The sequence below is a fragment of the Cetorhinus maximus genome, chromosome 19 (assembly GCF_964194155.1).
Source record: "Cetorhinus maximus chromosome 19, sCetMax3.hap1.1, whole genome shotgun sequence".
Classification (NCBI taxonomy): domain Eukaryota; kingdom Metazoa; phylum Chordata; class Chondrichthyes; order Lamniformes; family Cetorhinidae; genus Cetorhinus; species Cetorhinus maximus.
In genome coordinates this window covers 75286715-75575072 of record NC_135897.1, presented here as the reverse complement: position 1 = coordinate 75575072, position 288358 = coordinate 75286715, and the positions used below count along the sequence as shown (strand labels likewise).

The window sequence follows — 288358 nt, the reverse complement described above, 5'->3', positions numbered from 1 at the left end:
GATCTTTGTTCCTCGAAACTCTAGAGAATACGGGCCAATCTCTTGTTTAAGGACAATCCCACCATCCTAGGGATTAGTCTGGTGAAAGTTCGCCCTCTATGGCAAGTACATCCCTTTTTGGATGAGGAGACCAAAACTGCACACAATACTCGAGGTGGGGTCTCACCAAGGCTCTATACAGTTGCAGCAAGACATCTTTACTCCTGCACTCAAATCCCCTTGCAATGAAGGCCAACATACAATTTGCCTTCCTAATTGCTTGCTGCACCTGCATGTTTGCTTTTAGTGACTCATGAACATGTTCCTTTGGACATCCACACTTCCAACCTTTCTCTTTCACAGCCACATCATCCAAACAAATTATGGGACAAGGTGGTGCACAACTGGAGGCAACAGAATCTAATGAGAGGGAAACAGGCATGCCTGAGGTCACGCAGTACGCAGCAGATCACGACGAATCTCGACACATCTGCCGAATATTGCAGGATGCCTCCAGAGCACATCAGAGTGGAAGCACGCCAATACTCAGCTTTGTCACAATTCATATGGCTGCTTGCCTTTCATTGTGTGGGTTGTGCACCGGATCAGCTATGTCATCAGCAGATAGAACTTGCCACCTTTTGGTTTGCCATGGTGGCTCAAATGCTGCTGGCACAGCAGAGTGCTTCAGAGTGAAGACATCATGACTGCTGCTAGGATACTGGACATTGACTTGCAAGATTCACTGTGTATGGTTGCACACCAGCTGGACAGTAAAGGAGTGGAATTCCTTTTGGTTTCAATATATGGCCAAGTTGACATGCTGTGACCTCAAAGTGATGTGCATGTAGTTAATGGTGCCCTGTGCCACGGGAAAGTCTGTAATACTAGCAAAGCCACCAGCTCACTCTACCTGCTTTTCTCTCGCAAGACGAATGAAATGTAGTTAGTTTTCAATGAATAGAGAGCCTCCGTAATTTCCCTTACGCAACAGTGGACAGCAAATTGCAAGATGCTCCAGGCTGGAAGAAGCCAGATTCATAAAGGTTCAGCACCACAGTCAAGTTGACAGCCACTAGCAATGCTGTCCTTGCCCTGCTCTGAGGTTCCAGTTGTGGTTGCAGCAGGTGGCAGGTTACTGTGACAATGTCCTTTATGTAAGAGTAGGTATCTCATATGTCACAATTCAGATAGCCAGCTAGCGAAGGATAGAACTGGAGCCTGATCTTTACACTCTTTATTTATGGAGAGACACATTACAAACATACACCTCCAAGCTCAGCAACCATAGTTTCAATCTGTTCCTGTATATAGGAGCATTAATGAATCCCCAGTTAATGCCCACTGTATGGATACAATTAAACACCCAATTAATAGATAAATAACATCTCTCCTTGTTGAGATTTGGGGAGGAGAATTGCCTTCTGAACACTGTGCAGATATGGCATCCTACTTGGAGCCCTTCTCCCACTCCTCCCCTCTGTTCCAGCAATTTATCCTCTTCTACCTGTCCTCTCTTCATTCTCCAAGACATGTTGTTTTCGAAGGGAGATGGTATCAGTGCACGCATGTCTGGAAACAACTGGTTTGTGCAGAAGTCTGAAATCAGTAAAAAGATCTTCTTGTCGCACCACTCCCTATAGTCTTTTTCAACTTAAAACAACTATAGAAAACACCAAACACACAGAATCGAGGCACTAGAAAGAAGAAATCAACTAGCAACAAACCTGTAGGTAGTTGATGATTTTAGTTTAGATAGTGCTGGTAGGGGGGGTCCATCCTACTGCTGAAAGCTTCAGCCAAGTGCATTTTAAGAGATGGCATTAGCTGGAGCATTAAGGTTCCAAACTGGCATCACTGGTGTCAAATCAGCATTGCAAGCTGATTTGACTTTGAACACCCGCTGGAAGTGTGTGAATTACAATGTGTAAATACTAACACAACAGTGCATCCAGTGCAAATCGCCCCACAAGTGTGCACACGTCTTTTGGATGTCATTTTAGACCTCGGGTAGCACCCAAACCACAGGCACTGCCGATCTGAATTTTGCAGCAGAGATCTCTATAGAGATGCACAACAACAACCAGAACAACCTGCATTCATATAGTGCTTTCAACACACGATCCCTGGACAATCCACAGCTGCATTATCAGACAAAAACCGACACTGAGTCAAAGGAGTTACATTCAACCCTACTTACATGAATAACTGATCAAAGAATAAATTGAGAATAAAATTTCCATGCACAAATGCTTTTTCTACTTTTTTCCAAGGACAGCTGCCCCTGATAGATGAATAATACATTTGACTGAATTGCAGAAATTTGAATTTGTTCATTTAAGTGCTGTACTGCCTCACTTAAACCCATATGTTGAACTCATTTCAAAAGCATTTTTGATAAGGTGGGAGAATTGCCTAATAATCATTTCAGGACTGTTTCAGAATATTTTTCAGGAGCTTGGGGGTCGAGTACTTTTGACAATCAGTGACAACGCTTGTTTCAGTGTGAAACCATTTCATAAGGCGCTAATGCTCAAGTTGCGATGCCTAGAACTTACCCAGTTCATCTGATGTCTTCAATTAAAAAACAAGCATTAAAGCTGTGTTTTTTAAAAGATAAATTAACCAGTCAGTACTGTGCAGTATCATGAGGTGTTTTTTAAAATCTAATGAACCTGCTTTTTAAAATTTCCTGTGATGTAATGTGTATACTATAACGAAGCAAATTACATAAATAGACTGATCCCTTAAAAACTGTGTAAATGGTGCTGTAATTACAATACAATTTGCATTCCTGTTACAATTGAGGTTTATAAGGTTATTATATTTTGGAACTGTAGCTTTAAATTTAGGGTAAATGAAGGAGCTCGTGTGACCTGTTCTGCAGTCTGGCTGACAGTAAGTGTGGGTGGTTTGATAGAGATCAAAGAAGGCTTAGATTGTTTTACTGAAAAGAAGGTGCAAGGTATTTTCGCTTGGAGACAATGGTAGAAATCTCTGAGTTTACAATGAATAGACTGAGTCTCCCAAAGTCTCAGAGGTATTGTTTGTATCTGGTTGCAAACAGTTGTGCCGTAAACTGTCCATTTACTTCAAACATGAAAGGGACTGGGAATCAAGGATAGCTAATTAACTTTGCATCAAGATAGAAATGCCAATGTCTTTCATGTCACCAAGGGGAAGAGGGCAGAGGAAGACATTTTTGAGATCAGGTTACAGGCTTTCCTACAAATCAGTGAATATCACAGACAGACAGGAGAGATTGAGTGGTCAGCAGAAAGAAGAGGCTGCTTGGCTTTGCGAGCTACCACAGTCAGATGCGGAAGGGAGATGGTTTCTAGTCGAAGAGATGCATCCTGTAGCCATCTAAGGAATTCGGAAGATTCGTCCTGGCATGGTGGGAGGAAAGAGGATCATTGGAACAGGTTTTACTGCTGGTGGTGGATTTCAGAAATTCTGAAAGCTGAGGAAAGTGCTTGAAGATGGTCACTTCAAGTTATCGGTGAAACGGAAACCATTGGAAGCTGGGAGCGACTCTGGGCTGTTTGCTAAAAGGACTGTAATTCCGCAGACAGTGTGATGAGTATAAAAGGGGATGTCATTTTCTGTAGTTTAAAGTGTAAATTGGCTACAAAAAGAAAATAGTATGTAGTAAATAGTTTTTAGTCATTTGTTACAGTAAAAGTTTTAAAACATGAAATATTGACATGTCTTCTTTCAGCTATTAACTGGAAGTTTGAATTTCTTTTTAAAAGTTACCGGTCTCTATAAGGATCATAACATTCCATTGTTAGCTTCTTGTCAAATTTGAAACGACAGTTAAACCGATGGAAGGATAGTTAAGCAAACAAAATGTCTTGACAAAATTCTTATTCAACCAGTTTTTTGCTATAATGTAAGGGGAGAGTAAAAGCTTCAGCAAAGCAATAGTTTTTAATGAGTCTTAAAAGAGGAACAGAGAGAGGAGGCGGAGAAGTTTGGGAAGGAAACTGCAGATTTTGGGGTCTAAGGTAGTAAATGATATGGAATGCTACTCTAAGTATCTTGTGATGATAATGGGCCAGCCATACTGTAGTCTTCCACGAGTTTGTTAATGTACCAACTATAAGTAATTGGGAGCAAATTTGTTGGTCTCATTGTATTTCAAATTCTGGGAAGTCTTGTGAGGGCACCAGACCAAGGAGCAGGGTTGGGGGTCTGGGGGCCATAGTCTCTCACTACCTGGGCTTCACACCAACTGCAGTAGAATTACTGTCAGTGTGATGCTGTTTTCAAATACCCCAGGTGATTGTGTGCCCGGTTTCTAATGTTTGTCATTAGCATATGCGACAGTCGGCTCTTCACCAGTGTTCAAAATTGAATTAACAGAGCTTTGTTCAGGATTTAAACGTGTGTGCTTGAGAGCAGACCAGCTAGCTCAGAGCTGGCAATATTATTCCTCATTACTTTTCACAAATGTGTCACGCCACTTAGCTCATTCCTTGGCAGGAAACCTGTTTCCTGCTTCCACTTTCAGGCTCTTAATCACCACTTGCTGATGAACCCCCTTTTGCAACTCTGAACCCTTGGTGTCCTGCATCTTGGTTTCTCAATGTTAAAAAATAAACTGCCTAGGTTTCGGGATGAGGGTTTTAGCCCTGACTTAGCTGAATGACGAGAACAATACTGATTATTCATTGAGTAATTTCAGTCACTGTTTGATAACTGCCATTATAACTAATGGGGAAACACCCTAACAAGCTGCCTTAAATGTGTCCTCAAAATGGTGTTTTTAGGAACCTGACTCCCTGGGGAAACAAAAATAGTTAATACTGCAATCACGGATGCCTGTATGAAATGAGGAATTTTCACAATATTGCTGGATGTGAGGGCCCATGACTTCCACACATTCACATTTTTAATATGTTGAAAATCCACAAGCGGGTGAGCACAGAAGCAGCAGACCCCAGCCAAGCTGTCAAGGTCATAACTGAAATAGCAAGCTGGGAATATTTTTTTTAAAAAAAAACAGCTATCACTTTGTCAGGAGTTGTTCAGTTCATTTATTTTTGAAGACTGAAGTTAAGGAAGTAAACTCGCTATTAATGTGTGGTTTTTTTTGTTTCTAAATTTAAGATTCTTCACTAAGCATGAAGATTACAATTTTTTGGCAGATGTTTGTTTAAAATGATCGACAACTTAAGTGAATTCCAGAAGGACATGTGTCAGTCGGGTTGGTTAAAGATTAAATTGAAGCTTGTTTGAGATCAATGGTAGTGTTTTTGACACAAAAGTGGGCAAAGTGTGGGAAAGTGTGGGCAGAGCAAAGACTCATTGAATAGGTCAGCCAAGAAGCCCAAGGAAAAATGGATATAAGGTACTGAGAGAAACAAAAATTACAGAAATTGAAATTGAGGGTCTAGACAAACAAGAAGACATGCAGATATTTTAAGTGTATCGCTTGGATAAATGATAAATTTCCCTGAGAATAAGGGAGTCAAGATTTGAACTAGCATTAGTCCAAATATATCTACTGATATGAAAGGTGGATCTACCCAGGAAACAGATGATTCAAATGGGAATGAGTACCACATCTGACATCCCATTAGCATCCCAGAGAAGGTGAGGCAATCAAATCTACTCTGCTGACTCAAAGATAAGGTTCTTTTAACACTTCAGTTATAAGCTGAACTAATTAGAATTTTAAAGTACCAAATGGACTTGCTATCTATAGCTGTTACCTTGCAACTATATAAGGAATCTATTCATAAACTAATTGTGCTAATTTTACTTCAATCTTGGACATTGAGCTTGTTGTATTCAACTTGTAATCAGTAAAGCCCAGTTGATATTTGATTACTGTATCATATTTAAACTGCCTTTGTTTGTATTGTGGACATGATGAGTTTATAAGCCTGGCAACAGCAACCTATGCATTGTTGTTAAACAATAGATAGTGTGGTTTAGTTGTCAGTAAATAAAGAAAATAACATCTGTAACTTAACAACTGACTTTTGCAATATAGAGAGAGAACAAGATCTCAATGAAATTGTCAGGATGGAACTTGCCCAGCATTTGCTATTACAGATGTTGATATTTTTGATATTGATATTTTTGTAGTTTATTTCTTTGACCAACATTTTTGAAACGATTTATGTACTGGTTTTCTTTGTAGAAGTCATATGAAACGCAGTATTAGAGATTAAACAATGTATTTTTAGTATAACACAAAATTGATGCTAGGTGGACCAAGAGCTGATGGGAAGAAGGTTAGGTTGTGGACGGACAATGACCAGAAGAGAGAGAACATGCCCACACATGTAAGCAGAAACGAGTCAAACTACACCTACACACACATAACCCTGGAACAAAGGACCAGTCCAGCATGGTTTGAGTGCTGCAATCATGATGTGGGCAGTTGTGATGACCCCAAGGACCCATCATCTCACTGGGGGGCAACTTGAAGCTGAAAGCACTGTGCCAATGAGAAAGCAACATCACCACTACAAATGTAGTTTGCAGGTCCAACAGGAGGGTATAAGAGCCAGATGTGCAGGAAACTTGTCGTTATAGCCACAGAGTATTGCCTGGTCAGCTATCAACGTGAGTTACAGAACAGGATGGTTCAAACACCTGATCTTGCCTGTCTCTCAAGAAACCAAGCAACCAATTGAGAGTAAACGTCATCAGATATTGTGTCAGTATTTTTACATTGATATCTATTTATGTGCTAAGGAATTTAGGTTGATAAAAGTGTTGCTTGTAACACAAGTAAAGTGTACATTAAGTCATTGATATCCAGAGTAGACCTCCGAACCAGAAAAGTTAAGTAGCTGATCCAGGGAAGGGAATAGCCTACCGTACCTCCATATCTGCCAGGTAACAATATGCACCTAAACAGTTTGTGAACCTCAGTATTTAACAATTTAATAATTCCAGTCATGTTATCCTATGGGTGGTAATAAAGAAATATTAGTTCTTAACCCATAGTTTGACTTCCTCTTTCATCATTGACAAGAAGGTATAACTCCTTCACTCAGATTTTATGTAACTAATAGGGGGTTGGTAGACTCTAAAATCTGTTGAGCACTTTCCATTCCATGGCAGCTACCTCTCTCAAAAGGCCACTATTGACCAGGAGATCCAACACTAGATCAGCTGTGCCAGCTCAGCCTACTAAAAACTACAGCAGCGAGTGTTTGACAACAAAGGCCTCCGCAAGCGAACAAACGTCCTCATCTATGGAGCATTTTTTGTCACCACACTTCCCCTGTACTGCAGTGGGACTTGGACTGTGTATCAGTGACACATAAGAACACCAGAGAAATTCCATCAGCAATGCCTCTGCACATCCTCTGGATTCAATGGGAGGACCGTCTAACAAATACTAGTGTCCTTCTTGAAGCCAGCTCCACAAGCATTCAGGCAAAACTCCTGCCAAATCAACTACGATGGACTGGACACTGTCAGGATGGCTGAAAAATGTCTCCCCTGCCAGGTCCTGTTTTCTCAATTCTCAAGGCCAGTGTTGCAGGGGAGGATAAAGAAAACACTTCAAAGACACTCTGAAGCTCTCTTTGAAGTGCGGCAATATTGACATTAATGACAGGGAGAAGCTTCCAATCATTCTAAATGGTGACAACTTGTCCACCAAGCTGCATCATGCTTCGAGTCCAAATGCCTTAATAGTGAGGCAGAGCGGTGGCAGAGAAGGAAAGATAAGGAAGCAAATCCTGCACCCCTGATCCCACTACCATAAAACATAGGAGCAGAAATTAGGCCATTCAGGCCATCGAGTCTGCTCCGCCATTCAATCATGGCTGATAAGTTTCTCAACCCCATTCTCCCGCCTTCTCCCCGTAACCTTTGATCCCCTTACCAATCAAGAACCTTTATATCTCGGTCTTAAATACACTCAATGACCTGGCCTCCACAGCCTTCTGTGGCAATGAATTCCATAGATTCATCACTCTCTGGCTAAAGAAGTTTCTCCTCATCCCTGTTCTAAAGGTCTTCCCTTTACTCTGAGTCTGTGCCCTCGGGTCCTAGTCTCTCCTACTAATGGAAACATCTTCCCCACATCCATTCTATCCAGGCCTTTCAGTATTCTGTAAGTTTCAATCAGATTCCCCCACCCCCCCCTCATCCTTCTAAACTCCATCGAGTAGAGATCCAGAGTCCTCAAACGTTCCTCATTTGTTAAGCCTTTCATTCCTGGGATCGTTCTCGTGAACCTCCTCTGGACCCTCTCCGGGGCCAGAACATCCTTCCTGAGATACGGGGCCCAAAATTGCTCACAATATTCTAAATGTGGTCTGACCAGAGCCTTATAAAGCCTCAGCAGCACATCCCTGCTTTTATATTCTTGTCCTCTCGAAATAAATGCCAACATTGCATTTGCCTTCCTAACTACCGACTCAACCTGCAAGTTAACCTTAAGAGAATCCTGGACTAGGACTCCCAAGTCCCTTTGCACTCCAGATTTCTGAATTCTCTCCCCATTTAGAAAATAGTCTATGCCTCTATTCTTCCTACCAACGTGCATGACCTCACACTTCCCCACGTTGTATTCCATCTGCCACTTCTTTGCCCATTATCCTAACCTGTCCAAATCCTTCTGCAGCTTCCCCGCCTCCTCAATACTACCTGTCCCTCCACCTATCTTTGTATCATCTGCAAACTTAGCCAGGATGCCCTCAGTTCCTTCATCTAGATCGTTAATGTATAAACTGAAAAGTTGGGGTCCCAACACTGACCCCTGCAGAACTCCACTAGTCACCAGCTGCCATCCTGAGAAGGACCCCCTTATCCCCACTCTCTGCCTCCTGCCAGACAGCCAATCTTCTATCCATGCTAGTACCTTGTCTCTAACACCATGGGCTCTTATCTTACTGAGCAGCCTCCTGTGTGGCACCTTGTCAAAGGCCTTCTGGAAGTCCAAGTAGATAACATCCATTGGCTCTCCTTTGTCTAACCTGCTTGTTACCTCAAAGAATTCTAAGATTTGTCAGGCATGACCTCCCCTTGATGAAACCGTGCTGACTTTGCCTTATTTTACCATGCACTTCCAAGTATTCTGAAATCTCATCCTTAATAATGGACTCTAAAATCTTACCAACAACCAAGGTCAGGCTAATCGGCCTGTAATTTCCCGTTCTTTGCCTCACTCCCTTCTTAAACAGGGGGGTTACATTTGTGATTTTCCAGTCCTTTGGGACCCTTCCTGACTCCAGTCATTCCTGAAAGATCACCACTAACACCTCCACTATTTCTTCAGCTATCTCCTTCAGAACTCTGGGGTGTAATCCATCTGGTCCAGGTGATTTATCCACCTTCAGACCTTTCAGTTTTCCTAGCACCTTCTCCTTGGTAATGGCCACCGTACTCACCTTTGCCCCCCGACTCTCTTGAACTTTGGGGATGTTACTCGTGTCTTCCACCGTGAAGACTGACGCAAAGTACCTAATCAGTTCCTCCGCCATTTCTTTGTTCCCCACTACTTCTCCAGCGTCATTTTCCAGTGGCCCAATGTCCACCTTTGCCTCTCTTACCCTTTATATATCTAAAAAAACTCTTGCAATCTTCTTTTATATTATTGGCTAGTTTACCCTCATATTTAATCTTCTCCCTCATTTCTTTTTTAGTTGTCCTCTGTTGGTCTTTGTAGGCTTCCCAATCCCCTGGCTTCCCACTGCTCTTTGCCTCATTGTATGCTTTCTCTTTAGCTTTTATGCTGTCCCTGACTTCCCTTGTCAGCCATGGTTGCCTCGTCCTCCCTTTAGTATGCTTCTTCTTCCTAGGGATGAATTTTTGCTGTCTCCCAAATTACTCCCAGAAACTCCTGCCATTGCTGTTCCACTGTCTTTCCTGCTATGCTCATCTCCCAGTCAATTCTGGCCAGCTCCTCCCTCATGCCTCTGTAGTTGCCTTTATTCAACTGTAATACCGTTACATCTGGTTCCAGCTTTTTCCTCTCAAATTGCAGGGTAAATTCTATCATATTATGGTCACTTCCTCCTAAGGGTTCCTTCACCTTAAGCTCCCTTATCAAATCTGCCTCATTACACATCAATAAATCTAGAATTGCCTGTTCCCTAGTGGGCTCCACCACAACCTGCTCCAAAAAGCCATCTCGTAGACATTCCACAAATTCCTTTTCTTGGGATCCACTACCAACCTGATTTTCCCAGTCTACCTGCATATTGAAATCCCCCATGATCACTGTAACCTTGCCTTTCTTACACGCCTTTTCTATCTCCTGGTGTATCTTGTGCCCCACATCCTGTCTACTGTTTGGAGGCCTGTACATAACTCCCATTATGGTTTTTTTACCTTTGCGGTTCCTCAACTCTACCCACATAGATTCTACATCATCTGACCCTACGTTGTTTCTTGCTATCGATTTAATTTCATTTCTTACTAACAAAGCAACCCCACCCCCTCTGCCAACCTGCCTATCTTTTCGATCGAATGTATATCCTTGGATATTTAGCTCCCAGTCCTGATCCCCTTGCAGCCATGTCTCCGTGATGCCCACCACATCATACCTGCCAATTTCAATCTGCGCCACAAGCTCATTTAACTTATTTCGTATACTGCGTGCATTCAGATACAACAACTTCAGTCCTGTATTTCCCGTCCCCCTTCTCATTGTCGTCCCTTTATCTGATGTGCTTGAAGTTAGATTCCTAGTCCTTTCCAAACACTCTGTCCTATTTTGTGTTCTGGAGACTTTAATAGCCTCTCCTGGACTCTCTGTTTTTTCATAATTTTCCATGAAGTTGAATCCACCCCCCCCCCCCACATGCTAACCTGCTGCTTTGTTTCCCATTAGTCATACTACTTGGAGTTTTACCCTTCCCTTGCCCCCCACTTTCTAGTTTAAAGTCCATTGACCACCCTATTTACCCTTTTCGCTAGAACATTGGTCCCAGATCGGTTCAGGTGGAGGCTGTCCCAACGGTACAGATCCCTCCTGTTCCACTACTGATGCCAGTGCCCCACAAAATGGAACCCCTCTTTCCCGCACCACTCCTTTAGTCACGTGTTTACTTCCCATATTCTCGCATCCCTATGCCAATTTGCACATCGCTCGGGTAGAAATCCGGAGATTATAACCCTTGAGGACCTGTTCTTTAATTTAGTTCCTAGTTCCTGATAATCCCCAAACAGATCCTCTTTCCTAGTCTTACCTATGTTATTTGTCCCGACGTGGACCACAACAACTGGATCCTCCCCCTCCCTCTCCAATATCCTTTCAAGCCGGTCAGAGATGTCCCTCACCCTGGCGCCGGGCAGGCAACATACCATGCGGGACTCTCGATCCTGCTTACAAAGGATGCTATCAATTCCCTTAATTATAGAATCCCCTACAACTACCACTTGTCTTTTTGCTCCCCCCTCTTGAATGGCCTCCTGTGCCACGGTGCCGTGGTCAGCTGGCTCATCCTCCCTACAGCCCTCTTCCTCATCCACACAGGGAGCAAGTACCTCGTACCTGTTGGACAAGGTCAAGAGCTGAGGCTCCTCCGTTCCTGAACACAGGATCCCTCTACCTGCCTCACTTGCAGTCACACCCTGCTGACCCTGACCACTGACCGAATTTGAGGTACTTAATCTACCGGGTGTGACCGCCTCCTGAAACAAAGCTTCCAGGTAACTCTCCCCCTCCCGGATGTGCTGCAGCATCCGGAACTCGGACTCCAGCTCATCAATTCTGAGCCGGAGTTCCTCCAGCAACCAACACTTGCTACGGATGTAGTCACTGCGGCTCGCAATGGGATCTGCAGCTCCCACATCATACAGCTACAGCACATCACCTGCCCAGCCACCTCGACTTAGTTAATTAATTTATTAATTAGCTTTGCAGTGTTTTTTTTTTTCAAATTTGGTGCAGATTTCCTACCAACCAATCAGGTCACAGCTTTCCTGTGACGTCACTTTTTCAGTTTTGGCTTCAGTTACTCTGTGCCCCGAGGTCACCGCTCCGGTGCTCCTCCCTCCAAGTCTGCTCCCTGGAGACAAGGCCGTGAATCCCCGAGGTAAGCTAGATTTATACTCACCACTCCGGTGCTCCTCCCTCCGGGCAGGGCATCCCTACCCTGTGGGATGCCCTGCCCCATGTGCCCAAAGATCTGCGGATTGAGAATCAGCCAGCTCGGTCACGTGAAGATTCATGGCAGAAACCCGCGACCTTGAATATATGTCATCCTTGAATCGTGGGACATCCAACAATGATGGTAATTGAAGCACTAATGTAATCTGAAATAAAAGCAGAAAATGCTGGACATACTCAGCAGGTCTGGCAGCATCTGTGGAGAGAGAAACCGAGTTAACAGTTCAGGTCTGTGACCTTTCATCAGAACAATGAAATGTTTAAAAAGAAAATACATTTTTACTGTTACTAATGCACCAGAGATAATAGTGTCTAAACTGTTAAGAGTTGGGAAAAGCTGAATATGCCTCTTGAAAGTATAACTTGGAGAAAAAAATGTTGAAATCTTAATTCTGCAGAGTGGATAGGAAAAAACATTAGGATGGTTTTTAATTTTTGGGCAGCTGATCAACAGAACTCAGCAGGCCGCACCTGTGCCAAATGGAGGCCAGGGTAGTTTAAAGGCCCAGCCTCATTAACATATATGCTGCAGGTACCAAACCAGCAATGCATCTCGCAGGCTCTAAGCCAGCATAATATTGAGTGGGAGACTCGAGTGACAGTGGCCCATATTACTCATGCAGAGCCTGGAAGACTAGTCCCACAAAAATAAATATTAGCGCACACCTTTTTGAGCCTCTTCTGCGATACCATCAGATTTTATTAAGATGAGTGTCCTCTCAGGATTGGCTATCCAATAGGCACCAAAATGGCCTTTGTCCATTAGAGGACCCCAATTTCTATGGATTTGAGGCTCCAGCCTAATTCAGCCACTAGAAACAATGGCCGTAGAGTGACATTGGAATGGATAAGGCTACCACCTCTACTTGAACTCTCCTAACATCCCATTTCCACCAGACAGCAGGAATTAAAATTGCAGAGTCAAGGGTTAATATCAGAAAAATACATGATGCTGATGCAGTGTCAGAACACATGACTGAGAAGTAAGAGAGACCTGGAAGGAGGAGAAGCTCCAACCTCGTGTAGAGGTCCAAATGTCTAAATACTTGATATAAATAAAGAGTAATGGCTTTGAGAAACTACAGACTCGAGCAGCTTACTTTGGAAGAATAGACAATTCCCAAAATCCCATCAGACCCCAACCATACAAGCGAACATGGTGGCAGCAAGTAGAAGACCCAACCAACCTTAAAAAGAAGATACAGGGCTGGAGAGAAAAGAGATCCTCGAAGGAAGTACAAAAGAAAAAAATTTAAGGCTCACCAAGACGACAGAACATCGTGGGGAGAACAGATGCAAGCTGCGGCACAGACCTGGAGACCAGACAGCAGTGAACATAGGCTGAAGCAGCAAACAGCAGTGCAGAAGCAGGCTCAGAAGCATGGAATCCACACTTCCACTCCCAGAACCATGTCAGAGTGCAGAAGGCTTGCAACAAGTGAGAACTGGGACAACTGGAGAAAAAAGTTCACAAGGTAGAGACCAGCTTCAGGGTTACATTAAAAAAAAAATCAAAAGACTAGGTCAGTTCCTTCACTGTCGCTGGGTCAAAAGCCTGGAACTTCTTCCTAACAGCACTGTTAATGTTCCTACAAGACATGGGCTGCAGCGATTCAAGAAGGCAGCACTGGGCAACTGGGGATGGGCAATAAATGCTGGTCTAACCAGTGACACCCACATCCCATGAATGAATAATAAAAAAAAACGCTATGCAGTAGGATCTATCTGACAACATGATAGCAAGGCAGGGGGTTGATGAGACTTCTCCATAAGAATGTGAAGTCGTGCAAACTTTCGACTCTTGTTTCAACATCCATCGGAATTTAATGATAGAGGGGGTTAAATTTAATAAAAGAAAGCAAAAACCAGGCAAAAGCATGGGTTCATTCATCAACAATCTCTGTAGGCTGGCAGGGAACTATGATAATGGAATCTTTAAAGGATGAGCTGATTGGCGACAGGATTGCAGTCAGGGTCCTAGACAAAGCATCATCAGATTTCTTGCAGACAAGAGAGGATTTAACACACTGCAGATTGCGGGGCAAATGAAACTCAGGAAATGGAATCGGGTGTTTGCTCGTGGGGGATGAGAGGCCCCGTGGAGAAGATTGAGTGAGACCATTTAGTTTGTAGGTCCTAAAAGTGCCAAAGCCTAAAGCCCACCAAAACAGAGAAAAACTGCCATTTTGAAACAACTTCAGTCTGGGGGGAACAAATGGCACAAGCAAGAAGAATGTCCAGAAGCGGGGGACAGAGTGCCACAACTGTGGGGGAAAAAGAGGTCATTTCAAAACTGTTGCTCAAACACACTCAACCTAGAAAAAGATGGAGAAAACTTTAAAACAGAGCTACATACAAGAAGCGGAAGAAGCAAGAGCAAAGGAACAAAGCTTCCTGGGGAGGGTTAAATGATACTGAAAACAACTATTGGAGTATTAAACTTGAAGTGGATCGACACCCCACAGTGCTTAGACAAGATACAGGAGCAGGGGTTTCTGCTTTATCAGATGAAGTCAAATGGCTTAGACAGATTACATTGCAACCCTCATCTACCAAATTGCAAGGTCCTGGTGGGACAACTTTAAAAGTCAAAGGTCAATTTATGGCAAAGCTGAAATATAAAGACCTGTCATTCAAAATAGAGTGCTCTCTACTAATCAGAAAGGGTTGCGTAAAACAGAAATTATAAAGTGGATGAAGTTGCTGATGAGAACTACAGCAGTATATTTAGAAATAAATTTCCAAAATTGTTTACAGGGCTAGGGAAGTTAAAGACAGAGTGCCACGTCACCCTACGAGGTGATGCTAAACCAACTGGCCTCTTTACACCAAGGAAAGTTCCTCACCCACTCTTGGATAAAGTCAAGGGTGAAATTGAAAAGATACAGCAGCAAGGGGTTATCTCACCGGTCACCATGCCAACAAAATGGCTTTCAGGAATGGTTATAGTACCAAAGCCAAACAAGTCTTAAAAATCAATGTGGATTTAACTCAACTAAACAAATCAGTGGAACATAAGAATGACCCTATGGACTTGGTGGATGAAAGCCTTGCCAAACTAGACAAGAGTACTTTATTTACCAAACTGAATAGAAACAGTGGATTTTGGCAGTTGCCTCTGGACAATGAATCCAGGTTTCTGACCTCATTTATAACACCATTCGGTCGTTACTGTTTCAATAGATTGCCCTTTGAAATAGTGTCCACTCCAGAATTTTCAAGAGAACAATATTCCACCCTCTAGAAGGCATGGAAGGAGTAATATGCCATTGGGATGACATACTTATACATAGCTCCTTGAAAGAAGAGCATGGTAGCAGAGTCAGAGCGGTTCTGAGTGTCTTACAAGATGCAGGCCTACCACTGAATGAAAAATGTGAATTCGCCAAACCTATGATCAAGTTTCTAGGTCATATAGTACAAGCCACTGGAATCACAATTGATCCTCTTAAAAACTAAAGTAATCTGAGAATTTCCACAAACCAGGGACATAACTGAGCTTCAAAGATTCCATGGGATGATCAACCAAGTGGGCAAGTTCCTGCCAAATTTAGCAGAGGTCAACAAGCCCTTGAGACAGCTGTTGAGACGGGGTCAGTAGTAGTGCTGGAATGTGGACCAGCAAAATGCTTTCAAAAGGATTAGACAACTTTTAATCTCTTCTGAAATCTTGGCACATTATGACCCAGAATTACTGATCACAGTGGCAGCAGATGTATCACCTACACGTTTTGAGGCAGTTTTATTTCAAGTGCAGACCAGTCTTCAACACTTCTAGGTCACCAACAGAAACAGAACAACAATACGCCACAATAAAAAAAAAAGCATTGGCAGCAACATGGGTGTGTGAAAAAATTTCAGATTGTTACTGAATTGTGTTTCAAAATTGAAAAAGATCATGTCACTAGTCACCCTTCTGAACATGAAATTCTGAAGATGCAGACCAAAATCCAGCGGTTCAGACTAAGATTGAGATATGACTCAATCACAGGGAAGGAAAGTATCAAACAATGGCGTACGTAGTGTCACAAATATCATCAGAAGGAACCAAACAGGAGGATTTGCACTTTGAGGAGATTGAAGAATGTTCATCATCCTTAATCATTCAGCACTTATCAGCTATTGCAAAAAGATTGCAGGAAATAAAACAAGCCCAGCAAAGGGATGAAGAATGTCTCCAAATCCGAAAATATTGTCTGGAAGGATGGCCAGACTATATCTCCCCTAATCCGGTACTATGGCAGTAATTTGAACAATGCAAGCACCTCACAAGCCATTGACAACTTACTAGTCTTCAACAAGAGAATAATCATACTATCATCCAGGAATAGCAAAATCTCATGCGAGTGCACAGCAGTCAGTCTGGTGGCCAGGCATTACTCTCTATATAGAAGAAATTATTTCTAACTGTCTTTCTTGTGCTGTAAACAGCCAAGAACAAGAAGAATGACGATTACTTCCTTTTCCATCAAGGCTTTGGGAACACCTGGGAATGGACTCATTTGAATTTAGGGGGAAAATCTTCCTTATTGTCAATGATTACTACTCACGGTGGATTGAAGTAAACAGATTGCAAAGTATCACAGCAGAAGCAGTCATCCAATCCCTCAAGAGAATTTACACAACAAACAGCATCCCAGACACTGTAGTGCCCAACAGTGGGCCGCAATTTGCAAATGAGCTATTCCACAATTTTGCAAACTAATATGGCTTCATTCATGTAACCAGTCCGCCTCATCATCCTCAAGTGAATGGAGAAGCTGAGAGAGGGGTATGAACTGTCAAAAGATTTATTAAAGAAAAACAAAGATCCTAATCTAGTTCTTCTGAGTTATCAAACCTCACCACTACACAAAGGTTTCTCCATCACAGTTACAAATGGGTAAAAGATTGAGAACACAGCTTCCACCTCCACAACAAAAACTCAAACCCAATCTCACCACAAACAAGAGAGTAAAACAGCATGAGGAAGGAACAGGGCAGCAGCCAGGCTCAGAACTTTAATCACAGGCATATAGAACGTGACTAACCAGTACCGAAGCCCAGGGAGATAATATGGGTCTGAGACCAACAGAAGGAAGGCACAATCATTGGAAAAACTCCACAAACAAGATTGTACAGGATTGAGACAGGCCAGGGTATCATAAGGAGAAACCGCAGCCCCTTAATACCCCTGGAGCAAAAGCCAATATCTTGGGCTTACCACTCTGATCCTGATGAAGAAGAAAGACTTGCTACAAGTGCTAGAGCCACCCAGGAGAAGATCACTCGCACCGACAAAAGGGAGAGTACGGAATGTCTTCTACCTCAAAAGGAGGTCAGAACGATCAGGGAGATTGGTCAAGGCACCTCAGACTAACCCTATGAAGTCTGAGTCTTTGGGGCAAATGTAGGAGGATGTAAATATGATAGAGATAAAGGCTTGGGTGGTGGTGCGGGGGGGAAATGGAGATGTAGAGTAAAGGGTTAACATCAGAATACATCGTGATGATGTCAGGTCACATCACTGAGAAGCGAGAGAGATCTGGAAGGAAGAGAAGCTGCAACCTCATCTGGAGGTCCAAATTTGTAAATACTTGCTGTAAATAAAGAGTAATTGTTTTGAGAAACTAGAGACTCGAGCAGCAAACTTTGGGAGAATAGACAATCCGCCACATCTGTCTAGACCCCACCCACAAAATGAAACAAAGACTCTCAGAACTTAAAATTCAATGGCCAGACAAAAACAGGGAGTGATATGATGGAGATATATGAATCAACAAGACTGGGCAACAGAGGATCAATTGGAGATATCTCGTTGATATGGGATGATTGAAAATGGGACCATGATTTTAAGATGAAAAAGAATAGATTCCAGGAAGGTGCAACAATGTATGAGTTCACTGAAAGGATGGATAGTTTTTGAAATAGTTCAGCAATGAAGGTTGTGGAGACTAGCTGTTTGGATCTCTTCAAAGTCAAATTGACAAGTAACTTTAAGAAAAACAGAGACAAAAATTGGTTACAACTGCTAGGTCAAAAAGACAGGAGATTAAATGGATGTGTGGACTTTTCCACCACTGAGATTTTCTATGTTTCTTTAAACTAGCCGCTCCCATTTTATTGTTTTAATCTGACTGGTCAATGTTGCGATGCAGCAAGTGACTTTAGCAACCTGTTACTTTCAAGGACTATGTTGTAATTGAGGGATTTGTAGGTTTGAGCTGTGAACTGCCTGCACTGAAGCCCTGTTGTGTTGCCAACAGGGACAGGGTATTTACTACAAAAGACATCGTTTATATTTCAGCAATTTTTTCTAATGGTTTTAAGAGAAAATAAATGTACCTTGCCTTCAAGGGGAGCCGGGGAGGGGAGGTGATCTTACAGCACTATCAAGTGCACCATTTGTTGCTCAAAATGTATACAGAGAGCTTTGTGCTTTTATTGATTTTATTTGCTTTTAGTGTGGAAAGTACAAAATACAGTAACTCTCATAATGCATAGTCCCAGCACCACCTTGTGGGGAAAGAGCTGTTTAAAAGTGTTTAATGGTGAAATATATTTGAATCTTCTGGGTTTACTCCCAATTTTTTTTTTTATGTACTTGTGTGTATATGCCACTGTTTTACAATATTTCAGATTTGCTTTTAGATTTCTTCAAGAAAACTGACGTCAAGGTGTGCCGAATAAATTGGTCATCATGTGAATTTGTATAAATTGGTTTGCCCTGATGCTAAAATTAAATCATGCGTTTGACTTGAAGCCAGTTTAACTAATACTTCAGATTGGGAATCACTAATAGAAATATTTTTTTTTTCTGGAAATGAGGTAGAGCTATTTCTGGCAAGACCACTTCAATTGTACACTTCATGATTCAAAATTATCTTCTGTTTTGTACCTGAGCAGTAGAATTCCAAATTATTGTGACGTGACAAAATGTTGTGAAGTTTTACAAGCTGGTGCACCCTACAGACCTTTACTTGATGGGAATGCATATTAAGTGGTAACATCCATTAATGGATGGAAAATTAAATATGCTGGCTAGCAATGTTCCTCTAAATTGTCTTTGCTGTGCATGGTCTGACCATTACAACGCGTGGTATCTTCTGTTTTGAGTGGCAGTACACATTCGGTATCTTGAAATGATTTGCGAGTGGCCTGCACAGTACTTTCCAGATTGCTGCATGGGTTATTATTCATTACCACTATACCCAAATTCTCCTGTAAGTATATTCCCAGAACAGAGCATCTAGGATGTGGAATATTTTGCTCCACTTGATTATTGAAACCATGTCACCCATGTTATTTAAAGGAGAACTAGATAAAGGCTTGAAGAAAAATATTGGGATACAGGGAAAGTTCAGGAAGATGCCAGTACAGCAAAATGTCTCTGGTTAGTGAGCCAGTACTGGCACACTCATGGGCCATATTGCCATTTTCTGTATAACTTTCTTTTAATGACTTCTATGATCCAGTCAAGATTGCAATTTTACTTCCCATTCCTTCACTTCGCAGATAACCTGATGTCCATCTCTTATGCTGTAATCCAAACATCAGTTTACTAGGGTAGTGGAACACTTTGACTATTATCAAAATCATCGTGGCAACAGATTGTCATTGCCTGGTTCCATATACACCTACATGGGACTTACACACTCATTTACTTGCATCCCTTTTATGGCAATATCTTTTAACCACGATGTTTATTGTAACCGTATTAAACCTGATTAATTTACAAATTTTTTTTTTACTCCTTCATGGGATGTGGCTAAGCCTGCATTTATTGCCCATCCTTAATTTCAGAGAGCATTTAAGAGTGAACAACATTGCTGTGGGTCTGGAGTCAGATGTAGGCCAGACCAGGTAAGGATGGCAGGTTTCCTACCCTAAAGGGCATTAGTGAACTAGATGGGTTTTTCCAACAAACGGTAATTTTTTAAAAATTCCTATTCGAGCCTGGATCCCCAGAGCATTACCCTGGGTCTCTGAATTACCAGTCCAGTGACAACAGCACTATGCCACCACCTCCCCTAAAAAGACCATAAGACGTAGGAGTAGAAGTAGGCCATTCAGCCCATCGAGCCTGCTCCATCATTCAATGAGATCATGGCTGATCTGATAATCCTCAGCGCCACTATCCTGCCTTCACCCCATAAACCTTGATTTCCTTACTGATTAAAAACCTGCCTACCTCAGCCTTGAATATACTTAATGACCCAGCTTCTACAGCCCTCTGCAGTACAGAATTCCACAGATTAACTACCCTCTGCGAGAAGAAATTCCTCCTCATTACTGTTTTAAATGGGCAACTCCTTACTCTGAGATTATACCCTCTGGTCCTTCACTCTCCCACAAGGGGAAACAACCTGTCAGCATCCACCCTGTCAAGCCCCCCCAAGAATTTTTTATGTTTCAATATGGTCACCTCTCATTCTTCTAAACTCCAATGAGTACACGCCCAACCTACTCAACCTCTCCTCATAAGAAAATTCCTCCACACCCTGAATCAACCTAGTGAACCTTCTCTGGACTGCCTCAAACGCCAGTATATCTTTCCTTAGATAAGGGGACCAAAACTGTTCACAGTATTCTAGGTGTGATCTAACTAGTGCCTTGTATAGTTTTAGCAAGACTTCCCTATTTTTATACTCCATTCCCTTTGAAATAAAGGCCAACATTCCATTTGTTTTCTCTATTACCTGTTGAACTTATGTTAGCTTTTTGGGATTCACGCACAAGCACTCTCAAAACCCTCTGTGCTGCAGCCTTCTGCAGTCTTTCTCCATTTAAATAATATTCAGCTCCTCTATTCTTCCTGTTAAAGTGCATAACCTCACATTTTCCCACATTATATTCCATCTGCCACTTTTTTGTCCACTCAAACACTTAACCTGTCCATATCCCTCTGTAGACTCCTTGTGTCATCTTCACCACTTGCCTTCCCACCTACTTTTATATCATCTGCAGATTTGGCAATAGTACATTCACTTCCCTCATCTAAGTCATCAATATATATTGTAAGTAACTGATGCCCCAGCATTGATCTCTGTGGCACTCCACTAGTTATAGGTTGCCATTCTGAAAATGCCCCCCTTATCCCAACTCTGTATTCTATCAGTTAGCCAATCCTGTATCCATGCTAATATACTAGCCCCAACACCATGGGCTCCTATCTTAAGTAGCCTAATGTGCGGTACCTTATCAAACGCCTTTTGGAAATCCAAATATATTACATCTACTGGTTCCCCTTTATCTATCCTGCTTGTTATCACCTCAAAGAATTCTAATAAATTTGTTAGGCATGATTTCCCCTTCATGAAGCCATGTTGACTCTGCTTGATTCGATTATGTCATTCTAAATGCTCTGCTATTACATCCTTTTATAATAGACTCCAACATTTTCCCAATGACAGATGTTAAGCTAACTGGCCTATAGTTACCTGTTTTTTGTCTCCCTCACTTTTTGAATAAGGGTGTTACATTGGCAGTTTTCCAATCCTCTGGGACTTTTCCAGGATCTAAGGACTCTTCGAAGATTATTACCAGTGCATCCACTATCTCTGCAGCTATTTCCTTTAATATCCTAGGATGCAACCCATCAGGTCCAGGTGACTTATCAGCCTTTAGGCCCATTAGTTTTCCTAGTACTTTTGCTCTAGTGATAGTTATTGTATTTATTTCCTCCCCCTCTTTTGCTCCTTGATTATTTAGTATTGGAATGCTATTAGTGTCTTCTACTGTTAAGACTGAAGCAAAGTATTTATTCAACTGCTCTGCCACTTCCTGGTTCCCCATTATTATTTCCCTAGCCTCATTCTGTAAGGGGCCCATGTTCACTTTGGTCTCTCTCTTCCTTTTTATATATTTAAAGAAGCTCTTACTGTCCATTTTATACTACTTTCTAGTTTACCCTCAAAGTTTATTTTCTCCCTCTTTATTATTTTTTGGTCATCTTTTGTTGGTTTTTAAAACTTGCCCAATCCTCTGGCTTACCACTAATCTTTTCCACATTGTATGTTTTTTCTTTTAATTTGATACTATCCTTAACTTCCTTGGTTAACCATGGTTAGTTTATCCCCTTCCTTTAAATCCTTCTTCCTTACTAGGATATATCTTTGTTGTGAGTCATGAACTATTTTCTTAAACGTCTGCCATTGGCCATCAACTGTATTTTCTGCTAAAATCCTATCCCAGTCCATTCCAGCCAACTCTGCCCTCATTCCTTTGTAATTACCCTTATTTAAGTTTAGCACAGTTGTTTCTGACCCAAGTTTCTCACTCTCAAACTGAATGCTAAATTCTACCATATTATGGTCACTGTTTCCTAGGGGATCTTTTTTACTCTGAGATCATATATTAAATCTGCCTCATTACACATTACCAGATCCAAAATAGCCTGATCCCTTGTTGGATCCACAACATATTGTTCTAGGAAAATATTCCAAGTACACTCTATGAATTCTTGCTCGTGGCTACCTCTGCCTATTTGATTTTCCCAATCTACATGTAGATTGAAGTGAAGATTGAAGTCACCCATGATTAATGTACTGCCTTTTTTACATTATCTCCTGATTTATTCTCTGTCCTACAGTATAGCTACTGTTCAGGGGCCTATAGACTACATCCACCAATCATCTTCCCCTTGTTATTTCTTACCTCCACCCATATCGATTCTACATCTTCCAATCCAAGATCCTTTTTTGCTATCATACTTACTCAATCGCTTATTAACAAAGCTACCCCACCACCCTTTCCTTCCTGCCTGTCCTTTCAAAAAGACACATACTCCTGAATATTTAGTTCCCAGCTTTGGTCTCCTTGTAACCACATCTCCATAATGGCTATAAGATCACAGCCATTAACCTATTATCAGATCAGCCATGATCTCATTGAATGGCAGAGCAGACTCGATGGGCCAAATGGCCTACTTCTGCTCCTACATCTTATGGTCTTATAACCTTTATTTGTGCCGTTAATTCATTTATTTTGTTCCAAATACTATGTGCATTTAAGGGAAGGGTCATTAATTTTGCCTTTTTACCATTTTTCCCCCTTTGACCCTATTTTCTGTTTTTTATGTTTGTACATTCTGCCCCTTCCTGTCACACTCTGGGTATCATTATCTAAATAGCTGCCCTGCAAGGCTGCCATATCCTTTTGCATTGTAAGCCTACATATCCCCTTTCCAGAACCGCCCCCCCCGCCTCCCCCACCACCTTTATTTAGTTTAAAGCCCTCTCTACAGCCCTAGTTATTTGGTTCGTCAGGACATTGGTCCCAGCACGGTTCAAGTGAAGCCCGTCCTACCGGAACAGCTCCCTTCTACCTCAGTACTGATGCCAGTGCCCCATTCCTTCCACACCAATCTTTGAGCCATGCATTTAACTCCTTGGCTTTATTCACCCTATGCCAGTATTGCCCGTAGCTCAGGTAGTAATCCCGAGATCATCACCTTGGAGGTTCTGCCTTTTAATTTAACTCCTAACTGTTCAAATTCTTTGAGCAGAACCTCCTTTCTAGTCCTATAAATGTCGTTGGTATCAGCGTGGATGACGACAACTGGATCCCTCCCCACTCCAAGTTCATCTCCAGCCCTGAGGAGATGTCCTTAACCTGGCACTGGGCAGGCAACACAGCCTTCGGGACTCACGTTCATGGCTGCAGAGGACAGCATCTATCCCCCTAGTTATACTGTCCCTATCACTACTATGTTCCTATTTTCTCCCCCCACGTGAATGGCTCCCTGTACCACGGTGCCATGATCAGTTCACTCATCCACCCTGCAGATCTCAATCTTGTCTTCACAGCTTGCCAGAACCTCATAGCTGTTGGACAGTTGCAGGGGCTGAGGCCCTGAAGGGGGTAAAGGTCACACTCCTCATTCTCTCATTGTTAAAGGTCACTCTCCTCATTCTCTCACTGTTTAAGATCACACTCCTCTCTCTCTCTCTCTCTCTCTCTCTCTCTCTCTCTCACTGTTAAAGGTCCCGCTGCTTCTCTCACACATGCTGTAAATGGCCCCGCTGCTTTTCACAAGCGCGCTCTCGCTATAAATGGCCCTGTTGTTTTTCACAAGCACTCTCTCTCTGTAAATGGCCCCACTGCTTTTCTCAAGCGCTCTCTCGCTATAAATGGCCCCGCTGCTTTTCACAAGCGCTCTCTCTGTAAATGGCCCCTCTGCTTTTCTCAAGCACTCTCTCTGTAAATGGCCCCGCTGCTTTTCACAAGCGCGCTCTCGCTATAAATGGCCCCGCTGTTTTTCACGAGCGCGCTCTCTCTGTAAATGGCCCTGCTGCTTTTCTCAAGCGCTCTCTCTGTAAATGGCCCTGCTGCTTTTCACAAGTGTTCTCTCTGTAAATACTATTGATTAATGACAGGCTACACTTTGGTCTACAAATTGCAACTTTAAATAGCTTCCCGAGCAACATAAGTAGATTAAGATTAGTGTCAACTCTACGCTCAATGAAAATGCCAAATATATATAATAGCTAATATTAACACCTAAGCAAATAAACTAGTGAAACCAATATTTTACAATTGTCAATATTCAGTACTAAATATTATGAAAATATTTTTATTTCCTTCCAGTCAGGTGATTATGGTGCAAAAATGTTAAGAGTTTAAGAAAAACTACTTCAGCTTGAAATTTTTTTTTTAAATTTTCATGTTTTGTGCATTTTTTTCAGTCCAATTACATGATCCTCCATATGGGTTATAGGTCAAACCACTGATATGAACTCTGTTCCCTGTGCTGAGTAATGTATCTCAGCTGAATGTTGTTTTTTAAAATAACTCAATGGATTGCTGAATGGACCACTAAATGCTGCAGTCCAGAACTGATGAAGCTCAATATAATTGTTACTGGCAGGTTATGAAGTGTCACGAACACTGGATTTTAATAAAAGTTCATTTTCTTTTCAATTATGGTAGTGCTTGATTATAATATGTAATATTTGAATGGCCTGTTAAGCTTCAGTCTGAAGGAGATTAGCAGTTTATATTTTTAGGTAGCCATTCAAAACAAAATGTTAGTGAGTTATGACCTTTTCAGTTTAGTTTTGAGGTAGCCTGATGCATTGGCATATGAGCATAATTCTGACACTTGCCAAAGAATGACACAACATAGATAAAGGCAAAATACCGCAGATGCTGCAAATCTGAAACAAACAAAAATTCATGGGAAAACTCAGGTCTGACAGCATCTGTGGAGTGAGTTTCAAGTCCGTATGACTCTTCTTCAGAGCTGACACAACATAACTGTGCCTGCAATTTCCTCATTGACTTTCCAATTTGGACCATCAGCAGGGTATAATGAACAATAGCTAGAAGCCGAAGCATTCCCAACAAACGGGAAGCAAAATTGTTCATCCCAAGTCAACTTGCTACTTTCGGGAGGCCAGGTGTTGAACAGTATTTAGTTGAGGCCTTTGAACAGTTTGTGTATCTGGCAGCAGAGGGCAGTACTGCTGTGGGACTTGGTAATAGGAAATGCCTGATTTAAACACAAAAGATATGAAGGAAGGCTGAAATATATTAAGCTGTGTATGCTGTGACATCCTGGATGGTGTTGCCACTAGGATCTGGGATGTCAAAAAAACTGAATCTCAGAGGCCATCAAAGTGAATGTGAAATGAAGGTCAATGCGTGAGGGAGCTGTTCACCTTTCGTTAGTGGGAAGCGACCTTAATGAAGTAGCTGTACAAAGTTTAGTTACATGATATTTTCTATTTATGTTGGACACTTTCAGTATAATTGATTGCAAGTAATTGAAAAGAGAGCAGCTCAGTTTGGAAGCACCATTTGTTCCAGGAAGTGATGATATGAAAAGTGTGTTTGAGCAGAAGGATAGGTTTGAATCGGAGCAATTAGAACTGAAGAGTATGTGCAGAAAATCCTAGAGTGCTTTACCTAAGGTCATTAATTTGTGATTTTTATAGAAAAGAAGGGGAGAGTCATAGAATGTGATCCACAAAATGCTGTTTAATAATCCTGGAAACTTCTGTAATAGAAGCCGATATTGAATTATAAGTCACAATAAAGCAGTGGCTCTGGTCATAACCTTGACTGGATCAGGAAGTTGAGAAACAACAGAGTGATGCTATTAGTTTAGCTGGAATTGAACTTATAACTAGACAGAACATGTATGGCCATCAAAACAAGAGACTTGGAAAAGAACAGGGCTCCATTGTGCAAGCAGTGAGCTATTCAGACAGTGACGTGGTTTGGAATGTCTATTTGTATTTTTAAATATCAGACAAATAGTTTGACACATCCTTCTCACTATTATCTAAACCCTTAATCATACCCTCATTCATAGTAATGTGGCATTGGGAGAACAGATTGAACAGTCTCTCTTTTTTTGAAGCTGAATAGTTGTTTCAGAAAAGTGAATGAGACTGAATTTGAATTTGAATTGAAATTGAAATATGCAAGAAAGATGAACAACAGCAATAGTTGTCTCCCAAATATTTATCTTTTCTGTTGTCCACCTTTTGCCCTTCCCTCCTACCGCGCAACCCACTACATACAGACATGTCCTACCAGGGAGAAGTAAGTCACTTTCTCTTCTGCAAGGCCATCTCCATTTGTGTTTTGTAACAGCTCAATAAATGTGATGACAGCCGGTTTCTATTCTTGTGTGGACAGGTGCTCTAAACATCTTCCTGATGACACAGCTACGATTCAGATGCCAACAGATCATTTGAAGGAACAAGGTTCAAAAAATATGGAAGTAATACAGGAATTTAGGTTTAAAAGTTACTTTGGGTAAACTCACAGTAAAACATATTTTAACAGTGGTCAAATCTAGTTTGCAAAAAGAGCTAGGTTAACACTCATCAGCAACTTCACCTCATTGTGAAAAGAATTAAACACACCTAAACGTGGATAAGTGTGAAGTTATCCACTTTGGTAGGAAAAACAGAAAGGCAGAGTATTATTTAAATGGTGATAGATTGGGAAATTTTGATGTACAAAGGGACCTGGGTGCCCTTGTACACCAATCACTGAAAGCAAGCATGCAGATGCAGCAAGCAGTTAAGAAGGTAAATGGTATGTTGGCCTTCATTGCGAGAGGGCTCAAGTACAGGAGCAAGGGTGTCTTACTGTAGCTGTACAGGGCCTTGGTGAGACCACACCTGGAATATTGTGTGCAGTTTTGGCCTCCTTACCTAAGAAGGGATACAGGTGCCATAGAGGGAGTGCAACGAAGGTTCACCTGACTGATTCCTGGGATGGCAAGATTGTCCTATGAGGAGAAAATGGGTCAACTAGTATTCACTGGAGCTTAGAAGCTCATTGAAACATATAAAATTCTGACCGGGCTGGACAGACTGGATGCAGGGATGATGTTTCCTCTGGCTAGGGGGGTTTAGAACAAGGGGTCACAGTCTCCGAATACGGGGTAGGCCTTTTAGGACTGAGATGAGGAGTAATTTATTCACTCAAAGGGTGGTGAACCTATGGGGCAGAATTTTCTCGTCGCCGTGCGGGGATGGCCCCGCACGTAACATGATGCGTGGTGACATCAGGCGTGCATCCCGACATCACATGCCAACGTGATATTTCGGTGGGCGGGCGCGCGATAATCTCCAATGTGCACCCACCATTAATTAACGGGCCAGTTAAGGCCCTTGAGCCACTAATGGATGGCGATTTTTTGGGGCCTGTGCACTCTTCAGATTGGCGCAACAGGCAGGCGGGTAGGCCACGTTTTTAAAAAGCTCATCCACGGGTGGGATAAGAGGAGCAAGTGGGGTCGCAAGTGGTCTTTGGTAGACATTTAATGTTTGAGCTTACTGCTACTTGCCTGTGTGAGTAGGACAACTTCAAATCTCTTCACAGATGCTTGGACAGGAATAACAGGCTTCAGGTCAGAACTCTACAGTAAACATCATTCTTGGGGCCTTGCTGGCTTCAGGAAGCCTTCCCTTACCCTGGGAAAGGGAGTAGTGCTCTCCAGTGAAGGCATCTCCTCTGAGGAGGAAGGGAGGGCCAGAAGGGGGAGGAGGCCAGGAGTGCATACTCTGCCTCCAGGGGAGCCACCTTTGAGAAGACAGGCGCAGGGCCAACAGGAAGTGCAAGGTGGAAGGGGCCGCAGAAGACGCCACTATCCTGCTGCCAGGGTTTACAGGCGGCAAAGCAGCTACCTCAATATGTCTGAGGTGCAGTGGCGAAGGAAGTTCCATCTCTCAAGGGAGACAGTGACCTCCATCTGTCAGATGATAGGCCCTGAGATCTGCGCCAATTGTGTGGGTGGGCACCGCATGCCAGTGGTGTTGAAGGTCACTGCTGCCCTCAACTTCTATGCCTCCAGCTCTTTCCAGGGGTCGGTGGGTGATCTTTGCAGAGAGTCCCAGTCAGTTGTCCACGCTTGTGTCAAGCAGATGACAGACACTCTGTTCAGGCGTGCATTGACTTTCATTCACTAGCCCTGGGACGAGGCCAGCCAGACCGAGCGAGCCAGAGGCTTCGGAGCGATTGCTGGGTTCCCCTGTGTCCAGGGTGCAATCGACTGCACACCTGGCCATCAAGGCACCAGCAAGTGAGCCCAGGTGCCTTTGTCAACTCCTTGAATGTGCAGATAGTGTGTGACCATAGGATGCAGATTCTGCAGGTCTGTGCAAGGTACCCAGGCAGCTCCCATGATGCTTACCTCCTGAGACACTCCCAGGTGCCGAGGCTCTTCAGTGCTCCAGCCCGGCTGGATGGATGGCTGCTGGGTGACAAGGGCTATCCCCTCAAAAGGTGGCTCATGATGCCCCTCCGCCATCCAAGAATAGAGGCTGAGCAGTGGTACAAAAGGAGCCACACCTCCAAGGGCTGTGGTAGAGCGAACCATCAGTCTTCTCAAGATGCACTTCCGATGCCTGGACCGTTCAGGGGGCGCACTACAATAACGCCCCCCAGATCATGTGTTGCTGATAATGGTTGCATGATGCACTCTCCACAATCTGGCACTGGAAAGGGGGGACACAGTGGAGGAAGAAGATTTGGACACAGATGCTCTGGCTGCACAAGATGAGTCCAGTAGTGAGTCCGAGGATAAGCATGCACCAGAGAACACTGAGGGAATAGACCCTGACCCGGGCAACCTCCAGGGAGGCAGGGGCACCTGGGAGGCTTTAATCCATTGAACCTTCAGCTAGCCCACCACAGATGGACCTCCAACACACGCCAGGGCTACAAGCTCCATACTCGATACCTGAGAGCAACATGTGCCTGGTTAGGAACAGTAACTATGTGCCTTGTCAATAAAGCTCAATGACAAACAAGTTACTGATAACTCCATGGGTTCCCGTCCACCTGCAGAAGTAAGGAATCATCCTGAGCCATGTTCACAAATGAAGTATTTAATGAATGTAACAAATAAAACAGAAAAGAGACTTAATTCAAAAGTGTTGAGCTGCATATCAAATAATAATCAGCTAATAGCGGGGCAACATAAAACTACCAGTGAGAGGCCCTTGATGTGCCTAAGATGCCTTAAGTTTACGTTTTTGGGTGCTATGTCTAGATGCTCCCCCCTCGCTAGTGCTGGCATTTGAGACAGCCTGCTCACTCCGTTGCCCTGTTGGCCTTGATGACCTTGGCGGGCGTCCTATGGCCGTGGAACCTTTCGATGGCCCTGCCCGGGAGGGAGCAGCAAGTTCCACGGCTGGCATCTCCCCAGTCGCTGCAGCCTCATCAGATCCCACGGTCACTGGCAGAGGGGCAGAGGAGCTGCTGCCCTCATCCGGAGCGTCCTGAGAGGAGCCTGCAGAGACGACAGGCAACTGCTGCGCTGACGTGAGGTTGCTTCGGACCTCCCTGCTCACCATTGATCGATGGGCACCTAGCTGGGATACTTGGTGCCCAATCCATCTCCCACACTGACACTGACCAGCTGAGGTCAGTGCCGCTGTGAGGGCTTGCAGGTTCGAGTGCAACACCAGGAAGCCCTGATTGTTCTCCTGGAGGAGCCTCTTCACAAAAGTCGCCATTCTCTCCATGGAGGAAGCATTGCGCTCGGCCATGAGGGGCAATGCATTGCTAATGTTCTGCATGGACTCCTTCATCACGGAGACCATGCCATGCATAGCCTCATGTATCTTCGCCAGATCCTCCCGCACACCCTGCTGGACTTCCAGCGTCTGCTGCTTCAGGGACGACTCCAGAGGCACATCAACCACAAACTGAGCATGTTCCTGGACCCCTGCAGTCCTCTGACTCACGGCGCCATGGGCACTCTCTGTCTCCGCCTGCACCTCAAGTGAGTGTGAAGTGCCCTCACCGTTGTGCCCCAGGACACCAGCCAATGATCTAATCCCCACCGAAGTGATCATCTCTGCCAGGCAGGCACCAGCGCAGATACTGTGTGATGCTAGTGCTTGAAATTCTTCTAGGCCCTCAAGTGTTAGTGGCAGCTCCTCGTCCCGGCCCTGCTCCGGTGATGCTGAAAGGAAGAACAAGGACATTTGATTAGTTCAAGACAATGTCAATGTGCATGCCTGGACCCTGGATCAGTATGCATTCCTCCTTCCATAATCAATGGGAAACCCATGCTGGAAGCTTAAATCACTAAACAGTCAACAGTGGAATGGCTGCTGGGACACACATGGCAACCTCTGTGCATGGCACTCTTACCTACCCCAGGCACCCCAGCCTCACCGCTACCGGTGGACCTGGGCGCATGGCGCCTCTCCAGCTCCATCGCCTCCTGCTTGTATCTGGTTATAATTGCCAACTGTGCCTGGCCTCCGCCAGTCTGCATCCGCTCTGCGTTATTGTGTGTGGTCTTCTCCTGAAAAGGAAAGAGGAACCTTGATTAGTCCACCCTGTACCTGGATTGCCATTGCAGCTCTGCCACTTCCACCTGAGTGAAACATTGCAGGGCTCCAGTGAATCGTGACCCTGGAGCAGCCCCACACTCACACCAAGCAGCCAGGGCTGACCCCCACCCCCCTGCCCACATTCTGCCTCCATCACATTTGCCACCCACACAGTATAACCTTCCAAAGCAAGGACACACAAGCACATGGAATGCCAAGGGCAGCAGATGGATGGGTGCCCCGCCACCTGGAAGTTCTCCTCCATATGTCAGCAGCCTGACTTTGACATGTTTCGGAGTTCCAGCACTGTGTCTAGGTGCAGATCCTTGAGGTAGCCCCCGAAACAGTATTGTAGGTGTCAGTCTACCACATGCAGCGGGTGCAGAACCCAGCTCAGCACAAACCCCTCAGGGTGAACTAGGCATGGGCAATAAATGCTGGCCCACCCAGTGAAGACTACATGCCATGAATGATTCAATGCAGCAACTAGATTCAGAGTTTGGGCCAGGGGGAACCTAATGGCTATGTTAAGTGACGGTACTCATCCTTCCCGAGCACAAGAGGTTGTTGAAATGCTTGTGGCACTGAACCCAGGTGCGTCGCACCACATCGTGCGAACTCACAATCTCTGCCACCTCCTCCCAGGCACGTTTGGTCATGTGTGGGGTCCTCCTCCCGTCCCATGGAACGAGGATTTCACACCATGCTGCCACCTCCTCGAGGAGCGCAGCAAGGCACTCGTCCAAGAAGCAAGGGGCACAGTGCCACGCTGACCTGCCCTCCTGCCTGGCCTGCTCACCAGCAATGCTTCGGGGAGTCCTTCTGCTGGCCATGGTTGACAGCCTTTGCAAGGCTGCCTGAGCGCTCTTTAAACAGGCCGCCGGGTCACCATTGGACCCGGCAGACATTGCAATCCCGCTGCTGCCCGCCCCCTCCCGTTGTCCTCAGGAGTCACGTTTCACGCTGGGCGAGCCGTAATTTCTAGGCTCTAAAGGCATCAAGGGGTATGGGGAGAGCGCGGGAGTTTGGCACTGAGGATCCGCCATGATCATATTGAATATCAGGGCAGGCTCGAAGGGCCGAATGACTTACTCCTGCTCCTATTTTCTACGTTTCTAAAAAGCAATACTTTGGGGATTCTTGCTATGACAGCAGCATGTAAGCTACAGTACAGGCTCTGGTAAGTAAAACCACAAAACAGGTAAAACTAAATGCTAGGCCTCAAGTTCAAATATCTTACTGGATGCAGTACCTTGACTAAGCAACCTTGACCAACACGACTGTCACGTAAAATCCAGTTTTCAGGAATAAATTCAAAATAACATCTAGAAATTGTTGTAATAGATGGTCCCTTCACTAGATATTGGATACTAATTGGGGGTGGTCTATTATTGATCAAATGAACATCTTCCCTGTAACCATTAATTATATAACCCTAAAATTCATCAACCTGAACTCAACTCTTCAGGTTCATTAGATTCTCGTAGATTGACTTCAAGACCAGTTCTGAACATAGCGAATCCCTCATACTCGGGAAATAAGATAATATCACTTTAATATTTGATGGATATCCTTACTTTCTCTCAGAAATCTTATCTTCAAGTAAAAAATTTGAATTTTGGATTATCTTATAGAAATAAGAACTAGTTATCCTTTCTTTTCGGGATTTATTTAGCTTTGCGAATTATGCTCTTTATATAACCACCAGATTGCTGCTTTCATATTATAATAAATCTGTGTAAACTTGAAACTTAAATTGTCTCACCTAGTCTTCCATATAAAACACTGAGTGAACCCAACTCCTATTCCTTTGTTGGTGGGGGAATATTTACTAAGGAGTTGTTTACCCAGACCCTTATTTCCACGAAAACTACAATCTAGCTAAAATATAATTGAAATTTGGACTATTGGAAAGAGGGTAAAACTCTTGACTTTGTCTTAGAAACTCTTCTTCCTTTGTGTGGGGAGCAAATTGGATTCAGGGGGCCCAATTAGGTGTCCTTGAGTCTAGTTCCTTCTGACTGAAGTTGAGAGAAAATTAATTGAGTTATACGCCCGATCTCAATAGCTCCCAGTACGGAGTTAGGATTGTAAAACACCACAGTCAAACACAGTTTGCTGTGTTAAAGACATGTTTTTGTACCAATAATTTGTCTTTATGGCAAGAATTACTTTGGTCCCTAATGTCAGTGATAGTATAAATGCATTCTTTTTAAATGTATTTTCATTGTCACGACAGATGGTGAGCAAAGTAATTCTTCTCACTCGCACCCCACCCTCTCATTTCTTTATGAGAAACATCAGATATTTAATAATCACGTGTCTTAAGCCTCTCTAATAATTACTTTAAAATTTAAGTACTTGTCTGATTCTGGTTGGTGTGTTCATTTTATATGAATGAATGGGATTGAGAATTCACTACGCAGGCTTTGAGGACTGGGTATAAAGTCATCTCAAAATAACATAGAAATTCTCCCCTCTAATAATTTTATGTGAAGGCCATGCTATGTGATGCTGTTGTTCATCAATTATTTTTAAATTAATTGTTTAGCACTTTGAGGCTGGAGAACCTTCTCTTGGACATCTTTTTTGAAAACTCTTCTCTCCTCACCCAGATCACTCTGCTAGCCATGCTACTAAACCATAAATATTGGCATTTCTGTTAGAGAATTTCAATCCAGGATAGTTCTGACTAATGTGCTGTTTTGGGGAACACTGCATTGTCGCACTCAGGCCCATCACTGAATCAGCTGACAACCAATCTCAGCACTACAGTTTCTCTGCTCAACTGTAGGCCAACAGTCTTGCTTTTTCAACTCCCAATTTGAAGCCCCCAGGCTCAAGTAACCCTTATCTCCTGCCTGTGGCCATCAAATTCATGGTCTCAAGCAGCCTTGGCTTCACGGTTTCTGTAATGTTTCTTTCACTTCATCTCTCATATATTCAGGTTTCTTTTTTTTAAATGGTGAAGTTAAAAAGAGAGCTTTGTGGAGGACTCTACACACCACTCCAAAATATGTGCTGGAAAAGTCAGCATAGGTCAAACTGTTATTCGGAAAACTAATAAGAGGCTAAAGAAGAATAGATTTTTGCAGGGGGTGAAGAGGTGATGGAGTCAAAAGCTAACAAGTGACTTTGGAAGATCATGAAACAAAGGGGAAGGAACAAATAAAAGCAAAATTCTGTGGATGCTGGAAATCTGAAATAAAAACAACATAAGCAAAGTGACTAGTTACATGTTTACCACAGATTGTCAATCAGACTATACAAAATGGAGACTCCATGATAGATGCACGTGCTTTAATCAATTTTTATAAACATAATTTTATCAATTAATTTAGGTCCATTCATCTTGAGGCTCTATTTTGATTTCAAAATAGGTCAGAATTCAATATTAATGCAGTCACACTCCAGGAGCAGTACCAGGCATACCTAAAAATGAAGTGTCAGCCAAGTGAAGCTACAGCACAGGTCTACTTGCATGCCAAACAGTAGAGTAGCATGCGATAGACAGAGCTAAGTGATCCCATAACCAACGGATCAGATCTAAGCTCCACAGTTCTGCCACATCCAGTCACGAATGGTGGTGGACAATTAAACAAGTGACAGAGGAGCAGGCTTCACAAATATCCCTATCCTCAAAGATAGGGGAGCCCAGCACATCAGTGCAAAAGACGAGGCTGAAGCATTTGCAACAATCTTCAACCAGAAGTGCCGAGTGGATGATCCATCTCAGCCTCCTCCAGAGGTCCCCAGCGTCACAGATGCCAGTCAATTCGATTCACTCTGTGATATCAAGAAACAGCTAAAGGCACTGGATATTGCAAGGAGGCATGGGCCCTGACAATATTCCGGCAGCAGTGCTGAAGATTTGTGCTCCAGAGCTAACTGCACGTCTAGCCAAGCTATTCCGGTGCAGCTGCAACACTGGCATCTACCTGACAATGTGGAAAATTGCCCAGGTATGTCCTGTCCACAAAAAGCAGGACAAATCTAACCTGACCAATTAACACCCCATCAATCTACTCTTGATCATCAGTAAAGTGATGGAAGGTGTCATCGACTGTGCTATCAAGCGGTACTTACACAACAATAACCTGCTCACTGACGCTCAGTTTGGGTTCCACCAGGCTCCTGACCTCATTACAGCCTTAGTCCCAACATGGACAAAAGAGTTGAACTTGAGCTGAGGTGAGAGTCACAGCCCTTGACATCAAAGCAACATTTGACTAACTGTGGCATTAAGGAGCCTGAGCAAAACTGAAGTCAATGGGAATCAGGGGGGGGAAATGCTCCACAGGTTGGAGTCATACCTATCACAAAGGAAGACGGTTTTGTGGTTGCCGGAGGTCATTCATCTCAGTCCCAGGACATCGCTGCAGGAGTTCCTTAGGTTACTGCCCTAAGCTCAACCATATTCAGCTGCTTCATCAATGGCCTTCCCTCCATCATATGGTCAGAAGTGGGGATGTTTGCTGCTGATTGCACAATATTTGATACCGTTTGTAACTCCTCAAATACTGAAGCAATCAGTCTCCATTTGCAACAATATCTGGACAATATTCAGGCTTGGGCTGATAAGTGGCAAGTAACATGCCAGGCAAAGACCATCTTCAGCAAGAGAGAATCTAACCATCTCCCCTTGACATTCAAAGGCATTCCCATCGCTGAATCCCCCACTATCAGTATGGGAGTTACCATTGACCAGAATGTGAACTGGACCAGCCATATAAGTATAGTATCACAGTATTCTTACAGTGCAGGAAGAGGCCATTCGGCCCATCGAGTCTACACTGGCTCTCTTAAAGAGCATGCCACCTAGTCCCACTCTCCTGCCTTATCCCCGTAATCTTGCACATTCTCTTTTTTTCAGGTAGCAATCCAATTCCCTTTTGAATACCTCAATCGAACCTGCCTCCTCCACCCTATCAGGAAGCTTGTTCCAGTCTCCAACCACCCTCTGGGTGAAAAATATTTTCCTCAGATCACATTTACTCCTTTTGCCAATTATTTTGAATCTGTGCCCTCTAATTCTTGATGCTCTCTTAAGTGGGAACAATTTTTCACTATTTACCCTGTCCATACCCCTCAGAATCTTGAACATCTCTATCAAGTCTCCTCTCAGCCTTCTTTTCTCCAAGGAAAACAATCCCAACCTCTCCAATCTATCCTCATAGCTACAGTTCTTCATCCCGGGAATCATTCTGGTGAATCTCCTCTGTATCCCCTCCAATGCCTTCACGTCCTTCCTCAAGTATGGCACCAAGTACTTGATGCACTACTCCAGATGAGACCTAACTAATGTCTTATACAAGTTCAACATGACCTCCTTATTCTTGTACTCAATACCCCTATTAATAAAGCCTAACATACTATATGCTTGCTTAACTGCTCTCTCAACATGCCCTGCCATCTTCAATTACATTTTACGTATACGTTGAGGTCCCCCTGTTCCTGCACCTCTTTTAGAGGTTCTCCCTTTATTTTACACTGTCTCACCATATCTTTCCTGCCAAAACGAATCACCTCATGCTTCTCCACATTGAACTTCACCTGCCACTTGTCTGCCCAATCCACCAACATGTCTATGTCCTTTTGAAATTCAAGACTACTCCATCACAGCTGACATTTCCAATCTTCATTTCATATCTGTAAATTTTGAAATCATGATGTGCACACCACAGTCTAGGTCATTTAATAAATATCAGGAAGAGCAAGGGTCCTAACACTGACTTCTGAGAAACTCCCCACTACAAACCTTCCTCCAATCTGAAAAACAACCATTTATCATTATGTGAAGAAGAGTCATATGGACTTGAAACGTCAACCTTGTTTCTCTTTCCACAGATGCTGTCAGACCTGAGTTTTTCCAGCATTTTCTGTTTTTGTTTCAGATTTCCAGCATCGGCAGTATTTTGCTTTTACTTTAACCATTTCATTACTCTGTTTCTTGTCACTCAGCAAATTTCTTATCCAAGTGCCTACTTTCCCTTTTATTCCATGACCTAGAATTTTGCTCTCATGTCTGTTGTGCGGCACTGTCAAATGCCTTTTGAAAATCCATATGCACCACATCAACAGTGTTTCCTTTATCATCCTTCTCTGTCACCTCCTCGAAAAACTCCAGCAAGTTGGTTAAATATGATTTTCCCTTGATGAATCCATGCTGGCTTTCCTTAATTGTCCTACAGTTGGCCTAAATGATTGTTGATTTTATCCTGTACTAGTTTCCAGAATTTTCCCTACCACTGAGGTCAAACTGACTGGCCTGCAGTTGCCAGCTTTATCCTTGCACCCCTTTTTGAACAAGGGTGTAACATTTGCAGTTCTGCAGTCCTATGGCACCACGCCTGTGTCTATGGAAGACTGGAAGATTATCACTAGTGCCTCTGCAATTTTGACTCTCGCTTTCCTCAGTACCCTTGGATGTATCTCATTCAGTCCTGGTACCTTATCTATGCGACTGTGAGCTGGTCAGAGGCTAGGAATTATGTAATTCCCAGTAACTCCCCTGGTAACTCATCTCCTGACTTCCCAAAGCCTGCCTACCATCTACAAGACACATGTCAATAGTGTGATGAAATACTCTCCATTTGCCTGGATTTTCCAGACAGCTTAAGAGCCTGGAGGCAGAGGGAATGGGTGACCACCAGGCAGTCCAAGAGAAGTAGGCAGGGAGTGCAGGAGTCCCCTAGGGTCCCGCTCACCAATCGGTTTTCCGTTTTGGAAGCTGGTGAGAGTGCGAGTTCTTCAGGGAAGTGCAGTCAGAGCCAAGCTTGTGGTACCACGAGCAGCCCAGCTGTACAGGAAGGGGGGAAGAAGAAAGGAAGAGCAATAGTGATAGGGGATTCATTGGTTAGGGGAACAGACAGGCATTTTTGTGGCCGTAGACATGATTCAAGGATGGTATGTTACCTCCCTGGTGCCAGGGTCAAGGATGTCACAGAATATTATTTAGATGGAGAGAGGCTGCAGAATGCTGCAGTACAGAGGGATCTGAGTGTTCATGTACATGAATCACAAAACGTTAGCCTTTAGTTACAGAAAGTAATTAGGAAGGCAAATGGAATGTTGGCCTTTGTTGCAAGGGGAATGGAGAAGCAAGACTTCCTTACTTTCATACAACTATGCAGTGCACTGGTGAGACTGCACCTGGAGTAATGTGTATAGTTTTTGTTTCCTCACTTAAAGGAGGGATATCTTTCATCGGAAGCAGTTAAGAGAAAGTTCACTAGGCTGATTCCTGGGATGAAGATGCTTTCTTCTAAGGAAAGGTTGAGCCTATGCTCATTACAGTTCAGAAGAATGAGAGGCAATCTTAAGATTCTGAGAGGGCTTGACAAGGTGAATGCTGAGAGGATGTTTCTCCTTGTGGGAGAACCCAGGACTAGGAGGCTCAGTTTTAAAAATAAGGAGTCTCCCACTTAAGGTGGAGATGTGAAATTTCTTCTCTTCCACTGAGAGTAGCGGAGGCTGATCTCAGCCATGATTTTATTGAATGACTGAGCAGGCTTGAAGGGCCAAATGGCCTAGTCCTGTTCCTATTTCTTATGATATGATGCAAGGTTGGAGTAGCATTTGGCCCAGTGCTGCCATCATCAATAAAATGTTAGGAGTGACACTTATGATTGGATACTGGCCAATTGGAAACTTTGACAAATATTTATTTTTAAGGGTGATGTTAATCGAACTGGCTGGATTTTAAAATTAAGTCAAGCAACTGGCATTCAAAATGATGCCTGGTATGCACCCTGAGAACTGGATCTCAGCACTGAGTTCCTAAAGTGGGGCATTTCCAGTAGGGGCATCACTCTCAAAAATGTGCACCAAGTTTATAATTGCAAAACAAAAACAAAAATAAAAATACAAATACCTGGAAAAACTCAGCAGGTCTGACAGCATCTGCGGAGAGGAATACAGTTAACATTTCGAGTCCGTATGACTCTTCAACAGAACTAAAGAAAAATAGAGAGGTGAAATATAAGCTGGTTTAAGGGGGGGGTGGGGGGGAGAAGTAGAGCTGGATAGAGGGCCAGTGATAGCTGGAGATAGACAAAAGGACAAAGAGGTGCTGACAGTGGTGATATTAGCTAAGAAATGTGCTAATAGGTGACATTAAGGGTAGAAAGCAGGACGAGCAAGGTACAGATAGCCCTAGTGGGGGTGGGGAGGGGGGAAGGGATCGAAATAGGCTAAAAGGTAGAGATAAAACAATAGATGGAAATACATTTAAAAATAATGGAAATAGGTGGGAAAAGAAAAATCTATATAAATTATTGGAAAAAAGGGGGATCGGATAGAGGATGGGGATAGAGGAAAGAGTTCATGATCTAAAATTGTTGAACTCAATATTCAGTCCGGAAGGCTGTGAAGTGCCTAGTCGGGAGATGAGGTGCTGTTCCTCCGGTCTGCGTTGAGCTTCACTGGAACATTGCAGCAGGCCAAGGACGCACATGTGGGCATGAGAGCAGGGTGGAGTGTTGAAATGGCAAGCGACAGGGAGGTCTGGGTCGTACTTGCGGACAGACCGAAGGTGTTCCGCAAAGCAGTCACCCAGTCTGCATTTGCTGTCTCCAACGTAGAGGAAACCGCATTGGGAGCAGCGAATGCAGTAGACTAAATTGAGGGAAGTGCAAGTGAAATGCTGCTTCACTTGAAAGGAGTGTTTGGGCCCTTGGACAGTGAGGAGAGGGGAAGTAAAGGGGCAGGTGTTGCACCTTCTGCAGTTGCATAGGAAGGTGCTGTGGGAGGGGGTTGAGGCGTAGGGGGTGATGGAGGAGTGGACCAGGGTGTCCCGGAGGGAATGATCCCTGCGGAATGCCTCCGGGGGGGTGAAGGGAAGATGTGTTTGATGGTGGCATGATGCTGGAGATGGCGGAAATGGCGGAGGATGATCCTTTGAATGCGGAGGCTGGTGGGGTGATAAGTGAGGACAAGGGGGACCCTATCATGGTTCTGGGAGGGAGAGGAAGGTGTGAGGGCGGGTGCACGGGAGATGGGCCGGACACGATTGAGGGCCCTGTCAACCACCGTGGGTAGAAAACCTCGGTTAAGGAAGAAGGAAGACATGTCAGAGGAACTGTTTTTGAAAGTGGCATCATCAGAACAGATGCAACAGAGGCGAAGGAACTGAGAGAATGGGATGGAGTCCTTACAGGAAGTGGCGTGTGAGGAGCTGTAGTCAAGGTAGCTGTGGGAGTCGGTAGGCTTGTAATGAATATAGAGACAGAGGTCAAGGAAGGGAAGGGAAGGGTCAAAGATGGACCATGTGAAAATGATGGAGGGGTGGAAATTGGAAGCAAAATTAATAAATTTTTCCAGGTCCAGATGAGAGCATGAAGCAGCACCGAAGCAGTCATCGATGTACCGGAGAAAGAGTTGTGGGAGGGGGCCGAAGTAGGACTGGAACAAGGAATGTTCCACATACCCCATAAAGAGACAGGCATAACTGGGGCCCATGCTGGTACCCATAGCCACATCTTTTATTTGGAGGAAGTGAGAGGAGTTTAAGGAGAAATTGTTCAGTGAGAGAACAAGTTCAGCCAGACGGAGGAGAGTAGTGGTGGATGGGGATTGTTCAGGCCTCTTTTGGAGGAAGAAGTGGAGAGCCCTCAGACCATCCTGGTGGGGGATGGAGGTGTAGAGGGATTGGACGTCCGTGGTGAAGAGGAAGCGGTTGGAGCCAGGGAACTCAAAATTGTTGGTATGATGTAGGGTGTCAGAGGAATCGCGGATGTAGGTGGGAGGGAACTGGACAAGGGGAGAGAGAATGGAGTCAAGATAGCAAGAAATGAGTTCCGTGGGGCAGGAACAGGCTGGAACACCTTCGGTCTGTCCGCAAGCATGACCCAGACTTCCCTGTCGCTTGCCATTTCAACACTCCACCCTTGGCCCATATGTCCATCCTTGGCCTGCTGCAATGTTCCAGTGAAGCTCAACGCAGACTGGAGGAACAGCACCTCATCTTTCAACTAGGCACTTTACAGCCTTCCGGACTGAATATTGAGTTCAACAATTTTAGATCATGAACTCTCTCCTCCATCCCCATCTCCTTTCTGATCCCCCTTTTTTCCAATAATTTATATAGATTTTTCTTTTCCCACCTATTTCCATCCATTGTTTTATCTCTACCTGTAGGGGGTGGTGGCGTGTGTCAGTTTCACCTCTGACTTCTGAGCGGTCTGAATCACTCCCACTCCCTGGGTTCTTGACCTTGGACTTATTTGGGGATTGTGACAAAGTGCAGCAGACAACTAGTTTTGGTGCAAGAAAAACTGAGTTTATTGAAGTCACAAATGAATTTATAACATTAGGATTACACTGAGATTATACAGAGTTACAAAGTACATTTAGTTAAGAATGGGGAACACACGGAATAACGAGGGAAAAATCACACTACTAATCCTCTTACACTTGTCCCACCCCCAAAACCTAACTAAATTGAACTCGGAGAGGTCAGGGATCATGCTCACCAACCAGGGTTCCTTGACAGTTCGAAATTCAGCCAGGTAAGCTGGTTGCAGTTTTGGGGTACACTCTTTGTGACCTCTGGGGCCTGCCGTCCCCATGCAGTCCTGGTCTGTGGAATCTGCGAAGGTTCTTCAGTTGAGTGGAGGACGCGGTTGTGGGTGGTCGATCTTCGTGGAGGGCTGCGGTTGCGGCCTTGTTGTCTTCGGTTGAGCCTGCCACCCCATGCCCCTCGCCGTGATGTTGCCTGCGGGCCTGCAAAACCTCCAGATCTTCTTGCTTAAACTCTGTTTCAACCACTCCCAACTGCTCACTGCCTGCTAGCTGGTTTCCCTCTCTCTCCTTCGCAACTGACCGGGCCAGTTATGCTGTCTTTTGAATTTCTTATCGGAATCCAAATCAAGATTAGTTCTTTGTTTGACTTTGGTGGGCTTCCTTAGGTGATTGTACTCTCGTTGTTTTCAATGGGCTCGCATGATGTTTATCGTTGTCTTCCTGTCCTAGTAACTAGTTTTGAACTGAAAGCCATTATATGTGTGGAGTATTGATGGGTTCGTATAATTGAATTGATTGCTGTCCTCCTGCCTTAGTAGTTAGTAGCGATTATTTATGCAAGATTTTGATGGGCTTCAATTTCGTGTGAGGTGAAGTCTTTCTCTGGGTTGATTTGTATTAAAGGGAAGAATGAGTATTCTGTCTCCTCTCATTGTCTGGTTTCAGGCAAAACAATCCACACTGCACTCAATAAGCATGGGCATGTGCAGTCCCAGGCCTTAATGGGCCCAGCCTCCTGTCTGCAGGGTTTTACACTTAACTCAGCAGTTTAAAAGTCCAAAAGTCATATCCTTGTTGATATGAAAAATGTGGGAATTTTGAGAACCCTTCAACCTTTTAGCCTATTTTGATCCCTTCCCCCCACCCCACCCCCACTAGGGCTATCTGTACCTTGCTCGTCCTGCTTTCTACCCTTAATGTCACCTATTAGCACATTTCTTAGCTAATATCACCACCGTCAACACCTCTTTGTCCTTTTGTCTATGACATCTTTTGGCAATCTCCACCTATCACTGGCCCTCTATTCAGCTCTACCTGTCCCAGTTCTGTTCTGTCGAAGAGTCATACGGACTCGAAACGTTAACTGTGTTCTACTCTGCAGATGCTGTCAGACCTGCTGAGTTTTTCCAGGTATTTTTATTTTTGTTTTGGATTTCCAGCATCTGCAGTTTTTAAAATTTTTTTAATTGCAATGTTTTCTATATTTCCTTTTTCAGGTCTTTGTTGTTTCGTTTGAGCAAAAGAGACTACCTTTTCATTGGGGACATGTTGGGATATTCATATATTGTGTTCAAACTCCTACTGGCCTGAGCTGTCAGAAGTGACTGAGCATCCAGAGTCGGCTTTGAGCAGTGAAATGAAGATTTCTTTTAATTCCTTGATGGGAGGCAAAAGAAATCAATTTCCTTAATTTGATAAATGACCTAGTTTTTTTTTTTTGTTTCTCTGCTTACGTACACATTTCTCTCATTTATCTTTTTTGTATACGGAGGCAAGCACAAACACATTCCTGATGCTACATAAGACAAGTCAATTTTTTTAAAAAGTATTGAATTTGCACCACTGCAGTGCCAGTTGTTACAAACATGAACTTTATAAGGACTCGAAACGTCGACTCTTTTCTTTTCCACCGATGCTGCCAGACCTGCTGAGTTTTTCCAGGTAATTCTGTTTTTGTTATGAACTTTATAAGATTGTTTATGTTTGAGGATCGTGTCTTTAATTTAGTGTAAAATGAAGGTGGTCGTGTGGCCTGTTCTGAAGTCTGCCTGACAACAGGCCTGCGTGACGTAGCTGTTAATTAAAGGGAGGCCTGGGTTGTTTGGAAAGAAGGCCTAAGGTGTTCACACTTCAACACGTATTTGCTGCCATTGTCTCCATAGTGGTTAGACTGCGAGTCTCAAATCCCAAGAAGGTGTTGAGAATGTCGAGTTGTAAACAGTTGTGCTTTTAAACTGTCCATTAACTTCCAAGATGAAAGAGAGTTGGGGTCTCAAGGATAGCCACTCAGCATTTCTACCTGGAAACAAGGCCCCTGTGATTCATACTGCTATGGAGATGGGTTTTGAGAGGGGAAGGGATGGTTTCTAAGATATCCTTGAAACACACTTACACGGGAGTCTGACAGGATCCGGGAGAGAGTAAGCAGCTGGATGCCGAAAGTGTCTATGGTTTACCAGGCAGAAATGCAGGTGGGAACTCACGCTCAGATTGAAAAGACCAAATTCATGAGGGTTTTAAATAAGACTGGAAGATTTGCCTAGCTTGAGTTAGAGGGAGAATTGCCAGAAAAACACCTCACCGTGAAAGATAGTTCTGGGTTTAAAAATTACCAGGCTGGGAAAGGAAAGGAACGGAAAGAAATCCATAGCAAGTAATTAAGCAATGGAATGCCATCGCTTATTATGAGAGAAATTGAACAGAAAAGTAAGGATTTTGTTTCAGTTATACAGGGCATTGGTGAGATCACATCTTGAATACTGTGTGCAATTTTGGCCTCCTTATTTAAGGAAGGATGTAAGTGCGTTGGAGGCGCTTCAGAGGAGGTTTACTAGATTGATACCTGGAATGACTGGGTTGTCTTATGAGGAAAATTTGGACATACTGGGATGGTTTCCATTGCAGTTTAGAAGAGTGATAGGTGACTTGATTGAAGTATAAGATCCTGAAGAGTCTTAACTGGGTGGACGTGGAAAGGATGTTTCCACTTGTGGACGAGTCCAGAACTAGGGGTCGCCCTTTTAGGATAAAGTTGAGAATTTCTTCTGAGGGTTGTGCAACTTTGGAACTCTCTGCCTCAGAAGGCAGTAGAGGTGGAGTCATTGAATATTAGGCACCAGAAATGACAATGGCAAACACAGCCCTGTCGACCCTGCAGAGTCATCCTTACTAACATCTGGTGGATTGTGCCAGAGCTGTATCTCAGACTAGTCATACACTCAGAATTATACCTAAGAGATCATGTCCCAGACACCACCATCACCATTCCTCGGTAAGTCCTTTCCCATTGCAGAGGTGGCAGCGCAGTGGTATACAGTCAGGAGGGAGTTGCCCTGGGAGTCCTCAACATCGACTCTGGACCCCATGAAGTCTCATAGCATCAGGGCAAATGTGGACAAGGGACACGTACTGCAACAACACCCCTCCTTCCCCACCACCCCCATCTCAGCTGATGAATCTGTACTCCTCCATGTTCAATACCACTTGGAGGATGCACTGAAAGTGCCAAGGGTGCAGAATATATTCTGGGGAGGGGGACTTCAATCTCCATCACTAAGAATGGCTGGATAGCACCACTACTGACCGAGTTGGCCAAGTCTTAAAGGACATAGCTGCTAGATTTGGCCTGAGGGAGGTGGTGAGGGAAAAACATAGTTGACCTCATCCTCACCGATCTACCTGCTGCAGAGGCATCTGTCTGTGACAGTATCGGTAGAAGGTAACCACCACTTAGTCCTTGCGGAGGCAAAGTCCTGTCTTCACATTGAGGATACCTTCCATCCTGTTGTGTGGCACTACCACTGTGCTAAATGGGATAGATTTTGAACAGATCTAGCAACTCAAGACTGGGTAACCATGAGGTGCTGTGAGCCATCAGCAACAGCAGAATTATACTCAAACACAATCTGTAACCTCATGGCCCAGCATATCCCCCACTCTAACATTACCACCAAGCCAGGGGATCAACCCTTGTTCAATGAAGAGTGCAAGAGGGCATGCCAGGACCAGCACTAGGCATACCTAAAAATGAGGTGTCAACCTGGTGAAGCTACAACACAGGACTACTTGCATGCCAAACAGTGTAAGCAGCATGAGTTACACAGAGCTAAGCAATTCCACAACCAATGGATCAGATCTAAGCTCTGCAGTCCTGCCACATCCAGCCTTGAATGGTTGTGGACAATTAAACAACTCTCTGGAGGATGAGGCTCTGCAAATATCCCCAACCTGAATGATGAGGGAGCCCAGTACATCAGTGCAAAAGATAAGGCTGAAGCATTTCCAACAATCTCCAGCCAGAAGTGCCGAGTGGATGATCCATCTCGGCCTCCTCAGGAGGTCTCCAGCATCACAGATGCCAGTCTTCAGCGAATTCGATTCACTCCACATGATATCAAGAAACAGCTGAAGGCACTGGATACTGCAAAGGCAATGGGCCCTGACAATATTCCAGCAATGGTACTGAAGACTTGTGCTCCAGAACTTGCTGCGCCCCTAGCCAAGCTTTTCCAGTACAGCTACAACACTAGCATCTAGCCAGCAATGTGGAAAATTGCCCAGGTATGTCCAGTACACAAAAGGCAGGACAAATCCAACCCGGCCAATTCCCGCCCCATCAGTCTACTCTCGCTCATCAGTCTACTCTCGCTCATCAGTCTACTCTCGCTCATCAGTCTACTCTCGCTCATCAGTCTACTCTCGCTCATCAGTCTACTCTCGCTCATCAGTCTACTCTCGCTCATCAGTCTACTCTCGCTCATCAGTCTACTCTCGCTCATCAGTCTACTCTCGCTCATCAGTCTACTCTCGCTCATCAGTCTACTCTCGCTCATCAGTCTACTCTCGCTCATCAGTCTACTCTCGCTCATCAGTCTACTCTCGCTCATCAGTCTACTCTCGCTCATCAGTCTACTCTCGCTCATCAGTCTACTCTCGCTCATCAGTCTACTCTCGCTCATCAGTCTACTCTCGCTCATCAGTCTACTCTCGCTCATCAGTCTACTCTCGCTCATCAGTCTACTCTCGCTCATCAGTCTACTCTCGCTCATCAGTCAAGTGATGGAAGGGGGTCACCAATAGTTCTATCAAGCGGCACTTGCTTAGCAGCAACCTGCTCACTGGCACTCAGTTTGGGTTCTGTCAGGATCACTCAGCTCCTGACCTCATTACAGCCTTGGTTCAAACCTGGGCAAAAGAGCTGAACTCCCAAGGTGAGGTGAGAGTGACTGCCCTTGACATCAAGGCAGAATTTGACCGAATATGGCATCAAGTAGCCCGAGAAAACTGGAGTCAATGGGAATCGGGAAAAACTTTCCGTTGGTTGGGATCATACCTAGCACAAAACAAGATGGTTGTGGTTGTTGGAAGTCAATCATCTCAGTTCCAGGATATCACTGCAGTAGTATCCTAGGCCCAAACAACTTCAGCTGCTTCATCAATGACTTTCCTTCCATCATAAGGTCAGAAGTGGGGATATTCGCTGATGATTACACAATGTTCAACACCATTCGCAACTCCTCAGATACTGAAGCAGTCCATGTCCAAATGCAGCAAGACCTGGACAATATTCAGGCTTAGGCTGACAAGTGGCAAGTAACATTTGCACCACACAAGTCAGACAATGATCATCTCCAACAAGAGAGAATGTAACCATCACCCCTTGACATTCAATGGCATTACCATCGCTGAAACCCCTACTTTCAACATCCTGGGGCTGATCATCGACCAGAAATTGAACTGGACTAGCCATATAAATACTGTGGCTACAAGAGTAGGTCAGAGGCTGGGAATTTGGTGGCGACTAACTCGCCTCCTGACTCCCCAAAACCTGTCCACCATCCAGAAGGCATAAGTCAGGAATGTGATGGAATCATCTCCACTTGCCTGGATGAGTGCAGCTCCAACAACACTCAAGGAGTTTGACACTATCCACGATAAGCAGCCCACTCGATTGGCACCCCATCCAAATATTCACTGCCTCCACCACTGGCATATAGTGGCAGTAGTGTGTACTATGAACAAGATGCACTACAGCAACTCACTAAGGCTCTTTCAACAGCACTTTCCAAACACACAACCTCTATCACCTAGGGGGAAGGGCAGCAGATGCACGGGAACACCACCACCTGTAAGTGCTCCTCCAAGCCACACACCATGTGACTTGGAACGATATCGCTGTTCCTTCACTGTCAATGGGTCAAAATCCTAGAACTCCCTCCCTAAAACACTGTGGGTGTACCTATACCACATGGACTGCAATGGTTCAATAATGCCGGCCTAGCTAGTGACACCCACATCCCATGCGTGAATTTAAAAAAACATGAAATCTTGTCGTGTTATCCTTTCAGCTATCAACTGGAAGTTTGAACTTCCTTTTCTAAAGTTATTGATGTCCAAGGGGATTGTAACTTAATTGATTGTTAGAACTATTGCTGTGGTTCACATAACGGCTGCCAACCCTCTGCCAGTACCGCTGATTACCCAATTACTGTCAACAACACTTGTATTGAATCAAATATTAATGGAAAACCATGTTCAAACTGTAACCTCATTATTTATATTAACAGCTCTTGGGGGTGAAATTGAACATGGGTGGTGATGCAGAGTTGGCTTTATCACATTGACCATTTATTATATGCCTCATCCTATATTCAGTTCCATCAATTTTAGTAGAGGTAACTTGGGCAAAAGGGTAGCAAAGGCAATTCTGCCAATTTACCACCACCTTCTGCTTTGGTTGTGTTGGCATCACTGACATCCATATTCCACCAACACTTGTGATTGACAATGTGATAATGACCAGATGATCTTTTTTACAAAACAAAAACAGAATTACCTGGAAAAAGTCAGCAGGTCTGGCAGCATCGGTGGAGAAGAAAAGAGTCGACGTTTCGAGTCCTCATGACCCTTCAACAGAACTGAGTATAGTTAAGAAAGGGGTGAAATATAAGCTGGTTTAAGGTGGGGGGCGGGAGAGAAGTTGAGGGTGGGGTGGTTGTAGGGACAAGCAAGCAGTGATAGGAGCAGATAATCAAAAGATGTCACAGACAAAAGAATCAAAGAGGTGTTGAAGGTGGTGATATTATCTAAGAAAATGTGTTAATTAAGAATGGATGGCAGGACACTCAACGTACAGCTCTAGTGGGGGTGGGGTGGAAAGACTGACAAGGTATTAGTTGTAGATTTAAAAATAATGGAAATAGGTGGGAAAAGAAAAATCTATATAAATTATTGAAAAAAAACAAAAGGGAGGGGGAGGAAACGGGGTGGGGATGGGGGGAGGGGGAGTTTAAGATCTAAAGTTGTTGAATTCAATATTCAGCCCGGAAGGCTGTAAAGTGCCTAGTCGGAAGATGAGGTGCTGTTCCTCCAGTTTGCGTTGGGCTTCACTGGAACAATGCAGCAAGCCAAGGACAGACATGTGGGCAAGAGAGCAGGGTGGAGTGTTAAAATGGCAAGTGACAGGGAGGTTTGGGTCTTTCTTGCGGACAGACCGCAGGTGTTCTGCAAAGCGGTCGCCCAGTTTGCGTTTGGTCTCTCCAATGTAGAGGAGACCGCATTGGGAGCAACGAACGCAGTAGACTAAGTTAGGGGAAATGCAAGTGAAATGCTGCTTCACTTGAAAGGAGTGTTTGGGCCCTTGGACGGTGAGGAGAGAGGAAGTGAAGGGGCAGGTGTTGCATCTTCTGCGTGGGCATGGGGAGGTGCCATAGGTGGGGGTTGAGGAGTAGGGGGTGATGGAGGAGTGGATCAGGGTGTCCCGGAGGGAACGATCCCTACGCAATGCCGCCGGGGGTTGAAGGGAAGATGCGTTTGGTGGTGGCATCATGCTGGAGTTGGCGGAAATGGTGGAGGATGATCCTTTGAATGCGGAGGCTGGTGGGGTGATAAGTGAGGACAAGGGGGACACTATCATGTTTCTGGGAGGGAGGAGAAAGCGTGAGTCCCCCTCCCAGAAACATGATAGGGTCCCCCTTGTCCTCACTTATCACCCCACCAGCCTCCGCATTCAAAGGATCATCCTCCGCCATTTCCGCCAACTCCAGCATGATGCCACCACCAAACACATCTTCCCTTCACCCCCCGGCGGCATTCCGTAGGGATCGTTCCCTCCGGGACACCCTGGTCCACTCCTCCATCACCCCCTACTCCTCAACCCCCACCTATGGCACCTCCCCATGCCCACGCAGAAGATGCAACACCTGCCCCTTCACTTCCTCTCTCCTCACTGTCCAAGGGCCCAAACACTCCTTTCAAGTGAAGCAGCATTTCACTTGCATTTCCCCTAACTTAGTCTACTGCGTTCGTTGCTCCCAATGCGGTCTCCTCTACATTGGAGAGACCAAACGCAAACTGGGCGACTGCTTTGCAGAACACCTGCGGTCTGTCCGCAAAAAAGACCCAAACCTCCCTGTCGCTTGCCATTTTAACACTCCACCCCGTTCTCTTGCCCACATGTCTGTCCTTGGCTTGCTGCATTGTTCCAGTGAAGCCCAACGCAAACTGGAGGAACAGCACCTCATCTTCCGACTAGGCACTTTACAGCCTTCCGGGCTGAATATTGAATTCAACAACTTTAGATCTTAAACTCCCCCTCCCCCCATCCCCACCCCCACCCCGTTTCTTCCCCCTCTCTTTTGTTTTTTCCAATAATTTATATAGATTTTTCTTTTCCCACCTATTTCCATTATTTTTAAATCTACAACTAATACCTTGTCAGTCTTTCCACCCCACCCCCACTAGAACTGTACGTTGAGTGTCCTGCCATCCATTCTTAATTAACACATTTTCTTAGATAATATCACCACCTTCAACACCTCTTTGATCCTTTCGTCTGTGACATCTTTTGATTATCTGCTACTATCACTGCTTGCTTGTCCCTACAACCACCCCACCCTCAACTTCTTACCCCCCCGCCCCCCACCTTAAACCAGCTTATATTTCACCTCTCTCCTAACTACACTCAGTTCTGTTGAAGGGTCATGAGGACTCGAAACGTCGACTCTGTTCTTCTCCGCCGATGCTGCCAGACCTGCTGAGTTTTTCCAGGTAATTCTATTTTTGTTTTGGATTTCCAGCATCCGCAGTAATTTTTTGTTTTTATCTCTGTGATGATCTTTTTTTGTTTTGTGATGTTGATTGAGGGACAGATATTGAGCAGGACACCAGGGTTAACTCTCCTTCAGGGATGGGCAACAGATGCCAGCCTGGAAACCAACGCACCTTGTGAAAGGAAATTTTACATCCCACCATGCCCAAGTTCACCTCAACACTGTTTAAATGTTTACATATATATATATATATATAGAAATATAGCAGAGAGGAACAAAGGGTGGATTCACTTGCCGACATGGGAAATAATGGAGGGAGGACTCTCTACCTTTACCTTTTCTCGCCGTTGATGTGGGAGGCCCAACGAGACAGTCGGTCAGTGTGCGGCCTGGACACTGGCCGGCAGGCCCTACCTAGGCCCTGCTGCTGAGGGAGGGAGGGAGGTGAGCACTAAGCACAGGGACCTCAAAAATAGAGCCGCTCTCGGAGGCCGCGGGGAGATGTTTGAGAGCAGAAAGCTCACAGGTGTTTGTGGCGGGTGGCGGTTGGTGGAGGGGGGCGGGGGGGGGGAGCCACCAGTGCGGCGCGTGGAACAGGAACGAGTGTGACTTCATTGCGGGCTCGAGCACTGGGAGGAGTTGGTTTGGGGTGGGGGAGGGAGGCCCCGATGGCGCCTCCGTCCGACACCAAGAAAAGTCCCTTACAGCTCGGTCGGAATAACGATTACCTTGACTCGGAGCCGCTTGGCCACTGAGCCGCGTGGCTGGCAGCCCACCCCCGGGGGCGGGACTGTGCCGGGGAAACATCCCAACGGGCTTTTGCGATACTACCCCACCACCCCCACCACCACCACAAACGCCAGGAAGATCCCACACAAAATATTAGCAGATTTTCTTTTGCCAGGGGCCTTTTGCATGTGAATTTTTAGACTCTATACGCTTGTGTGCAATGTGAAGGAAGCAACTTTACTAACGTCATGTTAGGAGAACTTTTTTGTACCATGTAATGACAGCATAACAGCAGCTTCTTCACATTAACGTCAAAAAACTTAGGATAAAGCTTCAAATGTGTTTATACGTATTTTTTAATGTATAGCTATAGATATAAGATCCAGATAAATCCTTGATGTACGTTTAGTCAGAACTGATTCAATTTCTAGCGCTGACTTGAATTCATTTATTTTCTTTCCAGATGATTGTCATGCCTTCAAGTACAGATATGATGGACAATTCCCACAGCCAGACTGTTCTTTGTTGCTTAAACGACCAGCGCACCAAAGGTGTCTTCTGTGATGTTACCATTGTTGTGGAAGATGCCAAGTTTAAAGCCCACAAAAATGTCTTGGCAGCATCCAGTGTTTACTTTAAGAACCTCTTTTCAAGCCAGGAGTTGTGGTTGGTCGGCCATATCCTGGAACTGCCTGACTTCAAGGCAGATGTGTTTGCAGAAATACTACAATTCATCTACAGTGCAAAAGTGATTGTCAAAGGGTCTGAGAGAGTTAAAGACCTTGTCGATGCTGGGAAAAGATTAGGGATATCATTTTTGGAAAATCTGACGCCCATCCCTCAGCAACATGTTGGATCTGTAGATGCCCTCTACAGCTGTTCACCTAATTCTTCTCAGTCAGTTTCTCCTGCTTCTTCCCTCTCCATGCCAACAAGCCTTCAAAATCTCAAAGCAGAGGTCTGCAATTCTGTGAGTGACAAAGGCAGTGAAGATTTCCATTTTGTAAATGGACCCCGAATCACAAATGCATTTTCAATTTTCGACATGCAGGCTGGCTCTGACATGTATTTTCCAGTTGACTTAACAACTAATGTCAGCAAAAAAGCAATAGAAACTGAAAAGCTGTCCATGGTATGTGGTGCCCAGGATGCAAATGGCGTACAGCAGACACCTGCTCATACTTTTGCTGAACATTCCTATGCTGTTTCTTCTAATAGAAAAGATCAGCAAAATATTGATCCTTCTTATGATCTTCAACTACAGGAACCTATGGAAGAAAATGAAAAGCCTTTATGTAACCTTAATAGCAATACTTTTAATTCTGGCGCTATACAGGAGATGCAGTTGAAAGACCAAATCTGCAAAGCCCCCCAGCCACTGAACATTGCCAGCACAACTGGCTTTAAGGTTCTACGATTTAACTTGAACGCATTACAAACTGCAAATGATAATAGCCCAGTAAATTTTGTGCCAGTTACTTGCCCATTAAATGGACCTAATGTGAATACTGAGGAAACTATAAGTGGAGGCATTGACGCAGAGAAAGATTCTCCTCCTATGGCAAACGTGAGCAAATCGCTACCTAATGCTGTTTGGTCTGAAACTGTGCCAGCAGTCTCACCCCAAACTGCTTACAACTGTAAATATTGCCCACGGTCTTTTAGCACTCGAGTATCATTGAATGTCCATTCTCAGATCCACACAACGCTTTTAGAAAAGCCCTTATCTTGCAGGCACTGTGGTAGACCATTTGTTCATCTGAAGAGGCTGCAGACTCATGAGCATCTTTGCAGAGGACCAGGAACAGCTGTGTCTGATCGTGAATCAACTGATGAGCAAATGGAGAATTTTTCCAGCGACAATGATGTTGGCAGTAGTGAAGAAGATCCAAATTCAATTTCCCATGCTTTAGAAGTAGAAAATCCCAACAATCACTCAGTGAATTTGGTACGGTCAAGGAGAGGCAGCAGCTCACCAGAACCAGAACACTTTGTAAAAGTTGTTGAGGGACACATTTTGTATTTTTGTAGTGTTTGCAAGCGTTCATATGTAACTCTGTCCAGCTTAAAGAGACACGCCAATGTTCATTCTTGGCGGAGAACTTATCCCTGCCATTATTGCAATAAGGTATTTGCATTAGCCGAATATCGTACTAAACATGAAATATGGCACACCGGAGAAAGACGATATCAGTGCATCTTTTGCTTGGAGACCTTTATGACCTACTATACTTTGAAAACCCATCAGAAATCTTTTCACGGCATTGACCCAGGTCTTCCCACAAACAAGAAAGCAGCAAGTGGTGGATACAGGGCCAAGATGTATCCATTCAAACTCTATAGGCTTCTACCTATGAAGCTACAAAAAAGACCTTACAAAACTTACACTCGATCTTGTCCAGATAATCGCAACAATAATCAAGTAATTGGAGTTTCTTCAGCTGATGAAAATATGAGTTCTCTTGATATCGGTAACTTTTCCATCAGTAACCTATCATCTACATCAGAGCATTTGCAGGACAAGTTGCTTTCTTCAGAAACTATTCCTTCACAACAGTCTTCCCATTGTACATCAGTGTCCCTCATCACAGCTCAGGATGAATTGGCTGAAGAAGGTGCAAGAGAAACATGCCTCTCAGTCGAATGTGAAGACGGCAGTCTTTCCACTAACTGCCATCTTAACGACCCCTTGCTTTCTTGCACTTCGACAAGAAATGAAACCTACAATGATGATAAAGGTGATGCTGATAATGGGCAACAAGGCTTGGCCACTAATGTGCAAAGTGCAGGTCTTTCTGTTATTAACTATGGGCACACAGTTCCCTCTGTAATAATGCACAGCAATAGGGTTTCATCTGTTATAAAGCATGGGAATGCATTTTCTTCTGTCATTACATACAGCACTGGAGTACAGTCTGGTAATGATGCTCATCAGCCACTTCTACAGACCAATCTGAGCAATGATTCCTCAGACACAAATCCAAGGAAAAATATTTCTAAAGATTGTGTTAAATCGCAGAATAAAGGTGCATATAAGAAGGCAGCAGAAACGACAAAGGGAAGTGGACAAGTCACTGGACAAGGGACTACACAAAAGAATCATTCAAGTACCTTTTCTGGAGGAAGCCGAACAGAAACCTATATTGCAAAACCTGCCTTCCCTGGAACCTCCACAGACAGTCAGGTAGCTCCTCTTTGCCAAATCACAGTGAAGATTGGGGATAAAGCAGTTGTGCAAAGACAGATGACTGGGTCCAAACAGTTCCGTAAAAAAGGTAGAAAGCCTAAATGGATGATTCTAAATGAAGAAAAGATGGTCCAGGATATTAAAATGGAAGAAAATGAAGAACACGTTACCAAGTCACCTAGTCTCACAGATCCAGCTGGAAGTATTGCAGATCCTGCTGGAGGCATTGAAACATGTGATGAAATGAGTGATCATGATTCAAATGACAAACTTTGGCGGCCTTACTATACATATAAACCAAAAAAGAGAGCCAAAGGATTTCATAAATTGAGGAAATCTAGATGGACGAAGAAAAGTGGACGCAAGGTTGTGAGCCACTCAGTTCCAATTTCTACTACCAGAGAAGGACAGGATTTTGACATCCTAGAAGGAATTTCTATAAATAAAGAGGTTAGTGATGTATCTCAAGAGTTAAGCTGTACACTTGGTGATAAAATAAAATATACCGAAGAAGAAATGGAAAGACAACTAAAATGCCACTCGACTACAAAGCCTTATTCATGTACTATCTGCACAAAATTATTTCGAAACTCTTCTACCTTGAAGATGCACATAAGGTGTCATACCGGTGAGCAACCTTTCTCCTGCAAAACCTGCGGACGACGGTTTTCAGTCCTAGGAAACCTCCACAAACACGAACGCATTCATTTGGGTGTTAAAGAGTTTGTGTGCCTCTACTGCAACAAGGCCTTCACTTTGAGTGAAACTCTCAAGAAGCATGAAAGGATCCACACTGGGGAGAAGCGGTACCGTTGTCACTTCTGCTCTCAGCGTTTCCTTTACTTGACAACTAAGAAGAATCATGAGCAGAGACACTTGGAAAGAAAGCGTGCTCTGCAGGAAGGAAAGGTACATACTTGTTTCCAATGTTTTAAGGTATGCAAAACAGCAGCTGCACTTGGTATGCACCAAAGAAAACACTTAATAAAGCGTTCTGTTTGTGAGGATGAGGAAGTATCGTTGAACTACCAAAGTGATATCCATGCAAATGTGATGACTTGTCCAACTGTAACTGAATCCAAGCTCAATAATAGAGCTGAGGCAGAGAGCAAATCAAAATTGCCAACTACTTCAGGTAATGTTGAACAGATTCACTGTTCACTCGACACAGAGTTCAGCCCTGATTGCAATCAACCTGATTTGCCAAACGTACTACAGAAGGCTAACAGTGCAAAATACCCATGGTTGAGTGCTCATGATGAGGGTCCAGACCTTTTACAGAGAGCACTACCACAGAATGGTGAGAACATTTGGCAGGTTCACCAGCAAAATCTAGACATTAATCTGCCTCTTTGCACAAATGTTTCTTATCAGTGTGAGAGTAGCAACAGAGATGATGGCAGTCTTGCTTTCTATCAGCATTCTTCTAAAATGTTTTATCAGGGAGACGGGATAGTCTACAAAGCAATGTGAAAAGGCTCAGTCCTGAGGACTTAGTGATTTCTTGGGCTACAGAGTCGGGTAGAATATTACTTGAGACCCAAAATGTTTAAATTAAAAGCACAGTATTGTGTTTAAGGAATTGTGTAGCAAGAGATCATGAAGGTGTTAAAGGTCAAATTTTCAAGGGAAACTGGGAAAGAAGACAAGTTCTCTTGTTTTCTAGCTTTTTTTTTGAAGGAAATAGATATCACGTTTTCTCCTAAATCCCTGATCTCTCAGTTCCTAAAATTTGGTCCCTTCCTTTAAATGCAATTATTTTGAAACAAAAAAAGGCAACTAAGTTCTTTACTGTTTTGGTTTAAGAAGTAGGAAATTAAACTTATTTTCAAAGGAATAATGTAAAGCAACAATTGTCCGAGAGATTTGACTTCTAAAATACCAGACTGTATTGCAAAAAAAATCATGACAACTCTCATAGCAATCTTGTGTGTACAGATACATATATGTATATTTGTGTATATATATATCTGTCCCTTTCATTACAGTAAGATACAACTATAGATATGTGATGTACACTGTGCCCACAAGTAAAGGCCTGTTGAAAATTTGTGTTTTTTTAAGAATTAATTTAGTTAAACCATTTTTTGTCTCTCCTACAAAGTGACACTTATTTGTATCTTGATCGTTGAGTTAAAAAAAACTGTTGTCAGTTTGCTCTTTCCCAGAGTGTAACATGCTCTGTTACAAAAATACATTGTATTTTTTGTATTTTTTTTTGTATTCTTTTTGCCCAGAAAAGTGTGTTTGAAACATTTAAGGAGTTTTCCTGTTGTACATATTGGCAATAACTTGAAATTCCATCCTATAAACTTGTGACTGTTGTTGGATTAATGTTCCATGTAACGAAGTGTAAAGCAATTTGTCAAACCAAGGGGGTTACTTTTTTTTTTGGAGGGGAGGGTGGTGTGGAAGGGGAAAGGTACCTTGTGTTAAAAGGATGTGAACAGTATACATGACATTGATGATGGAATTAATTTTATGTAATAAAGCAAATTAAACAATATAAATTTTTAGTTTTGCCTTGTTGAAAAATGTGTGACATTCTGATTCATTTTCCATAATCTATTTTATCTTCAATACATTTTTAAGCACGATCTGGATGAGCTGTAATGACAGCAGGTAAATCTTCATGACATAGTGCTGTCTCAACTTTCATGACAGCTGTTCACAGAAAATCTAGTCAATTTTAATATTGCTGTCCTTGAATTATTTTGATAATCTGCCAGGATTCCTATGCAAGGTAGGGGAGTGTATAATTTATGTTGGAAGTATTTTTGTTTCATCCATTTTTAAAATTTATCTTTTACTTACCCTTTCAACAATAGTTTGCATTTATACAGCGTCTTTAATGTAGTGAAAATTTCAAGGTGCTTCACAGGAATGTAATCAAAAAACTAACGCTTGAGCCAAAAAAAGGGAGACATTCGGACAGATGACCAAAAACTTGATCAAAGGGGGAAGTTTGGGGCTCTCAGAGCTTGGAGCCTTGACAAGCTAAAGCATGGCCACCAATGGTAGGACGAATGAAGTCTGGTTCTATCTTGAGATTAAAAGTAAGGAAAGAGGCGTAGAATTCCATATCACTTGCGAGTAATATCACAAACCAGACATAATTTCAACAGCCTGACGTGGTATAGCAGATTGCTCCAGAAGTTGGCTATCAAAATATAACTAATTGATTACCCATGGAACTCCGCATGAGGAGCCAAGACCAAATCTTGTTTGCAAGTTTTATGTGAGGTTAGAGGCCAGGGGATAATTGGATGAGAATGCCTATGTTCAAGTAATATATTCTACTCTTAGTTTTATATTTTCATTATATGTTTCTATAACAATAACAATAACTTGCATTTGATTGAGTACAAAAATCTTGGCTGACACTCCAGTGCAGTACTGAGGGAACACTGCACTGTCAGATGAGATGCTAAACTGAGGTCCATCGGCCAACTCGGGTGGATGTCAAAGATCCCATGGCACTATTTCAAAGAAGAGCCGGGGTATCCCTGTTAACCAAGCAAATGTTTATCCCTCAATCAACATCCCAAAAACAGCGCATCTGAGCATTATCATTTTGCTGTCTGTGGGAGTTTGCTGTGCATGTAATGCCGTGTCTGCCGTGTTTCCTGCATTACAATGGCCACACTTTAAAGCAATATTTCATTGGCTGCAAAACTATGAAAAGTGCTATATAAATGCAAATCTATAAAGCGCTTTTAACATAGTAACATATCCTAAAGTGCTTAACAGGAGCATTATTAAACAAAATTTGATGCTGAGCCAGATAGATATTAGGACAGGTGACCAAAAGCTTAATCACAGTTAGGTTTTGGGGAGTATCTTAAAGGAGAGAGGTAAAGAGGCAGAGTGGGTTAGGGAAGGAATTCCACATGTACAATAGATTCTGCTTTTACAAACATGCTATACTGTAATTGCACTTTTCTGTAAGTGGCACTTGGGATTAGGGTGCCAATTCAGCATAAACAGTTTATATAATCAACTTCCAGTATAAATAGACAGTAACTATTGGTGTAAAATAATTGTAATACCTGGAATTTTCTAATTTCCAGAACAGTCCACTAAGTGGAACTGGTATCCTATGTCCAGAAACACACTATCTTGACAATAATCCACCCTTGCAAAAAGCACCTAACCCATAGGATTAACATTGATTTTATTTGTAGCCATTTATTGTAAAAGATTGCTTTTAAGCTAGAGTTTCATTACCTTCAGTTTAGTGGAACCTTGGATTCAATTGGTGTTGACTTAAGTAACTAATCCTATTTAGTTCTAATGGAAATCTGAACAAACAGCAATAACTTATATTGAATTTTTAATGTAATAAAACATTACAAGATGTTTCACAGGGACATTATAAAACAAAATATGACACTGCACCACAAGGAGATATTCAGGCAGATGGCCAAAGCATCTCTTGACCAAGCTTCAAAAAGAGAGAATTTAAGGAGCTTCCTATAGGAGGAAAGAGAAGTGGAGAGGTTTAGAAGGGAAGACCAGAGCTTAGTGCCCATGCAGCTGAAGACATGGCCACCAATGGTGAAGTGACTAAAACTAGAAATGCTCAAGAGATTGCAGGAATAGGGAGGGATGAGGCCATAGAGGAATTTGGAAAAAAAAGAATTGAGAATTTTAAAATTGAGGTGTTGCTTAACAGGAACCAGTATTGGTCACAACACAGGAGTGAAGGTGAACTAGAATTTATGTTAGACCCTGAGCAGCAATGTTTTAGATGGTATGAAGTTTACACAAGGTTAGAACATGGAAGGCCGGCCAGGAGTGCATTGGTATAGCCATGTTTAGAGGAAACAAAGACACTGATGAGAGTTTCAGCAGCAGAAGAGCCAAGATGGGTCAGATCAGCTGGTGTTGCATAGGTGAAAATGGGCAGTCTTCGTGATGGTGCAGATACGTGTTGAAAGTTCATCTCAGTGTCAAATTGGACACCAAGGCAGCAGAGTCAGACAGGTGCCATGGGGAGGGATGGAATTAGTGGCAAGGGATTTAACAGGTAATGAGTATAAGTAATAAAATGAGTTTTTGAATAATGCCCTGTAATGGATTAATTGTACTTTTAGATAGCCCATGATGGTGATTCTTTTCTTTATTTCTAGCTTGTGCCTCTTGGTTTGTAATTGAAGAGTGATGCATGTAATGCTGGTCTTCATGTTACAGAGTGTTTCCTGTTTGACTTCAAAATTGTGGCTAATTCTTTTTAATTTAATCCTTTAAAGTCTTTTTAGCCAAATTTAATGAGATTAAAATCCATACATACAATGTAATGATGCAATTCACATGCATTGAAATATGCATTTTATGCAAATTTATAGCAGAGAAGACATTTTGGTCTGCAAAGCAGTTGGTGCTTACATATCCTCCCAGCTAAGTGGGTTTAACAGCTGGATGTTGTAAAGAAAATACGCAATGTCACTGGCCTCTTTGAAATAGGGTTGTTGTATCTGTTTACATACATTGAATATAGACAGTAGTATTCCAATAAATCTAATTCAAGCAAAGGAAGCCCTATTGGTTCTCCAGGTCAGCTGACACTTAAAACCCAGAGAATTAATTTTTCAACATCATTTCATACTTTCACAAAGGTTGCACATTGGTTTCCACTGGCTAAGGAGCAGTTGTAGAGACATAGGGCAGAATTTTGCCCTCAGATGGTGTGCGGGCCCCACCAGCTTGGCAGCGGGCGGACAGCCAACCCCCGCCACTGAAACGGGGCCTGCTGCCATTTTGAGTGGGTGGGACAATTAAGGCCCGCCCAGCGGCCTGCCCAATGGGAAGCGCTATGCGCTTCCTGAGCAGGGCGGGGGGGGGTGGAGGGAATCCCCAGCTGTCAAAGTGCGCTCTTTCACGCATGCGCACAAAAGAGCGCACTGCTCCCTGAGACAAAGTCCTGTCCCAGGGAGATTCGTGACAGGTAAGAAAAGTCAAAGAATAGAAAAATTTAAAAATTATTAACATGTCCCCCTCATGTGACAATGTCACGCGAGATGGGACATGTTAATAAAAAGGACATAAACTTTATTAGACTTTTTAAAAAAGGACATGAAACTTCATCCTGCCAGTGGATGAGGTTTCATGTATTATCAGAAGCCCGCTGGGCCTCCTGACCTGCCCGCCAGCCTTAAGGTTGGACGGGCAGGTCTTTAATTATCTTAATTGGCCTGTCAATGGCCTCAATTGGCCATTGACAGGTCGGCGGGTGGACAACTGAATTCGCTGTTCGCCCGCCTTCCTAAAAATTTAAAGGGACCGGGTTCCTCCCGACGTCATCCAGCGTCATTTTCCCATCGGCGAGTGGACCCCGCCCCCAAATCGCCGACGGGAAAATTCAGGCCATAGATATGCCTGAACAATAACTGTTTATTGGATGAACATAACTATTGACAGATAAACAAGACTAGGTATTACTCCATCTAAGCCATGAGCTTTCTTCTTCTGGACTCCTGGTCATGTGACTATCTTACTTCATCATATGAGGAGTACTGTTTCTCCAGTCCCACAAATTAAATCTTTCAGCCTTGAACACTCTAATATTACATCTCCCCCACAAGTCTTTGTCCATATGTATTTACATACTACCCCTTCTTCCCCCCCCCCCCCCCCCCCCCCCTGCCACCGCCGCGCCAAGCCTCTGACTTCATAGATAGGTTTAAATGGTCTGGAGGTTTCACAGCTCTCTCTGATCGTGTCCTTGTGAGGCTTGGGAGATTGGTAGTCTCCCTTTGGGCTTCTTTGCTTTGACTTGGTTGGTCCTCGGTAAGTGTTTCAGTATCTGGTGCATTGTCAGTTTGACTCTCAACATCTGGTTCCCAAATGTATAATGGAAGGTTCTGTTATGTGGATCTAGACTTGATCCCCTTCTTCCTCTTCTTGCCGTTGCATCTCTCTTGATCTATTGTTTCTCTCTCATGGTCAGATTTTGTGGGTTTTTCCCTTTCCTTACACTTACTATGTTCCCTGTCCTTGTTTCTTGAGTTGACTTGGTTCCTTTTGATGGTTTTGTCTGCCTTTCTTTACTTCTGGAACGATGACTCCTTGTAGTTTCTGGTTCGTGAAGTTTTTGGGAAATCTTGGATTGCTATCTCCGGAATTAGTTGTTTAAGCAGAACAGGAAACTCTGAGGAAGGAACTTGATCAACATCTTGCTTTCCCGAAAATTCCAGTAACACGAAGGTTAGAGTCTTCCTATGTGAAAGAGGTGTATAGATCGCCTAGTTCGGTTCTGTCTCTGGTTTTGGACGGGATTGACTGCATGCATCCTGAACTACCACATTTGGTGGATGAAACGGTATGGGTGCACTTATTAAGGGGTCACCACTGTCAGATGAATGTGGTATTGTAGCAGTGTGATCTGTCGCCTGACACTAGGTATTACTCTGTCTAAGCCATGAGCTTTCTTCTTCTAGACTCCTGGTCATGTGATTCTGTCTTACATCTGCCGGCTTCCGAGCCAACACAGTGATGAAGGAGCATGATCGCACTCAGTCTGTCCAATTGGCTTGTTACCACTTCAGTAAGAACACATTTCCTCTCCGTCCCCTGGACATCTTGGAAAAAGACTAGATTATCGGCCTCGGTGAAGAGTAAAAAATCAGCACTGAAGTTCCAATTGAGTTCATCAGAGCATTTGGATAGTTTGAGGGGCATCGATTTGGCATAATCCATGACTGTCAGTTTATTGACGTCCTCTACTGTTTTGATGAGTTTGAGGTCAACACAGGCGATTCGGCTCAAGATAAAATTCCTGATTGCAAATAACATATAATGTTTCCAGTATCTGTTCTTGTATCTGAGCGGAGCATGTGTTATGCCTATGGCTGGTAGTTTTATCCTTGCTGGGCCACACAACGGGTTTTCTGTTGTCATCAGCCATAGATCTGCCAGCCACTGCGCAAGACTTAGAGTCTGGGGACCACGGAATACCTAAATAGGCAGTCAACTAGTCATAAGAAATTTTAAGATGGCTTATGAAATTGATTAAGAAGCAATAGTTTATATATGATGCATTAATTAATTATACAGAAAAAGTATACTACCCGTGACAGTTTACCAGTCCCGGAGGATGGACAAACGGCTGCAGCTGACCTTTTCAGCCCCAGGTAGTGGGGGTCACAGTTCTTCGCCGATTGCAGACAGCAATCTTCCTTTCTTTCCTCGTTTCCCTTTGCCTCACTTTGGCTGAGACTTCAGGAGGCTCTTGGTCTTCTCCCAGGCAATAGTCCAGTTCCCTTTCCTCCTGTGTTTTCCATTTTAAGTGCGGGTGCGGCTCCCTAATCTCTTAATTTTGCATCATACATAACAAACTAAAGCTTTTAGAACTGTTAATATCAAGTTCTGGGCAATTACCAAACATGGAGCTAGCATCCTCAACCAGGGAGTTTGACTGACATTCTATACCAATTCGTACCAGGCACATTCTCCTGTGCACTTATTGATATACCTTATCTCTGGGGGCTGGTAGCTTTCCCAGTGTCAATCCCCTATGTCAACCCTTCAGACCAATGGATATGGGGCAGGTACTCTGACAGGTTGGTTGCCACCCTTCCCCTGTTCATCTTCCTGCCGAGGTCCACTTTTCTCTTTACATCCTGCTGAGGGTCATATTTTGGTCTTTTTTAAACACTTGGAAAATAAGGGGATACGCCATCTAACAACTCAGGAACGTCAACATGGCAGCCTGAACTGTTCAGAGATCAAAGTGTTTAGAAGAAGAGGCAATCAATGCTGCTTAGAAAATCCTATAAAATGCATAAGATACCCACTTAGATGAGAGTTATTTTTTTATTCATTCAAGACCCCAATTTGTTACAGCCCCCCACTTTGAGAAGGAAATATCCTTATTGACTTCTCACAGCTAATTCCCAGCTAATCTAGTTATTTCTTAAATGCAGGTGCGGCTCCCTAATCTCATTATGCATCATAGATAACAAACTAAAGCTTTTAGAACTGTTAATATCAAGTTTTGGACAATTACCAAACATGGAGCTAGCATCCTAAGCCAGGGAGTTTGAATGACGTTTTATACCAATTCATACCAGGCACATTCTCCTAACTTCTGGATTTCTTGTTGTATTTCTTTATTCCACTGGACCATTTTAACCAGATGCTTTTCCAATGTGCTGGCCCTATTTAAGATTGATTTGAGTTTAGCAACAATGGGGAAATTGGGTGTCCAAACTGGGAAACAGCCTTAAGGGCCTCGTTTTGCATAGATGTGTTTATTCTTACTTCCGTACATTATGTATGGATACGGGGACCAGGAAGTGACTTCCTATCATAGTTACTTCGGTGGATTTGAAGCAGAAGGTGGGCTTCAAAATGGGACACCCTTTATCCCCATGTTTCATCATTCTGGCATTAGTCATGGCACATTAAGGCCCCATCTGGAGATACACATACTCCACATCATTTTCCCCCCAACTTCTGGACATTTATGTCACAGGCAGGTGATTCTGAATCCAGGGTGAAGTCACAGCCCAGCTTCCCTGGATTTCTGACATCACAAAGGCACTGGTAATCTCCTCCTCCCTCTGAGGAACGCTCAGTGTTCAGGCTGTCCCAAGTCTGATTCTGGTTTATCAGGATTGGGGGAGGAGCTGTGTATGATGAATGAGCCTCCTGGTCAATGGTCCCTATGGACTCCACTTTAAATATTTCCCATTCATCTTCCACTCGGAGACATAATAGACATAAGACTACTGGTATTATATGTCCCTCGTCATGGTTCCCTCTTACCAAGTAGGATAACCCATGCTGTCTGTCTCTTTTTGTGCCACTATAATCTGTGAGCCATTCACTGATCATGCTATCATTTACAAAGGATGGAATCCGGTTGTTCTTTATGTCATTGAGTCTGGCCATGACTTGATCAAGCAATTAACTCCCATAGATGGAGCAGGTGATGGCCTTTGATATATTTTTTTTCTGCCTCACCCTTTTCTTTAACGATCTCATTGTTTCTTGAATCTCTTGGAATATTCTCACCTCATCTCTAACCATTAATAGTCCTCGAGACAATTCCAGGATGACATCCCTTGCCTCTTGATTTGTTCCGAATAAAATACCTTTCAGTTGTTTCCTCATCACCTCATTGTGCTCCCACATGCTTCCTATATCCACCCAATTCCAGGTAGCAGTCCCTGCAGATGCTTCTATCCCAATCCATTCTCCCAACCCCCTTTTTTTCCCTTTGGTTCCTTCCATCTTTCATCACGCCTACCTCACTTGGCCTGTCCTTTTCGTTCCAGGCTCCTCAGTTATCCTGTTCCCGGTTCCCTGCCAAGGAATCCCTTGCCACTTTTCCTAGTCACTGATCACAGTGTGTTTGGTATCCTTGTGGGCATAGCACTTGAGGGAGTGGAATATTCCCAAAGTGTAGTATGACCGGTACAATCTCATACCTCACATTGGTATATAATCGTTTGTGGGTGTGGGTGACTATTAACCCATTTGCTGGCCCTATCTCGGTGGTGGACACCTTCCTATTTTGTCTTTATTCCCCATTGGTCTCCCTGGTTTTTGCTTTCCTTTTTCCTTACATCAACTTGTTGGATTTTTCCCTGCCTTACCCCAGTTTTGCATTGAAACGTCCTATCACGCCCTGGTGTCTTTGGCTCATTTTTGGCCAATTCAGTGTTTCCTGGTCTTGTCCAAGGTATGGGGCCCCTACACTTTTCAGGGTGATCGTGGTGAAGTTCATGAAGTCAAACCCCGGATCTCTCCATTTCCCCCATCCCAATTGGAACTTTGGTGTTACCTTTATGCCCCTCCTTGCACACTGACACACCACTTTTTAACCCTTCTCTTGTGCTCATACCATGAATGGTTCATCAATCCCACCTACACTGATCACAATAAATTGTCATGTCATATACCCATGTTCTGCGTGAAAGCCTCATTGTTTATCCTCAACCTGAGGGTCCTGTGTACCACTGTTTCTGTGCAGTGTCACAATGACGACGATGGTAAGTATCTGGGTGTATCAGCAGTTCTGGTATGAATTTGGATGGAGACATCTTTCATTTGACCTGGGAACAGAAATTGTGTAGTATTTACTCTTTTGCAGTTTTTAACTGATTGATATGGAACCACTTGGGTCTCTTTAACCTGGCTTTGTTTGAAATCTGGACCAGGTACACTGCAGGACTTGATGTGTCAATTATTGGATAGGGTCCCACCCATCTGGGTTCAAAAACATGTTCTTTCCTTAAGTAGTTTTGGACCATAGCCATTTCACCCACTTAGTACTCAAAAGTCCTAACCCCTTTGTCGAAATATTTTTTAATTTGTTGCTGACTTTTCCCATTATGTTGGGCCACAAATTCATTTTTTTTGATATGCTGTACCATGGACTCCAGCCAGGTGGCGTGTGTGGAAAATATGGCACAACCTGCTTCATGACACCGTGAATGTTGGTTGCGATCGTCCACTCAGGCCGCATTTCCTGCCATGGGTCGGCGGGGAGCTAATTGTAATACATCAGCATATAAATGAAAGGCCATCCAGTCAGGCTCTTGGAGCCTTCCCACATCATCCATCCACATCAGTGGGAAAGCACATCGACATGTTTCACAACAGCACGCAGGCGATGTGCACTTGGCGGCCTTCACTTTGGGGGAACTGAAGTGAGTGAGCAGCAGTGTTCACCACAGCTCACCTATTGATTACAGACCTCAGGGACACTGGCGGGTGACTACGGGTGTCCGGGGGCAAGTGCTGGCCAGCCCCTTTTGACGAGTGTTATCGGTGGTGGGGGATCAAGTGCTGCCTTGGCACTGCACCCCACACGCAGGTAATCGAGGTGGGGGGCAGGGAAAGTGATGGAAGTGGCCACGCATTCAGGACACCTGTATAAACTGACCATGCCTCTGCAACTGAGACAGATCAGGTGCAGCCACAGTGATATGATTGGGGTCGAGCTCCTAGCCTGCCCACCCGTGCAAGCAATGCGGAGGCACCAAAGGGCCAACAAGCACTCCATACCTTAACCCCCCACCCCCCCCCTTCGGCACAGGCTTCGAGTACACCACCACTTTATTGGACCACAGAGCAGTTGGACTGCACACTTTGTACAATCTCCTTGCCAATGCTGGCCATGTAGCAGTCACTGCTGGAGGTGCGCACAGCCCCTCGCAATCTCAGCATCCCAGTTTGGACCAGTATCCCCCATGTCGCAGGTTGACAGGGCAGCCACGCAGCGCACTCGTCTCTGACCATCCGAGGGGTGACCAGCACTCTCCGGGAAGCATTAAGTGGCGGTCAAAGGTGCTAAGTACAGCCGAATTAACCACGTCTCTCTCTCTCTTTCATGCTGCAGGAGGACCATGTCGGGATCATGGATCCTGGTGACCTAGTTGTATGCCTGATGGCCTACAGAGACTGTAGAAGATGGAGAAGAGAGCGACTGAGGCTCCTGGCTGTGCAAAGGCAGGAGCAGCAACCTCATGTAGAAGGGGCAGCAGGAGCTCCCACACACGCTACCCAGGAGCGAGCCGTGGCTGTTTGGCGCCTAGCAACACCCAGGGTCTATAAACGCCACCTGCCATTCCTGCAGGTGACTCCGAACCAGTGTCACCGATGACTGCGCACGTCTAGGGACCTGGTGACTCACATCTGCCACTTACTGCAGGACTTGGCGCCAAAGGGACATGGAGGGCATCCACTGCCAGTGGCTGTGAAAGTGTCTGCAGCACTCAATTTCTATGCCAGTGGCTCCTTTCAGGGCTCCACAGGTGACCTCTGTGGGATTTCACAATCCGTCACCCACAAATGCATCCATGAGGGCACGGATGCCATCTTCTCCATGGCATACAACTTTGTGCATTTCACCCGGGACCAGGACAGCCAGGATGCAAGGGCCATTGGATTTGCCCTGATCTCGAGATTCCCATTGACTGCACTCATATGGTGCTCAGGTCTCAGTCGGTGGACTTCATCAACCGCTAGGGCTTCCACTCGCTGAATGTGCAGCTGGTATGCGACCACCAAAAATGCATCCTGCAGGTATGCGCACAGTTTCCAGGGAGTGTTCACGACGCATACATTCTGAGATCCCTGCAGTCTTCCAGGGTCCACAGAGGCTGCAGGGTTGGCTCCTTGGGGACAAGGACTACACACAGAGGCCATGGCTGATGACACCCGTGTGGCGTCCTCAGACTGCAGCAGAGCGACGCTACAATGAGGCTCATGCAGCAGCTCATAACTTGGTGGAGCAGATCATCGGGATGCTGAAGATGTGGTTCCGGTGCCTGGACCGGTCTGGTGGAGCCCTGCAATACAGCCCACAGAGGGTGTCATGCATTGTCCTCATCTGCTGTGCCCTTTACAACCTGGCGGTCCAACGGGGAAACAAGCTGGCTGGGGAGGAAATGGGGGAGCTTGACGTCTCCTCAGATGAGGAGGATGCCGATGAGGGTGAGGGTGAGGGGGTCCTCAGTGTTGATGATGATGTGGATGAGGCTCTTGCACTGGCTAGATGAGGCAGGTGCACTCATGAAGTCCTCATAGCTGCCAGATTTGTGGAGGATGATGACAGCGATGGAGTTAAGCCCGCGCTGGAGTGACCTCCTAGACCAAGGTCTCCATGGCGGCCACCCTGCCAGCGTTGACCTCAGTGCACTGCAATGCCGATGTTATCACCTCAGCCTGAAGACGGATGAATTCCACCATCGTGCCTTGTAATCTGAGGAGTGCTGCAGACATGCCTTCCTGATGTTCCCGAGCTTGTCTTTGCAACTCCAGAAACTGTGACATGACCAAGTCTAGAGGCTTATCATTTGACTCAGACTCAGCAATGTTCTGGCCTCCAGCAATCCTCCGAGTGCCGGGAACCTGGGAAGCCCCTGCCTCCGCCTGCTGTGGATCAGAGAGTGTGATGTGCTCACCAGTTTGTGATCCCAAGGCTACTCTAAAGCTAGGTTCCACTGAGGCGTGTGTCTGTGCGCTGGTGGAGGGTGTGGGTGAGCGCTGTGATGGGATTTCAGGGAGGATGCCTCCAGATTCCTCTTCAGAGGTTTCTTCGGGGCTTGATTGGAGGCCCTGGGTCATGGGCTCTGTCGGCTGTTTGGCAGATGTGCCTGCGGAAGCAAGGGGAGATAATTAGTGCATGGCAGTGCCTGTGAAACAGGACACATCACTCATGGCATGGTTTTCTGATGGATGTTACACTGCTGGATCCTCACTTGGTATAGCAGTGCTGACCTCACCGTCAGCACAGGACCGGTCCCAGTCATCGCCGGCCAGCTGGATGGCTCTGTTTTCGAATTCTGCCGGAACTTTGATCTCTGGCATCCCTCCACCTGTCTGCGGCCTTTCCCTCCTGTTGTTTGCCAGTTTGCATGGATAGAGATGGGGGGAGTGTGTCAGGATGCCTGCCGGGCCAGATGAAAAGTATGCCTGGCCTGTGTGGGTGATGAGTGGGTCCCATGGATGGGATGAAGACAATGATGGTGTGTGTGAAAGAGTGAATGGTGATGTCCCTTGCACTGGCAGTGAGTGAGGGCCCTGTGGATGTGTGATGGGTTTGTGAGTGTGTGAGTTGGGTTAGGGTTAGGGTGAAAAGAGTGACTTACCCTGGCGGAATGGAGGAGGTCATTCATCTTTTTGTGGTACAGGGTGGCTGCCCTCCTCCACAGGGCATTGGCGCTGACCATTGCTGCCACTGCCTCCCAAGCCAGGTTGGTGGCTTTGCTGCCCATGCTGCGGCCAGAGTGGGGGGTAGAGCACATCCCAGCGGGCCTCCACGGCATGCAGCAGTCGCTCGAGGGACCCGTTGTTGAAACGGGGGGCTGAAGTCTTTTTTCCTTTGCTGGCCATGTCTCCTGGGCAGCAGTGGTGAGCTGGTGGCAATAAGCACTTTGCTGCCAGCTGCCTTTTAAAGATGGCAGCTGGTGTGATGCAACAGTGGAGTGATGGCGGGCTGGCGAATGAGAGCCCGCCTACCATGGAAATGGCATATTTCACAGGAGCGAATAAATAATGAGGCGGGCTCAGGACAATACAGTGCGAAAACCTGCCATTTTCATCGGTGGGTAGGATTCCATTTTACCCGCCCATTACCGCACTTTGTGCAAATCTGGAAAAATTCTGCCCACTGTTTCCGAGCTCAGCCTGGCTAGGTGACACATTTCACCCCTCCTTTGAAAACAATCTAGTCTGGTTTATTTAAAAATGCAAATGTCTTTTTACACCTTACATTCTAAACTTCCCCTATGTTTACCATATTTACATCAAAGCCTTCAGACCAGCTGCTTTTAATCCAATTAAGCCTCACATGCACACACACACACACACGGACACACAAACATATATAGACACAGACACACTATTTTACAATAAATTCAAATAACATTATTATATCTTCCTGACATCCCCCGTTTATTAAAAAATGAACGTCATAATTTAAAAAGACAGCTTCATTTTTATTGACTCATCTTATACTAAATCCTATACTTATCTATCTACTTACACTATTACATTACCAGATGCATGCATTAACATAACAATATATACACAAATCCTTTGTATCAAAATAAATCATTTCAGTTCAGTGTCTAGGTTTTAAATGTCCAATTTTCCCTTTAAGCTTCAACTCTTGATGATGCATCTGCAATCAGATTTTCTCGTCCCGCTACATGTATTTACTGTAGATTAAATGTTTGCACTAATAAACTCCATCTGAATAGTCTTGCACTTCTGTCTCAAAATTTGTCCAGAAACTTTAAAGGATTATGGTCTGTATAAACAATTGTTTCTGATTAATTGTTTGCAACATAAATCTCAAAATTGTTTACACCAAACCCAAAGTCTCTTTTTCAATCATTGAATATCTTCTCTGTTGTACATTCAGCTTCTGTGAAAAATATCCTATTGGTTTTTCAATTCCTTTGTCTTCTTCTTGTAACAGTACAGCCCCAATGCCGATATCACTTGCGTCAATGGCCAACTTAATTTGCTTGCCGTTATTGGGTACTGACAAAACAGGTGTCATAGTTAGTACAGTTTTCAAACTGTCAAATGTCTTCTGACACTCCTGTGTCCAGTGAAGCTTCTTGTTCTTTATTAATAGTTCAGTCAGTGGAGCAACCAAACTACTAAAATTTGGTACAAATTTCCGATAAAACCACTTATGCCCAGAAATCTCAAAACTCCTTGTTTTGTTGTAGGCAAGGGAAATCCATGATAGACTGGACTTTCACATCTCTTGGAGCCACTTTACCACGTCCAATGGTATGGCCTAGATACGCAACTTGTGCTTTTGCAAATTCACTTTTAGCCAAGTTCATCACCAAATAAATAGGGATGGGCAATAAATGCTGGCCAGCCGGCGAAGCCTACATCCCATGAACAAATTTTAAAATAAGTTTCATCTTTGCTAAGGCAACATCCTTATACAATTCTTCCAGATGCTGTAAATGCTCTCCCCATGTCTGACTGAAAACTACAAAGTCATCAATATAAACAGCACAATTGCTCAGACCTGCAATTAATTTGTTTGTCAGTCTTTGAAATGTTGCAGGTTCAGTTTTGTACCAAACAGCATGACTGACATAACCTGACATAGTCCATTTTGCATCACAAAAGCCGACATCTCCTTTGCTCTCTCCGATAACGCTACTTGCCAATATCCTTTTAGCAAGTCAACCTTTGTGATAAATTTTGATTTTGGGAGAGGTCTGGAGGGTTATGGACTAGGTGCAGGTCAATGGGACTAGCAGAATACTATTTCGGCACAGACTAGAAGGACCGAATGGCCTGTTTTCTGTGCTGTAGTGTTCTATGGTTCTACGATTGTCCGACTTTCTCAATACAATCTTCCAACCGTGGTAGAGGATATGAATCCGCTTTTGTCACTGCATTCACCTTTCGATAGTCCACACACAGTCTCTGTGTTCCATCTGGTTTCGGTATCGGCACAATAGGCGAGCTCCAGTTACTGCAGCTAGACTCAATTATATCAATTTAATCCTGAATTAGATTTCTTTCTGTACTTGTGATAACTTCATCGGATTTAATCTATAAAGATGTTGCCTTAGCAAAGATGAAACATTCATTCATGGGATGTGGACATTACTGGCTGGGCCAGCATTTATTGCCCATCCCTAGTTGCCCTTGAGAAGGTGGTGGTGAGCTGCCTTCTTGAACCGCTGCAGCCCATGTGGTGTAGGTACACCCAAAGTGTTGTTAGGAAGGGAGTTCCAGGATTTTGACCCAGCAACAGTGAAAGAACGGCAATATATTTCCAAGTCAGGATGGTGACTTACTTGGAGCGGAGCTTCTAGGTGGTGGTGTTCCCATCTATCTGCTGCCCTTGTCCTTCTAGATGGTAGTGGTCATGGGTTTGGAAGGCGCTGTCGAAGGAGCCTTGGTGAATTCCTGCAGCGCATCTTGGAGATGGTACACACTGCTGCTACTGTGCGTCGGTGGTGGAGGGAGTGAATGCTTGTGGATGTGGTGCCAATCAAGTGGGATGCTTTGTCCTGAATGGTGTCAAGCTTCATGAGTGTTGTGGGAGCTGCACTCATCCGGGCAAGTGTGGAGTATTCCATCACACTCCTGACTTGTGCCTTGTAGATGGTGGACAGGCTTTGGGGTGTCAGGAGGTGGGTTACTCGTCACAGTATTCCCAGCCTCTGACCTTCCCTTGTAGCCACAGTATTTAAATGGCTAGTTCAGTTCAGTTTCTGGTCAATTGGAACCCCCAGGATGTTGATAACGGGGGATTCAGTGATGGTAATGCCATTGAACGTCAAAGGGCGATGGTTGGATCCTCTCTTGTTGGAGATGGTCATTGCCTGGCACTTTTTGTGTAGTGCAAATGTCACTTGCCACTTGTCAGCCCAAACCTGGATATTGTCCAGGTCTTGCTGCATTTGGACACAGACTGCTTCAGTAACTGAGGAGTCGCGAATGGTGCTGAACATTGTGTAATCATCAGTGAACATCCCCACTTCCTACCTTATAATGGGTGGAAGGTCATTGATGAAGCAGCTGTAGATGGTTGGGCTGAGGACACTACCCTGAGGAACTCCTGCAGTGATGTCCTGGAACTGAAATGATTGATCTCCAACAACCAGAACCGCCTTCCTATGTGCAAGGTATGACTCCAACCAGCAGAGAGTTTTCCCCCTGATTCCCATTGACTCCAGTTTTGCTAGGGCTCCTTGATGCCACACGGCCAAATGCGGCCTTGATGTCAAGGGCAGTCACTCTCACCTCACCTTGGGAGTTCAGCTCTTTTGCCCATGTTTGAACCAAGGCTGTAATGAGGTCAGGAGCTGAGTGGCCCTGATGGAATCCAAACTGGACGTCAGTGAGCAGGTTATGGCTAAGCAAGTGCTGCTTGATAGCACTGTTGATGACCCCTTCCATTACTTTACTGATGATCGAGAGTAGACTGATGGGGCGGTAATTGGCTGGATTGGATTTGTCCTGCTTTTTGTGTACAGGACATACCTGGGCAATTTTCCAAAAAGCTGGGTAGATGCCAGTGTTGTAGTTGTACTGGAACAGCTTGGCTAGGGGTGCGGCAAGTTCTGGAGCACAAGTCTTCAGTACTATAGCTGGAATATTGTCAGGGCCTTTAGTCTTTGCGATATTCAGTGCCTTCAGCCATTTCATGATATCATGTGGAGTGAATTGAATTGGCTGAAGACTGGCATCTGTGATGCTGGGGACCTTGGGAGGAGGCTGAGATGGATCATCCACTCGGTACTTCTAGCTGAAGAATGGAGCAAATGCTTCAACCTTATATTTTGCATTGTCGTGCTGGGCTCCTCCATCATTCAGGATGGGGATATTTGTGGACTTCTACACGTACATCATGTATAGCTAAATTTGTCCTTCCCAATTTATTTCCACAAATATCTGTGTGACCGCAACAGCTTTTCCAAATCACTTTGACACTTGTCTAGAAGGTAATTCAATTTTATATTTAAATTTTCAAGTGCCCCCTCATTATCCAGGTTGAATAGAGGAAAATCAAGTTCAGAATCCTGCAATTCTTCTTCTTTCTCATTATCTACTACCACTAACACCTCCTTTTGGTCCTCTTCCCTGTCAAAGTGCTTTTTCAGGATATTTACATGACACACCCTCTGCTTCTTTCTTCTATCTGGAATATTTATTAAATAACTTACTTCACTCAATTTATTTTCAATCCTGTAAGGCCCACTAAACCTTGCCTTTAATGAGTCACCCAGTACTGGTAACAGAACTAATACTTTCTCCCCAGCAACAAAACTTTGAGCTGTAGCTTTCCTGGCTGCTTTCATTTTCATGGCCAGAATTTTACATTTGGCATGCGGGCAAGCGCCCTACACGCCCGAGCGTAATGTGATGCACAATGATGTCGGGTATGTGTCCCGACGTCACCGCGCACCCTCGTGATATTTCGCTAGGCGGGTACGCGATGAAGACAGAGGCGCGCCTGTCATTAATTAATGGGCCAGTTAAGGCCCTTGAGACACCAATTGTCTCGGAGTTTACGTAGCCCATGCGATTTTCAGGGCGTCGCATGGGCGCAACAGGCAGGTGGATAGGCCACATTTTCAAAAACCTCATTCACAGGTGGGATAAGTGGAGTGAGTGGGCTTGCTAATGCGAGCTATTTGTACTTTAGCTTATAAGTTCCTGCTGCTTGCTTGTGTGAACAGGACATCTTCATTTCGCTTCAGGGCCACTTTGACAGAAATAAGAGGCTTTGGTTCAGGGCTCGGGAGGAGTCATACCACTTGGGTCCCTCCAGGTATCAGACAGCCTTCCCTTTCCCTGGGAATGGGGATTGTGGTCTCCACTGGAGGCACCTCCTCTTCAGAGGAAGAGAGGGCCAGAAGGGGAAGGGGGCCAGGTGTCCCTATTCAGCCTCCAGGGGAGCGACCTGTGGGAGGAGAGGTACAAGGGGCACAGGTACAAGGGGCACAGGGCCAACAGGAAGTCCAAGGTGGAAGGGGCCGCAGAAGCCAGGGTATACAGGCGGTGATGCAGCTACCTCAATATGTCCGAGGTGCAATGCCGAAGGAAGGTCCGTCTCTCAAGGGAGACATTGATCTCCATCTGTCAGATGATCGGCCCTGAGGTCAGCTCCGACTGTGTGGGTGGGCACCCCATGCCAGTGGCGCTGAAGGTCATAGTGGCCCTCAACTTCTGCCTCTGGCTCTTTCCAGGGGTTGGTGGGTGATCTTTGTGGAGTCTCCCAATCAGCTGTCCACAGTTGTGTCAAGCTGGTGACAGATGCTCTGTTCAGACGTGCATTGACTTTCATTCACTACCACACGGACGAAGCCAGCCAGGCAGAGTGAGCCAGAGGCTTTGCTGCGATTGCTGGGTTCCCCTGCATCCAGGGTGCAATTGACTGCACACATGTGGCCATCAAGGCACCAACGGCTGAGCTGGGAGTCTTTGTCAACAGGAAAGGCTTCCACTCCTCGAACGTGTAGATCATGTGTGACCATAGGATGCAGATTCCGCAGGCAGCTCCCATGACGCTTACATCCTGAGACATGCCCAGGTGCCGAGACTCTTCAGTGCTCCAGCCCGACAGGATGGATGGCTGCTGGGTGACAAGGGCTATCCCCTCAAAATGTGGCTCATGTCGCCTCTCCACCATCCAAGAACAGAGGCCGAGCAGCGGTACAATAGGAGGCACGCCTCCACAACAGTGGTGGTAGAGAAAGCCATAGGGCTTCTCAAGATGCGCTTCCGATGCCTGGACCGTTCAGGAAGCGCACTCCAATACCCCGCCAGATCATGTGTTACTGATAGTGGTTGCATGCTGCACAATCTGGCACTAGAAAGGGGGGACACAGTGGAGGAAGATGTTGACGCAGCTGCTCTGGCAACTGATGATGAGTCCAGAAGTGAGTCCGAGGACAAGCACAGTCAGGAGAAAACTGAGGGGATAGACGCTGACCTGGGCAACCTCCAGGGAGGCAGGGACACCCGGGACGCTTTGATCCAACGCTCCTTCAGCTAGACTACCAAATAAGAACCACCACCACATGCCAGGGCTGCAGGCTCCATACTCGATAGCTGACAGGAACTTTTGCTTGGTGAACAAGTTTGTTTTTAACATGTACTATGTGCCATTTCAATAAAGTTCAATGACAAACAAGACACTCATAACATCATGGGTTACCTGCAAAACAAATGAAGCACCCAGAGGCTTGTTGAACAGAAACACATTTAATGATGTGGTGCCTGGCATACATAATACAAATTAAATTGAAAGGCGTTATCCATCACACCAAATAATAATTAACGTAAAAGCGGGGGGAAAAAATATCACCAGTGATAAGTCCATGTTGTGCTTAAGGTGCTTTAAGTTTTCGCTTGCGGGTGCCACGTCTAGGTGCTCCCCCCTCGCTGGCACTGACATCGGAGACAGCTGTCCTGTTGGCCTTGATGACCTTGGCGAGTGTCCTTTGGCCCATGGAGCCTGTGCTGGCCCCACCTGGGAGGGAATAGCCAGTGCCATGGCTGGCATCCCTCCAGTCGCCGCAGACTCATCGGATGCCACGGTCACTGGCAGAGGGGCAGAGGAGCTGCTGCCATAATCCGGAGCATCCTGAGAGGAGGCTACAGAGACGACAGGCAGCTCATGCGCCAACGTGAGGTCGCCTTGGACCTCCCTGCTGACCATTGATTGACGGGCACCTAGCTGGGATACTGGGTGCCCAATCCACCTCCCACACTGACAGTGACCACCTGAGGTTATTGCTAGTGTGAGGGCTTGCATGTCCGAACACATTCCTAGGAACCCCTGATTCAGCTCCTGGAGGAGCCTCTCCATGAGAGTCACCACTCTTTCCATGGAGGAGGCAATGCGCTCAGCCATGAGGGTCATTACATTGCTCACGCACTGCAAGGACTCCTCCACAATGGAGACCATGGCACTCATTCCCTGATGTATCTCCGCCAAAACCTCCTGCACACCCTGCTGGACTTCCAGCATCTGCTTCCTCACGGACAACTCCAGAGGCACATCATCAGCCACCGACTGAGCGTGTCCCTGGTGCCCAGCACTCCTCCGACTGCCGGCGCCCTGGGCACACTCTGCCTCCACCTGCACCTCAAGCGAGTGTGAAGTGCCCTCACCGCTGTGCACCAAGATACTAGCAGCCAATGAAATGCCCATCGAGGTGCTGGTATCTGCACTGGTGCCTGCTTGGCTGAGAGGGTGTGATGCAGAGGCGCTGTAATGGTTGTTGCTCTCTGGGGTAAGTTGTGGGTCTTCAGGCTCCTCATCTCAATGGGCTGCTGGTGAGCTTGAAAGGAAGAATAAGGGCATGTCATTAGTTGATGTCGTTACACTGTTACTGTGCATGCCTGGCACCCAGATCAGCGTACCCTCGTCTTTCCATTATCAATGGGGATTCCATGTTCGAGACTCTCATCAATGTAGAGACTACAGTGGAATTACAAAAGTGGATGCAATTACAAACATTCTGACCTCAGTCTGGACTGCACTCTTACCTTCCTGTAGCACTCCAACCTCACAGTGGCCAGTTGATCTAGGTGCCATGCGCCAGGCTCCAGCTCCAGGGCCTTCTGCTCATATCAAGTTAGGATGAATAGGTGGGGCGCTCCACCACCAGTCTGCAACCTCTCGGCATTGTTATGTGCTGTCTTCTCCTGAAAGGAGAGAGAAGCATTGATTAGCCCACCCTGTACCTGCATTGCCATTGCTGCCTGGCCAACCCCACCTGAGGAATACCTCACAGGGCTCAGCTGGTTCGTGACACTAGAGCCGCAAGACACTCATTCCAAACAGCCAGGGCTCACCCACTTGCCCAGATGCTGCCTCATTGACATTTGCCACCCACATTCTAAGACCTCTGAGGTCCAAGCGGGGGGTGGGCAGCTCCTAATCGCTGTGCTAAGTGACCCATGCCAACACGATACTCACTCTTCCCGATCGCAGGAGATCATTGACGCGCTTACGGCACTGCACCCATGTGCGCCTCAACACATCATGGGAGCTCACTCTGGATGCCACCTCCTCCCAGGCATTTTTGGTGAGGTGGGGGGGCCTCCTCCTCCCGTTCCGGAGGTCAAGGATCTCTTTCTGTGCTGCCACCTCCTCCAGGAGGGCAGCGAGACACCCATCAGAAAAATGCAGGGCCAACTACCCCGCTGACCTGCCCTCCCGCCTACCGTGTCCACTTGCTACGATCTCCATCACGAGGTACAAGTGCTTCACTGGCAGCCTTCGAATGGCTTCTGCGGCCGCTTTTGAATCGGCCACTGGGTCGCCATTAGACCCAGCGGACATTGAGCTCCCGCCCCCGCCCACCCCTTCTCACTGTTGGCACTGTCATGTCTTACACCGTAAAATCGCGGTGCGGATGTGATCATGGGCAGCAGTCGGCTTCCCGACCACTCCTGACCGACAAGGGAAAAATTCTGGTTCATCACTTGCTGTGATATCTTTAAATGTTCCCTAGCTCTGACCAATCTCTCTCTCTGAAATTTGATACATAACCCAGGAGAATAGTTTCTGAATTTTGACCCACCAATTTCTCATGAATCAATTTCAGTGGCCCCCTCACCTCATGACCATAAACTAGTTCAAAAGGACTGAAACCAGTCGATGCATTAGGAGCATCCCTAATAGCAAATAACAAGAATGGAATTCCCCTATCCCAATCCTGTGGATAATTCTGACCTTACGCTCTCATCATAGTTTTTAAAGTTTGATGCCATCTTTCCAAAGCCCCTTGTGACTCAGGATGATAAGCTGTTGATTTCAACTGTTCTATTCCCAAAGTGTTCATTATTTCCTTAAACAGCTGTGACATGAAATTTGAACCCTGATCTGATTGTATTTCTTTCGATAAACCATATCTTGTAAAAGATTTAGTTAACTCTTCCACAATTTTCTTTGTTGTAATATTTCTCAAAGATATTACTTCAGGAAACCTGGTAGACACATCCATTATTGTCAGTAAGTACTGATTTCCACTTTTAGTCTTAGGGAGGGGTGCTATGCAAAATATCATGACCCTAGTTAAAGGTTCTTCAAATGCTGGAATTGGAATTAAAGGTAGCGGCTTAATCACTGCTTGTGGTTTCCCTATCACCTGACATGTGTGACATGTTCTACATGTAGAATTTGACTACATCCGTATACAATCCAGGCCAATAAAAATGTTTTTGTATCTTCGCCTGTGTCTTTTTAATTCCTACATTGCCCCCCATTGGAATTTCATGAGCTGTCCTCAGAATCTCATTTCTATATCTAACTGATACTACAATCTGATGCACATCCCTCCAGCTTCTATTTGCTGAAGCATGATAAGCCCCCCATTTTCCCATTAAAACATTACCCTTAAGGTAATAACATTCTGTAATACATTTTGCGTGTTTCTGAGTAAGCTGCCTGATATAAATGTTTTATTTGTGAATCTTTTCTGTAACTCCACTAACCTCCTTGAGTTAAACACTTCAGTTGAATTGTCTTCCAGTCTTCCTTCCTGAACAACCTTATCAAACATAGTGTCAGCTAATTGGATTTCCACACCTTCTCCCTGCCTTTGAACTTCCTGTTCTTCTTGTTTCAACCTATGAGCTTGTGATCTTGTTATCACACAATCTGAAACAATCTGGGATGCTCTCTCAGCAACACTTCTGTTGAAAACACTTCTACAAGCTGCTCAATTACCATAGGCATCACCCACATTTGTGATCCAGCTATATAATTACTTGAATAAATTGAGCCCCTGCAATGGGCAATTTTCCCACTACTCCAACAATAACCTCACCTGTTTTCCACTTACTCTTTAAATTTATCTTCCACAATGGAATAGGTTTAGCATCTCCATGAACCCCACTTATTACCACCTGTTCCTGCAATTCTCCCTCTGAACAACAAATGTCACTGAGGATTGACTAGCCCCAGTGTCTCTTAAAATTTTAACATCGTTACATACTCTACCCTGTACACATGGAAAGACTTTCCCTTCACACACAAAATCTTTAAACATTTCTGCCATCTGCTCCTCCGAATTCTCTTGGGTAAATTGTGAACAAATTCCCACTTCTTTACCTATCACTGATTCTCCCTGTTTTACCTATACACAAACCACTGGTTTTTCCTGTGCCTGAATATCAGAATCCACAGTGCTTTTACTTCCAGAACTTTTCTGCACCCCTATAATTTCAATATATTTTCTCTGCAATTTTCAGCACAAAAATTCCTTATGTCCAACTTTATTACAATGAAAACACCACAATTTTCGAACGTCACTTCTACTCTTAGCACCCTCCTTTTTATTCTGAGAAAAAACTTCCTGCAAATTTCCATCTACTGCTTCTCTTCCCTGACTACCCACCTTCCTTTCACCCTCACACTTCCTATCCTTTTGTGATTTAAAGGGTGACAAAAAATGGTTTTGCTCTATGAACTAATTCATAATCATCAGCTATCTCTGCTGCTTTTCTCACTATTTGAACCCTTTGTTCCTCCACATGAGTTCTCACTACTGAAGGGATTGAATCTTTAAATTCTTCCAAAAGAATTACTTCTCTAAGAGCTGCATATGTTGTTTCTATCTTTAATTCCTGTATCCTCCAGTCAAATTATTTTGTTTTACTCTTTCAAACTCAATATAAGTTTGCCCAGGCTGTTTTCTCATATTCCTAAATTTCTGCCTGTGTGCCTCAGGAACCAGCTCATATGCACTCAAAATAGACTTTTCTTTACCACATCATAGTTTACCGACATTTCTTCTGACGGTAAAGCATAAACCTTATGTGCTCTACCCACCAACCTGGATTGTAACAACAATGTCCAGTTTTTCTGTGGTCATTTCATCTGCTTAGCTAGCTTCTCAGATGGAATAAAGAATGCTTCAGCATCTCTTTCCTCAAACTTCAGAAGAGCTTGTACAAATTTAAATGTCTCCCCATTGGCTTTCAGGTTAAAGGTTTTTTCCTTATTAGAACTTGCCTCAGAATTTGAGATGTCTTTTTTAACCACCAGCCTTTTAAGCTGGTATTCCCTTTCTCTTTCCTTCTCTCTTTCCGTTGCCTCTCTTTCTTTATCCTTCTCTCTTGCCTGGAATTCCAGTTCCAGCTTCCTTTCTTTCTCCTGCCTTACTGCTTGCTCCCTTTGAAATGTCCTTTCTTTTTCTTTTTCTGTCCTTTCCTTTTCTGCTGCCTGGAGCTTAAATTTTTTCATGTACTTTGCTTGTTCAAGGTCAAGCTTCTTCATTTCTAACTGAAGTCTCACTAACCCCAGATGTGACTCACTATTTGCATGTATCACTTCCAACTTTAAATGCTGTTCTATACCTTCAATTATATCTACTTTCTTTGTGCCCGCAGGTAAGTCCAATTGTACTGTATCCACCAATTCCATTTACTTAACTTTAGTTATCTTTTATAAACCAGCCAAAGTTATAACTTCAACTCCCAAACAAGTCTGAGCAACTGCCAATGCCATATTGTAGTCTCACCAATCCAAAAAAAACCTCACACCAACTCTTGATTTCAAAGTGCTTCTCATACTCATAACCTTAAGGTTCACCAACTCCAACCCAATCAAGAAATTTCAAATATATCCTGGACGAGCCCCCAACTATGTAATGGCACAGCTGATGGTAAATGCCAAATCCCAAAGGGAAACTTGAAACAACTGCCATAACTTGTTTTGCATTGTGTATGTGAATTCAGTTGTAGTAAGACCACCAAGTCTTATAGGTTTTTACAAAACTAGATTAAGCATTTATTAATAAGAGAAATTATTTTAAAGCACATATATAGATCTACAAATTACTACTATGATAACTTTTAAATCCCCTAATTAATTTGACTCCCAGTTACACTTTCGTTAAGGCAACACGGATTTAAAAAGAGCCGGACAAGATGAGACACAAAACCCTGAACCAGTCAAATTCAAAGGGAGTTTTCTTAACTTCAGCTCTTTGGAGACAGCAGCTTGCGGCATAGATGGTGAAGGCTTTTCACACTTGTTAGATCCTAAAGTGCCTACCCTTACACACAGCCTTCGCTCATTTACACATATTTTCCACTTTGAATGCAAATTCCCATGTTTCACTATGTCTTTGGAACTTACCTTTCTGATAAGAAAAAACCCTCATAGTACTATCTTTTACCAGTAATCTTTGGGAAAAATAAACACACTGGCCTGGATTTCCCGGTCGGCGAGCGGGGGGCGGGGTCCGCTCACTGATGCATAAAATGACGCGGGATGATGTCGGGCGGAACTCCTGATGTCACCCCGCCTCATTTCAATTTTCAGGTCGGCGGGGGCTCAGCAGAATCAGCTGTGCGCCTGCCAACCTGTCAATGGCCAATTGAGGCCATTGACAAAGTTGTTAAAGTAATTAATGGACCTGCCCGTCCAACCTTAAGGTTGGTGGGCAGGCCAGGAGCCCAGGTGGGCATTAGATAAAGCATGAAACCTCATCCATGGGCGGGATGAGGTTTCATGTAGGCTTTAAAATTTTTAATAAAAGTGTCAATGAAAGTGATGGACATGTCCCAACTCATGTGACAGTGTCACTTGAGGGGACATGTCAGGGAAATTTATCTCTTCTGTTTTTAAAAATTTCTCAGACAGGAGCCGACCTCCCTGAGGCAGCACTTAGCACATGCGCGAAAGAGCGCACTCTCGGCTCAGGGAATTTCCCCACCCCCCCATCCCCCGTCCACACAGGGAGTGCATAGCACTTCCTTGCAGACATCTCACTGGGCGGGCCTTAATTGGGCCGCCCACGTAAAATGACGGCGCGCCCCCGATTGGGGTGCCAATCGGAGGCACACCTCCATGCGCCCGCTCCTAAACCTCCCCCCCAACATGGGGAAAATTCTGCCCACTGTTTCTGAACTCAAGGTGGCTAGGAATCAAGTCTGGCTTATTTAAAAATGCAAATGTCCTTTTACACCTTACATTCTAAACTTCCCCCATGTTTACTATGTTTACATCGAAGCCTTCAGGCCAACATACACACACACACACAAACACACACAAACTACAATTAATTCCAATAACAGTGTTATATCTTCCTGACACCACTCAATCTAAAACTGTTGCTTATTAAATTCCAAGCCAACCTCGACTTCTGTGTATCTCACTTCTGACACCAATTGTAAGATTCTGGGGGGTCCGGGGGTCACAGATACCTAAGGAGGCAGTCGAATAGTCATAAGTAATTTTAAGATGGTTTATTAAGTTGACTAAGAATCAACAGCTTAGATATGATGAATTAATTAATTAGACAGATTAGATGACCCGTGACAGTTTACTGGTGCCGGAGGATGGACAAACGGCTGCAGCGATCTCTGCAGCCCCAGGTGGTGGGGGTCATAGTTCTTCACTGAATGCAGACAGCAGTCTTCCTTTCTTTCCTTGTTTGCCTTTCCCTCGGTTTGGCTGAGACGTCAGGTGGCTCTTGGTCTTCTCCCAGACATGAGTTAATTTCCCTTTCCTCCCGTGCACCCATTGATATACCCTATCTCTGGGGGATGATAGCTTACCAGTGTCAATCCTCTATCTCAACCTTCAGACCAATGGATATGGGGCAGGTGTTCAGACTGACAGGCTGGTTGCCACCCTTCACTTGTTCTGCTGAGGTACGCTTTTCTGTTTACAAGCTGCTGAGGGTCATAGCTTGGTCTTTTCTAAACACTTGGGAAATAACGGGATGCGTAGGATGCCATCTAACAACGCAGGAATGTCAACAGCAACCTGAACTAAGGCTATTCAGAGGTCTAACTGTTTTGAAAAAGAGGCAATCAATGCTGCTTAGAAAATACTATAAAATGCAGAAGATACCCACTTAGATGAGAGTTATTTTTTTATTTATTCAAGACCCCAATTTCTTACAATGGGTTTTTTATCGCACAGGACTGTTACGTTTGCTCCTGTATCCAGCTTGAAATTAGTGACGTGTACATTGACACAAATATCTACATTCCAGAAGGTATTTCTTGAATCTTTGATCTTGCCTAGGAAGCATTGTTGTTCCTCGTTTTGGTGAGGATCCTCTAATTAATTAATGGCTTTGTGTGCAAAGATTCTTTTGTGATCTTCTGTGTGTCTAGAGGTTTTAGTTCTGCACATCTTTCTAAAATGTCCCAAGCTTTCACAATGAAAGCATTCCGAAGTATTTTCAGAACTCTGTTCGCGCCTGTGAGGCTTTTTGGTGTCACAGTGCTGACATGGATTACTAGCATCTTGAGCTTTGGTTCCATAAGGTCTTTTTTTCCCAGGAGTGCCTTTGGCATTTTTTTGTTTAATAAGCTGTAACATCATTGGGGGCTTTCTGAACCATGGTTTGCCTCCCCATCTTAGTATGGCTCTATTTTACTGACAGACCTCTGATTGCCTGACTAACTGTATTGCCTTCTCCAAGGTTAAGTTTTCTTTGTATTCCAGTAGGTCAGAAAGGGTGCCATTAGTTACCCTGATAATGATGCAGTCTCATGTCAGCTCAGATTTAAGATCACCATATTCACAAACTTCAGCCAGTCAATACAGGTCATTGGTCAAGATATTGACAGGTTCATAAGGTTTCCCCTTTTGGTAAACTTGGTCCTTTCTAATATCTTGTTACTCCATAGGTTAAAATAATTATCAAAATCTTTTAAGACCTCTTTGAATTTGCCTGATGTTTCATTTATGCTTTGTTTTGCTATCGCATCATCAGCAATTGCTCCAATAGAGTACATCAATGTATTGACTCGTTCAGCCTCTGATTTATCATTTAATCTGCATGCAATTCAAAATGTTAAAAATCTCTTCCTCCATAATGCCCAATTCTGTATCTGATTTGGACCTTCCGTATGCTCAAATTGGCCTGGCAAGGTGAATTTAGAATCCATAGCTGTTTTAAGCTCTTGGGAGGTTTGCCTGGAATTTTTAAACTTCTGTTGCAGTAATGGAGTGTTCCCGCACTGTTCAAGCTTTTACTGATACCTGCTGCAGTTGCTGACCTTTTTTTAGTAGTCGTTCCAAATCTTCGTGGTATTTCCAAATAATCGCGGGAAGCAGTTAAGGCCAGTTTACTGCTTTCCTCCCTTTGGGGAATCGTGTTGAGCAGCCAATTTTTTTTTTCAATTGCTGCCATGCGGTCGCCATGGGCAATGGCACTGACCTTGGACCCGGCTGCAGAGTGTGTTGACCCACACTTGTTAAAATTGAATTTCTCCCCATGCTGCCTGCTTACTGCACCATAACTTTGAAGCTTTTAAGCCTTTTTCAAGGTTTGCTCACCCTTCCTCGATCGTCGCCAGGTTCTTTGACTCTGCAGCTGGATCGGGATTTTCCATGCTGTGCTATGGTCTAGCCCTCAGTAAGTTGGACAGTTGATTTATTCTCTGCCTCCAAGCCTCCGCATCTTCTATGGAACTCTTTTGGAGATTTTTCCACTGTCTTACCGAAGCCTTCAGTTTTGTCGCCTTTTTTCGGGTCGGACTTGCAAAACTTTTTTAAAGTTGATTTTCAGAGATGTCGGGGTTCTTCACTGCTGTCATCGTGTTGGTTTTGACTGGCTAAGGAACGGTTCCAGAATTTTGCCCTCGTTGGGCGGGTGCAGCGGGTGGGCCCAGGAGAGGTCACGAAAGCGATCGCTGCCCGTGATTGGGGCCCGACTGCAGTTTCAAGCTGGTGGATCAATTAAGGCCAGCGCCCAGCATCAAACGCGCGCTGCAGCGCCCAGCACTGCTGTGTTCGGGGGGGTGGGGGAGAAGGGCCAGCACAGATGTTTGCGGGTGCGCACAGGACAGGAAGATAAAGATTTTTGAAAATAAAAAAGAAAGATTTAAAAAATGTTAACAACGTGTCACATGAGCAGGGACATGTTAGAAATTAGTTTGAAAAATTTCAATTTTTTTTTTTTAATGACTGATCGAAATCTCATCCCGCCTGTAGATGAGGTTTCACAAAAAATCCAAAAGCCGCTTGTCCTTTTCGCCTGCCCGCCAACTGTAAGGTTGGACTGGCAGTGAAAAATTTCATTTAATTAGATCTTTAATGGCCTTAATAGACCTGTTAATTGTTGGCAGGTTCACTGCTGACTCCCGTGTGCGCCCAAACCAAAATACCGCGTGAGTGCTCAATGACGTCGGTACACTCGCCCAACATCATCACGCGTCATTTTACATTAGTTCGGCTGGGCACGTGCCCGCCCAACGAGCGCAATATTCTGCCCATAGATATGTCTGAACAATAACTGTTTACTGGATGAATATAACTTATATTACAAATCGACCATGTATTGCTCAGTCGAAGCCATGAGCTTTCTCCTTCTCAGCTCCTGGTCATGTGATTCTCTCTTAGGTCATCTTATGGCGGTACTGTTTCCCAATCCCACACATTAACTCTTGAATCCCTAAACACTCTATTACTACAACTATCAGCTGCAGGATTCTGTAAGTAATAACAATTCCATATCAGCAATCTGTGCTGTTAGTTGATGTGGGTTCCCAAAGGAATTGTGGAAACTGAAAAAGGTAGGGAACAAAGTAATTAATGAGGTACATTCTGATCTGCAGATATGCACAGTACAATGCAGGCTGGCAAGAATAAATGCAGAATGCTATACAGATTCATCTAACTCAGATGGAGAGTAAATGGCAGTAGTCGTACAGAAATGTGCAAAATAACCTGAAACAAATGATAGAATTTTGATTCATTGACCAGCCTTTGTTGTAAGTTTTGGATCTTGCCTTAACTAGCTTTGTGAATACAGTGGTGCTTGTCACTGTAAATAGTCTGAATGCCTTATGTTTAGAACTGTGCCTGTGCAACCCAATATCTGAATGCTGGCATAACAGAGGGCTGTATCTGATCTGAACTTGATATTGTGTTTGCATAGTTGTTTCAATCTCTGAGACAAACTGAGAAAACTCTTAGTGAGATAAGGAATGATATGAATCATAGGAAGTGAAGAAATAAAAAAGCAGACATGATCAGATTCACTTGGTTTAATCAGTCCAACATTTCTTTAAAAAACAATAGATATAATGAACACGCCACATTTTCCCACATTGGTATGTATTCTTCCTTAACTTGAACAAAACAACTTCCAATTAATATCCTGCATTGTAGCCTTGTCACCGCCTTTTCTGGACCTAACTGTTTTAGCAGCATTTCATCTTTTTTAAACCAACTATTTCTTCATCTCTGGTTTATTAATCTCCTTCTGTCCCCAGCAAATGGGTTAAGTGATTTCCTGAAACAATGGGTGAGATGTGGTTATCAATTGCTGAACTAGGGTAATGAAATGCTTAACATTTACAATCTATGGGAAACATGATATCAAAGCTAGTCCATATATTTTTTAATCACCTATCATGCACTACGCTTTAAAACACAACAGAGTAGATTTTTGCCTTTACCTCCTATTTGGTAATGTGTTGGAACAGATTCCCCACTCTTTATAGAACACACCTTATTTTTAATTCCAAATAGAATAACGTTATCTGGGTTCTATAAAGAGGGCTAACTACCAAACACCTAAAACCCTTTCCCCCAATTTGAAGACAAACATTTTATTTTGAGAAAAAAATCAAAAATGTGACAATCAACCTTAACAAAAGTTATTTTAGATTAGACATTCCTCTCTGCCCAGCTCCCACTCTGAAAGAATTTTTAAGTTCACTTTATGAGCCACTAACTAGCTCACATATCTTGAGCTGTCTATGCACTGTTTCCTGGTTTGTGCCATCCAGTCAGTTGTAAACCAAACATTGACATTTTAGTGCCCAAAGCAATCATTTTTTTTTTTGATCATTACTCTTTGATTCAAATTATTTTTTGTAACATTTTTCCTTTGTTTCCTTCAGAACGCAACTCAAGATTCCTGTTAATAATTTTAATGATTTCCAGTCTTCAGAGGGGTCACGTGCTATAAAGTAAGTGCCATGTACGCAAACATTTTCATATTTTTTGAGAAGCTTTGCTCTTCTGATCCTTATCAATATTCAACTGAATTCTCAGTTGCATTAGAAAGATATTTATGTGCACTATACTCACGATTCATCCCGATACTGATTTGTGATGTTTTTAAAAAGAGGTTTCCTGTCAAGTGAGCATCAAGACAGATCCACCAAGTTTCATGACAGGATTCAACTGTTTCTCACCATTTCAGCATAAACTCATTCCCAGTTTAAAGTGCTAGGTTTCCATTGCTCATTGACCTCACTTGACAAAATGTACGATATATTTTCCATGCAACATATTGCACACAACAATTTAGAGACTTGCTCAAGGACATATCAAAGATGTATCCCTTGATGCCCATTAAAATCATCACTCTCTCACTCTGGCCGATCCCCTGGTATGGCTCTCATCTATGCTCTCTTACGTCCAAGTGATGTAGACTTAAGCGGATATGAAAAACAACTGGTTTAGCCATTCATTGCCGGATCTGACTGGACCACATAAAGCATTATTGGGTAATTCTCTTGTCTGCTAATACTGCTCACTATTCCAGGATCAATCTGGAATGCAAAGATAACCCCCAGCTTCTTTTCTCCACCGCAAGCAATCTTCTTAAATTCTCCCCCATGTCTTCTCCCTGCTCACCTCCAATGACAAGTGCGAGGAGCTCATGGCTTTCTTTGCCACCAAGATTAATGCCATCTGATCAGCTGCCTCTGTCACTTCCCTCCCTTCTCCCATCCCACCAGGCCATCCTTCCTTTAAGGTTCCTTCCTGCCTAAGTCAGAACTTCTTTCCTTCTCTAGTTTCCTCTCCTGTTATGCCCACTTGAGCTCATCTTGTCCATGAGACCGACCTCCTGCTCTCTCAATCCTATTCTCACTAAACCACTGACCATTCAATTTCCCTTCCTGGCTCCCATGTAAGCTGACATTGTTAGCAATCCTCTCTCCTTCAAATCTACTGTCATCACCCTTCTCAAAAAAAAAACTCTTCAGTCCCCCCAATTCCAACCTCCCTTTCCTCTCCAAAGTTCGGGAACATCTTGTCACCTCCCAAATCCGTTCCCATCTTTCATGGAACTCCACATTTGAATCCCTGCAATCAAGTTTTACCCCTGCCAAAACAGCTCTTATCAAAGTCACAAATGACATCCTGTGACAAAGCTAAACTATCCCTCCTCTTTCTTCTCGAGCTGGCTGCAGCATTTGATGCAGTCGATTGCACCATCCTCCTAAAACACCTCTCCACTGCCATCCAGCTGTATGGGACTGCACTTGCCTGGTTCCATTCTTATCTATCTAATCGTAACTAGAGAATAGGCATCAATGGCTTCTCTTCCCATTCCTGCACTGTCACCTCTGGTGTCCCCCGGATCCCCTTCTATTTCTTATCCACGTTCTGCCCTTTGGCAACATCATCCAAAAACACAACATCAGTTTTCACACGTATGTTAACGATACCCAGCTCTACCTCACCACCATTTCTCTCGATTTCCATTGTCTCTAAGTTGCCAGACTGCTTGTCCAACATTCATTACTGGATGGCCTGAAATTTCTTCCAACTAAATATTGGGAAGACTGAAGCCATTGTCTTTGATCCCACTACAAACTCAGCTCGCTCGCCACTAATTCCATCCCTCACCCTGGCAATTGCCTGAGGCTGAGCTAGATTGTTTTCAACTTCATATCCATGTCATAATTGACCCTGCGATGAGCCACATACCCGTGCCTTGACTAAGTCCATCTATTTTCACCTCCATAACATCATCTGTCTCTTCCCCATCTCAGCTCTTCTCCTGCTGAAAACCTCATTCATGCCTCTGTTAGCTCCAGACTTGATTATTCTAATGCACTTCTGGCTAGCTTCCAACATTCTACCCTCTGTCAGCTTGAGATCATGCAAAACTCAGCATGTCCTAATTCACATCAAACACGGTTCACCTATCACGCCTGTGCTCGCTGACCTACACTGGTCCCAGTTAAACAATGCCTCAATTTTTAAAATCTCATCCTTGTTTTCAAATCCCTCTATGGCCTGGCTGCTCCCTATCTCTGTAATCTCCTGCATCTCCTCCATGATGCCTGTGTTCCTCTAATTCTGGCCTCTTGAGCATCTATGATTTTATTCTCTCCACCTTTGGTGGCCATGCCTTGAACTACCTAGACCCTAAACTCTAGAATACACTCCATAAACCTCTCTGCTTCTCTACCTCACTTTCCTCCTCTAAGACATTCCTTAAAACCTATCTCTTTGACCAAGCTTTTTGTATTGTCACTTTATGTGGCTCGGTGTCATATTTTGTTTTATAATGCTCTTATGATGTGCCATGGATCGTTTTATCACGTTAAAGATGCTATAAAAATGCAAGCTGTTGTTCAACAGCTGTACAAAAAATCTATGCATTCTTGTGTATCTATACATTGATGGACCTTGAGGACATTTTACTAAAGTGTCTGCCATCTAAAGTGAATGTAAAAGATCCAATGGTAACATTTGAAGAAGAATAGGAGTTCTTCTAGTTCCTTGACTAATATTGCTCCCTCAACCAACACCATCATAAAACAGATTATCAGTTATTCACTCACTAAATTGGCTGTTGCAGTAGCCCACATAACAGCAATGACTGCATATCAAAATTGATCTGTTGGCTGCAAAGTAGTTTGGGCTACTCTGAGGATATGATAAGACACTATACAAATGTGGCTTCTTTCTCTTCTACAAATGAATCCCTAAGCCTTTTATTCATCTCAATAATCTGAGAAGAGAAAAATAAGACAGAATGAAGTCATACCCAGACTTTCGGTAATTTAGATACATGAATGATGATTTTCTTTGCATTACTCATTACTTAGGTTTACAAAGTGCAAGTTCCGAGGCATGCAGTAGGTTTTCTTAGAAAGATGTGTAGCTGATGGCATAATACTCTGAAGCTCAACAACGGCATCAAACTGTTGATGAGCTTTTAGTACTTGCTGCTTAGTCCAAAGAATTCTCTGTCTTCAGCAAGGCAGCTGTGGCCTGCTGCTTGCATGTCAACATAGTTGATTGATTCCTTGACCTTGGCAATTGTAAGGTAATAGTTATCACCTTCAAGGCTACCAAAATACCATAATTTGTCGACTGATACTCAATCTCTCAATATAACTTTCAGCATAATCTTGGCTGCTAACCTCTTTTGAGAGGACACATTCTCATTCTCTTGGATTCTCATTATTCATTGGCAGCTTTTACCACTATGTTAAAAGTGATCAATGTTTCTTTTAGAACTAGTTCTGCAAATAGGTAAACTCTATTTTTTGTATTTTTGGAACACTCTAGCACCATTGAGTTCAATGTCAACATGAAGTGAGTGCTACTCGAAATTTTCACAGAATAATGCATGAGAACATTATTTTTGCCATTCCAGTCACTAACTGTGAGGCCTATTGACCTCTGAGTACCCTGTTATAAAGCATTAAATGTTACCTCCAGTTACTTGTAGAAAAATTTAATTAAGCTTAGCAAAGATACTTTTTAAGAAGACAGTTTTAATAGTAAATCCACAAATCGTAATATTTAAAGTCACACTCATTCAACTGAGAAGATAACTTTACAGTCCCTCCAACAAAAAATCTGTGGGAGAGAGGGCAGAAGACATTGCAAGAGATTCTTTCACTATGAGTTTGGAACCAGGCAAAGGCAACAAGAATAGAGGCATTGGAGAAAGATGATATGGTTAACGATGTCAAAGGCTGCAGCCAGGCTGAGATGGATGAGCAGAGATAGTGCACCACCTATCACATAGTATCTTATTTGCAGCTTTGATAAGTGACACCAGTACTGCAGCAGCCATGGAAACCTGATTAGAGAGGTTTAAACACAGAGTTTAGGGAAAGATATGTATGGATTTGGGAGATAACAACACACTCAAGGATCTTGGAAAGGAAAAGGAGTTTGGCGATGGGATGGTAGTTTGCAAGGACAAAGGGGTTATGGGTGGATTTTTAAAGAGTGGGATGATTATACCAACTTTGAAAGGGAGGGTGCCTGTATGTGAGAAGAAGGAGCCAGCTACAATGAGTTAGCATGGTGGCCAGGAAGGAAAGTTGAGTCATCAGGTCAAGACAACAGGAAATAGGTCTCATAGACCACATGAGCTCAGAGATGGCATGAGAGGAGATGGAAGAGAAAAGAGAGAAAGATGTGAGATCACTGTTGTGGCATGGATGAACTTTGAAGGGGATTTGGTTTGGAGAAAAAGGAAATGGGGGAGATACAGCTGAATGGATGATCACAATCTTAGTAACAGAACTTCATAAGCTCCTAACATTTGCTGTTGGAGGTGAGAGTAAAGAGCTAGAGGAGAGGCTGTCAATGGAGACTGTTCATCAAGAAGAAAAGAAACCAGGTTATTTTTGCTTTGCATGATGATCCTGAAATAGTGAAGGATTTTGGTAGAGGAGTGCAAAAGCCGATTTGGAACAATCAAAGACAGCTACCAGAGGAAAATGGAATTATACACTTATCTCATGTACTATGGATTTGCATACAATGGGCAGAATTTACTTCATGCAGCTGGGATCCCCCCAACCACCCTGGCCAGATGGAGAACTAGTTCGGGAGGCCCAACATTATTTGTGCGATCAGACACACCTACCCAGGCAGAGTCAGGCCTCCCATGCAATCAAGACCGTAGTAGGGTGGAAAGCCCGCCCCTGAGAGCCGCTGCCTTTCTCTATTGCCGATAGTGCTCTGAGATCACCACCAGGGATCATTGCTGGTGAGTGGGATGGGATGGGAGTCGCAGGGAAAGGGCCGCTGGCAAGGGGGGAATGGGGGTGGGGTGCTGAACGAAAGGTCAGGGGGTTGGCTGTCAGCAGCCTCCCCCTTCCTGATGCCAGCTCCCTCAATAAGGACACCTCTGGGAGTGTTGCTGGGCAGCCTTCAGGAGGTAAGGGAGACGTGAGTCCTGTTGAATCCCTGCCCCACCATTAAATCCCAGTGGCCTGAGCGACATTTGGGTTTAAGTGACTAATTCATGATCCTAATTGACATCCTGCTGCTAGTGGGCAGGATTCGAGCATCAGGGCCCGCCCCCCACGCCCCCGCCCCTGACCCCCACTGAATTTGGGACAGTTTTCCTGCCGCCTGGAGTTGGATGCAGGTACTCCCACCCGATTCTCCACGCCCCTCCCCCCCCTGCCCCCGCCATCATTCCCATTCCATTAACTTCTGCCCACTGTTAGCGATTGTGCATTGCAAATTAAGAAAATCGAAACCTCTGCGGATTGACTTTATCTTTATCTGAGTGTGACCAATCACATGGATGAATTCTGGAAATTAACAATGAAATTAAACTGTTAGCCGGCCCACCTGCCGATCTGTTATATTTGTAGAATGACTAAGTCTGTGCCCCCGCCCCTCCGCCGAATAGCCATCTTTTAAGTATACTTCTTGAACGCATTGAACATTTGAGAAATATTTATTCCCTTGGAGGTAGAGATCCAGCGGCGCAGTAATTAAGGATCCTGTGCCCCTCTCAGCTACAGGCAGAGCAGGTCTGTTCACAGAGGACACATCCCGGACATCTGTTATCATTTGACAGACTTCAATGGTTGATGCTCTCCAGAGAGTCAATCTCCTTAGATATTGTTCCTTTGTTCCTCCATTCGTTATAGATATAACATTCTGAACTTGTCAGTCTTGGGCCGGGTTTTCGTGGTCCCATTCATGACTAAAGAGAGTTGGGAAGGGAAACAAAATGGGGCATGAGGTGAAAATCCGGTAGGGTTTTGATAAGCTATATAAGGAAAATTTATTTCTAATGGCAGAAGGGTTGATAACTGAAGGACTCGTAATTAAGGTAATTAAAAAAAACCAGAGACTGCGATGAGAATTTTTTTGACTCAGCAAATTATTATGGTCAAAAATGTACTGCCTGAAAGGGTGGTGAAAGCTGATTTAGTAGTAACTCTCAAAAAGGAATTGGATAAATAATTGAAGGGAAGAAAACTATATGGCAATTGGCCAAGTGCAAGGGAGTGAAACTAATTGGGTAGCTTTCTCAAAGAGGCACAATGATCTGAATGATCTCCTTCTGTACTGTAAAATTTTATGATTCCATAAAGGAATTTTACACCGGCAAGATTTTACGGTCCCGCTGAAGTCAATGAATTTTTGAATGGCTCTCATTTTACAGCCCCGCTTCCACCGAAACGGAGCTGTAAAATTCCGCCTTTTGAAAATAGAGATGATGAATGGCAGTTTTGGCTTGATTAGTATGCCGTTCCTTTAATGACAGAGGCATTATATAGGATCATGTGACACTCCATTTCATTCTGTTGCTTAAGAAGGGTTGTATTTAACCTTGGCTTACCCTATTAATGTTCCAAAATGTAATTGCTGTAAATGGACATATCCCGAAGTCAATTAGAAGTTAATTAGAATTAGTGAGGAAAGTCTGTAGATTGACAGTAGCTCATAAATTCCTGGCTCAAGATCAGAAGAAACCAACATAAAATGACTAACTTTCTTCTCCTTCTGCTCTATTTTTGGTACTTCGATGTGCAATATCAGAGATATTCATGCTAAATGTGCAACTCATATTTGGAGTCAGTAAATTAGGCAGATGGGCTGGTGGTTTGTTAAATGATCTTTGTTTTTCTATTTCTCATATAATTGTGCTGACTCAGTTTTGTAGGCTTAGGCATTGCTTTTTCACAAGTTTCAGCTAGCTTTTTACTGGTCTGAGTTTTACAGCTTAGACCAAGTGTGAAGGAGCTATAATGAACATCCTTTGGATGCGATACTTATCTAGCAGAAGGACAAGACTAATCACACACACATTATGGCATTGGACCTGACTAATTGTATAAGTATTGTTTTTAACAGCCATCTTTCCCCTATGTCCATTCATTCAAGTACCCTTGCGTTAAAAATTGTGATAAATTGATTATAGTGATACTGGGGGCATTTTCGTTTCTCTCCTACCTCATTATGCTTAAAAATGGGACAGTAATGTGACCTAAATAACATGTGGAAGAGAATAGCCAATGTTCCTCTTCCAGTTATTAAATGGATATTGATCGACATGGGCAGAGCTTGAAAACAGATGGGAAGCTTATTGGGCAGAATTTTCCCCCCGTCGGGGCGGTGGTTGTGTGGGGGCGGGCGGGACCGGGCGCCACCAATTGGGTCCGCGCTGCCATTTTATGTGGGCGGGCTAATTAAGGCCCGCCGAGCATGACGCACACCCAGAAACACTGTGTGTTCCCTGTGTGGGCCGGGGGGGGGGGGGGTGGGGGGATTCCCTGAGTCGGGGCCTATGCTCTTTTGTGTGCATGCGCGCGAAAAAGCACAGAAATCTCCCTGAGGCACGGAGGCAGATCAGTTAAAGTTCTCTAAAGGCTAAATAAAGGAAAGAAAGTATTTTAAGACATGTCCCCTCATGTGACAGTGTCACATGAGCTGGAACATGTCAAGGAACATTAATGAAAAACTTTATTTAATTTATAAAAACTTCATGAAATCTCATCCCGCCCGTGGATGAGGTTCCATGAAAAATGCGAAGGCTGCCTGGGCTCTTCGCCTGCCCCGCCAACCTTAAGGTTGGACGGGCAGCTCACTTAACTAATGTAATTCGTTTTTAACAGGCCTTAATAGGTCTTTGACAGTTTGGTGGGCATGAAGCTGAGTCGGCTGCGCACCCGCCAACCTGGAAATCTAAATGATGCGCGGTGACATCGGGACGCACGCCCAACATCACCGTGCGTCATTTTACGCGTCGGCGAGCAGGCCCCACCCCCGCTCACCGACCCGAAAATTCTGCCCATTGTTATACAGCAATTGGGATCAAATAATGTAGTCTGACCCCAATGCCACTTTCATCTCTGCCATGTTGTGACTGCCAATTCCTTCCCCCACCAGCAAACCATGTGTGGTACATCTAAAGGAACCTTAGCTGCTCTCAGATAAGCAAACACTTAAAATTTATATAGTGTATTTAATGCTGTAAAACATTCCAAGGCACTTACTATTATTATGACTAATAATAATAGTAATAATAATAGTCAATAAAAACAATTGAGCCACATAATAAGGAGATATCAGGAGAGATGACCAAAATCTTGATCAAAGGAGCATCTTAAAAAAACAGAGATTGGCAGAGAGGCAAAGACGTTTAGGGAAAATGTTCCAGAGCGTAGATCCAAGGCAGCTGAAAGCACATCACCAACAGTGGAGCAATTAAAATCAAAAATGTGGGCGAGGCTAGAATTAGAAGTGTAAAGCGATCTCAAAGGCTTCTAGGGCTGGAGAAGGTTTGATAGAAAGATAGCGAGATGCAAAGTCATGAAGGGATTTGGATAAGGATTTTTAAATTGAGGAGCTGCCGGACTGGGAGCCAGTGATGATCATCAAGCACGGGTTGGTGGGTGAATGCAATTTGCAGTGAGATAAGGTACGGTCATCAGAGTTTTGGATAAGCATAAATGTATTTATCATGGGAGGCCAGGAGTGTACTGGAATAGTCAAATCTGCAGGTAACAAAGGCATGTTGAGGATTTCAGCAGCAATGAGCTGAGACAGGGTCAGCGTTGAGTGATGTTAGATAGGTGAACATAGGCAGGCTTTGAAATGGTGCAGATATGAAGCTGGAAACCCATCTAAGGGTCAAACAGAACATTAAGGTTGCAAACAGTCTTACACAGCTTAAGACAGTTGTCTCGGATGGAAATGGTGGTCAGGGCATGGAATTGAGATGGGGAACAAAGAAAGTGACATCAGTCTTCCCAATATTCAGTTGTAGAAAGCTATGGAAAACATTTTTCTTGCAATACATTGAAATTGTCTCATTTATAAAAGAAAAGCACAAAGTCCTTTAATTGCTGTAGAATGTTCTGAAATTTTAAGCGGCTCCAGGTATTGCAATTATTTCTCCATGGAGATAAATTTCCCTGTGCTAAGAATGGGAGGAGGAGGAGCACCAGCTGCAGAAGGATGGAGGAAACAGAGCTACAATTGGAGGGAGGACAAATAAAAAAGAGATATGTTCACACGAGTCCTTACACTCACCACAGAATTTATGGGCACAGGACAGCACATCTGTAGTTCTCAAAGGAACAGCATGTAATGACGCTGCACTTCTCCAGGGAGGCTATGATCCAGTGTGCTGCCTCCTATGACCAATAACCACCTATGGCACAGCACTACATGTTGCAGTCAGGGTCACTGCAGCCCTGAACATATTTGCTGCTAGTTCCTTCCAAGCTTCCACTGGTGATATCAGTACGATCAGTCAGTCTGCAATCTATATTTGCATTGAGAATCACAGAAATTTAACGGCACAGAAGGAGACCATTCAGCCCATCGTGTCTACCCTGGCTCTCCAAATGAGTATTATGACCTAGAGCCATTGCCCTGCCTTTTCCCCATGCACCTGCACATTGTTTCTATTCAAATAATCATCTAATGCCCTCTTGAATGCCTCGAATGAACCTGCCTCCACCACACTTTCAGGTAGTGCATTCCAGAACCGAAACGAAGTTTTATCTCACATCACATTTGCTTTGTTTGCAAATCACTTTAAATCTGTGCCCTCTTATTCCTGACCCTTTTACAAGCAGGAACAACTTTTCCCTATCTACTCTGTCCAGATTTTGAACATCTCTTTCAAATTTCCTCTTAGCCGCCTTCTCTCCAAGGAGAACAGTTCCAACCTCTCCTATCTATCTTCGTAACTGTAGTTTCTCATCCCTGGAACCATTCTTGTAAATGGTAATATGCTTTGTTTGCTAGAACAACTGGAAGCAACAGGATAAGGATTTGGTGTTCACGCAGATTGTTGGATTCACCAAGTCTGCGCGTAAATGTCTACATCCAGGATACCCTGCAGGCTCCTTTACATTACCTCCTTACACTCATGAAGCCCAAGGGCTTCATTCCATTAATGTGCAAATAATATGTGATTATCAGCAACACATCTTGCAAGTCTGTGCTTGTTTTCCTCACAGCTGCTATCTGTCAGCCGTAGTTCAGTTGAAAGCACACTCGACTCTGAATCAGAAGGGTGTGGGTTCAACTCCAGTCAGATAGTCCAGTGCAGTAATGAGCAAGTGCTACACTGTTGGAGGTGCTGCCATCTTTCAGGTGACATGTGGGGAGGCGATAGCGTATTGGTATTGTCACTGGACTAGTGATCCAGAGGCCCAGGGTAATGCTCTAGGGACCCAGGTTCAAATCCCGAAGGTGGTGGAATTTGAATTCAATAAAAGAATCTGGAATTAAAAGTCTAATGATGACCATCTGGTTCACAATTGCCCTTTAGGGAAAGAAATCTGGCCTACATGTGACCCCAGACCCACAGCAATGTGGCTGACTTTTCAATGCTCTCTGAAATGGCCTAGCAAGCCACTCAGTTGTATCAAACTATTAGTCACAAAAAAGGAATGAAACCGACCTAGGTACCAGAAAAGACAACGGCAAACTCAACCCTGTCGACCCCGTAAAGTCCCCCTTACTAACATCTGGGGAGCTGTATTTTGGGAGAGCTTTATCTTGACTCTTGTCTCCTCATACTTGACTAGTCGAGCAACAGCCTGACACAGTCATCCTCATAATAATCACAGTCCCACCGGCAGGACAGGCCCAGCAGATGTGGCGGCACAGTGGTAAACAGTTGGCAGGGAGTTGCCCTGGCAATCTTGAACATCAACTCCGGACCCCATGAAGCCTCATAGCATCAGGTTAAACATGGGCAAGGAAACCACCTGCTGATTACCACGTAGCGCCACCATCCCCCCCTCACCTCATCACCCGATGAATCAGTGTTCCTCCATGATGAACACCAGTTGGAGGAAGCACTGGGTGGCAAGGCTAGAACAGAATGTACTCTGGGTGGGGGACTTCAATGTCCATCACCAAGAGTAGCTCGGTAGCACCACTACTGACCGAACTGGCTGAGCCCTAAAGGACATAGTGGCTAGACTGGGTCTGTGGCAGGTGGTGAGGGAACCAACAAGAGGAAAAAACATACTTGACCTCATCCTCACCAACCTGCCTGCCACAGATGCATCTGTCCATGTCAGTATCGGTAGGAGTGACCACCGCACAGTTGTTGTGGAGATGAGGACCCACCTTCACATTGAGGATACCCTCCATCATGCTGTGTGGCACTACTGTGCTAAATGGGATAGGTTTTGAACAGATCTAGCAACACAATACTGGGGCATCCATGAGGTGCTGTGGGCCATCAGCAGCTGTAGAATTGTACTCGAACACAACCTGTAACCTCATGGCCCAGCATACCCCCACTCTAACATTACCATCAAGCCAGTGGATCAACCCTGGTTCAATGAAGAGTGCAGGAGGGCATGCCAGGAGCAGCACCAGGCATACCTAATAATGAGGTGTCAACCTGGCGAAGCTACAACACAGGACTACTTGCATGCCAAACAGCATAAGCAGCAAGTGATAGACAGGGCTAATCCCACAACCAACGGATCAGATCTAAGCTCTGCAGCCCTGCCACATCCAGTTGTGAATGGTGGTGGACAATTAAACAACTCACTGGAGGAGGAGGCTCCACAAATATTCCCATCTTCAATGATGGGGAAGCTCAGCAAATCAGTACAAAATATAAGGCTGAAGCATTTGCTACAATCTTCAGCTAGAAGTGCTGAGTGGATGATCCATCTCGGCCTCCTCCGGGGGTCCCCAGCATCACAGATGCCAGTCTTCAGCCAATTTGATTCGCTCCATGTGATATCAAGAAACGTTTGAAGACACTGGATAGTGCAAAGGCTATGGGCCCTGACAATATTCCAGCACTAGTACTGAAGACTTGTGCTCCAGAACTTGCCGCGCCCCTAGCCAAGCTGTTCCAGTACAGCTACAACACTGGCATCTACCTGGCTATGTGGAAAATTACCCAGGTATGACCTGCACACAAAATCCAGGACAAATCTAACCCGGCCAATTACCACCCCATCAGTCTAGTCTCAGTCATCAGTAAAGTAAAGGAAGGTGCTATCAAGGAGCACTTGCTTAGCAATAACTGACACCCAGTTTGGGTTTCGCCAGGGCCACTCAGCTCCTTACCTCATTGCAGCCTTGGATCAAAAATGGAAAAAAGAGCTGAACTCCCGAGGTGAGGTGAGAATGACTGCCCTTGACATCAAGGTCGTATTTGACTGAGTGTGGCATCAAGGAGCCCTAACAAAACTGGACACAATGGGAATCAGGGGGGAAACTCTTCGCTGGAGTCATGCCTAACACTGATTGTGGTTTTTGGAGATCAGTCATCTCAGCTCCATGACATCACTGAAGGAGTTCCTCAAGGTAGTGTTCTCAGCCCAACCATCTTCAGCTGCTTTATCAATGACCTTCCTTCCATCACAAGGTCTGAAGTGGGGATGTTCGCTGATGATTGCACAATGTTCAGCACATTCGCGGCTCCTCAGATACTGAAGCAGCCCATGTCCAAATGCAGCAAGACCTGGACAACATCCAGGCTTGGACTGACAAGTGACAAGTAACATTCATACCACACAAGTGCCAGGCAATAACCATCTCCAACAAGAGAGAATCCAACCATCGCCCCTTGACGTTCAATGGCATTACCATCACTGAATCCCCAACACCAACATCCTGGGAGTTACCATTGACCAGAAACTGAACTGGACTAGCCATAGAAATACTGTGGCTACAAGAGAAGGTCAGAGGCTAGGAATCCTGTGACAACTAACTCACCTCCTGACTCCCCAAAGCCTGTCCACCATCTACAAGGCACAAGGCAGGAGTACAATAGAATACTCCCCAGTTGCCTATATGAGTGCAGCTCCAACAATACTCAAGAAGCTTGACACCACCCAGGGCAAAGCAGCCCACTTGATTGGCACCATATCATCAACCGAGGCACAGTAGCAGCAGTGTGTACCATCTACAAGATGCACTGCAGGAATTCACCAAGGCTCCTTAGACAGCACCTTCCAAACCCACGACTCTACCATCTAGAAGGACAAGGGCAGCAGATACATGGGAACACCACCACCTCCAAGTCTCTCACTGTCCTGACTTGGAAATATATCGCCGTTCCTTCACTGTCACTGGGTCAAAATCCTGGAACTCCCTTCCTACAGCACTGTGGGTGTACCTACACCACATGGACTGCAGAGGTTCAAGAAGGCAGCTCACCATCACCTTCTCAAGGGAAGTTAGGGATGGCAATAAATGCTGGCCCAGCCAGCAAAGCCCACATCCCTTGAACGAATAAAAATAAAAGCGAGGCCCGCCTACTCTCTCAGACGGATGTGGAAGGTTCCACAGTAGTATTTCAAAGAAGAGCAGGAGAGTTATCTCTGGTGTCCGGGCTAATATTTGTCCTTCAATCAACCTCACAAAAACAAACTATCTGGTCATTATCACAATGGTGTTTGTGTGAGCTTGCTGTGTGCAGATTGATTTGCCCCATTCCCTACATTACAATAGTGACTACACTTCAAAGTATGTCATTTCTTTGTAAAGTGCTTTGCGATGTCTTATGGTTGTGCAAGATGCCAAATAAACAAAAGTGTTTCATTGTTTCTATGATGCATTTATTGCAGTAATTCATCTATCTCCCCATCCTTTGTCCCTGGATAGCAAATGAGGGCTGCTTGGGGAAAGGACTATCCTGTGCAAACTTGGCTGGTGACTTCTCGCAAGAACGCATGCTTGGTTGCAGAATTGCATTGCAGTAAGATGCATGGGTTAACTAGAGCTCAACTAGAAATTGAGCATTTCTTTGTCATTCTCAAGTGATGATTCTGATATCTGAGTGGGCCTGGTGGTTTCCCATAAAATAACCCACAAAGTGTGCCCTCTCATGCTGCTCAATGCACTATTCCTCCATCACTCACCCATCAGCAGTCAGGACTCAGGCACAACATTCAGCTGCTCCACATTACCCTCACACACCTTCCAAATAGTATGAACCTCACACCTACCTTTCTCAGCCTACACTTAACTCCATAAATTCAAGTATGACAGGCACATCACCCAAACACAGTGCCATAGAATCACTAACATTCTTCCCTATGTCTTGCAGGACAAGATCGCACACAGCTGGAGGGAGTAAAGCAAGCCAAGCTGGGAACAAGTGCACCTGTAACTCCTGAGCACCACATAGGACGTGATGCTCTGTATCATGAGGCTGGACGTGATAAAGCCCATTGGATCCAGTGACACCCGAGACCATTGATGATGACGGCATGTTCCTGCCTTGGCCTTCTCAATCCACCTCACCCTCATCCTGCTATCTGGCATGAAGTGCAAGATGAAGATGATATGACTATGAACCTCTTGTTCTTCCACCCCAACCCCCTTGCTTCACCCCAACCCTCCTCTTCTGATTTTCTACTTTCAGACACCCAAGAGCTGCCCAGCCACAGCAGCTTCAGGAAGAAGGGCAAAAGTTGAAGGAATACTGTCACTTGATCTGACACTCACTGGCACAGCTTGTACTTTAGAGGATAGTATAGAATTGGGATCAGCACATGGTGAATCAGAGAACAAAGTCACACATGAGTTCTGCTACAGGGGACTCAGGTGAAAACTTCAAAGGAGTTTCCTACAGAAGAACACTGATTAATATGCACACTGAGATGCTTGGTACATTGGCAGGCCTGCAAGACAGCTGCTTGTCATTGCCAGGGAGTATGGAGGAGTCTGGCTTCCACGTGACAGAGGGCATCATGCAGAGCGTGGAGTCCATCCTTTCCACCATGTAAGTGATGGCCAATTCCATGATACCACTTGCAAACCCAGCCGTGATCCAGCTGTCTCAACTTCCACTGCAGCACAGGCGGAAGCCACACAACCTCTCAGTCCTGCAGTGGAAGCTCAGACTTTGATCATGAGACCCTGCTTGCTGCCATGCAGACCAGCTTGGTACCATGCAGGCTCAGATTGCTGCCCTCATGGCCGTGGATCTTAGTGCTCAGAGAGGCTTGCAGGCTCACACTGAAGTCCAACAATCTGTCATCCAATAGATTACAAGGAAGGCTGAGGTGCTGCTCCAGGGGTGTGGCATTGGCTCCATGGTGCGTGAAACTGCTGTCCCCCCTCAGAATGACAGTGTTTCTGCTCCTACCACTGCAACTCCACCTGTGCCCTTTCTTGGCGCTTCTTAGAGAGCCAGACTTGACTGCTGTTGCCCATGGGGAATTGGTGCATCCGGGCTCTTTAGTGGAGGAATGGTGGTGAAGGGATGACATCCTAAGGCAAGCAATGTCTGAGTAGACTTTCACAGACCACCCATCCAGAGCATAGGGGTCCTGAATTCCCCATCCCTGCCTTCTCCTCTTTCTGTTTCTCCCAAGGTGTCCTTCAGATGTTTGGAGGCAATGGCTGCAACCTCATAATGGCAAGGTTGTGGTGGACACAGCAGACTGCAATAAAATTGGAAACATGCTCTGGAGAATATTATACGGCTCACCCCCCCAATGCCCCAATGCTCCCCCCCCCACCCCACCGCCCCCCCCCCCCCCACCCCCCTCCTTGAGTAGTCCAGGAACCAATGCTTAAGAATGCCAATATCTGTTGCACAGTATTCCTAGTGGTTGCATGGCTTTCATTCTACACGTTGATGTGTGGGCAGGTGGCGGATGGGGATGTCAACAACCTTGTTTAAAGGGGGCATCCCTTGTCTTCAAACAGCCTGGTTCTTTGTGGTATATGAAGGCAGCTGAAATGGGAGACTGCCTCAAGGGCAAAGCATCATTGTTGCTGCCAGGATAATAGGTATTCATCGACATGATGGTTTGGGCATGGTTATATACCCCTTTTAGATCCTGTAGCTCTCTAATTGACATTTGGGACCCACGGAGCCACATGAATGCAGATGATGGCTCCTGAACCATTGGGAGTCCTGCTACCCAGATAAAACCACTGCTTTCATAGAGAGAAAATGATGAACACGCCTCTCTTCAGAATGTTGCGTGCTCCCATCTGGAATGATCCGGTCACGTATAAGTATAAAATAATGGTGCCCTTGATGGTCACTGGCAACATCATTCTCTCCAAGATTTGAGGCTGCAGGTCCTGGTAAAGGAGTTGACACAGTTCTGTACCCACCTCCTTGGTGAATCGTAGGTGCCTCAGATGTTGCTCCTGGTTAAGGTAGAGGTAGGAGAAATGCTCTCTGAAAAACCATGGGGTAGAGCCTTCTGTGGAGAATCCTCCTCCTCCTCCCTCTGCACAGGGCTTCACACTCTACAGCCTCTGTTCCATTTCTCTGCAGTGTTGCAGACCCAGAGGCACTGCAACCACAGCCCCCGTAACTGTTGCAGCCTTCATGTGGACAGATCACCAAATACTCTGCCTCCTGTGAGGATGTAGCAATGCTCCCTGCCAAATCCAACAACTCACCACAACACCTACAAAAACACGCGACAGTATTTTCACAAACTTTGCATAGCAGAAGTAAATCAAAAGCACCTCACCTGCAAATTGGTTGACTGACCTTTTAAACAGCACTCGCAGGGGTATATCCCTCATATAGTTGATTGCTTGTTCAGCTGAGAGGGATTAACAAAGGCAATCAGTGACCAACATGTCCAAGTTTCAAAAGCATGCGTCAACTCAGCGGGAACGGCCAGTTGACTTCACCATCTCCCCATGTCAAAAGCTTCCCTTCCATGCAGCACACCCATGCTAGTGTCCTTCCCAGAAGTGGCCAAAAGAACAGTGTGCACTATTTTCTGACCGCGGGGTTTCCATAGCGCCTGCACCAACAGAGCTAAGGAGCTGAATTTTGCAGCATGGGCTTCTTTAAGAATTCCTACAATTAGTGATTGGCACTAAATGTGACTCTTTTTTCCTGGACTATGTCTGCGGTTTGGTTCCGGGCCACTATATAATTATTCTTATGTTTTGTTGCAACAAGGCATTCGCTTTCTGTTAATCCAGTGGTTTTTGAATTCTTGGCCAGGATTTTCAGTTGCTCTCGGGGGCTGGAACAGAAGCAGGAATAACACCTAATGATGGAGACTACGTTTTGAGTTTTGCAAGCGTACGGCCGACATGTCCGGCATCACACTGGCACTGAAATTCATCAACCACATTATTCAATTGTATGGTAGGCAGATTGTCAAATGCCAAAATAGGGCACATCAAAGCTGTCCTGCGGGATAATGGTTATCCTGATCAGATCATTGCTTGCTGTATGTCATGAAAATTTATGAATGGGCCTAAAACCACCACTTTCGCTCTTGAAATGTGCCCAGTCTACCTCAGATTACGTTGGAAGGGTAAGGTATCTCAAAAACGTGAGCAGCTGGTGAAGCTAGCTGTTTCATGCTGCTATAATGTAGTAGCAACACGAGTAATATTCTCCACTAACAGGATGGTACCTTCAAGCCAAAAAGATGTTCTGCCTACCACACAAATGAGTAATGTTTTATATGGCTTTCAGTGCCAGTGTGATGTCAGGTATGTAGGCCATACATCCCAAAGACTGGTGGGTCGTATCAAATAGCACATCCCTTCAGACAACGAGCAAAGTACTGACCATACTTAACCAGCCCATACTTGCAAAAGTCAAAACATAAAGTCCAACATTAGATGTGATTCTGCGATTGGACAACACTTACTAAAGAATCCTGACTGTGCTAAGAATTAAACAAACAACCAATTTAAGATTATCAGTTGGGCTCACAGTATGACTCACTTACGCATGCTAGAAGCTACATATTGTCACACACAGGGCCCTGTCCTTTGCAAACAAAAAGAATATGTCTACACATTATGCCTTTTCCAATTAAACAAAAGCTTGGGGGACAGCCATTCCCTCGTGCAATCTCCATAGCACTGCCTCTACCAAAGTACATTTGTCAACCAATTAGCACCCTCTTTTCATGCAATATAAATTGTTGTTCCCTTTGAGATTTAGTATTCTTGCATCTGTCCTGATGAGTACAAGATGAAAAGCCTCAATAGCATGTCTCTTTTTTCAGCAATACTCGAGTTCTGTACTGCCAAGTGATGCTTTGAATATAGCATTACCAGATGGCATGTCAGTGTCCCGACTCCTCTGGGATGCATTGGAATTTTCGCAGTCAGAGTGGGGATGGTGGGGGAGCAAATCGGAAACACACTCACCACCAATTAACAGCTGGTTAAACTCACTGGGGAGCTTGTTAACATGCTGGGGAGGGTGCAAAGGTGATTTTCAATTTGTATATTACCAAATCTGACCAGTCTAATGCATGTTAGTGTGCAGCTGCCAGGTTCAATGTGGGGAGAATTTAAGTAACTTTTTTGATCACTATGGGTTTTTGTGTGAGGTCAAGTGCAATACCTTGCAGTTAGCCACTTGGTCAATTCTCTAAGCAGTGAGGCTGCTGGCCCTCCAAGGTACTGCAAGGCAGCAGCAGGCCTCATCATGGGTGCCATCTGCCTTTACCACTTGTGCTCTGCAGGCAGCTCCTGCCTCCTGGTAATGTTTAGCACCTATAATTGGGTGCTGAGCTTGCTGCCAGCCCCATTAGAGCATCTGCGTTTGACAATTGCCTCCATCCTTTGTCATGAAAACATAATAATTCTCATAATATTACTGTGATTTATTATAAAGGAAGGTTAATAATGGGGTTTGGATAGATTCTCTTTGCGTATGTATGTGTGTGTGGGATGTCATTGAATTGGAGACAACTGGGTTGGAGGCTTTGAGTCATCAAAAAAGAAGCTAGGTTTGAAATGCTAAATGCACAAACATGGCTGAAGTTTTAGAATGTGCGGTGTAAGGGACATTTGCATTTTTAGATATATTCCGTTAGTTTGAATTTCAAAGAGATAGTAAGATATTACACCTAGCCAGAAGAAGCTAAGCCAAACAGTGTGTTTATTTTTCCCAAAGGTTACTGATAAAATTAGTACTTTAAAGATTTATATTATAAGAAAAGTAAAGTTGCATAAACATATGGGAACTATGGAATTTACATCAATAAGGGAGAAACATGTATAAACATGTGACAGAAGGGAGAAGGAATTCTAAGATCTAAAACAAGTGTGAAAAGCCTCCAGCCTCTGTTCATCAAGCTGTTGTCTATAGGAACCGAAACTGAGAAAACTCATGTTGAATTCTCCTATCCAGAGTATTGTATTGCTTTACCTGGATCTGTTTAAATCTATTTGTTTTTACTGTTGCCTTAATGGAGGTGTAACTGGGAGCCAGATTAATTAGGAGTTTTAGGAGTTATTATAGTAGTAATCTGTAGACCTATGTGTGTGCTTAAAATCTTTTCTTTTGTTCATAAATGTTTAATTTAGTTTTCTAAAAAACCTCTAAAGTCGTTGTAGTCTTATTACTTCTGAATTCAGAGCACACATCTCGAAATAAAATACAAATTGCTAAACAGTTGTGACCACGTGATCAAGTTTCCCTCATGGATTTGATCCGCCTGGCACACATCATCTGCCTCATCATAACACCCTCCCGAACAGCACTGTGGGTGTCCCTACACCACAGGGACAACAGTAGTTCAAGAAGGCAGCTCACCACCACCTTCTCAAGGGCAATTAGGGATGGGCAATAAATGTTGGCCTAGCCAGTGAAGCCCACATCCCATCAATGAATAAATTTTTAAAATCTGAGTGACGCAGAGGTTTCAGGATACAGAAATTAGCTGGGCGTCAGGTTCCCTACCCCAAATTGAATACCAAGCCTAATTTCTGGTTATTAGTCTGGTTAAGTCATGTTTATTTTTGTTTAAGCCTCTTTCTTCTTTTGCATTTAATATTTCCTTTTACATGAAATGAGTTGTCAACAGGAACCATATGCTGCACAAAACCTGTGCAGGACTTCCCTGTTAATGATTATTATTAGTGCTACTGTTCCTAGTTAGCCAAATATGACGCGGAACCATGTCATCATTGTTTTTGGTTTTCATGTTGCATAAATAAATAATGCTTTCAATTATAGAGTGCACCATTATGCCTACACCTGTCAAAGCAAACAATCACTTTTGCAAAGCAGTTATTTTTGTTCATGACATAAACATGGCAGCCATTCTGCATCAATAATATCTCGCACAATGACTGAGATGAATGACCAGTTGCTCTGTTTTTTGTGTAATTGAATGAAAAAAAAATGTTGGGTTCTTCTTCAAATGATACATTTAATGTCCAGCAGATGGGCAGAATCTTAGGTCAGTATCTTATTCAATGGGCAGTATCTCTGATAATGCAACATTCTTCAGTCCTGCACTGGATTGTCATTCTCATTTACAGTCTCAAACACTGATACGGCGCTTGTACCCACATCTTCCTGGCCTAAAGGTAAGAGCACTACCAAGTGATTCAAACTGAAACATGCTGGGACCCCCAGATGTATAAGGGAATTCTCCAACATCCAAATATTTGATTACCCCACTCTCTCAGAATCATTCCCCTGCCATGTCAACAGCCCCTCTACAAAGTTGCACACATTGGCACTGCCTTTGGTTTGTTATTTGTCTTGACTGGGAATAGTTGGCCCTGACCATCCCCTTCCATTTTCCATACTGGAACCATAAATTCACTTGATATCAAGAAACAATTTTCAACACCAGCTGCTACTGTGAGAAAACCAGCTGGCAATAAGAAAAGTCTGGCTCATGTTGATCAGTGCTGTGGCAAGATACACCAGTTCCAAATTGTAGTCATTTAAATATTAGTCATCAATGATCTAGAAAATAAACAAAGATGCTTCCTTTTAGTTCAGTCCTTTGTCCTTGGTTCAGAAAAGAACTTGTCTTCATGATTGCTTTGGTTCAGTTTTGGCAATTACCCGCGCGAAAACATTACTTCCGTAGATTTATACTCCATGGGCAGAACTTTTACCTCGGCGGGTGGGCGCACGCCCAACCTGCTCTAGCATAAAATGACGCGCGTTGACGTCAGGCGAGCTTCCCGTTGTCAACGCACAGTCGCACGATATTTCAGTCAGCGGGCGTGTGCGGGAATTGGCAGCACGTCCGCCGACAATTAAAAGGCCTATTAAGGCCATTAAAAAGATAATTAACTTAAATTTTTCATTGCCATCCAACATTACGGTTGGCGGGCAGGCGAAAAGGACAAGCTGCCTTTGCACTTTCTAGGAAACCTCACCCATGGGCAGGATGAGGTTTCCAACAGCAAATAAAATTAAAATAAAACATTTTACATTTGATTTATAACATGTTCCTGCTCATGTCATGAGGGGGCATGTTTTATAACATTTTTTAAATCTGTTTTTATTTTGAAAACTGTTCATTTCCCTGAGGCAGCTCTGTGCCCCAGGGAGATTTTCAAGTGCGCACCTGCGCACATGGGTGAAGTTCGTGCTCGCCCTCCTCATCCACCCCCACAGGCAGTGCTGAGTATTGCCGCTCGCATTTCACACTGGGCGGGCCTTAATTGGCCCGCCAGCATGAAATTGCCGTCGAGCCCCAATCGCGGGCAGTGGTCGGCTTCCCGACCTCCTCCGCCGAGCCCGCCCAACTAGGGCAAAATTCTGCCCCATGTTCTGGCTCTGCTTACTGTTATAAATTCAAATAATTATGTCTGTGTGTGTTAAATTCACAGTCTATGGACATGGTAACATTTAAAGGTACAGGATGTTCCAATGCTGTTACAGTGGTTCCGGCTTAGAAACAAGGGTGGGACCCTCTGAGAGTATTTTGATAGATTGCCCAGATCAGTTCAAGGGTCAGTGAACAACTAATCTCAGGGAGTCAGTTTGAGGGAGTCTGCTAGCCAAGAAGAGTCACAGACGCAGGGACGGGAATAGGCCCTGTTAAATAAGTTAAAAGATGGGAGCAAAGAAATAGGCTCCAAATTAAAGAAAGAGCTGCAGTTAGGAGACTGACTCCATACTGTGGGCCACGGGGGCAAAGGTCTCCCTTTGCAGCAGTGGTGTTCTGCTTGACACGACCAAAGGTCTGAAATGTGCTTGTGAGCTAGTGTTGAGTCACTCGGGAATCCAGGGAGAAGGCGAGATTGAAACCCTGTGAGGTGGCCATTATTAAAAGCGGTCCGAGTGGGAGAGAGGTTTGGAGAGAATTCCAAGGCAGGATCTTCAAAGGTGGAGAAACCTCATGAGAAAGACGAAGTTTCAGTAAAATTGGTTGGCTCACAGTGGGAATAACGTTTGGGTGATTTCTTGAGAATTTCATAGACTGTGTCCTTGTCTGCATCTGTCATTTACTCTGTAGTGTCATGTGTTTGACCACAGTTTGCCTGTTAATTCACATGTACCTCATACTTATCCTGAATGTTAGAGTATAAAATAGATCCTGTAAAGTGTTTTATCTTTCCAAACTTGCACAGTAAATTTTAGTTTTGTTTGTTCAAAACCTGTGGAATTTTGTGGCTTTATTCCAAAAGCAGGTGTCTTGAATCTCAACCTTTAACTACTTTAAACAAAATGTTACTGGTCCCGAACTAGACCTCCCACCATGTCCCAGGGTCTGGCCAAGGGTTATAACAATATTCACACTCTATATGCTTTTTCAACTATTTCCTGGCTTGCCCCGACATTCGATGTGACAACTCCACTAATACATCCAGGTTTCCCCTTATGATAATTCTATTTGCATTGTATACCTATACCACCATTTTGCACAATATTGAATATTACATTTGTCTGTGTTGGATTTTGATTTTGGCACGTGAAATCTGCTGGTAAGACCAGCATTTAATGCTGCCCAGGGAAGCGACTGGAGGACCATCTTCTTGAACAACCATCTTGTTATTCTTTTTGTACTAAAAACAGTAACTGCTGGAAAAAGACTCAGCAGGTCTGGCAGCATCTGTGGAGAGAGCAACAGAGTTAACGTTTTGAGTCTCTTTGACTCTTCTTCAGAACTAAAGCAAAGTAGAAATGTGATGAATTTTCAAAAGAGGGTGGAGCAGATGGAGCAAAAGAGAAGGTCAGAGATAGGTGGGAGGTATGGAGAAATTTGACAAAGATGTCATGGACACTGAACAAAGGGAGTGTTAATAGTAGTGTTAAAGACTGAATAAGGTGTTGATAGTGGCATAAAGGTAATAAAGCAGAACGTGTTTATAGCAGAACAAGGATCAGCGTTTTGTGAAAGCAAAACATAAAACAAGTGACAGATTGAGGTAGGGGTGGGGCGGTATTGGGGGAAAAGTATTAAAAAAATAAATTAATGAATACGCAAATAAATAATTGGATTAAAAAGGGGTAAAGATGGAAGAGAGGGTTCATGGTCTGAAGTTGTTGAACCCAATCTTAGGTCCAGAAGGCTGTAATGTGCTTAATCAGAAGATGAGGTGCTGTTCCTCCATGTTGCGTTGGGCTTTACTGGAACATTGCAGCAGGCCAAGGATGGACATGTGGGCATGAAAGAAAGATGGTGTTGAAATGGCAAACGACAGGAAGGTCTGGGTCATGCATGCAGACTGAGTGAAGGAGTTCTGCAAAGCGGTTATCCAGTCTGCGTTTAATCTCCCCAGTGTAGAGGAGACCGCATTGGGAGCAGGGAATACAGTAGGCCAAATTGAAGGAGGTGCAAGAGAAGCGCTGCTTCACCTGAAAGGAGTGTTTGGGGCTTGGACAGGGAGGAGGTAAAATCGCACCTTCTGCGATTGCATTGGAAGGTATCTTGAGAAGGGGTTAAAGATTTGGATGTGATGGAGGAGGTGACCAGAGTGTCACAGAGTCGACGGTCCCTACAGAATGCTGACAGGGGTGGGTGAGAGGAAGATGTGTTTGGTGGTGGTATCATGCTGGAGTTGGCGGAAATGGCAGTGGATGATTCTTTGAATGTGGAGAATAGTGGGGTGAAAAGTAAGGACAAAGGAGACGCTATCATGGTTCTGGGAGGGAGGGGAAAGGGTGAGGGCAGAGATATGGGAGATGGGTCAGACACGATTGAGGGCCCTGTCAACAACAGTGGGGGGATTCCTTGGTTAAGGAGAAAGAAAGATATGTTAGAAGTGCTGTTTTGGAAGGAAGCATCGTCGGAACAGATGCAACGGAGGCGGAGGGACTGGGACAATGGGATGGAGTCCTTGTCGAGGTAGCTGTGGGAATCGGTGCCTTGTAGAATATTGGTAGACAGTCTAACACCAGAAATGGAGACAGAGAGGTCAAGGAAGGGAAGTGTCAGAGGTGGACCATGCGAAGGTGAGAAAGGGGTAGAAATTGGAGGCAAAATTGATAAATTTTTCCAGGTCCAGATGAGAGCATGAGGCAGCACCAATAGTCATCAATGTACCAAATAAAGAGTTGTGGGAGGGAGCCTGAGTTGGACTGGAACAAGGAATGTTCCACATATCCACAAAAAAAAGGCATAACTGGGGCCCATGCATGCACCCATAGCCAGCTTTTTAAAAAAACTGAACTCAGATTGTCAAACTAGTGGGATGTGAACTCACCTTGATTAGTGGTCCAGGGAACTGAATTACTAATCCAGTAACATAACTAGTACTCTACCATACCTTCTATTTTGGCACAAGGTCAAGAGGGATGCAAGGATTAAGTCCTACAGTTCTCTACCCCTCAGTCTGGTATGACACCTCTCATGGTTACTTTCTGTGTCTTTATTTGTCTTTTATCCAGTTTCTGATTCAGTCCTATGCTCCACCTTAGATTCTCATGATTCTTAATTTTATTAGTTGTACCTCACATGGGACCCTGTTAAAGATTTTCTGAAAGTGCTGATAAACTATTGGCAGAATCGTTCCAGATTTGCACTAAGTGTGGTAGCAGACGTTAAAAAAAGTCGCTTTACCTGCCAGCCGCAATGGTGGGTTTTCGTGCTGTACCATCAGCCTCCCGACAAGTCCCGCCTCATTAATAATGCATTCATGGGCAACACGCCGGATCGCCTGTGGGCAGGCTTGGATTTACCCGCCATGCCGTGACCTCAGCGCCTCCTCGCTCCTGGCGCCATATTTAAAGCGCAGCCTACTTCATGTCTACAGACCAGGACAGTTCCAGGGACAATGGCCTCAAAAGCAAAGAAGACGGCAGCTCCCAATTTAGTGACGCCCCTCTGGGGCGCATGCTGGATGCAGTGGAAGGCTGTCGCGATGTCTCCTACCCCCGTTTTGGCCGCAGGAGGTCAAACTGGGAGGCGGTAGCAGCGGCGTTCAGTGCCACTGGAGCACTGAGGCATTCAGCCATCCAGTGCAGGAAGAGGATGGATGATCTCATCTGTTCTGCCAGGATAAGTCAACCACCTTATCAACTCACACGCTCACAAACCCATCACACATTCACAGGGATCTCACACCTCAAGGGATAACAACACTAAATCTCACACGCACCCTCACATCTCCATCAGGCTCTTACCCTCTGGAGCTTGCGTCCCCATCCCGTCCATGGCTCCGCTCACCTCACAAACATTCCACACTCTGCCATGCATCCTGCTCACACTCTCTCCATCTATTTTCAAGCAGGAGAAGTTGGCTCACAACAGCAGGGAACAGTCCCAGACTGGGGAGCGGGGGGTGGAAGTGAGGTTACTGAATGGCCCACATTGGGCCCTTCACTCACTTTGAGGAGTGTGCCATTGGGCTGACTGGTGAGGACGTGGACCATGCCTGCGGCAATGGTGAGGTCGGCAGTGAACACCCTCGTGAGGATCCTGCACCACATCATCCCTCTCCCAACGCAACTGTGAGTGCTCTCTCTCCTATTTTTGGCTTTGCTGCCGTGCACAAATTATCTCTACTTTGGTTCACAGGGAGCTCTGCCAAGCGACCGACACCCTCAGCCAACCAGTCCCTCAGCTCCATCCATGTCCTCACCTCCAGCCAAGAGGACACCTCCTCCATTGAAGAGCTGGAAATAAGCAGCCTGGAAGACCTGTCACAGCACTTGCCCACACCCTCCACCAGAGCAAAGACACACAACTAGGTGGGAACTCTATGTCGAGCAGCCTTGGGTTCACAATCTGGTGGTCACTGCAGCAGGAGGTAAGCCAAGCACCCCCGGCACTCAGAGGACTGCTCGGGAAGTGGCATCTGTGAGGTACGAGTTAGATGATGAGTCTCTGGATTTGGCCTTCCAACTCATCATCGAGAGTCAGCAGAAGGTGAGGGAACTTCACCCAGAGCTGTTGGAAGCCCTCAACAGAGTGGCACACGAGTCAGAAGAATGCGTCTGCCTGCTTTCTGATGAAGTGGCACCTACATATGCATACATGGAGGTCTCCATGGGAAGGATGGCTGGTGCCGTGGAGACCCTGGTCCAGCAGAATGTGGAGATGCGCTCCATCAAGGTTGCCATGGGTGAGTTACTGCAATTGCAATGCGAGGGTGAAATGGGGCACCTTGCTGTCCCTCCAGGTGCTCCTTCCCCTCAAGGAGTCAGGCCATGGCCCTCAGGCACCCGAAGGGAGGAGGAGCAGCAGCTGGACACCCCTGGATCATCCACTCAGGCTATCTGCTCCCTCCGAGTCCCCTTAACATTTCAGAGGGAGCAGCTGGCCCACAGGACAATGCAAGCTGGGCGCTCAAGGCAACAGGGCAAACCATTGCACAGGCTGACTCCACACCTGAGGTGGATGTCAGGGCAGCACCTAGATGAAGTGGTAGCCCTAGAAAAGTTAAGAAATTCTTATCGCAAGTAGTTGCATAGGTGAACACATTTTGTCACTTTATTATCTGAAAATATATTCACTTTCACTGAATAATGTGTGATGTTGTCTTTCAGCATCATTGACAGACTTCCTGAGTCCTCCTACTGCATCCCCCCATTAGCAGTTCAGCTTCACGCAGCTGGACCACGAGAGATTCTGGAGGGAGAAGTGTGTATGTGGCAGAGCCTTTCAGAGCCTCATGCAAGCACTCTCCCACACATGCGGAGCCTTCATCCATCAGGCTCATCTTACTGTCTGAAGCATTTTCAATGCTGCCTGCTGGGTTTCTCTTTCAGTTGTCGATCTGAGCTGACCTGCATCTCCACCCACCCACTGATCGCGCTCCCATGCAGCACATGTTCCCGTCCGACATGAGGCTCCGCTCATTTTTGATTTCGACTACCATGGTTGTAGTGAGGATTTTGATCAGCTCCCCCGTCCTTTCCTCTCCCCCAGTCACCCTTATCCTTTCTCCTATCACTGTTGACCGCCCCCATCCCCGCCACCCTGGCTTCACCTTCCACCTCCCCACTGTCACCTACCAACCTGAACCCTTATCGTTCCAGGATGTCCAGGTGAACGTGCACGTTCCCTACTTTCCTGGGAATCCAACCCCCACCCAAATAGACCTCCCAACCTCCCACCTCCAAAGTCCGTGTCTGCATCCGAGTCCCCACCACTCATTGTCCCTTCCACTGCTACCGATGCACTCTCACCTTCCCACCCTACCAGCTCCCTCTGTCCCCTCTCAAACACTCACCAATCCCTCCTACCACACCTACCCTCAGCTCGCTCCCCAAAGGCAGTCATTGACTCCACAGACCCCTCCCTTGCAAGTTCACCTGGACATTCCCCCCCTTACTCCTTCCTCCACTCTTACTCCCTCCTTCACCCTTACTCCATCCTCTTCCAGACACCTTCCCTCCTTCAAACTCCCTCCCTTACACCTTCCTCCCCCTTATACTTACCTCCCCACTTGCTATATTCTCCCCCATTACACCTTCCTCCCCTGTACTCCCCCTCCTAGCCTCACAACCTTAGTTGCTCCCCTCCCAGCCTCACCCCCTGACATCTTCGTCCTCCCCTCCCAACCTCATCCCCCTGACACCTTTGTTCCCCCTACCCCCTCCCATCCTCCTCACCAACCCCCCCCCACCACCCCCCTCCACCCCCTCACACTGGTCCACCTTCCTCCCCCACTCACAGCTAGATCTTACTCTTCCTCCATTTCACCGATCATCCATAGCAGCCCATGGCCGGGACCATGATGTTCCTAGGCATCAATGGAGACCTCCCACCTTCCAAGAGCTGCTTTGTGGCAGTCATGTCCATGAGAATCCACCCAGCATGTGATGTACATGTTCCTCCAGGGTCCAGTAGCTGTCGGGCTCCAGCATTTGCTTCTCCATGGATGTCCGCGATCTGAGCAAGGCCGTAAAGGTGAGCCCCAACTTCTGCACGTTTTGCTTGTCCAGTGTTCTGGGCCAGTGTATTTTTCTGCCAGCATAATGGTAAATTGGGCATGGGGGGCACGATTCGGACCTGGCCTTACTTTGCATCCCATTACCAGGATGCAAATCGGGGTTATGCTGGTCTCCAGCAGGATTCTCCTTCTAACATGGTGGACACCACCAGATTATCCCGCTGTGCTTTCTCACCAGCATCAAACTGATTTTTTCCCCTCATGCCAAATTGCTCTCCACCACCCCCCCAACCCTTGCCACGACGCCCACTGCCAACGGGATTGGATGATTCCGCCTTATATCATTACACGTTTCATCAACACTGATAACATCTTCAAAAAATCCTCTTCTAAATCCATTAAAAAAAACCTTTCCTTTCTTGGAAAATAACATTCTTGCATGGATCACTCCATTCTTGTCAGCAATGACTTAATTTAGTAGACGCAGTAGGCTTCAAGCTTCAGTAGTTGTTCAGCTAATATAATGTGGCACAATGAGCTGGCTGTTCTCAAAGCTCAGCTGAAATTTGCTCCAAAGTTGTTTTAGAAATATAATTTACAGCAAGATATTACCATTTCCTCAGTTCCTCCACCCCTTAGAAATCCAAAGTAGAACATTTCATTTTGTTGACGGCAACAGAGTTCTCATGTACTTTTACTGCAGAACCAATTTCACTCAAAAGACAGAAAGGTCTTTTTGTTCTTTAGGATGCATATTCTTGGTTCAGCTGTCTCCAAATAAATATGTTGTTAAACGTACCCTGGTTGTTATCACCCTAGAAGATTAAAAGGTTATTCTTTTGGCATAAAGCTATATTTTGTGCAAATTTTACCCAAAAGATTATCTGGCCCGCATCTGCTGGCTACCACCTGGGACGATTTCCAGAAATAATTAATGTTTAGCTTATCAAGGAGAGGTCATTTACAATTTGGCAGAACTGTATTTTTTTTGTCTCGGCTGAGTGTAATGTATCCAGGTTTGCTGGGGATGCAAAGTGAGGTGGAAAGTAAGTGGTGAGTAAAATACACAGAAGCTGTTGGGTGAGTGGGCAAGAACATGACAAATGGAATACAATGTGGCAAAGTGTGGAGTTATCTACTTTAGTAGGAATAATAAAAAAGCAGAATGTTTCTTGAATGGTGAGAGACTGGGAAATGTTTGTATTCAGAAGGATCGGATCATCCTCGCACATGAATTATAGAAAGTTAACATGAGGGGTACAGAAGGCAATTAGGAAGGCAAATAAATGGCATGTTAAACACAAAAACAGAAAATGCTGGAAAAACTCAGCAGGTGTCTCAGGGGAAAACAGCAACAGCCAAATTCGTTGCACCGTGGTTGGCACTGCTGCACAGGGGAGGAGTAAAAAGTGTGGGAATACAATAGTTATAAGGGATTCAATTGTAAGGGGAATAGGCGTTTCTGTGGATGCAAATGAGTCTCCAGGATGGTATGTTGCCTCCCTAGTGCTAGGGTCAAGGATGTCTCAGAGCGGCTACAGGACACTCTGAAGGGGGAGGGTGAACAGCCAGTGGTCGTAGTACACATTGGTACAAACGACGTATGTAAAAAAAGGGATGAGGTCCTAAAAGTAGGTAGTGATCTCATGATTACTACCAGTGCCACGTGCTAGTCAGAGTAGAAATAGCAGGATATATCGGATGAATACGTGGCTGAAGAGAGGGTGTGAGGGGGAGGGTTTCAGATTCCTGGGACATTGGGACTGGTTCTGGGGGAGGTGGGACCAGTACAAACTGGATGGGTTACACCTGGGCAGGACTGGGACTGATGTCCTAGGGGGAACATTTGCTAGAGTGGTTGGGGAGTGTTTAAACTAAAATGGCAAGGGGATGGGAACCTATGCAAGGAGTCAGAGGAAGAGGAATCAAGGACAAGAACAAAAGACAGAAAGGGGAATAAGAAGTGATAGGCAGAGAAATCAAGGGCAAGAATCAAACAGGGCCTCAGTGAAAAATAGTAGGTACGGGACAAGTAATGTTAAAAAGACAACCCTTAAGGCTTTGTGCCTTAACGTGAGGAGCATTTGCAATAAAGTAGATGAATTAACCGCGCAAATAGATGTAAACTGGTATGATATAGTTGGGATTATGGAGACATTGCTGCAGGGTGACCAGGGATGGGAACTGAACATCCAGGGGTATTCAATATTTAGGAAGGACAGACAAAAAGGAAAAAGCGGTGAAGTTGCATTGCTGGTTAAAGAGCGAATTAACGCAATAGTGAGGAAAGATATTAGCTCCGATGCTGTGGAATCTGTATGGGTAGATCTGAGAAACACTAAGGGGCAAAAATCATTAGTGGAGGTTGTATATAGACGCCCAAACTGTAGTGGTGATGTTGGGAATGGCATTAAACAGGAAATTAGAGATGCATGCAATAAAGGAACATCTGTAATTATGGGTGACTTTAATATGCATATAGATTGGGCAAATCAAATTAGTAACAATACAGTAGAGGAGGAATTCCTGGAGTGTATATGGGATGTTTTTCTGGACCAATACGTTGAGGAGCCAACTAGAGAACAGGCCATCCTAGACTGGGTATTGTGTAATGAGAAAGGAATAATTGGCAATCTAGCTGTGCGAGGCCTCTTGGGGATGAGCAACCATAATATGATAGAATTCTTCATCAAGTGACCTAGTTGTTTCTGAGACTAGGATCCTGAATCTTAATACAGGAAACTACGATGGTATAAGGCGCGAGTTGGCGATGATGGACTGGGAAACGTTACTTAAAGGGATGATGGTGGATAGGCAATGGCAAACATTCAAAGAGCGCATGGGTGAACTGCAACAATTGTTTATTCCTGTCTGGTGCAAAAGTAAAACAGGAAAGGTGGCCAAACCATGGCTTACAGGGGAAATTAGAGATAGTATTAGATCCAAGGAAGAGGCATACAAATTGGCCAGAAAAAGCAACAGACCTGAGGATTGGGAGCAGTTTAGAATTCAGCAAATTCAGAGGACCATGGGATTGATTAAGAAGGGGAAAATAGAGTACGAGAGTAAGCTTGCGGGGAACATAAAAACTGACTGTAAAAATTTCTATAGCTATGTGAAGAGAAAAAGATTGGTGAAGACAAATGTAGGTCCCTTACAGTCAGAAACAGGGAAATTTATAATGGGGAACAAAGAAATGGCTGACCAACTAAATACATACTTTGGTTCTGTCTTCACAAAGGAGGACACAAATAACATACCAGAAATGTTGGAGAACACAGGGTTTAGTGAGAGGGAGAAACTGAAAGAAATCAGTATTAGTAGGGAAATGGTGTTGGGGAAATTGATGGGATTGAAGGCCGATAAATCCCCAGGGCCTGATAATCTACATCCCAGAATACTTAAAGAAGTTGCCCTAGAAATAGTGGATGCATTGGTGGTCATCTTCCGAGATTCTATAGTCTCTGGAACAGTTCCTACAGATTGGAGGGTAGCTAATGTAACCCCACTATTTAAAAAGGGAGGTAAAGAGAAAACAGGGAATTATAGACCAGTCAGCCTGACGTCAGTAGTGGGCAAAATTCTAGAGTCCATTATAAAAGATTTAATAGCTGAGCACTTGGAAAACAGTGGCAGAATCAGACAGAGTCACCATGGATTTACAAAAGGGAAATCATGCTTGACAAATCTACTGGAACTTTTTGAGGATGTAACTAGTAGAGTTGATGAGGGGGAGCCAGTGGATGTGGTTTATTTGGACTTTCAGAAGGCTTTCAACAAAGTCCCACATAAGAGATTGGTGTGTAAAATTAAAGCGCGTGGAATCGGGGGTAGTGTATTGAGATGGATAGAAAACTGGTTGGCAGACAGGAAACAAAGAGTAGGAATAAATGGGTCTTTTTCCAAATGGCAGGTAATGACTAGTGGGGTACCGCAGGGATCGGTGCTGGGACCCCAATTATTCACAATATATATTAATGGTTTAGATGAGGGAATTAAATGTAATATCTCCAAATTTGCAGATGACACAAAGCTGGGTGGGAGGGTGAACTGTGAGGAGGATGCAGAGATGCTTGTGTGATTTGGACAAGCTGAGTGAGTTGGAAAATACGTGGCAGATGCAGTATAATGTGGATAAATGTGAGGTTATCGACTTTGGTAGCAAAAACAGGAAGGCAGATTATTATCTGAATGGCTATAAATTGAGAGAGGGGAATGTGCAACGAGACTTGAGTGTCCTTGCACACCAGTAGCTGAAGGTAAGCATGCAGGTGCAACAGGCAGTAAAGAAGGCAAATTGTATGTCGGCCTTCATAGCCAGAGGATTCAAGTACAGGAGCAGGGATGTCTTGCTGCAATTGTACAGTGCTTTGGTGAGACCACACCTGGATTATTGTGTGCAATTTTAGTCTCCTTATCTCAGGAAGGATGTACTTGCTATAGAGGGAGTGCAACGAAGGTTTACCTGAATGATTCCTGGGATGGCGGGACTGACAAATGAGGAGAGATTGAGTCGGTTAGGATTTTATCTGCTGGAGTTCAGAAGAATGAGGGGGATCTCATAGAAACGTATAATATTCTACCATGACTAGACAGGGTAGATGCATGATGTTCCCGATGGTGGGGGAGTCCAGAACCAGGGGTCACAGCCTGAGGATACGGGGTAGACCATTTAGGACTGAGATGAGGAGAAATTTCTTCACCCAGAGAATGGTGAGCCTGTGGAATTCGTTACCACAGAAAGTAGTTGAGGCCAAAACGTTGCATGTTTTCAAGAAGGAGTTAGATATAGCTCTTGGGGTGAACGGGATCAAAGGATATTGGGAGAAAGTGGGAGCAGGCTATCGAGTTGGATGATCAGCCATGATCATATTGAATGGTGCAGCAGGCTCAAAGGGCCGAATGGCCTACTCCTGCTCCTAGTTTCTGTGTTACTATGTCAAACAGCATCCGTGGAGAGAAAGACAGAGTTGACATTTTGAGTCCGTATGACTCTTCTTCTGAGCTCTGCGGCCTTGAAACGTTAACCCTGTCTTTCTCTCCACAGATGCTGTCAGGCCTACTGAGTTTTTCTAGCATTTTCTGTTTTTGTTTCAGATTTCCAGCATCCGCAGTATTTTGCTCTTATGTAGGTGGTATGTTAGTTTTTGTTACAGAGAGATTGGAGCAGAAAAAGACTTAGTAGAGTTGCTCAGGGCGTTGATCAGGTTAAACTTGGAGTAGTGTGCACAGTTTTGCTCTTGTTATGAGTGGTGATTTGGAAGAGTCTGCTTTGAGAACTGAACCTCCTACCACGCACCCCAAGCTGATGGGGTTGACGTACGCATGCGCGCTCCGCCACCGCCCCGCCCCCCGTTGCGTGCGCGCGCGCGCCCCGCCCCCTCCCCGCTGCGCGTGCGCGCGCCGGGGCCCCGCCCCTCCTACTCTGAGTTCTCGTCGACGGATGTGAGGGATGCAAGATGTACAGTAGGCGAAGGTTGGCGGCGAGTCATGGCGGAAGAAGATAAAGCGGTTCGCATCTTACAGAGCCTGAGGGGAAAAATCTGTGAGTCCTCTTATCATTTCTCCTTCCTCCCCCTTTGCTTCTACTCCCCCCTGGGCTCGGCTCTGCCCTGCCCCGCCTGCGGGGATTGAGGCCAGCGGGTCGGGATCTGGAGGTGAGGCGGTGGGGGACAGAGCAGCTCGGGAGGGACAGAGCAGCTCGGGAGGCTCCGCTCAGGAGGCTCCGCTCAGGGACCGTCCTTCCCCCGCACCCACGATTCCCACCCACCCCCGGGTCGCCCAACACAACCGTTCCCCCTCCCTCAGCGGTTCCCCCTCTCAGCCTCCCTCTAACCCCCCCCCGGTTCCCCCTCCCTCAGCGGTTCCCCCTCTCAGCCTCCCTCTAACCCCCCCCCCCCCCCGGTTCCCCCTCCCTCAGCCGTTCCCCCTCTCAGCCTCCCTCTAACCCCCGGTTCCCCCTCCCTCAGCGGTTCCCCCTCTCAGCCTCCCTCTAACCGCCCCCCCCCCACCCGCCCCGCGGTTCCTCCTCACGCCCCTGCTCGCTGTTCCCCCTCTCAATCTCCCTCTCTCTTCCCCCCCCCCCCCCCCCCGCGGTTCCCCCTCTCAATCTCCCTCTCCCCCCGCCGCGGTTCCCCCTCTCACCCCCCCCGATTCGCTATTTCTCCTCTCCCCATCCCCCCCAGTGTGTGTTCTCTCTCCCACTGCTTCCCACATCTCCTCCTCCCAACCCACCCTCAATTCCCCCAACCCACCCTCAATTCCCCCTCTCCCGTCCTGCCAGGTTCCCCATCTGCCCCCCTCCCCCAAAGCCAGCTTCCCCCTCGCGTCCACCCCCCCTCCACAAGCCCAGGTTCCCCCTCGCGTCCACCCCCCCTCCACAAGCCCAGGTTCCCCCTCGCGTCCACCCCCCCTCCACAAGCCCAGGTTCCCCCTCGCGTCCACCCCCCCTCCTCAAGCCCAGGTTCCCCCTCGCGTCCACCCCCCCTCCACAAGCCCAGGTTCCCCCTCGCGTCCACCCCTCTCCACAAGCCCAGGTTCCCCCTCACGTCCACACCCCCCTCCACAAGCCCAGGTTCCCCCTCGCGTTCACACCCCCCTCCACAAGCCCAGGTTCCCCCTCGCATCCACCCCCCTCTCCAGAACCTCATCCCCCCCTCCCCAGCCCAATGTTTCCTCCACAATTTGAGGTTCTCCTCGTTAACCCCCTCTCCGCAACCCCATGTTCTCCTCGCTCCCCCCCTCTCCACGACCCCAGGTTCCCCTTGCCCTCCCTTGCTGCAACTTTGAACTTTTTCCCTAGTTCCCCTCCTAGCTTCCTTTGTGCCCCCTCTGCGCTCATCTTGTCCGGGAAATTCACCAAACTGCTGTCCACCCAACTTTCCTTCCATGTCCGCCATGCACCCTTCAAATTTTCCGTTATCACCTCACTTCTGGGGGGAAAAAAACCCTTGACCACTCTTTCCTGGCAAACTTCCACCCCATCTCCAATCTCCCTTTACCCTCCAAGTCCTTGAACATGTTGTCACCTCCCTAATCTGTTCCAACTTTCATGGAATTCCACATTTAAATCCCTGCAATCAGGTTTCAACCTTGTCATGGTCCTGTAACGGCCCTCATCTAAGTCATGAACTGCATCCTATGACTCTGTGGTTAATTGTCCCCCCTCATCCCTTTCAGACTGCCTGCAGCCTATGATGTGGCTGATCTCTCAATCCCCTTCAATACCTCTCCTCCTCAATCCAGCTGCGTGAGGCTGCCCTTGCCTGGTTCAGTTGTGGCCAGAAAATCCCCTGCAAGGGCCTCTCTCCCCACTCTACACCATTACCTCTGAAATCCCCTAAGGATTGATCCTTGTTCCCCCATATATTTCTTATCTACATGCTGCCTGCCCTTCACTGATATACTCTGAAAACACTTCAGGTTCCATGTATATTCGGATGACACCAGCTCTACCTCACCATCACCTCGCGCCCACTCAACTAACTTAGATTGGTCCCAGTGCTTGTATGGCATCCAAAAATTGAAGGACAGAAATCTCCTGCAACCATATATTTGGAAGACCAAAGCTGTTGCCCTTGGCCTCCACCACAAGTTCCATCCCTCTCCCTGGCAGCCACCACCTGAGATTGAACCAGACTGTTCATAACCTTGACGTTATGTCTGAACACAGAGTTTCTGACCACACACCTGTTCCATCACCAAGACTGCCCATTTCCACCAATATCCGACGACTCCAACCTCAGGTGATCTGCTTCTGAAATCCTCATTAAAGGCCTTTGTCACTCCTAAACTTGTCGGCCTGTCATCTTCCACCTATCATGAACTTGAGCTCATCTAAACCCCCCACCCTCCCCAGAACCCGAGGTTCCCCTGCCTGCACCCTAACCTGCACCAAGCCCAGTTCACCAGTCACCCCTGTGCTCTCTGGCCTGTATTAGCCACTGGTAAGGCAACGGTTCCATTTGAAAATTCTCACCCCTGTTTTCAAATCTCTCCGTGGCCTCTCCCCACCTTTTCTCTTGCCCTCTGCGTATGTCAGCCGTAGCTCAGTTGATAGCACTCTCGTCTCTGAGGCAGAAGATTGAGTGTTTAAGTCCCGCTTCAGGTCTTGAGCATAAAAATGAAGGCTGATCCTCTAGTGCAGTATTGAGGGAGTGCTGCACTATCGAAAATGCTATTTTCGGATGAGATGTTAAACTGAGGCCTCATGTGGACGTAAAAAATCCCATGGAATTATTTGAAGAATAGCAGGGGGCTTATCTTGGTATCCTGGCCAATATTTACCTCTCAATCAATATCACAAAAACAGACTATCTGGTTATTATCACATTGTTCTTTGTTGGAGTTTGCTGTGTGTAAATTGACAACCGTGTTTCTTATATTGCAACAGTGACTACACTTCAAAAGTACTTCATTGGCTGTGAAGTGCTTCAGGGTGCCTGGTGGTTGTGAAAGGCATTATATAAATGCAAGTGTTTTTCACATTTTTGCAGAACTCTCTGGGCTCTTGTGCATCCTTTGTTAAAATCACTCCACCATTGCACAGCTGCCTAGGCACTAAATTCCGGAATTCTCTCCCTAACTGCTTCTATCTCTAGCTCTCATTTTAAGATGCTCCTTAAAACCTACCTCTTTGACCAAGCTTTTGGCCATCTGTCCTCATATTTTCTTATGTCTCGGTATCAAATTTTGTTGTTTGGTCCTCCTGTGAAGCACTTGAGACATTATACTGCATTAAAGGTACCATATAATTCCAAGTTGTATATCTATGTCATGGTACTGCATTTTAGCCTACCACTGGTGCACAGCTTTTCAAGCAAAAGAATAGTTTGCCAAATACTTTTTGATGAGGATAGTGCCCCTTCAAGGCTGCAACTGCAAAATACCAAAACTTATTTTTCAGCTGAGAGTTGCGGGGCAAGTCTTGCAAGAGATGACTACATTTCTCAATTTTACTAATACCACTGACACAGCCTGGATTTAAGGCTGTTCTGCCTTAGTGGTTCAGATATGAAGAAAACTGTGATCACAACAAGAAAATAGTTTGGCCAGAAGATCAGAGAGCTGAGGTCTATATGGAGATTGATGTAGACCAGCTTCAACAGAGATGAGAATAGACGAAGGGAGGCACAATATCTGAAAGCCTATAGGTTGCACAGAAGTTTGTGTGCTCGTTGGCCAAGGTGGCAACAATAGCAGAGGAGGTAAGGAAACAACAGCAGATATTAGGATTGCAATCTGAGCAGCAGAGAGGGATGATGTCTCTGAAAATGTCTTGTTTCTTCCAATCGAGGCTGGCAGCAGGGACAACCCACTGTGGAGGATTTAGGTAGCAGTCTTAAAATGAGATCTGCAGCCCTTGAACCAGGTGGCCCAGGGGAGTGCGGGCTTGATTCTCTCTGCTCCTTAGTGGTAAGGTTGCTAGCTCTTGCAAGCTTCAGTGTTGGTACCATCAGCTGCCTCTTTTCATCTGGTTCCTCAGGAGTTGAAATGCAAAGGAATCCCTTTGCAGGGCGGCAGGTTCTGTTTGAGTTCAGAGTGCCATTGAAGGTCAACTCACTCCAGTACTATTTCAAAGCTGTTTCTGAGAGTGTCAATCTTGCTCATTGGTTTGAGCTGAAGTCCAAGTGCTATTTGCTTATTTTTCTCATTCCTTCTGTTTTCACTTTGCCTGTGAAATGCCTCTACTATCAATCATTGTCTATTTTCAGCTCAGATACTTTTCATGAGTAGCGTCTCTGCGGGATAAAGTGAAATGGCCGTATTGTAAAGTACTGTGCAAGTTCTTAACCGTATTATTGTGATGTGTTGAATTATGCTGATATCATGGAAACAATTGTATTTTAATACATTTGCTTTCCCTGTACTTTGCATACTGTCATGCATGTAAAGTATTTCTTGAGTTTTAAATGTAGTGTAGGCCTTCAGTTTCTGTTTTTGGAATGGTTGGAGAACATGTTTCGCTGCTATCCTCCTTTTTACACCCATTGTTTTCTCAACCCCTCCCTTCCATGAACACATTGTGCTTTGCCCTGATGTACTATAGGCACAAATGGGTAAAATGTGCTTTTGGAACCTTGACCATGTACTGTACTGAGAACAAGACCAAGTTTGGACTTTGAGATATTTCACTCTGTGAAAGCTACTAGATAATTGCATGTTTTTTGTTTTGGAAGAGGTTCTTGACATAAGTAATTCAGATTTTATAGAAGGAATTTTGGCTTGAGTTTACTTGATTTATACCCCTTAACCCTTCCCTGATCCTCACCAGTAACTATCGGGCCTTGAAGAGAAAGAGATATTTCCAAGCTTGTTTTTGTTTCTTAAAATTCCTCTGTTATGAGACCAAGGGGGTACTTGAAAGGTTTTGATAGTGTGTTGTGCAGGCTTGTCAAGCCTTAATGAAGTTGAATTTAATAGGCCTAATGGGTAAATGTACAATGTGATATTGAGTCATAGAGTAGAGAAAGTCCCTAGGCCTATGTTTAATTAACTGGGTGCACTACAGTGGCCTCAATGTACTGTACCAGGTCTAAGTAAGTTGAGGGGAAAGAGAGAAAATCAGCCAGGATCCTTGGTTCTTAAAGCTCTCCATTGAACTACAATTGAGTATGGATGTTGAGTGAGTTTTGACTGTAGTTCTTTCTGCTCTTCCTCCACTTGCTGTTTAGGCTGACATGAATAATGATCACATGAGCTATGTGCAGATCATTGCTAGCAAAAAAAGGATTGAAGGAGAAATGGAGAGACATTTTTGAAGGGAGGATCAATCCTTGCTAAATTATCTAATCCACTTTGCCATGACTAGGCTTCTGATGATTTAAAGTTTTTTATTCATTTACGTCATGTAGGCATTGCTGGCTAGGCCAGCATTTATTACCCATCCCTGTGGTGTAGGTATGCCCACAGTGATGTTAGGGAGGGAGTTCCAGGATTTTGACCCAGCGACAGTAAAGGAACGGAAGAGTAGTGTACAATCTAGCAGCAATTACTAATGTTGTGAAACCTTGAGTCTCATACAGTCAAAGCCAAATATTTGATTTCCTGCCTTGCAACTTTTATGTCCTTATTGTGTATTGGGATATAAGGTTTTCAAAAAAGAGGCAACTCAAGTGTACAGTGGCGGATGACATTGGAAGTGAGAATCATAAATTGTTTCTGTTGATATTGGAGTATGCCATTTGCAAGATACTTTTTTTTGGACAATACAGGGAATAAAAAGCATCTTAAATTGTTTGAAATCAAAGTTTGAAATTCTCAACTTTGTGTTTGATCAAGCTTCTGACTATTGATTCGAAAAAGCCTTTAACAGTCTAACTTCCTTTTTCAGCTAATGATGTAAGGGCCAATGCTGAAGGTTAATAGGTGGCTTGCAAATAAAATTAAATCCTTATGTAAAATCACTGAGGCACAGAATCAGAATCATAGACTTACAGTAATGTGGAAGGTCGTTTAGCCCATGATGCATGTACAGGCTCTCTGAAAGAACTATCCAATTAGACCCATTTCCCTGCCCTTTCCTTATACCGTTTACATTTTTAATTTTACAATATTCATCTTTTCAAAGTTGCTACAATTTCTGCTTCCGCCAATGTTTCTGGTAGAGTGGTGTGTAGCCTAAAAATCTCCTGGGGTTTAAATAAAAAATCTCCTAACCTCTGTGCCTTACCATCTCTAGCTGTTGACTTATTGACCAGTGGAAATACTTTTATCTAATTAAAAGACCTTGTAATCTTAAACACTTATCAGATCTTATCTTAATATTCTGATGGAAAAGAGTCTAGTTTCCCTAGATGTTGTTTGCAACTAAAGCCTCTCATTCCTGGTATTTTAGGGAATCTCGTCTGCACTTTCTGTATGGCCTTGACTTTCTCCCTAAAGTAGGGCATCCAAAACTGGACACTGGCAATGGCAACATCATCAACTTCATCAGGAAAACACCCTAAGGCACTTCCTGAAGATATAATAGGTGAAATATTGAAGCAGGACAGGAAAGGATTGGTCAAGGGGGTGAGTTATAAGGAGACTATTTTACAGGAGCGGAAGGTGGAGGGATATCGGGAGATATTTCAGAACCTAGGGCCCAGTTGGCGGAAGACTCGGCTGCCAAAGGTTGCTGGAAGGAAGGGGATGCTATCCCCAAGATGCCAGTGGGAGGAATAAAGAATTTGGAATATTCCATCTGTGATCTAACTAACTGATTTGTATAGGTTTAGCATTTTGCCTTTGTTTTTGCATGCTATATTGCTGTTTATGAAACCTAGGATCCTACCTATTCTTTTCACATTTAAAGGTTTGTTCTGAACCCCGGAGCCTCTGCTTAATTTTAATGTCCTCTTTAATCTTGTTCACAGTATTCTTTACAGTTCATCTGTTGTTTACCTACCATCTCCTAATCTTTGTCCCCTTTGTGTGAGAACACTTAAACGCTTTACTTGTTCTTCAAAAGTATTATATCTTGTGTAGGTGGTTAATATCTTTATAACTGCAGCAGGAATGATGTATTAAAATAATCAAGGCTGTTTTGGCTTCAAACTTTGTGGTTATATGGTTGAATCCTGGAAGCAGTGTGCATTTGGAATTTTGGAAGAGAAAAAAAATAAATTTGCCATTGGGTGCAATCTGTCAAGAAATATCACTCTTGTGCTCAATTTTGTGGACCAGGCCTTGTGTGATGCTTCAGCACTTGAAGTGTACCAAATTTATAACAGCCTTTACAGGAAGTTAATCCAATTGTAATCTTGCCACACAGTACGATGAGCTTCCTACCACACCGCATGTGATAGCATCAGTTTATCTTGTTAATTTGAGCTGAACCTCTCCCTGCAAAATTTACTGGTATATCATGACCATTGATTTCACCTGGAGGCATGCAAAACACGTAACTGCACCCATTATACATATGTTGCTTATGACAGGCTAATTTTTGACACTCAGTGCAACAACAACAACAATGTGCATTTCTACGGTTCCTTTAACATCATTAAGCTTCCAGAGGTGCTTCACAGGAGTGTTATCAAAAAATCCCACTTTAATTTGTTCCTGCAAAATTAACGTGCCACTGTCATAACAATTGTAGCTACCCTTTGAAAGTAATTTATTGGGATGTATGCAGTGATGCAATATAATAATGCAATTTCTTTTGTTAAGGCTTTTATTTTTTTCAAATATAAATTTAATTTGATTGGGAGAAGAAGCACTTCACACTTTAATTGCATTTTAGGTATTTTACTGAAAATATTACTGTGATTGGCACCCTCAGCAGATATAAAATGTACTCGATGCACAATATAGGAGATGTTGAACCACTTATGTGGTGGTGTAGTGATATAGTATCTTGTGTGCTTCAGACCTGTGACTTTTGTATGCAGTGAGCTAACTATCATGTGCAGATAACTTGAGGGAATCACCTAGGTGCTTTGGGATAATTGTCAAATGGAGGCCAGACTCTGTCCTGACAAGGGAGGGAGAAGCCACATGTGTTGCTCACAAATTGGTTTCTACACGCCTGAAGACATTAAGGCGACAAGAAAATATAGAGCATCAAAATGCATGCATTTGGTACGTAGACTTATTTTGTGCATTTATGTTAAATACCAGGAAATGTAGTGTGGTGCGCATGGTGGACTGAATGCGGAAACTGTTTTGCACAGGTGCATTTTACTGTTCTCCTGTCGAAGCCTCAGGAAGCAAGAATTCGTATGTTTGTACGTGCTTCAAATAGTTACATGCGATAATAACGGTCATTCAACAGTTTTGGTCACTGGGAGCAAGTTTTATCTTTTTACCAAATCTAAATGTGCTTCTCCTGTTAGCTTTAACTTTTAGCAAATACTTTGCAGGCACAATTAATGGCTCTTTACTTAAATGCACATAGTATTTGGAACAAAATAAATGAATTAATAGCACAAATAGAGATTAATGGGTATGATCTTATAGCCATTACGGAGATGTGGTTACAAGGAAATCAAAGCTGGGAACTAAATATTCAGGGGTATGTGATTTTTCGAAAGGACAGGTAGGAAGGAAAGGGTGATGGGGTAGCTTTGTTAGTATGGGATGGAATAGGTACGAGAGCAAGAAATGGTCTTGGATTGGAAGATGTGGAATCCATTTGGGTGGAGGTAAGAAATAACAAGGGGAAGAAGACACTGGTAGGAGTAGTCTATAGGCCTCTGAACAGTAGCTATGCTGTCGGACAGAGAATAAATTGGGAAATAATGAGGACATGTAAAAAAGGCAGTACGTTAATCATGGGTGACTTTAATCTCCATGTAGATTGGGAAAATCAAATTGGCAGAGGTAGAGGTGGCAAAAATTCATAGAGTGTATTCGGGACATTTTCCTAGAACAATATGTTGTGGATCCAACTAGGTATCAGGCTATTTTGGATCTGGTAATGTGTAATGAGGCAGGTTTAATAAATGATCTCAGAGTAAAAGATCCCCTAGGAAACAGTGACTTTAACATAATGGAATTTAGCATTCAGCTTGAGAGTGAGAAGCTTAGTTCGGAAACATCTGTGCTAAACTTAAATAAGGGTAATTACAAAGGAATGAGGGCAGAGTTAGCTGCAGTGGACTGGGAAAGGAGTTTAGGAGAAAAGATGGTTGATGACCAATGGCAGGCATTTAAGAAAATAGTTCATGACTCACAACAAAGATATATCCCAGTGAGGAAGAAGGATTGTAGGAAGGGGATAAACCAGCCATGGTTAACCAAGGAAGCTAAGGATTGTATCAAAGTGAAAGAAAAAGCATACAATGTGGAAAAGATTAGTGGTAAGCCAGAGGATTGGGAAAGTTTTAAAAACCAACAAAAGATGACCAAAAAATAATAGAGGGAGAAAATAAACTTTGAAGTTAAACTAGCAAGTAACATAAAAAATGGACAGTAAGAGCTTAAAATATACAAAAGGAAGAGAGAAACCAAAGTCAATATCGACCCATTAGAGAATGAGGCTGGGGAAATAATGGGAACCGAGAAATGGCAGAGGAGTTGAATAAATACTTTGCATCAATCTTCACAATAGAAGGCACTAATAGCATACCAAAAGTACTAAATAATCATGGGGCAAAAGCGGGGAAGGAAATAAATACAGTAAATATCACTAGAGAAAAAGTACTAGGGAAACTAATGGGGCTAAAGGCCGATAAGTCACCTGGACCTGATGGGTTGCATCCTAGGTTATTAAAGGAAATAGCTGCAGAGATGGTGGATGCACTGGTAGTAATCTTCCAAGAGTTCTTAGATTCTGGGAAATGTCCCAGAGGATTGGAAAACTGCCAATGTAACACCCTTATTCAAAAAGGGATGGAGACAAAAATCAGGTAACTTTCGGCTAGTTAGTTTAACGTCTGTCATTAGGAAAATGTTGGAGTCTATTATAAAGGATGCAATAGCAGAGCATTTAGAATTGCATAATCTAATTAAGCAGAGTCAGCATGGCTTCATGAAAGGGGAACCATGCCTGACAAATTTATTAGAATTTTGTGAGGAGGTAACAAGCAAGATAGATAAAGGGGAACCAGTAAATGTAATATATTTGGATGTCCAAAAGGCATCCGATAAAGATACCTCAGATAAGGCTACTTAATAAGATAAGAGCCCGTGGTGTTGGGGATAGTATATTAACTGCAACAATTGTTTATTCCTGTCTGGCGCAAAAGTAACACAGGAAAGGTGGCCAAACCATGGCTTATAAGGGAAATTAGAGATAGTATTAGATCCAAGGAAGAGGCATACAAATTAGCTAAAAAAAACAACAGACCTGAGGATTGGGAGCAGGTTAGAATTTGGCAAAGGAGGACCAAGGGATTGATTAAGAAGGGGAAAATAGAGTACGAGAGTAAGCTTGCGGGGAACGAGATTCTATAGACTCTGGAACAGTTCCGACAGATTGGAGGGTAGCTAATGTGACCCCACTATTTAAAAAGAGAGAAAACGGAATTATAGACCAGTCAGCCTGACGTCGGTAGTGGGCAAAATTCTAGAGTCCATTATAAAAGATTTAATAGCTGAGCACTTGGAAAACAGTGGCAGAATCGGACAGAGTCAGTATGGATTTACGAACGGGAAATCATGCTTGACAAATCTTCTGGAATTTTTCAAGGATGTAGCTAGTAGAGTTGATGAGGGGGAGCCAGCGGATGTGGTTTATTTGGACTTTCAGAAGGCTTTCGGCAAAGTCCCACATAAGAGATTGGCGTGTAAAATTAAAGCACATGGGATTGGGGGTAGTGTATTGAGATGGAAAGAAAACTGGTTGGCAGACAGGAAACAAAGAGTAGGAATAAACGGGTCTTTTTCCAATGGGAGGCAGTGACTCGTGGGGTGCCGCAGGGATCGATGCTGGGACCCCAGTTATTCATAATATATATTAATGATTTAGATGAGGGAACTAAATGTAATATCTCCAAATTTGCAGATGACACAAAGCTGGGTGGGAGGGTGAGCTGTGAGGAGGATGCAGAGATGCTTCAGTGTGATTTGGACAAGCTGAGTGAGTGGTCAAATGCAGGGCAGATGCAGTATAATGTGGATAAATGTGAAGTTATCCACTTTGGTAGCAAAAACAGGAAGGCAGATTATTATCTGAATGGCTATAAATTGAGAGAGGGGAATGTGCAACAAGACCTGGGTGTCCTTGCACACCAGTCGCTGAAGGTAAGCATGCAGGTGCAGCAGTCGGTAAAGAAGGTAAATGGTATTTACGGCAGTGAAGGCGGTAAATGGCCTTCACAGCCAGAGGATTCGAGTACAGGAACAGGGATGTCTTGCTGCAATTGTACAGAGCCTTGGTGAGATCACACCTGGAATTTTGTGTGCAGTTTTGGTCTCCTTATCTGAGGAAGGATGTACTTGGTACAGAGGGAGTGCTGCGAAGGTTTACGCGACTGATTCCTGGGATGGCGGGACTGACATATGAGGAGAAATTGAGGAGGTTAGGATTATATTTGCTGGAGTTCAGAAGAATGAGGGGGGATCTCATAGAAACCTATAAAATTCTAACAGGACTAGACAGGGTAGATGCAGGAAAGATGTTCCCGATGGTGGGGTAGTCCAGAATCAGGGGTCACAGCCTGAGGATATGGGGTAGACCATTTAGGACAGAGATGAGGAGAAATTTCTTCATCCAGAGAGTGGTGAGCCTGTGGAATTCGCTACCACAAAGTAGTTGAGGCCAAAATATTGTATGTTTTCAAGAAGGAATTAGACATAGCTCTTGGCGTGAAAGGGATCAAAGGATATGGGGAGAAAGTGGGAGCAGGCTATTGAGTTGGATGATCATTCATGATCATAATGAAAGGCGGAGCAGGCGCAAAGGGCCGAATGGCCTACTCCTATTTTCTATGTTTCTATATTAGCATGGATAGAGGGCTGGCTAATTAATAGAAGACAGAGTTGGGATACGGGGGGTATTTTCAGGATGGCAACCTCTAACTAGTGGAGTGCCACGGGGGTGAGTGCTGGGGCCACAATTATTTACAATATATATTAATGACTTAGATGAGGGAAGTGAATGTTCTATTGCCATGTTTGCGGATGATGCAAAAATAGGTGGGAAGGCAAGTGGTGAGGATGACAGAGTCTATAGAGGGATATAGACAAGGCTAAGTGAGTGGGCAAAAATGTATCAGATGGAATATAATTTGGGAATATACGAGGTTATGCAGTTTGGCAGGAAGAATAGAGGAGCTGAATATTATTTAAATGGAGAAAGACTGAAGAAAGCTGCAGCACAGAGGTATTTGGGGCCCTCGTGCATGAATCCAAAAAGCTAGCATACAAGTTCAACAGGTAATAGGGAAGGCAAATGGAATGTTGGCCTTTATTTCAAAGGGTATGGAGTATAAAAATAGGGAAGTGTTGCTAAAACTATACAAGGCACTAGTTAGACCACACCTAGAATACTGCGAACAGTTTTGGTCCCCTTATTTAAGGAAAGATATACTGGCATTGGAGGCAGTCCAGAGAAGGTTCACTAGGTTGATCCCGGTATGGAGGGATTTTCTTATGAGGAGAGGTTGATTCGGTTGGGCTTGTACTCATTGGAGTATAGAAGAATGAGAGGCGACCTTATTGAAACATATAAGATTCGTAGGGGGCTTGACAGGGTAGATGCTGAGAGGTTGTTTCCCCTTGTGGGGTGGGGGGGGGGGTCTAGGACCAGATGGCATAATCTCAGAATAAGGGGGTGCCCACTTAAAACAGAGATGAGGAGAAATTTCTTCTCGCAGAGGTTAGTGAATCTGTGTAATTCTTTACTACATAGGGTAATGTGGCAAACTGGATAAAAGGTTGGCTTTGTAACAGGAAACAAAGGGTAATGGCCGATGGATGCCCTTGCGAATGGAAAGTTGTCTTAAGTGGTGTTCCACAGGGCTCGGTGTTGGGACCCTTGCTGTTTGTGTTATATATTAATGATTTGGACGTGAACATGGGGGGCAAGATTGGGAAATTTGCAGGTGACGCAAAGATTGGCCGAGTAGTGGATAGTGTAGAGGATAGCCATAATCTCCAAAACGATATAGATGGGTTGGTGGAGTGGGCGGTAAAGTGGCAGATGGATTTTAATATAGAGAAGTGTGAGGTCATACATTTAGGGAGGTCAAACAGTTACAGGGATTACAAAATAAATGGGAATATACTAAGAGGGGTAGATGAAGTGAGAGATCTTGGCGTACAAGCACACAGGTCCATGAAGGCAGCAGTTGAAGTAGACAAGGTTGTAAAGAAGGCATATGGAATGCTCTCCTTCATTGGCAGAGGTATAGAATATAAAAGTAAGGATATAATGTTGGAATTGTATAAAACACTGGTGAGGCCACAACTGGAGTATTGTGTGCAGTATAGCTCTGGAGAGAGTGCAGAGGAGGTTTACAAGAATGTTGCCAGGGTTAGAAAAGTGTAGCTACGGGGAGAGATTGGATAGGTTGGGGTTATTTTCCCTGGAACAAAGAAGGCTGAGAGGTGACTTGATTGAGGTGTACAAAATTATGTGGGGAATAGATAGAGTGGACAGGATAAAATTGTTTCCCTTGATGGAGAATTCTAGAACCAGGGGACATAGATTCAAGATAAGTGGCAGAAGGTGTAGGGGGGACATGAGGAAGAACTTTTTTACGCAGAAGGTAGTGGGTGTCTGGAATTCGTTGCCCAAGTTGGTGGTAGAGGCAGAAACTTTAAACTCTTTCAAAAAGTACCTGGATCTGCACCGAAAGTGCTGTAAGCTGCAGGGCTATGGGCCTGGTGCAGGAAGGTGGGATTGGAAAGGGCACCTGGGTGTCCTCGGGCTGGCATGGACAAGATGGGCTGAATGGCCTCCTCCTGTGCTGTAACTTTTCTATGATTCTATGGCTTTAGAGGCTGGGTCTTTAAGTATATTCAAAGCGGAGATAGACAAACTTTTAATCAGTAAGGGAATCGAGGGTTATGGGGAAACGGCAGGATAGTGGAGTTGAGGATTGTCAGATCAGCCATGATCTCATTGAATGGTGGAGCAGACTTGATGGGCCAAATGACCTACTTCTGCTCCTACGTTTTATGGCCTTATCGTTTACAATATGCAAAGAGTGAGCATGTGGGTTGAATAGATTCAAATCTTTTTGAACTGATACCACAAACTGCTGATGGTGGGGATGCTTAGGTCAGCTTTTCCAGTAGCTCTCTTGAACTTGTTACATAATTTATTTAATTGCTACATGATTTATTGCCTATATTCCAGTGGCACAAATTAGATTGACTGATTGGAAACATGTTGTAGGGTGAATTGCAAGGTGAATGTGTGTCCATGAAATCACTAGCGACCATTCCCAATCTGACCTTATGATGGAGGTAAGGTCATTGATGACGCAGTTGAAATTGGTTGGTCTGAGGACATTTCGTGGAGGAATTCCTGCAGCAATGCCCTGGGACTGAGATGATTGGCCTCCAAAAAACGCAACCTTCTTCCTTTCTACTAGGTATCACTGCAACCAGTGGAGAGTTTTCACCCTGATTCCCATTGACTTCAATTTTGCGTGGGCTCCTTGATGTCATACTTGGTCAAATGCTGCCTTATGTCAAGAGCAGTCACTCTCACCTCACCTCTTGAATTCAGCTCTTTTGTCCATATTTGGACCAAGGCTGTAATGAGGTCTGGAGCAGAGTGGCCCTGTTGGAAACCAAACTGAGCACCAGAAAGCAGGTTATGGATGAATAGGTGCTGCTAGATCCTACTGTCGAGGACACCTTCCATCACTTTGATGATTTGAGAGTGAACAGATGGAGCGTATTGGACTTTCTAACCATTTACATACTATATAAAGTTTGGTAAGCACTGTGAATTGTAGCCTGATGTGAGGAAGTAGTTCCTTTGCCCAAGCTGCAATATTAAAAAAAATCTCACCAGTGGTGCAAATATGTTTTATAGAAAGTGTTATGGCAATTTTAAAGAGACTGAAATTAAACCAAAGAAATATGGATAAGATTTCAAATTTCTGCATTCTTGCCAGCGTCAGCTTGGCACAGTTATAGGGCCCTCACCTGTCCGGAATCGGTATTAGGATGACTGCTTTTCCTAATATATACTAATGATCTTAGTCTTAGACAGGGCACAATTTCAAAATTTGCAGATGACATAAACTTAGTACTATTGTGAACTCTGGGGAGAATTGTGATATACTTTGAGGACATAGGTTGGTGGAATGAGGAGACGTGGCAAATGAAATTTAGTGCAGAGAAGTGTGAAGTGATACACATTGGTAGGAAGAACATAACAGCGATATAAATTAAAGGGCACAATTCTAAACAGGTGCAGGAGCAGAGAGATGGGGATATACATGCACAAATTGTTGGAGGTGGCAGGACAGGTTGAGAAAATGTTAAAAATGCATAGGGGCTACTAGGCTTTATAAATAGACGCATGGAGTTCAAAAGTAAGGAAGTTATGATGAGCCTTTGAAATATTGGTTTGGCCTCAGTTGGAGTATTGTGTCCAATTCTTGGCACCATAAGATTCACAAGAATGCTTGTAAGTGGATGGGTGAAGCTGGGGCTTCCTTGGAGAAGAGAAGGTTAAGGGGAGGTAAAAACAAAAAAACCGCGGATGCTGGAAATCCAAAACAAAAACAGAAATACTTGGAAAAACTCAGCAGGCCTGGCAGCATCGGCGGAGAAGAGCAAAGTTGAGGACTCGAAACGTCAACTTTGCTCTTCTCCGCCGAAGCTGCCAGACCTGCTGAGTTTTTCCAGGTATTTCTATTTTTGTTAAGGTTAAGAGGAGATTTGATGGAGGTGTTCAAAATTCCCATTGGCAGAATGGTTGGGAACCAGAGGATGTGGATTTAAGAACCAAAGGTGACATGAACAAACCGTTTTTATACAGAAAGTGGCTAGAATCTGGATGCACTGCCTGAGAATATGGTGGATGCACTGCCTGAGAATATGGTGGATGCACTGCCTGAGAATATGGTGGATGCACTGCCTGAGAATATGGTGGATGCACTGCCTGAGAATATGGTGGATGCACTGCCTGAGAATATGGTGGATGCACTGCCTGAGAATATGGTGGATGCACTGCCTGAGAATATGGTGGATGCACTGCCTGAGAATATGGTGGATGCACTGCCTGAGAATATGGTGGATGCACTGCCTGAGAATATGGTGGATGCACTGCCTGAGAATATGGTGGATGCACTGCCTGAGAATATGGTGGATGCACTGCCTGAGAATATGGTGGATGCACTGCCTGAGAATATGGTGGATGCACTGCCTGAGAATATGGTGGATGCACTGCCTGAGAATATGGTGGATGCACTGCCTGAGAATATGGTGGATGCACTGCCTGAGAATATGGTGGATGCACTGCCTGAGAATATGGTGGATGCACTGCCTGAGAATATGGTGGAGGCAGGTTCAATTGTAGCTTTCAGAAGGCATTTGGATCATTAGCTTAAGTGACAAAAATTTACAGGGCTACAGAAAAGGGGTTGGGAATGGGATTAGTTGAGTTGCTATTGTAGGAAGCTGGCATGGAGATGATGGACTGAATAGCCTCCTATGCTGTAACCATCCTGTGATTCTATAAGTCAGAAGGTTGTGCATTCAGAATGAAAATATAATCAAGGCTAACAATTCAGGAGTGCTTTTCTTTTCACATAAGATGGCAATGTGAAGCTCCGTTTGTTCAGGTTGATGTTAAAGGTCCCATGGTATTATTGAAGAATAGGATACCTCTTCATGTGTCCTGGTCAACATTTATCGCTCAACCAGTATTCCAAAAACAGATTTGCAGGTCACCTATCTCAGTTACAATTTGCGACCTCTTGCTGTTTGCAAATTGGCTGCCAAGTTTATCTACATGATAACAGCAGCTGCATGTCAAAAGTAAAAACACAAATAAAAATACGTGGAAAAACTCAGCAGGTCTGACAGCATCTGCGGAGAGGAATACAGTTAACGTTTCGAGTCCGTATGACTCTCCAACAGAAAGAGTCATACGGACTCGAAACGTTAACTGTGTTCCTCTCCGCAGATGCTGTCAGACCTGCTGAGTTTTTCCAGGTATTTTTATTTTTGTTTTTGTTTTGGATTTCCAGCATCCGCAGATTTTTGTTTTTATCACATGTCAAAAGTAATTCATTAGCTGTGAAGTGCTTTGGGCATCTTGCCATAAAATCTATGTAAATGCAAGTTTTAAAAGCAAAGTTGCCTAACACTGACAGTTTTTTGTTTCAGTGCCATTTATCTCCTTTGAATCTGCCCATGGATTAATGCATGACTTGTTCCTCATTTCTTCTGGTTGTGACATCATTACTGTTTCATCACTAAGCATGAGATTGATTGTCACTCAAATACTAATTATTCATTTTGCAGTCAGGGTGAGATGCACTTAATTAGCTACCTTAAGCCATATTCATATATCAAAATAATTTTAAAAGCAAATTCCCTCTAATGTTTACCCAATGTCCACAGCCTAGTGTGAAAGCGAATTTGGTAACCGTTGGGCACTTCCCCTTTGACTAGTTTACAACAACATTCCTTTTTTAAACCCTGTTGCTGCTTTTAAAAATATTTCGGTTCATCTAATTTTTATCTCTCTCGCTGTTGCCTGTTCATTTGTCTGAGTTGGCAAACTTACCATATAAGCTGCCTTGGGCACCATATCCATATTGCACCACTCGACACACAAGCTGTGCCAGTTGAGTTATTTGCCTGTTAAAAGTTCTGGAAGTAAGACATATGAGAAGTGACGCAGTTACTGCCTAATTTCTACCATTGCTGTTATACTTGGGAACATAAGAACAACAGGAGTAAACCATTCAGCCCTCAGTATTGTTCAGCCATTCAATTAGATCATAATCCCGATATTATTCTGATGAATTTGTGGTATACTGCCTCCAAGGCCTTCCTTGTGTGGTGCCCAGAACTGTACTACAGCTATATTCTTGTTCAGCTTGATTTCTTATTAACTTGCAATTGACTGTTTGTATTCTCCATCAGAAATCTTTGAAATGTGCTTGGATTATATTAACCCAAGCAGTGCTTCTGTGAACGTTAACTGGGGGAAAAAAAAATCCTACTGAATAAAATATACTTTTTGCTATTGGTGAGCAAGAGAGTGGGGCAGGGGTAAGGAGGCTTGAGTGGAGCATAAACACTGGCAACAACTGGTTGGAGCGAATGACGTGTTTCTGTATTGTAGGATTAGCAATGATGGTTGAAAAACCAAAATTGAATGGGTAAATATTGGGATACTTTGAGCTGCTCATCAACATTGACTGTTTATTTTTTCTGGAGACTTGTCAATTACATGAATTGCCTTGCCTTCAGATTCTGTAGCAAAGATTTCAGAATGTTCATTCTTCATTAGTGCATCCTCTGTGTATAGCTGGAATAATCTTCATTGACTGAGATGGAGAATTGGAAGTTGGATTCTTAAGTATTGACATTAATAGGCTGATATATTGTATCATGGGAGAGGTCAACAGCATGCACTGGAGGCCATAGAGTTGCACAGGCCATTCAGCACAGAAACACATTGTGTGCCCCAACCAGCTGATGTAAGCATTTCTGATCCACTCAAGCCTCCATTCATCTTTCCTCATCTAACTCATTCAGCATAACCCTCTAATTCCTTTTGCCCTCATGCTTATCTAGCCCCCCAGTCAGGAAAATATAATAATTTTTATAATGTTATTGGAATTTATTATAAAGTAGAGTAATAGTGGGGTCTGTATTTATGGGCCTGTGTGTGTTGGGTTGACTTAATTGAATTAAAGGCAGCTGGTCTGAAGGCTTTGATGTAAGAAGAGAAGCTAGCTTTGAAATGCTAAATAGGTAAATGTGGGGGAAGTTTTAGAATGAGAGATGTAAAGAGAACATTTACACTTTTAAATAAACCAGAGTAGCTTGAATTCAAAAGAGGGGGTGCAATGTTTCACCTAGTCAGAAGAAGTTAAGAAACATTGTGTTTATTTTTCCCAAGGATTACTAGTAAAATTAGTACTATGATAGATTTTTATTATTAGAGAGGTAAAAGTCCAAAGTCATAGTGAAAGAATGGGAATTTGCATTCAAAGGGGAAAATATGTATAAAGGAGAGAAGGCTGTGTGCAAGAGAAGGAACTCTAAGATCTAACAAGTGTGAAAAGCCTTCAGCATCTAAACGTCAAGCTTCTCCTGATTCCTGATTTCTTGGTAAATGAATTGTATTAATGACCTCTAATTTTTTTCTTATTCCTTTATGGGATGTGGACTTCGCTGGCTGGGCCAGCATTTATTGCCCATCCCTAGTTTCCCTTGAGGAGGTGGTGGTGTGCTGCTGCCTTGAACCGCTGCAGTCCACGTGGCTTAGGTGCATCCATAGTGCTATTAGGAAAGGAGTTCCAGGATTTAGATGCAGCGACAGTGAAGGAACGGTGATATATTTCCAAGTCAGGATGGTGAGTGACTTGGAGGGGAACTTCCAGGTGGTGGTGGTCCCATGTATCTGCTGCCCTTGTCCTTCTAGATGGTAGTGGTCGTGGGTTTGGAAGGTGCTGTCAAAAGAGCCTTGGTGAATTCCTACAGTGCATCTTGTAGATAGTACACACTGCTGCTACTGTGTGTCGGTGGTGGAGGGAGTGAATGTTTGTGGATGAGGTGCCACTCCAGCAGGCTGCTTTGTTCTGGACGGTGTCAAGCTTCTTGAATGTTGTGGGAGCTGCACTCATCCAGGCAAGCAGGGAGTATTCCATCACACTCCTGACTTGTGCCTTGTAAATGGTGGACAAGCTTTGGGAAGTCAGGAAGTGTGTTACTTGCCGCAGGATTCCTAGCCTGTGACCTGCTCTTGTAGCCACAGTATTTATATGGCTAGTCCAGTTCAGTTTCTGGTCAGTGGTAACCCCCCAGATGTTGATAGTGGGGGAGTCAGTGATGGTAATACCATTAAACGTCAACGGGTGATGGTTAGATTCTCTCTTGTTGGAGGTGGTCATTGCCTGGCACTTGTATGGTGCGAATGTTACTCTAATTATGTTCTTCCCCACAAAAGGAAATATACTTTCTATCCACTTTATCAAAGCCATCCATAATTTTGAAGGCCATTACTAGGTTACCCCTCAGCCTTCTCTTTTTCATTCTCCAATTGATTTAGAAATACTTTAAATTAAGCATGGAAAGAGGTGAAAACTGGTAGTGGAAAAGCATTATGGTGATGAAAGAATAAGGTTGAATATGGTCTATGGCAAGAAAGGAGGCAAAAATATACCTGGTGAGAAGATTGTTTTATAGATGCTGTGGACTGCAACAGTCTGGCATGTCCTCATTGACTCGTCATCTTGACATCTGACTGCTCTTCCTCTGGTACTGTTCCAAACAACCAGAGATGCATAACTTGTTTACTCGCCTCTTGCCACAATATTTCTCACCCCACTCTGACCTTTGTATATCATCCATCAGTTTTCACTTTCTATCAGCTTTTTAAAAAAAAAATCTCCATGCGCAAATGGAGGTCATCATTTGTGATTGCATCCTTTTTTTTATGAAAGGGTTTGTTTGTCTTTAGTATCCAGTTTTGAGGGCTTGCTCCCAAACATGTCATTTTCTCTTTGCAGATGCCAATGAATCTTTTAGGTGTTTACACTATTTTCTATTTCAGAAGTTCAGCAATGAGTCTTATCCAATGGAGTTGATTAACTGGAGTTACAGGCAGGACAGTTCATTTAAAAAGAAAACTCTCATGGGGAGACCAGCGAGAAGCCAGGGCAATTTCCTGCCTGAAATTGGAGGGAGCAAAAATCAGGTTATGATTTTGAATATGCCAGGGACCCCAGGGAACAGAGCCCCAAATAAATGTAGTGTTAGTCAAGGGCTTTGGTAGATGATGCCATTGCAAAGAGGACGTGGCAAGGCTAGGGAGGTCCAAAGACACCTTGTGAGACATGGGAAGCATCCCTGCTCCTCCTAGCACATTATTATGGCCCCTTCTCACCTTTCTGTGACTCCTGCCATGGTCAGGGTTGGCCCTATGACTCCAGAAGTTGGTGTGGATGCTGCATCAATAATGTTATCAGCCCCAAGAGGTTTTCAAACTCAAAGTAGCCCCCACTTGCCAAGGCTGTTGGCGCTCTTGTGTCTGGATTAAGCTGATTTGATTTGGTGGAAGACAGGAACTGGTGGGACCAACCATTCCTGTTCTTCCACCCCTTCAACCTAAGAACTTGACCGCTTGCCAGGCAAGGAGGGGTGGAATTGATTGCTAACCCAATATCTTCGTTCTGATATTACAGGATCAGCTTTGTGTTGTCAGTGGACATGGGACTTTGTCAGTTGTGGCAATAATGAGCTTCACCACCTGCATTTGGTGTTTAAAATTGTAAAGGCTAGATATCTATGAACTACCACTCCCTCTGGTTGGAGAATCTAGAATAATTGGATTTCATCTTAAATTTAGAACTAGAATAATTAGGATTGAAATGGGAAGAAATTTTTTCTTCCCCATAAAGCTGTGAATGATCTCAATTGAAGTTTTCAAGACTGTGATTTTACTTTAGTAAGAATATCAAAGGATATGTAGAAAATGAGGATCAATGGAGCTGAGGTACAGAAAGCCACAACTTAATTGAAATGTGGAACAGGCTTCAGTGACTGAATAGTCTACACCTGTTTCAATGCATTGCTGAAACAGTCATTTCTCCATGGAGGCATCTGGTGTAGGCTGGCACTGGTTGTTGTTTCTTTTGCTAATTTTGAGAGTGGCTCCACTCTTCTCTCTAGATCACAGCACAGCTCCATTGAAATTCTGTTAATGGGCTTGACTTGCTTCCACTTAGCCCTCCAAGAAATATATTTTTTATTGGAAAAAGCTGTATAAAATCTGAGCTGCCCAAGAACCCTGTGTTGCTTGGTACTGGCACATGTTACGAAGGAGTATATGTAAAAACATTTCCTGGGCTGGAAAGTGCTGAATCCTGTATCAAGATTGTTGGCTGGTAATACCACTGAAAATGTGTTTTTTTTCCTCCTTCAATTTAGGTACTGCTTGGCTACTGAATTTTACCAAAGCTATTTTAGAAGTCACTTTGGTAGATGGTGGGGGACAAGGTGAGGCCATGCCTTTCCCATTTGTGATTCTTAGTTGTCAGGAATTCATGATCACATGCTTCAATTTGGTTCTTTTGTGCATATTGCAGTCCTTGTATCCAAGGTGGCCTGTAAGTTAGAAATGTAAGGTGATTAATATTGTTTTGAAGATTGAGGAGATGACAGAAACTGGTACAAATTTAATAGACGGGCAGGGAGACTATGGTGGGGGGGAGGGTACATAAATCTTTGGAGGTGGCAGACCAAGTTGAGAATGCTGTTTAAAAGTGTATATAGAGCCCTTGGCTTTATAAATGGAGGCACAGAGTGCAAAAGCAAAGAAGTTATGTTAAACCTTTATGAAGCATTCGTTAGGTCCAGCACGAATATTGTGACCAATATTGGGCACCACGCTTTAGGAAGGATGTCATAGCCTTCATGAGGGTGCATAGAAGGTTTACTAGAATGGCACCAGGAATAAGAAACTTTAGTTATGTGGAGAGATTGGAGAAGCTGAGATTGTTCTCATTCACACAGAGAATTTTAAGGGGAGATATATTGGAAGTGTTCAAATCATGAAAGGCATTCATAGAGCAAGTAAGGAGAAACTATTAACAGTCATAAGGATCAGTAACTGGGGTCCCAAATTTAAGGTAATTAACAAAAAAAAACAGAGGCTTCATATGGAATTCATTTAAGCAGTGTGTTATGGTGTGAAATGCAGTGTCTGAAAGACTAGTGGAAGCAAATAGAAATTAAATTCTTGGAAGGGAAAGAATTGCATGTCCGTGGGGAATGGCACTAATTGGATAGCTCTTTCAAAGAACCAGCACAGGGATGATGGGTCGAATGTTGACCACCAGCACAATATCATTCGATGACATTGGAGACTATGCTCCTAAGCTTAATTTTTTTAGGCAGGCCAAGTGAAAAGTTTTGAATTTGGAGAAGAAAGAGGTTATTCGTCCCATCATTAAATGCTTGCTAGTAACTTTTGTTTGAACAATTATTGCTTCTAGTATGACTGGTCAAGAGCATGTTACCGCATCAACCTAGAAGGACTTGCTCTAACCGTTGAGCTTTGGCTGAGGATCTCAAAATATGCGTAACTTGATTTATGGGGAATTTGATCTCCTAATGTTCTTGTGGGGTTTGCCAAGTAAAAGGTAAGGTAATTAGCCATAGTCCACAAAGGACCATAGGAACCTCTCCATTAGAGACGATTGGTTATACAGGTCAAATATCCTTTATTCAAAATCCTTGGAGCCGATTGTGTTTTGGATTTCAGATAATTTTAGTTTTTGGATACCGCATACTGGACTAGGTTTACTTACATTGCAATAGCCTAAGCAGACACTAGCTATAGTCGAAAGTAAATAAAATGGCTAGAAAAGTAAGATGTATCAATGAATAATAAATACAGGGTACTTGTAATAAGTTCCCACCGATGGTGCCATCTGCGATTCTGCTTGTAGGAGAGGGTTCAGAGTGTCGATGAGCAGACAAATAACTGGACTTTCCGCGCTAAAGGTCGGGTGCAGTCAGTGACCTTCATGTCGGTTCAGGTCATGTTGGCTCACACCAGGGTCTTATAGTTCGGGTGCGGCAGGCAAGGTTTGTGTTGGCTAGGGTTGTGTTGGCTCAGGTCGTGGATTCTCACGCTGAATGTCGATGAGGTTCAAAAAAAGTGTGGTTTTGGGATGTGTCCGTTTTTCAGATTTATGGATAAAGGATACTTGACCTGTATATAGCTTGAGAGGCACCATTCTGCAAGCGTGGGGCAACGTGAGTAGGCAGGCGTCCATGAACAAATGGCATGGAGATTGAACCCCGCTGTTGGTGTCATTCTACATCACACTCTAACCACCTAGCCAACTGAGCTAACTAACCATAACCATTTTTTGATTTCCAAGGCAGACTGGATATTGTAAGCTGTTTTGGTGCACTTTGTGTTGCTCTAAAATCTTGCTGTGATTCAAATACGCAATCTTAAAAAAAGCCATTCAGCAACCCAGGCTTGTTTCCATTGTTCTGTGATGGGACTTAACAGTAATCAATCATTTGTGCCACAATCATTTGATCATTCTTGGTGCTCAGCACCCAGTGATATGCACAGTTCAACAGTGACTCAAAGTCAGGCTTGATACATCCTCAAGTAGATATTTCACTTAGGTGTCTGAAGTAATTGTTAAACAGACTTAGTTACCTGATAGTTTGTGTTACTGATTCTTTGTACCAGTTGACATTCTAGAATTATAATCAACATTTTTGCCATTGAAAATGTTTCTATTTGTTTTTGTAGCTAATCTTGTCCCAGAGTATGCACAAGACTCAAATCACATAAAGGGAACAGTTCTACCATAGCAATCATTGTTCTTTGATATTCTGGTGAGCAATGTTGGTACAATCTCATTGCACCACAAAAAATGTTATTCCAATGGTTGGGTTAGGCACGTCATCTGTGCCCAGCAGGTTTCCTTGGGATTAATTTGGCTGCTGTGACTTCCTTCTGTGACAGATACTTTAATGGCTTCCAGATAACCCTTCCAGTAGTAAACCATATAATGGAAAATTGAAGCAGTTTGTTATTTGGTGCTCTTCCAGAAAACTGAGTCCATTAATATGCAGAGCTCATGGAATTCAATTTGGAGCAAGAAGTTATGATTCATTCTTTATCCTCCCCAGGTAGTGAAATATATCTTCCAGTTGTGATTTGTGTGATGCCTAGAGATTTTTGAACCACTGTACTAATTGAACAAGATTTATTTCATAAAGCTCAATTTATTGTGACCTTTGGAGGTGAAACATCTGGTACCACCATCACAAATATTGGCCAAAAATCTGTTTGAATGTATCCTACATGATGATTGCCAACCAGGTAGGATATTCCATTTGATAGCTTAATTGATCCACCTTCTCATCATTTCTCTTGAATCCATTTATACTGTTTGCCTTTCCTGGTAACTCGTTCACAAATCCATTACTCTTGAAGTTTTTTTAAAATCCATCTGACTGCACTGATTATTCTTGCTATTTTTTTAACAATTTGTGCTTGGTAATACACAAATCTTTCACCTTGATGAACAACTTAAATGCAAGTTTGAATTGGGTCACTTTGGAATCTCCCGCCTGTATCACACCACACCCCTTTCAACCAAGGAAACAGGTCTGATTTTCTTGACCTGTTTTGCCTGACAGCTGAAATCATTTGTAATTTTTACCTCTTCACTCACCCAAGGAAGATAAAGTTATTCCTGTTACAGGCTGACCAGAATTCCACACAGTATTCTGAATGGTTTGTGATCATTGGCTGATTCATTAAAAGATAACACCTTCCTTTGTGATCTTGATTTACTACTCTATACTTTGTTATAGTGTTCCTCCTGATTCCAAATTAGCTTAAACCCTCCACCCACAGCACTAGCTAACTATCCTATCAAGGCATTGGTCTTAGTCTTGTTGCGGTACAACTTGTCCATTTTAACATGGGTCCCCCTATAGTTTCAATTTCCCAGGATTCTGATCCCCTCCCTTCGGCACCATTTCTTCAGAAATTAATCTGCCTTATCTTACTGCTCTTGTACACAGCAGCATGTAGCATTAGGAGTAATTTAGAAGATCACTGAATCTTTATGGCACAGATGGAGGCCATTTGGCCCATTGTGTCTGTACTGGCTCTCCAAATGAACAACTTGTCTAGTGCCGTTTCCCTGCCTTCTCCCTGTAACCGTGCACGTTCTTCATTTTCAGATAACAGTTTAATTCCATTTTGAATGCTTCAATTGAACCTGTATCCACCAACACTCAGGCAGTGCATTCCAAACCCTAACCGCTCGCTATGTAATTACCCCCTTTTGAGGTTCTTGTCTTCAATTTGTTCCCAAGCTCCCTGCTGACTGCAGGACTTCAACCTTATTCAATCAGGTGTCACTGTTTTCAACATGGACCACAATTTCAATCTGTTCCCATTCTCCTCTGCAAAATATTCTGCACTTATCCATGATATGCTCTGCCTTAGCACCAACAAGGCAACACACCATGTGAGTTTGATAAAGTAGCTTGGAGGATCTCATGAATTGAATTAATTGTAGAGACAGTTGTTAATCTGTATACAGTCAAAATGGGCACTCATTCAATTTACGGGATACTGCTTGGTTTGGAGGAGCTATTGAGTCTGTGGCGATTTCAGCATCCGCTGTTTTACGACTTCTGTTTATTTGTGCCATCTTAAACATGACATTCTTTTGTATCCAAAAAAAAATCACTTTGTATGATGTGATTGAAACTAAGCCATGCAGAGCAGGTATGTTTCATGCTTCCAGTGGACTGTGACAGTTGGACTGAGCAGCCTTGCTGTAGGAAAGGGACAAAAAAATGACTTGTGTTCTTGCTTCTGATTGCTAGTCATTCAATTGTGCTGCAGCGTGCATGTGTATTAATGTCCACTTTGGGCAGGGATTAGGTTTAATTGTATCCTTGTCTGTACATCCCTGAAATGTCTTATGCTGCCAGCTGTTGGCAGGTTGTTTGAAAAATGGTCACTTGCTCAAGGTCCTGGTTTTTGGCAATTTTTTATTCATTCTTGGAATGTGGGCGTCACTGGCTAGGCCATCATTTATTGCTGCCTTGAGCTGTTGTAGTCCGTGTGGTGTTGGAAAACCCACAGTGCTATTAGGAAGGGAGTTCCAGGATTTTGACTCAGTGGTAGTGAAGGAAAAGTGATATAGTTCCAAGTCAGGATGGTGTGTGAATTGGAGGGAAACTTGCAGTTGATGGTGTTCCCATGCATCTGCTCCCCTTGTCCTTCTATGTGGTAGAGGGTGTGGGTTTGGAAGATGCTGTTGAAGGAGCCTTGGTGAGTTACTACAATGCATCATGTAGATGGTGCGCTTTGCTGCCACTGTGCATTGGTGGTGGAGGGAGTCATTGCTTGTTTTGGTGGATGGGGAGGCCAATCAAGTGGGCTGCTTTGTACTGGATATTGTCAAACTTCTTGAGTGTTGTTGGAGCTGCACTCACCTGGTCTAGTGGAGATTGTTCCATCACACTCCTGGCTTGTGCCTTGTAAATGGTGGACAGACTTTGTGGAGTCAGGAGGTGAGTTATTCTCTGCAGAATTCTCAGCCTCTGACCTGCTCTTGTAGCTGCAGTATTTATATGGCTGGTCCAGTTCAGTTTCTGGTCAATGGTAAACCCCAAGATGTTGATAGTGGGGGATTCAGCGATGGTAATGCCATTGAATATCATGGGGAGATGGTTAGATTCCCTCTTGTTGGAGATGGTCATTGGCTGGCACTTGTGAGGCATGAATGTTACTTGCCATTTTCAGCCCAAGCCTGAATGCTGCCCAGGACCTTCTGCATCTGGACATGCACTGCATCAGTATCTGAGGAGTCGCAAATGGTGCTGAACATTGTGCAATCATCAGCGAGTGTTCCGACTTCTGGCCTTATGATGAAGGGAAGGTCATTGATGAAGCAGCTGAAGATGGTTAGGTCTAGGATACTAACCTGAGGAACGCCAGCCATGTCCTGGGACTGAGACCAACAACCACCTTCCTTTGTGCTAGGTATTACTCCAACAAGCGGAGTTATTAAACCCCCCCCCCTGCTGGTTCCCATTGACTCCAGTATTGCTAGGGCTCCTTGATGCCACACTTGGTCAGATGCTGCCTTGATGTCAAGGGCAGTCACTCTCACCGCTTCTGTAGTTTAGCTGTTTTGTCCATGTTTGGACTAAGGTTGTAATGAGGGAGCAGAATGGCCCTGGCAGAACCTAATCTGAGCATTACTGGCAGGCTATTACTGAGTAAGTGCTGCTTGATAGTACTACCACCGAGAAGTTCCATCATTTTGTTGATAAGACCATAGGCTGGGGTAGTAATTGGCCAGGTTGGATTTGTCCTGCTTTTTGTGGACAGGATACAGCTGGGCAATTTTCTGCATTGCTGGGTAGATGCCAGTGTTGTAGCTGTACAGGAACAGCTTTGCTAGGGACGTGGCTAGTGCTGGAACACGAGTCTTCAGTACTCTTGCAAAACTGTTGTGAGGGCCCATAGTCTTTGCAGCACCCAGTGCCTTTAGCCGTTTCTTCAAATCACGTGGAGTGAATCAAATGATTGAAGACTGGCATCTGTGAAGCTGGGGACTTCAGGAGGAGGCCGAGATGGATCATCCACTTGGCACCTTTGGCTGAAGATGGCTGCAAATGTTTCAGCCTTGCCTTTTGCACTGATGTGCTGGGTTCCCCCATCATTAAGGATGGTGATGTTTGTGGGCAATGAAACCATAATCCAGCAAGTCACTATCTTAAGAGGAAGAGCACGTGTTTAGAAAAAATTTTGTTCTATTACAGAGCTTCCTCTTTCAGTAGGCTGGATATTAACTTGGAGGCGGGACTTGGAGCAGGAGTTGGGCTGCCTTAAGGTCAGGAACCCAGAAGAACGGGTTTCCCACAGGACCTACTGAATTTAATGAGAGGACTTGATTAACATTCATTGTCTCAATTTCCCATCCATTGTCAACCAAATTGTGAGGCTGACAGGCTGTTAGCCGAGTAATGCTTTTGCATCAGGCCACAGTTCGGGAGGTGATGGATCAGAGGAACTCAGGAGGAAATCAAATGGGTGGAGGAGTTTGGAGGATAGAAATTGGGTTGGTGTGATTAGTATCCAATTGGCAGGAGAGGTGGGTGAATTCAACTCCCTTTATCTGCCAGGCTTCCCAAGGCCCAGAAAACTCAACCAGCCCAGGGTTAAATTTATAATAGTGATTCTGTATGAGGCATGCAACCTTGTTATAATATTTAAATTGCCAACCTGCTTCCTAGCGTGAGTTAGTATCCCATCCCCTGACCTACCCCTGTTGAAACTGTCAGGTTGGGGTCAGGAATCATTGTTTGACTCATTTGAACGTTTTAACATCGCACCTGTATCAAACCTGCCTGTTTTTGGATGTTAAAGTTCCCCCCAATGTTTCACCTGTTTTTATAGATACCGCGTGAGATTTGTGTGAAAATAAAGTGGAAACTCTTTTTAAAAAAAACTTTCTACAAGCTGGCTGACTATGGTTTATATTGCTTCCCAGCATAAGGGGGAGTTAGTACATGTCACTACTAACTGGAAATAAATTCAGACTGAAAAAGGAAGTTGCAAAATTGTGATTGATCATATTTCCTGGTTGAGTTGCTTTATATTTTCATATTGATTTATATTTCTGATGCATGTTAAGGATGTGAATGCTACCCAGGGATTATGATCATTAAAACCTTTTCCTGTTGAATAACTCCTTATTAGTCATTTGGAAATGCCCAACCCAACAGTTTGTAGTTGTTAGTCACCAAAGTCTAGAAATGCTTAGGATTCCCTTAAGTGCTTTGCGTGTAGGGCTTGCAAATTTAAAAATAGCAAAATAGCCTGAAGAATACTGATGCCTCCACTAGAGATTCCACTCAGCTAAAAATGTAAAGCCAGCTGTTTTAAAGCCAGCATTCCAAATACAGGTATTTTTTTAGAAATCTGCTTTTTGTTCCAAGATGTGATTTCTAATGTTTTGCTGAGCTGGTTAACTATCACACTAAATGGCAACCTGTCAGTCAAAGGAAAAAAGTGAGATATGTTGGAGGTGATCACATCATTTTCCATGAACTTTAAATGTAGCTTTGTGCACTTCAGTTTTACCTTAAACGTATTTTTGTTGAGAATTTAGGAAATTCTCCCTCAACATATGCAAATAATTCTGCCTTTCTCTAATCTGTTGTGTTATCTGAGGATGACTTTTAAACCCTCTAGACATCTGTCGCTGCAGCCTCAGATGATGTCTGGTGCAATAGTCAAGATGCAGATATAGTAGAGCTGTGCTTAGGTCAGCTTGCCTGTATTCAGAATGGTCGGGTTACAGAAGTGCTGATTCCCAAAATCATTTACAGACACAAGAGGAGGCCAGTTAGTTCACCAAGCCTGTGCTGGCTCTCAAAGAACTAGCTGCTCATCCCATGTCCTTTTCACCATAGCCTTTTTTTAAAAAGTCCTTATTCCCTTGTTTAAAAACTATTATGAATTCTTGTTTCCAGCATGGTTGCTTGTATGAAGTTGAGTGTCTTAACATTCTGTATTAAGAAAACTTCACTTCTCCTCTCATCGTTTTAATTTTGATTTAAATTTATGCCCTTTAGTTACCAATTCACCAACCAGTGGAAATTGATTTTTCCAATTTTCTCTTTTAAAGTCTCATTTTAAGCATTCTATCTGATCTTGTCTAACTAGAAGAACTTCGATTTACTAGTCTGGTTCTGTTTATAATAAAGCATTGATTTTGACAATCACTATATTAATTTACAATGCTGTTTAGCATAGAACAGTGATTTGATTTAAACCTCCTGTGGTGTTTGGTTTGCTGGGTGTTTTGTCTCTGGTAGAACCTGTGCTTCCTGGCTGTCGTCATCTGCTAATAGCAACTGAAACCAATTAATCCAACTGTTGCAGAAAAATCAATATTTTATAGACATTTTGTTAGAGTTTAGCTGCTGTATCATTCAATTAAGCCCATCTCAGCAATTGAACTAATTCCTAGCTGCTTGTTTTAATTTTCCCAAGCAGAAACAGTATTGAAAATTTCACTCCCATTTTTTCTGTGAAAGGAAGGTTCAGAAAACTAGCAGTAACATAGAAATGGAAAAAATAGCAATTTTGGCTATTACTGTTAGGGAGCAGTTTGAAACTATGCTCCAAGGATGACTTAGTGTTTACACACTTTCAGCAGTAAGTGTAAATGTTTGTGGATCTGGAGTAAATATTGTATGTTCTTAGCAATGCTTTTGTAATACAGATATTTCAATGTACATCCTCAGTAAGTGGAGATGACCTGTACTGCTGAATGTTGCATCAACATGTGCTAGTGGCAGTTGAATTAGAAAGTGGTAAACAGAGGTGATTTCCTCTAGGGAAATCGAAGAAAAAATCTTCGCTTTTGTCAATAATTTCTAATAAACTCCTTTATCCATTCCTGTGTCATTCATAAGCTGAGTTGTTTTTTACAGTTCTTTAAGGCCTTTCAAGTAATATAGGGTTTGTCTTTTCCTTTGTTTGGCAATTTTTTGAAGGAAAGAGAGGCTTTGGGACCTGTCTGGTCTGAGTTTTTGCAGAATTACTGTCATTTTCAATTGAGTCATGAGAAGGTTTCTTTTTCCACTGTGCTGTAATATAACTTTGTTTTGTGATAAATGTTGCTTAAGTCTGAATTGCCGTACAGAATACATCTTCACAATGTGCAGTATTAAATGACCTTGTAGGTTTTTCACACAGCATAATAGGTCTTCAGCTGCTTTATTATGAATTCTCTGAAAATGACCTGGGGTGAAGTGTACATGTGTCCCTTTGTTATGGCATTTGCAATTGAGAACTAACTGTCAGGAACTACGGTGTGAACCCGTGTCTATACTGGCTGGGGAGCTTTTGGTTTTTCTGAAATCCTTACTGCGTTACCACATCCTTCCTGATTACATTTATTGTGATAGAAAAGCTCTGTTACATTGGGATATGGCATTGTGTTATGCAGGTAAGCTATACATTTATTGTTTCTGTGAGCTATTTTAAACATTGCTATCTTGTTTAACAGGCGAAGCCAAGAACCTACCTCCATGCCATGGTCCAAACAAGATGCGAGATTGTTTCTGTACTATAAAACTGGACCAAGAAGAGGTTTATCGGACAAAAGTCGTTGATAAATCTTTAAGGTAATCACTGCAGCATGGTTCCAGATCTCTCATAAATGTCACTTGTAGCTACTCAGTCCTGTAGTGAGAGGAAGATTGGGAACTGCAATGTCGGAGAGCAGAAAGCTGAATTAGAGAAGATACATGTAATGATTATATGAGGCTTTGCCGAAATTAACAAAAAAAAATATTTCTGGAATTTTGGCATTAGAGCACTGTAGAATGGGCAAGTGCATCTTGAAATCAGTGCTAGGCAGACTTGTGATTTCCCTCGGAGCAATTCAGTTAGCTCCTGTATTAAAAGCCGCTAATGCAACACCTCCAGCAGCCTGCAGTGACACCATTTGCAGCTTAATATTTCAAAAGATCTGACTGGTATCATAATTTATTTCAATGATCACATTTGCGTCAGCTCTCTATTTGAAAAGCACCCGTTTTTTTTACACAAGCATTTTGAGTTTGTATGCTGTTTCACCATTTCTAACTTAACAGTTACATGAGTAGGCACCATGAGCATTGCTCGTTGGTGTCACTGCTATAAGTGGAGCCAGTAGTACAGTGAAGGGAACGCTATTTCTACCTTGAATTAATTTGTACATCTGCATTTAGTAACCTCCTGCTTTAATTTCTATCTGTTGGGGTTTGTGGTCTATTTTTTCTTCTCCTCCTCTCCCTCGTTTGGTGTGAAGACTGTAGCCTGAGCCATATTTGCAAGTTGCCAAAGCTGTTTCAGACTATTTTCGCATGTGTTGGGGCAATCTTAAAAAATGGATAGTGGTGATGACCAAAATTATAGCAGCATCGATCCATTTTTACACTGAGTTGAGATATTCGAATTAACCAAACCTCAGGGGTAATTGGTGCTTTTTTTGATATCACTTACCTTTCTCTTTTATTTCCAGGATGACTTTTGTATTTAGTCTATGAAATGCCCGCTTACTGATTTTGGCCACTCAATTAACTTGTTGCTTCCCCCAGCCACAATACATGCATGACTTCCAAATGGCTTTAAATTCCTGTGCAGTCCTCAAAAGATGTAGATTTGTTTTTATGGATTTTTGTATATTCTGTGCACAGCTGCATTAGGGTTGCGTTTAGTACGATAAATAGCTGTCTTAATTTATGGTAATCCTTTGCACTGCTTCTCTTCACAGCCCATCTCCCTCAACTTTTTCCCATAGTGAACCCTGAGTACAACCTTTTAGGAGCTTTGACATGCTACATTTTGTAAGATTAGTGAACATCAGTGTCAAACATTTAATACCGAGTGCAACGAGAAAGGTGAGCAATACACGAGGAAGATCCAGTGATTTCTTTTTTAACTTAGCATTTTTAAACAATTCCCAGCCCCTCTAGTTATCATTAGTTTCTATTTCCCTATCCCTATCCCTAGGGAGATAGGGGGGAAATAAAAATAATTGATCAAAGAGGAAAAGAATGCAACTGGGTGTACAAGTTGCACGAAACAACAAAACTGAAAGAAGTTCAAAGTGAAGAGGCAAGAAGCTTTTCCACTCTATTACTTTGGCTTATTTAGTTTTGTAAGGATTACATGATGCCAAAATTCTAACCTTTTGGCGGCATGTAAATTCATCCTATGGATCTCAAGGCACAAGTTGGTAGTGTGATGGAATACTCCACACTTGCCTGGATGAGTTCAGCTCCAACAGCACTCAAGAAGCTTAACACCTTCCAGGATAAATCGGTCTGCTTGATTGGCACCCCTTCCACAAACATCCACTCCCTCCAACACCAACTAACAGTAATACCAGTGTGTACCATCTGCAAGATGCACTGCAGGAACTCACCAAGGTTCATTAGGCAGCACCTTCCAAACCCACGACTGCTACCATCTAGAAGGACAAGGGCAGCAGGCACATGGGAACACCACTACCTGCAAGTTCCCCTCCAAGCCACTTAACAGCCTGACTTGGAACTATATTGCCATTCGTTCACTGTTGCTGGGTCAAAATCCCTAACAGCACTGTGGGTGTACCTACACCACAGGGACTGCAGCAGTTCAAGAAGGCAGTTCACCACCTTCTCAAGGGCAATTAGACATAGGCAATAAATGCCGGCCTAGCCAGCGATGCCCACTTCCTGTAAATGAATTTTTTAAAAGTTGCGTATAAACTACACAAATAAGAGTCTGATTTAATACAGCGATTAGTAATGGCACACCTGTCCTATTAAATTCAGGTTCAACCTTTACATCTATGATGAGGGGCTGAGTAAATTGAGCCGATACACACTCGAGTTTAGAAGAATGAGAGGCGATCACCTTTGCGGATGTTCCATCATTGGAGTTATTTGAGGCTGAGATGGACAGGTTTTTGGTGTCTCGGGAAACTCAAGGGGGACAGGGAGTGGGTGGGAAAGTGGAGTTGAAGCCAAAGATCAGTCATGATTGACTGATGGCGCAGGCTCACCAGGCTGTCTGGTCTACTCCTATTTCCTATGTTCTTGTATCTTGTCATCAAAGCTTTCTATTTACTGTCTCTTGGGCAATGAATTTAGGCAGGTCATAACAAGCAGACCTATATCCTCTTCTGTGTGCGCGTTGTGTGTATGAGGTAAGTTGGGGGTGGTGAGGATTAGGACAGTCTCTATGTACTGTTTGTCCAGATAGTAGACCAAACTTTCCTAGCGAAATATACTGTGCTGAATTTACTGGATGTGGCACCATTTTCTTGATACCAGATGAGATCTCAAACCTTATTATTTGGAAACGAATACTATTCTTGTCCTAAATGACCCCGTGGAGCTTCCAAACCAGGCATTTGTGCAATCATGCCCTAACCTTGATTGTGAGGGCAGTATTGCAGAAACAGATAATGAGACAATGTGTAATGTAGGGTTTTAATTATAGGCTGTAGCCTGTAATGCATTAATATTGATTTCTTGCTCAATGCAGTACTGCTTTGAATGAGCTTTTATGCTCCCCACTGTACTATTTACTATACCACCAATCTTTTTCCTCCTAGCCCAACCTTAAAATCAAAAACATGTCTCTGCACAGCTCTGGTTTAGATCAAGTAACTCAGTACTGGGGAGGAATTGAATTGGGATCCCCTTGATTAACTTATTCATTGCTTTAACCAACTGAGTCATTAGCAGATCTCATTTCTGAATAAGTGCGCAGTGGTAGTAGGAGAACATTCATACCTAAAGCAGATATGATGCTTTTAGAAAACAAAACTTGCTGCAATAAATTGACATAAATGGTATGATCTTTTTGAAGTTTGTGTTATGTAAATGGGGAGTGGGGAGAGCTGCATGAAAAGTATCTGCAGTATGCTTGAAAAAAACATTTTCATTAAATATGAACTGGAAAAGGGGAAATTCCCTGAATCTGAATGAAGCTGGGAGTGTGGATTCTGTTTATTATTCATTCCAACTGTATTAATTTATAATGCGGAGGTATATAGTATCTCAAGTTATACTGTGGCCAGGCAGTTAACTTAATACAATGGATTACTTTAGTTTTCATTTAAGGTATTTCAAATATGGAAGTATATTCTAATCATAGCCTTTTCCAGTTGTAGTTGCTTCTATTTGTGGTTGCTTTCTGTTTATTTATAGGTATTAAGTGATCCAGTAACTAGTGGGTTGTAGTGTTGGACTCTTGACCTGGCGATCAAGGTTTAAATCTCAATTTGTGCCAACTGAGCATCAGTTGGTAATGCAACCTGAGTCAGCAGGTTGTGGATTCACATCTAGAATTTGAGCCCAAAAATAAAAAAAGCTCGCACTCCAGTGCAGTATTGAGGGAGTGCTGTACTGTCAGAGGTGCCATGTTTCAGATGAGATGTTAAATGAGGCCTCGTTTGACTTAAAAGATCCTATGGCACTATTTTGAAGAAGAGCAGGGAGTTACCCCTAGTGACCGCGCCAATATTTATCTCTCAATCAACTGAGAAAAGCAGACTATCTGGATATTATCATATTATTTGTGGCAGCTTGCCGTATGCAAATTGGCTGCCACGTTTCCAACAGTCACTACACTTCAAAAGTATTTCATTGGCTGTAAAGCACTTTGGGATGTCCAGTGGTTGTGAAAGATGCTACGTAAGTGCAAGTCCATTTTCCCTCAACCAACAGACATATTCTGGCTTTCCATCTTTGACAATCATTTGTGGAGGGAGAGAGAGAGCTGGCTGAGGTTGGGTGGGCAGGGAGTTGAATAGTTGCTGATGGATATGCGTTCTGTAGTGGCAGCCAGAAAATCTCTTGTATTGACTTCTCTTTCCACATAATGTTACCTCTAGATTTACCCAAGGATATATCTGCGGGCCCCTCTTATTACTCATCTACATGCTGCCTCTCAGTGCTGTCACCTGTAAAGATATCAGATTTCATATTTGTGCTGTTGGCACCCAGCTCACCATCATCTCAGTCCCTTCACTGCCTCTGATTTGTCATGCTGTTTATCTGACACCTAACATTGGATGTGAAGGAATATATCCAATGAAATATTGGGAAGAACAAAGCCACTGCTTTCAGTCGCTGCTGCAAATTCAGCCACCTATTTCATTCATCACCTCAGCTACCATTTGAGGCTGAACTAGACTATTTGCAATCATCCTATTTGATCTTGAGCTGAACGTCCAATCCCAAATCCTTGTCTTCAGCAAGACCACCTATTTCCATCTCTGCAATGTTGCCCATCACTGCCTCAACTGATCTGTTGTTGAAACCCTTGTCTATGCCTTTGTTACCTCCAGACTTGATTTTCAATGTTTTGTTGGCTGATCGCTCACTGTTTAAATTTTGGATTTTCAAAGCTCTGATGTCAGTATCTTAACTTGCACCAAATCCCATCTACTCCACTCTTGTGCTCACTAACCAATAATTGGTTCCTGGTCTGGCATTGCCTTGAATTCTCATCCTTGTATTCAAATCCATCTCTCTCTATCTCTAGCTTCTCCTCCAGCCCTACAATCTTCATAACTAAAACAAAAACAGAAACAGAAATACCTGGAAAAACTCAGCAGGTCTGGCAACATTGGCGGAGAAGAGCACAGTTGACGTTTCGAGTCCTCATGACCCTTCAACAGAACTGGTCTGCTCTGCTCTTCTCCACCGATGCTGCCAGACCTGCTGAGTTTTTCCAGGTATTTCTGATTCTGTTTTTGTTTTGGATTTCCAGCATCCACAGTTTTTTGTTTTTATCTCTGTGTTTTAACTTTCATAACTAACTGTCCTTGGAATATCCTCTTGTAATTTCCCAATCATTAGTCTTTTTGCTGTTGCAAATCACCCACAGCTAAGGGACACGCTGGAGATCTAATCTTGGGTCCTGATTCACTGTTGGGAAATGCACAACCATATAACCAAGGGTGACAGGCCTTCTAATGCGTACTATTTTTTCCCATTCCCCCCTTCCTCTTCCTTTTTTCCCCCTTTTGGATAAGTACATGTTCTCGAATTTATTTTCCTGTGCTCTGCATCCTAGAGCCCTAGTAGTGTGAGACACAATTTATGTTAGTGCTAACACTAAAGATAATCAAATACAGTTGTGAATAGAGCTGCATCCAAACCAAAGTTGGAGCCATTGAAGCAATTTTCAGATTTGGAAGATTACATACCCATGCCAAACTCTTTGAGAGAGGGAGGAGGACACATCAATCATCCCTACCCCTTGGCATTGGTGGTTGAGTTTTTCATTGTGTTTTTTCTCTTTGTTTGTAAAGTGAGCAAATATTGCATGACAACAGCAGCTTGCATTTATGTAGTGCCTCTGATGTAGTAAATCGTCTCAAGGCGCTTCGCTGGAGCATTATCAAATAAAATTTGACATTGAAGATCGTCAACAGGATGAGATATTAGGACTGATGACTAAAAATGTGGTCCAAGAGGCTGGTTTTAAGGAGCATCTTAAAGGAAAAGAGAGAGCTAGAGAGACAGGGAGAGGTTTGGGGAGTGAATTCCAGAGCTTGGGACCTAGGCATCCAAAGGCACAGCTGTCAGTGCTGGAATGATTAAAATAGGAGCTACAAAAGAGGCCTGAATTAGGGGATGGAAGAAATCGTAGAGGGTTGTTGGACTGAAGGAGATTACAGTGGTAGTAATGGGCAAGGCCTTAGAGGGATTTGAAAACACGGATCAGCATTTTAAAATTGAGCTGTTGCTGAACCAGCAGCCAATACAGATCAGTGAACATGGGGGTGATGGGTGAGCACGATGTGGTGCAAGTTAGGATACTGGGAGCCTGAGCTCAAGTTGGAAGCATGGAAGCTAGAAGGCTGACCAAGAGAGCATTGGAATAGTCAAGTCTAGGTCTAACAAAGATGTGACTGAGGGTTTCAACAGCAGATGGGCAGGGGCAGAGTTGAGCAATATTTCAGAGGTGGAAGTAGGTGTTCTTGTCAGTAGGGCAGATATATATTGGAAGCTCATATCCAGGTTAAATATGATGCCAAGATTGTAAACTGAGGAGCAGTACTCCCTGCAGTTGAAATTGAGATTATTTTTGTAACTCCTTTTAGTGAGTGGAATTGACTGATGCAGTGTGATTGTTAGCTGTTCAGCCTTGTGCATCATTAAATGAGAAAATGTTAATTGAGCAAGTCACTTCAACGTTCTGATCCCATATATGTGCCAAGGGCTCAGACTATTCATGAAGACTTGTTGAGTCAACAGAATGTTCAAACCTGATGTGGTTCTGTGACAGAGAAGTGTCAGTAATTTTCTTATTGAACTTTTTGTGGTTTGTACCTCAAATTGTCATTTGATTTCCTGATCTTGGCTGAGCCGCTGGCTCTCTGCTCTTAAGAGGGTAAGAAACTGAGAGGGGGGATTTAACCCTTCTAGAATTGGCAAAGGTTTGAATTGTCCAGTTGGAAGCTGTATGAATGATTGGGGCAGAGGGGTGAGCAAAATAAAAATTGAATCAGCGTAAACAAAATATTGGAGTGAAAAAGATTAGAATGTTTAACCCATCTGCTGGTATTCCCAGTTTGAATTCTAGCACGGTTGTTGGGCCTTCCAAAACTGCTTTGAGGATAAAATCCTGAAGGTTATTCTAACTAGTTCATTTACATCTCTTGGTTGATTTTTGAATAAGTAAGTGCGTGAGGTATTGATGGATATTGCCACAAAGTAGACAGTGCTGCATTCCTAACCAATGCAGCAGCATATGGGGAAGGAGATAGTCAATGAACTTCTCCTTTTCTTCCCTTTCATTTCCCCCGGTTGTGTTTTCCAATGTAACATTGCCAAACCATTGTCCTGTTACTGTCAATTTAAACAAGAAGAGCATATCGATGAAGGCATTGATTTTAAGGATGGGAAGAGAAAAAGATCGAACATTTCAAACCTGTCCTTCAAGATAATTTTTGAAAAAAAATTATATTAATTGCCGGATGTTTTATATTCAAAGTGCTTCACTATACCTGTTTGTGCTGCAATCTTCAATTTTTAAAAAAAATGAGCTTTTGACTCCGCTGTTAAACTTGTTTTACAAGGGGCTGAATTATTTACTCCAATAAACCTATTAAGAAACTGCTCTGAGTGTTGTAATTAACTTTCTAAATGTTGTGAATATTGGTCGACCTGAGTTTAGCATTAGGAAGATGGGAACATACAAGGTTAAACTATTCAACACAACAAAAACACCTGGAAAAACTCAGCAGTTTGACAACATCTGTGGAGAGGAATACAGTTAATGTTTCAAGCCTGTATGACTCTTCACCAGAACTTCTGGTAAAGAGTCATACGGACTCGAAACGTTAACTGTATTTCTCTCCGCAGTTGCTGTCAGACCTGCTGAGTTTTTCCAGGTGTTTTTGTTTTGGATTTCCAGCATCCGCAGTTTTTTGCTTTTAAACTATTCAACCCCTTGAACCTGTTCCGCCATTAAATCAGGCCATAGAACCACAGAAAATTTGCAGCACAAAAGAGGCCATTCAGCCCATTGTGTCTGCGCCGGCCATTAAAAGAGAATAAAGAAGCTAGCCGCTCATTTTTAATCCCACTTTCCTGCACTTGGTCCTTAGCTATGCAGCTACAGCACTTCAGGTGCATATCCAGATACCTTTTAAATGAGTTGGGTGTTTCAGCCTCAACCACAAATTTAGGCAGTGAATTCCACATGCCCACCGCCCTGTGGGTGAAGTAGCTTTTCCTACCACTCCTTAATTCTATGCCCCTGGTAATTGACCCCTCAGCTAGGGAAAATAGGTCTTTCCTGTCTACCCTATCCTTGCCCCTCATAATTTTGTACAACTCAATTAGATCATCCCTTAGCCTCCTCTGTTCTAACCCTAGCCTATCCAATCTTTCTTCATGGATCCAATTTTCAAGCCCTGGCAACATTCTTGTAAACCTCTGTACTCTCTCCAGAGCAATGATGTCCTTCCTGTAATGTGGTGACCAGAACTGTACACAAAATTCCAGCTGCTGCCTAACCAGCGTTTTACACAGTTCCAGTATTACATCCCTGCTTTGACATTCAATACCTTGTCCAAAAAGGAAAACATTCCATATGCTTTCTTTGCCTTCTCTGCCTGTCATGCCACCTTCAGGGAAACCTGTGGACATGCACTCCAGTGTGTCTCACTTCCTGAAACCCTCTCAATATCCCACTGTGGCAGATGGTAAAATTTGACTTCAATAAATTCATCTGGAATTAAAAGTCTGATGACGGCCATGAAACCATTGCTGATTGTTATGAAAACCCACCTGGTTCACTAATGCCCTTTAGGGAAGGAAACCTGTTGCCCTTACCTGATCTAGCCTACATGTGACTCCAGACCTTCAGACCCACAGCAATGTGGTTGACTCCTAATTGCCCCTGTTCAGAGGGCATTTAAGGATGGGCAATATATGCTGGCCTAGCCAGTGATGCCCACATCCCATGAATGAATATTAAAAAAAAGTTCTATTTGCCACTTTTCCACCCACTCAGCCAAACTATTGATGATATCCTGGAGACAACAGCTATCCTCTCTTCACTGTCAACTACACAGCCAATTTTTGTTTCACCTACAAATTTCCAAATCACATTTAAGTCCAAATCATTAATGTATATGACAAACAGCAAGGCCCCCAACACTCAGCCCTGTGGAATGCCACTGGAAACTGCTTTCCATTTACAAAAACATCCGTCGACCATTGCCTTTTGTTTCCTGTCACTAAGCCAATTTTGGATCCAACTTGCCACCTTCCCCTGTATCCCATGGGATCTCACTTTTCTGACCAGTCTGCCATGTGCGACCATGTCAAATGCCTTACTAAAATCCATGTAGACAACATCCACTGCACTGCCCTCATCAATCCTTCTTGTTACTTTCTCAAAAAATTCTATTAAGTTAGTAAGACACGATCTTCCCCCAACAAAACCATGCTGACTATCCCTGATAAATCTGTGCCTTTCTAAGTAATAGTTTATCCTGTCTCTCAGAATTGATTTCAATAATTTGCCCACCACTGAAGTCAGACTGACTAGCCAATAACTTTCTGGCCTATCATTCGCACCCTTTTTAAATATGGGTACAACGTTTGCAGACCTCTAATTCTCTGGTACCTCACCTGTATCCAGTGAGGATTGGGAAACAATCCTCAGAGCATCCACTATTTCCTTCCTGGCTTCCTTTAACAACCTGGGATACAATCCATCTGGGCTGGGTGATTTATCCACCTTCAAGGATGCCAATCCCTCCAGTATTTTCTCTCTCTATGCTTATTGTATCTAATATCTTGCACTCTTCATCTTTAACTAGAATGTCTGGATTATCTCTCTCCTTCGTGAAGACAAAGTACTCATTGAGAACCCTGCCCACATCTTCCGCATCAATGCAAAATTACCATGTATATCTCTGATAGATCCTATCCTTTTCCTAGTTGTCCTCTTGCTCTTAATGTACTGGTAAAACATCTTTGGGTTTTCTTTGATTTTTACCTGCCAATATTTTTTCATATCTTCTTTGCTTTCCTGGTTTCCTTTCTTTCTTCACCCATGTACTTTCTACAGTATTAAGCTTTTGTGACCGTCATAAGCTGTCTTTTTCTGCTTTATCTTACCCTGTATGCTTCTGAATAACCAAAGTGCCCTAGATTTGGCAATACCACCCTTTTTCTTTGTGGGGTCATGTCTATACCCTGCCCATAGAATCTTGCTTTTGAATACCTTCCTCTGTTTTCCCTTCTAGTAGCTGTATCCAGTCCACTGTCGCCAGTTCATCTCTTAGCTTTGTAAAATTTGTCTTCTCCCAATTTAGAACTTTTACTCCTGTTCTAACTTAGTTCCTTTACATAATGACGCCAAAACTAACTGCATTATGGCCACTATCTCCAAAATGGCCCCCCACTGCTACTTCATCCACTTGCCCAACTTCATTTCCTAAGATTAAATCTAGAAGTGTGCCCCCTCTCATTGGGCTTGTTACATGCTGGCTGAAGAAGTTTTCTTGAATGCAGTTCATCAATTTTGTGCCCTTCACACTGTTTGTATCCCAATTGATATTAGGGTAGTTAAAGTCTCCAACTTTTACTGCTCTCTTGTTTTTGCACTCAGAAGTTTGTCTACATATTTGCTCTTCTAACTCCCTTCCACTATTTGGCGGCCTGTGGTACACTCCTAGCAGTGTGGTTGCCCCTTTTTTACTTCTGAGCTCAATCCGTATGGCCCCATTTGGTGCTTCATTTAGTATATTATCCCTCCTCACAGTTATAATTGTTTCTTTAACCAATAATGCTACATCCCTGCCTTTTTTATCCTTTTCCCTATCCTGCCTGAAAACTCTCTATCCAGGGATGTTGAGCTGCCATTTTTGCCCCTCTTTAAGTTAAGTTTCCGTTATAATGATGATATCATGCTGCCATGTATCTATCAGTGCCCTCAGCTCATTGGCTTTATTTGCTATACTCCTTGCATTTACATATACACCCTTTAACACTGCCAAATTCCCGTGCTGTGTACTTTTTAACCTGTGCTGCTTCTGCCTTACAGAATCATTCACTAATTCTCCATCTCCTGTTCCCTGCTCTGAATTTGCCCTCAGGTTCCCAGCCCCCTGCCAATCTAGTTTAAACCACGACCCCCAACAGCACTAGCAAATCTCCCTGTGAGGATATTTGCCCCAGTGCTGTTCAGGTGTAGACTGTCTGGCTTGTACAGCTCCCACCTGAGATCATAACTGATCTGTGATCTAACTTTATATTCCCAGCTTTGCCCCATATCCCTTAATACCTTGGGTTAATAAAAATCTATCAATCTCAGATTTAGAATTAACAATTTATTCAGCATCATGTGCTATAGATGGAAAAGTGTTCTAAACTTCTATCACCCTTTGTGTGTCTTGAGTGTTTCCTAATTTCACTCCTGAAAGGAATGGTTCTAATTTTTGGACTATGCTTCCTAGTAGTCTTACACAATCCATCCAGTGGAAATAGTTTCTCTCTATCTACATTCTCTGTTCCCCTTTGTACCTTGAAAATTTTGATCAGAAGTTGTCTGACTAAGATCATGCCTGACCAACTTGATTTGAAATTTTTGAGGAAGTAAGGAGGGCCAATGAGGGCAGTGTGTTTGATGTAGTCTACATGGATTTTAGCAAGGTTTTTGTCAAGGTCCCACATGACAGACTGATCAATAAGTTTAAAACTCCTGTGATCCAAGGGAAGGTGGTATGTTGGATCCAAAATTGACTCAGTGGCAAGAAGCAAAAGGTTATGATCAATAGGTGTTTTTGTGACTGGAAGGCTGTTTCCAGTGGGGCCCTACAGGGCTCGGTGCTGGATCCCTTGCTGTTCATGGTAAATATCATGATTTAGACTTAAATGTAGAGGACATGATTAAGAAGCTTGCATTTTGTACGAAAATTGGCTGTGTGATTGATAGTGATGAAGAAAGCTGTAGACTGCAGGAAAAAATCAGTGGACAGCTCGGGTGGGCAGAAAAGTGACAAATGGAATTCAATCCAGTGAAATGTGCAGTAATATATTTGAGGAGGATAAACAAGGCAAGGGAATGCACTATAAATAGTAGGATTCTGAGAAGTGTAGAGGAACAAGAGGGACCTTGATGTATGTCTACAGATCCCTGAAAGTAACAGTATAAGTAGATAAGGTGGTCAAGAAGGCATATGGGATACCTTCCTTCATTGCCCCAGGACTAGAATATAAGAGCAGGGAGCTAGAACTATATAGAACACCCAGCCTGCAGTTAGAGTACTGTATGCAATTCCGGTCACTGCATTATATAAAGAATGTAATCACACTAGAGAGGGTACAGAAGAGATTTGCAAGGATATTGCAAGAATAGAGAATTTTAGCTATGAGGAAAGATTGGATAGACTGAATTTGTTTTCTTTGAACAGATGAGGCTGAGGGGAGATTTAATTGTGGCGTATGAAATTGAGGGACATAGATCAAGTGGATAGGAAGGACCTATTTCCATTTGCAGCGAGGTCAATAACCAAGGAGCATAAATTTAAAATAATTGGCGGAAGAATTAGATGGGAGTTGAGAGAGAATTCTTTAAGCCAGAGTCTGGATGAGGTCTCGAACTCACTGCCTGAAAGGGTGGTAGAGGCAGAAACCTTTATCACATTTAAAAAGCAAATGGATGCACACTTGAGGCGTTGTAACCCACGGGTATGAAGCTAGAGCTAGAAAGTGGGATTAGATTGGATAGCTGTTTTTTTAGCTGACACAGGCATGAACGTCCAAAATTGCCACCTCCTGTGCTATAAATCTTTTAATGATTTATATGTTTCTTCGTTACCCCTTCACCCTATAATTTCATGGGAATGCAATTGTAAGAAAAACAATATGCCTTTAAATGAATTGTGGTAGTAGCTGACAGTGCAGTAGGCCTGGAATTATGAGAAATGTGTCCATTTCCTTCCTGTGGCGTAGTGCATCATCTGTTCCGGTTCATCATGCTATCCTGACCCATGCACACAAACAGCTACCAGTTTCTGTCAGACCAAGCTAACTTAAGGGCAGATCCAACTAGGAAACATTTCTTCTGTCTTGGAACCTGTTAAGTTGACCTGAGAATGGGATGTTAAAAGTGTCAACAGTGGCTCAATAGTAGCACACGCGCTCCTGAGTTAGAAAGTTGTAGGTTCAAGCCCCAACCAAAAATTTGAGCATATAATATAGGCTAACACTTCACTGACATGCTGCACTTTTGAGTGCAAACTTTAGGTTGAGAAGCTAAACTAAGGTCCCATTTGCCCTTTTGGATGGATATGAAAGATCTCACGGAGCTATTTGAAGAGTGCAAGCAAGCTTTCCCTAGTGTTTTTACCAATATTATATTTCAACCAACAGAGTTTAGAAAAAACCCCACAGGATTTGGTCATTTATCTTCATTGCTGTTTGTGGGACCTTGCCATGTTTCCTAAATTGGAACAGTGACTGCACTTCTAAAGTATTTCATTGGATATAAAGTGCTTTGGGATGTCTTGAGGTTGTGGAAGTGACTATATAAATGCAAGTTTTTTTTAAATGCCATTCCTGTCCTTAACACTACGACTTCTGATAATTTCTGTCCACCTGACTGCACTGGTGAACTTGGGCCTGTCTGGTTCAACATCTGTTCAAAGGCAGTGCATGTAGCTTTGAATGAGGTTTAAGCAGATTGCATATTCCACCTGTTGGACCACAAACATCTCTCTAACAAACCTGATATCTCACCAGCTGGATGCAGATGTCAGATGACATTGCTGGGAGAGCCAATGTATCACTCAGGAAAGGTCACAGCGTTGCCTTTCGGTGCCTAATTGTGTTTTGTCAGCATACGTTTGCATAAAATTATCACCCTGTAATAAAGTGAATTAAATAGACCAGCAGGATTATCGGTGCGTAATGTTGGCACAAAACAAGCTTACACTGATTAGCTTGTTAATTTATTTTAAAAAATTTATACAGCTAATTTGTTATATCTTAAAAGTGACATGAATGCCAACCATGACTTTTAAAGGCCCCCTTCGCGTACTCAAAAATTATTAAACCTCTCTGGTTATGAGAGTAGGGATTTGTTGAGTCTTCTGTGTAATTAATAATTGCAATTTAAAAATTAACATTGTATTTTAATGAAATTAATTTAATCATGTTATGAGAACTGTAGCTTACAATGCTTATCCATAACTGATGCAATCTGGTAACCAGAAAATGTTGACAAAGCTCAGCTGCTTGGGCAGCATATGTGGAGAGAGAAACTGAGATAATGTTTCAGGCTGCTGACCTTTCATCAGAATTCTGATTTCCAGCATCTGCAATATTTTGCTTTTGTATTAGTAATCTAGTAACCCACTGAAGGCCTCGCCCCTCGTGAGTTTTCAGAACCAGTGGTCAGAACTGTGACCTTCATTCCAGTATTGTTCATTGTCATTTATGTGCTGCCTTCTATTGTGCAAAAGCGTAATTCTGTTTATATATCAATTTTAGTTTGATATATTTTTTGCCTTTTCAGGCCGTGGCTGTCTTGTGAAAATATATGTGGAAGTAATTCCCCGTCATTTGGAAACATGCAGTGCAGCCCTACATCACCGTTTATGTTTTGACCAATAGTTGTTCACATAGAGCTTATGCAAGAAGTGGAAGCGGTAGTAAGCCACAGTTGCTCAATAGCTGTGTTTTATTTGTTTTCGTGTATGGGGTATTAGATGAACCAGTCCATCTCTTAAACCTTTTGTGAAGATAATTGACAACTTGGCAGTAGAAGGCACAAAAAGCAACCCAAGATTAATAGAAAATCGAGGCAAAAGGGAGGGAGGAATAAGTACTGGGAAAACTAATGGAGCCAAAGGTGGACAAGTCTCCTGGACCTGATGGTTGCATCCTAGGGTCTTAAAACAAGTGGCTATGGAGATAGTGGATGCATTGGTTGTAATCTTCCAGAATTCCCTAGGCTCTAGAAAGGTCCCAGTGGATTGGAAAGCCACAAATATAACACATCTACTCCAGATAGGAGGGAGACAGAAACCATAGGCTAGTTAGCCTAAAATATGTCATTGTTAAAATGCTAGAATCCATTATTAAAGAGGTAGTAACAAGACATTTAGAAAATAATACATTCAGGCAGAGTATTACAATTTTATGATAGTGAAATTGTGTTTGACTAATTTCTTAAAGTTCAGGCAGGGTGCATCAAGGGCAACAATAGACGTCGTGTGTATTCGGATTTCCAGAAGGTATTCGATAATACCAAGTGATAAGGTTACTGTGCAAGAAAAGAGCTCATGATGTTGGGGGTAGTATATTAGCATAGATAGAGGACTGCCTAAACAACAGAAAACAGTTAGGATAAATGGTGATTTTCAGGTTGGGAAACGCTAACTAATGGAGTGCCACAGGGATCTGTGCTGGGGCCTCAACTAGTCATGATCTGTGTTAATGACTTGAATGAAGGGACCAACTCTAATGCAGCCATATTTGATGCTGATACAAAGATAGGTAGGAAAGCAAGACGCGAGGATAGAGCTTGCGAAGGGATGTAGATAGGTGAAGTGACTGGGCAAAAATTTGGCAGATGGAGTATAATGTGGGCAAATGTGAGGTTGTTCACTATGGCAGGTAGAATATAAAGGCAGAATATGGTTTAAATGGAGAGACAGCAGAATGCTGCGGGACAGCGGGATCTAGGTGTTCTTTTACATGAATCACAAAAAGTTAGCATGAAAGTACAGCAAGTAATTAGGAAGACAAAACAAATGTTACCCTTTATTACAAGGGAGTTGAATTATAAAAGTAGGGAAGTCTTGCTACAACTATATGGGGTGCTGGTGAGACTTCACCTGGAGTACTGTGTACAGTTATGGTCCCCTTTCTTAAGGAGAGATATACTTGCATTGGAAGTTCTGAGAAGGTTCACTAGGCTGACTCCTGAGATGTGAGGGTTATTTTGTGAGGAAATGTTGAGCAGGTTGGGCCTGTACTCATTGGAATTTAGAAGAATGAGAAGTGATCTCATTGACAGGGGAAGAGTTATTGAGCCATAGAGGTCTACAGCACAGAAAAAGGCTCATCGAGTCTGCTCCAATCAAACAAGTACCTAACTATTCTAATCCCATTTTCCAGCACTGGGCCCATAGCCTTGTATACCATGGCATCGCAAGTGCACATCCAAATACTACTTAAATGTTATGAAGGTTTCTGCCTCTACCACCCTTTCAGGCAGCGAGTACCAGATTCCCATCACCCTCTGGGTGAAAAAATCTTTCCCCTCATCCCCTCTAAACCTCCTGCCCCTTACCTTAAATCTATGTCCCCTGGTTATTGATCCCTCCACCAAGGGGAAAAATTCCTTCCTGTCTACCCTATCAATGCCCCTCATTATTTTATACACCTCAATCGTGTCCCCCCTCAATCTCCTCTGCTCCAGGGAAAATCACCCCAGCCTATCCAAAACAAAAATAAAAATACCTGGAAAAACTCAGCAGGTCTGGCAGCAACTGCGGAGAGGAACACAATTAACGTTTCGAGTCCGTATGGCTCTTCAACAGAACTAAGTAAAAATAGAAAAGAGGTGAAATATAAGCTGGTTTAAAGGGGTGGGGTGGGGTAGAGCTGGATAGAGAGCCAGTCTATCTCCACCTATCACTGGCTCTCTATCCAGCTCTACCCCCACCCCCCCCCCCACACCCCTTAAACCAGCTTATATTTCACCTCTTTTCTATTTTTACTTAGTTCTGTTGAAGAGTCATACGGACTCGAAACGTTAATTGTGTTCCTCTCCACAGATGCTACCAGACCTGCTGAGTTTTTCCAGGTATTTTTATTTTTGTTTTGGATTTCCAGCATCCGCAGTTTTTTGCTTTTATCCCAGCATATCCAATCTCTCCTCACAACTGAAACTATCCAGCCCAGACAACACCCTGGTAATTCTCCTCTGCACTCTCTCTAGTGCAATCACATCCTTCCTGTAATGCGGATTCTAGAACTGCACGCAATACTCTTAACTGTGGCCTAACCAGCGTTTTATACAGTTCCAGCTTAACCTCCCCGCTTTTATATTCTATGCCTCGGCGAATAAAGGCAAGTATCCCATATGCCTTCTTTGATCTTAGTGAATGGTGGAGCAGGCTCAAGGGGCCAATTGGCCTACTCCTATTTATTATTACCTTGTGGCTTCATGTAGCAGAGGTTGACTTTCAGGTGGGTGCTGTTTACATCCAGTCAACCTACAGACTTCTCTTTACTCTGCGTTCTGGCTCTACAACTTTCTGAACCCACTAATTCAAGAATTCAAGAGCAGAATTCGTTCATGTGAGCATAATAACCAAAATATTCATTATAGAAGGGGCAGGTGTGGAACTGGTGTTTTGTTTTTACCTCAAAGCTATATGCTGACTACATGTACAAGATTTCTTCTGTGATCATTAAAGATGATTGACTGCATTAGGGGACAGATAACAGGATCTTTGCTTTTATAGAACTGCTTGGCTAGATTGAATTCTGGGACAAAAACCGAATTACCTGGAAAAACTCAGCAGGTCTGGCAGCATCAGCGGAGAAGAAAAGAGTTGACGTTTTGAGTCCTCGTGACCCTTCAGCAGAACTGAGAAATATAAGCTGGTTTAAGGTGGGGGGGGGGGGGGGGGGGGGGGGGGAGAGAAGTTGGGGCGGGGTGGTTGTAGGGACAAGCAAGCAATGATAGGAGCAGATAATCAAAAGATGTCACAGACAAAGGAACAAAGACATAGTGTAAAAGGTGGTGATATTATCTAAGAGAATGTGCTAATTAAGAATGGATGGCAGGACACTCAAGGTACAGCTCTAGTGGGGGTGGGGTGGAAAGACTGACAGGGCATTACAGTTATAGATTTAAAAATAATGGAAATAGGTGGGAAAAGAAAAATCTATATAAATTATTGGAAAAAAACAAAAGGTGGGGGGGGAAGAAACGGAAAGGGGGTGGGGATGGGGGAGGGAGTTCAAGATCTAAAGTTGTTGAATTCACTATTTAGTCCGGAAGGCTGTAAAGTGCCTAGTCGGAAGATGAGGTGCTGTCCTCCAGTTTGCGTTGGGCTTCACTGGAACAATGCAGCAAGCCAAGGACAGACATGTGGGCAAGAGAGCAGGGTGGAGTGTTAAAATGGCAAGCGACAGGGAGGTTTGGGTCTTTCTTGCAGACAGACCACAGGTGTTCTGCAAAGCGGTCGCCCAGTTTGCGTTTGGTCTCTCTGAATTCTGGGAGGCTGCCACCCTTGACCTTTAGCCTGTTGGCAAACTAACGGGTCTGAGAATTTGATGCTGTATCAGTGAACCGGATTTAGCGGCATTAATACTGGGAGTTGATCATTGTTGCTGGAATCCTGATATTTGGCCTCAGCAAGAAATAGTACACCTTGGTTATTCCATTTAGCTTGTCTGTCTGAATGCTAGAAATCCAAAGATATTAGCTTTGGAAATAACTGACTTGAATCCCAGAGACATCCTGTGATATTCTAAATTGATTTAGTTTCGGTGCAATCTTGCTTCCAGGCCCCAAATGCTATTAGACAATCGCAATGAGCTGCTCCTGATCCCGTTTGCATTCTCTTTTGAAGATGTGCTCCTGAGCTGCTGTTATAATTAAATGTATTTCATGTATATTTTGTGTATGGATAATGTCATGGTGAAGCAATAAAATTTTGAATATTATATCCAATGCAATGAATTTAATTTTAAAATGTTTGTTAACTTACCGCAATTTATTAATCTCATGTTACAACTTCTGTTTTCTTGACAGCCCCTTTTATGGTGAAGACTTTTACTTTGAAATCCCTAGAAGTTTCCAGTACCTCTCCTTTTATATTTATGATAAGAGTTTTTTTCAGAAGGATGTGCCTTTTGGTAAGTTGCAGTGTAACCATAATCTGTGCATGTATCACATGCTTTGAACCTTTCCACAATTTTATTGCATACAAAGGGACAGTTGAATGATGATATCCCTCTGATCCAGTGCCCCCTTTAGTAAACGCCAAGGTCAGGTACATAAAGAATTGTTTATTGGTCCCTCCTCATTGCCCGTTTGATAATTAGTGGGGTTTGGCATGAAGATAAGAAATTGCAAGTCATAATGCAAATGAATTCAACGTGGATTTCCTGTGATCCTTGAATAATTATTTTTAAACTAAATCTAAATTCCTAACTGTTTTAGCAAATGTACTGCAATACTAAATTTATTTATAATTTATCATTTAACATAAGACATTCTGTGGATAGTTTGCTTTGATATCTGTAGAAGTGAGAATGGAAATTGTGGAGGCACTGGCAATAATTTTTCAATCTCACTTAAACCCAACAGTGCTGCCAGAAGATCGGAGAATTGCAAACGTTGCATCTTTGCTCAAAAAAGTGTGTAAAGATAAGCCCAGCAACTACAGGCCAGTTATTTTAACCTCAGTGATGGGGAAGGTTTTAGAAAAGATAATTTGGGACAAAATTAATAGTCGCTTGGGCAAATGTGGGCTAATTAAGGAAGGCCAGCACAGATTCGTTAAGGGAAAATCATGTTTAACTAACTTGCTTGAGTTTTTTGCTGAGGTAACAGAGAGGGCCGATGGGGGTAATACTGTTGATGTGGCATACATGGACCTGCAAAAGGCATTTGATAAAGTACAGTAAAAAGGACTTGTGAGCAAAGTTGGAGCTCATGGAATAAAAGGGATAGTAGCAACATGGACATGAAATTGGCTGAGTGATAGAAAACCAAGAGTAGTTGTGAATGGTTGTTTTTCGGACTTGAGGGAGGTTTGTAATGGAGTTGATGTTAGGACCCTTGCTCTTCCAGGTTTTTATTAGTGGCCTAGACCTTGGTGTACAGGGCACAATTTCACAATTTGCAGATAATATAAAACTTGGATAACAGATAATACAAAAATTGTGAACCATGAGGAGGATAGTGTAGAACTTCAAAAGGACATAGAAAGGTTGGTGGAATGGGCAGACATGGCAGATTAAATTTAATGCAGAGAAATGTGAAGTGATTCATTTTGGTATAAAGAACGCAGAAAGACCATATGAAATAAAGGGTACAAATCTAAAGGGGCTGCAGGAGCAGAGGGACCTGGTTGTTTGTGTGCATAAATCATTAAAGGTGGCAGGACAGGTTGAGAGAGTGGTTCATAAAGCATGCGGTATCCTGGGCTTTATCAATAGGAGCATAGAGTACAAAAGTAAGGAAGTTATGTTAAACCTATATAAGACACTGGTACAGCCTCAACTGGATTATTGCATCCAGTTCTGGGCACCGCACTTTAAGAAGCTTGTGAAGGCAAGGGTGCAGAAAAGATTACGAGATTGGTTCTAAGGATGAGGAACTTTAGTTACGTAGATAGATTGGAGAAGTTGGGATTGTTCTCCTTGGAGGAGAGAAGGTTGAGGGGAGATTTGATAGAGCTATTCAAAATCAAAATGAGGGGCCTGGGCAGAGAAGATGGGGAGAAACTTTTCCAATTGGTGGAAGGATCGAGAACCAGAGGGCACAGGTTTAGGGTAATTGGCAAGAGAAGCAATGGCGACATGAGGAAAAACCTTTTCACACTGCGAATGGTTATGATCTTGAATGCACGACCTGTGTGTGGTGGAGGAAGGTTCAATTGAGCCTTTCAAAAAGGAATTGGATCATTCTGAAAAAGAAAAATTTGCAGGGCTACCAAGAAAAGGCAGGAGTGTGGCGCTAGGTGAATTGCTTCTTCAGAGGGCCAGCACAGACTCGACAGACCGAATACCGTTCTGCTGTGCTGTAACCATTTTGTGATTCTATATGTAGAGCAGGTTGAGTTAAATGCCACATATATAGCTTATACCGCAAACCAAGCTGTGAAATCCAGCAGGGATAGGATGATTGCAAAAGAATTCTGATTAATTGTGAATAATGCTGCTTATGTAAATTATTTTGTGGTGCAATTACATTTATTCTGGATCGTGAAAATCATCAATGTTTTACTATTTTCAATCAAATTGATGGTTATTAATGTGTTACAGCTTAACAAATATGAGTAAAAACATTCAGAAAAATAGAGTTTCAGGATCTCCCAATTCATCTCTATGAACAAAATACTACATATTAAAGAATTTATTGTCCAGGTGTAAGTTGACTTTATTGGCCTTGTGTGAAAGTTTATATGTAGCCAAAAAAAAATGTTTTTACTTTCAAGCATAAAGATTGCAGGTAGGTCCTGTTTCATCTGGAGCAACCAGTATGATTTTTTAAAATTCATTGTGGGATGTGAGCATTGGTGACAAGGCCCATCCCTTATTAGCTGTCCTGTTCAGGAAGGAGCAAAGCAGTGATCAGACCATTGCCCACACAAGCAACACGATGGGAAATTGATGATTATTTCCCCCTAACAGTTAGTTTGAAAATAATAATAGCAGGTTGACTGGTACCTGATGTAGGCTGCATGGAATGATGAGAAGTTGTTAATAAAATTATTTCAAAGACAGGGGAGAAATAGTATTGCACAGTGTTAGTTTGGTTACTTGTGGTTAAGGAACTGGGTGGCCCCTAAGCTTATACTTCATGGAGTCCACTTAACAGCTGTGTGAGAGGTGGTCACATCAGAAACTAGGAGGTGCTCACGCTCTCCTTTAATATAGCAAAGTCTCTGATGCTATTCATTGATTGCTAAAATCATATTAATCATCTATCTTTGCTTTATGGCAAGATTACAACCTAAATAAAATTTGCAACTGCTTGAGAGTGCCTCAATAATGCAATAATGCAGCTTTGAACACATCACCACTGATAGCTGCTACTTAAACATAGGCAGTAGAAAAAGTAGAATTTTATCATTCTGTTGTATTCTGTGGGTGGTTAGAAAAATCTGTACTGTCTGTACAGATTTTTCTAACCACCCATAGAATACAACAGAATGATAAAATTCTACTTTTTCTACTGCCTATGTTTAAGTAGCAGCTATCAGTGGTGATGTGTTCAAAGCTGCATTATTGAGGCACTCTTAAGCAGTTGCAAATTTTATTTAGGTTGTAATCTTGCCATAAAGCAAAGATAGATGATTAATATGAAGGTGCCTTTAAAAACTCCACAAAAATATTTAGGTGTGTTAATTCTGGAACCTGAGTTTTCTTCCCTCCAATGAGTAATGGCTTTTGCCAGTGAAGCAAACTGCTTTACTGTCAGTGGTTTGACTCTGGCATCATTTAGGAGCTGACTTGTGCTTATTTCTTAGATTACCAAAGCTATGGTTCTTTCCTGGGAGTGAAGACAGACTCGAGGCCAAGTGTTGCATTAGCAGAAGATGCAGTTACAGGCAACATTGTCGGAGGGCTAGGTGGAGGTCTCCTGGCAGGCATTTCTCTCTAATGGGGAACAGTTCAAAGTGCACATTTTGAAAGTTGTTAGAAAAACCTGCTACCCTAAAAGTAACAGGAAAATAAAACTGATGCTGCTGGGCATAAATCGGTTCAAAATCCTATTGTGCGTTCACATTTTTGCTGGAATTATTGATGGGTGAAACCTGCAGATTTTATCTCACATTTTATCACACTGAAAGGGTTTGATCATGACTGAGGCGATCAACAAATGTCTCTTCAAACCATGAATATAAAAGTTAAACAATTTCTCTGAATTTGTGGGATGTTGATTAGGCTCTTTGCTCAAAATATCTTCCCTGAAAGTTCCTGGTTTATTGGGGGCAGGGTTGAATAGAGGTCACTGGAATCTTGTGAAAGTGGGAGAGAAATTTTGAGGGTAAATAATCCTGAGCTATTTTATTCTTAGAATGCAATTATAAGGCAGCCCCTTGTATTCAGAATACAAATAAAATAACTAGGTGCAACTTGTTTGCAGCTTTCATGTAACACTGTGCAAGTGAGCTTGTTCTACTGGTGGCTTTTTCTAAAAAAAAATGCACGTGGGTTTGCACAACACCTAGTGTCTCCCAAAATCTTAAAGTAACTCATTCAATAAATTGCTTTGAAATTATATATGCATGCAAATGTGGCAACCATTTTGTCACAATATATAATCCCACAAACAACAATGAGATGCAAGCCCCCCTTTTTTAGGTTGCTTAGGTGAGTTGATAACTTGATATTCCCACTATATGCAATGGGCAATGAATGATAAAACCAGGAAATTAACAGTCCAACTTCTGTTACTCTCCAACAAAGCCACTGATAGTGAATACAATCGTAGAACATGCATATAACCGTGCAAATGAAATCTGTTCCCCACAGAGGGAATCTTTATCCTCCATCTCTCCACTTCTCCTGCATCAGTTGCAATGAGTCTTCGTCAAAAAATTGCAGTCTCTAAATAGGATTGAGTTTAGCTGTAGGACAAACCACAGTTATTCTGGCAAGCCTGTGTTCAATATGAAGTAGCCGATGTTACACGTGCTTAATGGATTATCAAATTTAAGGGAATAAAGGATAGAATGGGAAAGTGGCGTTAAGGTAGAAGATGAGCTATAATCTTATTAAACAAAACAATATTTCAGATGTTGGAAATCTGAAATAAAACAGAAAATGCTGGAAAGACTCTACAGATCTGCCCACATTAGTGGAGAGTGTGTACGAATGTACTCAGTGACCTTTTGATAGATTCAAGGTCCTCCTTGAACCTGATGAAAGGTCATTGGCCTGAAATGTTAACGCCTCTCTCCGCAGATGCTGCCAGACCTGCTGACTATTTCCAGCATTTTCCGGAATTCATTTTATCAATTAAAGAATAGGTGAAATAGGGCTGAAGTATGTTTCACCACTAATCTTTCAGCTTTGTGAACAGCAATCGTAGGCTAAAATGCTGATTAGTTGGTGCGGTGGAGGGTAGGATTTGAGTGATTGAAGGCAGCAGGGAAGTCTGAAAGCAATTGATACACTTAAGGTGTGAATAGCTGCTTGAGCTGCCCAAACTAGCTGGCATGCTTATTATATTTTAAGTGACAAGTTTGCAATTGATAAAGTTAGCAGCATATGGTTAGTGCCATTTGGCAAAAATGTGACTGCCTGGGATAAGTGGGGATGGCAGAAGTGGTAAGGGACTGTGTTGATCCAGACACCACGTCACTTCTGTTCAATTAGTAAGTAGGACATTTAACTCTGACCTGATATAGCCAAACAAACAGATTCTGTTTTAATATTTCATTCAGATGAAAGCAACCTTGAACAATGTGGCACTCTTTCAATGCTGCTCTGGAGTATTAATGGAATTGTGCACTTAAATTCTGGAATAGAACTTAAACCCAGAGCTATCTTGATTGTCAATCAATGCAACAAACTGAATCAAGCTGACATTGGAACTTTTGAAGTAAACAAGATTGTGTGCTAAAATCTAGTTGAATTTTCATTTGGTAACATCTATCAATGATGTGTCTGAACACTTGTAATTGAAATAAAAACAGGAAATGCTGTAAAAACTCAGGTCTGGCAGCATCTGTGGAGAGAGAAAGAGTTAATGTTTCAAGTCCATATGCACTTCTTCATATGGACTCAAAATATTAACTCTGTCTCCCTTTCGTCACAGATGCTGCCAGACCTGCTGAGTTTTTACGGCATTTTCTGTTATTGTTTCAGATTTCCAGCATCTGCAGTATTTGGCGTTTAACTTTTGTAATTAATTTTCTTTCAGGTAAAGTATCAATCCGAAAGGAAGACCTGTGCAAATACAACTGTAAGGACAGCTGGTTTACATTGCAACTTGTTGATGCTAATTCTGAAGTTCAGGTAAATTAACAAACGTTTTCCTATGTGTCTCTAATTTCAACTAATAACTACTAAGTGATTTGAAGCTAGCTAAGGTGGTGACTGGAGGTGGGGAAGAAGAGAGGCTAATCCTTCTGTTGATTCAGATAATAAAACTGCTCAACTCGCTTTCTGGTACCTTGTCTAAATTCTTCAGGTACAACATAGGTTATAATTGTAAGTAGGCTATCTCATCATGAATGATATTGCAGCTGAACTTGATCCTTTCCCAATCCAGTAGCCAAAATTGTGTAATAAAAACAAAGTACTGGAAATACTCAGCAGGTCAGGCAGCAACTGTGGCGAGAAACAGATTTATCGTTTCAGGTTGATGACATTTCATCAGAACTCAAAATTGTGTGCTTACCAATAGGATTCACTTCATAGTGATGTATCCTGCTGACATTTCCATCCCTATCCAGCAACTTGGACATCAAAGACAATTTATTGCTTGATATTTAGTGTTGTACTACAGATTGCACTGATGCCAATTCTTTGGAAGGCCTCTGTTGATTTGTCAATTACTAATCTATATTAAGAATTGCAAACTACTTTTGCAAAGTAAATTTACAATTTCTGTTTATGTAAAATGAACATTGTGCTGCCTCTTTCGTTGGTCTAAGATGTTTAATTGCTTCAGTGAAACAGTAAATATTGACTGGTCCTTAAGCACATCTATCCTACTGCTTTCAACATAAAAACATGTCAATGGGCATTATACATTGTTAAACTTAATTTTAATTTAATTCCAGTAACTAGTAAAGTGACTTAGTTGTGGTAGGATATTGCAATTTGGGCTCTTTCCTAACACTCTTTCTTCATCCTCTATGTAAATGTCAGCTTTCATATGCAAACCTGCAGTGCTTATGAACCAAAACTTGACCATGAGCCTAATATACCTCAGAGCGCCTTATCAGGTCAGACAGTGAACTTCATCTGTTGGGGATAAACATTGAAAATGAGGTGAACTAAGCATTATGCACCCCAGATCTCATCAGCAAAGCAATTAAAATTAACAGATTAGATAATTAAGGCTGACAGCTGCACATTGCATGCAAATAATTTTACACAGAAGCAAGAATAAATCCTATATTAGAAATATATATAATCACTTGAAATCTTTTTACATAAGTGCATTCTGTTCATTGTAGCAACCTATACCTCTGATGTATATGCAGAAACTGAACTCAAGTACTGATGAAGGTTTTCCAGATTTTTCTGCAGCTGGCTATTGGTTACAGAACTGCCCATCAAAAATCAGAGCAAAGACAGAGTGACAGTATCGCTTGCATACCAATAACACCCTGTGTTTGTTTTAAAGAGATGTTGATTCTATCCTTGTGTATCGGGATAGCTTTTGAAAAACAGCTTATTTTTGAATGTTCAAATATATTATCAAAATGTTTTGGCTGTAACCACATATAAGCAAGAAGACAAAATTGGTTAGTGCAAAAAAAATCACTCTCACGCTGACTGGAACCCAAATTCTTCTTTTCCCATATATTACACACTGAATAACCTTTTACCCTGATTTCCCAGCAAAAGTGGAGTGTTTCTCCATGATACCAGCTATCTCATTTCGTTCTTCGATCTCAGACACAGGGAGATTCAAGAGCCTGGGGACAGTGCTTTTTTTCTACAGCCTTGGTTTGAGATTGCAAACCGCTCAGTTACGGAAAAAAGTCGATAGTTTGAATTCTGAGCTCTGAGATGCCATGATAATGGCAATAAAAATTTACGTCCAACATATCTGCTGTCACCGATGGAGGTGAAAATGTATAGTACAAGATCTCTTAAATCTCTAGTTGATGACTTGGATTTTGAGAGTCCCGCTTTAACCAATAGCGTTTTCTCCTTTTAACTTGCCTGACTGTTTGTAATTATCCTTCTTTGCAATTGCCATTCCTCGTAATTTGGTGTTGCAAGCAAACTTGGCTACCATTCCTCTTCAGGAACAGTTGAGTTTGTGAAAGTAGTATCCATCCTAATTTAATGAGGTTTATTATGTTTCTTTGAACTTGGATTTATTTTTGGGAAATGGAGATAAACTACACACTTTTTTAAATAGTGTTAAAAACAGTAGCTAATACTGTTATGTTGTGGCTGGTGATAGAATAGTGTGTTTGGGGTTCCCAAATTGTGGGTCGTGGCCCCCAGTGAGTTGAGGAATGAGCAATTAGGGTTGCGAGCTCTGAGGCAGCAAAGACTCAGATTTGTTTTTTATTCATTCACGTGTTGTGGCCTTTGCTGGCTGGGCCAGCATTTATTGCCCATCCCTAGATGCCCTTGAGAAGGTGGTGATGAGCTGCCATCTTGAACTGCTGCAGTCCATGTGGTGTAGGTACACCCACTGTGCTGTTAGGAAGAGAGTTCCAGGATTTTGACCCAACAACAGTGAAGGTACGGCAATATATTTCCAAGTCAGGATGGTGAGTGACTTGGAGGGGTACTTCCAGGTGGTGGTATTCTCATCTATCTGCTGTCCTCGTCCTTCTAGATGGTAGTGGTTGTAGGTTTGGAAGGTGCTGTCGAAGGAGCCTTGGTGAATTCCTGCAGTGCTCGTTGTAGAATGGACATGCTGCTGCTACTGTGCGTTGGTGGCAAAGGGAGTGAATGTTTGTGGATGTGGTCACATTCAAGTGGGCTGGTTTGTCCTGGACGTTGTCAAACTACTTGAGTGTTGTGAGAGCTGCACTCATCCAGGCAAGTGGAGAGTATTCCATCACACTCCTGACTTGTTCCTTGTAGATGGTGGACAGGCTTTGGGGAGTCAGAATGTGAGTTACTTGTTGCAGGATTCCTAGCCTCTGACCTGCTGTTGTAGCCGCAGTATTTCTGGTCCGGTTCAGTTTCTGGTCAATGGTAACCCCCAGGATGTTGCTAGTGGGGCATTCAGTGATGGTAATGCCTTTGAACATCAAGGTGCAATAGTTGGATTCTCTCTTGTTGGAGATGGCCATTGCCTGACACTTGTGTGGCGCGAATGTTACTTGCTACTTGTCAGCCCAGGCCTGAAAATTGTCTAGGTCTTGCTGCAATTGGATATGGACTGCTTCAGTACCTGAGGGGTCGCGAATGGTGCTGAACATTGTGTAATCATCAGCGAACATCCCCACTTCTGACCTTTTGATGGAAGGAAGGTCATTGATGAAGTAGCTGAAGATGGTTGAGCCAAGGACCCTGCCCTGAGGCACTCAGCTGTGATGTCCTGGAGCTGAGATGACTGACCTTCAACAACCACAACCATCTTCCTTTGTTCTAGGTATGACTCCAACCAATGGAGAGTTCCCCCCTGATTCCCATTGACTCCAGTTTTGCTAGGGCTCCATGATGCCACACTCAGTCAAATGCGGCCTTGATGTCAAGAGCAGTCACTCTCACCTCACCTGGGAAAAGTTGCTGTCCTGGGATTGGCTGCAAGACCACTTTAAATGTGGGTGATTTTTTTTGCCTATGGTTGTGGCCTAATCCAATGAGTTCTGAAGCCCAATCGCTGACACCAAGAGTCTGCAAAATGGTAAGGTATGTTAGGTTTTTGTGCCTGTATCCCTGCTGTTTGAACCCTCACCCCACTCAATATATAACGCTGTATAAAACGCTGGTTAGGCTACAGCTAGAGTATTGCGTGCAGTTCTGGAATCTTTATAGGAAGGATGTGATTGCACTAGAGAGAGTGCAGAGGAGATTTACAGGATGTTGCCTGGGCTGGAGAGTTTTAGTTATGAGGAGAGATTGGATAGACTGGGGTTATTTTCACTGGAACAGAGGAGATTGAGGAGGACGCGATTGAGGTGTGTACAATTATGAGGGGCATAGATACGGTAGACAGGAAGGAACTTTTCCCTTCGGAGGGATCAATAACTAGGGCGCATAGATTTAAGGTAAGGGGCATGAGGTTTAGAGGGGATGTGAGGAAGAATTTTTTTCACCCAGAGGGTGGTGGGAATCTGGAACTCACTGCCTGAAAGGGTGGGAGAGGTAGAAACTCTCATAACATTTAAGTAGTATTTGGATGTGCACTTGCGATGCCATGGCAAACAAGGCTATGGGCCTAGTGCTGGAAAATGGAATTAGAATAGTTAGCCACTTGTTTGACTGGCGCAGACTCGATGGGCCGAAGGGCCTTTTTCTGTGCTGTAGAACTTTATGACCCTATGACTCTTAACTCAATAACTCTCTTCCCCCGTCCACCAATTTTTACTCAGTTGCACCAAATGTGAAGATTCATAATGGTCACATCAGAAAAATGTTTGGGAAGTACTCGTGTAAGTTCTGGCAGAATGAGTGTTCCAGTCAAAGTCACATGATCTAGTTTCCCACCCGTACTGAATTGGGGCTTTCCTGCTGAGTCATCTAGCTCCTGCCTATTTGCTCGAACTATAATTCTTTTGTTTTCAACTTTTATTCTAAAGTCAGAGTTCGAGTTGTTTCAGATACTGTTGAACTTTTTGCATAGCAGTCTTACACACAGCATAATGCTTTAGATTTGTACTTTAAAGAGCTGCCTCCCTACGAGTTTCATGCCTTCTGTGGATTTTTCTCCTAATTGAGTAATATGAACCAGTAGACCACACAGAAACAATAACATCACTATTGATGGTATCTTCAAAGAGTCACATTTTTGTGCCTTGAAGCTCCAGTTCTTTGTTCTCTATGGCCAATCAGATGATAACAGAATGCTGTTTCACTGTGATCAAGTTCAGATTTGATAATCCTAACAAAAGCCCCAGCAACAGAGATGCTGAATTGCTGGATCTGTATTTATTTATCCTGGTCAAGGTCTATTGTGCACACCCCAAAGTATTCTCTCCTGTTGCTTTTTGTTAATGAAAAAAATTAAGTACATTCTTGGATTGTCCACATCCTGTTTTTCACCTGGTACCTCTATTTCTGTCAACTTGTGGTTTCAGTGTTTACTGCTATGTATTGTGCATGAGAAAATTATGTACAATTTTTCCTTCTATTGAGATTTATTTATATGCCTTCATTGCAGACATCAAATTCAATGAAGGTAGTTCAGGTTGAAAGCGGCCATTTGCCAAACTGAACATGCAAATCTTCTAATGTCTTTGATACAGGCAAATATATCATAAGCATTCCTTCACTGTATTTCTCTCGGGTAACTGAAGCAACTCTAAGCCAGGATCAGTTCAGCGAAGAATGATTTGTCATCATGGTGTTAGTATGTGTCAACTTCAAGATGAGGCAAATCCCAAAGCAAATTTTAAAATCTGGAAAGAATTTTTTTTACCAGCATATGGTGTACAGTATTCATCAGCTTGTTTTCAAATAACCATGTAACATGACACTTAAATGGATGCTGCTACTGTATCCTATTTGTTTGCTTCTTGCCCTTATTGATAAACGTCTGTGGTGTGTAGTGTTTATGCCATAGTGCTAGGGCACCTTTATGAAAAAGCATTTGGAAAATCCAATTTTACTGCAGTTACATATACAATATGCAAGTTGAAGTAAAGATATTTAGATTCAGTTATTTTGAATGTAGTTATAATGGGGAAACTATGCTTTCGAGCTGAAATTTAGAAACGAAAACCATTGCTTGTTTTCTTCATGCTAAATTCCGTGTCTAAAATGCATCCAGGATTTGATTTTAATGAGAAAAACTTCTTGCTTATTGTGGAGACCTCGCAGAGTCTGATTAAATTCATGAGCAACTATTAAATCATTGCAGTGCCTGGCTGTTCCAGGCCCAAGAAACAAGGGGCTACCTTTTTAAAGCATGCTGCCTAGCTGAAATTAGAATCAGATGGTGCTCTGCTCACTGGCAGAGGAGTATGCTTAAAAAGACAGGCCCTGCCTTCATTGGGAATGTATTAGCCAAGCTTTTCATTGATTTTTAAAGTTTTCAGCAGTATAAATTTAAACTTCAGTACCAGGGTCAGCTATAGTGCAACGTTAGTATCCATTGTAGCTGTACTTTGACCACACACAATGCCATATCTACAGCAGGATACTCAAGTTCATCCTTTTTGCTCAAATTAAGTTTATGATATTGATCCGACTGCCATGTTTAAAGTAGCAGTCTGCTGCAGTTAATCCCAGCATTTAAGCCTTGGCATACTGTAGCTGAAACACCAACTGACCTTGACATTCTTTGATTTCACAATATCGCAGAAGAATAAATTGGATAGCTACTTATAGCAGACTATATTCCTTTGCATCTTCAGTACTTGAACTGTTCCTTTTCCCAAGGTCCATATTATCACAGATGAAAAAAGCCATTTGACTATCATAGGTTATCCACCCAAAAAGAAAACCTGTAGCTCTTCTTCTCCCTCTTAACCCCAGTACACCATCCAATAAGCTCTTAAATGAATTTCAAGCCTTTGCCCCCATTGTTTCTCCATTTGTAGCTAATTACAAGTACTGATTGCTCTTTGTGTGAACAAATGGATATGTCCTAAATTTGCCCTTCACCAGTTTGAAGTTGCACTCTTGTTCTAATGCCTTTATGAAAGAACTTTTATAGTGCTTTTCATGACCATGGGATATCCCAAAGCAGTTCAAAGTTAATTTTTTAACTCTTTCACAGGATGTGGGCGTCACTGGCTAGGCCAGCATTTATTGCCAATCCCTAATTGCCCTTGAGAAGGTGGTGGTGTGCTGCCGCCTTGAACCGCTGTAGCCCATGTGGTGCAAGTACATCCACAGTGCTGTTAGGAAAGAAGTTCTAGGATTTTGACCCAGCGACAGTGAAGAAACGGGGATGTAGTTCCAAGTCAGAATGGTGTGTGGCTTGGAAAGGAACTGGGTGGCAGAGGTTGCAGATTTGGAAGGTGCTGTTGAAGGAGCCTTGGCGAGTTGCTGCAGCGCACTTTGTAGATGGTGCACACTGCTGTCACTGTGTCGGTGGTGGAGAGTATTCCATCATCCTCTTGACATGAACCTTGTAGATGATGGACAGGCTTTGGGGAGTCAGGAGATGAGTTACTCACTGCAAAATTCCTAGCCTCTGAACTGCTCTTGTAGCCACAATATTTAAATGGTCGGTTAAGTTTCTGGTCAATGGTAACTCCCAGGATGTTGATAGTAGGGGGCTTCAGTGATGATAATGCCATTGAATGTCAAGAGGGAGTGGTTAGATTCTCTCTTGTTGAAAGATGGTCATTGCCCAGCACTTCTGTGATGCGAATGTTACTTAACACTTATCAGCCCAAGCCTGAATGTTGTCCAGGTCTTGTTGCTTTTGGACACAGACTGCTTCAGGATCTGAGGAGCTGAGATGACTGACCTCCAACAACCACAACCATCTTCCTTTGTGCTAGGTATGACTTCAACCAGTGGAGAGTTCTCCCCTGATCCCCATTGACGCCAGTTTTGCTAGGGCTCCTTGATGCCACACTCGGTCAAATGCAGCCTCGACGTCAAGGGCAGTCACTCTCACCTCATCGCAAGAGTTCAGCTCTTCTGTCCATATTTGTAGTACAGTACACAACTTAATTTGTTTATCTTTTGTACAATATTAATAACTGCAGTAGATAGAAATTCCTAGAAGATCTTCATTTGTATTTTCATCCATTTGCTGCCAGTCTGTAAGCAAAAATTTGCAGTTAATTCCCCCCTCAATGTGTGTTTTTGTGTAAAAAAAAATTGCTGTTCCTGTTGTCACCATGAGAAAGGCTTAGCAAACATGTTAATTACCTTGTAACATCAAACTAGTTGCTCCTTTATAATGAGGATGAATTAACTTTGCAGGGGACGCTGAGTAGCTTGACTCCCCAGTTTTGTTACCTGAACTTCTCTCATTTGGAATGATTGAGGGTAATGTTTTATATGTGGCATCTTGTGGCAGAGGGTGCCCACACCTTGGGTTGCATGTGAAGGAGATGAATGTGGAGAGTACAAGGAGGAATTAAATGGCTGTGATTGCCTAATACGCAATCTAAATATTAATTTTAGAATGCCTGATGGGGAGGAATCCCTGCGGGCACCCAAGTTAGAAACCAGATGTTCAGACTCTTAACCTTCTACACGAGGTTCGCTAAACTCAACAAAACGTGATAAATTCAACTATGTATATGAAGTTGAAATAAAGCAAGTTAGTAGCTTCTTAACTTCAAATCGTAAAAAAAATGTTACTTTGGTCCTTTATAGTAGGTGTGTTCAAAGACTGAGGTGGGTGCCAGAGCACATTAGATCACTGAAGTGCAATTCCGCCAAAATATCCACTTAAGTAATATTCATTTCTGTCATTTGTATTATAAGTGGGGAGATTTAATTTTGGATGTTACATATTCCAACAGTCCAAAAAACTGGAGGGACTGGTCTTCAAGTTGAATAAAAATGTGCTTGAGGCTTAGAGAGACTTTTCAATACTGATTTAGGGAAAAAATAAACTGGGCTATTGTGCAGATCTACGGTCTGAACAGGACGGTAGTAAATGTGAATTTCCACAGCACATGTGAACAACAGAACCAATCAAGGTTGTAGAATATCTGATTGAATAATTTCTTTTAGGTCCACAGAAGTTAATTCTTAATTATTAGCACTGCCTGTTTTTCTCCCACCTCCCCCCACTTTCTCGGGAGGTGTCAGCTGTGGCTCAGTTCATAGCACCCTCACCTTTGAATCAGAAGGTTGTGGGTTCATGTCCCACTCCCGGAAACCAAGAACTGTGATTGTACTCGAAAAGAGTTGCAATCTGTGACTGTTGATAACTCGAAAGAGTATCCTGTGAATAAACCTGCTGTTACCGCCAGGTGAGGAAAGAGAAACTGAAACCCCCAATTCCCTTCCCTTACTGTCCGTAATCAGTGTGATGTTCGAAAGAAAGATGTGTGTGCGTCTCTTAGCCCCCTTGAGTATGTAGTCAATTTGAATAACAGCAGCAAGCTTTCATGGGTTTAAATAAAGAGGATTATTTATTCACTCATTCACCCCGAAAGTGTAAATGCTATAGCACTCGCACCCAAACACAAAATGATACGTTTAAAGGGAATAGTATACTGTTAGAAGTTGTAAACCAAAAGAATAGTTCATATGCCTGGCTCGCTTTAGAAGAACAGTTGTTGTGGGCAAAAAGAGTGTTTTTCCAGTCTTCAACTGTTTGGACCTACCTGAACTACAATTAAAGTTGAAAATCAGGATTATTTCGGGATTCCCTCGAAGAGATGAATGTTTAGCAGGTCACCAAGTTAGACATTTGTGTTTTTTGTACCAGGTGGCCCAATTTCTTTATAGAGAGACTTAGTGTTTTGGAATCAGGCTGAGGTGCTCTTTTAAGATGTATAGTCTCCATGTTTTTGAAGGCAAAGATGTCACTTTGTGTTTTCTACAGACTGAATGTAGTTTGAATGTAAAAAGGCACAGCCCAAAAATATGATTGCCTCACCATGTGGCTGCTTACAGCTCCCTTCCAAATTTTGTGTTGACCTTACTTTCGTTAGCCACATCCTGGGCTATTGTTTCTGCCCGTTCCCCCAGGGGGCTTGAAATCATTAACTGTCTGTTTTTGAAAAGACCCATTCAGATCAGGAATGCAGTTCTAGATGGTTTCAGAATATGAATGCTGATACTTTAGTCTGAAATGGCCCTAGTGTCTTTGAGACAGTGTGATTTTCACAGCAGTGTGCTGTCTGGGCATATCTAGTAAAGGGGTAGACCCCCATCCAGGGTGATTTAATTTGGAACTTTCCAGAAGCATGAGATAATCTGTTGAAGTTGCAAAGGCCACCTGACCCTTGGCGGCCATCTTAACAGTTCATCAATGTCCATTTTAACTAAAAGACAGCTCCAGAGACTTCTATATGAACACAGCGTCCATATTTAAAGTTATGAATATGACATTCCTTTATGGGCTTAACATTACTAATGAGGAAAAGATATGTGCCTTGTTTCATACTTCACCATCTAGCTTGGATCCATTAATTCATTAACACCTTCCAGTGAAATCCAGAAATTGGCCAACCTTATCAGAAATATACTTGAGCAATGTACCAAGGGTGATGAGCTTCACCATCTGAGACATTAAGCTTGTCTAATGGCAGAAAGTTAAAAAACATAGGATGAAAAAACTATGAAAATGACTGCAGTGTAATAGACTATCTTTCGCAATATGCGCAGTGTTCCTGCTGTCAACCTTTTTACTTTTACTTTATTGTTCTTGAAATGATTTACTATTAAGATGATTTTCTGGCCATTGATGTATCATCCCATTGCAGGAAATGCTGTATAAATTGGGCAGGTCCAAAAGTCAATTTTATACATATTTTGTAAATATATGTAACATGTCTACTTAGGCAGCCACCAGTTTTTAGTATTGCAAGTAGTGCAATTCCCCCAACTAACTGCACTATTCAAATTGATGCTTTCATCTGTTGTTGATTTTGAAAACATTTTATACTCTGGGAAGGCATGAACAGTGGGAGGCGATGGCGTGGTGGCATTGTTGCTGGACTAGTAATCCAGAGACCCAGGGTAATGCTCTGGGGACCCGGATTCGAATGGAATTCAGATGGAATTTGAATTCAACAAAAATCTGGAATTAAAAAAAGTCTGATGATGATCATGAAACCATTGTCAATTGTTGTTAAAAACCCATCTGGTTCACTAATGTCCTTCAGGGAAGGAAATCTGCCGTCCTTACCTGGTCTGGCCTACGTGTGACTCCGGACCCAGAGCAATGTGGTTGACTCTTAAATGCCCCCTGAACAAGGGCAATTAGGGATGGGCAATAAATGCTGGCCTAGCCAGTGAATACATTTTTTTAAAAAAATTGTATTGTTCAGCTTGTGTTTTAGATGTTAGTCTTTTGGGAGTGGAGTAATAGAGGGCAAACCCTTTGGAACACAGATTTTGGAACCATGATTAGAATTTTTAGGAGGAATAATTGCTGGAATAGCCTTATTGCCAATTGTTTGTGCCAGATGTGCCATTAGAAGCAATATTAAGCACTTGTTTCTTTCCCTGCATCGAGTGCATTGATTTTCCCACTTATTCTTGGAGCTGAATGTCATGAACGTGTCACTGGATAATTTCAAACCATGGACATGCTAAACAAAATTTTTTATTACCAAATTATATTAGACATTGCACTGCAGATGGGTGAACAGTAATCTCATGTGCAAGCATTTTTTTTCCTGGTAGTCACAGCATTCCACTGAGGTAAAGGATGGAATTCTTTGAACTTGACTTTTGGTAGAAGAATGATAAGAGTGGGGCTGTATTGTGAGTCAGTGGAAACAAAACCCTATTTTGCAAAACTCTGCCAACAGAGACCAGGACAAAAACTAAAAGCAGCCTTTGTAACTGCCCTTATCATTTTTACTGGAATACTGCATTTTGGTTTAAATAGTTTTAGGCCTTAGTTGACATAACTAAGTTCTTGTTTGTGTTGCAAAATATAGTTATGGTTAGCAAAGGACCACCATTGTAGTCACAGACAAGAAAGTAATAAGTGAACAAATTTATGTGCTAACAGTGGTAAATAGAATTAAAAGTTTCAGTACGTCCTACTGAGAGTTGATGATGTTGTGGAGTGGGAGTATAGAATTTTCAATCTAACACACATTTCCATTTGCAATCCTGAGGGCAACTTAAAAAAAATCTAACCCACAATTGTTAATAGGAATGTCTGATGTTTTGTAATGTATCCTTAATAAAGGAAGCTATTCCTGATTTTCCTAGTTTTGAAATAAGTAGCCTGGAGTCTTGATAATGCTGAGATTTTTATTTCAAGGTGCCTTTGCATTGTGCATGCTACCTCACTAAGCTGCACCTCATTATGTAAACAAACCTTTATCCGTTGACATCATGGGCCAAGAAATTGAGACTCTTGTCATACTGCCACTGGGATAACAGAGCTCATTTCAGGAATGTAGCTGCAAGGATTCAATCTTGGCATTTGCTGTCAGGGGCTCCACTTCAAAGCAGAGCCCTGTGTGTATATGGAAACCAAGTATTCATTCTGAATGTAAAAATGAGAAAACAAAGCATGATGCCAGGCTCCTGAAAATGGATGAAGTTGATGTAAACATAAGAGCATCTTGTGTTGGCGAAAAGACAGCCTTGTGTTTGTATAGCATTTTTTAACATCCGCAAAACATCCCAAAAGAGCTTTTGAATTCTTTTGAAGTGCAGTTGTGGTTATGTAGTCAAGCATGACAACTAATTTGTGCGCACAGCAAATTCTGCAAGCAGCCAAAGAAGTCATTGACTGATTATGGATTCAAATCTACTGCATGTGATCTACAATGCTTCAGTGGTATCAGGGCATAAGCAGGTTTCCCGTTCCCTCGAATCTGAAACACACCTTTAACTTCGCTTTTTCTGGGTACATGATAGCAAGATTCAGAGATCGAACAAAGATTCTCCATGTTGAGAATATTTTTAAACAAGTAGCAGTGATCCTTTTTCTAGTCCCACACCCAAATATGGAGTCATTGTAGACTAAAGTCGTGAAGTTTTAGGTCAGGAAAAAGGGGGAAGAAAGGCAATATTAATTTTGTCACCTACACGATTTTAATTGTCTTTTGATTTCTTATTTTCAAACAGGGAAAAGTTCATCTGGAAGTAAAACTTAATGAACTTATAACAGAGACTGGATCAGTTTGTCAACAATTGGTAGTACGGTGAGTATAGATCTGAGAGAGCAGTAGTTATTTATGTTAATTTGACAATAAAAATCATAGCTGACAATTTGATCTTTTAAGCTTGCTACTTCCAAAGCCTCAGCAATTTTCATTCTTCCTAACTTTTTATAATTATTCTAAACTTCTAAGAACAGGAATGTTGAAACTCTTGAATTTCTCTGTTTAAATTTTTAAATATAAATTATGGAAAATCAATCCAACCGTAAAATGGTGCAGTCTAAAGATGATAGCCCCTGGATTCTGTGTTCTGTAGATTTTGAACATCACTGGAATTTTTGGTCTCCAGTGTAAAGTTAATTGAAACAATTTGAATGCTTTGAGGAATATACAAGTGTGATATTTTTGTACCATTGCTGTATCATGTCCTTTTACTAGGAGGTTACAATGGATGAGGTGTTTTCTGTGGCTGAATGAAAATCAGATTCTGGTGAAATGTTGTAGGAAATGCAAGATGGGAAAGAAGTTGCAAAGATGGTTTTTATAAAAGAAAAGGCAATGGAAGTTTAGAAACTGCTGTCATTTAGGGGATCTTTGCATTTCCTATATCTGTGGACTGCTGGTTAGAAAGCTTTCCTACTTGAACTTACTGGTGTCTAATACCAGATTGTATGAAATCTTTAAAGAGTTGTTTCATCGTGAGGGGCAAAGTCAAACTTGCTGGCGGGGGAAGCATAAAATCCAGCCTATGGTGTGGGTATTTCTGTGGGTGGTGAAGGCTGCAGCTGCTAGTATCAGTGGAAATTTGAAAGTTGGCTATATGATAACAAAATATAGCATTTAACAATCCAGTGAAGAAAGTATTCCTTGTGTTTTGTGAGAAAGGTTGATGAAGAATTCTGATTTGATTGATCTGACTTTTGTTCTTGGCACTGGGGCTTTTGAAGGCATCTTATATCTTTGTTGCACTCCTACTGTGAGCCACTCCATTAGTTTCCGTTACATCTAGATCTCTACTTCCGCACAGTTTCCTCCAGTTGAGGACACTATAGCTACCATCAATGTGTGAAGGGATAGAAATGGTATGTATAGTGAGCCATGATGATCGCATTGTTTCTCTTAATCTGAGGCAAAATAGTTTACTTTCACAGTACACACTGGGATGCAGGTAATAATGGATGGTGCTTTTCTTACATTACAGCAGTAACTACACTTCAGACTTTATTGGCTATAAAGCACTTTGGGATGTCTTTGAGGTTATGAAAGGCACTATATAAATACATGTCTGTCACAGATGAAATAGCTATCTATTGAGCTGTACATATTCTCAACTGGGCAGCTATTCCATTTAAATTACAAGATTATGCTGGGGTGCCTTAGGCACAATTTAAGACTGACAGTGCTATTCAGGAAAGTACAATATAGCAGTCAAATCAACAATACTTTAATTTAAATAATGCTGCACAGAATTTTGCCAGTTTGAAATAATACAGTTATTTATCTCTGGAAACATATGCACTTTTCTTTGAAATAGTCAACATTCAAAATGTGCACACTGAACACGAAATGTCATTTTATGCAAACTGAAAACCTCAGGCTCTTTTGCTACTGACTGTCGTGAAAACTAGATTCATGTAAAATTTCCTCCCAGGTTTTGGAAATTACAGCAGATTTCAATATTTAATAGGAAGGAAATAGTCTAGCCTTGCTTTCACACCCCAGAAAGAATGAAGAGTTGTTTTCATGATCGAGATCTAGATGGTTGGAGTGTAGTGTATCAAGATTATGGGGGCCGTGGTAGTAATCTTATGAGTAATGTAGTCAAGCTCAGCATTCTGTTTTGCAACCGACCTAATACTTTTCACAGATGTTATAACTTGCAACTGTTATTGCTTGAGTAGGAGAAACTGAGCCTGTACTTTTGAGAGAGATTTTCACTTTCGCATTGGATAGCATAACTTCATGAGTATTGTTCTTCCAATTTTTAAACATTGACAATTTCCACAGTCAAATAGGCTATGGGCAGGAAAATGTTAAACAGTGAAGCATATACAGGATGAAAGAATTGATGCTGATTTGTTGTCCTTTGACCATGTGACCAGATGCAGATTGCTACTTTTAACCATGTGTTTGGCTTTTTTTGGTGCAAGTTGATGCTTATGACCTAAGTGTTAAGTTCTGGTAAGATTCAGAGTTTGCCCTTTAGCATCACAGTTTCACAAACTTTTGAATGAAGCCAAGCGCTATACTTCCAATTGAGTAGTTTTGAAGTGTAGTCACTGTTGGAACGTAAGGAAGAAAACCTAAGCCTTTTCGCTCAAGCTTATTGCCAGTATAATTTGTTTATTTAAATGTCTTTGTTGTAGTTGCGGCGCTAGATACTCAAACAAAAAAATTGCTTGCAAATATGAATTTTTGGAAAAAATTAGACAGACCAGGATTCCAATTAATAAGATTGCCCAGGAAGGTCCCATATTTTAATGCAAAAGCAAAATACTATGGATGCTGGAAATCTGAAATAAAACACAAAATATTGGAAATACTCAGCAGGTCAGGCAGCATCTGTGGAGAAAATAAGAATTAATATTTCAGGTCTGTGACCATCATTAAGTTGAATTTTAAGAGGGTGGAGGATGGCACAGCATCTAGTAAAGTATTAAAATGGTCAAATCTGGAGTTAAGACATTGATAAAACTTTCATTGGAAGTCGTGGTTGAGATGGGCAGTATTACAAAGGTTAAAGCAGCTGGTCTTTGTAATGGACAAGATACAGAGTTGAAAGCTCAGCTCATGGTAAACAAGGATGCTGAGATTGCAAGCAGTCTGGTTCATTCTGAGACAGTGGCTAAGGAAGTGAAGTAACCGAAGATATGGACAGAGGTATTACTGGTTTGGACATCCAACTTTATCTGGAGGAAATTTCTGGAAGTCTGAGAGACAATGGATGGATTGAAAGAGGTGGTGGGAATGTTGAACTTGAGCGTCATTAGCATAAATGTAAAAGCTGACCCCACTTAAGCACTATTTTCTTCTCCTGAGGCTCATGCTTTGGACTAAGTTCATTGTAAAGTAATACAAGGGGTCATCAACAGTGCTCTCAAGTGGCACTTGCTTAGCAATAGCCTGCTCAATGATGCCTAGTTTGGGTTCTGCCAGGGCCACTCAGTCCCTGACCCCATTACAGCCTTGGTTCAAACATGGACAAAAGAGCTGAACTCCCAAGGTGAGGTGAGAGTGACTGCCCTTGACATCAAGGCCACATTTGACCGAGTGTGGCATCAAGGAGCTCCAGCAAAACTGGAGCCAATGGGAATTGGGGAAAACTCTCTGCTGGTTGGAGTCCTACCTAGCACAAAGTAAGATGGTTGGAGGTCCGTCATCTCCACTGCAGGACATCACTGCAGGAGTTCCTCAGGGTAGTGTCCTTAGCCCAACCATCCTCAGCTGCTTCATCAGTGACCTTCCTTCCATCATAGGGTGAGAAGCGGGGATGTTCGCTGATGATTGCACAATGTTCAGCACCATTCGCAACTCCTCATACTGAAGTGGCCCATGTCCAAATGCAGCAAGACCTGGAAGATATCCAGGATTGGGCTGACGAGTGGCAAGTAACACTCGCACCACACAAGTGCCAGGCAATGACCATCTCCAACAAGAGAGAATCCAACTATCGCCCCTAGATGTTCAATGGCATTACCATCACTGAATCCCCCACTATCAACATCTTGGGGGTTACCATTGACCAGAAACTGAACTGGACTAGCCATATAAATACTATGGCTACAAGAGCAGGTCAGAGGCTAGGAATCATGCAATGAGTAACTCACCACCTGACTCCCCAACGCCTGTCCACCACCTACAAAGCACAAGTCAGGAGTTGTGATGGAATACTCCCCACTTGCCTGGATGAGTGCAGCTCCTACAACACTCGAAGCTTGACACCATCCAGGACAAACCAAGCCTGCTTGATTGGCACTGCATTCACAAACATTCACTCCCTCCACCACCGACGCACAGTAGCAGCAGTGTGTACCACCTACAAGATGCACTGCAGGAATTCACCAAGGCACCTTAGACAGCACCTTCTAAGCACATGACCACTACAATCTAGAAGGACAAGGGCAGCAGATAGATGGGAACACCACCACCTGGAAGTTCCCCTCCAAGTCAGTCACCATCCTCACTTGGAAATATATCACCATTCCTTCACTGTCACTGGGTCAAAATCCTGGAACTCCCTCCCTAACATCACGGTAGGTGTACCTATGCCACTTGGACTGCAGCTGTTCAAGGAGACAGCTCACCACCACCTTCTCAAGGGCAACTCAGGATGAGCAATAAATGCTGGGCACCCAGCGAAGCCCACATCACGTGAATGAATAAAAAGAAATGTTGTAGGCAGCTCCCTGTTCTACTCCCAATTGACAGTGTTTCATTTGTGACCTACCAGGAAAGTGAAGAAGCAGAAGGGGGTTTTCACAATTTTGCTAGTACTGTTGCATCATGTGTTCAATGGTGCAGTAACGTAGAATGGCCTGTATACAGTAGAAAACTGTTCATATTGAGGTGCTCTGGTGCACTGAATGACGTGGCTAAATTTGTAGTTATTTCTAATGTATATTTTTGTAACACTTAATGCCATGAAGAAATTTCAGGGTAGCTGATCTGAGCAGAAAGTTCCTTAATTCATACAGAGCTAAAACACCTGAGTGTCTCCTACAAGTGCTAATGATGATGTCACTTGCTCTCTGTTGGGATGTGTTGTAGGATAAGTTCCATTCTCTCCCTTTGGCAGCCTCCTGCCTTTGCTTGGCTTAGAGCTTAAAAACCCAGTTGGGATTTGCAAATTGACATAGTCAAGATGGCTTATGCGTACGTTTGGATGTATAACATAATTTTGCAGGAGTCAAAATCCAATTTCTTTACCTGACTATCTCTGGCAAGGACTTATTGGCCCCGATGATGCCCATCACAGCTGGCTGTGTGTACCTTGATCCAAATTAATTCCCATCAGTATAATCAGAAACATTCTGATTTTAAAGTAATACAGGCTCTGTGGTGCTGCTAAGATTTACTTTTGTAAGTGATCAAAGTGGTTTATTTTTAATTGTATTTCTGAATTGCACAAGTTCTGCATGTGCTTTAATTGAATTCTGTGTGGTCATTGGGAAATTAAAGGGGCCACTACGAACCTAAATATAGATCAGATGTGCACAAGGGAATTTTTATTAAAAAGCGAACTCTTTATCTTTTGTGTTTTTAAATAAATCAATTCAGTAGTTTCCTCTCAAGACCATCCTTTAAATACTGACACCCATATGCTCCTGTATTGTGCTGAAATATATCTTGTAATGTTTGCTCCAAACTCTGACATTTCCTACAGTTCATCCTGGTTTTCCACTTCCCACTGTGCTAACAGTTCTCTTGGACTGTCAGGCATTTGTTCTGTAGCCAAAACAGTGTTCCACAGCATGTAGGCTTGTAGGTAAATGATTTAATTAACCTTATAGATGTCTCAGTATTGCATCTGATATTGCTGTAGTTGTATTTATTTTGGCTTTGCTTATGCACTGGTTGCAAAATATAATGTACTTCACATAACTTTCATATAGTGAATAATAATCACTTGCTGGTGTATTAACACAGTGACGTTGTTGGCTGTAGATAGTCATGTATGAGTTGACGGAACAAAGCAAGTTAATTAGCAGATCTTACCAAAACCTTCGGCTTAATTCCTATCCTAATTCTATTTTTCAAAGGGTAATATTCAGATAAAGTATCATTTAGTTCTTTGGTTATATTAAGGAAACTAAGTTGAACCTTTATAAAACACTGGTTTGGCCTCAACTGGGCTATTGTGTTCAATTCTGGGTGACATGCTTCAGGAAGGTGGCGAAGGCAAGGGTGCAGAAAAGACTTATGTGAATGGTTCCAGGACTGAGGGATTTCAGTTACTTGGATAAATTGGAGAAGCAGCATTCTCCTTGAGAAGAGAAAGTTAAGAAGAAATTTGATGAAGGTGTTCAAAATCATGAGTCTAGATAGAACAAAACTGTTTATGGTGATTGGCAAAAGAGCCAAAAGCGACGTGAGGAAGAACTTTTTATGCAGCGAGTGATTACAATCTGGAATGCACGGCTTGAGATTGTGGTTAAGGCAGATGCAGTCATGGCTTTCAAAAGGGAATTGGATATGCATCTGAAGAGAGAAAATTTGCAGGGCTTTGGGGAAGGGATGGGGGTGTGGGACTAGCTGAGTTGCTGTCTTGAGAGCTGACACACTCAATGGGCTGAATGACCTTCTGGGCTGTAACCATTCTGTGATTCTATTGCTACTTACTGCTGTGTCAGCTTGACTGAATTGAGAGCATCCTTGCCTCTGTTCAAAGTTGTGTGTTCATGCCCCATTCCAGTACAAGAAGAATGTTTCTTAGTCAGGTGCCACTTCTTATTCAATATTCTTCTCTGCAATGTTACTTTGAAAACTTATTGCTTGATCTGATAGTTCAGATGGATATTAAAGATCCTTTGACACTATTTGAAGACACTATTTGAAGAGCAGCAGGTTCTCCCATTGTCCTGGACACATGCTGCACAAACAACAATGACCTGAATGGTCAGTTAATTTCTCTTTGGTGATGGTAGCTGACAAAGGAATATTTGGCTGCTACATCTACTGTACTTAAGACAAATCACTCACTGCACCTGAAAGTAACTCTATACCTATGAAGTCTTTGGAAACATTTGTGAGAGATAAGACACTGTGTAAATAGTGTATTTCTGGGGAGGATGACATTGCTGTCACCTTGTGCTTTGCAGCTGCACTGATAGCAAACTGGGCATGTGTTTTTTCTCTTTAAATGAACTCAGACCACAATGATAATCACTGTTCCCAGGATGCATTATAACAATGGCGTCACTTTTTCCCCCCTTGCATATACCCACTCAATGTTGGAAACAATGTTGCACTACTTAAGGGGCGGTGCCATAGGACTCTAGGCTTTCAAATGTTGCACTTCTGTTTTAAAAAGGGGCGAGATATAAAACACTAAAAGCCAGTCAGCCTAATATCTGCATAACAAATTTTAAAGATAATCAGACCGAAGTAATTGGCATTTGGAAAAGTATGGGCTAATAATAATGAAATTCAGCATAGTTTGCCAAAGGCAAGTTGTGTTTGACTAGCTTGAATAGAGTTCTTGAAGTAATGAAGAGGGCTGATGAGAGTAGTAGTATCGTTGGTGTTGTACTTAGCTGCTTCAAAACGCATTTGATAAAATACCACTTAATAGAGGTTAGCAAGACTAAAGCCTGAGAGATTAAAGAGGCAGTGAAAGCGTGGATACAGAATTCATTAGGGGTTAGAAAGTAGATAGTAGTGGTGAACATTTTTTCAGAATAGAGGGAAGAATACAATGGTGTTTTCCCAAGCATTGGTATTAGAACCCTGCTCTTTTTGATATATTAATGTCCTGGATTTGGGTATGCAGGGCATAATTTCGAAGTTTGCAAATAATATGAAACTTAGAAATATAGTAAACAGTGGGGAGGGTAGTAACAGACTTCAGAAGAACATAGACGGGTGAAATCAACAGACACATGGCAGATAAAATTCAGCCGAAATGCAAGGTTATGCATTTTAGTAGAAAGAATGAGGAGAGGTGATATGAACTAAAAGGTAGCATTTTAAAAGGGATGCAGAAACAGAGGCCTGAGGGTGTAACTATACAAATCTTTGAAGGCAGCAGGACAAGTTATATCCATAAAGCATATGGATTCTTGGCTTTATTACTTGAGAACTAGAGTACAAAAGTAAGGAAGCTATGCTAAGTTGGTTAGGCTGTAGCTGACGCATTGTGAGAAATTCTGGGCACCACACTGTAGGAAAGAAAGTCCTGTAGAGAGTGCAGAGAAGATTTACTAGATTGCGACTTCAGTTATGTAAACCGACTCATTAAGCTGGGATTGTTCTCCTTTGAGGAGGGAAGGTGAGGTGATTTAATAGAGCTGTTCAAAATTATTAATGGTTTTGATGGAGTAAATACTGATAAACTGTTTCTAGTAGCAAAAGGGTCAGTAACCAGGTGACAGATTTAAGCGGATTGATGAAAGAACCATAGGTAACATCAGGAAACATTGTTTTATGCAGTGAGTTGTGACCGGGTATGTACACTCTGAAAGGGCGGAGGAAGCAGATTCAATAGGATCATTCAAAAGGGAATTGGATAAGTACTTGAAGGGAAAAAATACAGGGCAATGAGGAAAGATTGGAGCAGTGGGATTGATTGGATAGCTCTAACAAAGAGCTGGCACAGGCAGGATGAGCTGAATAACCTCTATGTTGTATCATTCTATGAGAGCAGGAAAGCTTTTCTGATGACCTTGTTCAAACCATGACAGAGTGTGTTGAATATTGTACAATATTACACAGCTCCAACAAGTGTTATTTTAATCATCCCAGTATTTTAAATGATAAAATTGTAAATATAGAGGAAAAAAATTATTAGGAACTGCAAAAGAGCACAATGTCCACAGAAGAAAATTGGTGAATCATGTTCTACCTTTCTTTCTGTGCCCTTTCTGCTGATTTTCTACCGTCACCTTCCCTCCTGAATGGAACAGCTCCTGCCTGGGATACAATTCTACAGGTGTCCTTCAAGTGGCCATTCTCCAAGTATGATGCTAGACAGCTGCTAAAGGCGTTGGAGGATCAACCAGTCAGAAATGGTTACTCTGCCTGATTTTTACCCCCCTCTAATGCATGTGTGAAAACCATTCAGTAATGCTCCTGCTCCTACTCCTACATTTGGTGTGATTGGCTAAATCCATTCCAGAGATTGAACTTGGGACCTTGCTGGTCTGTGTGGCACTGATCTTTTTCAGTAAAGACCCTCAATGTATTCTTAGTGCAGGTCAATTTAATATCACTGCACAAGAAGTGTTTATCACAAACTATCAGAGTAATCTTTTGGTTCAAAGCCTTAACTGCAAATCTAATTTTATTTCATTTTTTTCCTTCAAATAATAAAGAAAAAACATACATTTTGGTTTTGTATGGGCAGTTAGTTATTTTTTGTGTTGCTAAATTTGCCTGAAAAAATCCTGCTGCATTTCGTGAGAACTTTGTTGCATTGAGGACAGATGACATTTGCCTACAGGAAGTGAAGTCTCTTATCGTTTGCTGAATGATGGCTAATATCTTGTGGCTAAAGCATACGACTAGAATGATGAAATTATTTGTCAATCTTTGCTTCAGTCACAATTTTTGGTGGCTAATAGTATCAAAATTTGGGGTATGTACACAGGTAAGTTCCTTCATAATTTGATGGATCCAAATGACGTTTGTGATTTGACATTTGCAGCTGATGGCAGCCTTATCTTGGCGCAGTATTTGCATCAAGAGATAAAACTTGAAGGCCTAGGATCTTAAGGATGATGGCAATCTGGTGACCATTTGTGACATCACTTTAAATAGGCTGTATAATAGTATTTTTGAAGCAAACATTTCCATTCAAATTAATCAGTAATGAATATTTTTGGTGTAAATGTTTTTGTGGTTTCAGAAAGTGGGTTAGCGTTTGTTTTTAGAGCAATGTCAATTGAGTGTATTCTCACCATTGTGTAGCTGCTTTTTAAGCTGTAGGCTACAGCCCTTCATTCATTAGCTTTTAGTTAATTTACACTCTTGTAAACTTTGGCTCCATTCCAGGCTTTACAGTTGTTAATCATTTGTTCAATATATCAAGGGCCCTTGCATTTTGTGACATACACTAAGAAAAGAGATTTTTAGCTTATGATTTTTATTATTTTAAGTACGCTTTAAAACCACTTTAGCTTTGTGCATAAACCTGTTTAGAACGCACAGAACACGCCTCCTGCACCGAAACATTATCAGATGAATGGTATGATTGTGACTCTGTCCAATGTCCCTCACAATCAGTTGTGATTCACCCTATGGTTAAAGAATGGTTACTTCAGTAAGGTACCCACAAAACTGTTGGCACCCATGGAACCATGCTGCCACAAGCAAATTATGAAGGGGAAATTTAATACGGGTGCCTCAGTACTTCAGAATAGCAATATAGTTATAGAAGGTGCCATCTGAAACTGTTCTACCCCCTTGATCATTTTGTAATTTGAGCTCCCTGCTATTCACTGTCTGCCCTTTGTTCCATCTGAAAATTTATTGAGTTTCTGAATCCAAGTTATTGATCTAAATTAGTAACTCGTGATCCCACCAATAATCCCTGAGGCATGATCTTCATTTTCTGATGCCATAGTGCCTACAATTTACTAGGTCATTATTGTGTACAAAATTGCACCAGAGAGAATTGAGAATATATATATGTGGAGTGCTCCTGTACCCAAAATTTTGTGCATGGAGACTGCTTCAAACTTAAAATCACTAATTAAGAGTAAACTTATTATTTTATATGGAACTGAAGTAAATGTGTCTTTTGCCTTTTTGGAATATGGGCACCATGTACAGCCTGCTACTACATTATTCCTGTGATCATTTTAACCACTAGGAAATGCAATGCGTTATGCACTACCAGCTGCTGCCCTCTAAAATAATGCAGATATGCTTGCAGGTGAAGGGATAATATAGTAGAGTGATGCCCATTTGCTTAATCACCATTGCTGACAGTTAGTAGACTGAGAGATTGACACTATAATGCAGGAAAAATGTGATGCTATCAAACTTATTGGCGATGGTACCTTGCAGAGGTAGAATGTCTAGGGGCTGTTTTTAATAAGTTGATAAATCATGACTTAACAAATTTGGTTTATGTTGTGACAAATCAATTCATGGGTTTTTTTCATTCTTGTAACGTGTTCCTTTATTAAACTGTTATTTCAAGATGTGATGTGTTTTTTTTGTTTTCATTCAAGTAATGTTTGTGGTTGTTAAAGGATATGATGCAGTGTGTTGCTTCTGCACAGCAGGAAATTGTGCCGCATTTCTAACCACAGTGGTTTTCATTTCCCATCACAATGCAGCCTGAACAAACATCGATGGGAGCAAAAAGTGGGCTTCGTTGGTGTTTTTCTCTCTTATTTACCCATTATGTTATATATGCAAAATATTTTTTATGATCGTTGAGAAAGAAGCAGAGCTTTTAAGTTGTTTGCAGATTTCATTGACAGAATCAACTGGAGCTGGTTACCGCAATAACGCATGCAATACTGTAATATCCTTCCGATCTAACCCGATGATCTATTTCCTTTCTGAAATCAAGCTGCATCAGTTATGTTTGATAATAGTACATTTATATACATTAGGTACCAGACCTGAGCCTATTTCCCACATTGCATCTATAATCCGATTGTTGTTGCTTTTTTCCATCCAAACATCTAACGCTCGAATACATCATTGTGTCAACTGTGAACTCTGATTTTGCACTTAAAGCTGCTGATGAGATGGCACCATACTGTGTCCAGTGGTGCTGAAAATTCTACTGAATTTTGATATTGAACTGTGCAGTAAAGGCTAAATAGCTCCCACAGCAGGAAGGAGTGATTGAAAGAATTAGACTAGGTTTTGCTTGCTCATCTCTTGATGTCAGTTAAAATGGCCTACTAAATTATTCAACCTTGCCAAAGACAGAAGAATGGAAATAGAGGTCTAAAAAAACTGCCATGTCCCACACTGTTTCATTTTCATAATAGTTCAGTAGCTGCTCAATCTTTGGTTTTTATGTAGCTAAGATAATTCTGCTTCAATCATGTTTTACCCTTCACCAACTGTTTTCTGTTCCCCATTTTGTCCTTTTCAGTACAATTCCATTGGTGCCATATTTTTCTGGTTGAATCTTAAATATCCAATTTTAAGATATGACACTGCTTATTTTATCCATTACATTTTTTTTATAGTCTTCCATGGGATGTGGGCATTGCTGACTAGGCCAGCATTTATAGCCCATCTCTAATTGCCCTTGAGAAGGTGGTGGTGTGCTGTCTTCTTGAACTGCTGCGGTCCATGTGTTGTAGGAACACCCACATTGCTGTTAGGAAGGGAGTTCCAGGATTTTGACCCAGTGACAGTGAAGGAATGGTGATATAGTTCCAAGTCAGGATGGTGAGTGGCTTGGAGGGTAACTTCCAGGTGGCGGTGTTCCCATGTGTCTGCTGCCTTTGTCTTTCTAGATGATAGTGGTTATGGGTTTGGAAGGTGTTGTCTAAGGTGGTGAATATTTAGTAAATATATATGCACATGAAGTGGACATATCTGTATGCACAAATTTAAGCGATCCCACATCCAACAGATCAGATCTAAGCTCTGCAGTCCTGCCACATCCAATCGAGAATGGTGGACAAATAAACAACGAACTGGAGGAGGAGGCTCCAAATAACCCCCTCCTCAATAGTGGAGGAGCCGAGCACATCAATGCAAAAGACTAAGCTGAAACATTTGCAGCCATCTTCAGCTGGAATTATCAAGTGGATGATCCATCTCAGCTTCTTCCTGAGGTCCCTAACATCACAGATGCCAGTCTTCAACCAATTCAATTCACTCCATGTGACATCAAGAAATGGCTGAAGTGACTGGATAGTGAAAAGACTATGGTCCTGGCGATATTATGGCAAGAGAGCTGAAGACTTGTGCTCCAGAACTAGCCGTGCCCCTAGCCAAGCTGTTCCAGTACAGCTACAATGCTGGCATCTACCAGGCAATGTGGAAAATTGTCCAAGTATGCCCTGCCCCCAAAAAGCAGAACAAATCCAACTCAGCCAATTACTGCCCCATCAATCTACTCTTCATCATCAGCAAAGTGATAGAATTGTTGATGACAACTTTCATCAAGCACTACTTGCTAACTTGCTCACTTATGCTCAGTTTGGTTTCTCCCAGTGCCATTCAACTCCTGACATTAGAGCTCATTACAGCTTTAGTCCAGACATGAACCAAAGTGCTGAAATCAAGAGGTGAGGGGAGAGTGATTGCCCATTATATCAAGGCAGCATTTGACCAAATGTGGCATCAATTAGCCCTAGCAAAACTGGAGTCAATGGGAATCGGGGGGGGGAAAAACTCCACTGGTTGGAGTTAAACCTAGCACAGTGCAAAATGGTTGCGGCTGTTGGCCCCAGACCCAGGACATTGCTGCAGGATTTCTTCAGTTTAGTGTCCTAGGCCCAATCATCTTCAGCTGCTTTGTCAATGACCTTCCATTCACCATAAGGTCAAAAGTGGGGGCTTTCACTGATGATTTCACGATGTTCAGCGCCATTCGTGACGACTCATTCTGAAGTAATGCATGTCCATATGCAGTAAGTCCTGGACAGCAATCACGTTTGGGCTTAAAAGTGGCAAGAAACATTCATGCAAATGTCAGCCAATGACCATCTCCAACAAGAGAGAAGCTAACCATCTCCCTTTGACATTCAATGGCATTACCATCGCTGATCCCCCACTATCAACATCCTCGGGGTTACCATTTACCAGAAACTGAACTGGACCAGCCATATAAATACTGTAGCTACAAGAGCAGGTCAGAGGATGGGAATTCTCAGGAGAGTAACTCACCACCTGATTCCTCAAGGCCTGTCCACCATCCACAAGGCACTAGTCAGGATTGTGGTGGAATACACTCCATTTGCCTTGACGACTGTAATTCCAACAGCACTGAAGAAGTTTTACACCATCCAAGACAAAGCAGGCTGCTTAATTGGCTTCCTATCTACCATCGATGCACAGTGGCAGCAATGTGTACCATCTACAAGATGCACTGCAACAACCCACCATGGCTTCTTTGACAGCACCTTCCAAACCCGAGGCCTCTACCGTCTAGAGGGACAAGGGTGGCAGATATATGGGAACATCAGCACCTGCAAGTTACCCTCCAAGCCACACACCATCTCGACTTGAAACTATATTGCCGCTCCTTCACTGCCCCGGGTCAAAATCCTATACCCTCGCTAGTAGCACTGTGGGCGTAGCTCCTTCACATGGACTGCATGAGTTCAAGAAGGCAGCTCACTGCCACCTTCTCAAGTGCAGTTAAGGATGGGCTATAAATGTTGGCCAAGCAGCCATGTCCACATCCCAAAAGAATAATAAAAAAAGGCATCTTCTCCTAAAACTATTGCATATGATTAAAAGGCTGTTCCTGTAGCCGCACACACCTCTGCACTAATATTTATTGGACAGCACTGAAAAAAGATCTTGGCTCCAAACAATGGGACACAATTCTGGATACAAAGTTGATCCAGTCGTGCACTGCCACCTAGTGCAGTGCATGTTGAAATTCTCGGAAGGAGAAAGAAACAACTGATTGATTGAACTGGGTAAGGGATAATAAGATTAATGTAAAGTCAGGTGGTAGATTGAAATGGTTCTGAGTGGAACTGACATGAACCTAAACAACGGACTGAGCTTGATGGAGGAAGATGACCAGATTATTTTCATGTCCCTGTAAGTGGCTGTTAACGGCGGCACTGAGATCAAGAGCAAATTTCCTCATCCTGTCATCTTGGAGGAATAGTTTTTGTTCGATTGTGAAAGAAAATATAGAGGGGGCCATAAATTGATGCTAAATGTTGGAATAATGTGTTCATCATGTAACTAGATGTAAAGCAGGATGTAAAATTTCTGTAGAATCTATGAATGGCCTGACAGTTTAACATTGCTAAACATATATCAACTAGCAAAGACCTGCAAAGCATTTGTGGTCAAATTAGTATGCTTAACCAATTCCATCATCTCCACCCCTACCATGCCTTGCCATTTCCATCTCGTGCCATACCGCCCCACTCCTACCATTCCAACCCCCCACCCCATGCCACTGCCACCCACTACCCCTCCCATGCCTTTTCCCCCTCTCCCAAAAAAAAATTCAGCCAAGTAACTGGGCTCCCTTGAATCTTCCACAGTTCATCTTCTCCACCAACCCTAATACCACCTGCTGCCATCAACTGTTGGCATATATGTCTCACACATGCACTTTGTGTGCACTAGGCTTCGCCCACCAGATCAACCCACTGGCCAATCAGAAAAGTGTGGACAGTCAAAGGCTACATTATTATGAATATTATCGTGACCTTATGGTGTCTTATGCTGAGAGTACTATCTTTTCTAGCTTTGTTAAACTACATGGATTTTGGTGCTTCATTTGTTTTCTTTTAATCTACTGAATACAATACAAATAAGCTGAAAGGAAGAAAATTGATTTATATGGTGTTTTTCAAATTATAACTGTCTTAAGTCCAATTGGATGAGCTGGCAAAACATTGTAGGTAACTAGATTTATGTATGAAAGAGGTGACTGCATCAGTGTTAAAGAATTAAGATGTGGAACCAGAATACAAGAGATGTATTGGTTGCGCCAAGGTTGGCTTGGATGTTTTTGAAGATTTCCTTTTGCCGTCAACTGCTATTGAAGTGTAACTCCAATCATTATCTAATGAAATTGCATTGCAGTATTTTTTGTAACTTGTATGGCATATCTCGCATTTAAATAAAAAGATAACTTTGATAACATAGTGGGTTTATCTTGACTAGGGTGGAGCTGAATAGGGTTTTGAGTGTGGTTCCAGTACCCATTCGCAGTGTAAGATAGTGATGAGATAAACCACATCTGTACCCTGTCAAAAATTGTACAGTAATTTAGGAAAAAACTCTTGCTGCCAACCAACATTCGTCAATCCAGCAAATTTACTTTGGGGTTGATGTTTGCTGCGAGAGGCTGAGTTTGGAGCTGGCGGCATTAATACCAAGTCATACATAACACAAAAGCAGTCTTATTAAGCAATCATGTGAAATTTCCTTTTTAATTGTCTAGAAATGGCATATTGAAGAGTAAACATGGGTGTGTGAGCCTTTCTGCAGGTGAAAACTAATCATTTTCAACATATTAAAAGTTGTGTGACAGTTTGTGTGTATTTCTTGTGAGCTTGTTTCTTGTTAAGGAACTTAAACATTTATAAGAGCAGCTGACTTTTTTGATCACCTTGTGTTGTTTAAAAACAGTTAATATTTTAGTTGTAAATTTATTTTGCTCCATTGTTTTAGCATGCACAGAGCGGGCATGTAATTTTTTTTGTCGAGTCTGAAGGCATCATGAGAGTTCTATGTAATTTGAAAATATTGTCAAACTTAAGCTTGGCTAGCTCTGTAAAGCATAAAGTGAAAAACAGATTTCAATTGGTAAAGGACATGGTATGGTTTGCTGTTGGATTGATAGAGGAGGAAAAAGTGTTTGAAAAGCCCAAACTGTAACACAGGATAGAAGACCTAGATTTTTTAGCTTTTTAAAGGCAATGCACCATGCTGATGGTTTAGTTCAGTGCAACAGATGGTTGTACTTATTGGGAAGCAACACTTATTGACCTCAGATGAGCTTGGCTTTAAGGTTTGTGGCATAGTATCTAAGGTCTTTTGAACTAAGATAATATATCAGAATTGTTGAAAATTATTTAATCTCCTACCTTACCCATAGCTTCTTCATTTGTCTTTCCCAGTGTGACTTCAGTTACTTCAGGTTAGCAGGTAAAAAGCACAGCGACATAGTTTCAAATTGTGAAGCGTCTGTAGCAGTCCCAAACATAGGTTGTGCTCTGGAAGTTGAATGTATACTGCTGCTTTCGGATCTTCCTAGCAAGTATTTCTAGAGTTATTTCTGGACTTACTGGGAATTGCCCAAAGATGCTGTGTTGAGTGCTGTTCCAGTTGATGCAATACAAAGCATTCAAGATGGGCTAATAGGCAGAAATATGTTCAGCTCATAGCAGAGTGGCATCACATCAAGTGCAGGAAGAAATGTTTAAAAAGTAGCTGGATGTGATATGAACATGTAGAGAGTCAGTGGGTACAGGGGAAGCATAAAATAGGCCTTTATGCATCAGATGCAGCAAAAATTTAAAAATCGTGAAGGATTGATATAAAGCAACAGCCTCCATCAGCAGAATTTGAAAGCTAATTGCTCCTACAACGTATTATAGCACAGTAGCAGATCTTTTGGCCCAACAGATTTATGCCATTGTTTATTCTCTGTATGAGCCTCATCCCATCGCCCCCCCACCCCCCCAACCTTATCAATAGGTACTTGTATCCCTTTTGTCTCTTGCCTTTATATAGATTCTTGAATTTGTCTATGCTATTTACCTCAAATTACTTGTTGTAATAGAGCTCTACATTTTAAATGATTTTCTGGGTAAAGAAGTTTACGCTGAATTCCTTATATGATTTATTAGTCACTATCTTATATTTATGTCCCTAGTTCTGGTCTTGCATGCAAGCGGAAACAACATCCCTATCAAACATTGTCAGAATCTTGACGAGCTCTATCAGGTCAAATCTTCCCCCGCCCCCGGTCTTTCATTTCCAGCAAAAGACCCCTAGCTATACGTGTTTTAAAAAGTGTTTAAGCATTTTACTAACCAAGAGGTAGAAAAACATAATGTTCAAAGTACAGACTAATAAAAATAGAATTAAATTGTATGTTGAATGCAAGTTGTTGTAATTTTCAAAACTGCTGTCATCATGTACCTCGCCAAAGTCTCCTTGAATCCTTGTATACTGCCACTCTGTCTTGAACTGCCCTTTCCAAGTCCTTGAACATATGGCCATGGATTTGGGAGGTGACAATATTTCCTGCAAACATTCCATTCAGATTTTCACCTCTACCGTAACACTGTGTCACTTCTACTCAAACATTGTGGCTATGATGCACTATCCCTCCTTGTACTTCTCAAACTCTCTGCCACCTTTGACACTGCCGACCATGCCATTATTGTCCCAACACCTCACCGCCATTGCCCAGCTAAGTGTGACCACCCTCAGTTGGATATACTATTTAGTCATAGCCAGAGAAACTTCTACAGTGACTTCTCTTCCTGCCCCTGCACTGTTATTTCTGTAGTCCCTTGAGGATACCTCGATAGCTTTCTTCTATTCTACATACTGCTCCATTGCGATACCATCAGAGACTTGATGTTGGGTTCCACCTGCATTCTGATAACACCTAGCTCTACCTCACCACCACCTATCAACTCCTTCACTGTCTCTGTCCACCATTCAGTCCTAGAAGAGTTGCAATTTCCTCCACTTAAGCATTGGGAAGACCAAAGTCCATTATTTATGTTTCACACCAGAAACTTGCCTCATGACTCATTCCATCAGAGAGTTGGCTTTCGACCTCTGCAAGATGGAGGTCGGTTATCTAGACAAAACAGCACCACCTTATTGGCAGTTTTGGTATTGTTAGGCTTGGACCTAAGAGAAAGGCATGCAGCAAGTTCAGATGGAAATGAGTTATAATGAGTGAGGGGAGCAAATAAATTGATTTTATGCCAGCAGCTCTCGATGAAAGGTTCTGGAGAAGGTAAGAGGCATCCAGGTGGAGGGAGAATATTGGAGATGGGTAAAAGGGTCTGCCAAATGGCAGGAAGACTCCTGACCAAAGAAGTGGGTGGGGAAGCAGAGGCAGCAGAAGAAGAGGTCATGCTGAGGTGGGGCACAAGCGGATGAAGCAGAGAACTTGCTAAGGATAGATCATTCGGGGTAAGAGAGGAAAACGTCACGGTATCATGAAAATGTGGCAAGCGATGAGATTGGAAGAAGGGGTAAGATTGGCAGGAAATGAAGGGGATAAAGGATTCAGAGGATTGTGGGTACCCATGAGAATGAACCAATTCCTGCTCTGGCTTCTTTTTCACAAAGGGTGAATCCTTCTCACTCCTGGCACCATCCTTTTCCTCTCCCTCTTCTTGCTCATTATTTTGTTAAAGTCCTTTGTCACTGGTGTATTTGCTGTCAGTGGTGTCCAATTTTTTTTGCTCCAAATCCTCAGAGTCACTGTGTTCAACTCTTGCATTAACACCTTCAGTGATTTCCTTTATTCCATCAAGTGGAGTTGAAAGCACTTTTGTATAAAGTGCACAAAGTGTTAAAAGGCAATTTGAGCCTAATCTGCATGGGCTATTTTAAAAGTTTTAAAGGAGTGGGGCATAATAAGACTTTGCTTAATATTTCTCCCCACAGCTTTATAGAGGATGTGCCTGAACAATTGAAGGGTGACTAGTATAAACATGTTATTTCAAAACAAGTGAGATTAATTAGAAAATGTTATTCTAATGTTCATATATCCAATAAAACAATCAGTATTTATACTGAATACTAGTAGGGCTGAACTGAAGAGCTTTCAGAGGGTAGCTGGTTGTTTACACAGCACTAGATAACTGCAATAATTCTGCGAGAAACTAATTAAATATTCAGCATCCACAAATGGATATTGAATGTAGGTATGACATACTTGAGTATTTTAGGAGACATTTAGCCAGGTGCAACATTTGACACTTTTAAGCAGAGTTAGAGTTTTTGACTTAATGACGAAGGTGGTGTTTAACAAACAATGCTCTGCCTAGAAGCTGAATGAAGAATTGATCTGGCCAAATACAGGGAGTAATTAGGAATGAAATTTCAATTTATTATATAAGAACTAAACATGAAATGCGTGCGCAATGAATGCATGCCAGCAGTAAAAAGGAAATTTTGTTAGCCCCACCAAAGGTATCAGCCGTTGGGAGGTAGATTGGCAGAGTTGAGTTTCCTTGAGAAAGTGAGTAATTGAGCCTTCAAACTGTGGGGGAAGGGATTAATGTGACTGCAAACATATTTTGGCATTTAAACTGTGTGGACCAGAAGAGACACGTAAAATAAATAAATTCCTAAGTCTACAGCGAGACTGGTAGAGAATTGTCTTCCCTTTAGTTTCTTTTGTGGTGTGCATATGACATACCCCTGCTAATATTGTCAATTAACTAACTGCTTTGTGTTTTAAAAATGCCTAAATAACACTTAGTTCTGAAAAGATCTGAATGTTAGATAAATAGATATAGCTGCTATAAGCATTTTAATGCTTTTGTTTGCTTTTATCTTCAACTCGCAGGGTAATTGAATGCCAAGGACTTCCTCTTGTAAACGGGCAGAGTGGTGATCCCTATGCCTCTGTCTCTCTGGTTGGTCCTTCTAGGTACAGTATTGATTCTAAAATTATATTCTAAACTTACAATTATAGATTATAGTATGCTTATACATGGGGTAGCACATTTGCATTGGTACGCGGTGGGGGGAAGGAAACCAGTTTACTTGCAGCCTATAGGATGTTTTTGGTGTAGTTATGTGTTTCACTGTGTTGTGATAAGATTTGGATTCTTTTCTTGGCAGTCACATCGGGAGGAGGTGGGTGCCTCAGGGGAGAGGTGGGTGTTGCTGAGGCAGACAGGTAAACATGACAACACCTCAAATTGGAAGTACCCTTGCTGGGTTGCATAACAGTGATAAAATAAACTAAATGTAGGCCAGCAGGTCCATTGGTATAGAGGATCTGCCCCCAACACCCCCCCCAACTCCAAACCCGCAACCCCACAAGCTGGTTTGGGATCAGCTGTGATTGCGGCCTTGCATTTTTTCACTCCCATCACTGGGGGCATGGAACCTCTAGTTCCAAAGATCCACAACCTGCTGCATAAAATAGGGGTGGGCGTTTTGGGAAGGTGGGGGGCACTCTGTTGGCAGCGAATTGCTGGTGTGGCGGTAAAATTGCCCTTTATTGGGGCCTTAATCAGTGTAATTGGCTACCAGCCACCGTGGAGAGGCAGCTGATCCGATTCACAGCCTGCCCTTGGGACAGGAATGGATTGGGGAGCCATTCCGACGTGTCTTTTCCCCACCATTTTCCTAGCTTCCTGCCTCCAAGCCAGCCACCACAGGGTCCAGAAAATTCAGCCTTTGGTCTCATCAGGGCACTTCATTAAATCTGGATCTCTCCACCCATTAAAAATTTAATTTTAGAGGGTATTCCTAATTTTGGATTTGGTATAAAATATCGCCATTTTTTGTTTTGTTAGGTTGGATCAAAAAAGGACCAAAGTGAAGAAGAAAACCAGCAACCCACAGTTTGATGAAACGTTCTATTTCGAAGTAAGTGACTTATGAAGGAGGCTTACACATTTCTTCCTTCATTGATGGAATTAACAGTTTTGTATTATGCAACATCTGGATTGAGAGAAATGAAGCAGAATTTCATTTATTAATCTCAAATGTGGTTCATTGAAACATTCCAGGTCACAAGAAACAGCAGTTACACCAGGAAATCCCATTTTCAAGTTGAGGAGGAAAATATTGAAAAACTGGAAATCAGGTAAATGAAGAAATGAATATGAAGAAATGGAAGCTGCCAGAAAGGTGCTAAAAAATGTCGTTCTATGAAATGAATTGGAATTGTGAATGATCAGGTCCATTTCTGATTATAAGGTGCAGAATCTGCTGTCAAAATAATGGTGATGCTGTGTCTCACTGTTATTTATGTGCAGATGATACAGCAATGTTAGATGAGGAGCAGATGCATGGTTAAATGCGAATATTTATACATTGCTGCCCAAGTTGCATAGCTGCACCCATTACCTTTGCAAAAATTGCATTTCGCTATTAATGACATGATGAAAATTAATGACTGTCAATCAACCTCTCTGGCACTGAATACAACTTGCAAGTATGGTGTCTCATTTCTTCAGATTGTGAATCGTTTTAGGAGATTTTTTAAATTTTAAGTAAATAAAGTTTTTCCTATTGTTTCTCTTTATATCTCTCTCTCTCAAGCTTTCTATCTTCTATTTCTCTTTCTGTGCCTGATTTGAAACTGAATTCATCGTCTTTCATTGAATGCCTTCTCACTATTTATTTTCCAATCCTTAAATCCCATTGGTTAAGGAGATATCCTAGTTGTTGTTGTGTTCACTAGGTCCCAGATGTCCTATTTCCCTCACTGCACCGTTATCAATTCTCACTTTCAGCAATTTAACGGGCAAAGGCTTTTTGAACTGAAGGGTGCAGGGGCAAGTCTAGCTAATGGCAGATGTTATTTGCCCTACTGCAGCTAAATCTGGCCCAATCTTTTGCACCAGGGATTGATGAGAACCTGTTCAATATTGATTGCTACAAGATGATGGATTCTTATTTAATCAATTGGCCATATTTAAACTTATAGCCATAATTATAATAATGCTTGAACAAAAATTCAACTTGAGGATTCCATTCATTTACAATGTATAGGCAACTAATTCTTCGGCAACACTTGGTTTGTTATTGTGGTCTAATTTTAAGTAGAAATCCAGGAAATCAAAAACTGTAAATAAGTTTTGAAACTAGTTTGTTAGGGAAAGTTATCAATATTCCTCTTCTTTTTAACTGTCCTTTTCTGCTGTCGTATGGGGTCCCGATGTCAGTGAGGTAAGATGGTTGATTGCTGAGCGGTAAATATCTGCATGTTGTGTTACTGTGGTGTATTTTTTTCTATAATTTGGGTGCTGTGTTTTTAACTGCATGTAAAAAGGTTGACTTTTTTAATTTTATTACAATTATTTGTGAGTAGAATTTGATCCTTGGAATTTATATTACGTAACATTCACACAGTTTTAATTTTAAGCAGGGCTCACCAAATAGATGACATTGTAAACCTTGGTTCATTTTCTCCAATCCTTCCCTATGGTGTGGCATATTTACATATATAATATTTGAATTCATAAAGCGTCTTATGACAGTGCTTCTTACAATTAATTATTTCTAAAATTGACTATTTTGTGGAATATTTTATGCTAGCAATATGTGAAAAACAGCAACAAGATGATGGTCTAGTTAGTGTGTAATTTTGGCGATAACTGGTTGGAGCAAGTTGTCTAGGGCGACATAAGTAGTGCCCCAAACTTTAGCACATTTAACCAGGAATTAATTCAGATTGCTTCTGAAGCATATGACACCATAGCATACAATGACTTTTTCCCTCAATCTCTCTGATATCAAACACACCCGCCATCAGTTTCTATTTTGCAGTTGTCAAATGTCCACTCTCCTAGTCAACTCTTTCTTCATGCAGAACCATATGGAAAATTAAATGGCCATGGAAGATTTAACCTCTGGTACTTTTTTACTGCATTGTCTAAATAGGAGTGACAGGTTCCTTTCCCTGAATAGCATTAGTGACAATCCAGCAGCTTTTATCACTTTCTGATGCTAGATTTACCAGATTTGTTGAATTCAATTTGCCCTGTTGAGGTTTGAACACTCAACCTGAGTTGTTGCTCCAGTTCAATAACTACCATATTAGTGTGACCCGATCTGTATGCTGTTAAGTTATATTTGAGACTATTTGAGTTATATTTGAGTTTTTGCACCCTTTCAGCATGTTAGTACCTTGTGATATACTGTCAACTTTTCTGAGTATATATAGAAATTAGAGTTCTAGATGATGGGGATGAATAATAAAGTCTTAATTTGTTTGTGGGCCTCATCCTTTATTTCAAAGCGTAACAATAAAGCTTAACTAGAACTACAGGGTTATATTACATCCTTTTATTCATCTTTTACCATTAATCTTTTTTTATTATTTTGTGTGTTGTGGTCCCTTGGGGGAAAAAAAACCCAGATTTACTTTGATCAGTCATGGTGATGTCAGCACTGCTGAGGAGGGAGAAAGGTAAAAGCAAATTGCTTTGCTGCTAAATTTTGGCTCCTAGTGGTGGCATATAAATATTTGCAGTTATGAAACCTCTTGCTCATTTGCCACACTGCAATGGAGAACCAAAGCACTTAACTCATTGCTGTGACCATTCTAGATCTGTTAATTAACCTAAAGAAACTTGTTTATGGTGTTTCACAGAATCAGATTGGCCAAGTGAGAAGTTCGTATTCTGTAATGATTAAAGCATTTTTTACACCTTTTCAACAAAGCTGAGCATAAAAGGATTCTTTTACAGTTGTGCCATATGACGGTGCCAAACCAGACTCGTATATGATTAGACTTTTCAATGAAAGAAATTGTTTTTGAGTTGGAATTGAGATCTAATCAGTGCTTTAGGTGGCTTCTGGGATTTATCAAGGAACATCAGTTTCCTGTAACAGAAAATACTTGAAATATTCAGCAGCTCAGTCTGCATCTGTTGAGAGAAAAGGCAGTTTCAAGTTCTGAAGAGATTCTGCCCAAAACATTAACCTGTCCTTTTTGCTCCCCTTCTGACCTGCTTTGAATTTTCATTATTTTCTGTGGTTATAACCCGGTTGCTAAGCTTTACTTGTGACTCAATTTGATTTGCACTTTTTTCATCTTGTACCCTTTACTTCCTCCCTTACCCATGTTGCAGAAAAGGTTGAAAATTCCTAATATAGAAAATCATGAGTGCAAACACACTGCCTCACACCTATAGAGGCCCACAAGTTTCCAATTTGTGCTTCTAGAGGGCGGGAAGCAGTCTAAATTTTTGTTTGGGAGAGTGTTTTAATTAGTACACCCAGGAGATGGGATTTCAGGAAATAGTGCATTTTAAAGAGTTTACCGAGATTTAATTGCCCTCCATTTTTCAAACTGCACAGCATTTATTTGAGTTATTTTTTTGTGTTTCTGCTCTGCTGCATTTGTTACAAAAATTCACAGCAGCTGCTGGTGATGACTTTTGCTATTTGGTAAAAGAAGCAGCTTTGGGTTTTCTAGTTTCTCTAAGGTTGCTAATTCTAGAGCACGTTGATACTTTTAACCTCCTTGCAAAATGGAGTCAGCAATTATTCCACTACTGTATTCACAAGCATGCAGCTTTGAAAGGCAAAGGACTGTGAGGCTGGCTCTTGAATTTTTGCCTCAGACCACAGGAGGTGTTGAACCTTTTGATTATACTGATATAGAAATGCTTTTTTGTTGTCAGAATAATTACTGCCTGGGGTCTTGCTAATTTAAATGATAAAGGAAACTAATTTCACTAATAAATCTGACTTCCATTATCTGTTATGACGTGGCAGATGACGTGTGCCAGGTGGACCAAATCCACAAGGGAAACTTGGTCGCACTATCACAACGGTTTTGCAATTTGTATTTATTATGAAATGTGTGCACTGAATTTCGAAGTAATGAGTCCACCAAGATCTTTGGCGATTTTTTAAAAAATTAAATTAAAATATTTATTAACAAAATAAAAGATTTCAAGCACATATATGAGACTACAATTACTTACTACTATAACAAATCCTAAAACTCCTAATTGACCTGACTCCCAGTTATACATTCCCTTTAAGGCAACAGTCCAAGATAGATACAGTACCCACTTGACGGTGGAATTCAAATGGGTGTCTCCAACTTCAATTACTTGTACAAAGGTCTACTATGTAAAGTGGCTGGGAGTTTCTTGAAGGCTGTTTCACACACTCCTGTTGGACCTCACATGACCTCCCCCACATAGCCTTTCATTCTCCTTTATATATGTTTCTCTTTTTTAAATATGTAAATTCTATTGTTCCATATGTCTTTGAAACTGTATCGCCCTCATAATATAAAAACTTTCATGTTGCCAACATGCCAATAACCTTTGGGGAAAAATAAACACTCCGCCTTGCGTATCTGGCGAGTTGTAAACCAACTAAGATCTCTTTGAGATTCAACAATCCCTTCATTTATCTAAAAATGCAAACTTCCTTCACGTTTTATATGCTAATCCAGCGTCCATCTTTATTCATTTGCAAGTCAAGCACATTTCTACACCAACTTCTTTTGATGATTTTTAAGCTTGCAGTCTATTTGACTCCAAATGTAATTAAATCTCACAGACAGAACCTATACTTACACCCATAATCTACTGTACAATAACCAGAAAAAATTATGAAAATTATTATGCTTTCATCGCATATCTATTTGACATGTTGTGTTGGCTTAGCATTTCAGCGCTTTTTTTTTTTAAAAATAGCTGCAGTTAATTAGTTTAACTCCCAATCTCAATGCTTCCCCATCTGTTCTCCAGAATACAGCAGGCCTTTTGTATTGTTGGGAATGAGTTAGTGACACTGGTTCTCCCTCCATCAGCTGCACGCCATAAAAGATTTTGGGAATTGAAACTGTGTGGATTTATGAATTTATTTTCCAAAAGTATACTTTATTCGTAAAAGTTTGTAAGATTACATTCCATAACAGTTCAAATTGGACATTACCGAAAGTACAATGCAATTAAGGTTCTTTCCATACAGCCATGTGGTACTCTGAGGTGCCTTACATGATGTTCACAATACACATACCACCATAGGATTTTTACACAGTTTCCAGCCCCTTGGTATACTATGGCAGGTGGACCTTAGATGGTGCCTTTTTCCCACTGAAGCTTTGCAGCACTTGCCCCAAGCTTTAGTGCATCTCTCAGCACATAATCCTGGACCATTGAATATGCTGAGTCTGCAGAACCGGGTTGTGGACAACTCTTTGCACTTCTGTCAGATTAAGGAAACTGGCTTCTGTAGATTTCTCAGTGCTGGAGCCTATGTTTGCACTCTGCTTCTCCACACTGCACATCTGAGTCCAACCCTTTAAGATTCATCTTTTGAATTGCAGCCTTAAAGCGAAGATTAATTTCCGGAAACAGCATCCCAGGAAAAGTGTAAAGGTTCCTATTGTCCTATCCTGAAGTATATTTTATAAGGCCTTTCCAATACCCCACCCAGGTGATGTATGTGATTTCCCCCCCATCTCGCGAGTCTGCTCTGCCATTCAATAACGTCATGGCTGAACTGATTGAGGCCTCAACTCCACATTCTTCCTACCCCCGATAACTTTGACTCCCTTGTTATTCTAGAATCTGTCTGCCTCTGCCTTAAAAATATTCATTGACCTTGCCTCCACCGCTCTCTGGGTAAGAGTATTCCAAAGATTCACGACCCTCTGAGGAGAAAAAATTTTTATCTCCGTCTTGAATGGGAGACCCCTTATTTTCAAACTGTGTCCCCTAGTTCTAGCCTCTCCCTCAAGGAGAAACATCCTTTCAGCATCCGCCCTGCCATGTCCCCTCAGGATCTTGTTTGGCTCAATTTACCCCTCAATCTTCTCAACACCAATCAATACAGGCCAAGCTTGTCCAACCTTTCCTCTTAAGATAAACCCCCCCATTTCATATATCAGTCGAGTGACCCTTCTCTGAACTGCTAATGAGTTTATATCCTTTCTTAAATAGGGAGACCATGTACAATTGTAGCAAAACATGCCTACTTTTATATTCCATTCCCCTTGCAATAAATGACAAAATTCCATTTGCTTTCCAAACCACTTGCTGTACCTTCATACTAACTTTTCCTGATTCAAGTGTCAGGACACCCAGATCCCTCTGTACCTTACAGTGCTGAATCTCTCTCCATTTAAATAATATGTTGCTTTTCAATTCTTCCTGCCAAAATGGACAAGTTCACATTTTCCCACACTATACTTCATTTGCCAAATTTTTGCCAACTCACTTAACCTATCTATGCCCCTTTGCAGACTCTTTATATCATCTTCACAACTTGCTTTCCTACCTGTCTTTGTGTTATCAGCAAATTTAGCAACCATACATTTGGCCCCTTCTTCCAAGCCATTGATATAAACTGTAGCTGAGGCCCCAGCACTGATCCCTGTGGCACTCCGCCTGTTACATCTTGCCAACATGAAAAAGACCTATTTATCCCTAGTCTCTGCTTCCTGTTAGCTAACCAATCCTTTATCCATGCTGATATGTTACTCCCTACACTATGAGCTCTTATTTTACAAAGTAATGTTTGATGTGCCACCTTGTCAAATGCCTTCTGGAAATCTAAGTATAGCGCATCACAGGTTTCCTCTTTATCCATGTTGCTATTTACTCCCTCAAAGAGCTCCAATAAATTAGTCAAATGTGATTTCCCTTTCACAAAACCATGTTGACTCTGCTCGATTGCATTGAGATTTTCTAAATGCCCCTCTATAACCTCTTTAATAATAGACTCCAGCAATTTCCCTGTGACAGATGGAAAGCTAACTGGCCTGTCATCTTCCTTTCTTGAATAGAGGAGTCACATTCACTATTTTCCAATTTGTTGGGATCTTTCCAGAACCTAAGGATTTTTGGAAAATTAAAACCAATGCATCTTCCATCTCAGCAGCCACTCCTTTTAAGAGCCTAGGATGACCTCCATCAGGACCTGGGGACTTGCAGCTTTTAGTTTTAATAATTTTTCCTGGTGATTGTTATTGTTTTAAGTTCCTCCCTCCCTTTCACCTCCTGATTCACAATTATTTCTGGGATGTTATTTGTATCCTCTACAGTGAAGACAGATGCAAAATCTGTTCAATTCATCCACCATTTGTTGGGGGGGTTATAAACCACTCCCACAAGTGACTTCTTACCGTTACTATTTCTCAACTCTACCCAAGCTGATGCTACATCTTGATCTCCAGAACTAAGGTCATCTTTATTGTACCAATGTCATCCTTAAGTGAGCTACCCTGCCACTTTTTCCTAGTTTTCTGTCCTTCCTAAATGTCATGTACGCTTGAATATTCGGATCCCAGTCTTTGTCATCTGCAGCCATGTTTCTGTAATGGCTACCAGATCATACGTAATTATTTCTATTTGTGCTGTCAATTCATCTATTTTGTTACGAATGCTACGTAAAGAACCTTCAGTTCTGTCTTTCTGTTTTTATTTTTTGTAACCTCTAGCCTTATTTCTGGTACACTGTTAGGTTTGTACACTCTGGCCCTTCCTGCCATGCTCTGATCATCATTTTCCCTTATTCCTACCTTGCTGTTGTTTTTCCTTGTTTTCTCTACTTAATATATCACATCTTCCCAAACTTGATCGCTTGCCCCCACTATTTAGTTTAAAGCCCTGTCTACTGCCCTAGTTATGCAACTTACCAGAACATTCGTCTCAGCACAAGAGTGCGAGAAGGAGCAAGAGAGGAGCCGGGCGATAAGAGCACAAGAAGGAGTGAGAGGAGAGCCGAGAGATAAGAGTGTGAGAAGGAATGAGACCAAGAGAGGAGCCAGAAGATAAAAGCGCGAGGAGGAGTAAGAGAGGAGCTGGGGCATAAAAGAGCGCGAGAAGGAGTGAGGTTGGAAGATAAAAGAACATGAGAAGGAGCGACAGAGGAGCGGAGAGGTAGAAAAGCGCGGGAAGGAGCGAGACCAAGAGGGGAACCAGGAGGTAAGAGCACGAGATGGAGCGAGAGAGGAGCCGAATGATAAGAGGTAGCTGTTGGTGCTGGTTATGGGTCTCAATGGACCGACCAGAATTTGAGAAAATCAAGTGCAACATCATAGGGAACTAGGTAAGTGATTGGTGAGTAATTTACTTGCTTTGCCCATTTATCTTTTAAATACTGGTACAATTTATTGGTAACTAAGGGTTTCTCCATAATAAGGTTTTTGTAACAGCAATAGTAAAGCTTATTGGGAGTAATAGGATTTATTAAACAAAATAAATAAAAAAGACAAACTTTTAAAAAAGTAAAGTAATTAAAACAAATGCCTAAAACACAATTACAAGCCTACCGACTCCCACAGCTACCTCGACTACAGCTCCTCACACCCCTCTTCCTGTAAGGACTCCATCCCATTCTGTTAGTTCCTTCACCTCCGCAGATGCTGTCAGACCTGCTGAGTTTTTCCAGGTATTTTTGTTTTTGTTCTAGATTTCCAGCATCCTCAGTATTTTGCTTTTACCTAAAACACAACTGTGTAATTAAATAATGTATAATTTTTAGTTGTAGTGGTGCTAGCTTTTAATAAGCATAGTAAATTGTACATCTAGGAATTATTCTAATTAATTAAGAAAGTAATTAAATGAACGAAATAACATAAAAAAACAATGGCAGGACAGGCGATCCAGGGCAAACACATCTGCAGAAAATGTAAGCAGCTAGAGTAATTCCGGATCAGGATTATTGATCTGGAAGTCGAACTGCAGATACTATGCAACATAAGGGAGGGGTAGAAATACATGGGCACTTCATTCTGTCTCTTGAGAGTCAGGAGGATGTGACCGTGGGTGAGGCAGGTAAAGGGACCAAGCAGACAGTTGTGGAGAGGCTTCAAATTTTACAACTGTCACACAGGTACAAGGTGCTTGCTACCTGTGTGGGCGAAAGTGAGGTCTGGGTGGATGAGCAAACTGACCATGGTACAAGAAGCCATTCAAGTGGTTGCAGAAGGGGCGGGGTGCAAAAAGGAATGTAGAAGACAGTATAGTGAGGGGGATTAACACTGTTCTCTGTAGCAAAGAGTGAGAGTCCAGACGGCTGTGTTGCCTGCCCAGTGCCATGGTTCAGGGCATTTGCTCAGGACTGGAGAGGAACTTAAAGTGGGAGGGGTAGGATCCAGTTGTCGTGGTACATGTAGGTACCAACAACATAGGCAGGGCGAGGAAAGAGGTTTTGCGTAGTCAGTATGAAGAACTTGGCACCGAATTAAGAAGCAATAATCTCTGGATTACCACCTGAACCACGTGCAAATTGGTATAGGGCAAATAAGATTAGGGAAATGAATGCGTGGCTCAAAGACTGGTGTGGGAGAAGTGAGTTCCGGTTCGTGAGGCACTGGCATCAGTACTGGGGAAAGTGGGGGCTGTACCATTGGGACAGCCTAAATCTGAATTGTGCTGGGATCGAAATGCACAGAATTTATATATGCCTACTATAAAGAAAAATTCCAAGGGGAGAACCCACCATCCGTGGTTAACTAAAGAAGTTAAGGAAAGCATCAAACTTAAAGAAAAAGCACATAGCTGCACAAAGATGAGTGGCAGGTTAAATGATTGGTCAGAAAATGACTAAAAGGTTAATCAGGAGAAAGAAATTCGAGTATGAGAGGAAGTTAGCTAGAAATGTTAAAACAGATAACAAGAGTTTCTATAGATATTTAACAAGAAAAAGAGCAAGTATAGTGAGTGTTGGTCCTCTAGAGAATGACAATGGGGAGTTAACAGTAGATAATAAGGAAATGGCGGATGAAATGAACAAATATTTTGCTTCTGTCTTCACTGCAAAAGATACAAATAACATTCCAAGCTGTAAATCAGGAAGTGGAAGGGAGAGAGGAACATGGTGAAATCACAATCACTAGGGAAGCTATGTTGAGCAAATTGATGGAGCTGCCCGCTGACAAGTCTCCGGGTCATGACGGACTTCATCCTAGGCTCTTAAAAGAGGGGCTAATGAGGTCATAGATGTGTTGGCGTTAATTTTCCAAAATTCGCTAGATTTTGGAAAGGTTCCATCGGACAGGAAAGTAGCAAATATAACCCCTCTATTCAAGAAGGGAGGAAGGCAGAAAACAGCAAACTATAGGCCCATTAGCTTGACACCTGTCGTGAGGAAGATATAATAATTGATGATTAAGGTGGTTATAGCTGGGCACTTAGAAAAACTCAAGGTAATCGAGAAGGGTCAACATGGTTTTGTGAAAAGGAAATCATGTTTAACCAATTTATTGGAGTTCTTTGAAGGAGTAACTTGCACCGTAGATAAAAGGGGAGCCTGCAGACGTGTGTACTTGGATTTCCAGAAGGCATTTGATAAGGTCCCACATCAAAGGTTATTGCGGAAAATAAAAGCTCATGGTTCAGGGGGTAACATATTGGCATGAACAGAAGATTGGCTGACTGACAGAAAACAAAGAGTATGCATAAATGGGTCTTTGTCTGATTGGCAGGATGTGATGTGTGGAGCCCCGCATAGGTCTATGCCTGGGCCTCAACTTTTTACAATTTATATCAATGATTTAGATGAGGGGAGCAAAGGCATGGTAACTAAATTTGCAGCTGAAACAAAGATAAGTAGGAAAGTAGGTTGTGAAGAGACATAAGGAGTTTGCAGACGGATATAGATGGGTGAGTGGGTGGGCAAAAATCTGGTAGATGGAGTATAATGTGGGAAAATGTGAAGTTGTTTACTTTGGCAGGAAGAATGAAAAAGCAGAATATTACTTAAATGGAGAATGACTGCAGGATTCCGAGGTGTAGAGGGATCTAGGTGTTCTTGTTACAAAAGTTAGAATGCAGGTACAGCAAGTAATTAAGAAGGCTAATGGAACGCTATCCTTTATAACGAGAGGGATTGAACATAAGTAAGGATGTTATACTTCAGTTATACAGGGCATTGGTGAGACCATATCTCAAATATTGTGTGCAATTTGGTCTCCTTATTTAAGAAAGGGTGTAAATGCATTGGAGGCTGTTCAGAGGAAGTTTACTAGATTGATACCTGGAATGAGTGAGTTGTCTTATGAGGAAAGATTGGACAGACTGGGCTTTTTTCTACTAGAATTTAAAGAGTGAGGGTAACTTGATTGAAGTATACAAGATCCTGAATGGTCTTGACAAGGTGGATGTGGAAAGGACGTTTCCTCTTGTGGGTGAGTCCTGAACTGGGAGGCACTGTTTTAAAATTAGGGGCCACCCTTTTTGGACAGATGAGAATTTTTTGAGGGTTGTGTGACCTTGGAACACTCCGCCTCAGAAGGTGGTGGAGGTGGGGCCGTTGAATATTTGTAAGGCAGAGGTAGATAGATTCTTGTTAGGCAAAGGAATCAAAGGTTATAGGGGGTAGATAGGATCAGGCATGATCTTATTGAATGGCGGAGCAGGCTAGAGGTGCAAAATGGCCTACTTCTTTTATCTCGTATGTTCAGGTGAAGACCATCCCAGTGGCACAGCTCCCATTTTGCCCAGTACTGGTGTCACTACCCCGTGAATCGAAACCCATTTCTCCCACACTAATCTTGGAGCCATGCATTTAACACTCTAACCTGATTTACCCTGCATCAATTAGCTTGTGGCTCAGGTAGTAGTCCAGAGATTATTACCTTTGAAGTTCTTATTTTTAATTCAGCCCTTAGCTGCTCATACCCCCTCAGCAGAACCTCTTTCCGAGTTCTACCTTGTCGTTGGTACCTACATGGACCATGACCACTGGATCCCCCCCCCCGTCCCACTGTAAAGCATACTACACGGCCCTGCTGCTTTTTTAGCTGGGATTAAGAAACACAACACAGTCATTTGGTAGTACAGAACTTGAGTATTGCTGAAAAGAGAGACATGTCTAAGCTTTTCGTCTTGCAATCAGCAGGACACTTGCAGGAATACCAATATAAGAGGGAAAACAACAATTGTACTCTGTGAAGAGAGTGCTGATTGGTAGGCAAGTGTTGCTGCAATGGAGAATGCACCACTGATGGTGACTGACAGTTAACTGCCAAGCATTGTTTGAAATTTAAACCAGGCAGCTTGACCCGGATTGGTGAAGGCATTGCCCTGAGGAATGAGACAGCGAATGACTGTCACTTATTTTATTTAGCTGAAACAGGCACAATGTATGTACTTGTTCTTTCTGTCTTCAGAACAGGGCCCTGTGTATTAATATATGTAGCTTCCAGTACACGCAAATGCGCCACATTGCGAGTCCGACTGGCAATCTTAAATTGGTTGTCAGCATAATTCTTAGCACACTGAGGATTGTTTAGCAAACGTTGTCCAATCGCAGAATCACATTTAATGTTGGACACTGTGTTTTGAGTTTTGTGAGCATGAGCTGGTTGGGTATGGTCTGTACCCTGCCTGTTGTGAACTGCAGCTAGGACATGCTGTTTGATAGGATCTGCCAGTCTTTGGGATGTTTGGCCTTCATAACGAGCATTACACAAGCACAGAAATTACTCATTTGTGTGATAGGCAGAATGTCTTTTTGGCTTGATGGCAGCATCCTGTTAGTGGCGAATATCACTTGTGTTGCTATTGCATAGCAGCAGCGTGAAACAGCTAGCTTCACCTGTTGTTCAGATTTTTTGAGATACCTTGCCCTTCCAGGTTTCCCCCTTTATATTGGTATTTCTGTGAGTGTCCTGATGGGTGCAAGATGAAAACCTTGGACATGTCTCTCTTTTCAGCAATAAGCATAAGCTGAAGCAAGGCTATTACAGCTCCATATGGCTCAATGTCATACCAAGGAATGTTTGCTTACAACACCGTTGAGGTTATAGCCTTCCCGAAGTTGTTGACTCCGGAAAAAGTTTATTTTTCTGAGAAGTGCTTCCTTAAGTGAAATGCTTTACTGTTTTACTTAGCTATATCCAGTAACAACTTGATTTGTTTGGATAGTTTAGCTTTCATGTTCAATAAATAATGACAAATTAAAATGTTTACTTGAATTCTTAGAATGAATGAAGATTCCTGCTGCTGAGTTCTGAATAGTTTATCCAAAAATAACTAAATTTACTGAATGGAACTTGAACTTATTTCATGTAATGCAGCAAATATGATGTGGCAAATTTATTGAAAACTGTCAAGGCCATCATAGCCGTTATAATTGGTTCTACTGAAGGAGAGTAGTAAATTGAGTCTTAATGTTCTCCTTGTTTGTACATTTTTCAGATTTTGTTACCTTTAACAGGCTTCATTAATGTCGTCACTTGACTTAATTATTGGCCTGAGCTAAAATATCAGCCTTGTAAGTAGATCTAGTAAGACGTTTATTAAATTCTGACGGTTATCTGATGTTGTATGATGTAAACAATTGTCTGCGTGCAATTTAGAGTTGTTGCAGAATGTATAAGAATGGAATGTGAAAAAGGAATGAAATGCAAACAGGAAATACTACAGGTCTGTCATCATTTGGAAAGAGAAAAGATCAACATTTTACATGTAACCCTTCACCAGAGCTTTGTGTTCTTTGTTTCTCTCCTATCAAAGTGCGGTGTGTAATTGCAGAATTTTCTGTTCTGATTTCCAACACTGCTTTTCTTTACCATTACCATGAGACAGAGGGGTGCACATTAAGACCTCATTGTATCAAGCTCTGGCCAGTGGAAAAATCTCAGGTTTACCACAGGCCACTCAATCCTGATTGCTCAGGCAGTACTCCTGTTTCTGCAATGACATTTATTGCAGGCAATTCCACTTGATCTATTTTAACTTACATTGGACTGTTCACACTGTAGAAGCTTGTTTGTGCTGCTGAAGCTTGTTCAGTGCGTTGCTTCCCAAACAGGTCATTTTTTTGTATTGGGGAAAAAGCAAGCTGGGACATGTATTTCCACATGGTAAAGCCAAAGTGGTGTGTAACTAACTGAGATGGGGTGAGCGCTTCTTGGCTTTGTTGCTCTGGGCATCTCACTCCTGTGTTCTATTGTACTTCTCACTTGAACACACTTAAACCTCAAGTTTGTATAATTGCATTGAAATGAGCTGCCAAAGAAATAAATACATAAATTATATCCTAAAATATTTTCAGTGGATTAGATGTTACTGAATTGTTCCAGGTTTTACTCTACTCATTATTTTCACATCAGAAGTAGAGTTGTACTGGCACCAATCCTTTGCACAACATTAGAGTTTGGCTCATTGACTTTGAAGTATGTATTATCACAAAATTACTGTCATTGGGAAAAGTTGAGTTGTTAAATAAATTTTCTTTTGCAATTAATTTAAATTAGCAAATGAAATGTCTGCAAAATTATTCTGGCAGCCTTGGGTTCACAAAATATTCTTTATGCTTACAATTCCCAATTTCCTGTAATTGTACATCATTCTTATTTGTGGAGAATCCTTGTGCTTGAACTTGTATTTCTGATATTGCAGCATGTGGCCATGATTTTCTAGTTTTATTTAAGAAAATTCTCCTTTAAGATAATTCAGTATATTTCACAAAAATTAAATTTTCTATACGTTAGCAGCTTTTTTCAGTTTAAAAGCTGTGATCCAGATGAAAATCCTTCCTTATCATGAAGTTGACTGAATTTTTTTTTCTTCAGAGTTGATCTGTGGAACAGTGAAAACCTTGTGCAAGATATTTTCCTTGGTGAGATTAAGGTTCCTGTGAAAATTTTACGGAATGACAACTGCCATCGGGCATGGTAAGTGTTGACATGAAAACTCTAGATGTCCTTAAGGTAGTTAGGATTTCATTCCCTACACAGTTAAAGGGTTGTCCCATATTTCTACAAAAAATGGCACCTGTAATGGCAGGTCTATGAAATTGTTTTGACAGGTGACGTTTTTCAAGATACAAGACCTTGGTTGCAATAACATGGTTTTTATTTTTAAATTCTTGCTAAATTGCATTCCTGTGATCTTAATGAAAACATTAGAATCGTAAGAACAGGTCTTTAGGCAGGGTTGACTGGACTACCATTAAACTTCTCCACAATTGTCAGCAACGTTGGTGGCCGGAATAAGTATTTTGATCAAGGGATTTACAGTGGAAGAACTGAGATGTGATTGGATAATGTAATGAAAAGACTATGCTTTGTTCCTTGATCAATAATGGAAAGCATAACATTAGAATGAGGGAGAACTGATGACACGCCTGTGCAGACTCGATGGGCCGAAAGGCTTCCTTCTGCACTGTAAAAAAAAAAAATTCTGTGAAATAATTCCGTCTTCATTACCAGAACACTCTTTAAATTGCTGCCCCCTTGATTTTCTTCTCTGCTTCCTCGCTTACCACTTACCCAGAAAAATGGACAAACAGATTATCTTCATGTTTCTAGTCTGTAAATGTAGAACCCTAACATTTTTATATTTATCTCTCTCGCCTAGTGAAAAGTGACATCATTAATGTCGAACTTGGACCTCTGTCCACCTTATCATTACAAGTACCTTCACTTTTGGTTCTGCAACTTAATTGCCTTTGCATAGCACTCCTTGCATGGAAGCATTTCAAAGTGTCTATTTGATTGGGCTCCCTTGATGCAATGTGCTCCAGACAGAGTTGAGCTATATTTCTTCCACAATGGAGCAAATTTCTCTGAAACAGTTGTTCACACAATACTCGATTTTCATTCTATGCTAATTCAAGAAAATGTTTGGTGCATTTCACCCTACTTTTAAGTCATTTTCACATTTTTCATAAAATATTGTTTTCTTGACCTGTCAACTTCCGCGTATACTGTTGCAGCAATGTAATGACAGGTGGCTTGTGTTGGAGTCATTTAATATGTATGAACTATTGTTTAAAATTGAGTATCGAATAAGAAAATAGTTGAAATAACATTTTTGCTTGAAAACTGCAGGAGGTTGCTTGCCTTATTTGGTGTATGTGGTCCAGTGTATGGCAACTCAACAGGAAGAAACTGTAAACTGACACTTGATTTGCATGTTGTAACTGTATTGTCTCTCTGGCATCCTTTACTTGAAGTGAGAAACTGGGTCAAGATGACTGTGTTTCCTATCATACACAACCTAATGTTTCTGTGGTAATCTAGCTGCTGTTGTAACAAGGCCATATCAAATAGTGAGCTGGAATGTTGCTATGAATTCCTCCTTTGATAGAGGAAAGACTATAATGTCTGAGCGACAGCTACTGCAATAAACCACAAGCATAATGCAAAAATTACTTTAGTCCGACAAAAAAAACTTAATAGAGTATTGGTTTTTCATCTGTATTTTGATCCCATCTTCCTGCTCCCGAACCCCCAAATACTATCCTACTCTGAGAGAATGGGACAGTCTACTAAGCACAATCTACATGGATGCAGTCAGTGCCACTCCAAAGCAGCTGCACCAGGTGAATATTTCAAAATTTATGGCAATGTTTCATTGCCATAAATTCAAACTGGTTGGGACAGCACACGATGCCAATTTGGGTGTATGTTTTTTGGGCATTTTGGTATCCAGTGGTTCTATCAGCTTTGAGCATCTTTTATGTTAGTTGACTTGCACTATCCTATATGGTCATATAGGATTGTGATCCAGCAATGTAATGCAATCCTCTTGTACATTAAACCGGATATTTGTGCCTTATGCACATGTGCTGCTTCAGTTTCTACAAAGGCAGAAGAGGAAGATGCACAATGTGATGAGCCAGATGTGAATTGCTTTGTTTTACAGAAAGGATCAGAATCAGTCTGTGCAATTTATCATTGCATACTAATACAAAATAAAGAACAGGCCACATTTGCCCACATCAGTGTATTAATCAACTAACCACTTCTCAGTGAAAGCTTTTACAGTTTTCCCTTCAAGCTTTTCCATTTAAAAAGCCTCTATCATTGTGTGCCCTAGTTATTCTCCTTCTCTCCCTCTTAGCCAATCAGGAATCAAAGACTTTCCACACTGTGAAGTGTTTTCAATTAATTAAATGTTAATGCATTGCTTATTGTTTATATTATCAGTTAAGAGGGGCAGTTTTTCAAAGACTTCAATAATCCTACAGTTGAATCGTGCAAAGTTTTTTTTGAAAGCTAAATGTGAATGAGAACTAGGACCCCTTTCAGTTTTGCAAACAGTAAGATCATCTCTTGCTCCTCGTTTGTGTATTGATTTCAAACAGGCAGAGAAAATCAATTTTCCTGAGTTATTACAAGACCTGGCAAGGCAAAGTTTTTGGCGTGAATCATTGTTGTTTTGTAGTTAGCACCATTATACTTGGGAGATGTAGAAATCAAGCCTGATGCGAAGCGATGACAACCTTGTCTAACTGCTTCTAGAACTGAAGTGAATAGTGCTGTTATACCTGGTGCGCTGAAACGGATTTCTTTTATACGTTTGTTAGTTTGTGTTTTTTTGCAAAGCATTCTTCCAGGGAGAAATGCATGAATATGGAGCTAAGCAACATAGTGTAGATTTTGCATAGCATTAATCATGCTACATTTTGCTGAACATGACCTTGTCATCCACAGCCTTACCCTCAAACCATGCACTGTTACTGATTAGTAATGCACAGCACCAATTGCATATACATCATGTAAACTTAGCATCACTAAAATTGCAATATCATGTTAGTATGTCCCAAGATTGATGGGATCAAATCATTGTTAATAGCCAATTATATCATTAGTTGTCTCTGGAGTACTCAGTTTTTTTTTTATTTGGAAGCGTTCAAACCAGTATGCACATTGTCATTAAACAGGTACTTACTACAACCGAAGGACAATGGAAACAAGTCTGCAAAATCAGAAGACTTGGGCTCTCTTCGGTTGTCTATATTCTACAATGAAGATTATGTGCTTCCCTCTCAGTACTACAGTTCTCTTAATGACCTGCTGCTAAAGTCATCAGATGTCAAGGTAATTATTTGCTGATAAAGCCTCTGCAGCTTGTTTCTTTTTGCTTGTAAAATGCCCTGCAGTTTAACAGAATGCAAGTATTCCAACGTAATAAAGTAGTTCTGGCTCCTTATTTTGATGAGAGGTCTCCTGAGTCAGAAACATTGTTGCCTTTGTAACTAAAACTTGGTGAGTTTGTGCATCATTAGGATATCACTGTTACTGCAACTATTCTAATACCTTCTTGACCTGCCCGAAAGGTGCTAGACAAGTTCAAGCTCTTAATTCCCTTTTATGTTGAATTGGACAATTACTTCTGTTCCCCAATGTTGAAGAACACGCCCTTGGAACCTCCACTACTGAGTGAACTTCACTACAACAATTCTCCTTCAATTTCAAGACACTTCAAAAGGAATTAGCACTAGCAGCCTTAATTTGTGCGGTATTAGAAAATATATCTACATTAAGCACAACAGTGGTCTCTTAGTCCATTGTGTTTGGTATTTGCAAAGAAAAATTGCACTGGCTACAGCTGGCCTTGTTTTAAAAACTATCTGCTAGTAAACTTAGATGGTCATAATACAGTAAGTCCTCACTTCAAGTTGTGGTTGCATTCCTGAAAATAGTGACTTTTAAGTGAAACGACTTTAAGTGAATCATAAGTTCCCATAGGAATCAATGTGCAGTGTGAAATATTGTACCATGCATGTGCAGCATTGTGCATTCCTAGCTGAAATAACTTGCAAAATAAATGCATCACAAATAAAAGAGACTGTTGTACAGTCTCCAATAAAAAGATACATCCACCTTACTTTGATTGACCAGTCTCCATCTAGTGGCAGAAGTTGGTTGGTGTAGTTATCAGCTGAAGTCCCAGATCTACCTACACTGACCACCTGCTATCCCTAGATGGAGCCCAGGAAACCAGCAGTGAAGACAGGAGCGGAGCCAGCAGCAAGAACAACAACAACACCCCTGGGCCTAAGGTACGAACAGAGGGTGGGGTGCAAGGACAGGTGGCAAGGCCCAGAAAGGGATGCCAGGGAGCAAGGGTGGGAGGCAAGGCTGGGAAGCAGGGACCAAAAGGGGAGGCCTGGGAATCCGGGCAGGAAGCAACTCCAAGAGCCAAGGGAAAGGGACTGAGGTGAGTGTGGAAGCGCTGGGGGAAACGTTGAGAGCAGACAGGCCACACGAAGAGGAAGCCTGTGGCCAACAACATTAAAGTGAAACTGAGCACGCTAAAGGGATATACTGGCACTACTTTATTAGCAAAGTTAAAGTGGAACAATGTTAAGTGAGGACTTGCTGTATTGTGTAAAGTCTCAAACATTGTCAATCTTTTTGCCTTTTCAAAGCAGACATTATTGTACTTTTCTATATAATTGCTGCTCTAAGTGCATATACCTTAACTTGAACGAGAAAAGTGTCAAATCCCATTTTCGCTGCCAGAATACATCAGTCCCTTGATTTTTACTAGCATTTTCTTTACATAGTGATTAGAGAAATTATATACCCTTGTGTATGAACAGTAGTATTGTTGAAAGGATAAATGAGATATGAATAGCATCTTGATGTAGTTACCGCTGAATGTTTATTGTGCACACATATACAAATAGCGTAAGGTTATTTCTTTATCCATTATTACATAAAAATATCTAACTTCTGTAGACCCTTAAAAATGTTCATGTTTTCCCAATGTCTTTAAATGTGGAGCTAAAAACTGTGTTTCGTTATATATCGGGTAAAGATATATTGGTCTGCGTTCAGGCCAATGTTATTTCAGAATGAGTCTTCAAGACATAGATTTTGAGATGCATCTGATTATCTTGAGCTGGCACAGACTGAATTATGTTGACACTTATATTGATCATACCTTTTGCTGAAATTTAGTTTGGTTCCCACAGACATTTCCAGGATTATCCTGGTTTGGCTTTTGGCATTATCATACATAATCTATAATGACATTACATCAGTTTGTAGGACAATCTGTCAAGTAAATATGGTGTTCTTGACATACTGATGGCGTGGAGAGGTGTGGGTTTGTAATCTGTATTCTATTAAAGAGATATGAGACGACCTACACATTTTTAAGAACTATTTGTGTGGAGACAAGAGCAAATGTAAATGATTAAAGTGACTGCAATAAATCAGTCTGGGATTACTTTGCGGTGTTGCTTATCCTACCTCTTTTTTTTCTCTTTCACTCAAGCCTATATCTGCCTCAGCAGTCCATATTCTGGGTGAGGTGTGTCGTGAAAAGCAAGAAGCCGTATTGCCACTTGTGCGCCTGCTATTGCATCACAAGAAGCTGATTCCTTTCCTTCGTGCCATAGCTGAGTTAGACCTCCAGCAGACACAGTAAGCCTGTCAGTTGCTGTAATGATTGGTCTCAATTGAATACCATCTCCTAGGAGGAGCAAGAGGCATTTTTAACTTTGACTCTGATAAAGAACTTTATATTTTAAAAATGTATTTGAGGAATGGATGGAGCTAAGTGATGGACCACATTTCCAACATTTTATCTGACAACTGCTATGACTGACCTGGGAATACTTGATACTGACTAAAGCTCTTTTTTACTCTGTCTAAACAATGTACTTCAATTGTATCTTCATAAGAACAGCACCCACTCAACCAATATGGTATTTGAATTTCCTTTAGCAATTCTTTCAGCCTTCCTAAAGATTGCCAAATGTGAAGCATGTAGGCATCTTTTATCCTGTGAATTTATAACTACCAAGATCTTGGTTGAGGTAGCCCACAATTCATGATGCATCAAGTAAATGATTTAATACAAAAGCAAAATTCTGCAGATGCTGGAAATCGAAATAAAAACAGAGTGCTGGAAGTACTCAGCATGTCAGGCATCTATGGAGAGAAACAGTTAATGTTGCAGGTGGAGATGACCTTTCATCAGAAATTATATTGTTGTAAGACACCTCTGAGCATTCATGATGAGTTGAAATGCTTGTATCAGTTATGTTATTTTAATTGTCTTTTAAAAAAAAATTATTTTAATCCTGCAGTAATAATGTGGCTGCTGATACATTACTGCTTTCGTATGATAGGAAAAGCTTATAATGGGATGTCTGGGATGGCTTTTCATTCGATGGCCTCTTAAGATGCCAAGTGGAGAAATGAGATGCCACTTGCAACAGATCTTAGTGGGCAGATTGATGGGATGCATTTCAGCTACATGGATATTAGCTGCTGTTTCCCAGAATGACCAGTGTGATTTTATGCACTTGGTGGATTTTTCAGGTCTTGGTGAATGGGATGGTTGATGTTCTCATGACTTTTTCCTTCACATGGAGCATGGTGGTTTCGCAGGGAATGGCTGGTGGAGCAATGTGAGATCGCACAGGGAGCCACTAAGTTGGACTGAACTTAAACATTCCTTACACTGTTTTCATGGTGGCATTTTGCTGCATGTTCAGGATCTTTTGTTTGAAAGCTGAAGGACCATGAAGCAGCTAGTATTTGGCAGCTAGGGGCAGATTGACATATTCTGGCTGTGTTCCCCCATGATCAGGAAAATCCTGACTTTTACTTTTTCCACCACGGTTGATGAAATGGGGCTGATAAGGGGGGAGTCCTGCCCAGGGTGACATCCACGTACTTTGGGTAAGCCCTCATCCGCAGAAGGAAGCATAGAATTCTTCCCTGGCGGTGTTTTGTTCAGATGCAACACCAACACAACTGTCTTCCCTAGATTGGGGAAGAGGTGCTAATATCTGAAGAAGCATTCCAATAGCCCAAGCCACTAGTGAACATCCTGCTTCAACAGCGCTATGCCATTGGCAAAGATGAACTTTTGAGATTTGGTGCAGGGCATGCCTGCCATGTAGATACAAGCACTGACACCTGTGGCAGACAGGGACCGTCAGATGATACAAGAAAGCTCAGTTTTAAGGCTGTTTGCACTGGAATGACTGTTAGATTTGGCGTGCACTGTTTGCTGCTAGATGGCAACGTTTCAGTTCTGAGCAGTTTTCAAAACAAGTATGAGATGTCTGATGTAACCTGATTCTTTGTTTTTGTAGGGAAGCCAACACTATCTTCAGGGGAAATTCTCTGGCCACTCGATGTATTGATGAAACAATGAAACTGGTTGGAAAACATTATCTGAAAGTGACTCTGAAGCCCATTTTAGATGAAGTGAGATACTGCTTTATATTAATATATTTCCTACTTTATATTAATAGATTTCCTAGTTTATACTCGTGCCAACTTTTCCATGATCAGCAAATGGAAGGAAACATACTCATTAATTGTTGATCTGTGCAGTTGCTCAAGAAAAGAAGTGACTTTTCACTCTTGTAACTGATACCCCATGATTTATCTTTGGTTCCTTCTTCATCCACATGCTGCCCCTTGGTGACATCATCTGAAAACATCACCAGATTTCACTTGTATACTAACAATAACCATCTCTACATGGCCATCACCCCTCTCATCCCTTTCATTGCCTGATTTGTAATGATGCCTCTGATATCCAGTATTGCAAGAGCAGAAATTTCCTTGGTAGTACCCAATCCATTGTCTTTGGCCTCCAATACAAACTCATTGGTCACTTACTGCCTCCATGTCCCTGGCCACCTGTTGAGGCTGAATCTGACTGCTTGCAATTTATTTGGCTCTTATCATCAATACCTTGCTACTGGCAACACCTCAAATTTAAAATTCTCATCCAGATGTTCAGTTGTCTCCATTGTTAAATCCCTTCCGATCTTTGTAACCTCCTCCACGCCTGCAGCTCTCCCAAGACCTATGCATTCATCCAATCCTGGTCTCCTGTGCATTCCTGATTTCCGTCACCCCAGCATTGATGGCCCTAAGCTCTGGAATTCCCTCCTGAAACTTCCCTGCCTCACACTCGCCTTTTAGGACAGCCCATAAAATCTACATCTTTGATTAAACCTTTGGTTGCTGGTCCTAAAACCTCAGTGGCTTGGTAACAAATGTTATCCAATAAAGCGCCTTTGAAGGGCCTTAGAATGGTTTACAATATTAAAGATGTTATATAAATGTAAGTTGTCTGTCACACTAATTTTACCTCCTCTACTATCTCTGTTTTCCACTCTTTCTGCATCTCCTTTTCCCCCCCTATTTCTACTCTGAGAGCAGTGAACATCTGGAATTCTCTACCTCAGAGTTGTGGAGGCTAGATCACAAAGTATTTAGAGGAGGTAGATAGGTTTTTGAAATATCGGAGTTGAGGGCTGAGAGGAGCTGGCACAAAAGAGGAGTTGAGGACTGGGGCAGATCAGCCACGATCTTATTGAATGGTGAGCAGGCTTGAGGGGCTGAATAGCCTACTCCTCCTATTTCTTGTGTTCTTATTACACATGTCTCATTGCCAACTCTGACTCTCATTCTCTTTCTGTAAGAAAATACGCAGGTGTTTGTTTTCGAACAGTTCAGTAACATTCCTGTAATCTAGTTTAGAGTCACTAGCTCTATAGTTGAATGTTGCTGCAGAATCTTTTTTGTGCACATATCTCCAAGTATTATATGATTTGATGCTGGGCGAGAAGCATTTGCTAACTGCACACTTCTGTTTACTATGCAGTCATATTTTGTGGCATGGGTTAATCTGTGCTCAATTGTTTGCCAAACGAGATGTTTTTTCTGAGGCATCACCATCTTTCCCATCCTTAGTCACCTGTCAGCAGTATTGATAAGATGGTAATTTTTGTTTACTACTTTATATCAAAATATCTATTTCAAATGATCAAACTCTGTCTTCCACAAAACTCCCTTTCCACTTATTCATGTTTCTGGTGCACCACATTTCTGTTGTACAATGCTGATATGATGAAGCATTGTATCATTTGACTGAGGGGTGGTCAGTTATAGCAAACAGTTATCTGTAAATGCAGCTTTTAGAAACCCTGGTATATGGAGCACATATAATGCCCCTCCACTAGAGTAACATGACCCTGCTTCCTAAGTAGCTAAAGAGATCCTTTCTGCATCCAGAGAAGCTAAGAGCACTATAACACCACTGGCAGCAAATATAATTGCTTTCTTCAAAACTGATCCTTGTGAAAGATCCCCAGTTTGAGCCTGCAAGTTTTATAAGAGGCATACTTCACTACTTTGATTAGTATATCTCTTTGAGTATTTATTATCTGATAATTGGGACTTTTGTTTGTTTAGATTTGTGACTCCTGCAAAACCTGTGAGATTGATCCTATTAAGCTAAAGGAAGGTGATAATGTTGAGGTGAATAAGGTATGTACATTGTCAGGTTTTCTGATAATTGCTTCACTTTTTAATATATAATTTGTACAATGCAGAAAGGTTTGTTTTATAACGTATAAAGCAGTTTTAACAAAATGGTCTCACTGTTTTGTTTTAAACTTAATCCAATGGCACCTTGATTACCGTACTCCATTATTTACTTTTTTGGTTACTTGCAACAAGAAAATTATAACTCTTGAATTTTGATGGCAGTAGGCAAGTACTGCTGTCAACAGTTCTGCAAGCAAACTGCTATCTCACAAACTTGCTTGCACCTGAAGCCAGCAGCCATGCCACTGTAGAAGAGAACTTATTCTTTTTTTATTCGTTCATGAGATGTGCATGTCGCTGGCTAGGTCAGCATTTATTGCCTATCTCAAATTGCCCTTGGTCAGGGGGCATTTAAGAGTCAACCACGTTGCTGTGAGTCTGGAGTTACATGTAGGCCAGATCAGGGTAAGGACAGCAGATTTCCTTCCTTAAAGGACATTAATGAACCAGATGGGTTTTCACACCAATTGACAATGGTTTCATAGTCATCATTAGACTTTTAATTCCAGATTTTTATTGAACTCAAATTCCACCATCTGCCATGGCAGGATTCGAACCCGGGTCCCCAGAGCATTACCCTGGGCCTCTGGATTACTAGTCCAGCAATACTTTATTTAAAAGTATTGTTCTGGTTTCAACCATTACCACCTAACTAAAGGTAAGGGCTCAAGGCAATTATGTGCCAATCTCTGGAATAGTCACCCCGCAGCTTTACTGGCAATCTTGTGGAGGTTGACGACAAGATAGCTGGAGGCCAGTATGTACAGTTTTAGCGACCATGGTTGCTGTTGGGCAAAAGTGCACTCTGATCTCTGGGCTGAGTCCCAAGTACATAGCAGTGTGTGCTATCTATTGTTGGATATATCAGGTAAGTACCAGGTAATAGCAAAATACTCTGGTTGCTGGAAATCTGAAATAAAAGCAGAAAATGCTAGAAAAACGCGACAGGTCTGGCAGCATCCAGACCTGCTGAGTTTTTCCAGCATTTTCCGCTTTATTTTAAGTATCAGGTAATATTGATGGCAAGGCTTAACAGAGGTGAGTGCAGCTGGAGAGGGAGGACAGGCAATTGAAGAAGAGCAGAGCGGTCAAAGTTCAGAGCAGTAATTAGTAGCGATAATCTAAGAACCTTGCTGATATGCTATTAAGTTATTTGCTCGAAGGGGTCCCTTCCATTGTGTTGTGAATTGAGCTAGCGTTCTAATACAAATGATACCTTTTCATTTTATTTTCAAATTTGCAGGAGAACCTTCGCCAGTATGTTGAAAGAGTGTTCAATGTGATTGTAAAATCCAGTATGAGTTGTCCCACTCTTATGTGCGAGGTGTTTAATTCCCTACAAAACTTAGCAAGGAAGCAATTTCCAGGTAAGAGGTGAAAGTCGTATTTCAAGCAAGTCATTTCTTCTGCCATAAAGGTGAAACAAAATAGAAAGGAACAGATTAATGGTTGGAAATTAAAATTAAAACTCAAAACTGTAGTTGGAGTTAAGTCGCAGATCAGCCAAAACTCTCTGAATAATAGAACACGCCTGAGGGGCTAAATGGCCTACGATTGTACCTATTTTCCTAAAATTAAGTACACTGTGGTGTACCTATTTTAATCTATTAAAATAGAGATTTTAATGTATTGTCACAAAGCGTCCTGCTGTTTGGGTTCTTTTGAGCTGTTAACCTTGTAGAATGAAGCCGAATCAGTGACAGAAAATCAGGCTCGTGACCTCGTGTGCTTGCTTTACAACAATCAGTTTTCCAGCCGGTGATTTTGAGCAGCTAATTGATACAGGCATTTGTGAAATTAACATGCTTAGACACGTGAGGTCTCACAATGAATTTCACAACTTCTGGTGAGCTACCTGTCAGCCTGTCCTCATCCCGTTGAAATGGTAAAGCGACAGGGAAATTGTCCTGGCCTTCTTTGGAATTTCTTTCAAAGCTATTTCATTGCCATTGAGCCTAATTTGTTTTAACTTGTGCAATATGCATGTAGCATATTGTTTTCCTTAGACTCAGGACTGGTGCCAGAGGACTGGAGAACTGCAAATGTTACACCCCTGTTCGAAAAAGGGTGTAAAGATAAGCCCAGCAATGACAAGTCGGTCAGTTTAACTTTGGGGGTGGGGCCAACTTCGTAAAAACTCCTTTCCTCATAACATAATAGTTAGAGATCATTAGAGATCAGCAATAAATGCTGGCCATGCCAGCTATGCTCACATCCCATGAACAAATATATTTAAAAAATATCAGGGACAAAATTAATAGTCGCATGGGCAAATGCAGATTAAAGCCAGCATGGATTTCTTAAGGCAAAATTGAGTTTAACATGCTGGAGTTTTTTTGAAGAGGTAACACAAAATTGATGAGGGCAATGCTGTTGATTTGTACATAAGTTTCCAAAAGACATTTGATACAATGCCACACACAGTCTTGTGAGCAAAGTTATAGCTTATGGAATAATAGGGACAGTAGCAACATTGATATGAACTTGGCTGAGGAACAGGAATCAGAGTATTGGTTAATGGATGTTTTCAACACTGAAAGGTTTGTAATGGAATTCCCCAGGGGTCAGCATCCCTGTTCCTGATGTATATTAATGACCTAGACCGTGATGCAGAGGGCACAATTTCAGTTTTCGGATGATATGAAACCTGGTAGCATTGTGAACTGAGAAGGAATAGTGTAGAACTTCAAAAGAACATAGACGAGTTGGTGGAGTGGGTAGACAGATGAAGTTCAATGTGGAGAAATGTGAAGTGATTCACTTTGGTAGGAAGAACATGTAGAAACAATATAAAATAAAGGGGTGCAGGAGCAGAGGGACTTATGTTCATAAGTCATTGAAAGTGGAAAGACGAGTTGAGAGAGCGGTTAATAAAGCATACAGTATCCCAGGTTTTATTTAATAGGGGCATAGTTTGAAAGTGAAGCACTTCAATCCAAAACTAGGGTCTTAAATCTAAACAAAGGAAATGATGAAGGTGAGGGTCAAGTTGGTGTGGTAGATTGGGAAATTACATTAAAAGCTGTGATGGTAGACAGGCAATGGCTGGCATTTAAAGAATTGATACATGGTTTACAACAAATATGAATTCCTTTAAGGCATAAAAACCCAAAAGGAAAAGTGATCAAATCGTGGCTAACAAGAGAAGCTAAATGTTGCATTAGATCAGAGCAAGGAGTTTTTAAAGTTTCCAAAAAAGTAGTAAACCTGAGGATTAGGAACATTTTAGAATTAAGCAAAGAAGGATCACGAAACTGATAAAGGGAAAATAGAATATGCAAGTAACCCAGCTAGAAACATAAAAACGGACTGTGAAAGTTTCTGTAGGCATGTAAAAGCTAAAGATTAGCAAAGACAAATGTGGGCCCATTACAGGCAGAGACAGGAGAATTTATAATGAGGAATAAGGAAATGGCAGAGAAGCTAAATAAATACTTTGTCCCTCTTCACGGAAGATACAACAGCCTCTCAGAATTACTAGAGAACCAAATGACAATTTAGAATGAGGAACTGAAAGAAATTAGTATTAGTAAAAAAGTTGATAAACCAATGGACCTGATGCTGTACATACTAGAATGTTGAAAGAGCTGGCTGTAGAAATAGCGGATGCATTGTTGGTCGGCTTCCAAAATTCTGTAGATTCTGGAATGGCTTTTGAAGATTGGAAGGTAGCAAATGTAACCCCACTATTTAAGAAAGGAGGGAGAGAGAAAATGGGAACTATCGACCTGTTAGCCTGACATCAATAGGGAAGATGCTAGAATCTATTATGAAGGATGTGATAGCTGGACACTTAGAAAATAATGGTAGGATTGGGCAGAGTCAAGGCGGATTTATGAAGGGGAAATCATGTTTGACAAACCTGTTGGAGTTTTTTGAGGGTGTGACTCACAGATTGGATAAGGGTGAACCAGTGAATGTGGTGTATTTGGATTTTTAGAATGCTTTTGAAAAGGTTCCACACAAGAGGTTGGTAAACAAAATTAAAGCACGTGGGATTGAGGGTAATATACAGGCATGGACTGAGAATTGGTTAATGGACAGAAAACAGTAGGAATAAACCAGTTATTCCCAAGTTGGCAGACTGTGACTAGTGGGGTACCGCAAAGATCAATGCATGGGTCTCAGCTAATCACAATCTATATCAATGATTTGGATGTGAGAACCAAGTGTAATATTTCCAAATGTGCTGATGACACAAAACTAGATGAGAATGTGAGTTGTAAAGAGGATTCAAAGAGGCTTCAAGGGAATTTATGCAGACTCTGTGAGTGGGCAAGAACGTGGCAGATGGAATATAATGTGGAAAAATGTGAAGTTATCCACTTTGGTAGGAAAAACAGAAATGCAGAGTGTTTCTTAAATGGTGAGAGATTGGAAAGTGTTGATGTCCAAAGGGACATGGGTGTCCTTGTTCATGAATCACTAAAAGCTAACATGCAGTTGCGACAAGCAACTAGGAAGGCAAATGGTATGTTGGCCTTTATTGCAAGGGGATTTGAATAAAGGAGTAAAGGTGTCTTAAGACCATAAGACATAGGAGCAGAAATTAGGCCATTCAGCCCATTGAGTCTGCTCCGCCATTCAATCATGACTGATAAGTTTCTCAACCCCATTCTCCCACCTCCCCGTAACCTTTGATTCTCTTACCAATCAAGAACCTATCTATCTCGGTCTTAAATACACTCAATGACCTGGCCTCCACAGCCTTCTGTGGCAATGAATTCCATAGATTCACCACTCTCTGGCTAATGAAGTTTCTCCTCATCTCTGTTCAAAAGGTCTTCCCTTTACTCTTGAGGCTGTGCCCTTGGGTCCTAGTCTCTCCTAATGGAAACATCTTCCCCACATCCACTCTATCCAGGCCTTTCAATATTCTGTAAGTTTCAATCAGATTCCCCCTCATCCTTCTAAACTCCATCGAGTATAGACCCAGAGTCCTCAAACGTTCCTCATATGTTAAGCCTTTCATTCCTGGGATCGTTCTCGTGAACCCCCTCTGGATGCTCTCCAGGGCCAGAACATCCTTTCTGGGATACGGGGCCCAAAATTACTCTCAATATTCTAAATGTGGTCTAACCAGAGCCTTATAAAGCCTCAGCAGCATATCCCTGCTTTTATATTCTAGTCCTCTCGAAATAAATGCCAACATTGCATTTGCCTACCTAACTACCGACTCAACCTGCAAGTTAACCTTAAGAGAATCCTGGACTAGGACTCCCAAGTCCCTTTGCACTCCAGATTTCTGAATTCTCTCCCCATTTAGAAAATAGTCTATGCCTCTATTCTTCCTACCAAAGTGCATGATTTTGCTGCAATTGTTAAGAGCCTTGGTGAGACCGCACCTGGAAATGGAGGCAGTGCAGAAAAATGGTGTTGAGGTAGATAAGCCATGATCTATTTAAATGGTGGAGCAGGCTTGATGGGCTGAATGGCCTACTCCTATTTCCCATAGGAAGTCCTATAGAGTACAAGAATAAGGAGGTTAATGCTTTACTTTTTTTCACTCTCCCTTTACTGAAGCCTTAATTTTATCTGACACATACCCCTGGAGTCTTGGCAATTACTGCTGCAGTGCAAGTTTTGCCTAACAAAGCTGAGAGGATGGGAATCATCTTGAGTATTCCTGCTGTGCTACATGAATTGGACAAGGAGCAGCATTAATGAGGGCACAGCTTCTTCAAGTGCCATACCTCTAATATGTCCATTGCCTTGAATACCCAAAGACCCGTGCTTCTTGGCCTTTCCATTCCTATATGGATATGTCGGAGGAGGGACCTGTCTTTGGCTTCTCTGTTTCACTGCAGAGGCAGTAACTGAGCTGTGACATTTGCTGCTTGACTGATTTATAGAAGCTTCAGGACTAGAATGTCTTTTCCTGTATATGTGAAGGTTACAACAACATTAAGCTTCAACTCAACACGATCCTGCCAGGCCTAGTACAGGACACATCTGACACACAAGTCAGACAGCAGTTCATTCCTATTTGAAGCAGGTGCCTGGCACCATTGTTTGTCGGGGAAGCCTCATTATCGTGGAATGGGGACGCCTGCTGGAGGATAAAGGAATGTGATAAAAAGATTTCAATGTTCTGCACAATTGAGTGTTCTTTCAATGCTATACCCACCTCTGTATTGAATTCATTCCAAAAACATTTTATGAATGTTAGGTTTATGGGTGCCCTTATTTCTGTGTTGTTTATACTGCACATGATAGATTTTGATTTTGGGCTATGTTGTTTGTGGTCCATGGATAAATTCATTTACTGCATGGGAAGTAAGGTGTCTCTGATCCAAAGCAAGAAAATTGGATGGGGCGGTAAAAAACAAACAGAGCAAGTACTCCACATGGTAGGTGGAAATTCCCACTTGGATAATTATTTCACCATTACACTTGAGCAAAGCTTTAGATAGGCCAGAGTTGTTTGTATAAATTGTTCATATATATGTTGCACTTAACCACTTGATGGCGTTATAGTCTGTCATTTGTGAAACTCATGCAAAGGATCTTGTTTTCTGTTTGCACTGAATTCTGGTGTTCATAATTCAGAATGTTTCCATTATGGATTTAGTTGAGTACAGGTCGAGCATCTTTCATCCGAAACCCTTGGGGCCAATTGTGTTTCGGTATTCAGATATTTTTGGTTTTGAGTAATGCAAGTGTTTTTGAAATTCCTCTCGTAGTCAGTATTATGACCTCAGCTGATGTTAACACTGGATAAGTCAACCCAGGGTGAAATCTGGCTTGGTAGATCCTAACTTTGTTTTTTTTTTAAACATCGTGGAGGTCAGATACTGAACACGTTAACAGGCGTCTGCCGGTATACTGTTAACACAGAGAATAAAATGTTTATTAAATGAGAAAAAATAAGCAATATTACACTGGACAAAAAGGTTGCAAAGATTTCAAAACAGATACCAGAAAATGATTCAAACTCACTTTTCCTTTTATCCCAGAAACCCTTCAGAGACAAAACCCCAGTGAAGATTTACCATTATCTCAACATCAAGCTTTCTTGCTTGGGTTAGCTCAGTTTCAAACGGTTTTCTTCCGGCGGACTTCTAAGCACTTACTAGGTGTGCTTTGCTTCAGCTAATATCTCTCCCTGAGACACACACAAGCTGCAATCTAAACTCCCTATTCAACTTCAGAGCAAACACATTAGTTCCCTAAATTAAGTTCCCCAGCAAGCTTGCAGGATTTCTTATTAGAGAGATTAGACCTTCTGCCTGCACACCCTGGTATACATACACTAACTGACCACCCTTCTGTTTTTTCTACTTCTCTGTAGCTCTGAAGAAGGCTCATACAGACTCGAAATGTTAACTGATTTTCCCTCCACAGATGCTGTCAGACCTGCTGAGTTTTTCCAGCATTTTCTGTTTTTATTTCAGATTTACAGCATCCAATGTATTTTGCTTTTACCCTTCCGTGTTTCCCTGTTTTTCTGTGTCTCACTGCACCCCTGTTGCTAGGCAGCAGCACACTTTTTTCCTAGTTTGTGTTTTTATCTTCATTAAACTACTAACCCCTTGGTAACCCATCTCTTCACTTCAAGAGTTGTAAAATCTCATTAAAAATAAACTTATACAACTTATACAGGCTTCCCGGCACCCAGCTCAAAAACCTCTAAATGGAACTAAAACCAGGTTTCACCTGTTGTCTCTGAGTTAGAACATTGAGTTCACTCTCTAACTCCAAGACTTGAGCACATCATCTTGCCTGACACGCTAGTCTAGTAGTGAGGGAATACTGCAGTGTTGAAGACACTGTTTTTTGAGTGAGTTGTTAAGTTGCCTACTTAGGTGAATAAAGGATCTCAAGGCACTATTTAAAGAGCAAGTGCACTTTGGTGTCCTGACCAACATTTATCCTTCAGTCCACTGCACCGAAAATCGATTAATTGGCCAAACTTTCCATTGCTGTTTGCTGGACCTTGATGTGTGCAAACTGGCTGCTGCATTCATGATCAAAGCAACAGTGACCACACTTCAAATAATTAGATGTGAAGCACTTTGGATGACCTGAGGATGCAAAAGGTTAAATGCAGGTGCATTATTTTCTTTCTAAAAGAGCACCACTTTGAAGAGTTGTGTTAAGAGGGTTGCTTATTCATGATGTTGCTGTACTTTCCTGATAACTTGCAAAATAATGCCAAAGTGGAGTGTGGTCCTATCTAGACAAGCAACAGGAAGCAACTCTGGTAAGGTGAAACTGCAGCAGTATTCTTGCACACAGTTGTCTTGGATTTGACAATCTGTGTTTAAGCTCTCAAAACTTGGTGAGTGTGAGATGTTCATTGCCCATACAGGGAAAACCTCCCTCTGTAGCCTTATTTGGAAAGGTTTAAATATATCGATGCAGGTCAGACACCAAAAATAAATTAAGATTCTGTTAATTGCCATTGTTTACAAATCTCTTTTTCTAGATGACCCCCATGTGAAGTACTCTGCTATAAGCAGCTTTGTTTTCCTTCGATTCTTCGCAGTCGCAATGGTCTCCCCTCATAGTTTCCACCTCCGGCCCCACCATCCAGTAAGTTGTGCAACATTGTTCAGAATAATTTTGAAACAAAGAAATTGATAACTCAGGGCTTTGCACAATCTGAAATAAACTGGCTTGATTTAACTTTTATTTGGTAAGGTGAATACGGTGAGGCCAACTTATAATGAGGTAAGGGTATGCACAGACAATAATTGTGGTCACTTCATTCAACTTTGTATAAACAGCAAATGCCCAGATAGAAATGAAATGTGAGAGACTGAGTTAATAAAGTTGTTCATGGCAAATGCTGCCTGAGTTGAGTGTTTCCAGCATTTTCTGTTTTTATTCTAGAGTTTGAGCATTTGCAAGACTTTGCTATTTTAGTATGTGGACTAAGTTAGCGATACTCGTGTCTTGACCAGGTACTTGCAAATCATTTAAGGCAGTCAATTCTTAAGAATTAATGATGATAGTATAATTCAATTTTACAGTGCCTAACAAACCAAAACAAAATTAAGATATTGAAAAGGGAAACTACAAAGTAGTGGGGGAAGCATTAAATAAGGGAACTGGGAAGTTGTGCTGAAAGACATTCAATTTGAGAAAAATTGAGTAATTTTCAAACCATATGCAACCTTGAATATGCATAAGCAGCATGTGCCTAAGAGAAACAAATTAACCAGTCAGTGCCAAAATAAATGGATAGGACAATTAAAATAGAAATTAGATAAAGCAGTGAAAAATCTACTCAAATCAGACGTCAAATGACAAAAGATAATGTGCCTAGAATGATCACCCAGGTAGGGTAAAAGAAATCAAGAGACCGAAACTTTCGTGATGTTCAGAATAGATGGAAATTGTGGTATGCTGAAATGTACAAAACTCTCGATGCTCCTGTAGGCTAAAATGTGGAGCTATAACGAGAACTTCTCTAGTGGAAGGTTACCAAGCCAATTGACCAGCTTTGAGGTCTGCATATATAGGGATTTCTCACTTAATGATGTCTATTGGCAATGATAAAATTACTTAGGCCTCTGTGTCAGTGGGAATCAGGCTCAAAGCCTAAACTAAAAGTGCTGAGGTGATGCTAAAGAGACCAGTCTCTGAGCTTGGTAGTTTTTTTGACATTCTTTGTTATAGCTTGAGAAACTAGTAGATGCTGTTAACTTTTCAGTTTAATTTAATGCATTTGTCTCTCTTTTTTCCACTTCTCCCATTTCTTTGTAGGATGCTCAGATATCTCGAGTCTTGACTCTAATTTCGAAAACAATTCAAACCTTGGGAAGCTGGGGCAGTTTATCGAAAAACAAACTGGTCAGCACCATCTCTTTTTTTTTGAATAAATTACATTTTATTGCTTCATTTTGTGTACTAATTTACAATTTCTTATGAATTGCAGTCAAGCTTCAAGGAATCCTATATGTGTGATTTTTTTAAACTGTTTCAAGAAGAAAAATGCATTGAGCTGGTTAAAAAGGTGAGCTTAATAATTTAAACTTAAGAATTGTGCAGTCATGTAAACTTCATAAGATATTACTAGTGCATTAATTGATGTGTGCTACAGATAGAGAATTTTGGTAGCTAAATTTATTCTACAGTTGATCTTAATGTGGTAACGTGTTGTCACTATTATCAACATTATATTTCATTATGATAGAGTAGGAGAAGACAAGATTAGAATGTACTCTACCTAGAAAATATTTTTAAAATGCTTATCTCGCATTTCTGAGGAAATTGAGCTTAAAAGCATATATACCTATCATCTGAAAAGTCCAAAATTCACTTGCTTCTCCTCATTCAGAAGGGATACTGGATGCAGTTAAGCTGTGATCTTTGTTTCTCATGTGATGCTTTCTAGATACAGTGGACTGGTTGAATATTAATGATCAACAGAGTTCACAGGAAGTGCCAATTTATTTTAATGTAAATGCCTCCTCTCATCTCCCACAATTTGTTTTATTCATTCATGGGATGTGGATCTCATTCATAAGGCCAACATTTATTGGTGAGCCACTTTCTTGAATACAGCTGAGTGGCTTGCTAAGCCATTTCAGAGGGCAGTTAAGAGTCGGTAACATTGCATGGATTGGAGTGGCATATAGGCCAGACCGGGTAAGGACAGCAGATTTCCTTCCCTAAAGAGCATTAGAGATTAGATGGGCTTTTATGACATTCTGGTAATTTCATGTTCACCATTTCTTATATTTAGCTTTTTTCTCCAAATTTTTTTAATTGAATTTTAATTCCCCAAACTGCCACAGTGTAATTTGAACTCATGTCACCGACTGGATTGTTAATGCAGGCCTCCAGCAAACCTGGATTACTAGTCCAGTAACGATGTTACCCTACCCCCTCGAAACCTCGAGCTATGCAGTGAGCCTCTGATTTCACTAACTGTCTGTCCATAGTTTGAAAATTGTAATTTGTTTTTTTTTTCTAGTTTATAGATGAAATATCTTCTGCACAAAGCAAGGAGCCCACTGGTGTAGATGTACCAATTATTCTCAAAGAAGGGTAAGAGTAAAAACAGAAGAGCAATTATGATGTTAAATGACACATTAAGTAAGAAATGTCATAATGTGGAACTGATGAGGATATCCAACAGTTATGAATGGCTGTGAGAACAACCATTTCAAAACAATGAGCAACATGGCGTCAAGGCCAAAGACCAGAGATTGTTTAGAAGGAGATAAATTATCAACTCCCTCCTACTGAATACCTGGGCAAATTGTCACATTGCTGGGTAGCTGCCTTTGTCATAGCTGAACTCGAATAGCTTGGCTAGGGCCTGGCATGTAATACAAAACTAATGAAATAAGAGTTTTTACCAAGTCTTTGGACAATAGATAATTGACTTCTTGAAACCATAAAAGCAAAATAAATTGTCTGTCCTTTGCAGAGAAGTTATTAAAAGAGCTCAGGGAAGAAATCCAATCCGTAAAGTGCATAATTTTAAGAAGCGATGGCTCCGTTTGACCAACCGAGAGATCTCTTACCACAAACAGTCAGGTATGCCTGTTAAACCTGTTTTCATCATTAGCAACCACAACTGCTAATGTCATACTCTAGCCTTAAATTACATTCTAGAATAAAGAATACAAATCTCTGTCTTGCTTTAAATATAAATTCAACTGTACAGCGTTAAACTGTTTTTCTACCCTGGAGATCAGTTAAAAATGCTCAGGTTTGCATATAGTTTAAAGTACATTTGCAGAATAATTTTAGAGTATGTTCGACATGATGACTTCCTGATCTAGTCTGTGCCACCCAAAATGGAATTTGGTGAGTAGGAGTTAGATGCACTGCAACAATGAAGAGAAATACTCATGTAATTGCCTGCAGTAATACCATTGGCAGACATTTGGAAGCATAAATTCTGCCAGTTACCTTGAGAGGGAAGTATAGAGGGAAATAATCAAAAATGAAGCAATAATATAGCAATGCATTGCTGGAGACGAGGATGAGAAATATCTGCCATTTGACGGAAATCTGACTTTTGGATAATGGAATTCTGCTCTCAATTTCTTTTACGACCTCTGCCTCCAACGCAGCTAAAGCCGAGAGGAGAGAGCCTCGGCCTGGAAAGCCTGAGCCAGTAACAAGGCTGGGGGCAGGAACTGGTGGAGCTGCCACTCATTCTTGTGCCAGTCCAGAGCTGGCTGCCATCACTCATCCCACCGGAAGGACACATTCTGCTGCTGGCCGTTTGGTGCAGCCATGGGGTTTGGCAGTTCTGGGATAGCGTGGGAGAAGTGGAGTCTGAGTCTCCATGGGCTGCTGAGTGAGTGTGGTGAGGGCAGGTGTTGGGAAGAGTGAGTGAAGGGGGTAGGGTAAAGGAGCATATATGTGGGGTGGGGGAGAGGCGCTTCACCAAATAGTCTGTCACCAGGGAATAAGGAGAGCTTGACTGGAAACTACATAAGTGTATAAATAATAACGCTTTTCCAAAGTATGTTAACACAGATTTTCTTTTTAATATAATGCATTGTATGTGATACAGAGCTTTAATAATTATATACCAGATGTTACTATGCTGCTTTATTGCTGTTTCATTTTCACTGATGTCTGGGGTCATGTTAATTTTTCATGAGTTTTTTAATATATTCTTGCATAGGATGTGGGGCAGTGCTGGCAAGGCCAGTATTTGTTGCCAATCCCTAACTGCCCTTTAAAGTGAGGTCACATTGGAAAATAGTGTGTGCAGCACTGCTGTAGTCCTTTGCTTTGCTTCACATGTACATAATCCAGCAGGACCATGTTCTGCTGTTAGTGCATGAAGCATAGGATGAAGTCCACACTAACTGCATTGAATGCTGAAAAGCTGAAGTCATTTTGGTGATTTGATACAAATACATTGGTCCATAATCTGGACTGTGGAAAAAGGTAAACAAAGGGAAACTTGATGTTCCTATCCACTTGAATGAAGTTTAATAGTCCCAACTATTTGAAGTAGCCCAGAAGCATTTGCATTTCACTACAGATCATAAAAAGTGCTAAAATTACGTGATTTCTTGTCACAAAAAATTTTCAGACCATTATGCCTTCAACCACTCTCATCCCTGGAATGTACACTTATTCCAGTAACTTTACCAATTCCTTGTGCAACAGAAATGATTTCAACTGCACACCCTTAGAGAACAGATTTGAAACTGGATGAATTATTACTACTTCTATTGACATGTGTTGCGGTTTATCCATGTTGCCGTGGCCAATTCTTTGGAACTCTTTCCACCCCTCTACTTCCCTTCCCACTTTTAAAAATCCCTCTCAAAAAACATTTCTTGGACCAAGTTTTAAGTCTTCTCACAGCCCTCTCACAAAAGCTAAATGCCTGCTCCTTTTCTACTCTCTGAAAACGATTGCCTATTTTTTTGATTTAATATTCATGATGTTGTAAGTTGTTTTGCGAGTCATTGAAACACCATTTATGTCCATGAAGTTCAGTATAATAATTAATATATTAGTTACAAAAAAAATGCATTCACTAATTAACCACTTTGTGCAAAGAAGCCATAAAGAGAGAATTTTTGGGCAGTGGAGTAGTGCTTTCAGTGTGGAGTAAGGGCATATTGTATAGAGGACTTAGAGCTTTGCTGTAATCTGTGCTGTAGTATATATTGCTGGTTCTTGATGCTAATTCTGACTATCATGTGGTAGCATGTTCTTTTTTCTAGCACGGACATTCCTCGTGTTCAGCACAAAGTTCGTCCACTAAGAGTTTTGAAGTTTTCAAGTGACTTTAAGTTAGGAAGCACAGTAAATTTTGTGGTTCAAAGCAGGAAATTTTACCAAGCCGTAGACTAAGTGAAAGGGCAAAACTTTGGCAGATGGAGTTTAATGTGGGAAAGTGTGAGATCATCCACTTTGAATCTGAAAAAAACATTTTGATATATATTCTTCATGGTTAGAAACTAGAAACTGCGGAGCGGCAAAGGGAATTAGGTGTTACGTACTCAAATCGTGTACAGGTATAAAAAGGGATCAGAAAGGCCAAAGGAACATTGGCCTTGCCTCAAGGGGACTGGAACACAAAGGGAAGGAAATTATGCTTCAGTTGTACAGAATGTTGATAAAACCTATCTGGAGTATTGTGATTAATGAATCAGGAACATATGGTGAACGTTTTTGTTGGAAGGAGCCCAGTGTAGATTTACCAAAATTATGCCATGGCTTAGTGTTAAATTATTAGGATAGATTGCATGAATCTGGTTTGTATTCTTGATTTGAGAAGATTGAGGCTGATCTGATTGAGGTGTTTAAAATGATAAAGGAATCCACTAGGCTGGATACACATTCTTCCTCTTGTAGGAGGATCATGAATAAGAGGGCATAATTTTGAAATTAGAGCTAGGTCATTTCAGAGTGAAATCAGAAATTGCTTTTTCAAAAAAGGCTGATGGAAATCTGGAACTCGCCTAAAAGGCTCTGGATGCTGGGGTCAATGGAAAATTTTGCGACTTGAGATTGTTAGATCATTGTTGGGTGAGAGATATGGAACAAAGGTGAGTGAATGGAGTTGAAGTACAGAGGAACAATTATCCAAATGAGTGGCTGAGTACTTGCATAAATATAGCATCTATAACAGAAAGCGTCACAAAATGTTTTACAGATAGAAATAATCACTAGTAGTGGAAAAGTAGAGATAACCAAAAGCATGCTTGACAGCTGAAGCATCATGACCGATGAGACTGAAAGAGAGGAAACACAGGTGGCTAATGTCAAGGAACCAAAGAGCATGAAGCTGGAATATAAGAGATCAGGAGGGGTTACTAATGAGGACATTGTAAAAGTAGAAAGCAAAAAACTGCGGATGCTGGAAATCCAAAACAAAAACAAAAATACCTGGAAAAACTCAGCAGGCCTGGCAGCATCTGCGGAGAGGAACACAGTTAACGTGTCGAGTCCGGACTCGAAACGTTAACTGTGTCCCTCTCCGCAGATGCTGCCAGACCTGCTGAGTTTTTCCAGGTATTTTTGTTTTTGTTTTGTAAAAGTAGAGCCGGGAGATGATGAAAACATGGAGAAGAATTTTTTAACAAGTGTTTGAGTCATTAAAGGACACGAGAGTAAGCAGCTGATCTTGTGTTAGAAATAGTAACGTTTTGTAACTGAGCTCAGAATGGAATTAAGTTCAACATGGAGAAATTCTAATTTAAAAATAAATCCCTGCTTGGACCTGAATAGCACATATATGATTCTGTGTTACTGTTGAAAAACTAAGAATTGTTTCTTGATTCAGAAGTGTTGCATCAAGAGTGTAGTTTGCCTTAATGTCAAGTAAATCCTCAAAGTTAATCTTGGAAGCTTTTCCACAATTTTATTTATTTCAGTATGTGCTAAATTAGCACCATATTTGTCTTGACTGGCCACAATGTAACACAATTCTAAATTGTGATCACTTGCAACAAAAGGATATGGATGCTCACATATGGTTCTTTAAAGTAGGAGAATTTTTCAAGTAATTTATATATCCATGTTAGATCAGTTTAATAAAAATAACATTCATCTGTTTAATGAGAGAGTAAAAGTGCCATTTCAGTTTACAGTACAGAAAGAGAATATCATATCTGTGCCAGCTCTATGCTAGAGAAATCTAACAGTAAATGGAAGTTTACAGCAGAACCGCAGAGGAATTTGCAACACTGAGTATCTTTTTCTTACAGTTCTGTTCTAAAAGATTCTGACAGGATTTCATTTGTTCTCCTCCTGTTTTCTTTCCACTTTTGGGGCAAGCCTTCCATTCTGTTGTCAGTATTTACCATTTAAATAATTATATCAAAAATATCACTGAAGGTATTTCTACCTATTACATCTAGATGTGCTTCTGCAGAAGCACAAATGTCAGTAAATGGAATAGGTGCTATAGTTACAATGGTTATCTGCAATGGCCAGAAAATTGTTTCCCTGTCCATACCCTATTAGGTGAAGAATTCTGAATGGAAATTTTGAAATGACTGATTTTCTGCCAGATTAAATGATCAACTCCATGTTGTTTGACAGTTTTTGCCAAATGTTGTCACTGAGCAGCTGGAAAGTACTCAGAGGTGAGGGTGAACAGCCAGCAGACATGGTCCATATCAGTACCAGCAACATAGGTAGAAAGAGGGATGAGGCCTTGCAGGCAGATTTTACAGAGCTCATAAAGAAACTAGCAACAGAACCACAGTGGTAGTAATCTCCATATTACTCTCTATGTCATGCGCTATTGATTATACAAGTAGGAGAGAGAAGTTGAATGCATGGCCTAAGAGATGGTGGAGGAGGGGGAGGGCTTTAGATTCCTGGGATATTGGGACCATTTCTAAGGAAGATGGGACCTATATAGGGCAGAAGGGTTGTATTTAAGCAGAGTTTGGACTAATGTCCTTGCAGGGCGATTTGAGAAGTGCCGTTGAGAAGGTTTAAGCTAACCTGGCAGAAGAATGGGAACCAGGAGGTAACATTGGGGAGGGAAAAATTAAGGTACAGAAATAATTGGGAGAGACAGAGGGGACTAGAATAAGAAATAAGAAGGCATTAGGTGGATCAGACTAAGAGGAAATGCATTAAGGTCAAAATTGGGTATACTGTGCATGTATGCAAATACTTGGAGTCTGGTAAATAAAGATGGCAAGCTGTAAGCACAGGTAGCCACATGGGAATATGATGCGTCCGATAAGAGAGACCAAGCTCGATTTTTTAAAAAAAAACAAGACTGGGTACTAAAAATTCGTGGATACAAAATATTCAGGAAAGATTGGGTAGGAAAGAAAGGAGGATGGGTGGCAATATTGATTAAGTAGAATAAATATTACAGTGCTACAGAGAGGATGTTCTAGAGGGAGTCAAGAACAGAATCTATTTAGCTACAAATAAGAAATATTGCACGCATTGTATTCATTTTATAAACCACTATAAAGTGGGAAAGATGCAGAGGAGCACATTTGAAGGAGATAAGAGGTACAAAAACTAATCGTTATAATGGGAAATTTTAATTATCCTAATACAAACTGGGATAATAGTGTATAAAGTGCGGAGAGCTGGGGGGAAATAGTTTCTAAAGTATATTTGGGAGAATTTTCTGCATCAGTATGCTTCCAGTCCAATGATGAAGGAGGCATTGCTAGATCTGGTTTTGGGGAATGAGCTGGAACAAGTGGATCAAGTGTTAGGGGAACATTTAGGGCACAGTGGTCATAGTATAAGGTTTAGGTTAGCAATGGAAAAAGACAGAGCAATCCAGGGTCAAAATCATTAATTGAAGATAAAGAGGAAGTAATTGATAGGCTGGATGTATTTAAAGTTGATAAGTCACCAGGACTGGATCAGATAGATTCAAGGACACAGTGAAGTAAGGGTGTAAATTGCAACAACACTGCCATAAGCTTCTCATCCTCCTTAGATAGACTGGTGGTGCCAAAGGGCTGAAAAATTGCAAATGTCATATCCTTGTTCCAAAAAAAAGGTGCAAGGTTAAGCCCAGCAACTACAGGCCAGTCAGTTTAACCTTGGCAGTGGTAAAGCTTTTAGAAATGATAATTTGGGAGTTTTTTGAAGAGTAACAGAGAGGGTTGATGAGTTCATGCTATTTATGTGGTGTACATGGACTTCCAAAAGGCATTTGCTGCACAACAGATTGGTGAGCAAAGTTCAAGCTCGTGGAATAAAAGGGACAGTAGCAACAAGGATATGAAATTGGCTGAGTGATTGGAAACAGTAGTGGTTAATGGATATTTTTTAGACTGGAGTAAGGCTTGCAGTGAAGTCCTGCAGGAGCTGGTATTGGACCCTTGCACTCTCCCTGATATATATTAATGACCTAAACTTTGGTGTACAAGGCACAATTTCAAAATTTGCGGATGATACCAAACTTGGAAACATTATGAGCTGTGGGGAGGGCAGTGTAGAAATTCAAAAGAACAATGACAAGTTGGTGGAATGAGCGGACAAGTGGCAGATGAAATTAGAGCAGAGAAGTGTGAAATGATTCATTTTGTAGAAAGAACACTGGAAGACAATATAAAACAAAGGGTGCAATTCTAAAGGGTGTGCAGAAGCAGAGGGACCCGGGTGTATATGTGCATAAGTCATTGAAGGTGGCAGGACAGGTTGAAAGACTGGTTAACAAAGCACACGGTGTCCTAAGCTCTATTAATAGGGTCATAGAGTACAAGAGCAAGGAGGTTATGTTAAAGTTGTATTAAGCACTATTTTGGCATCAACTGGAGTATTGCGTCCAGTCCTGGGTGTCACACTTTAGGAAAGGTGTGATGGCATTAGAGAGAGTATAGAAAAGATTTACAAGAATGACCCCAGGTTACATAACTACGAAGATAGATTGGAGAAGTTGGGACTGTCTTCCTTGAAGAAGAGGAAGCTGAGAGGAGATTTGACAGAGGTATTCAAAATCATGTGGGGCCTGGACAAAGTAGATAGGGACAAACTGTTCCCACTAGTGGAAGGATCAAGAGTGAGGGGGCACAGATTTAAGGTAATTTTTAAAAATTTGTTCATGGGATGTGGGTGTCACTGGCTATGCCAGCATTTATTGCCCATCCCTAAATGGCAAAAGAAGCAATGGAGACATAAGAAACTTTCTCACGCAACAATTGGTTAAGACCTGGAATGCGCTGCCTGAATGTGTGGTGGAGGCAGGTTCAATTGAGTCATTCAAAAGGGAATTGGATTATTATCCGAAAAGGAAAAATGTGCAGGGTTACGGGGTAAGGTGGGGGAATGGCACTAGGTACATTGTTTGTTCGGAGAGCTAGCACAGACACGATGAGCTGAATGGCCGCCTGTGCTGTCACAATTCCAAGGTTCTGTGGGACCAAATTAACAGTCGCTTGGACAAATGTGGACTAATTAAGGAAAACCAGCATGGATTTGTCAAGGGAAAATAGTGTTTAACTATTTGAATGAGTTTTTCAATGAGGCAGCAGAGGGGGTTATGAGGGTAATGCGGTTGATGTGGTTTTACACGGACGTCCAAAAGGCATTTGATAAAGTGCCACATAACAGGCTTGTAAGCAAAGTGGAAGCTCATGGAATAAAAGGTATGGTGGCAGCATGGATATGAAATTGACCAGGTGACAACATACTAGTGGAAAATGACTGATTTTCAGACTGGAGGGAGATATACACTAAGGTTTCTTATGGGTTGGTATTAAGACCACTGCTTGACTTAATTTATATTAGTGACATAGACTTTGGTGTGCAGGGCTCAATTTAAAACTTTGCAGATGACAAGAAACTTGAAAGTATTGTAAACTATGCAGAAAATAGTGATAGACTTCAAGAGGACATAGGCTGGTAGAATGGGCAAATATGTGGCAGATGAAATTTGATGCAGAGAAGTGTGATTTGATACATTTTGGTAGGAAGATTGAGGAAAGGCAATATAAAATAAAGGATACAATTCTAAAAAGCACAGGAGCAAAGGGGCGTAGGGATTTTTGGGCACAAATTGTTGAAGGTGGCAAGGCAGATTCAGAAAGAGGTTAATAAGGTTTACGGAATCCTGGGCTTTATAGGGAGATATAGATTTCAAAAGCAAGGAAGTTATAATGAACCTTTATGAAACATTCCTTTTGCCTCAACTGGAGTATTGTTCAATTCTGGACACCACTTTTTGATAGGGTCCAGAGGAGTTTACCAGAATGGTTCCAGGGATGAGAGATTTCAGTTACGTGGATAGATTGACAAAGCAGTGAATGTTCTCCTCAGAGGAGAGAAGGTTGAGAAGAAATGTGATAGAGCTGTTGAAAATCATTAGGGGCCTGGACAGAGTAGACAGGGAGAAACAGTTCTCATTAGCTGAAGGGTCGAGAACCAGAAGGCACTGATTTAAGGTGATTAGCAAAAGAACCAAAGGTGACATGAGGAAAACCTGGAATCGACAAGCTGAGTGTATGGTGGTGACAGATTGAATTGTGGCTTTCAAAAGGGAGTTGAATAATTATCACAAGAGAGTTTGCAGGATGACCAGGAAAAGGCAAGGCAGCGGGACCAGCTAAGTAGCTCTTAGAGAGCTGACATGGGCACGACAGGCCCCAATGGTCTCCAGTGTCATAACCATTCTCTAATTTTTTTCATTCATTCCTGTGATGTGGGTGTCGCTGAATAGACCAGCATTTATTCTTTTAGTCAAGGAATGTGGGCTTCACTGGCTAGACCAGCATTTATTGTCCACCACTAATTGCCCTCAAGAAGCTGATGGTGATCTGCCTCCCTGAAACGCTGTAGTCCATGTGGTGTAGGTACACCCATTGTGCTGTTAGGGCATGAGTTCCAGGATCTTGATCCAGCAACATTGAAGGAGCGGCGATATATTTCCAAGTCAGAATGGTGAGTGGCTTGGAGAGGAATGTCCAAGTTGGGGTGTTCTCATGTATCTGCTACCCTTGTCTTTCTAGATGGTAGTGGTTGTGGGTTTGGGAGGTGCTGTCTAAAGAGCCTTGGTGAGATTCTGTAGTGCATCTTGTAGATAATACACACTGCTGCTACAGTGCGTTGATGGTGAAGGGAGTGAATGTTTGTGGATGGGGTGCCAATCAAGTGAGCTGCTTTGTCCTGGATGGTGTCAAGCTTCTTGAATATTGTTAGAGCTGCACTCATCCAGGCAAGTGGGGAGTACTCCATCACACTCCTGACTTGTGCCTTGTAGATGGTGGACAGGCTTTAGGGAGTCTGGATGTGAGTTACTTGCCGCAGGATTCCTAGCCTCTGACCTACTCTTGTAGCAAGATTATTTATATGGTTCGTCCAGTTGAGTTTCTGGTCAATGGTAACACTCCCCCACCCACCCACTGCCCGGATGTTGATAGTGGGGGATACTGCCCATCCCTAATTGTCCTCGAGAAGATGGTGGTGAGCTGCTGCTTTGAACCGCTGCAATTCACCACCACCTTCTCAAAGGCAATTGGGGATGGGCAATAAATGCTGGCCTAGCCAGTGATGCCCACACCCCCTGAATGAATAAAAAAAATGATAGAATGGTTAGGACACAAGGTCATTCTTATGAAATGTAGAGCCAGAGTACATGCTGTTTTGGTTAAAATCCTCTAGATTAACAACTAATTTAACAAAGACTTTTAATTGAAGATTTTTGTTTTTAAATTAATAACTGGCAAGTTCCATCTGTTTTGCTCGGTCCTTCGGAATCCAAACTATATGAGCAAGTTTACACTACAACCTTCAATTTGAAACTCAAACCATAAGCTACTGGGGACTCCAATTTTGGTGCTGCAGCCCAACTCTAACTGATATTGCTTCATCTCTACAAGACATCTTTAGTCCTATTGTGAAATAGATACAAATGGCAGTATGTGGCTGTGCAGCATCTGGAATCATGCATTTAGCTGTTGGTAAATCTTTGAAGGACTTATCAAAGGAAGCTGGCTGAACTCATGGGGCAAACTATGGTTCAGAGTAGTCTTACTGGAAAAGAGTTGGAGTCATATGGTGTTTCAATGTCAACAGGGCCAAGCCTCAACACTGAATAGATGTTGGCCAGGGTTGTTTGTAAGATTGCTTAGTTTTGCTATAGTGTACAACGTTTGCTGTTTATCGTAAAGGTAGTCCTGTGTTGTAACTTCACCAGGTTGGCACCTTGTTTTTAGCTACACCTGCTTGTACTCTTGGCATGGTTCTCTCCACCTCTCAGTGAACCAGGCTTATTAATGATGCTGGAGGAGCGAGGGTTTCGTCAGGTCAAGAGTTTACAGATTGTGATGGTATATAATTCTCCTGCTACCAATGGTTTGGAATTCCTCATGGGTGCCTAATTTTGAGCAGCTAGAACTGTTAATCTATCCCAGAGCATAGTGCTAGCAGGAGTATTGGTTTATTTGGCTGAGTGGGGGACAATTGGTGGTAATCAGAAAAAAGTTTCCTTGGTCAAGTTTGACTTGAAACGAGACTTCATGGGGACTGGAGTCAATGTTGAGTATTCCCAAACCCACTCCCACCTCAGGACTGAAAATAATGACTTCAGTTTTCCCAACATTTAATTGATCGCTTCATCGGTATTTTTTTTTACTAATAGCAGATTTTTATTTCCAGATTCTCTTTTTAAACCGAATTAAAATTCACAAAGAGCCATGGTAAAATATTGCATGTATGTTTTCTGAATTATTAGTTTAGAATCTGGATTGCTAGTCCAGCTTCATAACATGTACACCATTGCCCCTGATTTTGAAGGTTTGAATTCAGTCAGTATGTTGCCTCAGATGTAATAAGTATTTTTGTTCCTAAAGATTGGATTGAGACATTCATTGACGAGCTTGGTTTTGTGTTCTTTGTGTCTGAAGACGGGATATGTGGCCCCTTTTTAGTGGAATATTTTGTGCCAGTCTGTTGGCTGGCTGTAGGATCAGGTGCAAAAGTGTTTCCGGGATCTGTCAATCCAAAGAATGATAAATGAATCGGAATCTTTTTATCACATCAAAACCTGCAGCTAATCACTACAGGGAGAGGAAAACCTCATCCAATTAAAGTGACATGTTAAAGTTGGCATTTTCTCAGAAGTTTTCAGCTAGTTGTTGGCTATCAATGTAACCTAATTCCTTTGCATCCACTTGCCTTTTGGAATTGAGAGACTCAGTTTAAGTACTGAGCTTGCTTTAAAGTCAGGAAAAACATAATCATTTTTGACCTACATCATATTTTTAAAAAAATATTAAGATTGAGGTGGTGGGGAACGTTGAAACTCTGAACCTTTTACTTGTTATCAACCCAACAGTAGATATGTTTTATGGAAGCATTCCAGTATTGTGCAAAGCATTGCTTTAATTTAGCAAACACTGTGGACTGGGTACTCAACTCTCATTGAAATGTCATTTTCTTAATTCTGATTGTGTTACAGTCCAAAATGATACAGGTGAATCCTAACTATTTGTTGAATCTATTTGCATAGGTAAAGAGCCCCTATACAGTATCCTGATTAAGAACATTATTGCAGTTGAGAAACTTGAAGAAAGATGCTTCAACAAAAAAAACGTATGTGACAACTCCATTCTAAAGTAGCTTGTGGAAATACATATAAGAAGCTGTTTTTTCTTAAATCTAAGCAGAAAATGCTGGAAATGCAGAATTAACATTCCAGTTTGATGACCTTTAGTCAGAACTGGTCTGACGAAGGGCCACCAACCTAAAACGTTAACTCAGTTTCTCTCTCCACAGATGCTGTCTGACCTGAATATTTCCAGCATTGTTTGTTCACATTTCAAATTTCCAGCAACCATGGTATTTTACCTCTGTATAGCTGGATTTTATCCTGTCATTCTGTTTTATTTCTGAGATACATGTTTACATTGTTGGGAGAGCTTGGTTTTGTGTTTAATGTTAAGAATAATAGTGAATTTTTCTCATGTCCTGCAACAGTCAAGTTACTTGCAATCTGAAACTCTAAATACATCTTTGCCTCAAATGCAAGCTCACAGACCACATTTGATGTCTGCAGCCTTTCTAGATTAGATTTTTCAGTTACTGCTGAATTAATTCTTGGTTGGGGTAGGAATAGGAGAGTAAGACGATGAATCTTGAAAGATGTCAAGAAAAACATTCAAATGTCTTGAAAACTGAAGTTTGGATAAAGCATAAGCTTGAGCCACCATTAGTTTCAACTCCTAAGTGGCATTGCTCTTTCAAGAATAAAGCTGGCACATATAATGAATAATTGATCTTTTTATGTTGGAGCCAAGTTTAAAATTTGAAGAAGACATCACCTGCTTCAATATGTCAAAGTTTTGGCATGGCTTATGTTCCTTGGGTCAAACTATGTTGAACTTTGCTATTGATATGACAAGATAATGTGGCTTCATTGAGCTGCACTCATCATCTGACTTGACCCCCTTCTGTTAGACTCTCAGCTTGTCTCTCTCACCATCTATACCTCTACTTCATTTAATATATATGTTGTCATTACCCTCTACATTAGCCTTAAGAGCTAGAGTCTCTTTTTCCAACTAGTCAGTATATGAAATGATGAATGTGAGACTGGCAATCAGGGCATCAGTGATCTATCATTGCAACTGGTTTAGTGTATTAGAATTTGGCAAAATTGCCACCAGCTGTCCCTGCATTGAAATTTGATTAATTACTTGAGCTGCTGTATTAAACCAATGTCAGAAGTCTGGCAAATATCTTCTAACAACAATTTGCATTTATACAGTGCAGTATGTGTGTATGTATATATATATATATATATATATATATATTTATATAGTAATAAAATGTTCCCAGGCACTTTGCAAGAGCATTATAAAACAAGATTTGACACCAAGTCACCTAAGGGAGATACTAGCTTGGTCATATTTTTAGGGAGTGTAATAAAGGTGGAAAGAGAGGGAATTCCAGAACTCATGGCCAGCAACAGTGGAACAATTAAAATCAGAAATGCTCAAGAGGCCAGAATTAGAGCAGCGCAGATATGTTGGAGGACTATTACAGCTAGGAGAAATTGCAATGGTAGGAAATGGCGTGGCCATGGAATGATTTGGAAACTAGGATGAGTTTTTTTAAATTAAGACATTGCTTAACCGGGAGCCAACGTAGGTCGGCACCACAGGGGCTGTGGGTGAAAGGGACTTTGTGCAAGTTAGAACACAGGCAATATTATTGGTAGTGTCATGGCAAACCCAGTTTTCTGCATTGAATCTGCCAAACATGTTTGAGAATGGGCCATCACTATCTGGGGTCTGTTTATATACTGAATTTAATCACACATTAAACCAGCTGTCCAATTAAACATTTGAATCCTTTTAAGTCTTAATGCAAAAAGTAGTCTGCTAATGCCAAAATATGATTTCGATACATTGCAAGACTTCCTAAAGGACGTAGCGTTAGCTGTAAAGGATTTAGCTTCACTTCTCTTTTTTGCAAGTGATGTATTTTTCATATGAGAATGAGAACTGCAAATGATATTTTGATGAGCCAGTTCAAGATTTATTGGGAGCAATGTTCCCTAAGAGTTGAAAGCATTCCGCAGGGACCGTTCCCTCCGGGACACCTTGGTCCACTCCTCCATCACTCCCTACACCTCAAACCCCTCCCACGGCACCTTCCCATGCAACCGCAGAAGGCGCAACACCTGCCCCTTTACTTCCTCTCTCCTCACCGTCCAAGGGCCCAAACACACTTTTCAAGTGAAGCAGCATTTCACTTGCACTTCCCTCAATTTAGTCTACTGCATTCGTTGCTCCCAATGCGGTTTCCTCTACATTGGAGAGACCAAACGCAGACTGGATGACCGCTTTGCAGAACACCTTTGGTCTGTCCGCAAGCATTACCCAGACCTCCCTGTTGCTTGCCATTTCAACACTTCATCGTGCTCTCATGCCCCCATGTCCGTCCTCGGCTTGCTGTATTGTTCCAGTGAAGCTCAACGCAAACTGGAGGAACAGCACCTCATCTTCTGACTAGGCACTTTACAGCCTTCTGGACTGAATATTGAGTTCAACAATTTTAGATCATGAACTCTCTCCTCCATCCCCACCCCCTTTCCGATTTCCTTCCCCGCCCCTTTTTTTTCCCAATAATTTATATAGATTTTTCTTTTCCCACCTATTTCCATTATTTTTAAATGTATTTCCATCCATTGTTTTATCTCTACCTTTTAGCCTTTTTTGATTCCTTCACCCCACCAGGGCTATCTGTACCTTGCTTGTCCTGCTTTCTACCGTTAATTAGCACATTCCTTAGATAATATCACCACCTTCAACACCTCTTTGGCCTTTTGTCTGTGACATCTTTTGGTTATCTCCACCTATCACTGGCCCTCTATCCAGCTCTACTTGTTCCACCCCCCCTTAAACCAGCTTATATTTCACCTCTCTTCTATTTTTACTTAGTTCTGTTGAAGGGTCATTCGGACTCGAAACGTTAACTGTGTTCCTCTCCGCAGATGCTGCCAGACCTGCTGAGTTTTTCCAGATATTTTTGTTTTTGTTTCCTTAAGAGTTGAGCTTGCGCACACAGCTCACAGAGAACTCAGAAGGTAGAGCACAGGCCACTTACAAGTTGTTCCCTTTACTACACCTAATACCTGTGACTGCACAAAAAAAATTAAAGATACTGCACATTCAAACGAGCAGGCTGCACACAACAAAGAATTTAGAGGGGACATTGCTTGGGAGCCATTTTAATCAGAATTTATAACCATGATTTGCTATAGCTCACTAAAATGGAAAGACTAGTGAGATTAAGGGGATAATTTAAAACAGATTCATAATCTCTCAACCCACTTAATTTAGGGTTATCTATTTGGAATGTAATAAAATGATAATTTAGAAGATAGGCTACCTATGATTGGTTGCACATTTCTAAACTTTATTAGTTTTTGTGCATCATATTTTTGGACTAAAAGTAGAAATTATTTAGATTTTTAATTTTTTTTCAGTATCTGGTTTCACTTTTGTGAAAAGGGAAACTGAAGCATTGGTATTATTCCAGTGATTGTATTAATTATATTTTTTAAAGGCAAGTCCAGTAAACGCCCCACAAACTCCTCTTGACACGAGGAGGAGAGAACAGGGTGCAAATTCATATAAATTCAGGAAGAAAACTTTCTTTCAAAAGAGAGATTAATGTCCGGAATGGTTCCCTAAGTAGGGCAGTGGAGGCAAGATCACTACAACTACAAGTTGGATGTTGGAATGGGGGAAAACTGAAGGTTTCTAAGGAAGGAAGATGTAGATGGGATTAATGGCCATCTTCATAGGAACATTAATCTCTCTTGCTTTAATGAGCAGCTAAGCTTGAAGTATGATGGCATTTGGCAAAAAATCTTCAATGGTGAATTCCTGTTTTTCACAACATTTGGTTTGCATGTAAAGACAAATTCCAGCAACTGCTTTGTGAGATAAAATGTGGCTGCAAGTTCATAATTTGCTCAAACCATGTTGTCATTTCAGTGGCTAGACTGTAAGTTCACTTTCAGAATTCATGCAATGTATCAGAAGTTCATTTCCATCCAGCCCATTTATAGGAGCTGACATTCAGTTAAACTTTCTTTCACATAACTCCTTTGTCCCAAGGAGTCAACAGTTGTGACCAACAAAGTTGTGTGTTCCGTGCCTTCCTTTACTTGTGGTATCTATATACCCTGAGCCTGATGGCTGCTGTCATTTCTTTGATGGTTTTTAGTGGGAACAATTGACTTTTAAGTGGTCTAAGTAAATTGTCTAATTTCCAAAGGAGTGACCATCAATCCAAATGGATTAAGTGCCCTGAAAAATATGGCCTTGAGAAATCAGTGGGCTGATTCACCTCCATCACAGTCCCTTGAATTATTTTCCATTCATCTTGAAGGAGGGAGCTTCTAATTGATCTCCCATACAATTGCTGGGGCATAGTTATGAACAGTGATGCTAGCCCAAATTTTCATAAGTGAATCTACAACATACTCTGAGGGTGATGGACAGCCATATGTGGTACAGAAGCACTGAGGCTTCTCAGAGATTTAAGAGGACCAGCTTCCAGAATCATAATTTGTTGTTTAACTCTACTAGCCTCCAGAAAGGTTTATGCTTTGGAATGTTTTTTATATCAGTATAATTATAACTAAAGAAGAGTCATCTGGACTCAAAACATTAACTCTATCTTCCTCTCCACAGATGCGGTCAGACCTGCTGAGTTTTTCCAGCAATTTTTATTTTTGTTTCAGCTTTCCAGCATCCGCAGTATTTTGCTTTCACCTATGTCCACTTTAAGTTGGATTTCATAGAATTCTATACCACAGAAGGAGGCCATTCAGCCCCTTACTCCTCCTAATGTGTTTGTTTGTATGCCAGATCTCTTAGCCCCATTCCTCTGTCCTTTTCCCTTACCCTATTATACATTTTTTTCTTTTCAACTATTTATCCACTATACTATTCTCTATATACTAAAATAGTATACTCTATATACTAAATACTACTTCCACCACTGCTTCTGGATAAAAAAAATTCTAACCTTTCCTTTCATCTTTTGGTGTCAGCCTTAATTTTAATCCTTCCTGTTTCTGACTTTCCAAGTGCTCAAAGCTAGTTTCTCAGTTTATTTTACAAAATCTCTCAATTTTGAAGAGGTATGCTAAATTTCCTCTGAACCTTGATTGCTCTAACAAGCCAGGTTTTCATTGTCACTCAAGCCTTTCATTCCTTTTATCGTCATTTATCTTTTGAACAACATCTTCATTGCCTTTAATATTTCTAAACTAAGCCACCCAGAGTTTCCTCAGTGCCATTATTGCTGAAATTTACATTGATTTCTATGCTGATCCTGCCATTGGGAACTTACGGCCATATTTCTGTGTAGCTTATTTACTTTTGCCAGAAACTTAAAGACCAGCATAAAACAAATGCAAATGCAGCACAGCAGTAAAGGTAAGAGCAAATGGGCTTTTGAGCCTCTTGCCTCTGCTGCTGCTCTTCCTCATTATTATGCAAAAGGAGTATATCCGTTGGGAGCACCATTCCAGCCGTTTAGTTCTTAACACAAAAGGAGGAGGTAACTGAAATTTTTCTGAGACTGACAGCACTTTGGTTGAGTAACTAAGATCCAGAAACCTCAAATTACACCAATGTCGGCTTACTATGAGTGTGCTGGACCTAAATCTCTGGGAGTGGGAGTAAATCTACACCACATTAGTGACCTAAAAGCAGGAAGCTCATGTAAACTGGTTGATTGTTTGGGGCATGGAGCTATGTAAATGAGTGGCAGAGAATTTTGACAGATGTATTTTGGAAGGGAAAATTTCCATGTGTTTAGACATAAAGCTGCATTAATCCATTCCAAACAAATTTCTTCAAGAAAATGGTACCTTGCCATAGTCACATCAAAATGTTTTAGGAACATCTGGGCTACTGTTCCAATAGTGTTCAACTTACAATTTATAGAGGGTTAGCATCACTAATGTTGGATTCTGTTTGAGTGCTAGGTATGTAGGCTGTACATCCCCAAAGGCTGGCGTACCATATGAAACAGCATGTCTCAGCTGCTGAGAGTATGGGCAGACCATATCCAACCAGCCCGTGCTTGCATAACTCAAAACACAGTGTCTGACATTAGATGTGATTCTTCGATTGGACAACATTTGCTAAATAATGCTCAGTGTGCTAAGAATTAACGCTGACAGCCAATTTAAAATTGTCAGTCGAGCTCACAGTGTGGCGCATTTGTGTGTACTGGAAGCTACATATATTAATGCACAGGGCCCTGTTTTTTGCAGACAGAAAGAACATGTACACACATTGCGCCTGTTTCAGCTAAACAAACCATTTGGTGTCTCATTCCTCAGGGAAATGCCTTGACCAATCAGAGCCAAGCTGCCTGGTTTAAATTTCAAACAATGTTTGGCAGTTAACTGTCAGTCACCATCACTGGTGCATTCTCTATGGCAATGCCACTTGCCAACCAATCAGCATACTCTTCTCACACACTATAAATTGTTGTTTTCCCATTATATTGGTATTCTTGCAAAGTGTCCTGATGAGTGCAAGATGAAAAGCTTAGACGTGCCTCTTTTTTCAACAATTACTAACCATTAGTCACTTCTAATGGAAGGTTATGGTAATTTTGGTAATATACACAGAGAATTAGGTTATTGTGTTGATAAGCCTAAAGAAGCGATAAGGATGCCGCTTTGCCCTCCCCTAACCCTGATTATTGTTCATTAAGAATTCAAAAGAAGATTTGAATAACACTAGTTCTTTGTCTTCAGATGTTTCAAGTCCTCAGTATTGAAAGACCTGAAAGACCACTTTATGTTCAAGCCAGTAACTGTGTGGAGGCCAATGAATGGATTGAGATGATCACCAGAGTGAGTCGTTGCAATCCCGAGAGGCTGCACGTTTATCATCCTTGTGCTTTTTTATCTGGAAACTGGATCTGCTGCAAAAATACAGACGAGAAAGCTGCTGGTTGTACAAGTTGTACTGGGTGAGTCATTCTAAGTTAAAAATATTTTCTTGGCCATGTTCCTTTAAACATGGAGGCTGATTCTGAACAAAGGCAGTAAATGAAGATCAAATAATGAAATAAAGATAATTATGCAGACTTGCAGGAGGTGAACTTAGTACCAAGTTGACAATAAGTTTAACAAGGGGTGCTTTGTCAGACTGGTGCCATCTGCTGTCCAGTTCGTGTCTACCTCAAATCTCCAACTTAATAACTAACTCTTGATGTTTGTAGCCACATTAAAAAATATACTGATATTGATTAAATCTGATTTTTGTTTCCCTTGGCTTAGCATTATTCTGTTCTAATTTCTAATTACCTTTATATAAAAGTGTAAGTTAATAGTCTTATCCAATTTTATCTGCAAAATAAGATGCTAGTAGCTATGATGCCAGATTATTAGAAAACTCAATTCTGCTTACTCGCCCAAATGACACTTGGCAAAGAGTCCTACTACAAGTAGCTTTCATCTCTACCTATTCAGGAAGTTAATTATAGTCATGAGTTCTGGGTAGCTTTGTGGTAGGGTTCAGATATAGTTAGTCCAAATCAGTTACTCCAATTGAAACTACTCTCTTAGGTATTTTTAACAAATTTAACGGTCTGTTTCCTGTGTTAGTATTGCTACTGTTTTTGTCTTTGTTTCTAGGGGTTCTCCAGCAAATATCCAACTAGCCATAGATTATGACCGGGAAGCTGAAAGGATATTTTCGCTGTTCCATGCCAACTTGCCCAGACTGCAGAAAATGGAAGGTTAGTTTCCAAGATTCCCCAATGATTAACGTGAGTTTCTTATTTTCATCTCTTCAGCCTTGCATTTAAATTCAAATGGAAAAACAATATGCTAGATGTGATTTATGACATCACAATGGACTTCTGTGTCTGTCAACGAACGACTTAGTCTTGGAAAAATATGTTACTATGTTGACACAGTTCTTTAGAGAAACTGTTGAACTAACTTATTGAGAGAGAATGTGAAGATTGCTGATGCCTTCAGCACATCAAATACGTTTTCAACATTATGCTGGAATTTCTCTGTAGATGCTTGTGGGAGTATAGATGTGTATCAAGGCCCTCAGCTGGAGCAAGATGAATATTCCCACTTTACTATTGAAGATTCAAGAGTCACCTTTAAAACTCTTCAGCAAATAATCGTAGTTGTGGATAAGTTGGCTGAATTTCATGAACAGTACCGAATTAAAAGATCAATACGTGCGATATATGGCAGCGAGTAAGTAGTGGTTTAATTTCTTAATTGTTTCAGTTTTTTTATTAGTTCTTGGAAAGGGCCAGCATTTATTTCCTATCCCTACCGTTCTTGAGACAGAGGTGGTGAGCTGCCTCCCTAAAAGTCTGTGTGGTGTAGGTACATCCACAGTGCTGTTAGAGAGGATTTTGACCCACCAACTATCAAGGAAGGATAGAGTTCCAAGTCAGGATGGTGTGTGATTTGGAGGAGAACTTGCAGGTGGTAGCGTTCCCATGAGCCTGTTACCCTTGTCATTCTAGGTGTTAGAGGTCATGGGTTTGGATGGTGCTGTCAGAAGAGCTTTGGCAAGTTGCTGGAATGCACCCTGTAACTGGTAGACGCTGCTGCAGTGTGGCCGGTGATGGAAGGAGCGAATGTTTTAAGGTGGTGGATAAGGTGCAGTTCAAATGGGCTACTTTTGCTTGGATGGTGTTGAACTCCTTGAAGGAGTGCAGTTCCAACAACAATCAAGGAAGTGGAGAGTATTCCTTCACACTCCTGATTTGTACCATGTAAATGGTGGGTCAGCTATGGGGAGTCAGAACATGAGTTACTCACCGTAGAATTCTCAGTCTTACGACCTGCCATTGTGTTCACAGTATTTATATGACTGACTCAGTTTAGTTTCTGGTCATTAAATGTTGTTGAGAGATTCAGCGATGGTGAGGCCATTGAAAGTGAAAGAGAGATGATTAGATATTCTCCCGTTGGAGATGGTGATTGCCCAGCACTTGTGTCGTGGGAATGTTATAGGCAATTTGTGAACCCAAGCCTGAATGTTGTTCAGCTCTTGCTGTGGGTTGTATCGATGCACCATGCCATTATTGAGAAGATCATTCGAAGAATTCAGTTAGTGATGGTCCTAAAACCAATTTCAGATTTAAAAATTCTTCTTCTTAAAGACACATTGTTGGGTTTCTTTACCATGATTCTTGGAGTTCTTCACTATAAAGTAATAAAGAATTTCAAGAGGTTTGTGATCTTAAGACTTTATTTTTTGTTACAGAGAAAATCCTATTGGAGCAAAATAATCCCAGTTGAAGAGAGGGCATGATAGCTGCTGAAGCTCTACAGGAAAAGTCTCTGGAAATGCTTGGATTTTTTGTCATCCCTATACTGGTGTTTCTAAGGTTGAGAGACCGGCGAGCCTGGCCTTTAGTAGATGCACAGAATGTTTTAGTGATGGCGAGCATTTATGTGAAGTCCACAAAATATTTCAATGCACTTTAATCATCTGAACTTCCCCAGGTGATCTTAATTTATAATTTTTTTTTAAAACTGATACTAGTATCAATTTTATCAGATCAGTTGAATGATCCGTTTGCCCATAACGTGGTTATTCATTGTGCATCCGTTCTGTGTATTCCATTTCATTTTCTGCCCTGTAATAAATTTGAGGACCTGCCCAAATTTTCTTAACTTGCATTAGGTATTTTTATATAGTTTAAATATTTTTCTATCTTTTAATGAAAAATGAACTGAGAATAGAAGCTGTTAAATATTTGTTTTAATACCCTAGGAAGGTCTGTAATTTCTGCTGATCACTAGAATCATTCAGAGTATTTTCCACCGTAATTGTAATGTCTAATCCATCACACGCACACACTTTCAGTAATTGTTGTGTGTTAAGTTCAGACTGGCTTCTTTGAATATTCCTTATACTGGCTGTGAGCAGTTTGAGCTTTGGTATTCCCTGCAAGTGCTGCTATTCAGAGTTGAACATCATGCCTTATGGCTCCTATCATCTCAGAAGATCGTAACTTTAATTAAATACTTGAATACTTTTGACCATAGTGTCAAGACCATAATATTTTTCAAATGTTAATAGCCTGGACGATATGTGGAGGGAAGCTGTCAGTATCTCAGACATACTGGATTTTAATTACAAATCGACTCTTCATATTTCCAGGTGCATCAATAAATAAAGGTACTAATGATAGGAGAAAACTGGTTTATAGTGGGATACTTTTATGTTAGTATTCATTGTAGTTTTCAAAATTCTAAAATAACCACACACAAAAGTCTTGAAAGAGCACCTACTGATCCTAAACAATGTGTTTTCTTTCAATTTCCCAAAGGCGGTGAGTCGTACTGGAGTACAGATCTGCAACCCTCCAGTACTAATACTCATCCAAGTCAACATTTTTGCTATGTAACCCTCCTGATTTTAAGGGCTTGGCTGATAAATTACTTTGCCACATTCCCTGAAAAGATGCAGTTCAAAATTTAGGTTATATGCAATGAGGGCCCAAAAGCATTTACATTGTCATCCAACAGAACCAAATAACTGAAATTTTTTAAAAGTCACAATTTTCTTGTCGTGAACAAGAATGTTGTCTCCCGGTACCCTGCCTCCTTCTCTTTGTGAAAGAAAATTTTGCTTATTGATTCCATTAATTTCCTGCTGTTAATGATTTCCCAATAAAATAGATTTTCATTTGCTTCACTGACTGGAAAAGCACACGTTGGTTGACAGTTGATTTGATCTGTTTTTTTGGTTGGGGGATTGTGGGTGAGAGTGGATCACAAAGTAAAATCCAAAATTCATAAACTCTCCTTGTGTAAAAGATTCCTGGACAGTGCATGCGGGAGGATAGACCTTCAATTGTAGAGACCGGCATAGCCAAGCCCAATGTTGCCCCCTGATGTGTACGACTAGAATCATTGGCATTGATTAGAAGCAGGAATCTTAGCTGATTTTCCTTTCACACCCACCATAACCCCCCCAACTTCTTCCCTATGCTAGAGGCTAATTGTAGTACTCCTAAGATCAGTCAACTGAACATTACACTCCTGAGACCTGTCTAAACTGTATATTTAAATATTGTACCATATGATATTTTCACCCAATATACATGTTGGTGAGTCCCAGAGCATTTAACTTTATTCTGTCTGTCAAATATTTCTAATTTTGGCGGTCAGGTACAAAAATAGTGATTACTGTTTGAGGGATGGTAGGGGTGGTGACAATATGTCAAGACATCGTGCAGAACAGTTGGAAAAGCATGGGCTTTTGAAGTGACTCAACTAAACATTTATTCTTGGCTGACACCACAGTAAAAATTTGTTTTGGGTAATTGCAGAATGCCACTTTTTTTTGTGTATGTAAAATTAGCAGTCTCTAAATAACACAACATTCAGTAAAAGAAAAATTATCTTGTTCCTGATTGTCAGCACTAATTAGAATTTCAATGAAAGAAAGCATGTGATTGATCGCTACCAGTTGATTAAGTTTTGTACAAACAGTTGAGCAAGTTGGTACGTGAGTGGGCATTTTCCAGAAAAGGTCTGCTTTGTATTTTGCTGTCTATAGTTTATATGTTTTCTTCAGTGAATATTTTAATATGTATATGTTGAAAAGCCAGACTGTTGTATTATGTTGTATATTAGCTTTACTTCTCCCAAGAAGCTGTACCTTTTAAAAGCCCCAGCACTTGTTTATCTGCATGTTAGTGTTTTAGAAATGTATTTTTATTTAAATTTTATTTTCTTATCAAAATATTAAAACATGACATGAAATTTACTCCATACTTGTGTATTGACAAATAATTGCAGATATTTTTGAGTAAAGGTGTCGTTTCATGTTCAGTCAAAATATTTGTGTATGTGAGCATTTTGCATCTATCTAAACTGTCAGGTGAAGAAACTTGTTATAACCATACTATATCCTCCAGCTCTACAAGCCTCTGAGTTCTCTGCACTTTTCCAATTCTGGTATCCTGCGCATGTTTTCAGCTGCCTTGGCTCTAAGCTCTGAAATTCCCTCTAAATGTCTATACCTCTCTCCCTCACTCTTCCTCCTTTAAGATGCTCCTTAAAACTACATGTTTGGTCAAGCTTTTGGTTACCTGTCCTGATATCTTTCTGTAGTTCAGTGTTAAAAGTATTTTTGATAGTGTCACATGGTGCTTAACAGGAGCATTTTCCTACATTAAAGGTGCTATTTAGATGCAAGTTGTTTGTTTGCATTGCAAGAGATGCTGGTAACGATTTTTACATAAACTATTGGAAGCTAGTTTAAAGATTATAAGATGACATGATCGAATACATATAGGACAAGTTGCATGGTGTGCCCAAACATTGTTCTTAACCTGAGAAAATATACCTTTGGAAGCACTGCAGCCACTCCACAAAAAGTGACTTGCATTTACACACAGCACTTTTCAGGTCCCCAGGGCATCACAGTTTTTCACAGCCAATGAAGTACTGTAGTCATTGTTCTGGTTGTAATGTATGCAAATACAGCAGCCAATTTGTGCACATTAAGGTCCCACAAACTGCAGTCATGTAGATGACCAGATAATTTTATTTTTAGCAGTGGTAGTTAAGATATAAATGTTGACCAGAACAACCTGGCCCTGCTCATTGATTAGATCAAGCACATCAGACAGATGGATACATTGTCGTCTCCAAGCTCCCCTCTAATTTTCACCTGATCTTGACTTTGTTGTATACATTTTCTTTATTATCACTGGGTCAATATTCTCGAATTCTCTACCTCACCTGGGAGCATTGTCGACCAGGACTGCAACAGTTTTAACAAGGTGGTTTGGCATCACTACCTCAGGGCAGCTACAAAAAGCTTGGCCTTGCCATTTCCTGAGAAATGAGAGTAATATACAACACGCTTTGTATAAATTAATTACAAATAGTCCTTCTGTAATTGAGGTTGTCGTGATTGTTAATCATCTTATCACGGTTCAATTGGAATCTAGAACATCTCAAATGGTGGTTCCACCAGTTGGAGGTACAGAATTTAGTGGATTGCTCTTGCCTCAGTCATACTAGATAATGAATCCTGGATATATGAGCAATTGGGCCAATACCTAATTTTCAGCCAATGCCTTCCAGCTGCTGTCATGCCAAACCTCAAAGTTTTGTCATCAGCTCTATAAAAAGATATGCAAAGCAGCTTCCAATATGCTAGTCACTTTAATGTTCTAGATGTTCAAAATACATTGCAGCATACCAGGCTTAACTTGCCATCAATCCATGGCCTTAGGATAGGCTCTAACAAAAAGAAACGCCTGCAGTGACGACTCCTTCCTTTCCCTCCATCACTCTTCAAGGCACTCTGCAGCAGGTGAGTGTACACTGACGTCTTCAAATTAAAACCAATTCCCCTGTTAATCACAAATTTATCTCCGAGCTTGGGCATGATACTTTCGTTTAGAAACCTTTCCTTGCATACCTATCAGTTCCAGAAAGTGAAAGAATTATTTGAGCATGTCTGACCTGCTACAAGCTTAACTGTAATTGGACTCTGCTGCCATTGAAGAAAGGCTAAAGTGCCCTCTGCTTAGTCCTAAAGAGCTGTGCCAGGTACAGATATAACAACAATTAGGTGAGAAGAGTTCACTCATAACACAACAGCATTTGTGAGAAGAGCATTGCAATTCTGAAGTTGATATTGATGAGGACATCAAATAGGATGAGTGAAAGTGGACAGTCTTGGCTTCCTCCTCTTATGAGATGGTTAGACTCAGTGAGTATTTCCATTTCTATTATGTGGCCTTTGCTGTTGGGGTTTAAAATAAAAGCTACCATTCACTCATGGACTCCCCTGGCTTCCACCTTTTTCATATTGGCTGCACAAGGCACTGGGTTGAAAGCCTTACAAATATTCATACAGTGCAGAAGAGGCCCTTCGGCCCATCGAGTCTGCACCGACATGTGAGAAACACCTGACCTAATCCCATTTACCAGCACTCGGCCCATAGCCCTGAATATTATGACGTGCCAAGTGCTCATCCAGGTACTTTTTAAAGGATGTGAGGCAACCAGCCTCCACACCCGCCCCGCACCGGCAGCACATTCCAGACCGTCACCACCCTCTGGGTAAAAAAGTTTTTCCCCTCATTCCCCCCCCTAAACCTCCTGCCCCTCACCTTGAACTTGCGTCCCCTCATGACTGACCCTTCAACTAAGGGGAACAGCTGCTCCCTATCCACCCTGTCCATGCCCCTCATAATCTTGTACACCTCGATCAGGCTGCCCCTCAGTCTTCTCTACTCCAACTAAAACGACCCAAGTCTATCCAACCTCTCTTCATAACTTAAATGTTTCATCCCAGGCAACATCCTGGTGAATCTCCTCTGCACCCCCTCCAGTGCAATCACATCCTTCCTATAATGTGGCAACCAGAACTGCACACAGTCCTCCAGTAATCTATGAACAAAGAACAAAGAAAGGTATAGCAGAGGGACAGGCCTTTCAGCCCTCCGAGCCTGCGCCGATCATATTGCCTGTCTAACTAAAACATTTTGCACTTCCGGGGTCCGTATCCCTCTATTCCCATCCTATTCATGTATTTGTCAAGTTGCCTCTTAAACACCACTATCGTACCTGTTTCCACCACCACCTCTGGCAGCGAATTCCAGACACTACCCTCTGCATAAAAAACTTGCCCCACACATCTCTAAAGTTTTCTCTTCTCACCTTAAATCTATGTCCCCTAATAATTGACTCTTCCACCCTGGGAAAAAGCTTCTGACTCTGTCCATGCCACTCATAATTTTGTAAACTTCTATCAAGTCGCCCCTCAATCTCTGTCGCTCTAGTGAGAACAATCCAAGTTTCTCCAACCTCTCCTCATAGCTAATAACCTTCAGACCAGGTAGCATCCTGCTAAACCACCTCTGCACCCTCTCCAACGCCTCCATATCCTTCTGGTAATGTGGTGACCAGAATTGCATGCAATATTCCAAGTGTGGCCTAACCAAGGTTCTATACGGCTGCAGCATGACTTCCCAGCTTTTATACTCAATACCCCTGCCAATGAAGGCAAGCATGCCATATGCCTTCTTGACTATTTTATCCACCTGCATTGCTACTTTCAGTGACCTGTGGACCTGTACACCCAGATCCCTCTGCCCGTCGATGCACTTAAGGGTTCTGCCATTTACTATATAATTCCTAACTCTATTAGACCTTCCAAAATACATTACCTCGCATTTGTTCGGATTAAACTCCATCTGCCATTTCTCCGCCCAAGTCTCCAACCGATCTATATCCTGTTGTATCCTTTGACAATCCTCTTCACTATCTGCAACTCCTCCAACCTTAGTGTCATCTGCAAACTTACTAATTAGCCCAGTTACATTTTCCTCCAAATCATTTACGTATACTACAAACAGCAAAGGTCCCAGCACTGATCCCTGCAGAACACCACTAGTCACAGCTCTCCATTCAGAAAATCACCCTTCCACTGCTACCCTCTGTCTTCTATGACCAAGCCAATTCTGTATCCATCTTGCCAGCTCACCTCTGATCCCATCCGACTTTACCTTCTGTACCAGTCTGCCATGAGGGACCTTGTCAAAGGCCTTACTGAAATCTATGTAGATAACATCCACTGCCCTTCCATCGTCAATCATCTTTGTCACTTCCTTGAAAAACTCGATCAAGTTAATGAGACACGACCTCCCCTTCACAAAACCATGCTGCCTCTCACTAATACGCCCATTTGCTTCAAATGGTAGTAAATCATGTCACAAAGAATCTTCTCTAATAATTTCCCCACCACTGACATAAGGCTCACCGGCCTGTAATTTCCTGGATTATCCCTGCTACCCTTCTTAAACGATGGAACAACATTGGCCATTCTCCAGTCCTCTGGGACCTCACCCGTAGCCAGTGAGGATACAAAGATTTCTGTCAAGGCCCCAGCAATCTCCTCCCTTGCCTCCCTCAGTACTCTGGGGTAGATCCCATCTGGCCCTGGGGACTTATCCACCTTAGTATTCTTCAAGATGCCTAACACCACCTCTTTTTCGATCTCAACATGATCCAGGCTACCTTCATACTCTTCCCTAGACAAATTGACCGCTAAGTCCTTCTCTTTGGTGAATATTGATGAGAAGTACTCATTTAGTATCTCTCCCATTTCTTCTGGCTCCACACACACATTCCCACCTCTGTCCCTGAGTGGGCCTACCCTTTCCCTGGCTACCATCTTGCTTTTTACATATGTATAAAAGGCTGTGGGATTTTCCTTAATCCTGGTTGCCAACGACTTCATGACCCCTTTTAGCCCTCCTGACTCCTTGCTTAAGTTTCTTCCTACTTACTTTATATTCTCCAAGGGCTTCATCTGTTCCCAGCCTTCTAGCCCTTACGAATGCTTCCCTTTTTGACTAATCTCACAATATCCTTCGTTATCCAAGGTTCCTGAAACTTGCTGTACTTATCCTTCATCCTAGCAGGAACATGCCAGTCCTGAATTCTTATCAACTGACGTTTGAAAGCCCCCACATGTCAGTTGTTGATTTGCCCTCAAACATCCGCCTCCAGTCTAGATTCCTCAGTTCCCGCCTAACATTGTTATAATTAGCCTTCCCCCAATTAAGCACCTTAACCCGAGGATTCCTGTTATCCTTATCCACCAGTACCTTGAAACTTACTGAATTATGGTCACTTTTCCCAAAATGCTCCCCTACTGAAACTTCGACCACCTGGCCGGGTTCATTCCCTAATACCAGGTCCAGTATTGCCCCTTCCCTAGTTGGACTATCTACATATTGTCTCAGGAAGCCCCCCCGGAATCACCTTACAAATTCTGCACCATCCAAACCCCTAGCACTAAGTGATTCCTAGTCAATATAGGGAAAGTTAAAATCACCCACCACAACAACCCTATTGCTTTTACATCTTTCCAAAATTTGCCTACATAAATGTTCCACAATCTCCTGCCGGCAATTGGGAGGCCTATAGTAAACCCCCAACATTGTGACTGCACCCTTCCTATTCCGGAGCTCTACCCATATTGCCTCACTGCATGAGCCCTCCGAGGTGTCCTCCTGTCGTACAGCTGTGATATTCTCCTTAACCAGCAGTGCAACTCCCCCACCTCTTCTACATCCCTCTCTATCCTGCCTGAAACATCTAAATCCTGGAACATTTATCTGCCAATCCTGCCCATCCTTCAACCAAGTCTCTGTAATAGCAATAACATCATAGTCCCAAGTACTAATCCAAACTCTAAGGTCATCTGACTTGCCTGTTATACTTCTCACATTGAAACAAATGCATTTCAGACCCCCAGTCCCACTGTGTTCAGTAATTTCTCCCTGCCTGCTCTTCCTCTTGGTCCTACTGGCCATATTCACTAGTTCCCAGTCAGTTATTTCACCTGCTGACCTATTGCTCTGGTTCCCACCCCCTTGTCATACTAGTTTAAACCCTCCTGAGTGACACTAGCAAACCTCGCAGCCAGGATATTGGTGCCCCTCCAGTTTAGATGCAACCCGTCCTCCTTGTACAGGTCCCACCTGCCCTGGAAGAGATCCCAATGATCCAGATATCGGAAACCCTCTCTCCTACACCATCTGTTCAGCCACGTGTTTAGCTGCACCATCTTCCTATTTCTAGCCTCACTGGCACGTGGCACAGGGAGTAATCCTGAGATTACAACCCTAGAGGTCCTGTTTTTTAACTTTCTGCTGAACTCCCGCTGCAGGACCTTGTCACTCTTCCTGCCTATGTCGTTAGTACCAATGTATACCACGACCTCTGGCTGTTCTCCCTCCCCCTTCAGAAAGTCCCGTACCTGATCAGAGACATCCTGGACCCTGGCACCAGGGAGGCAACATACCATCCTGGTATCTCTTTCACGACCACAGAAGCGCCTATCTGAGCCCCTGACTATAGAGTCCCCTATGACAATTGCTTCGATTGTTAAAGGCAAGTGTCCCATATGCCTTTTTCACCACCCCTCTAGCATGCCCCTCCGCCTTCCGAGATCTATGGACACATACGCCAAGGTCCCTTTGTTCCTCAGAACTTCCTAGTGTCATGCCATTCATTGAATACTTCCTTGTCAAATTACTCCTTCCAAAGTGTACCACCTCACACTTCTCAGCGTTAAATTCCATCTGCCACTTATCTGCCCATTTGACCATTCCGTCTATATCTTCCTGTAGCCCAAGACACTCAACCTCACTGTTAACCACCAGGCCAATACTGACGGGCAACATAAGTGGATTTCTATTGCACCGTTGCCACAACCTGTCTTTCATGTTCCTTACAAAAGTTCAGCCTGTTCCTTTTGAGTTATTCTGCAAGCCAACAAGCTACTCATGTACGAGCTATGATGACCCAAAAGAATCATCTTAAACTAGTGGTCGTAACTAGGGAAAGTAGCAAGTGAATGGTTACTTAGGCCAGATCAAACTTGTTCAATACTAAAACAAATTAGCAGTCTTGTCTGCCAAGACTATATGATTGTTAAGCTATGAACCTACTTTATACTTCTGTGAAGGAAACATATAAATGTGTGTTAAATATGAAATGTCAATTTGTGCCCTAACCCCTTCGTATTATTCACTTCCCTTTATATTATTATTGTTTTTGCCGGCTTTATTTAGATTAATGCTGTCCAGGCAATGGTTGCTATATCCAAATTAGTATAAAGTTGATATAAAAATGGTGACATTCCAAAAGCAGGCCCAAATATGTCATGGCAGGAGTTCATTCATCAAGACATCAAAATCTTAGAATTTTCTATTTAATACCAGTTTGTGAGCACCAGAATGACTGTAGTGATTCTTGAAAAATGTTGACCTACACTTTCTCACCACAAATAGTGACACTAAACGTGGCTTGACCAACGTCGATGCATCCTGAGAACGTGCTTTTAAAAGCTCTCCCGTATCCCCGGGAGGCAAGGTAATAGTGTGGTACAGATTTTACAAGTCACCTATGTCAGAATTCTCAATATCCCAACTGGCAACCCAAGTACAGCAAAACAGAATGTTAATCACTTACTCATACAGCCAGAAAATAGTACATGGCATATGGTAATCTAAAAGGCGTCTACAAATTATCATATGAGAAGTAAAGAAAAGTGGACTTAAATAAGCAGGCTGATGATCTGTTAAGTGTTCTTTGAAATCTCTGAGCCAACTGTAATTTACAAATTAAAAATACAACAGAATTATGTTTTTATATTGCCAAATTTCACAAGATTAACACAAGCATTGGCAGCAATCCGGGGAAGCTGCAAAAATTAATTCAATTGGCTTTCAACAAATATATTCGAGTATTCGAAGACTGAATGCAATTTTTCACTTGCCGTACGTTTTATCTCAAATAGAATGTGTTGACTGGTGTTAAGAGATTTACATCCAAATTCTTTCCTAAGGGTCCAAAGCCAAGCAAGTTTCCACTGTTTTATTTTCATTAAGAAACTGTTTTCCCTTTAAATTGCTGATGTGATTCATGCAGCTGTATTTTGTTTAATGGTACCTGCTAGGGATTTTTTTTTTTAAAGTACACTGGGAATTATACTCTGATAAGAATATTAATCAAAGGCATTAGATGAGTTCTCAACCTTTCACTTTAACTCTGTACCAAAGAACCAAATGTGTTTGTACTTGGGAGTTAATGTTGTCTAAATTTGGCTCTCTGACTTGTTTGTTGTTGTTGTCACCGTCTTCAGGCGCCATATTTTACAACGTTGGCGATCGTGATTCTCTAACTTTCACAGTCCGTGATAGCAGCCAGCATCTTGGTGGTGGTGTCAGATCTTATACCTGTTTTGTTTCTTTGTGTTAGATTAATTTGGAGTATATCGACATATACAGCAATTTCACGTCATAATCCGCACAAGCTACTGAATGAATGAATGGATCCTATCTTGCCAATTGACAAGATGTAAGAAAACAATGTCATTAGCATTGGAACAATAATTAGTATGGTTAACTTTTTTAAGGTTTATCTAACTAAATAACATTCCAAAACAGTTCAGTAGTATGTCATAGTAATTCAGCTGTATCTGCTTGCTGACTAAAAATGTTGTAGCTAAGCTCAGTATTTGAGATTTATATAAATTGGAGATTAGGATGAGGCCCCTTAGCTGACAGGTTAACAGCATAATCATGATCATAGAGCTAAATTATTCAGGACCAAAATCTCCAGGGATGAGTAAAAGGATCGCTGCTGTTTTTGGTCAATGTAATTGACTTGGGCATGAAACTTAGAAATGCATTAAAGAGTGAAGAATATAGTAACAGATTTCAAGTGGATATTGACAGGCTGGTAATGGGTGAACATTTGGCAGATTCAAAATTCAACGCAAAGAAGTGCGAGGTGATACATTTTGATAGAATGGAGGAGAGACAGGTCCAGATGAGGCAGGACATCTTCCCGTGCTCCTTAATGAGCCACGTGTAATGTCAATGGATTGTTTTATACCCTTGTAAAGAGTTTTGTTTATTGAAGCTTTCATAGTTTAATTAGTATTAACCCTTCTCTTTCCTGGTGGCATGCCAGTAAGACATGAAAGAAATCATAAACTATGTAAATCGAACTTAATTTGTTTTCAAATGAGCAAAAAAGGATATTGCTGAACCAAAAGATGGCTGCCATAAATCACCTGATGCCTGGGATTGTAAGGTGGCCACTAAGGCATTATATGGATTTCATTGAAGATATACCCTGACATGTTGCTCATGGAACCTCGCACTTAGGGCTGACGAGGTCCATTTCAAAAAGGAACTGTTGAAAGGAAGTGTACTTCATTTGCATCTTTATAAGCTTGCCCCTCTAGTGAAGTCTGAGGATCTACCAAGGCAATAGCTACTTGAAACGGGGTAATATGGATAATGACTCTATCAGAGGCTATTGACTGGGACATTATAAGCTATAAAACAAAAGCCAGGTCTAGACACCAGATAAACATCCCTTTATGAAATCATTGTGGAGGAAGAAGTTCACGTGACTCGACTGGCAGTTTTGAAATCTCTTTATACAGTTTAGAACTCAGAAGCAGACCAGTCTGCTGATTTATCTCCAATCTGCCAACATCTGAGAGCAGAACTGCAGGCTGACCAAGCAGCCTGCAAGAAGCGCTCCTTGAAGCCTGCTTATCTGGAAGCCACTGGCCACCACAAGCAGACCAAGTCTCTGAATATCCACCTCATCTCACTGTGGTGCCATCACCTTAAAAGAATTCTGCACTTCTGCCATCAGCCAGGAACCCACCTGAATTGGAACTTTTCCATGTGTGTGATAAGTTGCGATGACCACCACCCCACCTCCCCCTCTCCCCAGGTTTGGTTGTGTGAATAAACTAAACTCCTGAGTTTTCTGCGAGTTACTTCTGGCTACACAATTGACTACAAAATTGCACAAATTAGGGGTTTTTTCGAATAAGTGCCACAACCTGTTTTAAACAGACAAACGGTGAGAGAATAAAGGAGCTCAGTTTTGCCCCTCCTGCCCGTAACACGAGCATCCAGCTTGACTAATTCTATTTTGCGGACATATTTAAAGCAATTCTTAGGGTATTTCTCCTTAAATCATTTAGGTCGTTATGTTATTGGTGGCACACCAGACAGTGCCTTGGATTGATTTTTCTAAAACTTTTAATATGTGACTTTTGAAAGAGCTAATCCTTTTAGCTATCTTAGGCAGGAGTCAAAGGAAGCTGGGACAAAAAGCTTAATTTTGCCACGAAGATAACAATGTTGGATGCTTCCTTGGAAGGACCTCCCATCATGTTACATCATTCTTTCAGTATCACTGCGTGAAAGAAGGTATGCCGGGATGATCAACGTCCAGTGTAGCCTGACTGCCTACATCCATCAACATGTCATCTATTATTTCAGCAGGCACTGGCATTTTACCTGGCAAGGACCATAGGTTACTGTGTTTTATGTGCTTAAAGAGACAGGTGCAGAGCTGTAACATTTTTTAGGCACATACAGTTTTGGGCTGTGACCTGATATTTGGCTTGGCTTCTTTACAGCTATATTGTCATTGACTAAATGTGAATACTTCTCTTCAGAAAATCCCAAAGCTGTGTGTTAAAAGATAAGGTTCAGTTTACATGACCGGGGGCCTCACCTGTGTCAGTGACAGTTAAAAATTATTGGCAGATCATGTTCAAATTTCTTCTTTGTAGCCAAGACTCCCTATGAGGAAGTCTTTTAGTCACTTAAATGCTAACACAAATAGTTCCTGGGCTATTAGCAAAGGTTAATGAATATTTCCAGCTGTTAGACTGCATGGTTTCAGCTTTCTCCATTTCAGTGGAAATTTATGATGTTGTTGGCATGTGAAAGCAAATAAACCATATTAGTAATTAGGCCATATTTTGAACATTATGTCTGTTAAGCTTTCTGAATGCTTTGGAACCTCTAAGGAAAACATGTTTAAGTGCTGAAATGTACTTTTTAATTAATGCCTTACATTTATGAAGTTCTGTAACCATTGGCTGCATCACATGACACTTTCCATGCGTGTAATTGTTGTGTAACAGGTTTTGAAAGATAATTTTGATAGCTGCCCCCTTGACTGAATCATCACTAACCCCCCTTGCAAATTCCCCTCCAGGTCACACCCCATCCTAACTTGGACGTGTATTTGTTATTTCTTCATTACTGACGGTCACAATCTGCTGGCCTCTGGGCATGTACCGGCTTTAAGGAACTTCTCTATTAATGTGCTTTTGAAGAGGCTATGGGAGCCACAGATTATGCAGAAGATAACTTTTTTGATGAGTGTGTTTCTAGTCCAGTGATGAGGGCAATGCTGGACTTAGTTCTGGGGAATGAAGTGGGGTAAATGGAACGAGTTTTAATGGGAAAGTATTTGGGAGATTTAGAGTAGTGATGGAAAAGAACAAGACACCATCAAGCATACAAATACTTAACTGGAGAAGGGCCAACTTCATTGAGTTGAAAGGGGATCTGTTGGATAAGCTACCTTGTTAGTTTGACATCAGTAGCAGGGAAAACATTAGAATCTATTATAAAGGATGTGATAACTAGACACTTAGAAAAGAATATGATTGGGCAGAGTCAACATGGATTTATGAAAGGGAAACCATGTTTGACAAACCTGTTGGAGTTTTTTGAGAATGTTACTTGTAGCATAGATAAAGGAGAACCAGTGGATGTGGTGTATTTGGATTTAAGAAGGCTTTTAATAAGGTCCCATACAGGTTAGTAAACAAAATTAGATCACAAGGGATTGGGGTAATTTACTTGTTTCGATTGAGAATTTGTTAACAGACAGAAAATAGTAGGAATAAATGGGTCATTCTCAAGATGGCAGGCTGTTCCTAGTGGAGTATGCAAGGATCAGTGCTGGGGCCACAGCTGTTCATAACCTCTATAAATGATTTCGACGTGGGGACCAATTGTAATATTTCCAAATTTGATGATGACACAAAATTAGGTAGGAATGTAAGTTGTGAGAAGGATGCAAGGAGGCTTCAAGGGGACTTGGACAGGCTATGTGAATGGGCAAGAACATGGCAAATGGGATATAATGTGAATAAGTGTAAAGTTATCCACTTTGGTAGATAAAACAGAAAGACAGAATATTTCTTAAATGGTGAGAGGTTTGGGAAATGTTGATGTCCAAAGAGACTTGTGTGTCCTTGTTCATGAGTCACTAAGCTAGGTGGTAGGTGCAGCCAGCAATTAGGAAGGCAAAAGGTATGTTGGCCTTTATCACATAGGGATTTGAGAACAGGAGTACAGTTCTTGCTGCAACTGTATACAGCCTTGGTGAGACTGCACCTGGAGAATTATGTACAGTTTTAGTCTCCTTACCTAAGGAAGGATATAATTGCCATAGAGGGAGTGCCAACAAGTTTCACCATACTAATCCCTGGGATAGGGGGATTGTCTTATGGGGAGAGACTGAGGAAATAGAGCCTGTACTCTCTAGGTTTTGAAGACTGAATGGTGATCTCATTGAAACTTACAAAATTCTTACAGGGTGTCACAGGGTAGATGTAGATAGGATGTTTCCCCTGACCAGTGAGTTAGAAAGAGGGGGACACGGTCTCAGAATAAAGAGCAGGCCATTTAAAACTGGGATAAGGAGGAATTTCTTCACTCAGAAGGCGATGAAGCTTTGGAACTCTCTACCCCAGAGGGCTGTGGAAGCTAAATCATTGAAATCAATAGATTTCTGGATACTAATGACATTAGGGGATATGGGGATAACGCGGGGAATGGTGAGTAGGTAGATGATCAGCCATGATCTGACTGAATGGCAGAGCAGGCTCAACTGGCTGAATGGCCTACTCCTCCTATGTGAGACATAAGAACATAAAAAATGAGCAGACCACTTGGATCATCGAGCCTGCTCCACCGTTCAATACGATCATGGCTGTTCTTGGGCTTCATTTCCATTTTCCTGCCCTCCCCATATTCCTTAATTCCCCGAGAGTCCAAAAATCTCTCTATCCCAGCCTTAAATGTATTTAACGATGGAGCATCCACAACCCTGTGGGGTAGAGAATTCCAAAGATTCCCAACCCTTTGAGTGAAGAAATTTCTCATATCAGCCCTAAATGATCAGCCTTTTATCCTGAGACTGTGCCCCCATGTTTTAGATTCCACAGCCAGTGGAAACAATCTCAGCTTCCACCTATCAAGTCCCTTTAGAATTTTAAAAGCAAAAAACTGCGGATGCTGGAAATCCAAAACAAAAACAAAAACACCTGGAAAAACTCAGCAGGTCTGGCAGCATCTGTGGAGAGGAGCACAGTTAACGTTTCGAGTCCGAATGACCCTTCAACAGAACTAAGTAAAAATAGAAAAGAGGTGAAATATAAGTTGGTGTTACACAAAGTACCACATAATGGACATGACAGCAAAGTTAAAGCTCGTGGGAATAAAGGGATAGTGGTAACATGGATACAAGATTGGCTAAGGGATAGGAGGCAGATGGTTGTGGTGTGGTGAATGATTGTTTTCTCAGACTGGAAGAAAATATGCAGTGATGTTTCCCATATTATTGACCTCAACTTGGATCCAGGAACATAATTTCAAAGCATAGCATAGCGGCTGGTGGAATTTAAACTCAGTTAATAATTCTGGAATTGAAAACTAGTCTCAATAATGATGTCCATGAAATTATCATTGGTTGTCATAAAAACTCATCTGGTTCACTAATGTCCTTTTTTAGGGAAGGAAATCTACTGTCCTTACCCGGTCTGGCCTACATGTGACTAGACCCAGAGCAATATCTTCCCTCTGAAGTGGCGTAAGCAAGCCGCTCAGTTCAAGGGCAGTTAGGGATGGGCAATAAACACTGGTCTTGCCACACCCCATGAAATAAATTTTTTTAAAAATACAAAACAATGAGGAGAGATAGGAACAGACTTGAGAACATAGGCTAATGAAATGGGAAGATATATGGCAGATGAAATTTAAGACACAGAAGTGTGAAATGATACACGTGGCAGGTAGACTAAGGACAATATGAACTAAATGGTACAATTTTAAAGGTATAGGAACATGGAGGCCTGGAGGTGTATATACGGTAACCTTTTAGAGTACCAGGACAATTTGAGAAAGCTGTTTAAAAAGCATATGGGCTTAATTAATAGAGGCATAGATTACAAAAGCAATGTCATTAAACTAAACCTTTATAAAGTCAATTAAGCCTCAGCTGGAGTACTGGACACAATTCTGGGCTGAACACTTAAGAAAGGATGTCAAGCCCTTGGAGAGGGTGTACCAGAGATTTACTGGAAGGGTACCAGAGATGATGGTCTCAGCTGTGTGAAGAGATTGGGGAAACTAGGGTTGTTCTCCTTAGAGCAGAGAAGGTTAAGAGGAGTTTGATAGACATGTTGAAAATCATGGGTTATGATAGAGTAAATAGGGAGAGGAATAAGGAATGAAACCGGATGGACCACCCGGCATTGGCCAAGGCGCTGGAAATGACAGTGGCAAACCCAGCCCTGTCGACCTTGCAAAGTCCTCCTTACTAACATCTGGGGGCTAGTGCCAAAATTGGGAGAACTGTCTCAGACTAGTCAAGCCAACAACGTAACACAGTCAACCTCATGGAATCATATCTTACAGGTAATGTCCCAGACACCACCTTTGCCATCCCTGGGTATGTCCTGTCCCTGCAGAGGCGGTGACGGCACAGTGGTATACAGTCGGGAGGGAGCTGCCCTGGGAGACCTCAACGTCGACTCCATGAAGTCTTGTGGCATCAGGTCAAACATGGGCAAGGAAAGTACCTGCTGATTACCATGTACCGTGGCCCCCTCAGCTGATGAATCAGCGCTCCTCCATGTTGAACATCACTTGGAGGAAGCACTGAGGGTGGCGAGGGCGCGGAATGTACTCTGGGTGGGATACTTCAATGTCCATCACCTAAGGTGGCTCGGTAGCACCACTACTGACCGAGCTGGCTGAGTTCTAAAGGACATAGCTGTTGGACTGGGTTTGCGGCAGGTGGTGAGGGAACCAACAAGAGGGAAAAACATACTTGACCTCATCCTCACCAACCTACCTGCCGCAGATGCACCTGTCCATGCCGACAGGTCCAGCAGGAGTTTCCTTGTGGAAACATCACACTGAGGATACCCTCCATTGTGTTGTGTGGCACTGTCAATGTGCTAAATGGGGTAGATTTCGAACAGATCTAGCAACTCAAGACTGGGCAACCATGAGGCCCTGTGGGCCATCAGCAGCAGCAGAATTATACTCAACCACCATCTGTAACCTCATGGCCTGGCATATCCCCCACTGTACCATCACCACCAAGCCAGGGGATCATCCCTGGTTCAATAAGGAGTGGAGGAGGGCATGCCAGGAACACCACCAGGCATACTTAAAAATGAGGTGTCAACCTGGTGATGCTATAACACAGGATTACTTGCATGCGAAGCAACATAAGCAGTAAGTGATAGACAGAGCTAAGTGATTCCACAACCAATGGATCAGGTCTAAGCTCTGCAGTCCTGTCACATCCAGTCGTGAATGGTGGTGGACAATTAAACAACTCACTGGAGGAGGAAGCTGCACAAATAAGCCCATCCTTAATGATGGAGGAGCCCAGCACATCAGTGCAAAAGATAAGGCTGAAGCCAGAAGTGAGGAGTGGATGATCCATCTCGGCCTCCTCCGGAGGTCTCCAGCATCACAGATGCCAGTCTTCAGCCAATTCAATTCACTCCACATGATATCAAGGAACAACTGAAGATACTGGATACTGTAAAGGCTACAGGTCCTGACAATATTCCGGCAACAGTACTGAACACGTGTGCTCCAGAACTTGCCGCACCCCTAGCCAAGCTGTTCCAGTACAGCTACAACACAGGCATCTACCCAGCTATGTGGAAAATTGCCAAGGTATGCCCTGTCCCCAAAAGCCGGACAAATCCAACACGCCCCATCAGTCTACTCTCGATCATCAGTAAAGTAATGGAAGGGGTCATCAACAGTGCTATCAAATGGGGCTTGAGTCATAGAGGTCTGCAACACAGAAAAAGGCCTTTCGGCTCATCGAGTCTGCGCCAGTCTAACAAGTACCTAACTATTCTAATCCCATTTTCCAGCACTAGGCTCATAGCCTTGTATGACATGGCATCGCAAGTGCACATCCAAATACTTCTTAAATGTTATGAGGATGTATGCCTCAATCACCTTTTCAGGCAGTGAGTTCCAGATTCCCACCAAGAAAAAAATTCTTCCTCACATACCCTCCAAACCTCCTGCCCCTTACCTTAAATCTATGCCCCCTGGTTACTGATCCCTCCACCAAGGGGAAAAGTTCCTTCCTGTCCACCCTATCTATGCCCCTCATAATTTTATACATCTCATGTTCCCCCTCAATCTCCTCTGCTCCAGGGAAAATAACCCTAGTCTATTCAATCTTTCCTCATAACTAAAACTCTCCAGCCCAGGCAACATCCTGGTAAATCTCCTCTGCACTCTCTCTAGTGCAATCACATCCTTCCTATAATGCGGATTCCAGAATTCTCGAAGCACTGTTGCTAGGAATACCTTGGCCTGAATGTTGTGGAGTAGAGGTACCGGCAGGCAGATGACTTATGCCTCTTCTGGTACCTGACCAGGCTGAACTCCCTGAGTTATCTTCCACTTCCTCCAAAAGCCAAGATTATTGTAGTATTTTTAGTGGGAAATCCATTGCGGGCTCCTTTAAGTAGGCGAACAGTGAAAATAGGAGCCTCACAGGAGAAGACACAAAATAGATTTCGAAGCACTGATCAGTGGCAGAAAATATCGAGAAGCTGTTGGAAAACAAGGATTTTCAGGGTGTTTTAAACCACTTAATTTTGCTTCTGTCTCTCATTTACCAGTGAACAACATGGACTCCTGTTTGATATGGATATTACTTATGACCAGTGTTACTGAGGTAAAGAAAATTTAGATATGAGGCACTTGGACATAAATTTTCAACTTACTGCCTGGGGGGTGAAACTGGTGTTGCAGAACGTTCACTCATTTTTGAAAGCTGCCTGATTCACAATGCCACTGATTTCATAGTGTTTCTATAAGGAAAGTTTAATGAGCTGCAGGTTGAACATCTATTTTGATGTTACCAGGTCATTTGTTACTACTCCATTTTTTTGCAGGTTGGAAAATGGGCCAGGAAGTGGGTGATGGGGTCCTGTTCCACTTCCCACCCCCATTCTCTTGGAATATTGTCTGGTTACTGGGCAGTGTTTAGAGGAAATTTTAGAAAGGAATCTTGAGATATGTCTGATTTTTATCATGTAAATCTAATTACAAAATTTGAACCTAATTATTGAAGGAAATATTGTGTGCTATGCAAAATTTAAAAAGTTAAGCATTAATGTATATAAAAGTTGGACACTGAAAAGCTTTGCCCTGTTTACTCACTGCTCATGATATAGACTTTTTCTCAGGCTTGTTTATTTCTTACTTTATCTTGTGCATTGAAATAAGATATCCTGGTAAAGCTTATTTGCAATGGGTTTACATCTGAGGTGAAGGAATAGACATTTTGTAGAGCAGCATTAATTTAGAATAACATTTTACTGGATTTAACATCTTAACTTTGTTATTTCAACCTACGATATGGAAGTTCTTGTTGAAGATATGATAGCCTGTGGGAAAAAGATCTCAAAAATAATTGACCTCAGATATTAGGGAAGAAACTGATTTGAGGGCATAATTCAATGTGGTCTGATTCTAGACACTGGGTGTTAGTAAGGGATTCAGGTTGGAGACTAAATGTTTAGGTTGTTGAGATTAGAAAGGTTCAGCAGGATCATGGGAATAAAGGAAATTCTCTAACTTGGTGCCAGCCATTTTCAATATTGTTTGGGACCACAAACTCCAGCTAGACTTTACTAAATATGGAAGTAATGGTCTGGTGCAGGCTTGTCCAAACTTTTCACATAGGGAGCTACATTTCAAAACTTTCCTCACTCAAAGGGCCGATGGGCAAATTTCGGAAACATGAATTTTAAAAAAAACCGCAAGTATGAAAAGAAACAACTTGCTGAGCAAAAGGACAATGAGCAAAAAACAATTACAAACAGTCTTCTCTCCTTTATACATTTTGCTTCTTTGAATGCAAATTCCCATTGTTTCACTGGGCAACAGCTTCCGGTTAGGGACGAGGCCCGCTCGCCGATGCGTAAAATGATGTGGGGATACGTCAGGCGTGCGTCCCGACGTCACCCCGCATCATTCAGATTTTCAGTTCGGCCTATTAAGGCCATTAAAAAAGTAATTAACCTGATTGATGGACCTGCCCATCCAACCTTAAGGCTGGCGGGCCTCGGAAAAAGCATGAAACCTCATCCACGGGCAGGATGAGGTTTCATGTGGGTATTTAAATTTTTATTAAAGGTTTAAATAAAAGTTATGGACATGTCCCAACTCATGTGATGGTGTCACATGAGGGGACATGGCAGGGAAATTTTTAAAATACCTTTATTTAAAGTTTCAAATCAGAGATGATCTCTGAGGGAGCACTTTGCCTCAGGGAGATCTGTGCGCTCTTTTGTGCACCTTAATTGGCCCACCCATGCAAAATGGCAACGCCCCTCCCCCCCAACCAGGGGCACCGATCGGAAGGCCGCCTGCCCGCGGCCGCTCCCGCACTTACCCCCGACGAGGGGGAAAATGTTGCCCACTATGTCTTTTGAACTTTACTTCCCTACTAATAAAAAATCTATCCTGGTACCAATTCCATCAGTAATCTTTGGGAAAATTAAATAAACACACTATTTCTTACTACTTCTGCTGGCTGTGTATACATTACACCCCCTCCTTTGAATTCAAGCCACTACAGTTTGTTTAAAAATGCAAATTTAAACTTCACATTCTGAAACTTCCCATGTTTCCCTAATTAACATTTCAAACCTAACCTCTTCTTACATCAAAGCATCCAGATTAGCTGCTTCTAATTCAATTAAGTCTCTCACACACAGACACATAGACATATCCCAATATTACTCTATTTTACAATAAATTCCAATAACATTATGGAAATTATTATAATCTCCCTGACACACCCGACTCTCTTTCCCCCCCCGCCACCCTCTCCACCTTCACGATCTTTCCCTCTGTTTCTCTCCCCACGCACACTTTCTCCACGCACTCACACTCTCTCTCCCCCCGCGCACACTCACCCTCTCTCCCCCCGCGCACACTCACCCTCTCTCTCCCCGCGCACTCACCCTCTCTCCCCGCGCACACTCACCCTCTCTCTCCCCGCGCATACTCACCCTCTCCCCGCGCATACTCACCCTCTCTCTCCCCGCGCACACTCACCCTCTCTCTCCCCACGCACTCACCCTCCTCCTCACCCCACTCAGTCACTGTACCTGCACCCTCCCCCCCCTCAAGCTCACTTTCTCGCAGACAGCCTCCAGTCACTCA

General features: G+C 42.3%; 2 protein-coding genes across 2 annotated transcripts; both read left to right on the top strand.

The window, feature by feature from the left end:
* The first annotated feature begins 51354 nt into the window (after window positions 1–51354).
* zbtb38 (zinc finger and BTB domain containing 38) lies at window positions 51355–56535 on the top strand. The gene has a single exon (XM_078564571.1). It carries the CDS (start codon window positions 51355–51357, stop codon window positions 55540–55542), a length of 4188 nt encoding a protein of 1395 aa, XP_078420697.1. The 3' UTR covers window positions 55543–56535.
* Window positions 56536–120437: 63902 nt separating this feature from the next.
* On the top strand, window positions 120438–269241 carry rasa2 (RAS p21 protein activator 2). The gene is made up of 24 exons (XM_078564162.1): window positions 120438–120563; window positions 152185–152302; window positions 170967–171070; window positions 176817–176911; window positions 189443–189519; window positions 209366–209449; window positions 210327–210399; window positions 210543–210619; window positions 225038–225139; window positions 228136–228292; window positions 230481–230629; window positions 232315–232429; window positions 234434–234508; window positions 235812–235935; window positions 242997–243103; window positions 244280–244366; window positions 244452–244529; window positions 245493–245566; window positions 245952–246061; window positions 257448–257530; window positions 264234–264451; window positions 265119–265222; window positions 265511–265700; window positions 266725–269241. Exons 1-24 carry the CDS (start codon window positions 120509–120511, stop codon window positions 266747–266749), a joined length of 2481 nt encoding a protein of 826 aa, XP_078420288.1. The 5' UTR covers window positions 120438–120508; the 3' UTR covers window positions 266750–269241.
* The last annotated feature ends 19117 nt before the right edge of the window (window positions 269242–288358 follow it).

Excerpts from the sequence above, each read along its gene's own strand:
- rasa2 (XM_078564162.1), top strand. The coding sequence starts at position 120,509 with ATGGCGGAAGAAGATAAAGCGGTTCGCATCTTACAGAGCCTGAGGGGA. Across the intron at positions 244,367-244,451 it reads GTTTATCGAAAAACAAACTG|TCAAGCTTCAAGGAATCCTA; the intron begins GTCAGCACCATC and ends TATGAATTGCAG. Across the intron at positions 244,530-245,492 it reads GCATTGAGCTGGTTAAAAAG|TTTATAGATGAAATATCTTC; the intron begins GTGAGCTTAATA and ends TTTTTTTTCTAG.
- zbtb38 (XM_078564571.1), top strand. The coding sequence starts at position 51,355 with ATGCCTTCAAGTACAGATATGATGGACAATTCCCACAGCCAGACTGTT.